This window comes from Doryrhamphus excisus, linkage group LG19, assembly GCF_037039965.1.
Source record: "Doryrhamphus excisus strain RoL-2023G ecotype Guam linkage group LG19, RoL_Dexc_Guam_v1.1, whole genome shotgun sequence".
NCBI classification, from domain to species: Eukaryota; Metazoa; Chordata; class Actinopteri; order Syngnathiformes; family Syngnathidae; genus Doryrhamphus; species Doryrhamphus excisus.
Genome location: NC_136375.1, coordinates 6,367,798 through 6,626,444, shown reverse-complemented (window position 1 = coordinate 6,626,444; position 258,647 = coordinate 6,367,798). Strand labels below are relative to the sequence as shown.

The window sequence follows — 258,647 nt, the reverse complement described above, 5'->3', positions numbered from 1 at the left end:
GCGGTGGGGGGCTCATGTCGGTGTTGGGACTACAGTTAAGGGTCAAGGATTAGGTTCGATTTAAGGGATAAGAGTTGGGTGAGCGTTACGGTTAGGTTTACACTCAGGGTTTGGGTTAGGATTTGGGGTTTAGTGGATTAAAATTAGGTTAATCCCCATCCCTTACGGTTTGAGGCTTAGAGGTAGGCGTTAGGGTTTGATTCTGAACTATGTTTGTTGTCACCTGTAACACAATAAGAGATATGGGGCTAGGGCAGGGGTGTCCAAGGAGTGGCCCAAGGGCCGTTTGTGGTCAGCAACTGGTTATTATTGGCCCGTAGCACGTTGTCAAAATAAAATTACACCAAATAAATCAGCAAAAATGGACAAAAGTCCATTAAAATTTCATGTCCATGTAAAAATACATAAAAATATCAAAGTGGAGGAAATCATTTGGACCCTAGGTTAGTGTCAAAGGTTAGCCTAAGGCTGTTGTTTTAATAAATGTTAATAAACACATAAGATGACAGTTGAGTGGTTAGCGCGAAGGCCTCCCAGCTAGGAGACCGGGGTTCAATTCCACCCTCGGCCATCTCTGTGTGGAGTTTGCATGTTCTCCCCGTGCATGTGTGGCTTTTCTCCGGGTACTCCGGTTTCCTCCCCCATTCCACTCCAAATTGTCCGTAGGTATGAATGTGGGTGGGAATGGTTGTTTGTCTATATGTGCCCTGTGATTGGCTGGCCACCAGTCCAGGGTGTACCCCGCCTCTTGCGACCTTTGTGAGAATAACTGGTAGAAAATTAATGAATGAAACACATGAGATGTTTGGATGTACATGATGTTGCTTTAGCATGTATCATGCTAGCAGTACTACATCATTTGATAGACAAAAGGTGAAGAATAACAAATGAAACAGCCCCCTTCATCCTTCTTTTGTTTCTGCCCTTGCAGAAACGATTCATTGCAATAAAAGTAATGATAAAGAATGCCATTGCTGCAACAAGGGGCGACTTTAGCACCAAGCTAGTGACATAGCGTCATGTTATGTAATGTTAGCTTTTACACTGAATATATGTACACGTTCACGTTGTTTACTTTAAAAGTATTTAAACAAGAAATAGAACATTTTCACCCTTAAGGGCCTACAGAGTTTAATGAGGTTTGTTTTTACTGCACTGCTAAAATCGAAATTTGATGGTAACTAACTCAATACTGTCAACTCCAACATTATTGAACCTTTGATACACCGTGAAAATATGATCACTCAGTATGTATATATATATACGTATATATGTATACACACACACACACACACGCATCGTTAATTCATCACCTCACACCAAAATGTCGCCATTATGAAATATGCAAGAACAGGAAAAGGCATACTTCCTCTTTGTCTACGGATGTCTAAATTGTTTAATTAACATTTTCACGTTCAACAACGTTCGCGTGACCCGAACCACCTGAGCCTAGCCAAGCCGACCCAAGCCGAGCCGAAAGGTACCAACGGTCCGGCTCCAGGCTGCGAGCCGCTCCGGGTTTTGGGAGCCCTCCCGCCGCAGTGGGAGGAAGTTGAGCCACAAGGCAGCTGAGCCACCGCGTTAACGACAACAGAAAAACACGGAGACGAGAGGCGACCACGGGACACGCACACCACCGGAGCCGGGGAACGGACACCGCGAAGGGACACAGCAGAGAGGACGGAGTCTCCCGGCACTCGCTCGGAGGGACGCCGAGCTGCTCAGTAGCGGACGGAAGCTCCTCCAGCTCGGCTCGCCTGGTAGGAAGGAGTCGCCCGCAGCTGGCTGAGCACGAAGACCCGCCACCCCCCGCCTGTTTGTGGAGCCAGACACCGGTGCCTCGGTGCGGGACACTTCCACGCCGCCTCCACCGGTCGTACCGTTCCTCCCCATCGTCTGCTGCTTTAGTTTGTCCGCCATTTGACTTAAAAGTTCCAAGTGTTTCTGGCGCCCCCTCCCCCTCCTCCAGCGTCACTGGCAGTCCCCAGGCAGCCCTCCGCGCTGGCTGCCCCGGCGACGCGACGAGGCTCCCTTAACACTTGGCCTGGAAGCTGCGGGGACATTTTCAGGAGACTGTTGGGGACACTGGATGCTTTTTGTGGAGGAACGTAGCCTGACTAGAAGCTGCCGGATAGCAGCGCAGCTAGCCCGCTAGCGTGTTAGCTCCGTAGCTAGCTACATGCTAACTAGCAAAGCAAACATCGACGGTAGCTTCTGACGTGATCGAGCGTTGCAGGCAGCAGCCTGAGGGACATAGTCTCTGGTAGTCTTCAGTCCGGGACCAGACCAGACGACGTTGCGGGCCGGGGCAGGCGGACCTTGGTGCGGGCTGTGTGGAACGCAAAGGAGGCGCGCTAGCTTGTGTTTGCTGACTGGAAGACATTTGCATTGCTCGCACACAAGAAGACACTTTTCAAGCACGCAGCTGGAGGATTAGTCCACCTGTCCTCCGCCATCCTCCCTCCTCACGCCAACACAGCCCGTGTGGACAGACCAACGTGGACATTGTCTCGGGGGACGGATGCAGGCCGTCCATCCCGTGCGTTTGACGGCAGCGTGCACGGAGAAGCCGTTGTCTTAAATGGGATCGAAATAAAAAGGAAGCATTGACTCTTTGATTGGCAACTACTTCTCCTCCGAACCGACGATGACACTCTGAGGACACAGTCGACGGCTAGGACACCCACCCTCCCCGTCCCCCCCCCCACACCGCCCCGGGACGTTGATGGTGGTCTCATCTGGTGGAGGACCTCTGTGTTTTTGAAGCTCCACGCAAAAGTCTGCCGAGAAAGATGGCGGACCTGGAGGCAGTGTTGGCTGATGTCAGCTACTTGATGGCGATGGAGAAGAGCAAGTCCACTCCTGCAGCACGAGCCAGCAAGAAGATCATCCTGCCCGAGCCCAGGTAACACACACACACACCTGGAGATCATCAGTGGCGTTTGGTGTGATGGTTGCAGCAATTTATTATGAAGGGGGGAAAAACATCCAAAGCTACTTGGCCCCGTGTGAGAAAGTGATCCCCCCATTAAAACATAAGTGAAATGAACTGAGCTCTATCAGTGTAGGAAAGGTTATGAAGCCATTTGTAAAGCGTTGGGACTCCAGCCAACCACAGTGAGAGCCATCATCCACAGACCTTTGGGAAAATACTCTTAAGGCCCGTGTCCCATTCCATCTGGCACGGAGAACAAGAAGAGTTCAACATGGTGGTGGTAGTGTGACGGTCTGCCGCTTGAATGTGGGGCCATCTGTGGGTGAGCTCGAGCTGAAAGCAATTTGGCTTGTGCAGCAGGGCCATGATCCAAAACCCAGCATTAAGTCCACCAAAGCATATGAAGACTTTGTCCTGAGCTGAAGACTCACTGCAAGTTACCCCAAAGGCTTGATTGCACTTGTTGCTGCCAAGGGTGGGCTGAGCACTTTAGGCTAATCACTTTCTCACACAGGGACATGGAGCTTTGTTTCATTTCCAAATGCATCAGGTGTTGATGGAGTGTTGTCATTGGCTGATATTTACATTTCCGTCATCATCTCAAACATGGAAGTGGGCTAATAAATGGGGGGGGGGGCAACACTCTTCCACCCCACTGTGTATGTACTATGTACTACATACTACACAGAGTACATGCATTGCAATGACTACGTATAGTACATAGAGAACAAGGTATATACATGGGGAGTCCAGTAAGGGAAGAAAATGCTAATGATAAAAGATAAATCATCCTGTGGTTATTATTATTTTTATTATTATTATATCATTATTTTGATTTGATATGGTGACTTTCATCTTGTGAAGTTCATCTCTCCCCACCCCCATAGTATTCTGACTAAATAAATTTATTTCACTTTGTATTTCTTATCTTCGTTTAAATGCAAGCGTAAAAAAGTAGTGGCTTTTTTTTTAAGTACCAAAATAAAGTGTTAAAATGATGTTTATGAGAAGACTTTCATCTTTGGAATAGTTACTAGTGGGAAAGCCAAGTTTCTCATTGGTTGCCGCTTGTAGCCCCGCCCTCTGTGTGCTGGCCAATGGCAGCACCCTTCTTGTGTTTGTTGACTTTATTGACGTACTTGAGCAGGAAGTCGTCCTCAAGGTGTGGCTTCTCCTTGGCGCTGTCGCCGGCCTAAGACGCCATCATCGCCTCCTGTCCCTCGGGGCGAGCGTGCACACGGGCGGCGGCGATTTCCAAATAAAGTGGATGGGCTTTGATGGGATGGGGGATGGATTGCGTATCATCTCTTAATCACATCTTGATGCGCAGCCAGATTAGGATGTTTGTCTGAGGACGTCACAGGGATTAGCGCCTCTGACAGCCGCCATGCTAATTGACCTCTGTGCTCGTCAGCCACGCAGGCAAACACGGGCAGTGGAGGTTAATCCCGGGATTGGACGCCTGCGATCCCGGGATTGGAAAGCACAAGGCGGAGCCATCCTGAGATTACAAGGCTGATTAGCGCGTTAGCGGCCCGGTGGCGAGGTTCTGCTCCGTCAACACACGGGGCGTCTCACTCTGATATTTTTCAACCACTGTGAAACACTCAAACAACAGATAACATCAAATATCGATAATTAATGATGATGTCCGGCATCGCGCAAACCCTGCTTGCTATGCTAGCTTTAGCCAACTAACTCCAGGACGCAGGCGATGATGTGTGCAAACCCCGCCGCCGTGTATGCGGGCCCCGACGGTCGCACGCTGCCGACACATTCTCGGCACTCTGAGGCTCCCGACCGACTCTGGCGGGGAGGTGAGATGTTGCTTGGAGGGGGGGGGGGGGGGGGGGGGACTTCAGGCGCCGGCGCCGAGAGGGTGCTGTATAGACACGAGTCTTGAAGCCACAGGTGGAAAAGTGGAGGCCTGGGGGCCACTTGGGGCATGCCCTATTGCCTTATGTGGCCCCTGAAAGGGCAACTAATACACTACACTACACTACACTACACTACACACGTACAGGGAAGCCATCGGGTTGAGACGTGAACATGACACCATGTTGTCAATAAAATGAAATCATTAACGCTGGTGTGTGGCATGTCTGTGTCTTCCTCCATGGAAGTCATTCAGCAGCCAACACTTGGATGGATGGATGGCTGGATGGCTGGATGGCTGGATGGCTGGCCGTGTACTTCCTACAAAGGCCCACAAAGAGGAAGTGTTTACTTAGCCGGCCATGCCCCGCCCACTGCTCTCAGTCACATGACCCCCCACACCCCGGCGCCGCACTCTTGTCAATCAAACCGCCTTGGCTGCCATGTTGCCATGGCCACAATCTACAAAAGAGGAAGTACTCTTTGTCACGTCTGATTGTACACACTACTACTACTACCACAAGGGTTATTGGTACTTATATTACTACTACAGGTATTATTATTATTATTATTATTATTGGCATTTATGACTACTGCATGTATTATTAGTACTATTATTACTACGACAGGTATTATTATTATTGGACTGCAGCTATTCGTGTTTATATTGCTACTACAGTTTATTATTATTATTATTATTATGGGCATTTATGATGACTACTGTATTATTAGCCCTTATATTATATTATTGGACTACATGTATTATTAGTACTTATACTACAGGTGTTAATAATAATAATAATAATAAGATATTATGATTATTGGACTACATGTATTATTGGTACTTATATTACTACTACATGTATTTGGGGGATTTGTACGACTACTTCAGGTATCATTATTATTGGGATTTATATTACGCCAACATGTTTTCTTAGTAATCATGTTACTACTACATTGTATATTAGTGCTTGCATTACTACTATGTGTATCATTAGTTAGTCACAGCGGTACTGCCCAGTAGCCAGGTGAGAGTACACGGCAGTACTGCCCAGTAGCCAGGTGAGAGTACACGGCAGTACTGCCCAGTAGCCAGGTGAGAGTACACGGCAGTACTGCCCAGTAGCCAGGTGAGAGTACATGGCGGTACTGCCCAGTAGCCAGGTGAGAGTACACGGCGGTACTGCCCAGTAACCAGGTGAGAGTACCGTGTATGAGTGCGGAGAGGAGTTGGTGTACGTGTGAAGTAGTGTGTGTACTATGGTGGAAGTGGTAATGTTCCATGGGGGGGTGCTAATTGATTAATTCTCAGGCTGCCTCCCGTCATTAACACCTGTTCCCAGTGGGGGGGCTATCTACCTCTCCTGTGCCTCCCCGCGTCAGGGGACGGGCGTGCGCGGCGTGGCACTAATGCACTTCCTGTTTGTCTCCACAGCATCCGCAGCGTGATGCAGAAGTACTTGGAGGAACGTGACGAGCTCACCTTTGACAAGATTTTCAACCAGAAGATCGGTAAGTGCCCAACGCCGATGAGCAACAGGAAGTGGGTTGCTGCGGCCGCGTGGCGTGGCTGTGCAGGTGGCGGAGATGGCGCTGGCCTCCAGGAAGCTGATGCTCTTCTCCAGACAGGAAGCGTGTCAGCGAGCACAGCTGGGCCGCAGGCTTCATCAGCGTTAGTTACTCTTCCCCCCCCCCCCCCCCCCCCCCCGTTGGCCCCCTCGAGAATAGACAGCCTTAATTGGCATGCCTGGCCTCCTCGTGTGGGAGATCTTCCGCCCGTGTCATCAGGAAGTGATGCATGTTGGAACACGGCATCCCCGGCCTCTGGCGAGGCTGCTGGAGTACTTCCTGGGGGGCTTTACGGAAGAAAGACGTAATACGTTGACTTGGCAAACAGGTGCACAGGTGGAGGAATGGGGGTCCAGTCATGTCATGTGACTTCCTGTTTGTGTTCACCTTCCCTGGGCAGCCCTGTGAGACGCCCTGTCCAGCACACACTTGGTCAGTTGGTTAGTTGGGATGGCAGGGATGAGTATCAGGTGGGGACTTCCTGCTGGTTCTGGTCCTGGTCCTGGTTCTGGTTCCTGTTCCTCCTCATTCTTGAACGCCCCCCTTTCCTTTCTCACTCTGCCTTGGCATGCTCCCTCTCCATCTGTCAGACTTCTGGAATGGATGATGGAGAGTTGTGTGTTGCCTAGCAACTGTGGTTGCCACGGCAACGGCAGCAGGAGTGCCGCGCGAGCTTGCGGTTGGGGAGAAATGAATTTGATGGAAGGAGGAATAAAAGAGGTGACGAGGAGGGAAGAAGAAGGCGAACGCCATGCAGAAGACCAGGCACTCTCCTCCTCCTCCTTTCCCACAGCGCATTGTTCCCCCTCACGGTGCGGTGTGTGTCCCCGCCTCTAGTGCTGCCATCGCAGCGTCTTCACTTCCAGGATCCTGGACAAGTGCATTCTGTTTCCAGTGATCATCCTTGAGATGTTTCAGTAGCTTCATGGGAGTCCACCTGTGGTAAAGTCAGTTAGTTGGACATGATGTGGAAAGGCGCACCCCTGTCCATAAGGTCCCAGGGTTGACGGTGGATGGAAGACCAAAAACCAAGCATGAAGACAAAGCAATTGGCAGTAGACCTCCGGGATAGGATTGTCTCCAGGCTCAAGGCTGGGGAAGGTTACAGAAACATTTCCAATGAGCACAGTGGCCCCCGTGAACTGGAGTGGATGCGTGTGCACGGCAGCCGCTGATGGAGCCGCTCCCGTCACATTTAACCACTGACCCACAAGCCCTTTCCATCTGAGCATGTGCAGTAACCGCTTCATGTTCTGCCATTACGGCTTCACATCTGCTGTCACAGGCAGATGCCACGGGTGCCGATTGTCCTTAAGACCTGTTAGGGGTGTCACAAGATCTCACGAGAGGAAGGAACTGTGGTTGGGCGCTAGGAGGATATGAACTTTATGGCCCCTTTGTCTGGGTGGGTGGAGCCGGGGCCGCCAGCATACACACAGTGTGTAACATAGTGACAGAACATCATGACACCTGGAATTATCACCGTGGAAAAAGGTGTTTTTGTTATCCCGGTTGAGTCGGCCTTCACATCCACTTGGGAATGCCGGTGGGGGGCTACTTGGTGGCTGTGCATGTGTTAGCGGTGGGTATGAGTGTTATGGAGGCGTGTGTGCCGTGTCGACAGGAGCGGTGTACGCGTAGCGTGCCGGTACAACAAGTTAGACGTGGGAGCGTGAGGCGCTTTGCAGGCGTTGAGCAAACACTCTGCTCCTTCCAGGATGAGACATCCGCTCTGTCGTTTGTTCAGCTTCCTCAAACATCCTGCGGCCGTGAGCGCTCGCCAAGGCCTCAGAGCGGCCTCTCCGGCCGAGCGCCGTCAGGGACCCGCTCACATCTGGCCTCCCGCTACCCGTCTAGCTCCCCGTCATGGATGGATGTGTTGATGCTGAATCACCCTGTTAGCAAGCCATGGCCAGACGGCTGAACACTGGTTACACACGCACGCCGGCCTCGGGCCAGTAAAGGTTAGCGTATGTATAATGCAACATAGGTTCCACAGTCACAAGCCTTTTTTTGGACGGCAAACGTGCAGCCTGCCACACGCTGAGCTGGAACCCACAGCAAAGCAAGACAAGAAAAAGCTGCTTTTCAGCCACAAGGCTCACGTCTGAGTCCTTCTTACTTTATTTATTTATGTCATTTAGGACTTTCTCCCCAAGTTGGTGTTTCTCATCATTAAAAAACACTTTTTTTCCATTTCCCCAACTTCATTTTCACATCACATTTTAAAATGAATAATGAACTCAAATGTGATTTTTTTTTATCATAGTTATCATAGCGAGCAAGGCCAAAGAGCAGTGATTGGCGAGCAAGGCCAAAGAGCAGTGATTGGCGAGCAAGGCCAAAGAGCAGTGATTGGCGAGCAAGGCCAACGAGCTTGGTAGAAAGGCCAAAGAGCCTGTTTGGCGAGCAAGGCCAAAGAGCCTGTTTGGCGAGCAAGGCCAAAGAGCCTGGTTGGCGAGCAAGGCCAAAGAGCCTGGTTGGCGAGCAAGGCCAAAGAGCCTGGTTGGCGAGCAAGGCCAAAGAGCCTGGTTGGCGAGCAAGGCCAAAGAGCCTGGTTGGCGAGACATTGACGAATGGGAGAAATGCAAGATTGCTCCTGGTGGGGAGGAAGGTGAGGGAGCGGCCCACAGTGACAAGGGGGGGGGGGGGGGGGATTCCTGATGATGTCAAGGGAGTTGATCGGTGTCCTGAGATGTCCACAGGGCATGTGTGAGACAGGTTCAGTTTCTTGTTTAGCGCCAGGAGGACCATACACACACAAACACACACACGCGTACACACCATGTGACCACGTGGAGGAAGTGACGCACGCCGTCTGGCGCTCAGATAAGGTAGCTGGTGAAGGAGGCGGCATGATCCAAACGAATGACCTGTGGGACGGCTGGTTCCCACACGGAATACTCCAGTACACTTCCATAAGTACTTCCTTTGGTGTGTGCAGTGGATGACTACCCCATCCTCTACAATTACCAACTATTTACCCTCTTCTTCCTTCATCTATGGGACTCCCTCCCATAACCGTGTTCGTCTAGACGCACCACGGGTTCCTGGTAATGACGGCGCTAGCTAGCTAGGCGTGTCCTTGTTGATTCTTTGGGAAAGGCTGCCTCTGGTGTTTGAGCAGAGAACTCCATGTGACGAAGACCCTAGACCCTTGGAAGGACGAGGGTGGTGTCGGACGTAGCAGCGCTAGCATGCATGGTAGCATGCTAATGTGCCGTTAGGACTCTTGTTGGAATGCATCCAAGGGTTTGTGTGAGGAAGCAGATACTGGACGCACAGCATCAATATTGAATCTTTGTCGCGTCAACATTGTCGCTCTGTAAGCCAGGAAATACCAAAACATTTATTTTAATTGTTTTTAATGCTTTTTGAAGAATGTCTTCCTCGTCCACGTTGGCCCTGCTGAAGCTGGCGAGCCCGTTGGGAAGGTCAAAGCTGTCAGACTGGTGACCCGTGTGGAGATGGGATCTTGTTAGCGGGGGCTATTTTTATTTAGCACCTGATGCTAATCAGCTGAAAGGGAAGAGGCGTGTTCTTAAATCTTTGGCCGTCACGTGCTGAAGGTGGAGCGCGACCCGATGTCTGTCATGTGACCTGGCTGCCTTGTGGCACGCCAGCCTCACACATCACTTTGTACACGCCTTCCCTGTTGTCAAGGGGGCAGTTACCATAGCAACATCACATCTCATTCCTCGGCTATGTGTGAGCTGTTTATTAGCTCCGCCCCCTTTGCCAGATCCTTTTTCATCACCGTGGCGTGTGCATCCAGCTGCATGGTTTGGCTGCGTGTGGGCGTGTCTTGATGGCAACTGTCTTGATGAGCGTCTTAATGACTGCAGTCAGGGGTTGTGGGCGTGTACGAGAGCTGTCCATCACAGGTCAACAGGAAGTGTGTGATGAGCAGCAGCAGCAGGATGACGTGTTTGTGCTCCTCAGGCTTCCTGCTCTTCAAGGACTTCTGCTTGAATGAGATCGACGAGGCCGTGCCGCAGCTCAAGTTCTACGAAGAAGTAAGCGTCTTTGTTTGCGTAGCCCGTCTAAGGTTGGCGCAGGAAGTCACGCTGACCGGCGGCGTATCCTTTCAGATCAAAGACTACGAGAAGCTGGACTCTGAGGAGGAGCGGCTGAGTCGCAGTCGGCAGATCTATGATGGCTACATCATGAAGGAGCTGCTGTCCTGCTCGCATGTGAGGAAACTCAGAAGCTCAGGCTGCACCGGGGAGGGGGGGGTCCACACTGATTCCCAGCGGGGGCCACATGGTGAAAAGTGAAAAAAGCATGCGACTTAGATGTTTTATATTTTAGCTATGTCACTGTCACATCTACACCTTCCCCTCATCTGTGACACAATTGAATTGACATGTGTGATGGTTTGGATCCCCCAGGCTTTCATGCCCCCCCCAGACCCAGCTGCAGTCAGCGGGTCTATCTTCCAGAAAGAGCAGGAGTGTCCACAGTAGAAATATCATTTCACAAAAAAACTCCAGTCAATCAGCAACAGAAGACCAAGTAGAATAACCTGATCATGCTGAGGAACACGGGATTGGCTCTCTAAGGTCGGGGAACACACTTACCTTGGGGAAGTTATTAGTGATATATATTAGTCGTAAATCAATTTCAATTATGAAAATATAGTCAGAATATTATAGGATTACAAATCATAAATTTATGGCAATAAAGTCAATACAGTGGGAATAATGTTCTAACATGGGAATAAAGTTGGAATAATATGGGAATAAAGTTCTAATGTGGGGAATAAAGTTGGAATAATATGGGAATAATGGTCTAATATCGGAATAAAGTTGGAATAATATGGGAATAATGTTCTAATATCGGAATAAAATCAATACTATGAGAATAAAGTGAGAATAGCATGGGAATGAAGTTCTAATACTATGGGAATAAATTGAGAATAGTATGGGAATAAAGCTCTAATGTGAGAATAAAGCTGGAATGCTGTGGGAATAAATTAAGAATAGTATGGGAATAAAGTTCAAATGTGGGAATTAAGTGAGAATAGAATGGGAATAAAGTTATACTGCGCAATAAAGTTCTAATACTATGGGAATAAATTGAGAAGAGTATGGGAATACAGTTCTAATACTATGGGAATAAATTGAGAAGAGTATGGGAATACAGTTCTAATACTATGGGAATAAATTGAGAATAGTGTGGGAATACAGTTCTAATACTATGGTTATACATTGAGAATAGTATGGGAATAAGGTCCTAATTCCAAAAGGACATTTTAAAGTTGAGTTTTGAACAAACCAAAACAAACCAAGAGCATTGGTGGACTTTATGAAAATGTAGTGGAAATATGAAGAGAAAAAAAGAATGTTGGAATCAAGTGGTAGTATAAATACAAATAATGTCATTTAGTAGCATAGACCTGACATACTGGAATAAAAAAGGGTCATTTTAGGAAGGTTCTGGTAGAGGAATAAGGTGACAATGTTGTGACGGTAAGATGTAAGATTATTCGTTATTTAGAGTTAATATGCGACTCGCGAAGCAGCCATACAGTAGGAGGCCAGTAGATATGGATGATGTGATAGCAGATATCCAACGTGTTTGTGGCCCTGGCTGGGACAAGCCTCCCCCCCATGTGCGGGGCGGGGCGACGATGTTTCTATGAAAGTGTCCCACCTCGTCCGTGGTGTGTTTTGACTTGGACATATTTTCCTGCCGCGTTGCTGGCAGCTGTTCTCCAAGAAAGCAGTGGACCACGTGCAGAGTCATCTGGCCAAGAAGCTGGTGCCCCCCAGCCTCTTCCAGGTAGACCCGCACCCCACACACACACTAACCGTGACCCCTCCTGTAACCCCCTTTAACGTGCGCCCAGCCCTACATCCTGGAGATCTGCGACAGCCTGAGAGGGAAGATCTTCCTCAAGTTCATCGAGAGGTGAGATGGAAGAACTTTGGCCAACGGTAGCTTGGACCGCCTCACCTGACCCCCCCCCCCTGTCCTCCTCCTTTGCAGCGACAAGTTCACTCGCTTCTGCCAGTGGAAGAATGTGGAGCTCAACATTCACGTGAGTACGCCGACACTGTGGCGATGCCGACGAGGAGCACGTCTGATGGGACGCGTCTGTGTGCTTCCTCCCGCAGCTGACCATGAACGACTTCAGCGTGCACCGCATCATCGGCCGCGGCGGCTTCGGCGAGGTTTACGGCTGCAGGAAGGCTGACACGGGCAAGATGTAAGCGGGCGCCGCCTCTCGCGGGACCCCAACAGCGCCGATTGTGACGTGTGTCCTTGTCACCCCGCCCCGCAGGTACGCCATGAAGTGTCTGGACAAGAAGAGGATCAAGATGAAGCAGGGCGAGACGCTGGCGCTCAACGAGAGGATCATGCTGTCGCTCGTCAGCACGGGGGTGAGTAGCGCGGCCGCCGCCATCTGGGGCCATGTTAGAGATGCTGACACGCAATTTGACCCTCATCCACAGGACTGCCCCTTCATCGTGTGCATGACCTACGCCTTCCACACCCCCGACAAGCTCTGCTTCATCCTGGACCTCATGAACGGTAACCGTGGTGACCCCTCCCTCCTGCCTTTTTCATTGGAAGCTCACATCTAGCCCCAACCCCGAAAACCCAGCTGCGATCCTGTAGGTGGCAGTAATGCACATTAGCAATGGATCTCATTGCAAGCAGACTTACTTCCTTTTTTCCTTCACCTTTATCTGGGTATGCACCAACACACGCGCACACACATCAGGTGGAGTCGGTCAAGTCCTGAAGTGACAAGCATGGATTACACTGCAAACATTTACTGCAGCCTGGTGATGCTGACTCTCTCTCTCTCTCACTCTCTCTGTGTGCGTGTACGTGCACCTAGGTGGTGACCTGCACTACCACCTGTCCCAGCACGGCGTTTTCAGTGAGAAGGAAATGCGCTTCTACGCTGCAGAGATCATCCTGGGCCTGGAACACATGCACAACCGCTTTGTGGTATACCGAGACCTCAAGGTACCTCCTTCACCCAACATACACACACACACACACACACCTTTCCCATGCGCCCACACACACACACCTTCACTCATCAGTCATCACCGAGGCTGGTGTGAATTCTTACAGGGAATGATGCCCATCATCCTCAATCCCAACGTGAGACAGCAACACACGTCTGTCTCTTTTTGCTGCCTTCTAAAGATACGGAAACAGACATATGCAGCCCATCACGTGGGCTGCATATTATTATGATTATTATTATTATTGGGCGGCACAGCAGTGTAGTGGTTAGCGCGCAGACCTCACAGCTAGGAGACCAGGGTTCAATTCCACCCTCGGCCATCTCTGTGTGGAGTTTGCATGTTCTCCCCATGCAAGCGTGGGTTTTCTCCGGGTACTCCGGTTTCCTCCCACATTCCACATTCCTCCCAATTGGCGACTCCTAATTGGGTGTGAATGGTTGTTTGTCTATATGTGCCCTGTGATTGGCTGGCCACCAGTCCAGGGTGTGCCCCGCCTCTCGCCCAGAGACAGCTGGGATATGCTCCAGCACCCCCCGCGACCCTCGTGAGGAAAAAGCGGTAGAAAATGAATGAATGAATCAATGAATTATTATTGTTAGGAGGAATTGATGGGTAGTGGTCAGGATTGGTTGGGTAGGTGTGTCCCTCATGAACTCCTTCAGTAAAGTGTTAACACCGGATAGTATGGCTGGGCGATATGGATTTTTTTTTTTAATAATATCCATACCTCTGTTCATCACAATATGAAAAACAAGCATATAATTCCTATGGATATAGACTGGATTTGATGCGGAGGTCTCATGTTTCAAGATGGCGCTGCCCGAATACAAGATAATTACGACTAGTTAGTTAGCACCGTGTCTCCTGCAGCATTTTTCGTGTTTCGTGGTTTATTTATGACTTCCTTATTGTTTTGGTGCCATAGCAAGTGTGCAGCTGTGGATGTGTATCTTGTTACATCTGTAGCTTGTCGCTTGCTCCATTGTTGACATTCGAGAGCGGCTGTTAGCATCCCTTCGGTATGCCCAATGATCGGCTATCCCCATGGAGATACAGAGGAGAGGCTGCATAGTGGGGGTGAACAGTGAAAAAGATGTATCAACCATGTTTACCGTCTCTCGTCATGGGAACGTGACATGGAAGCGCTAACAGAGACTACCGTGAGTCCAGCACGATTGCACCGAAAATTCAACATTAGATTGAACTTTTTCTATATTTATTTAGAAAAGACAATATATTATTTTATATAAGATTGTTTACATTTTAATAAAACGTTGCACACATATTTGGCTTTGACTTTGGTCAAATTCAGCTTATGGAAAAAATAAATACATACAACAAAATACAAAATACAGCATATGGATATTGTACCTAAGTATATTGAGATATGAGTATTGCCCAGACCTACCGGCTAGCGACTAGCTTCATGCCTCAGGCCACAAGGGGAATGTGTCTCTATGTTTTGTTCCCAAATACCTAATAAATCTATAAGTATGACATGTGCCATGCTACCTTGCTGGAGCTTTTTTAACAGTGACCTTGCTAGGTGGAATAGGTGCGTCCCATGGCGAAGCTGCCTCTTCTGACCGGTTTTTCTACATTCAGAAGGCCCAAACAAAGACGTGTACTGGTATCTATTGTGGACGATGATGGGCAACATTTTCCTTAAAAACTACACTTTTCCTTGGGTGCTTACAGTACATAGACGTCTGCACATCTTCCAGGGTGTGTTGACACTGTCATTATGCTAAATACACACGGTGAGTGCTAGGTGCGTACTAAGTACTAAGCTGTAAAGGGTACACCGCAGTGCACTTCAGGTTCATCCTGAAAGGTATCTTGAGCATGATGGTGCTACTATCGACCTGGACCGTCTCGACCAGTGCCTCGCTCACGTGCACTTTCTGTGTCAGCCGGCGAACATCCTGTTGGACGAGCACGGTCACGTTCGGATCTCCGACCTGGGTCTGGCCTGCGACTTCTCCAAGAAGAAACCTCACGCCAGCGTGTAAGTTGACCGCCCGCCTGTGTGTGTGCGCGCGCGCGCGTTCAAAGGCGTAGACGCTTATCTTGCTAATCACCGGAGTCAACTGGCAGCAAAGGCAAACATGGCTGCCGGTCATGCTAGCGGCAGTGAGTCTATGCTAACATGTTGACTTAGTTCATATGCTAACACGCAGGCGAGCAGGCAGCTCTGTGTGTTTGGCTAGTTAGCTGCGTGTCGGATATTAGCAGAGGTGTGTGATGTTTCACTGCAGCCTCTTAATACTTGATGAGCTTCATCGCATTGCAGCAGCATGCTGCCACCTACTGGCGACACATGGGTCAACACACCTGTGACGGTGCTAATATTAAAAGCAATAAACAGTCCTGTGATACGATAAAGACTTTTATATGAGGAAGGAGGCGGCCATATTCATTAGCACTGCAGCCTGCTTCACATTGCAGTGTTGACCCAGCGTGTGGTGTATGGTTCCAGGGGTACCCATGGGTACATGGCTCCAGAGGTGCTCCAGAAGGGTACAGCGTACGACAGCAGCGCTGACTGGTTCTCCTTGGGATGCATGCTCTTCAAGCTCCTCCGAGGGTAACATCACTTCCTGCCTGCTACACCAAACACTCTCTCTGACTCCCATCAGACCCCCCACCCCCATTCCTAGCCCACTCTCCAGCTATTGTCTTTGATGTGGAGTGTGGAAATGCCACACATCTGAGCACACGGGGTCAGAACCTGTGTGTGTTTGGGTTGGGGGGGCGGGGGGTGCATGTGGTGAGCTAAGTGTCCTCTGTTGCCACCCCCTGCAGGCACAGCCCCTTCCGACAGCACAAGACCAAAGACAAACACGAGATTGACAGGATGACACTCACCATGGTAAGACGTCTACTCCCACATCCATTGTAGTCTGTGTACCACGTACTCTACACAACCATCACTGTCATTCATCATCGTCCTACGTGCGGACACAACCATTCCATTACTTTCTCCTCCACCTGTCCGGGTTCGAGTCGTGGGGGGCACCAGTAGGGAAGCCCAGACCCCTGGCCACCACCTCCAGGTCCACCAGGAGGACTCAAGGCGTTCCCGGGAGACATAATCCCTCCAGCTTGTCCCGGCCTGCCCTGGGCCTTCTCCCGGCTGGGCATTCCCGGAACACCTCAACAGGGAGGAGTCCGGGAGCCATCTGGACCAGATGCCCGAGCCACCTCAATTGGCTCCTCTCCATGTGAAGGAGCAGCGCCAATCCCACCTTCCCACTCGTGAACAAGACCCCGAGATACTTAAACTCCTTCCCTCGGAGCAGGACCTCATTCCCAACCCGGTGGGAATCCCCATTTCCCACTGAGAACCATGGCCTCTGGTTTGGAGGTGCGGAGTCTCATCCCAGAAGATTCACACTCAGATGCAGGCCCACGAGGCCATCAGGACCACATCGTCTGCCAGCAGCAGAGATGAGTTCCGAAGGCGCCCGAACAGGACTCCCTAAACGCCTTGGCTGTGCCTAGGAATTCTGTCCATGAAAACGAACAGAAAAGGTAACAAGAGGAAACAGGCTGCCCTTACTGCTGGCAATGCCAACCAGGCTCCTGCTCCGGTTCTACAAGGACCCGGTGGCACATACTAGCACACCCATCCTGTACTCCCAGTCCCCCCGAGCCCCCTCCCCCAAAGGATGCCACCAGGGACACTGTCCAATGCCCTTTCCAGGTCCACAAAGCACACGTAGACTCCCATACACCCTCCAGCACCCTTGTGAGGGACAGCACCCCTGGGACATGCAGACACAGGTCTATTCAGTGCATAAGTGCACACTTACCCTTGGACTTTTTCATGCATAACTGCACACTGTACTTCCTCCTCGTCTTTGGAGGGCATAGTCCACACTGGCATGCTTCCACTCAGGGAGACATCACCTTTCTCATGGTGCACTAGCGTCACGGCCATCGGAACACTAAATACAAATACATCTGTGGTGTTGGGAAGTATACTAAAGTACACTCGGTACCAGATGTTGCACTCCATGTGGTCTCACTTCCCGGCCTCCCTTGTTGCCATCTTGATGGCAGCTGAGGAAGACGAGGGTAGATGGATGATGATGATGATGATTTCTAGTAAGTATGTGATGATCAGCTCTACACTGTCCATCAACATCCACACTCAGGAACTAAGTATACTCAGCATGGATTCTCAGTGAGGCAGTGTGTGTGTGTCCAGTACAGAGAAAGTGTGATCTTAGCTATCCGAGTAAATCCAGATTAGGATTTAATCCAGCTACTATCCCTGTAATCCCCCAGTGGGGGTGGGGTTAGAAATAGCTTTCTGAATGGCGGTCACATGATCAAGAATGTCCTCGTATGAACGGGAGTCGTGCTGAGAAATGACCTGTCCTCTATGTTGCCTGTTTCTACGTTGTGTCCCTCGTAGAACGTGGAGCTGCCCGACTCCTTCACAGCAGAACTCAAAGAACTTCTGGAAGGTCTCCTGCAGCGCGACGTGTCCAAGAGGCTGGGCTGCCAGGGCAGAGGGTAACGCACGCATGCACACACACGCATACGCGCACACACACAGCTGGGTCGTGGTGTCCTGGGCCAACAGCGCCTTCCTGTGGCCACAAGAGGACTAACATGTAGTGTGACCTCCGTCAAGCAGAGCCTCGGAGGTCAAGGAGCATCCTTTCTTCAAGGGCATGGACTGGCAGCAGGTGTACCTGCAGAAGGTGAAGCCCCGCCCCCTTGATTGCAAACACCTGCAACAGGAAACCGTAACGTCGCCCTCTTTCTGTCCTTCTCAGTACTCGCCACCCTTAATCCCGCCCAGAGGGGAGGTCAATGCCGCCGACGCCTTCGACATCGGCTCCTTTGACGAGGAAGACACCAAGGGCATCAAGGTGGTGATGATGTCATCATGCCGTCTTGCATCACAACGACTTCATATTCTCTTTCCCTGCAGCTGCTGGACAGCGACCAGGAGCTCTACAAGAACTTCCCCCTGGTCATCTCAGAGCGCTGGCAGCAGGAAGTGGCGGAGACCGTCTACGAGGCAGTCAACTCCGACACGGACAAGAACGAAGCTCGCAAGAGAGCCAAGAACAAGCAGCTGGGCCACGAGGAAGGTAAAACGTCTTCGTAGCCTTCGTCTCCTTCTCCTCCTCCTCCTCCTCCTTCTTCTTGCTGTGCTCTCACCCCCCCCCCCCCCCCCCATGTGGCATGCATGTTTTCAGACTACGCCTTGGGCAAGGATTGCATCATGCACGGATACATGCTGAAACTGGGCAACCCCTTCCTCACCCAATGGCAGCGACGCTACTTCTACCTCTTCCCCAACAGGGTGGAGTGGAGGGGGGAGGGGGAGTCACGGGTGAGTCTGCCTCTCAGTGCACTATTCGTGCACTCTAAACACCACATGTAAGTGCATGAGTGGGCACTATTTCTGCATTCTAAACGCCACATGTAAGTGCAAGAGTGGGCACTATTCATGCGCTCTAAACACCACATGTAAGTGCGCGAGTGGGCACTATTGATGCGCTCTAAACACCACATGTAAGTGCATGAGCGGGCACTATTCATGCACACTAAAGACCATATGTAAGTGCACGAGTGGGCACTATTCAGGCACTCTAAATACCACATGTAAGTGCACGAGTGGGCACTTCCTGCGCTCTAAACACCACATGTAAGTGCACGAGTGGGCACTATTTCTGCATTCTAAACGTCACATGTAAGTGCACAAGCGGGCACTATTCATGCATTCTATACGTCACATGTAAGTGCGTGAGTGGGCACTATTGATGCGCTCTTAACACCACATGTAAGTGCACGAGCAGGCACTATTCATGCACACTAAACACCATATGTACGTGCACGAGCGAGCACTATTTTTGCACTCTAAACACCACTTGTAAGTGCACAAGTGGGCACTGAAAAGACAAAGTGTACACTTGCTAGACTAGGACAATTGTGCACTAAGCAGTCCAAACAGTATAAGTTCACGTGTGTGTGTTGTCTCACTATGTGTGTTGGTGCACTGTGTGTGTGTGTGGTTGTGCACGCCAAGGAAACATGGCTGAAACGCTTGACGCCACACAAAGACGCGGTGAGTGTCACATGACATCACGGCCAAGAAGTAGACGCATAGACTCTGCCTCCCGCCCCTTATTTCTGTAGATGAGGAAGTGATGTGACCTTTGACCTCGAGTGTGTTCCAGGATGGCTAGACGCTTTATTAGGCGTGCGGGTCACGTGGCGTGACGTAGGCATAAAAGGAAGCGAGGAAGGGTTGAACGGTGCGGTGGCTGCGTCGGATGCGACCTCTGACCTCCTGTGCTTTGTGTGCCGCAGCAAAACCTGCTGACGATGGAACAGATCGTATCCGTGGAGGAAACGCAGATTAAAGATAAGAAGTGCATCCTGCTGCGCATCAAAGGAGGGAAGCAGTTTGTGCTGCAGTGCGAGGTAACACACACAGGCACACACACACACACAGACACACACACGCCAATGGTGTAACCATGCCGTGGTGTTGTTGTCGTTGTGGTCAGAGCGATCCGGAGCTGGTGCAGTGGAAGAAGGAGCTGACCGATGCGTTCACTGAAGCTCAGAAATTACTGCGCCGTGCTCCCAAGGTCATCGGGAAGAGTCGCAGCGGCGTGGTGGAGCTCTCCAAACCCCCCCTCACGCACCGCAACAGCAATGGCCTGTGAACACATGCGCACGCACGCACGCACGCACGCACACACACACACACACACACACACACACACACACACACACTGACCAATCCTACTTTTTTCGGCCATGGGACCTTGCCAGTCGTGGACAGGAAGCAGCATGTGACCTGCATGAACCTTGGGGGGGAGCGTGGGGGGCGTGTCCTCTCTCAGCCCTACAAATCCCACCCGAGGGATGAGGGGGGCGCTGTAAGGACTCAAAGCCTTCCCCTCCTGAGCAATGATTGATTACCCCCCCCTCCCACCCCCCACACACAGCGTGTAAGGACGTGCTAAAGTGCCAACATCCTCAGTGAATATTCGGCAGCAGGAAGCAGGAAGTGAACGGACTGCAGACTCTTCTGATTGGCCAATCGCTGTAGAGACTGACATTCCATTGGCTGACCAGCAGCAGACAGTCGCTATGGTAACCAGCGGACTCAAAGTGGGGGGGGGCGTGTGTATATATTGTTTGTGTTTTAGTGTTTGCATCATGGTGGGGGGGCAGAAAGTCAGTCAGCCACCATGGCAACACTACCATGGGTTGGGGCGGGGGGGGGGCGTTAGCATGTTAGCTAGGTGTTTTGTCTCCTGCGTGACGAGGACGCAGCCTGTTCTCCAACATTCCGCCACGCCACGAAGGAGAGGCGGCCTGATTAGCGTTAGCGTGCTTCTTTGTTTTGTTCGCAAGCCTTCCGCGGTGGGCGTGGTCTCTTCGGAGAAAAGTCGTCACCTTTCAAGGTGTCTTTTATTTTTTTATTCTGTTCTTTGACGTGGTTCCTCGCACCTTTTAGCGCCATGTGTTACTCGCTAGTCTCAATGTGCCAAACAACTGTTGCCGAGGGGGCGGAGCCTGCGCAAGCCTTACTTGGGACCGTGTGACCCCGCCCCCCGCCGTCTCTCTGAAGGGAAGAAAACTGTGAGTCTCTTCTGCCAGGACACGTGCACGCTCGCCATGAAGTATCTATGAGAAATATATGTGTATAAGAACACAAAAGCTTTAGGTTTATTTAAAAGATAGAAAAAATAAAGTTTGGGGATTTTAATGTGATTTCTTTCAAATGTTTGTGGTGAACAATCTTGCACATAAAGACTTGGAAAAAAACACTTCTTTGGATCTATAATTTCTCATATCGCACCTTTTAAACACGAAAGGATTAGAATTCGATTGTACAACTACAAGGATAATTGATGTAGGACTACGTTAAAAAGACATAGAATTTCAGTATGTGGAATCAAACTATGGAGTGGATTGAGTAAGACCCTCGAACAATGCACAACGATGAGCCAATTCAAGAAACAATACAAGCAGTTGATGTTTGCTAAATACAAGGATGAAGAGTCTTGAACCAGTCATGATGTGCTATATATATCACTATATTGACAGTTACTATGGTACCCATTATGTCATTGTATATGGTCATATCACCTCGTACTTCGGTACATGAAAAAAGAAAAACAAACAAAACTTAAACTATCTTAGGAAAGCAGGAAGTGAATAAATGTAACAGTTACTGATTGTAATAGTACCAGATGGAGGGGTAGGATTTAATAAGCTTTGCTTCTTCCTACTCCTTTTGGACATGTGGAACTGGGAATTGGATTTGTGATGCATGTTCAAATGAAATAAAACCATTACCATTACCAAGGATTATATATCAATTTGGGAACTATGGACCATTATTTAAAACAATACAGTCAGCAAGCATATTTTTGTATGACTATTTTTCTTTATTATTAGCATATTAGCTCTTAAACTCGCCCACAAACGTTCAGCAAATCCAAAATGTGAGCGAGTGAGACATCTCACTCTAACATGTTTTTGGTTATTTGTGTCAGCTCAAAATAAGATTAGTTTATTCATGATACTGGTTTTAAATTCTAAATATTTGTGAGTAAAAAAAGTTTATTTAGGAACATTCAGAAAGGATTATTATTAAAGATTTGCCTCAATGCACCTTTCCTTCATGAAATGTACAAATGAAAATACCTAAAACATATGGCAAGTCATAAAACATTTCATCCAAATTGCTAACTCAATAATAATTTCAATTGTCTTTTAAAACACATTAAAATACATAGAAATACATAATTATGTGACAGTAAATATCATTTTATTACAATACTCTAACTATTCATGAGAAATCCCCCAGTTTTCGAAAGTTTACGCGTGCTGCGATTTGTCCTACTTTTCTGACGGTTGTTGAACGCACCGCTGCACCGTTCTCAGATACCCAGAGGGCTGTATGGATGTATTTTGATGTATTTTCCCCCTTTTTCTTTCCCCTCATACTTGCTCCCGAATGCTGATACTATATGGGAACCCATAAAGGTAAGATTTGATGACTTTGAGTGGTAATGTGCATCATTGTGGTAGTTCCATGCTAAATGGCTAACGCTAGCAAAACACTGGACTTTAGCCACGGTCGTCACTGACAGCCGGAAGTCCAATTTAGCTGGCAGTTCAATGCCAAAATCATCAAATAGATGTAAAAATGTGAAAAACACTGGTTAGTTGGGACACTCTTGTGCCTAGGTAGCACTGTATATGACAATAAAAACAAGTGAAGCGCCGAAGAACTCGAGTCTGAACTCGGGAGCGAACTTTATTCTTTAAATGAATGAATAACACACACTCCTGACTCCGTGAGACATAACAGCCAACTCAGCAGCAACAACAACAAACAAACCCCTGTCTCCTCACGCCCACCCCTCCGGGTGGCAACCACTACCCTATCAATCGTTCTGGGGTGAATTATGTACCAGCAACTTAGCAATACACGATACCTGCACTGCTCCAGTCTCTGGCAGGCCATGCAATCCGTGATAAGTCAAACACAGCGACAGTAGATACAAACAACTTTGGTCTTGCTACTAGAGCCATCTGACAGGGCTTTGAAGCTAACTTTACCAATCTAAATACTGTTTCCCATCAATATTTGTTCCAGCTTGGGGCTACAGAGTTACTGTGGAGAGGCGGTACAGGAGGGCACGTTAATTGCGCGTCAAATTTTTTTTGCTACTGTTAAAATAACTTCCATTAACGCGTCATTACTGCGTTAACTTTGACAGCTCATAGTTTTAATTAAGACATTAATACATTTTTAATTTATATTTTCAGGCGGCACAACGGTCTAGAGGTTAGCATGCAGACCTCACAGATAGAAGACGAGGGTTCAATTCCACCCTCGACCATTCTGTGTGGAGTTTGCATGTTCTCCCCGTGCATGCGTGGGTTTTCTCCGGGTACTCCGGTTTCCTCCCACATTCCAAAAACATGCTAGGTTAATTGGCAACTCTAAATTGTGAGTGTGAATGGTTGTTTGTCTATATGTGCCCTGTGATTGGCTGGCGACCAGTCCAGGGTGTACCCCGCCTCTCGCCCAAAGACAGCTGGGATAGGCTCCAGCACCCCCGCGACCCTCGTGAGGAAAAGCGGTAGAAAATGAATGAATGAATGAATTAATATTTTCAATGACATTAATTTTTTAAATTAAAACAAAATATTTCAAAGTAATTTCAACCAAAATATTAATAAATATATAAAACATATAAGAAGAAAGTATTAATTGGTGTCTAATCAGGTGCTAGATGTTTTATGTATTTTTTATAATTAAAAATATTTAGTATTAGTAAGTATTATTATATTAGCAAGTAAACAGTCATTTACCGATGACGTTATAACGGTAGCGCATATTTACTTTAAGATGACGAGAATGTTCATGTTGGGGGGTGGGATCTGGCGCCACCTCATATGATCCCGCCCTCTCCCCGTGAAACTCCGCCCTCCCTGCTGTCCTCACCTGCAGCTGTCAATCAAACGACAGCTGAAGGGGTGTCCAGCACCTTCCCCCAACCCCGGCTAAACACCCCCCCCATCCAAACATGGCATCAGACCTTCTAGAGAAAAAGTCAACTAAAGCACCAAGTGTTGAGTGAAGGTAAGGTTGTCCTCTAGAACATTCTAGAACCTTTGTCTCTGTTCGTCTTGGGGTGGTGACACACACATTCCCTGCAGCCCTCCTGAGGGCCCCCCCCGACCCTCCCTCGACTGAGCTATTAATAGAACACGTCTGTTGCTTGTCAGTGTCAGACCCCCAGTCCGTTCCCGTCCATCCAGCAGAGTCCTTCACGTCCCTCGTCTTTCTTGACGCTTTAAGGTAACGTCTTTGTCTTTTTTTGGTAGCACAAGGGGCAGCAGGCACGGTGCGGCCTCCACAAGCGGACCCTCAAAGACTTGGGATCGTGTGGACTACTACTTGTCCCCAAAGAAAGATAGCGGGACGGGGTGGTTTGGGGGTGGGGGTCCATAAGTGAAATGTTAGAACCGATGAGGTTCTCAGGTGATGTTTGAGGTCCATCCGGACTTTTTGTGTTGTTGACTGAAACTTGAGTCCGTGTGATGATGTCATCGTGTGTGCACGTGTGTGTCTCCATGGTAACGTGTCCCCTTATCAGGTCGCTCTGACATCACACCTGGCTGACGTCCCTCTGACCCCACCCCCCACCCCAAACCCCACCACGCAACATGGCGCTGTCATCACGCTTAAAACTTTGGGAGCAGAAGGCAGGTGTCGTCGTCACATGATACACATGCATGATGCTAATGCTAATGCTAATGCTAATTTTGAAGTAGCGCCCTCACAGACGTCGTACATACAGGAGATAGACGCTGAGCCGTACGTCAACGTCACCGCCATCTTGGATGGGTGGCGGCTACGCTGTGAATGAATACAGTCGCCCCCAAACCATGTGATTGTGTGTTTGTTTCCCTCGTATATGAGTGGCGTGTGTCAGTGCTTCATAGAAGTACTAAGTACATTCACTTGTATTCATTGACAGAGTAGCCTTGACACATCCAATATGGCCGACGTTCTCGTATTGCAGTCTATCCGTGCTGCGTCTATCCGTGTCTGTGTAACTTCCACTGACATGAGCATGCTAACGGCACACCCTCATTGTCATGTAACCGCAGATTAAGGAGGAGAATCACCCAGTGGTCGCCACCGTCCCGCCCCCGGCGCCGCTCTCTGCCCTTCCCGGCGGGTTCCTCAAGCAGCTGGTTCGAGATTCTGAGAAGGAGACCAAACAGAAGGAGCCCGAGCTCAAGGAGGAGAAGGCCGTGCGTGTCGTCGGCTAGTTAGCTTAGCTTGCGTCCACGAGCTAGCATGTTAGCTCATGTTGATTTTCCCAGCAGCCCAGCAAGCTGAGTGACGACCTTGTGCAGCAGTTCCTGCTTCCAGATCAGACTCCACCCATCCTGGAGGCCGAGATGTCGCTACGAGCCGAGCACATGCTCAACAGTGGCCACACCCCCCGCCAGTCACCACGCCCACCTTCAGGGCACAAGACCGCCCCAGCAAAAACAGAAGGCCAACAAGACGTCACGCCTGAGCCGCCGATGAACGCGAGCGACGAGGCGGAACCAAGAAAGGAGGGGCCCGAGGATGTGAGGGAGGTCAAGCAGGAAGTGAGGGAGGAGCGTCAGGAACCTGAAGGAAGACTAGCGGACCTCGCCATGACGGAGGTACGTGTCCGAAGCGGGTTGTTCGGGATGAAGCGGAACACCAACCGGACTCTCGTCCTCCGCTCAGGTGAAGGACGTGTGGTACGAGGCCGGCGCCGTTTGGTACGTGCACCAGGACGGCTTCACGCTTGGTAAGACCAGAATGTTCTTGAGCTTTGATGCAAACTGTTGTCTGATGGGTCGTCGCCTTGCAGCCACTCAGCTCAAGCCAGACGAAGGAACGCCGGAACTCCCACTAGGCCGAGTGAGACTCCGCCTCCACACAGACGACTCGCTGCTAGACGTCACTGAAGACGATGTAGAAAAGGTGCAAAACTTTTTCAACAAAACATTTTTTGTTGATTTTCTTTCTTTTTATGAGGCCGTTTCCTCCCCGGTAGTGTAACCCCGCCCACCTGGACCTGTGTGACGACCTCAGCGACCTGCAGAGCGTCAACGAAAGCGGGGTGCTGCACACGCTAATCAGCCGTGCTAAAGCTAGCATGCCGCTAACGCACGCCGGACCCAACCTGGTCAACTTGTGGCCGCCATTGCAGACACACAGCAAGGTGACGCCATCGCGCCTGAAGAACATCAAGGAATTTGTTGGCACGGCGCCACCTTGTGGTCGGGAGGTTTACTGTCACTTTTTTTTTGCCATCAGACTCCAAAGTCGCGGCGGGGGGAGTCCACATGGGAGGCTCCTCCGGCTCTGGCTGCCATGGTCAAACAGGTCTACGTGTCCATGGTCGGAAACAGGCGGGACCACTGCGTGTGCACTGTGGGCCGCAGCGGAACAGGAAAGACCACTGCTTGTCACGCCTTCACCCTCGCTCTGCTCAGGCAAGCGGGGACCGCCGGACCCAACATGAGCGGTGAGCACTAACCGTTAGCCTTGCTGCATGCTACTGCATGGGAATTATTGAAAGCAAACAGGAAGTCTGGATGACAAACAGTAAGTGTAGACCACAAACAGGAAGTCTGGATGACAAACAGGAAGTGTAGACCACAAACAGGAAGGAATTATAATTTAAAGCAGGAAGTGTTGATGACAAACAGGAAGTGTTGACAACCAAGAGGAAGTGTTGACAACCAAACAGGAAATGTTGACGACCAAACAGGAAGTGTTGACGACCAACAGGATGTGTTGATGACCAACAGGAAGTGTTGACGACCAATCAGGAAGTGTTGACGACCAATCAGGAAGTGTTGACGACCAAACCGGTAGTGTTGATAATCAAACAGTGTGTTGATGGCAAACAGGAAGCGTTGTCGGAAAACAGGAGGTTTTGATCACTGACAGGAAGGAAGTATAGGTTAAAACAGGAAGTGTTGGCAGCACACAGGAAGTGTAAAGGACAAACAGGAAGTGTTGACGACCAACAGGAAGTGTTGACGACCAACAGGAAGTGTTAACGGCAAGCAAACAGGAGGTATTTAACATTAACAGGAAGGAAGTATAGGTTAAAAAAGGAAATGTAGATGACAAACAGGAAGTGTTGACACCAACACGAAGTGTATAGGACAAACAGGAAGTGTTGACGGCAAACAGGAGGTGTTGATCACTGACAGGAAGTATAGGTTAAACAGGAAATGTTGCAGACTAACAGGAAGTGTTGATGGGAAACAGGTCTAAAGGACAAACATCGTCTAGTCTAAAGAACAAACAGGAAGTGTATAGGACAACCAGGAAGTATAAAAGACAACCAGGAAGTGTAAAGGGCAAACAGGAAGCATTGACGGCAAACAGTGTTTACGACAAACAGTGTTGATGACAAACAGGAAATATTGACAAAAAACAGGAAGTGTTGATGCCAAACAGGAAGTGTTATGTTCCTCCTGCAGTGGAGCGTGTTCAGGCCATGTTCAGCGTGTTGAGGTCGTTTGGCTGCGTCACCTCTCCACACAGTGACTCCGCCTCTCGCTTCGCCATGATGTTTTCAGTGGACTTTAACCACGCAGGACGTGCCGCCGCCGGACACCTCCAGGCAATGACACGCATGCACAGACACACGCACATACGTATCGGAAATGATGATTGACACTTTGTGGTCCCGCCCTCAGACCATGATGCTGGACAAATGGCGAGTGTGTCACGTGACCGGTGGAGAGAGTAACTTCCTGGTGTTCTCTCAGATGCTAGCAGGCCTCAGCGCAGACGTGAGGTGAGCGCTTGTGCTTGTGTGCTAACCGCCATCGCATTAGCTGACGATGCTTTCTGCCTTCCTTCTTCCCTTTCCTCCTTCCTTCCTTCCTTGGTGGTCAGGACGGAGCTGCAGCTCCATCAGCTTCCAGAATGTCACTCCTTTGGTATGACTCCTCCCACCAAGGTAGAGTCTGGGACCACAAGTGGGCGGGGCTTCACCTGAATGCTTCCTCATTCTTCCTCTTCTTTGTCTGTCAGGTGGAGGAGAAACAGCGAGCGTCTGTCGGCTTCGCCAAGCTGCTGGTCGCCATGGAAACCCTGGGCTTCACCGCCAGTGAGCAGAAGGCCATCTGGCACGTCCTCGCCGCCATTTACCACCTGGGGGCGGCGGGGGCCTGCAAAGGTAATGTCACCCTCACCCGCACACTCAGGGGAGTAGGAGAAAGTTTCCAGCAGGGGGGCATCTGACCTCACTGCGTTGTTTGCGTGCATCAGTGGGGAGAAGGCAGTTTGTGAACTTTGAGAGCGCCCAGGCGGCCAGTGGCATGCTGGGATGCGAGGGGGAGGAGCTGAACACAGCCGTCTTCAAACATCACCTGCGCCAGCTGCTGCAGCAAGCCACCGGGGGCAGCAGAGAGCGCAGCGGCGAGTCGGAGGAAGGTGAGACACGCTAACACGCTAACCTAAGGAGCGTTCTAACATGCGACTGTGACCTCACTAATAACTTGCAGGCCCTCGGCTGACGGCAGCTCAGTGCGTAGACGGGATGGCGGCCGGCCTCTATGAAGAACTTTTTGCCGCCATCGTTTCCCTCATCAACAGGTGCGTGCGTATACATCTTCACGTGTGCAAGATGAGGACGCCATCTTGATCTCGCACAGAGCTCTGAGCGGCCAGCAGCTGGCGCTGGCGTCCGTGACGGTGGTGGACACGCCCGGCCTGAGGAACCCTCGCCACGCATCCGAGGAGCGAGCGGGCAACTGGAGTGAATTTTGCCACAACTACTTACAAGAACGCCTTCTAGAACATCACTACACACACACATTCACACACACTCTGGAGCGCTACGCACAGGTGACGCACCTTCACGTCCTGATTGGCTCCCGTGTCGCTGTGTCATGACTCCATGTGTGTGTGTCCAGGAGAACGTTCCAGTGGCATTTGAGTGTCCGGAGATCAGCCCCGCTGACGTCGTGTCCGCCATGGACCAGTCGCCTCCGCAGGTACGCTAACACGCTAACGTGCTAAGCGGTGATGTGACACTGTGACATGTAAAGGGGTGGGGCAACAAACATGTTGCGTGTTGAAGGTGCGGGCAGCAGAGGGCGCCCCCCGGGGGCTCCTGTGGGTCTTGGACGAGGAGATGACGACGCCAGCGTCTACTGAGGGCACCGCTCTACAGCGCGTGTGCCAGTACTTCAACCAGACGGGTAGCACAGCCACCATTGATGATGACTGTGGCGATGATGATGATGATCATGTGACCTTCCTTTAGTACGTCAGTGCGAGCAGCCGCTGCAGTGCGAAGTGGGACACCTGGCAGGCTGCGACCCGGTCCGCTACGACCTCACAGGATGGTTCTCGCTGGTCCAGAACAACCCGTCTGCTCTCAACGCCGTTGGGCTTCTTCAGAACTCGTCCGTGTGAGTGCCGCCTGTTCCATGAGGTGACATGTTGTGGGGAGGGGCGTGGTCAGGAGGTGACGTGGCGTGTCTTCTTCAGAGCGGCGGTGAAGGCGATGTTCACGCCCACCGTCGCCGTGCCGCCGCTGTGCCGTGGCCTGAGCGGGCTCGATGGCGCCAGTCAGCGCTCACTGCAGAGGAGCGCGACCATCAGGAAGACGCTCAGTGGGGGGGCGGCCGCCGTGCGCAGGCACTCGCCGTGCATCGCCATCAAACTGCAGGCTGTAAATATCACCGCCACCGCCGCCACATCTTCAGTCAGGTTTGCATACTCCGCTTGTCTCCGCCCCTTCAGGACGCCCTCATCAACGTGATCCGGCGCGCCCGACCCGTATTCCTGCAGTGTTTCAGCGCCAAGATGAACGCCAGCGGCACCCTCAATGTGGGGACGCTGCGATCACAGCTTCGGTCGATGCAGACGGTGCCAGCGCTGCAGCTCTACCGCACAGGTTAGCCCGCCGCCCGCTGTATGACGCTCGTCCGAACTCTGACCTCTGCTGTCCTGGCAGGTTACCCGGATCACATGACCCTCAGCGACTTCAGGTGTCATTTCCAGGCCTTGTCTCCGCCCATCATGAAGCGCTACGCCTCTATGTTTGTCCGCCATGATGAGAGGAAGGTGGGTCACATGATTTGCTAAACACCCATTACCTTCAGTGAACGGCGTCTCGGTCGTGTTTCTCAGGCGGTGGACGAGCTACTGGCTGACTTGGACTTGGACCCCAAGAGCGTTGTGGTCGCCGCTGGTCGGGTGAGAATGCCTCCTCTGTGTGGAGAAGGCCCGTCCTCCGCTGCCGCTGACCACTTCCTGTTTCCTCTTAGGTGTTCATGAGACGCGGCGTGCTGCGACACCTGGAGAGTCAACGCGACCTGCAGGTCAGCGGCTGGCTGGTCCACCTGCAGGCCGCCTGCGTGGGACACCTGGCCCGGCAGAAGTACCGCACACTCAAGGTCGGCGCCGTCGTGTCTTTGTCTGATCCTCACGTGAACAAAGTCTTGTATGAGACACGACTGACCAATCACGGACAAGGACGTCCTGTTGCTATGCGACACCCTCGGGAGAAACAAAGAAGCATAACTTCACACATGTCACTCTGTGTGTGTGTGTGTGTGTGTGTGTGCACATGCAGGTGCAGCACATGGCTGTGCGCTGCCTTCAGAGGAACCTTCGAGTTCTGCGTCTGGTGGGTGAGTGGCACTGGTGGCGGCTCTTCTGCCGCGTGCGCCCCCTGCTGGACGTCAACATGGACAATGAGAGGCTGCGCGCAAAAGAGGTGCACGCACACACACACACACGCATGCACGCGCACACACACACGTGTTGTAAAGAAGAGTGTGTCATCAGGTTGAAGTGTCGGCGCTGAAACGACGTCTTGACAAGTCGGAGAAGGAGAGAAACGAGTTGAGGCAGATGGTGGATGCCTGCAACACCAAAGTTTGTCCTACAACACACACTAACACACACTAACACACACTAACACACACTAACACACACTAGCACACACACTCATGTGCATGTGTGTGTGTAGCTGACGGCGGTGACCTCGGAGCTGAGCGACGAGCGTTTCCGTGGCGACGCCGTGGGTCAGGCTCTGGATGCGGAAAGAGCGGAGAGACTTCGTCTTAGCAAGGAAAACAAGGAGCTGCAGGTGAGGCGGCCATCTTGACTTACTCCCAGCTTGATGACCCCCATGACCCCCCTGTTGGTGTGTCATCAGATACGTTTGGACCAGTGCAAGGTTGCCATGGAAACACTGGAGAGACATCTGGAGGAGGAGAGGCAGAAGGCTCACAACTTGGAAAGTCAACGAGTGGCGGGAACAGGTTAGATTAGACTTCCTGTTAGCAAACCAACCACGCAGCATGCTGGTTGGCTGTGGCCAGGAGGATGCTGACTGGACGGAGTATTTTGAATATGAAGTTCATGAATGATGACAACAAACGGGAAGTGTTTGAATAAAAGAAGTGTTGATGACAGAAAGTGCTAGCAACAAACAAGAAGTGATGACAACAGGAAGTAATGACCGCAAACAGGAAGTGTTGATGACAGGAAGTGTTGACGACAAAGAGGAAGTGTTAATGACAGGAAGTGTTGACGACAGGAAGTAATGATGGTAAATGGGGAGCGACAACAGCAAACAGGAAGTGCTGACAACAGGAAGTAATGATGGTAAATGAGAAGCGACAACAGCAAACAGGAAGTTTATTTGACAAAGAGAAGTGTTGATGACAAACAGGAAGTAATGATGGTAAATCGGGAGCGACAACAGCAAACAGGAAGTGATGACAACAGTAAGTAATGATGGTAAATGGGGAGCAACAACAGCAAACAGGAAGTGTTGATGACAGGAAATGTTGACGAAAACAGGAAGTGTTAATGACAGGAAGTGTTGACAACAGGAAGTAATGATGGTCAATTGGGAGCAACGACAACAAACAGGAAGTGTTCATGACAGGAAGTGTTGACGACAAACAGGAAGAATGTATTGCCAGTCAATGGGAAGTATTAAAAGGAAGTGACATTGTTGGGGGTGTGTCTATTTTGTCTAGAAAGTTGAAATGTTCGAAAAAGTATTTTCCTGGATGAAATATTTGGGATGAAAGAGTCGTTATTTGTCTCCAGAGAGCGAGCTGGCCATGCAGCTGGAAGGTTGCCAGACGGAGGTGGATTTTGTTCGCAGACGACTGAAGCAGATGGAGGATAAGGTGGAGGCGGAGCGAGAGACACGTCAGCTGCTGGACAACAAAGTGAGACAGGCGAAAATGAGGATGTTCTTTGTATTTGTTGCTAGTGACAGTGTGTGTGTGTGTATATACATGCATGCACATGCATGTGGCCTGCAGGTGGTGGCGCTGCAGGCCCAGTTGGACCAGTCCAAGAAGAACGTGTCCGAACTCAAACGACATTGTCGCCGCGTGACCTCTGACCTCCAGGACGCACGAGTCCTCGCCGACAGCCTTCAGAACCGAATGCATGAAGTGGACCGCAAACAGAGACGGTATTTGTCCTTCCACTGACCTTGCTGCAGCGCTTCACCGTCAACATGCTAACAAAGATGTCTGCCGTCCTTTGCCATCGGCAGCTTTGACGGTGAGCTCACGCAGGCGTTGGAGGAAGTCGACAACGAACGAGAAATGAAGGACAAAACTTTGCAGGAGAACGCCACGCTGGAGGCGGAGCTATTCACGCTGCGCCGCCACCTCCAGGTGAGCCTGAGGTCCTGCCAGCTGACGTTGACGCGGGGCCTCACTTGCGTGCGTGTGCGTGCAGGCGAGCCAGGCCGACGCAGGTCGTCTACAGAAGCAGAAGGATGAATTGTGCGCTCAGATCCGTGACCTCAGCATTCCCGTGGATCTGGCTGGCGACTCCGCCCCTGACCTGAAGAAGCAGCTCCGCCTCCTGGAGGGCGTGGCCAGCGAGCGGGCCGAAGAGATGTCCAAGCTAAGCGCCAGAGTACAACAGCAGCAACAGGTAACGGAAACCTGCAGGAGTGCACGCGGCGACCTGCACGTGCAGCCTAACCCCACACCCCTTATCCACCCCTCCCCATGCCCCGCCCCCACCGCTCCCCCACAGGTGCATGTGCGCTTGGAGCTGGAGCTGGAGCGCATGAAGCAGATCCACCAGAAGGAACTGGAGGACAAAGACGAGGAGCTGGAGGACGTCCACAAGTCTTCGCAGAGGCGGGTAGGCCATCCACTCTTCAACAGGAAGTTCATGTGTTAGCATGGTAGCAGTTAGCAACATGCTATGTGCGATGATGATGCAGCTGCGTCAGCTGGAGATGCAGCTGGAGCAGGAATATGAGGAAAAGCAGATGGTCATCCACGACAAACATGACCTGGAGGGACTTGTCGCCACGCTGTGTGACCAGGTACGCATGCACGCACGCACACATGCGCAGCGGCTTATTAGCATGCTAGTCGTGGTGAACATGTGACGGCGTGCAGGTGGGCCACCGAGACTTTGATGTGGAGAAGAAGTTGAGACGGGACTTGAAGCGGACGCATGCTCTCCTGGCCGATGCCCAGCTTCTGCTGGCCACCCTGCAAAGTGATGGACGGAGCCCCGCAGACGCCACCAAGGACCAGCTGGAGCGTCTTCACTGGCAGGTGTGCCTCGCCAGCGCCCCCACTGGGCTGCCATGCCCCCTGTCTTTATTGACCTTCATGCGTGTGTGTCAGCTGGAGGACAGCGAGACGCAGCGGCGCGAGTCCGAGAGCGCCCTGGCGACCTTGACGCAGCAGCTGGAGGACACGCAGATAGAAGTGGACAACATGTGCAAGCAGAAAAGTCTGGTGAGACCAGCGCAGCAGGTGTTGGTGTTCAGAGAGGGAATCAAACATGTGGACTTTTTGGCGTCTGTGCAGCTGGACGAGCAGCTCTGCCTCCTCCAGCATGAAAAAGTGGACCTGCTGAAGCGCTTGGAGGAGGACCAGGAGGACCTGGAGGAGCTCATGAGGAAGCACAAAGCGCTCATCCAGCAGGTTAGTCAACACGCATCCTTGTCTCCTCCATCGTGTCCCCTCATCGTCTTTGTCTCGTGGACAGTCGTCCAATGACATCTGTCGCATCAAAGAACTGGAGGCGGAGCTTGAGGAGGTGAAGAAGGAGAGACACACCCTTCGCGAGGAGGTGAGCTCAGCATCATTTCTTCATCCTCTTCTTTCTCTTCATCACATGCTCCTCTTCTTCCGCAGCTCCAGCAGCAAGCGTCCAGGCTGCACTTCCTGGAGTCGTCCACTGTGGGGCGCAGCATTGTCAGCAAACAGGAAGCACGTGTCTGCGACCTGGAAAACAAACTGGAGTTCCAAAGAGGACAAGTCAAGAGGTTTGAGGTGAACAACAACATAGTCAACACGTGTCCACCAGGACGTCCACCGCTCTACAAGCTTTGTTGGAATACTGTGACATCATAGCAACATCACAGTGACATCATAGCAACATGACAGTGACAGCATAGCAACATCACAGTGACATCATAGCAACATGACAGTGACAGCATAGCAACATCACAGTGACAGCATAGCAACATCACAGTGACATCATAGCAACATCACAGTGACATCATAGCAACATGACAGTGACAGCATAGCACCATCACAGTGACTGCATGGGTGACAGCGACATGATAGCGATGTCATCAACTCATGATAGCGACATGATAGCAACATGGTAGCGATGTCATCAACTCATGATAGCGACATGATAGCAACATGATAGCGATGTCATCAAGTCATGATAGCGATGCCATCAACTCATGATAGCAACATGATAGCGATGTCAACTCATGATAGTGATGTCATCAACTCATGATAGCGACATGATAGTGATGTCATCAATTCATGATAGTGACATTATAGCAACATGATAGCGATGTCACCAACTCATGATAGCGACATGATAGCAACATGGTAGCGATGTCATCAAGTCATGATAGCAACATGATAGCGATGTCAACTCATGATAGCGATGTCATCAACTCATGATAGTGACATGATAGCAACATGATAGCGATGTCATCAAGTCATGATAGCGATGCCATCAACTCATGATAGCAACATGATAGCGATGTCAACTCATGATAGTAATGTCATCAACTCATGATAGCGACATGATAGCAACATGGTAGTGATGTCATCAATTCATGATAGCGACATGATAGCAACATGGTAGTGATGTCATCAATTAATGATAGCGACATTATAGCAACATGGTAGCGATGTCATCAAGTCATGATAGCAACATGATAGCAACATGATAGCAACATGGTAGCGATGTCATCAACTCATCATAGCAACATGATAGTGATGTCAACTCATGATAGCGACATGATAGCAACATGGTAGCGATGTCATCAATTCATAATAGCGACATGATAGCAACATGATAGCAATGTCATCAACTCATGATAGCGACATGATAGCAACATGGTAGCGATGTCATCAACTCATTATAGTGACATGATAGCAACATGATAGCGATGTCATCAACTCATGATAGCGACATGATAGCAACATGGTAGCGATGTCATCAACTCATGATAGCGACATGATAGCAACATGGTAGCGATGTCATCAACTCATGATAGCGACATGATAGCAACATGGTAGCGATGTCATCAACTCATTATAGTGACATGATAGCAACATGATAGCGATGTCATCAACTCATGATAGCGACATGATAGCAACATGGTAGCGATGTCATCAATTCATAATAGCGACATGATAGCAACATGATAGAGATGTCATCAACTCATGATAGCGACATGATAGCAACATGGTAGCGACGTGCCTTCCCATCATTAGCATCAAGGCTAAAATCTGGGTCCGCTGAAGGTTCTGGTGCTGCGTCTGCGGGACAGCGTGGTGCGTCTCGGCGAGGAGCTGGAACAGAGCGCTCAGGCAGAGGCTCGGGAGCGCGAGAACGCTCGCTACTTCCAGCAGCGTCTGCAGGACGTCCGCGTGGAGATGGACGAGCTGAGTCAGCGCGAGCAGGACAGCAGCCGGCGCCGCATGGAGCTGGTGAGAAACATCAACTCATGGAGTAGCCCCGCCTCCTCCACAACAACCAATCACACAGACTCCTTGACTGATCATGCTGCTTGTGCATCTCCATGACAACAACAGGAAGTGATTTTGGTTTACAGGAAATGCAGGTGGAGGAGCTGACGGCCATCAGGCAGACATTACAAGCTGATCTGGAAACTTCCATCAGACGCATCGTTGATCTGCAGGCCGCCCTGGAGGAGGTGGAGTCAAGCGACGACAGCGATACCGAAAGGTAACACGGCCTGCCTCCAATGGGATGATGTCCCTAGTCCCGCCCCTCAAGCATGCTGACCATGCATTGTTCACTCCAGCGTTCGTGTGGCCGCGACGTCGTCCTCGACAAAGAAAGAGCCGTAAGAACGTGTGCGCCCTGCGAGCTAGCCCTGGCCGTGCACGTGTTAGCACTTGATGCTAACATAGCCTGTTAGCAGTGGCGTGCATGCTCGCTAACGCTGTGGCATCATGCCCTGCCGTGTCTCCACGGGTCCACGGACCTTCTTGTGATGTCACGGTGATGACATCATGCACTCGCTGGTTAGTAACGATGGTTGTCCTCACAGGGACTCGGTGTCCAGCGTAGGGACGGAAGACATCGGTGAGGGCGTGCGTGGTTGGCGAGCATCTCCCTGCAACAGCAGTACCCTTAGCGGCCAGGGGGGACGCCAGTCAGCTGCGGACACCAGCAGCACGTACAGTTTTCGGTAAGCCACCAGCTGTGTTGACTGGCTTGGCTGAGATCGGGTCTCAGGAGGTTCTGTTCTGTTCAGCTCCTGCGTTGAAGCGGATGAAGATGACGTGGAGGGGGGAGGTTCTCGGGGTCTGGGAAGGGCGCCGTCGTCATCTGCACTGTCGGAGCTTCTTGAAGGACTTCGCAAGCGGCGAGCAGGCAACGAAGCGGGAGCCGGTAGCACCGTGTCACTTCCTGTGTACCAGACAACAGCGGCTTCGGCACTACGCCGTCGAGCCTCAGCACTCTCTCTCACGCCCGACGACCTTCCGGAACCTCGACCCGGCATCCTCAAGCCGTCCTCGCCGCTCCTTCCTCGCGCTGCCGGCGACTCTCTGACGCTGACGCCACCCCGCTTCAACTCCTGCGACTCTCTGACTCCCCTCCCCTCACTGCCGCGCCTCTCGTCATTGGCGTCCTCACAAGTCGTCCGCCAAGGCCCTTCGTCCCTGTCCATCCCGGAGGAGGACGTCATGGCTTTACGGCGCTCCCCGCAGGCACCTCGCCGCGGTGCCTTGGCTAGTCTTGTCTCAGAGGACGCAGGCGAAGGCTGCCTGGGTTCCGAGCCCGTTGTCTTCCAGAACCGCCGCCTCGTTGGCGAGCGGGACGACATGTCCGACATCCTTCCCGCCATCCGCAGAGCTCAATCCACCAGCAGCCTGGCCGGCTCCGTGCGGGGGGGTAGGAGGGCGCTGAGTGTCCATTTTGGAGAGCTGCCCCCCTCCACTCGCCAACGCAGCTCTGAAACCGAGTCGTCCAGCTCAGGCGGTTCGGGAAGTTCAGAGGTCACACGGCCCAGGAGGCGACTCGAGCGACCACAGGGAGAACGACTGGAAGCTGAGGGCAGCGAGGGCGGTGACGTGTCCTCTGTCATGAGGAAATACCTCAAGAAGGAAGTGGACTGAAGCAGCGCCAGGTGACACCCCACATGCATCATTTGCAACGTTAGCATCATTAGCATCATTGACCTCATTAGACACATTAATCTCATTAGCTTTATTAGTTGCATTAGCAACATTAGCTACGGTAGCATCATTAGCATCATTGACCTCATTAGATACATTAACCTAATGAGCTTTATTAGTTGCATTAGCAACATTAGCTACGTTAGCATCATTAGCATAATTTACCTGATTGGATACCTTAACCTCATGAGCTTTATGAGTTGCATTAGCAACATTAGCTATGTTAGCCACATTAGCATCATTGACCTCATTAGAGACATTAACCTCATTAGCTTTATTAGTTGCATTAGCAACATTAGCTACGTTAGCATCATTAGCATCATTGATCTCATTAGATACATTAACCTCATGAGCTTTATGAGTTGCTTTAGCAACATTAGCTACGTTAGCATCATTGACATCAGTAGATACATTAACCTCATGAGCTTTATTTACTGCATTAGCAACATTAGCTATGTTAGCATCATTGACCTTTTTAGCTTCATTAACCGCATGAGCATTATTAGCTGCATTATTATTATTAGCAAGGTTAACGATATGACCATAATTAGCTATGTTATCTACATTAGCATCATTCGTCATATGAGCAACATTTTTTTAGCCTCATTAGCTACATTTAACTCATTAGCATCATCAGTCATATTAGCTACATGCTAATGCCACCTACTCGCAACCTTGTGACCTTCTGTTTTTCTTCCTCCATTAGCATGATTAGCATCAGAAAGTTGACCATCCGCCAGAGCCAACAAGCAAGTTTGCCACATTGTTTTGCAATAAAGAAACAAAAACACACTAAACTTGATTTATTTGTTTTTGTTAACATGCATGTCATGTGCACACAATACACATGCGTACTTCACAGCACTGTCACTGTACGTGCACGAGCATGTGCGCTGTGACGTCTTAGTCATGTGTAACCCTGCTAAGCCCCGCCTCTCGTGATGGAGAAGAAGAGATCAAGGAGATTAAAGGGTAACAAACAGCTGGAGGGGTGGGGCTTATGTCAACAAGGACATTTTCTTCTAAACACTTTGTCTCTTAGATACGTAAAGATGTCTTTGTCCCTCCCTTAGTTACGTAAACATGTATTGTCCCGTCGCTTAGATACGTAAACATGTCTTTGTCCCATCTCTTAGATACATAAACATGTCTTTGTCCTGTCTCTTAGATATGTAAAGATGTCTTTGTCCTGTGTCTTAGATACGTAAAGATGTCTTTGTCCTGTCTCTTATATATGTAAACATGTCTTTGTTCTGTGTCTTAGATACCCTAAGATGTCTTTGTACCGTCTCTTAGATACATAAACTTGTCTTTGTCCTGTCTCTTAGATACGTAAATATGTCTTTGTCCTGTCTCTTATATATGTAAACATGTCTTTGTCCTGTGTCTTAGATACCCTAAGATGTCTTTGTCCTGTCTCTTAGATACGTAAATATGTCTTTGTACCATCTCTTAGATACGTAAACATGTCTTTGTCCTGTCTCTTAGATACATAAACATGTCTTTGTCCTGTCTCTTAGATACGTAAGATGTCTTTGTCCTGTCTATTAGATACGTAAACATGTTTTTATCCCGAAGCAACCCCGCTTCCTCGATGCTATAATGCTACACAGACTAGTGCTTTTGCTCCATGACTTGCACTGTAGTACTACATTGGTACTACAGTTCTAGGTCAGAATGGTTTAACACCAGAATACTACATTGGTACTGCAGTTCTAGGTCAGAATGGTTTAACACCAGAATACTACATTGGTACTACAGTTCTAGGTCAGAATGGTTTAACACCAGAATACGACATTGGTACTGCAGTTCTAGGTCAGAATGGTTTAACACCAGAATACTACATTGGTACTGCAGTTCTAGGTCAGAATGGTTTAACACCAGAATACTACATTGGTACTGCAGTTCTAGGTCAGAATGGTTTAACACTAGAACACTAGAATACTACATTGGTACTGCAGTTATAGGTCAGAATGGTTTAACACTAGAATACTACATTGGTACTGCAGTTATAGGTCAGAATGGTTGAACACCAGAATACTACATTGGTACTACAGTTACAGGTCAGAATGGTTTAACACCAGAATACTACATTGGTACTGCAGTTATAGGTCAGAATGTTTTAACACCAGAATACTACATTGGTACTGCCGTTGTAGGTCAGAATGGTTTAACACCACAATACTACATTGGTACTACAGTTATAGGTCAGAATGGTTTAACACCAGAATACTACATTGGTACTACAGTTATAGGTCAGAATGGTGGAAAAAGCATCCTAGGTCCCCTTTAAAGATGTCTTTGCCCCACCTTGTCACTTGCTAGCAAAGCCGGAACAGAGGCGGGACAAAGATATCTGTATGGAAACAGGCGAGAAAGGGGGCGTCTTTGGGGCAGTGACGTGTTGCAGTCACGTGATGTGAGAGAGCAAACTTTGATGTCTTTAAGCTGTGTCTGGCTGGGGGGGGGTGAAGGAGAGCCAGAGAAGAAGAGAGAGAAGGCGGGAAGACGGGAGCTCACTTCCGGCCGCTGGCGCTTAAAGAACCTCGCAGCACTCGCAGTCCCCCCCGTCCCCCCCCCGAGGACCACCGGCGCGTGTCGCCATGTCTCCGTCCGCGTGCACAGCGTGCATGTTGTTGTTGTCAATGATGACGTGCAGTTGCGTGACGGCGCGTGCAGGTAAGCCACGTTTGTGTGAGTGTGTGTGTGTGTGCCTCCGCGTGGTTTAGTTGCGGTGATCATGCGGTGTTTGTGCGGACACCCCCACCATCCCCTTACCGTAGCGTGTTTACCGCAGCACGCGTGCACGCTGCCCGCGCGGGTGCGTGTGAGGCAACACCGCTGCATTGTGAGGCGCGTGCATGCGGGAATTCCGTCAAGTAAGAAAGAAGCGTCGAGAAGGCACGTGATGAGGGACACGTGTTTGTCATTGGAGGGTGTACCTAATCAACTGACCACTTATCACCAAAGTTTCTCCACTTCCTCTTCCACGGGGGGGCGCTGGTTGACATACTCGGTCCAAAACTCCCAACGCAGCAACGCAACAATTCTAGGTCGCGAAGTCCTCTTTTGTCCCAAGTTGGAAGATCAGAAGTCAGGCGTTCCACTTAAAGCGCCTCGTTACGCAACAGGGCCCTTAGGGGGATGAACTCTGTGGAAAGATCTAGACTGTGACCGACGTGTACTGATGAAGATGCCAGTGAACACGCTACATCACATCATCGTCATCTTTACCTTCCTGTCTTTAGCCTGGCCATGATAACACTTGAAGCTAGCGCGACATCAGTGCTAGCGTCACACCGCCAGTAACATTGGGAAGTTAGCACAATGCTAACAACATTTTGCTAACACAACTTCAGTGTGAGCGTCACACTGCTAATAACATTCAGAAGCTAACTTGACTTAAGTGCTAGCATCACACCTCTAATAACATTCAAAAGCTCACATGACATAAGTGCTAGCATCACACTTCTAATAACATTCAAATGCTAACATGACTTAAGTGCTAGCATCACACTGCTAATAACATTCAAAAGCTAACATGACTTAAGTGCTAGCATCACACTGCTAATAACATTCAAAAGCTAACATGACTTAAGTGCTAGCATCACACTTCTAATAACATTCAAAAGCTCACATGACTTAAGTGCTAGCATCACACTTCTAATAACATTCAAAAGCTCACATGACTTAAGTGCTAGCATCACACTTCTAATAACATTCAAATGCTAACATGACTTAAGTGCTTGCATCACACTTCTAATAACATTCAAATGCTAACATGACTTAAGTGCTAGCATCACACTGCTAATAACATTCAAAAGCTAACATGACTTAAGTGCTAGCATCACACTGCTAATAACATTAAGAAACTAAAACAAGGCTAGCAACATTATAGCACTAACATGACTTAAGTGCTAGCATCACACTGCTAATAACATTAAGAAACTAAAACAAGGCTAGTAACATTATGGCGCTAACATGACTTAAGTGCTAGCATCACACTGCTAATAACATTAAGAAACTAAAACAAGGCTAGCAACATGGCGCTAACATGACTTAAGTGCTAGCATCACACTGCTAATAACATTCAGAAGCTAACATGACTTAAATGCTAACATCACACTTATAACATTCAAAAGCTAACATGACTTAAGTGCTAGCATCACACCGCTAATAATATTAAGAAACTAAAACAAGGCTAGCAACATTATGGCGCTAACATGACTTAAGTGCTAGCATCACACTGCTAATAACATTAAGAAACTAAAACAAGGCTAGCAACATTATGGCGCGAACATGACTTAAGTGCTAGCATTACACTGCTAATAACATTCAGAAGCTAACATGACTCAAGTGCTCGCATCACACCGCTAATAACATTAAGTAGCTAACACGACTCAAGTGCTTGTGTCACACTGCTAGTAACATGATGAAGCTAACATGACTCAAGTCCCAGCGTCATGCTGCTAATAATATTAAGTAGCTAACACAATGCAAGTGCTAGCATCACACTGCTAATAATATTAAGAAGCTAAAACAAGGCTAGCAACATTATGGCGCTAACATGACTTAAGTGCCTGCATCACACCACTATCAACATTATGTAGCTAACACTGAACTTGACTAACTTAAATTGACTTAACTGCTAGCGTCACAACAACAGTAACATTAAGTAGCTAACACGACTCAAGTGCTTGTGTCACACTGCTAGTAAAATGATGAAGCTAAAATGACTCAAGTCCCAGCGTCACACTGCTAATAATCTAACACAACACAAGCAACATTATGAAGCTAATACAACTTAAGTGGTAGCGTCACACCATAAATCACATTATGAATCCTTTGGTGATGTTAATGTTAATTCATGCTAATGCTATGCCAACACATTCATGCTAGCATGGGGATTTTAGCTTCATTAGTCACCTCATGGTGTCTCCAGCTAATTTATGCTAACGGAATGTTGTTTCTGTTATTTGTCAAACCATTTACGGACATTTTAGCAGCAAGCAACTTGCTCGCTGAGGGCCAGCAGTGCAGTGTATTACACGACCAGCAGGGGGGGGGCTTCGGGAGGTGTCAGCATGCCACGGTGCCATGCGCCATGCCAGCATTTATGCTGAGCTATGCTAAATCTTAGCAGACATCCCAAGGTCGTGGTTGTGATGGAATCTGTTCGTCGATCCCAGACGTTCAAGTGCGGATTCAACGTACAAATGTATCTTTTTAAATTCCTGTCTGCATTTTTTCCTTTTAAAAGTTGTCAAAGTTGTTTTTTTATTAATGTACTCCAAAGTTAGCCAGTGCCCCCCGCCCCCATGCTAAAAGCTTTCCTGCTAACATATTTTATTCATGATAAAAACAAACTCCTTCATCGCTGAAAATATCAACATTGGCTTTTTCATGTCAATGATTTACTAGCATGTCTAGCTATGGTTGCTGTTAGCGTCTTTCCTAGCGCGGCTTGCCTTGCCGAAATGCAGTCTGAAATGAAAGTAGCTTAAATAAGAATATTTTGCCAACATCAAAGCTGTGAGGGATGGGGGGGGGGGGATTTCGGACTCATGGCTGTGCACGTTGTGTGTGGTGTGTGGTCTCCACAACCTTAGCAGCACAAAAAGTGACATTTGTTTTTAATCCTCGCTAATCTCAGCGCCTAGCTAGCACACGTCAAATGATCCGGCTTCGGAATATTTCCCCTCTTCCTTCTTTTTGGGACGTTTTAATCCTCTGGAGGATTAAACGTTTGCCAGAAGTGCTTGACGCCGTGAAACTACTTTTACTAAATCTTGTAGCGAGCTGTCACACTGAGCTGCCTGCCGGTCGCCATGGCGATCACAAGATGACAGCCCGACTGTGGTGAAACGTGGGCCACACGTTGCCATCGGGAGGAAGATGCACATGCATCTGGGGTCGAAGTTCAGCACCTTCAGCACATTTAATGATGTCCCGCCTTTTCCGGCTTTTAGACACCTGAATATGTCTTTGTCCCGCCTCCTAGATGCCTTAAGATGTAGCGTGGCTAGCAGCTTTATCTGAGATATTAGCGAAGCGCTAATAGCAACCAAGAGCTATGATTTATGTACATGACGTGTGTACATGATGTGTGTGTCCAGCAGAGGGCGTACAGGAGCAGCGTGTATTTCTTCCAGGGGGTGTGGTGTCCTCCACTGCAGCCCAGGAGGGGCCCTCTTCTGCGGGCACACCAGTCAGTATCAGCCCCCTCCCTGGAGCCGGGGGATCCAGTGGCCCCCCCTCACCCAGCACAGCGTGGGGTCCTCTCCATACGCACGCGGACGCCCAGCTGCCGCGCACGCCAAAGCGCACCTCTGAGGAGGAGGACCAGCTCGCCGCAGAGGTCGCGGCTCCCGTGACAGGAAGTGCGGCGGCGGGTGAGGAGAGCGCACGTGTCTTTGATTGGCAGGTTGACGCTCGTGTCCTTCCAGAAGATTCCGGCTGCTCTGTGACCTTGTCACAGCCTGAAGGTTACATCGACTCGTCCGAGCCGCTTCCTGTGCCCAACGGCCCCGTGTCACGCTGCTTGTACACCGTCACCGTGTACGCTGGTTACGGCGTGGAGCTGCAGGCGAGCACACACACACTCACTGCATGTACACACCAGTGTGCTTGAGCGACTCCTGGTGGCGGTTGGTGGTACTGCTCCCTCACATAAAGGACAAAAAGACGTGTCCTTCATGTTGTTGCTCAGGTGAAAAGCGTCAACCTGTCCGATGGCGAGCAGCTGTCCATCAGGGGCGTGGATGAGGGCGGAACTTGGCTGGTCCTGGCCAATCAGACGCTGCTGGTGGAAGGTCAGGTGATCCGCAGCCCCAGCAACACCTTGTCCGTCTCATACTGCTCTTCTCTGGAGGGAAACGTGGGCGTCTTCCTGCTGCACTACCAGAGTGAGCGCTCTTGCACACACACACACACACACACACGCACCGACACACGCACACACACAGCATTCATTAGTGCTGAGAGCTGTTTGCATTCACACAAATGTGCTAATTACATCATCACATTACTAAACACTCATCTTAACGAGCTCATTAGGCTGTGAGCGTGCACGCGTGTGACGACACAACTACACAAAAACACCACACAGGGTCTTTAACAGGACCCCAAAGAGGTCATGGCTGCTTCTTTCAGTCCACATTATCCTTTAACGACTGTACTGGTTACCTGACAACCAGAGGATGTTACTGGTCCCATAGCAACCAGCCAATGTTCCAGGTTCCCGAGCAACCATCGGATGTTGCTGGTTCCCTAGCAACCATCGGATGTTGCCGGTCCACCAGCAACCATCGGATGTTGCCGGTCCACCAGCAACCATCGGATGTTGCCGGTCCACCAGCAACCATCGGATGTTGCCTGTCCCCTAGCAACCAATGGATGTTGCCGGTCCCCTAGGAGCCATTGGATGTTGCCGGTCCCCTAGCAACCAATGGATGTAGCTGGTCCCCTAGCAACCAATGGATGTTGATGGTCCCCTAGCAACCAATGGATGTTGCCGGTCCCCTAGCAACCAATGGATGTTGCCGGTCCCCTTGCAACCAGCCGATGTTGCCGGTCCAAGAGCAATCAATGGATGTTGCCGGTCCCCTAGCAACCAATGGATGTTGCCGGCCCCCTAGCAACCAGCCGATGTTGCCGGTCCAAGAGCAACCAATGGATGTTGCCGGTCCCCTAGCAACCAATGGATGTTGCCGGTACACCAGCAACCAGCCAATGTTGCCGGTCCACTAGCAACCAATGGATGTCGCCGGTCCCCTAACAACCAATGGATGTCGTCAGTCCCCTAGCAACCAGCCGATGTTGCCGGTCCCCTAGCAACCAGCCGATGTTGCCGGTCCCCTAGCAACCAGCCGATTTTGCCAGTCCCCTAGCAACCAATGGATGTTGCCGGTCCCCTAGCAACCAATGGACGTTGCCGGTCCCCTAGCAACCAATGGACGTTGCTGGTCCCCTAGAAACCAATGGATGTGCCGGTCCCCTAGCAACTAGGTGACACTCTTGTCTGTCCTAGTCTTCAGGCTGAGCTGCTCGCTTCCCAAGAGGCCTCACTTCGGAGAGGTGTCGGTCCTGGACCTCCTGCCGGGGGGCACGGCCCGCTTCCACTGCCACATGGGCTACCACCTGCAGGGGGAGCCATTGCTCACCTGCGTCAATGCCTCGCGGCCGGTGTGGAATGCCAAGGAGCCGGCCTGCAGAGGTGAGTGTGGCACCGCCCCCAAGGGTAGTTAGAATCGGTCATCTATTGACGTTCTCTTCTCAGCGCTGTGCGGGGGTACAGTGAAGAACGCCACGGTGGGACGGGTTCTGTCTCCCTCTCCCCACCACGGGCCCAACGCCACTCAGGACCGCTCGTGTTCCTGGTCCCTGGAGGCCCCCAAAGACCAGAGGCTGCACCTGCACCTGGAGCGCCTGGTGCTGGGACCCTCTGACAGGTGGGCCACCACCGGACAGTGAGAAGCACTAAACTTTCTCATGGCGTTTTTTTTTGGCTAACAGGCTGGTTCTGTGGAGCGGTCTGGATGCCGGTTCTGTGGTTCTGTTTGACTCGGGTCGAAGTGGGCACGTCCCCTTTGAGGGTGTGATCAGCGAGGGTCCCGCTGTAAGGGTCCAGTTTATCACTGAGCAGCCAAGCCAGAACACGGGCTTCAACATCCGCTATGAAGGTAGGTGCCATTCTGGTCTTGTCTGCTTTGACTCTGGACCTGTCAGATTCTGGTCATGTGACAAAGCCCGTGTGACATGTCGTCCTTCAGCCTTTGAGCGGGGTCACTGCTACGAGCCTTACCTCCAGAACGGCAACTTCACCACATCTGACCCCTTGTACAGTGTGGGAGCGGTGGTTCAGTTCAGCTGTGACCCGGGTCACTCTCTAGAACAAGGCCCGCCAGTCATCGAGTGCATCAGTGCCAGAGACCCATACTGGAACGACACTGAGCCGCTCTGTAAAGGTGAGACTGGACCGCGGGTCTGTGAGGTTCTGCCCAGGAACGTCGTGTTCACGGCCCACAAAGCAAAACAACATGGCGTCTTCTGACCGTGAAGGTGTGACCTTGTCCGTGTTGTGGTCCGTCTGGCTGCAGCGCAGTGTGGGGGTGACCTGAGCGGTCCCGGAGGTGTGATTCTGTCTCCCAACTGGCCCGAGTGGTACGGCGAGGGTGAGGATTGCAGCTGGAGACTCCACGTGGGCGAAGACAAGAGAGTACTCCTCGACGTCCAGCTGTGAGACTCTCACACACACGTCGAACCTGCGCCACCTTCTAAGGGGGTCTCTGATCTCTAGAACTGCTACGGAGGTTCTAAGGGGGTGGCAAAACAAAGCATTAGCATTTAGCATCCTGCAGAAGGAAGCTAACCGCTTTCCTTGCTTTTTTCTCTCAGCCTGAACATCAGCGACGGTGATGTGTTGACCGTTACCGACGGCGACGAGGGTGCAGCCCGGGTCCTGGGTCGCTACACGGGGGGCAGAATCCCCTTCAAGCTCTTCTCCAGCACCCCTGACCTGAGCATCACCTTCCACTCGGACCCGGCCGGGCTGGTTTTGGGCAAAGGAGAAGGCTTCATCATCAATTACATGGGTGAGATCCCGATATGCTCGTTGACTCCCCCGCATGCCTTAAATAGAATGTGGATGGATGGCGCTATCTACAGAGGGGAATGAGTGATGCAGCTATGAATTCAGCAGAGGGCGCTGTCTCACCAGTCATTTCACTCAACATTTTCCATCAGGAAGATGCTTTGACAAGACGTGATGTTGTAGACGTACGTTGCATGACATAGTATGCTGTATCATGTCTTCATGCATGAAACTCACATGAAGATGAAGATGATTATAGCGGGGGGTGCGGAGTGAAACATGAAAAGATGCAACGTTGCCACTTTGGCATGACAGCAACACGTGTAGATATGCTGTACTCCTAGCAAGTGATACTACAAGTGATACTACACCTTCAGATACGAAATTCATTTGATCTTAGGGGCTTTCATTTCTTGGAATTTTCCTTTTGGGAGACAAGGTTTGCCCTAAAAATGGCGTCACTCGTTCCACCAGATGTCCGATATTGTCCAACTCTCAATTTCCGATACATGACATATAACCTGTGGTGGAATGTATGGTTTTCATGATCCGGAAAAAATCTCATATTAACCTATATCAGACTTTTTATGTGACAGCCTTAATTCCCTAGACATCCCCAGTTCCCTAGAACTTTCCCTAGTTTCCGAGACAGCCCTAGTTCCCTAGACATCCCCAGTTCCCTAGAACTTTCCCTAGTTGCCTAGACCTTTCCCTACTTCCCTAGACATCCCCACTTCCCTAGAACTTTCCCTAGTTCCCTAGAACTTTCCCTCAAACTTTCCCTAGTTCCCTAGACATCCCCAGTTCTCTAGAACTTTCCCTAGTTCCCTAGACATCCCCAGTTCCCTAGAACTTTCCCTACTTCCCTAGACATCTCCAGTTCCCTAGAACTTTCCCTAGTTCCCTAGACATCCCTAGTTCCCTAGAACTTTCCCCAGTTCCCTAGAACTTTCCTCAGTTCCCTAGAACTTTCCCTAGTTCCCTCGACATCCCTAGTTCCCTAGAACTTTCCCTACTTCCCTAGACATCCCCAGTTCCCTAGACATCTCCAGTTCCCTAGAACTTTCCCTAGTTCCCTAGACATCCCTAGTTCCCTAGAACTTTCCCCAGTTCCCTAGAACTTTCCTCAGTTCCCTAGAACTTTCCCTAGTTCCCTCGACATCCCTAGTTCCCTAGAACTTTCCCTACTTCCCTAGACATCCCCAGTTCCCTAGACATCTCCAGTTCCCTAGAACTTTCCCTAGTTCCCTAGACATCCCTAGTTCCCTAGAACTTTCCCTAGTTCCCTAAACATCCCCAGTTCCAGCCCAACAGTCCTAACATACAGATGCTGTTACAACTGGAAAGACTATGTTCCTTCATGACAACATGAACACATATGTCAAAAGAATGAGAAAATAATCCATGAATGTGAATGGAAAATAACACTTTATTCCCATCATATTCTCACTTTTTCCCAACCCAATTTTCCAAAACAACTGTTTGCTATTCTTTGTCTCTCGTGATATCAAGACTTTTTAGAAAATCACATTTTTCTTGGATATTTCTAAAGGATGCTCCTGAAATGACATTATTTTTATTATTTTATTTTATTAAAATTTTATTCTTCTTTTTTTCTGGTTCTAATATTTTTCCAATGGCCCCCGGACCACACTTGGGACACCACGGGGCTTCTTCCTGCGTACATGATGGGTGGCTTTTTGGCATTTGAGCTTTGGATGGCAGTCATGCTACTAGTATTCCTAGTCCTCGTAGAGAACTTTTTGTTTCCTCTTCCTTCAGTCACTTCCTGTTGGCTTCTAGATGATCTTACATTGAGGACACCCCCACCCCCGCCCTTTACTGTCCTATTCACTTGTCACACTAACTGACAGCCGTGTCACAGCTTGCGTGTCACAGACTGGCCACAGTGTGAAACACTGCCTGCCTCTTGGTGTGTCTGTCTGGGTGTAGCATGTAAAGTAGCATCACATACAGGAAGCATGCCAGCAGGTGCAAAAGCTCCGCCCCCACCCTCCACGGAGGTGTTGCTCATGCATCCTTGTGTCTCTCGACAGAGGTGTCTCGAAACGACTCATGTCCTGACCTGCCGGAGATCCAGAACGGCTGGAAGACAAGGTCGCACGTGGCGCCGGTCCGAGGCGCTCGCGTCACCTATCAGTGCGACCCGGGCTATGACCTGGTGGGCCGGGACACCCTCAGCTGCCAGCTGGACCTCTCGTGGAGCTCGCAGCCTCCGTTTTGCGAAAAGAGTCAGTGCGCTCGCTCACTGGGAACTTGTCGGGCCTGACGGCTGAGTCTAAACGTCCCCCGTGTCTTCTCTCTGCTCAGTCATGTACTGCTCTGACCCGGGCCATGTGGACCACTCCACCCGGTCCCTGTCGGACCCCAAGCTGCTGGTGGGGGCCACCATTCGGTACCGCTGCAACCCCGGCTACATCCTGCAGGGCGGCGCCACCATCACATGCTACGGCCGTGAGCCTGGGACCCCTGTGTGGACCTCCCACCTCCCCCGCTGCGCCGGTGAGTCTTGACCCGTTGTTTGGTTCTGAGCTGCTCTGCCGTGTTTCCATGGCAACCGCTAAGGATTTTTGATATGTAAATGAGATGTGAATTACATAAAGGGCGTGTCTTTAGCCGAGGATTCGCTGTCCTGTGAGAATCCGGGTGTCCCCGACAACGGCTACCAGATCCTGTCCAAGCGCGTCTACCTGCCCGGCGAGACACTGGCCTTCGTCTGTTTCCACGGTTACCAGCTGATCGGCGAGGTGGCCATCAAGTGCGTACAAGGAAACCCGTCCTTCTGGAGCGGCCCACTTCCGCTCTGCACAGGTGAGACCTGGACGAAGGGGACGGGGTTGCAGCAGTGACAAAGCAGGAAGTGACTGGGTGATGTCTTGCAGCTGACCACGCCTGCTTCAGCAGCCACGCCTTGGAAGGTGAGTGTGTGCACGTGTGTGTGCACGTGTGTGTGGTTTTGACTGTGTGTGCGTGTGTGTGTGTCAGTCGCGCACGCCAGCAGCGGCTCTGCGCTGGACGGCGGCAATGTGGCGCTAGCCGTCTTCCTCCTCATCCTCCTACTGTCGGTGCTGCTGGGAGGCGTTTACATGCTCGTCACACGGTAGGAACTCGCAAAACAAACGTTAGCAAATTGCGGTGGCCGCCACTTGTCACCTATCACTTCCTGTCAGGTGCCGCCGTCCGTCCAACCTGCGGCTGCCCCTCATCTACCCCCACCCCTACAGGCAGATCACCGCAGAGGCGGAGTTTGACAACCCGCTCTACGAGGCAGGCGGGGTGAGTGTAGCAAAACGCAATGAGAGGCGGAGCGTCTGTGTTTAACACCGCCTTCTCATCTGCTTTGTGTGCAGGACACGCGGGAGTACGAAGTCTCCATTTGAAGAACCCGCCCCCCCTCGCCGCCCAGAGGGAGGTGATGTAAATAGTCGATGATGTCTAGCCCCCTTCTGGGGACGGAGGCGAAATGGGGGGGACGACAACAAACAAAGATCATCATTCATCATCTTCATGGCATGAAGAAAGAGCACAGCGGAAGGACGAGCGGCCATGTTTTCATGGATTTTTAGGCATGCCATATTTGTGTCCGTGAACCCGACCAACCTGCCAGGCCAAGATCAGGGTTTATAGTGTTTCAGAGGCAACGCAGAGCTTAAGCTAGTGTTTTGCGCCACCTGCTGGCTCGTGGTGATGTTCCTTCATCTTTTTGATTTGACTCCAACTGACTTGACAACATCTTGTAAATCTGTAAATAAATGATTTCTTTTGGTCTTTATTTATTAACGTGGTGTTCTGTGACGTTAGATGAACATTTTCATGATGACAACACTTTCCCTAAATAAATGGTACAATGTGACGTGCTGTGTCATCTGTCTTCGTATTGTCATTGAGTTGAGCGAGTTGGTAATCAACCATGGCCGACATTCACAACCTCACTGCTAATTTTTCTAAGACACCTCGGCAACAATGAGTAGCATCTCGTGTTAAAGTCCTAGAAAAACACACTTTTTAAAAGTCAAAATAAAATCGTTAGCCTTTTGAGCGCCATTTTGTTGTCAGACTTTTCTGTAAGTTGGAACCACACACACACGAGAATGACTTTGAACGGGAGGTGCGTAAAGAAGGTGCAACGTAATGACGTCACCAGTTGTACAAAACGCCGTAGGTCACGTGCTGCCTTCACGTCCAAACCATTAATAACATTTCTCTTCACCGCCGAATGGAATTGCTTCAAACTCATCCATATTCTACAATTAAATAAAGCTTTTATCGAGAAGAAGGACGAAAATTATCATACAGACTTACCATCGCGAGCATTTTGTCGTCAGTTAACGATTCACCGTGCAACCAAACTCGTATTTGTCGGCGGTCTTTTAACATCTGTAAAATTCCGACGGTCAGTGAAGGCATCATTTGTGCTTCATAAGTGGCTGTTGGAGGCGAGTTACGCCAAGCATGGCTGCTCTTTTTACGGCAAGGAAAGGTGAGCACCTTTGATGAATGTGCGTCAAATCAAAGGTGATAGGAAGACGCTTTTGAATTTGCAAGTTGGCTGTTTGTGCCGACATAGCCTGGTGCTCCTAGCTTACTCGGCTAGCCGGTGAAGCTAAGTTACCGTTGGCAAGTATAACGTTTGCTACATTTAGCATTCCTAAATAACTTCCTATCAGCTTTTGTTGTTTTGTGTTGCTTACGTGAGATTCTGTTCATCCAAGCTAGGTTAGCTAGGCTAGTTGCAGCTATCGAGGCTACTAACTCCAAATAAACTCGTTTTCAGACAAGAGTGATTAGTTTGTCTTTGTTGTTGAAAGTATAGTCTAGTTATTTCGAGTGCAGTGATTAAAACAATTACTCGACTAACGTGATTCCTGGTTTCTTCTACTGTGACTGAGGTTAACCTTTCGCCTACTTAGCATGCGGCTAGCTAAAGTGAAATGTTTTGTTTGGCCTTCAGCCCTCAGCTTGTGTCTAAGGGGGCGTCGAGGTGCGTCCCAGCTGGCCGAGCTGCCAGAGACTCATCACATCCTCAGACAGACGTGCAGGGACTTTGCTGACCGAGAGTTGGCCCCCATTGCGTCCAGGCTGGACAAGGAACAGTGCTACCCCAGCCAACAGGTACGATCCTCGGGGTATGCTAATTAGCGGCGCAACACTGTGTACTCTGTGTTTGTGCTCTGCAGATTCTGGAGCTGGGGGCCATGGGTGTGATGGCCATGGAGGTCCCGGAGGAGCTGGGTGGAGCCGGGATGGACTACCTGGCCTACAGCATCGCCGTAGAGGAGATCAGCCGAGGCTGTGCCAGCACTGGAGTGGTGGTTTCTGTCAACAACGTGAGTTGTGGCTAAAGACGCCCAGCACTCATGTGATGCCATTGCTTAGTCTGTGTGACCCCTCAGTCGCTCTACCTCGGACCCATCCTCAAGTTTGGTACCGAAGAGCAGAAACACAAGTGGATCACACCTTTCACCAGCGGAGAGAAGGTGGGCTGTTTCTCTCTGAGTGAGCCAGGTAAGGTGAGCTGCCAATCATCAGTGTGACCCCGCCTCCTGATGCACTGACATAATGCAGGTACGCTCTTGTTCTTTGTTGTCGCACAGGGAACGGCAGTGACGCAGGCGCCGCCTCCACCGTGGCCATTCAGGACGGGGACGAATGGGTCCTGAACGGGACCAAAGCGTGGATCACCAACTGCTGGGACGCTTCAGCCACCATCGTCTTCGCCACCACGGACAGGAAGCTCAAACACAAGGCACACCACCACTCGCTGTCCCGCTTGCAGAAAGACGGGTGTTCTGTTCTAACACTGGTCTCTCTTGTGGTTTTTGTTGTCTTGAATGGTCCCACAGGGCATCAGTGCCTTCCTGGTCCCCATGCCCCACCCGGGCCTCTCGCTGGGGAAGAAGGAGGACAAGCTGGGCATCAAGGCCTCCTCCACCGCCAACATCATCCTGGAGGACTGCAGGATACCGCTACACAACATGCTGGGTCCTTGTGGCGCTGGGTTCAAAATCGCCATGGTAACGACCTCCTCTGCCCAGGAGCATGCTGGAACAGGTTTCATCTGGGGTAACATCCCATGTGCGCCCTCAGCAAACACTGGACAGCGGACGCATCGGCATTGCCGCTCAGGCACTCGGCATCGCTCAGGCGTCGCTCGACTGCGCCGCCGACTACGCACATAAACGCTGCGCTTTTGGAGCGCCCATCGGAAAACTACAAGCCATCCAGGTGACGGGAAAAAGATACTTTTATGATTATTCGCTCATATGAGTTGGAACATTGATTCCTTCCCTCCATTATCCGTCAGAGCATAATGTATTTGTGGCATTGTCGCCCCCAAGTGGTATGAAGGTGTCAATGCAGCCTCTCTGTTGTTTAGTTCAAGTTGGCCGACATGGCAGTGGCCATCGAGAGCGCTCGCCTGCTCACGTGGAAGGCTTCCGTCCAGCGCGATGCTAAGAAACCCTTCACAAAGGTACGTCCCCCAACCCCCCACTGCCTTTTTGCGTCCTTTCACAATAAAACTCCTCTCCAGGAAGCCGCCATGGCCAAGCTCGCCGCCTCTGAGGCCGCCACATTCTGCTCTCACCAGGTGAGGAGCCAGGGACACGCCCCCTTTGTTTTTCTGTTGTTACACTAATTTTTTTTTTGTCTTATGTCGCACGTCAGGCCATCCAGGTTCTCGGGGGGATGGGTTATGTGACGGACATGCCGGCTGAGCGCCACTATCGTGACGCTCGCATCACGGAGATCTATGAGGGCACCAGCGAGGTCCAAAGACTGGTTATCGCTAGTCAGGTGCTGAAGGAGTACCAAGTGTAGGCCACATGCACCCTGGGCACGGGAGGCCATCTTGCATCTTGTTACGGTAAACTAACACTGGGCTGGACCCCGACAGGAAGTCACACCATCAACAGACACCATGGCAGCTGTGAGTCCCCACCCCAGCGCCAAACCACTTTTTCTAATCGGGAAAGAAAGAAACAAACAAGCGTGTTCAATATCCTGCCAGCAGAGGGCGACAATGGTCACATGACCGGTTCAGCTGTGTGCTCACTGTAATGTACGTCTCCTTTACCCCCAAGGGAGCGGGGGTAAAGATTTCTTCCTGGCGGGCGTGGTTTAAATAATTGGACATCTTGTCAACAGCAATGTTTATTTACTGAGCTCAAAGTACAAAAACATCAAAGAGCAGATCCTCATTTGCATATTTACACAAGACACAGGAATATTAAAGATTTGAGTGCCAAGAACGTTGTGATCCTGTTCTCCTGCAGCATTTGTTCACACGTAGAGCTTCTTATCGCCGTTTGGATACTCCACAACGTAGGAGCTCCTCGCCGCGCGTCCGAATGAGCAGCAGAGGATCCCGCCCCCAAGCAGGAGGAGCGCGGCGGCGGCCCAGCCGATGTAGATGGCGGCCCCGATCTCCCTTTTCTTTGAGGGGGGGACCTTGGGGTCATGGAAGTCCACGATGATGTTGCCGGCCATCCAGCAGAGCGGAACCAGAACCAGCACGCCGCTGATGACGTAGATGAGGCCGCCGGCGTACACGGCCCGGGCCTTGAGCGCTTCCTGGCGGACGCAGTTGGTGCACTGAGCCCCCGCCAACGTCACGGCCAGCGCCAGCGCTCCCAGCACCACCGAGACCACCGTCAGGGCGCGTGCTGTTTGCAGGTCCCGCGCCAGGCTGAGCACGGAGTCGTGCACCTTGCACTGCATCTGACCTGTGGACTGGACCACGCACGACATCCACAGACCGTCCCATATGGTTTGAGCCACCACGATGTTGGAGTCCAGGAAGGCCGTCACCCTCCACGTGGGCAGCACGCACGCCACCATCGCCAGCACCGAGCCCCACGTGCACAGGCCCAAGCCCACCGGCTCCAGGATGGCCGCCAGCATCATCGGCGCCCCCGCGAGTGTGGCTGCTGTGGTCGGGTGTTTCTCTGCCTGACCCTGTAGACGCTTTGGGTGTGGTCTGTATGCACGCTGCCTTTAAATACCCGTGCCCTCCCCTCCGGAACGCCTTCCGGCAAACTTTGGGCCAGTCGGCTGAAGTATCTTTTTGTCTCAGCCAATCAGGAGCCCCTGTCTACTGTCCGGCGTGTCCGTCAGCCTTTTCTAAAAATGTGCGAGTCTTATTGAGAAAACTTACTTTCAAAACTTAAACAATTTAAAGCAAACACGTCAGTGCTGGTGATGTCATGAGGAGGCGGAGTTTTGACAGGAAGTGTTTGTTTCTACAGCTGGGCTGGAAGGAAGCTTTCTCCCCCACCTCCACCCCAGCGGGGCGCTTTTGTTTCCCCGACCGACACTCAATGGTACTTCAGGCCCAGATGGGAAGCACACACTGCATCCATGCTTTTATTTTGAATAGTCACCACTTCCTGCCACCCAAACAAAGTCTAAACATTCAAATGATTTTGTTTATTTTTGTAATGACTTCTATAATCTCTTCATCAGCATGTGACCACACCTGCTCTAATTGCTGCTGGGGTCGGGGGGGGCTGTCTAAACAAATAGTATTCTTACGGACTGTTAAAGTATTTAAAGCTGTACATGTATGCCAGTGTTTTGTCATCGGAAATGTGTGTGGCAGCAGGTGTTAGCAGCCAGGAAGTCAGATGTCCTGTTTCTTTCCACTTCCTGACATTGTCATCGGATTCCAGTCACATGACCTCTGACATTACGTATGTCACCTCCAATATCTCCATTGTCTATAATGTTAACGACCATGAGAATACTACTACTAATAATAATAACCATAGTGTTATTCTGAATAAGACATGATATTGGCGTCCAAAGTGGAATGTATGATTTGGTAACAGGAATGACTTCCCGTCCAACTGCTTATCAGCCCGGATTTGTTTTCATTTGTTTGTCTGTCGTGTCTCTCTGTGCGGTGACTTCCGCTTCCTGTGTGTGCCATATCATGATTGAGCGTCAGCTTCTTGTTTTTTCCCCATCTTTCTTTTTGACAGGTGAGCTTCCTGCTGGCACAAGGATGACGACGATAGTGAGCTCCTCCATTGTGTTCTTGATGTCGTATTGTTGCAGCAGTCTGACTACAATAAAGGCACCGTCGTCCTTCGCATCAGTCTACCAATCAGCAGCCGGCAAATGTGGCGGCTTTGTGTGCCGTCGTCCGCCCCCACCGCCTCAATGTACAGACACACACACACACACAGGTCCGTCCACTGATAACTTAGTCTAATCTAGAATGTTCCTCGTCATAAAAAAAAACAATTACGTTGACATGAAAAGACAGAATGTTTACATTTAGCGGACACGTGGCCTGTTTGCTAGCAGGATGTTCGCTCGTATTTCAAACTGAAGAAAATGACGCTTATAGATACAAAATAAAGAAATGATATAGCCTATCATGCTAAAGAACAGGTTAGCGTTAATTGTTCATGTTAATTTGTGTGTATGCTAACACAAAACTTCGTCTCGTCTTTGTTCTGAGTGGTGACCAATCAGGTGTTTGTGTGACGTCATCACAGCTCATGAAGAAACAGAGTTGTAGTATTTTAGTAATGCCTGATTTTTTTAGATTTGATATTATTTCATGGAAAGTAAATTGACCGGTCTTTATTTTTTTTCTTTTGTGTATGTGTGTTTGTGGCTCTCTTTCTCGCTCACTCTCTCACGCAGACAGCGTCTACCACATTATTGTGGCGTCCCCTTCTGGTGCGAGGGAAAAGTGCACCCCAACACAAAGACAATATCAGTCGACAGAAAAAGGCGCGAACATCACGGACGCTTCTGCCTGATTCCGGCACGTGCCTCCCGCCTTTAGTCTCCGGTATTGACCAACCGTCCCCCCGAGGACGCGTACACACACGTCTTCGGGAGTTCTCGTACAGGATGGCGGCAAACAGCAGGTGCACGAGGAGCCACGCGCAGCGCACAGGTGAGACCCTCCCTAGCCCCCCCCCACCTTTGACCCCTTCTGATGCTTGTCTTTCCTCTCTGCTGCCGACGTCACTAAATGTTGTTGAATGTACCGCCAACAAGATGCCGAGGTAACTATGTGTGTGTGTATTATCATTTATTTCCTTAGATACTTTATTCATCCCCAAGAGAAATTCACAAATTAAACTTAATTTAAAGCTAAAACATTTCAGTTTATCTTTAGTCATGTTGGGTCTGTTAGCTAGCTGAGCTCAAGGGTTAGCACCCTCACTGTTAGCATTAGCAGCACACACCAACACTTAATTTTTATCCATTTTAAAACTTGATTTCTTCATTGAGATGCCAACATCCCATAACATCCTCTGCGTGTGTGTGTGGAGTGTGTGTGGGTGTGCACAGAAACAGCAAAGTCAATATGGTAGCCCAACAACAAAACCATGGCTCCAGGCTGATGCAATGTATGATGGGAAATATGTACACTTCAACAATCCTTTTATGTATGACACACATACGTACACACACAAGCCTGTGACAGCATTAAGAACATTTGGGCAACAATACGTACAAATAATAAAATCAATGCTAATAAAAACAATATAATACACATAGTGCTGATACAATAAATGATATACGTGGTGTGTTGGCAGGATAAAGAATACGTGGGCTTCGCTTCCTTGCCCAATCAGCTGCACAGGAAGTCAGTGAAGAAAGGATTTGACTTCACACTCATGGTGGCTGGTGAGACCCCTTGTCTACTGCGAGGAAACGCAGTGTTCTCTTCTAAAACACCTCCTCACTCTCAACACTGACTGTGTGTGCGTGTTGTTAGGAGAGTCAGGCCTCGGTAAATCCACGCTGGTCAACAGTTTGTTCCTCACAGATCTTCACAAAGACAGGAAGCTCCTCAATGCAGAAGGTCAGTCGGCCTCTAGATCATGTCAACTCTTTTGATGAAATCATCAACGCGTGCATGTGTGTGTGCGTGCAGAGCGTATCCATCAGACGGTGGACATCATCAAGCACACGGTGGACATCGAGGAGAAAGGCGTCAAGTTGAGGCTCACCATCGTGGACACGCCAGGCTTTGGTGATGCCGTCAACAACGCCGACTGGTGCGTGCCCGTGACACTGCGCCTTTATCGCTGACAGACGTGACAGGGAAATGTTGCCCATGAGCCACACCTCTAGCCAGCAGGGGGCAGCATGTGACACTATATTTTCCCTTAGCATGTCAGAACACGGCTGCGCGGTGAGCGAGTGGTTAGTGCGCAGACCTCACAGCTAGCAGACCAGAGTTCGATTCCACCCTTGGTCATCTCTGTGTAGAGTTTGCATGTTCTCCCCGTGTGTGTGTGTGGGTTTCCCCTCCCCCATTCCAAAAACATTCTAGGTTAACATGCCAGTCCAGGGTGGACCCCGCCTCTCGCCCCAAGACAGCTGGGATAGGCTCCAGCACGCTGGTGAGGATAAGCGGTAGAAAATTACTGTAGGAATGTTGAACACGCGCTACCTGCTGCTTCCTTCCTGTTCGGACTAAAGTATTGGGACACAGCTCCTGCCAACCAATCAATAGAAAGACGTGTCTTGGACAAAATGTGTATTCAGTAGACAGGAAGTCCTAACTTCCAGGTGGTGTCCCAATTTGTCTATGCATGAAGGTAAGCTAAGGTCAAGTTAGGCTGTAGTGATGTTTGCTGGCCGCAGGGGGCGCTGTTACCTTTATTATTCATTATGAGCCCAATGTGTGTGTGTGTGTGTGCGTGCGTAGCTGGAGGCGGGTGTGTGAGTACGTGGATGATCAGTTTTTTCAGTATTTCTGCGATGAGAGCGGGCCGAACAGGAAGAAGATCGAAGACAATCGCGTCCACTGCTGTCTCTACTTCCTGCCCCCCTTCGGACACGGGTAACAACCCCTCGCCTTCTCGGCGTTGCCGCGAGACACGGGCTGACATTGCGGTTGTTGCAGGCTGCGTCCGGTGGACGTGGCGTTCATGAAGGCGCTGCAAGAGAAGGTCAGCATCGTTCCTCTGATCGCCAAGGCGGACGTGCTCACACCCGGCGAGACCAAAGCGCTGAAAGGCAAGGTAAACAACAGACCAATGACCTCTGACCTGTGCTAACGTTAGCAATGCAAGCACAGTGTTTGTCCCGTGTGCAGCTGAGGGACGAGATGGACGCACACGACATCAAAGTCTATCAGTTTCTACACGGCGACTCGGACGACGACGACGACGACTCCAAGCAGGAAGAGCTGAAGGTGAGGTCCACCTTTGACCTTTAACCCTTTAGTCCTTTGATCTTTGGTCTGTGGTGTAGGTCAGCATGCCCTTCGCCGTGATTGGCAGCAACACGGTAGTGGAGGTCAGAGGGCAGCGACTGCGAGGGAGGATGTACCCCTGGGGCTTTGTGGAGGGTTAGGCCACGCCCACTTCCCTTTACTGTTCACCTCCCCTTTTACATACCTTGACATGTACGTGTGTGTAGTGGAGAACCCGAGTCATTGTGACTTTGTCAAGCTGAGGACCATGCTGATCCAAACGCACATGCACGACCTCAAGGACCTGACCTGCGACCTTCACTACGAGAGCTTCAGAGCACGCTTCATCAGCGCCATGAACAGGTGACACGCATCAAGTCCCGCCGGTAAAGTGCAGCACGCTAACAACGCACGACTCGCCGTGTTGCAGCAAGATGGCGGCAGAGCAGCGGGCGGAGAGCCCCCTCCCACCTCCGTCTCTGTCCTCAGATGAGGCGAGGAAGAAGAAGGACGAGCAGGTGAGCCATGAAGGTGTTCATGATGTGAGGATGAAGATGCTGAACGGTGTGCTCTCTCTCGTCAGATGAGGAGGATGCAGCACATGCTGCACACCTTGCAGCAGCAGATGCACCAGCACAGCCTCTGACCTCTGACCTCCACCAATATTAGCTTAGCTTAGAGTAGAGTAGACAGACTTTTTCTAACTTACTACTTCCCAACATGCAACACAAACTACTGCTTCCTCCGCACCAAACTCCTCCCAGCATGCTTTAATCGATCATTGCACCACTAACCTTGGTCCTCAGTAAGACCACCAAGGTTATGATGTAAACGTGTGCATTTAAAGTTTGACAAACTAATTAAAAAGTCAAGTTCATACACTTTTTTTTTCATGTCCAATGGTTGTGCTCGCTAAAGCACTGCGGGTGTAATATACATTTGTCCACTGGTGGCGCTGTGGGCGCTCAGTAATTCAGCCACAAGATAAAAATCTTGGTTTTCGCTGGCTATAGTTTGTTTTTTTTACGACTACATTAATTACTTAATTACTCATCTTGTAAATGTCACGGGAGGTACAGGTACATCTGAAAAAATAAGAATATCCACAGAGTGAAACGTTGATGATTGTGGCTTGTAGATCATGAAAAACCAAAATGCAGTGCATCAGAAAATATGACATAAGATGTCGGAATTGTGAAAAGTGTTGATTTCCATGCAGCCATTAATAGCTGGTTGCCCCCCCCCCCCCCAGCATCAATGTGGCGTGGTGTGGAAGCCATCGCCGTGCGGCCTGCTCGGGTGGAATGGAAGTCCAGGTTGCTTTGATGGCGGCCTGTTTCTTTTAGCTGGCGACCAACGGCTGGGATGAGATCACATGCTGGGCCAATCAGGAGTCTCCCACCGTTTTGGCTGGCACCTTTGGAGGGAACTTTGGGCTATCGAAGTAGTTCAGATAAGAAAAGACCAGTTGATAGAGTACTCTTGCTAGTATTGGAGATAAACGTACATAAATGTATGTGTCAATTACTGTAAACTTACCTGATTTGTTTACAAACAAGTTCCCATGACGCTATTTTTTTTAAATTATGTCTAATATATATTTTTTAAATGTCAAATAGCTCTGGAAAAGTATGACTTTTGTCCTCCATCTTGTCTGCTCATCCAATCAGCAGGCAAACTCAGCCAGGATGCATTCATGGTATCACACAAAGTTAGATTTTTAAAAACTCATTACAAAGACGTGCATTAAAAAAAAATTTGAGCATTGCAAGGGAGCGACATGCGGCTCTGGAGCCGAGGGTTGGTGACCCCTGACCCAGACTGAGGGAGCATTTAAAGTCAGGAAGTCATGAGCTCATTAGGGTGTGACACCACAATATTCCTGTTTTCCGAGACACTGCATTTTGGCTTTATCATCCATAAGCCACAATCATCAACATTCCAAGAAATAAACATTTAAAAAAAAAGTTTCACTAAGTGTAATGAATGTGTATATGGCGTTCACAGCCTGAAATGATATTCCCTTTTTTAGATGTGCCTGTGTATCGGTTGTAAGTATCCCAACACTTATTAACAATAGAGGATAACCGCATGATGTTCTCCGCTATTGTTGGTAGATTCTAATGTACTGGATTGCTTTGACTGCGCTCTGGACTGGCTCCCTGCGGGTCAGGCAGGAATTTAACCAAGGAACCACCTGAATGGAAACTGTAAGTACTGTTCGTTAATGTAAGTAATATGTGTGAAAGACATGTAATGCTGTCTCTTGCCACTAGGTGTCAATGATGTTTAAAGTCAGCGTCCATTCTTACTTTTAATGCAATAAATCGGCGTACAGTAATGCAACATTTAGTGCACATTATTGTTGTGATGTCCTACGTTTCAACAACCTGAAAATATCATGCTGAAAAAAACAGCATGACCAGCAAGACCAGCATACGCTGTGTTTTCCTAGGTCTGGTCTATGCTGTTTTTTCCAGCAGGGTGCTCCCCCTACCTTTTGGTCTCTGCTGGTGCGGTGGAGCAGCCTACCAGCATGGGATGCCAGTAAGACAAGGATAGACGTGGTATGCTGGTGAGACCAGCAAGACCAACATATTGTATACTGTTTGGATGTTGGCATGATGATGGTGTTATGCTGGGACTAACCTGTTCACCAGGGTGGGATGCTGGTCTGATGATAAAAGCCAAAGCCCATGAAAATATTGCAATGTTTTCCTTGTGTTGTGATACCAACTACTAGAATTAAGAAAAAGTTTTAATTAGATGTAATACACACACATAAATACATACATATAAATGTGACAATAAGAACAACAAGATGCAATCAAGATCAAATCAATCATTTACTTGATACTTTACGTATTTAGGTTCCAGTAACCTGCTCACGAAGTTGCTTGTTTTTTTCTCCAATAGACAAACACACATAAAATAAACAAAAAAACACTGGAAGGGAGAGCCGTGAGCCTGTGCGCGCCGCCATCTTGGAAGGGACCAATCAACATGCTAATACTCCATATCAGCTAACACTTCATTCTAGGGTAGGATTATTAGCTATCAATGAATGAACCTTCAAGTGACAACAAGGACAGTAATGTGTCTACAAGGGGTCTCCATCGTAAGGACTGCAAGCCAGGTTTGAACCAGAGAGGAGTACGCTGTCCTCAATACATGACTGTATGCGCTAGATAGCCATTTAGCTGGTTACAGCTAAATGTAACCAATAAAGGAAAATGCTTACTTTTCTTGCTTCAGTCAAGTTTTCGTTGTCTTGCATGTATGTGTGTGGTAACTAACATACAGAGAATACAATTACTATCTAGAAATGTACATTAAATATGCTAAACACGAGTAGCTAGCCAAAACACGTGATAGCTAACAGCTACATCACACCAACTTTACAAACACATTCAAAACAATTCATTTGGGGACATTTGAGATCGCTAGTTTTTCCCAAGGCTCAAACGTTTTAGAAAAAAACATATTTTAAGAGGTTTTTTTTTTACCTTTGCGAGCTTGGGCTTCACAGAGCGAAGAAAAAACGTCAAAGATTGTCTAATCGCGAGAAGGGTACTCACTCCTGTCACTGAAACCATTGAATGAGTGACGATGTGGAAATTGTTGACGCCACCACTGCGCATGCGTCAATACCCCCCCCTTTCAAGTTAATTGTTTTATTTTTAAAAGTGATGCTGCTGCAGTTATCACTAAAATGCCAACATTTACATTTTGTAATGACGATACTGCTGATGTGGATGTGCTGCCAACAGGGAAGACCCTCGACGACCGCGTGTGTGTGTGTCAGGTGGGCGGGGCCTGGTCCTGAAGTCTTCTCCAGTCCGTTGCGACGCGCCGCTCATTAGGACTCGGCATCAGCCAGCAGAACCACGTCCGGACCGGAAGCATCATGGCAACCACCACGTGCACGCGCTTCACGGACGAGTACCAGCTGTACGAGGAGCTCGGCAAGTAAGTTTTTTTTTCTTTTTCTGTCATACTTTATTTTTTGGGGCTGTACGGCTCGGCTCAGGTTCCCATCGCCCTCCAACAGGGAGGGCCATGCCGGTGTTTGATTGACATGTGGAAGTGACTGAATGTTGCCGATGGTGACGATGCTGATTGGCGCCATCCAAAGTGGACGTCAGGTTGTGCGTGGGCATGTTGGCCTCGCAGGAACATTCTTTTCTTTCCACAGCTCCGCAGTGTGAACATTACAACTTCAGCTGTTAACTGTGTTGTGGTGACGTCACTTCACGTTGGCTTTCGTGGCGCTCATTGATTCTTCCAACAACGCTGAATTGAGATGTTAAACAGACTATACTTTGCTGTTGTCAGCCTTCAGTCAATGGAACGCGAGATACAGCATTAGCTTAACTTTTAGACAATTAACGTGTAATTATGTAAAACATTACAAAGTATCACATTTGATTTTAACGTTTAACGTGTTTTGTCCCTTCAAGACCACCGTATTTCCTGGTTGAGGTAAATCCGAGACTTCGGTGGCAATGGCTTAAATAACCTGAAGCTAGCAACCCGGACCAAGTTAGCCTTTGTGTATCACAGACGCAGGTTACACCACAAATATGTACATTCTAATGTTTGGTTCGAATCTTAATCATACGCCATTGATTATTTTTGCTAAATGTACTACTTAAATTTGAGTTTATACGAGTTACGTGACCGCTAACGAGTCTTCCAACAGAGGAGCGGGGAGCTCCGTGACTTCGCAGTGCTTTCTGGGAGCTGTAGTGCCTCATTAATGGGTAATTACGATTTTGTTGGTATTCGACAATATAATTGAATTGAATTATGGTATCAAATAAATTTTCTCTGTCAAATAACTTTAAAACAATCTCCCCCTAGCGGCTGGTGGCCGTGTGGCTGATCTGTCATGTAAAGAGGTTTGAATCCCAGCAATAAGGGCCAGTGAACGCTCCAAGTTAGCACTGGGGAGTCAAGCCTATACTCGTCTTGTATGATGTGTTTAAGGGATCGTGAGAGGCTGTCATTGCATAACGATGCTTTGAGGAGATAAAATTAGCTTTTCAGCAATGACAAAGCTTCCGTTAGGCTTCCTAGAACCCCCCCCCCGTCTCGTGTTTGAGACTCCCACAGGCCCTGCAAGGCAATTCTGATGTCCGTCACGCCCCCGAGATGCTGAGCAAGCTGACCTATCTCCTGCCTTGTTCCTCAGGGGAGCCTTTTCTGTGGTGCGCCGCTGTGTCAAAGTGCTCACGGGCCAAGAGTATGCCGCCAAAATCATCAACACCAAGAAGCTGTCTGCCAGAGGTGAGACCCCCCAGTGCGCACGTGGCGCGTGCATGTGTCACATGATGCATATTTTACCGCCTGTTTAAACGTCTTCGCTGATGATTCTTCCTTCCTTTCCGCTCCCTCTCATGTAGCCTTGCTCACTTTGTCTCCTTCATCTTCAACGTGTATCGACATACACATGCTAATGAGGCTAAATGTGATGGCAGCAGAGGTTGATTGACAGCTCATATTTTGACACACACACACACACACACACACAATGTTGTGTGTTCCATTCTTCTCCTCTGGTTTTCCTCCTGGTCTCGGTTCCTCTCCAGGTTTCTTTGTATGTGCTCAAAGTGAGATGTTGTCTTTGTGCAGACCATCAGAAGTTGGAGAGAGAGGCCAGGATCTGCAGGCTACTCAAACACTCCAACATCGGTGAGAACCTCCACCTTCCTCTTCACCTTCTTGTCGGCCTTCTATGCCGACGGAGGGCCGGGTATCATGTCATGTCAGCCATGCCATCAGAGAAGCAGGGTGTAAGTGGGAAAAGCAGTCAAAGGTTCCTAAACCAAGGTGTTTCCTCTAGTTCGACTCCATGACAGCATCTCTGAGGAGGGCTTCCACTACCTTCTCTTTGACCTGTGAGTTGCTTCCTTGCTTCCTTCCTTGCTTCCTTCCTTGCTTTCTTCATTGCTTTCTTCCTTGCGTCCTTCCTTGCTTTATTCACTGCTTTCTTCCTTCCTTTTTTCCTTCCTTCTGTCATACACTCCTCCTCCTCTTCTCTTTAGCGGTCTGCATTTGCTTCCTTGTTTCCTTCCTTGCTTCTTTCCTTCCCTCTTTCTGTCATACACTCCTCCTCCTCTTCTCTTCAGCTGTCTGCATCTGCTGCCATCCTGAGCGATAGCCCCCCAACACCCCCTCCCAACCCCCCCCCCCCCCCCCCCTTACATAACCCCCCCCCCAACACCTCCCTCCTTACAGCTACCGCTTTAGCGCACACTCCCCCGCACTGGAGTCAGTCTCCATGGCAACCCAGCCAGAGTGAATCCTGCAGTTGGGGTTTCCCCCCAATGAGGACATCCCCCTCCTGTGTGTCTGTGTGTGTGTGTGTGTAAAGAAGGAAATGTGCAGATGTGACCTTCATCATCTTCTTCCCTCAGGGTGACAGGAGGTGAGCTCTTTGAAGACATTGTAGCCAGAGAGTACTACAGCGAGGCGGATGCCAGGTAATCCAACCCCCCCCCCCCACCCACCCACACACACACACACACTCGTGCACTTATGTGCATGCAGCCTCTGCAGCGGTCCAGCCAACTTCCTCTGCAGCACATTGTAGTGAAGGGATGAAGATGATGATGAAGGAGCTGGTGGGCTTTCCCACCAGACAGATGGAAGCATGGGCAGGCACGCGGCAGCCTGACACGGCCACGCCGCAGCCCCGTCAGGAGGAACACTTAAATCAATTTGAATTGACTTGGGAGGTTCCTGGGAGAAGGGGGGGGGGTGATGATTGACAGCTGATGATCAGATATCAATCTAACAGCAGATATTGAGTATAATCATCTTTATAATGAATGCTTATGCTAAGAATATGTCTTTTGTTAACCTGAAATGTTTCATCAATACAGTTGTTACCTGATTGGCTTGGAGAGATCACATGGTTACCTGCATGATTATGCCCCAAACCAATCCAAAGGCTCATTTCTCAGATGTCTTCTACTAATATGACATATTTCTCTACAGTAATCCTTCGTTTATAGCTAATAGTTAATAGTTAATCAGTTCAAGACCCAAGTGGTTTTCCACCATAGGATTCCTGAAGCATGGAATACATTAAGCATGGAAAACCTGTCTACAACCACATTATTAGAGCCCTCTCGACATGGAATAACACCCCTATAGTCACCTTTACACTCCTATTACCCAATATATTTGATACATAAGAGAATATAATACACTAAGTATGTAAAACCAGTTTACCACACTCCAAATACATTTTTAATATTAGTAGAGCCCTCTAGACATGAAATAACACCCCTACAGTCACCTTTACACTCGTTTTACCCATTGTAGTCGACACAATAAGAGATCATAATACAGATTAAGCATGGAAAACCTGTCTACAACCACATTAGAGCCCTCTAGACATGAAATAACACCCCTATAGTCACCTTTACACTCCTTTACACTCATTTTATCCAATATATTCAATATATAAGAGAATATAATACATCTTAAGTATGTAAAACCAGTTTGCCACCCTCTAAATACACTTTTTAATATTAGTAGAGCCCTTTAGAAATGAAATAACACCCCTATAGTCACCTTTACACTCCTATTACCCCAATTTCGTAGCTGGAATGAGAAAATAAGACACACTAAGCATATAACACATTCTAAAACCACCACCACCACATCACTACCATTGCCATCGAACCCAGGTCTCCTAGCTGTGTGGCCTGTGCGCTAACCATTCGGTGCATCACCGCGCAGCCCTTAAAGTGCCATATTGTCTCTTATTATGTCTACTGTATTGCATAATATGAGTGTAAAGCTGATTGTAGGGGTGTTATAGCCTGTCTAGAGGGCTCTAATCATGTTAAAGTGTATTTAGAAGGTGGTAAACCGGTAAATGCGTTCTTCCTGTGACCTTTTTTATGGCAACCCTACCTATCATGCTAGCTGTGCTCCTGAAGGTGTGTGTGTGTGTGTGTGTGTGTGGTCTTGTCTCCACAGTCATTGCATCCATCAGATTGTAGACAGCGTGTCGTACACACACCAACACAACATAGTGCACAGGGACCTCAAGGTGTGTTTGTGTCTCATTATCCTTCCTGTTGTGCATCGTCCTCGTCTGTGCCTGCTGTCCATCCGTCTTTTTGTCCCTGCATTCTGGCTCCTCCTGCGGGAATCTTGTTGCACAGGGACTCAAGGAAAAGGGCCGGAAGTGGAATGTTTGGGCGAGGGAGCGCATGAGAATGACACCGCGTTTGTGTCGTACTTGTTCATGGTCATGCAAGGTGCTGCTCTTCAATGAAACGCCTTGTTGGGAGGGAGGGGAGGGTTAGACACAACACGCCCACTCCGGCTGACTCACGATGCAACTGATGCTGAGCGCCATGTGGGTCCCCGCCCGCCTGTGCATGCCTGACTAACCGGCTCCCCCTGCTGTCTGCATGCAGCCATTGCATCCAGCAGATCCTGGAGGCGGTGCTGCACTGCCATCAGATGGGCGTGGTCCACAGGGACCTCAAGGTGAGTGCGTGCGCGCTTTCTGGCATGTCTGTGCACGTGCGCTTGCGTGCTGAGCTTGTCTGAAAACGGAAAACACAGGCGGACATGACCAACTGTACCTGAACTACTAGGACAAGCAGAGTGTGCGGGGGGAGGAGCCACCTGCTGTGGCCCAGCAAGGTGCACTGTATTCGGGCACACGCCCCGAGTGTGCAAACCTTTTAATCGACCCATCATCTGAGCTATTTTTAATGTTACCAGATGTATCGGTATGATAACAATACATTTAAGGACACCAGCAGCTAGCATATGTTAGCATATGTTGTGCTTTAGAAATTTGTCGTCATTCCAAGTTAAACTTCATAAAAATAAAATGTTTACAACGGTAGCTGACATAAGTAGCTAAAATCATTAGCTGACAACCAACATAGCTAGCGTGTGTGTAATGCAGGGCGTGGCTTGCAACATATGAACAGGAAGAGGGCGGGGTTTATGGTGGAAACTTAACCGTTGTCCTGCCATGTGTTGAAAGCGTGGCGTTAGCATGCTAGCGCTAATTGAAGCCCAGCTTTGAGCAGAGTTGTTTTGCTCTTTACAAGCTAGGTAGCCTGCTAGCATTAGCTTGACTTGCTGCAAAGTTCGTATTTGCTGTCTAGCGCTACTTGAGCTAACATGCTTTGTGTTGTTGTCCAGCCTGAGAACCTCCTGCTGGCCAGTAAGTGTAAGAACGCTGCCGTCAAGCTTGCCGACTTTGGACTGGCCATCGAGGTCCAAGGAGACCAGCAGGCCTGGTTCGGTATGTTTCACACACACACACACACACACACACACACACACACACACACACACAGCAATGTCATAAAGTGTGTGTGTTAGCAGGAGGCACCCCGAGCGCCCTCATGTACCACCTCCACTCACTCAGCAACTCTACAAAGTCTTTTGCTTTTTATTTGGCTTCTGTGTGACTGACACCAGCACTGATGATGACCCAGTTCCACACCATCCACAACTTTCAGACCCAACCCTGAAAAGTGCATTTCTGCAAAGTACGATTCTTTATTTATAAATTGAATATTTTGGAAAAACATCCTGTTCATGACTTTCTAAATGCACTTTTTAAAAACGTCATCAGAGCCCTCTAGACGTGAAATAACACCCCTATATTTACTCTTAATACCCAATGTAGTAGACTTAATACGAGGAAATAGGACATACAAGACAGAAAAATCCTGCACAAAACCTGCTTACCACATGTTACTACATGTAGTAACATTTTTAGAGCCCCCAAACTTGAAATAGCACCCTTATCGTGACCTTTACACTCCCAATACCCAAAACAGTAGACACAGTAAGAAGAAATTGGATATATGAGACTTAGAAAACCTGTTTCCCCCTTCTAAATACATGTATTAACATGATTTAAAAAACTGTTTTTCGCATTCTAAATGCATGTTTTCAACATTACTAGAGCTCCCTAGACATGAAATAACACCCCTATAGTCACCTTTATACTTGTATTACTCAATATAGTAGACATAATAAGATGCAATAGGACATATAAGATTTAGAAAAGCTGTTTCCCCCTTCTAAATATATTTTTTAACATTATTAGAGCTCCCAAGATATGAAATAACATCCCAAAAGTCACCTTTATACTTGTATTACCCAATATAATAGACATAAGAGGTAATAGGACATATAAGACATCGAAAACCTGTTTCCCCTTTCTAAATACATGTATTAACATTATTAGAGCTCCCTAGACATGAAATAACATCCCTATAGTCACCTTTATACTTGTATTACCCAATATAGTAGACAATAAGAGGAAAAAGGCCATATAAGATTTTGGAAAACCTGTTTCCCCCTTCTAAATACATGTATTAACATTATTAGACCTCCCTAGACCTGAAATAGCACCCCTATAGTCACCTTTATACTTGTATTACTCAATATAGTAGACATAAGAGGAAATAGGACATATAAGACATAGAAAACTTGTTTCCCCTTTTTAAATACATGTATTAACATTATTAGAGCTCCCTAGACATGACATAACATCCCTATAGTCACCTTTATACTTGTATTACCCAATATAGTAGACATAATAAGAGGAAATAGGACATATAAGATTTTGGAAAACCTGTTTCCCTCATCTAAATACATGTATTAACATTATTAGAGCTCCCTAGACCTGAAATAGCACCCCTATAGTCACCTTTATACTTGTATTACCCAATATAGTAGACATAATAAGAGGAAATAGGACATCTAAGATTTTGGAAAACCTGTTTCCCTCTTCTAAATACATGTATTCAAATTATTAGAGCTCCCTAGACATGAAATAGCACCCCTATAGTCACCTTTACATGACTATTACCCAATATAAGAGAAAATAAGAAATTTCCGTTCTGCAGAGTACTTCCTGCAGTGGCTGTTGCCACATTAATGTAAAATTACCGACATCTAGTCACCAGTATAAAGTACTACATGTCATTACAATGTCTTTGAATGGGTCTTCTAAATGCCTTATATTTTTATTTTGTTTCACATTTTCTTTTTCATGCTTGAAAATGTTTCATTTGGCAAAAGCGACTGGTCCCTTGGGGGAACTGGGGGGGGGGTCACACAGAAGCCAAATAAAAAGCAAAAGACACTCTTTGGAGTTGCTGAGTGAGTGATGTGGCACATGAGGGCGCTTGGGCCCCCCCCTGGTAACGCTTTGCTGTGTGTGTGCAGGCTTTGCAGGTACGCCAGGTTATTTGTCTCCAGAGGTGTTGAGGAAGGAAGCGTACGGGAAACCAGTAGACATCTGGGCATGTGGTAACAGCTCGTTCTTCTTGACACCCTACATGGACAGTACAGTCTAGTACTACTATACTATGTCTGCATGTGTGTGTACATGCAGGTGTGATCCTCTACATCCTCCTGGTTGGCTACCCCCCCTTCTGGGACGAGGACCAGCACAAACTCTACCAGCAGATCAAAGCTGGAGCGTATGATGTGAGCCTTCACTCACCACCACCACCACCATTATCATCCTTTAACACGGACACGTGTGTGTGTACTTCAGTTCCCCTCTCCAGAGTGGGACACGGTGACGCCAGAAGCAAAAAATCTGATCAACCAGATGTTGACCATCAACCCAAGCAAGAGAATCACAGCACAAGAAGCTCTCAAACACCCATGGGTCTGCGTACGTAGCCCTGCTTTCACCTCTATACATACCCTACGTACATACTCTACATACGTACTCTGTATACATACTCTGTATACGAACGCTGTATACGTACTTTACATACATACATACATAAATACTCTACATACATGCATACTCTATACATACTCTACATACATACATACATACATAGTACATACTCTACATACATACATACATACATACTCTATACATACCCTGCATACATACTCCACATACATACATACTCTACAAACATACTCTGGATACATACTCTGTATACATACATAATCTGTATACATACTCTACATTAGGGATCGACCGGTTTTTTTCCAGCCGATTTTTTTCCATCACCCTTTTGCTTGGGCCGATATTTGTGGCCGATACTGCTTTTGCTCCCTCAATTTATATGAAAAAAATACAATGATAACAAATATCCCAGGTCTCAACTTTAAACAAATATTCATTGAAATGTACACACAGTAGGATTCAGCTTTCTTAAACACACATTTAAACGGCATTATCAATTTTAAAAGGAGTAAATATTCAACCATGTGCAAAACATTTCTGTTGTAGTTGTAGTTTTATCTAGCATCGATGTGATGACTGCTCCTCCGCAGTGAGACGTGCACCCCCCCCCCCCAGCTCCCGCCACACACAAACACATCACACTGACACAATTTAGTAAGATATATATAAAGCATTTCACTCATCATTAAAGTTTGTGTTGTGGACGCGAAAGACCTCTGATAAGCAGACACGGCTGTTCCAATTCCTTCTCTGTGTTTGTGTCTGCGTGCTCGGAGAGAGTGCACACACATACTGAATTGACACTGAATTGACAACGTTGACATTAAAGCGGTAAAGCGATAAACTATATTGTAGCGTCGCTGGAAGCACTTCCTGGTTCCCAGCGTGCTTTGGGGCACCATCGATGTAAATAGTTTGTCAGTTTGTAGTTAAAGTTGCATAGTTCTTCATTCTTGGTCTGCTCAACTAGTGAGAGTGCTTTTATTTGTCTGTCGCGTTAGTATGTGATGTTTTTGGGAGTTCTTGTTGTCACAGCATGACTTAAAATATTATGCCAAGCGATCACCCAGTGAAATGTGATTGGCTCTGTATGGTGTAAAAAGCAAGCTTATTCTTTCACTTGGCATTTAAGTTACCAATTTCAAAGCAGGTGGCAATATTTCAACTAAGCCTGCCTGTTGGAGGCTAATTCAAAGTTGAAAACGTACCCTTGTTATGATGTGGCGGCGGGGTGCAGGGTCCTTCGGCAACACAAAGCTGCTCGGCGGATGCCTGTCTGTAAATCATGTGGAGGAAAAATATATCGATGAACCCAGGCACGTATTGGCCGATACCGATTCAAGTGAAAAACGCAAATATCGGCCCATACATACTCACTCTACATACATAAACCCTATGTATATAAACCCTATCTACTGTACATACCTCATATATACCCCATATACCTAAATGACTGGTTGTTGGGATCATCCATTCCAGGTAAATATATCATATAGTAGACCAACACAGAGACAGATGAGAAGCCATTATGTCAACTAAAGTAGGCAGGGGCATACATTTGGGCCCCCCAACAGAAAAACCACATCAATATTTAGTAGATCCTCCTTCCTATCAGTAATAAATGCCTCGTCCCTGCAGCAACGCTCCACCGTGGCCTCCATGATGCACCGGCAGGAGACCGTGGAGTGTCTGAAGAAGTTCAATGCCAGGAGGAAACTCAAGGTGTGAAGGTGACACCGTCAAAGCAGAAGCCTCCACGCTCACCTTTGACCTCCCCCTCCCTCATCCACAGGGCGCCATCTTGACCACTATGCTGGTCTCCAGGAACTTCTCTGGTGAGAACCCAAACACACACCTCAGGAATCGCACACGTACACTTTTTTTTCAAAAACCCTAACCTCGCTCAGCGCTAAGGCTGTGATTGGCTGGCTTGGGGCACATTACTTCCTGTTTGCATACGACAACCCCTCCCACACACAACGACACCTTCTCCCCTGGTTTCAGATCAACAATATAAATATTGCATCTTATCCTATTCATTATTTTATTGCTGCTCCCATGACCACACCTCGCTACTCCTATAGTATATTTATACATACAGCATGCACCCCCCCTTCAAAAGCTCATTCACGACATTCCCACTGACTCTTTCCACATGTCAGAAATTCACACTTTTCCCACAATTCCACATTTTCACAATTCTTCAGACTTTTCTTAACACATTCAAACATTCCAGCGTCCAAACACTCAGGAGAACCATTTTCCAAAAGCAGATTCCAAAGATTCCTTTTGATTGGGCGGCAATGATGAGTTTTGTTGTTGCAGTTTGTCTGGCAGCCGCTAGAGGGAGACAGTTTGTGCTGCAAGGCCTGTGTACTTGTCACCTAGTATTTATTGTCATTCCCTTTTACTTCCACCTTATGACATTATTCACACAGTTCTACTACATAAATACATACTCTGCACACATACTCTGTATACATACTCTAATATTAATATTAATCATATTATTATTTATATTTGTATTTTTTATGATTTAAAAAAATAATAATTTTACACAAATTCAACTACAAACACACCAAATACAAATACTTGCTGCGTGGGCACCCGTAGTAGGCTACTAGCTACTAAAAAGTACATACCCCACCATGATGGAGATGCTGCATAAAGCCCCCATCCCTCCCACATCCAAGCCAGTTGCCAGGAGCAACAGCCACATCTGATGTGGGATGTATTAATATAATATATATAATATAATTATATATATATATAATTTTCTACTTGAAGCCCTGTACTATTATAACTCTTCCCCCAACCTAATTTCCCAAATAACGGGAATAAAGTCATGATATTACGGGAATAAATATTATCCTGTTTTTTTTCCAGATGTTTTAAAGGTAACGCTACTTCATGACATTATTTTCCCTCCTATAGTCCCATAAATTTGCCACTTTTCCCTCCTAATATTTGGACTTAGTTTTTGCTGTTGTTGACCCCTCCGTCTTATGCAGTGGGACGTCAGACCACGGCACCGGCGGCCGTCAGCGGCGTGTCGGGGAGCCCGGCCGGCATCGTGGAACAAGGTGATGACGCCCCCGGCGCTCTTTCTGGCCGACGTGATGATGATGATGAGTCGGTCTAACCTTTGTTTTCATGTCTTGCCGCTCGCTGCTTCTACCTGTTGCCAAGGTAAGTGACTCGGCGTCGCCGTCCGGAGCGCCCCCCCCCCTCGGGGATGAGGAGCAGAGTTACTCGGCCTTGCGGGATTAGCGTGGCAACAAGCTTGCGCTCGGACGCCATGAAAGCGCGGTGACGTACCTGCCCCTCTGCTCCTAATCCCCGTGTGGCGTTTGGGATTATTTGGCAGATGACTTTTTGATGCCACGCTTTGGCTGGCGGGCGGGCGGGCGGGCGTGCGCCACAAGGGAGGGCTTTTAGATGAGGGGGCGGGGCTGACTTTGAGATGATGGTCACTCCACTTGTGAGCGCGCACGTGTGTGTGCATCGTTGCGCGCCTGCCGCTCGGCCGTGTGACGCGTGTGTGAAGCGGGCGTGAAGCGGGTGGCACCATGTGCACGCGGCCCACTGAGGGTGTGTCCTTCTGCCTTTCTGCAGCAGCCAAGAGCCTCCTCAACAAGAAGGCTGATGTCAAGGTAAGTCCTTTCCATGCTTCCACGCTTCTTCTCTCTTGCTCTGTGTATGTATGTGTGTGTGTGTGTGTGTGGTTCCGTGCACTGGCGTCTGTTTCTGTGGAAGCTGGTGTGTAATCCCGCTAACGTGGACAGAGCGCCCGACAGACCGAAGTTTTTGCTACGAAACCCAGCAAAGTGGAAAGTAGAAGAAATCAGTCAGCGTAAACATGAAGGAAGTCATTCGTATGATCAATTATCAAAGGTTTGCCAGCTCATAAGGTGACACTCTTATTTTGAAGGGAGGATGCAATGGCATGTTGTCATAGCAACACTGCAAGACGAGCTAACCGTGCTAACCTGTGTGTTGGTGACATCATTGAAGGGTATTTTTATTATTATTATATTTTTTATTACTGTTATATTATTAATTTTGTTATTGTTAGGCACACTTAGCTGCGCCTCTTGGGACCTCGTTGGCTCCCTTTCATTAACTTTCATCTTCTTTTCCTCCTTCTGATGCTCTGTCAGCCCTGACGCCCCCCCCCCCCCCCAAATCTCCCGGGCGGCCCCATGCTAATCTCAGATTATTTGCGTCCAGATGATGAATCTAACGTTACGTAATCCCTGCTTGACTTTTGCCGAGTGCTGATGTCACGGCTCTCACGCCTCTTTCAAATCATGCAACATGTCCGTGTGACACGCCAGTTTTACACGCCAGGTCATAATATTAAGGGAATGAAGTCATAATATTAAAGGAATTAAGTTATAATATTACGGGAATAAAGTCATAATATTAGGAAAATTAAAATGTACTGCCTATATCTGCCCTGTGATTGGCTGGTGACCAGTCCAGGGGGTACCCCGCCTCTCCCCCAAGACAGCTGGGATAGGCTCCAGCATAGCCCCACCCTAGAGAGGATAAGCGGTAGAGAATGAATGGACGGATGGATGGGAGAAAGTTGAAAAAAACAAACTAGCTGTCATTTTACAAGAATAAAGTCAACATACTAAGAGAATGAAAGTTGCAATTATATGGGAATAAACTTCATCAAGTCAGGAGCCCAGATTGAAATATTACAAAAAAAGTATGTTATGTTTTATTTAAGTTGTTAAAGAATGACAAACTAACAAAACAAAATAAAGTTGGGGAACAAGTTCTAATATTATGGGAATAAAGTCCAAATATTAGGAGAAATGAAAAAAAGAGAAATCAATGAGCTCTGTCGTCCCCTAGTGTTGATTCGCAGCGTTGCGTCATGTGATGTTAGCGACATGTTGGTGCTCGTTTTTGCACGTTGTGTTGTGTACCTTTGTCAGCATGGGGCTGTGTCACATGACATGTGTTCATGACATTTCCGTGTAAGACTGTCACACGACTTTGTGTCTAAGTGCACACTTTATACTCACACTTAAGTGCAGAAGCACACACTTGCGTACTTACACCTTTTAAATACAAAAATATACACTTGTGTACTTACACCTTGTCTTTTAAGTGCCTAAGTGCACACGTTGTACTTACACTTAGCCTTCTAAATACAAAAATGTACACTTGTGTACTTACACCTTGTCTTTTAAGTGTCTAATTGCACACTTTGTACTTACACTTTGTTTTTTAATTGCAGAAGCACACACTTGCGTACTTACACTTAGCCTTTTATATACAAAAATGTACACTTGTGTACTTACACTTTTAAGCATATAAGGGCACACTTGTGTACTTAAACCTGGTATGTTAAGTCCAAAAGTACACACCTGTGCACTAACACTTTGTATTTTAAGTGCAAAAGTGCACTTGTGTACTTACACTTAGCCTTCTAAATACAAACATGTACACTTGTGTACTTACACCTTGTCTTTTAAGTGCACACTTTGTACTTACACTTTGTTTTTTTAAGTGCAGAAGCACACACTTGCGTACTTACACCTTGTTTTTTAAGTGCAAAAGCACACACTTGCGTACTTACACTTAGCCTTTTATATACAAAAATGTACACTTGCGTACTTACACTTAGCCTTTTATATACAAAAATGTACACTTGTGTACTTACACTTTTAAGCACATAAGGGCACACCTGTGTACTTAAACCTGGTATGTTAAGTCCAAAAGTACACACCTGTGCACTTACACTTTGTATTTTAAGTGCAAAAGTACACACTTGTGTACTTACACTTAGCCTTCTCAATACAAAAATGTACACTTGTGAACTTACACCTTGTCTTTTAAGTGCCCAAGTGCACACTTTGTACTTACACTTAGTTTTTCAAGTGCACAAGCACACACTTGCATACTTACACTTAGCCTTTTATATACAAAAATGTACACTTGTGTACTTACACCTTGTCTTTTAGGTGCCTAAGTGCACACTCTGTACTTAGACTTAGTCTTTTAAGCACATAAGGGCGTGCTTACACTTTGTATTTTAAGTGCAAAAGTACACACTTGGGTACTTAGCCTCAGTCTTTTTAAGCGCAAAACGGAGCACTGATTTGCTGACCCGCACAGTATGGGTAATCTGGCCTGGTTGGAGCGTCTTGTCGAAGTACGGGTCATGGGAGGTTATTCTAATGTTATGGCTATGAGGTCGTCATGCAGCCCCAACATGTACAGAGTACATAGAGTATATGGAGTGTCTGGATTGTACTGTGTGCTGGACATTCAGCGTATGCAGAGGAGGAAGACCATGCTTCCCTTTGTGTGTCCTGCAGAGCACCGGCAGCGGGACCGGCACAGTCAGCAGTTCGAAAGTCCATGTGTCGTCCGCGGCGCTGGTACGAGCACCGTGTGTCCTTCTGTGTACATTAGCATCGCACCGGGGATACTTTGCTTTCTAGTGACTGTCAGGCTGAGCTCTTCTCGTCTTTGTGTCCTGTTGACAGCCCCATTTCATCCATTTCAGGCCCGACTAGTCGGCTTGTCTTTGGTTCAGGATGACCCGTCCCAAGCATTCACATGTTAGCATTAGCATTAGCACTGGCACGCTCATCACGCTGTCACACATTTCTCCCCCCTCGCCACCATCCTAAAACTGCTCCTCTTCCTCCATTCTTCCTCCAGGAGCCTCAGACTACCGTTATCCATAACCCCGTAGACGGGATCAAGGTACCTCCTACCGCCATCTTGTAGTCCACACCTAGCTTGCTTGTGTGTGTGTGTGTGTGTGCGTGTCCACAGGAGTCTTTTCTCTGACTGAGTGTCCTTTACTGCCCCCTTGTGGCTAGCCCCGCCCATTGGCCCATTAGCCCGCCTCCTCCACGAGCTGACCCAGCTGCATGCTCTCTTCGTGGTCACATGACTTCAAGAATTGTGTGTGTGAGTGTGTTTCCCCTTTATTGCTTTGTTGTCAACATTGTGTTGATGTAATTTGTTTGCAGGAATCCTCGGACAGCAGCAGCAACACCACCGTTGAGGATGAAGACGTGAAAGGTGAGCCATCACGGCAACAGGTGGCGCTATTCCGCTGTTCCTTCCGTCAATGATGAAGGAATGTCGCCTCCTGTGGGGGCGCCGACTTGCTGTGGGCGTACACTCAGTCGGGCACATTGGCATACTTACACACGCAAAAATGCACACTCGTGCACGTGTACACATAGTCTCTTAAGTGTCTAAGTGCACATTTTGTACTTGCGTGTTGCAGAAACACACTCTTGCATACTTGAGTGCAAAAATACACACTTTGTACTTACGCCCAGTTTTTTGAGTGCGTAACTGTGCACTTGCGTACTCACGCGGTTTTTACATGCAAAAGTACACAATAGTGTACTTTGACTTGGACTTTGAAGTTTATCATTATTTTAAGTTTAACACGTACACATTGTACTTACACTTGTTTTTTAAGTACATGGACGGACACTTGCATATTTACCCTCAGTCTTTTAAGTGCACAACTACACACTTGTGTACTCACACTTAGTATTTTAGATGCAAAAACACACACTTGTGTACTTATGCTTAGTCTTCTAAGCACATAAGTGCACACTTGCGTACGAGTACTTGGTACTTTGAGTGCATATGTACACCTGTGTACTTAATTAGACTTGTAAGTGCATAAGTGCACACTTGCATACTTTGTATATTAAACACAAAAGAATGCTTGTATCTAAACATTGTGTTATAAGTGCAAAAGTACACACTTACGTATTTTACTTCATAATTTAAGTACATACGCGTACACTTGTGTACTTAAATTATGTATTTGAAGTGGATACATACACACTTGTGTACTTAGATGTTGTATTTGAAGTGGGTGCATACACACTTGTGTACTTAGATGTTGTATTTGAAGTGGGTGCATACACACTTGTGTACATATAGTGTGCAGTTTGTGTCCAACGGAGTTGGCAACAGGTCCTGCTATGCCCTGGTGCTTCGGGGCAGGCTTAGTGTGCCCTCTAGTGTACGGAGTGGGAAGGACACATGAAGGCCACGTTCCCAGACATCCTATTATTCCAAGGATGCACGCGTGTGGTGGGAAGACAGTGTGGTACACAGCACATGTATGCAAACTAGCTGCTAGCCTAGCAAGGAGGAGTGGTGGCGCCCCCTGGTGGTTAAACGTCCAGTGAGGGAGGAGCGAGGGGGGAGGACCAGAGCGAGCTACGCCTCCCTCAGAGTGGAGACGGGAGCGCCTCTCTCTCGTTCTGTGGTTATCATTGGGACACGGCGAGGGTGAGCGAGGGGGTGAGGTAGCAGGGAAGTTGCGAGCAGGTGAAAATGTCCCACAAGCTGTCAGGTGAGTTGTCTTGCACTGTTCTTGGTCACCTGGATCCTCACTTCCTGTCACTTCCTGTCTCCCACCCATACACCATCACCCCTAAACGCACCCCGTCTCCCTCCCCCCCGTCTCCCTACCAGCTCGCAAGCAGGAGATCATCAAGATCACGGAGCAGCTCATCGAGGCCGTCAACAACGGCGACTTCGACGCCTACTCGTGAGTTCCTGAGCGCCGTGGAGGGGGTTGGGGGGTGTGGGGGGGTGGGGTGGTTGGGTTTAGCCGTGAGGATTGGAGCGCCATTAGCGAGCCATTAAAGCGATTGACGTGTCCTCAAAAGATTAGAGAGTAATTACAGTGCAGCTTTCACATGATTTAGCATTTCAAGTGTACAAACGTTTGATTGTAGCCAGCAGGGAAGCTAACGTGCTAACTTTGACCTGCCTCATTGCACCCCCACTTCCAAGTACACTGACCTCACTAACCTCACTAACCTTGATGTACAACAAGCCGGGGGTGGGGGGTCTTTTCTTGTGGTCAAACCTGGAAAGATGCAAACATTTAGTGCAGCAGCAGGTGTTCAGTATGCTACATGCTGTATGCTACATGCTGCGTGCTGTATGCTACGTGCTGTGTGCTACCAGCTATGTACTACCTGCTATATAATACATGCTGGATGTTGCATGCTATGTGCTACGTGCTGTATGCTACATGCTATATGCTACCTGCTGTATGCTATGTGCAACATGCTAGGCGGGCCGTGGGTGGAATACATTAAAACAGGCTGTTTTTGCAGGAACCACCAAATTCAAAGAAATCCATCTGAATAGGTGCAGATTGTGGAAGATCTAGAAATCTTAGTGTGCTGGTTATTGTGTGTAGCTGCTCTTTAGGAGTCCATAACTCAATATCAAGGGGCCAAAATGAGCATCACAGGCCCTTTACATAATCTTTGTAAAAGGGCTACACTTTGGACACCTGCCGTTTGGCTTTTGCTCCCGAGAAAGGCAGACGCTGTGATTGGCTGTCCTCGTGTCCATCATGGTTTGCTTTCTTCCAGGAAGATTTGTGACCCCGGCCTGACGTCCTTCGAGCCCGAGGGTCTGGGGAACCTGGTTGAGGGGATGGACTTCCACCGCTTCTACTTCGACAACCGTAAGACTCAAACACAACACTCCACTTTGTCCGCCCCTTCACCGTTGACGCCAAGGCCCCGCCCTCTCTTCCTCCGTCAGTCCTGGCCAAGAACAGCAAGCCCATCCACACCACCATCCTCAACCCACACGTGCACATGATTGGCGAGGACGCCGCCTGCGTCGCGTACATCCGCCTCACGCAGTTCGTGGACGTGCAAGGCCGCCCCCGCTCCAGCCAATCGGAGGAGACCAGGGTGTGGCATCGCCGTGACGGTCGCTGGCAGAACGTCCACTTCCACTGCTCGGGAGCGCACGCCGCCCCCCTGCAGGCCTGAGGTAAGCCCCACCCGCTTTTACCCAGACAGTGATGGAGTGGGACAAGGACACCCTCTGGTGGCGCCCTCGGGTTCCGACTTGTTTCCAAGTAGTGGAGTTGTATTTGTACACAGCGCCACCTGTAGGTGTGTGTGTGTGTCATCAGGCTCATCAAGGGACCAGCACGGGGAGAGCGGTACAGACTGAACTCTAACATCTCGCCGCTTCCCACCCCGATTGCCCGTGAACCTCCGAGCAACGGAGCGTCCACTTGTCAATGTTTACTCGTGGCTGCAGCGTGTCCTGGTGCTCTTCTTCTACTTCCTGTGACCAGCATGGCTCCTCTTCCTGCACAGCCTGCCCATGTGACACAATTATGATCCCGCCCCCGGCGCTACCGTGCAGCACGCTAAGATTGCGTGGCGACGACTCATGCGACGGCTGCGGTGTGCCGATGCCTTTCTCGTACATGAAGTCACGTCCTGGGCGTGTCTGGCGTCCTCTTCTTCTCTCTTTGGACCAAACTGCTGCGCTTTGCTTGCACCTCTTTGCTTGCACCTCTTTGCTTGCACCTCTTTGCTTTTTCTTTGGACTTTGTTGACTAGTTAGTGTGCAGGGAAGAACTGCCACGAATCCAACATGGCTCCGTTTAGTTTGGACCTCAGCAAACACCACGCTGACTCCTCGCCACATCGACAAAGCCGGCAAACATCACCTTTTATTTTCTCCTATTATTTTATTTTGTCCTCCCACCAACAACACCTGGGGTGTGTCTCAACTGCTGCACTTGCTACGCTCACCAAGGCCCGCCACCGCGTAAGTGCACTCTTGTCTACTTCTACTATTGACAATGCATACGCTCAGCACTCTAGTGGCCACTCATGCACTTGGTCTTTTAAGTGTGCATACAAATGCACAATTCGTTGAATAAGTGCAATATGCACACTTATGTATTTACACTTAGTCTTTTACATGCAGAAGAGGACACTTGTGTACTTGCACACAATACTAAGTGCATAAGTGGGCATACTTAAGTTGAGTCTTTTGAGTGCATAAGTTCACATTTATGTACTTACAATTAGGATTGAGAGAACATAAGTGCACAATTGCTCTCGCCCGAAGACAGCTGGGATAGGCTCCAGTACCCCCCGCGACCCTCGTGAGGAAAAAGCGGTAGAAAATGAATGAATGAATGAAAGTGCACAATTGTCTACTCACACTTAGTCTTTTGAGTGCATAAGGGCACACTTACGTACATATACTCAGTATTTTGAGTGCACATTTTCGTACTTAAACTCAGTACTGTGAATGTGTAAATGCACAAATGTGTACTTGTACTTAGTCTTTTGAATGCCTAAGTGCACTCTTGCGTACATGTACTCAATCTTTTGAGTGCACATTTTTGTACTTACACTCAGTACTGTGAATGTGTAAGTGCAGAATTGTGTACTTACACTTAGTCTTTTGAGAACATAAGTGCACTATTGTGTACTCACACTTAGTCTTTTGAGTGCATAAGTGCACACTTGCGTACATATACTCAATATTTTGAGTGCACATTTTCGTACTTAAGCTCAGTACTGTGAATGTGTAAGTGCACAAATGTGTACTTGTACTTAGTCTTTTGAATGCATAAGTGCACTCTTGCGTACATATACTCAATCTTTTAAGTGCACAATTTTTGTACTTACACTCAGTACTTTGAATGTGTAAGTACACAATTGTGTACTTAAACTTAGTCTTTTGAGTGCATAAGTGCACACTTGCGTACATATACTCAATCTTTTGAGTGCATATTTATGTACTTACACTCAGTACTGTGAATGTGTAAGTGCACAATTACTTACACTCACACACTTACGCCTAGTCTTTTGAGTGCACTTGTTGACCCGGAGAAGGATTTTAAAGTGCAGTACAGAATGGCAGTATTGGGGATTTGGGACAGCGCTACAATGACAACATTCACACCTTCTAACAGGAACTAAGTGTAGGGTGTCCAGTGTACTTCTTGCCGATGCAGGTATGCAAGTTTGAGACACAGCTCGGGACTTGGTGTACTTGGTGTTCCTTTCTTTTGGATCCAGAGTTGCCCACCTTTTGTGTCATCTTTTAAAGAGTAAGTGTGTATATTGTCATGTTTTCATGTAGTATTAGTTTTTTGTACTATTTTCTCCTGAATGAAAGACACACTGCCAGTTTAAGTGATGAAGTTCTATCTTCCACTCATCCAGCAGCAAACTACTTACATTATGACATATAGAATGATGATATGCTTTTTTTTCTGTTCATGTATCATTTGCCTGGGTGTAGTAAAAAAGTACTTCAGTCTTTGTATTTATGTGGCAGCCTCCACCTAAAGCTTGTTAGTGTGAACGCACGCAAAGTCTTTTGTTACTGATGATGATGTGTTATAACATGAATAACATCATATCCTAAACATAATAAAAAGGAGCACGCACACAGCAGCTCTTGTCTGTCCTCTGATGTCATGGCTCAGGGTGAAACAAAGAAAAAAATGTTTTTCCATATGGTAATCTAATAACATTACTATTTGAAATGATATAATGTTACAGTGGAACGTGGTGATATCTGTTCGCTTCAGTTGCCATCTTTGCAGGAAACGAATAAAATGAGTAAAAAAACAAACTATTAAATAAATAAATGAACTGAGTTTATTTGTAATAGTTTTATAATTTATTATACGTTTCAGAACATTGATAATCTATATTTTTTAAATGTGTATCTCAGCGTTGTGCTTTTTCACTCTCGGGTTAACACTGCCTCCGAGCGCTTTGCTAGTGACCTGCAAGTCAAGTTGCGCTCTCATCTCATCAAGCTTCCCAGATTATTTCACATAGTTGAAGCTTTTTCAAACAATTAAACCATTATTACTTTTCTTGGTAACTAATTTGGTAACTTTTATGAAGGAGAAATTACGTTATTAATCCAATTACTTTTTATGGGGAAAGTAACTAGTCTTATCAACTAATTTCTTTTGTAAAAGTCCTAAACCTTGTAAATTTTCTTTTAGCAAGAACGAACAAGAGCATTGTGTGAAAGAGTCCATGAAACTTGATTGATTAATCAATCAATCGTCAGGAAATGCTTTCACTTTAAGACGGGACTAAAAATGAAGCATGGCTAAACATTAGCATGGCTGCTAACCTGATTAGCATGAAACAAGAATAAAAGTATAACTTCATGTCGTATTTTACGTCACTTTCACTTTCAGCTTCCTTCATTCGTTCTTCGTCACATGAAACCGCCAACTTATATCCAGTCATTCATCTCGCTTCGTGACTTCTGTTTTACGTTGATTACTCAATTTGATTACACAAGCTCAAAGTCCCAGCGTTCGCTCGTGACGTCACGACGCGAGTGACGTAACGCGACCCCGGAGAGGGCACGCCTCCATGGAGCGCGCGCGCGCGCACACACACACACACACACACTGGGGGCTGTAGGATCCTCACACCCCTACACAGACACACGCAAACAGGTAAGTCAAGAAAGTCTGTTAAGACTTTAGTCCTTATTTTAGCTAGCGGCTAATGTTTGTTTGATCAGACTGCTGACTAATCAAGTTTGTCTCCGTGTTGTTGTTTCGCCGCTGAATTAAAAGTTGGCTGTTTGCCAGCGGGTTACCTTGAAACAGTAGCTCCTTTCAAAGTAGCTCATTTAAATTTATGTTGTGTATTTATCTTCCTACTTCACGCGCACGGTGACGCCCGGGCTACGTCACGTGACGCGCGGGCCACTTGTTAGCCTTGTTTCGAGGCGGGCTCGCTGCGCCCCTCGTGGCCGCGGCCGGATTTGCATGCACGGCGGACTTAACCAGTAGTGACGTCACATCTGATGGCGCTATCGTGTAGCGGGTGGAGTCACACGTAAGCAAAGGGGAGCGATTGCCAAATGAATGTAAGCGCTATGTTAACAACTATAAGGTCAGGTTGCTAATTTTCATGTAAATGTGTTAAAAGTGTAAACTTAGCTAAACGGCTTTGAAACTTGCTTTTCTTCTTCATGTGGCGTCACCTCTTTAGCTAGCAATGTTTGTATTGCGTCACAAATGCTAGCATGTGACTGATGTCGTATGATTGCATGCAGAGCATCAGGAGGACCGGCCCGCCGCAAAGAGGGTCCATTCGTCAGTAACGCTGTGACACCATGCATCACCTGAGGACCACGGCGGCCGCCAGGCTGCGACCTCTGACCGCTGTGGTGTCTGTCAGGACGCACTGTGGGTCCAGAACCTGGCCCGTCCAGCCGCACCGCAGGATGCTTCAGTCATCGAGCCGCCACAAGTCATCCGTGGCGGTGGAACCGTTTCTTCACGGCGGCGGCAACTACATGGAGGAGATGTACCGGACCTGGCTGGATGATCCCAGCAGCGTTCACAAGGTACCGCAACATGACACCATGAACATGGTCGCCCTTTTCAGATGATTACAATTAAGGATCAATCAGGAAGGACACTTGAACCTTACAAATTAAAAGAAATCAAATCAAAAGAATATTTGTGATTTCTGGCAGCAAGGACAACAAGTTTGGCAAGTTTTGGTTAGGCTCATGCATGTAGTCTGGCCGCATTCTGCTCATGTCCCATTGGTGATAAGACACCGCCTTCAATCCACTTCCATGTTAACTCCGCTTACGAAGGATCTCCCATGCAGGCCGTGCTATTCCCCTCCTGTCCTGTGGGTGGCAACATTAACAATATACCTTCTGTTCCTGCAGTCCTGGGATGTTTTCTTTCGTAACGCCGAAACTGGCGCTGCGCCTTGCTCCGCCTACCACAGCCCATCACCCCTGCAGGGGACACTTCCAGGCCAGGCCACCGTGGCGGCGCCACTGAGCATCAGCGACCCACATTTGGAGAAGCTGGTGGGCGATCACCTGGCAGTCCACACGCTCATTCGAGCGTACCAGGTGTGTCCCCCCTCCCGCGTGCCCCCATGATGGCGCTGGTTGACAGGAAGTTGTTGTCTTTGTGTGCTGCAGGTGCGAGGACATCACATCGCCAAGCTGGACCCTCTGGACATCAGCTGTGTGGACCTGGATGATGCCCCCTGCAGCATCGGCTCACACGATCTTGGTAACGAACATTTGCTTTTCTTTTGCTCCCGACTGAACTTGCATTCAGTCATTTCTTTCAATTTTATTGAAATTTCGGAAAAATATTTGATTTGCATAAAATTGCAAAAATTGCAGTTATTTTATTTCAATGGATTTGACATTTAGTTTTGTCAATGTCAAATTTCAATCAAACTTAAATACATAATATTTTATTGATATAAATGTATAGTTTGCCGGTCATATAAACATAAACAAGGTAGGTTGCGGGTGGTATAAATGCAAACAAGGTTGGTTGCGGGTCGTATAAACATAAAGAAGGTAAGTTGCGGGTCGTATAAACGTAAACAAGGTATGTTGCGGGTCGTATAAATGTCAACAAAGTAGGTTGCGGGTTGTATAAACGTAAACAAGGTAGGTTGCAAGTCATATAAACGTAAACAAGGTAGGTTGCAAGTCATATAAACGTAAACAAGGTAGGTTGCGGATCGTATAGAGGCTGGTGTTGTCATTCTCAATTAATAGTGTGAGGTTGGGAGGAAGCGTGTGTGTGTGGGAGGGGTCATAGGTCATGTCTGCTTGGACTTAGCGAGCCTTATCAGTGCCTCCTTGCTGTAAAATGATTAGATTATGATGGGCGGGGGGGTAAAGTCTGTTTGTAAGCATGATGTTTTCTTCTTGTAAAGAACAGAATGTGCTTACAACTGAGGACTGTTATTCTGTTATCCCCCCCCCCCCCCACCCCCAAAAAGGTTCCTATGGTCTGAACGAGTCTGATTTGGACAAAGTGTTCCGTCTTCCGAAGACCACGTTCATCGGTGGAAGTGAGGACTCGCTGACGTTACGGGAGATCATGCGCCGCCTGGAGGTGACTTCATCATCATCATCATCATCATCATCATCAGGTGACATTCTGCTTGACCCTACCCCAACCTCGCCGCAACCCCACCCCCCTCACCTCTGCAGGCGGCATACTGCCAGCACATCGGTGTGGAGTTCATGTTCATCAACGACGTTCAGCAGTGCCAGTGGATCCGACACAAGTTTGAGAGCCCAGGTATCCTGCACTTCAGCGCGGAGGAGAAGCGGACCCTGCTGGCCAGGATGGTCCAGTCCACCAGGTCTGTGTGTGTTGGGGGTTGGGTGGGGATGACATTGCATCATGCAGGAGCTTCTGCATCTCCTGGCAGGTTTGAGGAGTTCCTGCAGAGGAAGTGGTCTTCTGAGAAACGTTTTGGCCTGGAAGGATGCGAGTCCCTCATCCCGGCCCTCAAGACCATCATAGACCAGTCCAGCAGCAGCGGCGTGGAGAGCGTCATCATGGGGATGCCGCACAGGTACAAGAGGAGACGTTCTTCACGTCCAAAAGTGGCGGAATGGGTTTTGATGCATGTCTTTGTGTCCAGAGGGAGACTCAATGTTCTGGCCAACGTGATCCGCAAAGAACTGGACCAGATCTTCTGCCAGTTTGATCCCAAGCTGGAGGCAGCCGACGAGGTCCTCAGCTTGTCCGAATAATGTCCCCGGCGTGTCCTCGTGAGGTCTCCGCAAACCCCACTGCCGTGTGCCCCCCAGGGTTCTGGTGACGTCAAGTACCACCTGGGAATGTTCCATAAGAGGATGAACCGCCTCAGCGATAAGATGGTCACGCTGTCACTCATGGCTAACCCCTCCCACCTGGAGGCCGTGGACCCCGTGGTGCAGGGGAAGACCAAAGCTGAGCAGTTCTACAGCGGAGACTCAGAGGGCAAGAAGGTCCGAGAGCGCCATGGTGTGGTCGGGACGTGTAGCTGACGTTTTGTTTTTCCTAGGTCATGTCCATCCTGATTCACGGTGACGCCGCCTTCGCCGGGCAAGGCGTCGTCTACGAGACCTTCCATCTCTCGGACCTGCCCTCCTACACCACACACGGCACCGTGCACGTTGTGGTCAACAACCAGGTGGGTGGGCGGGAGGTTGGCATCATTCAGGGGGCGCTGAGTACTGATGATGATGCTGTGGCGCAGATCGGCTTTACCACAGATCCGAGGATGGCTCGCTCGTCCGCGTATCCCACCGACGTGGCTCGTGTGGTCAACGCTCCAATCTTCCACGTCAACGCCGATGACCCGGAGGCGGTGACGTACGTGTGCAAGGTGGCGTCGGAATGGAGGAACACCTTCCACAAAGACGTGGTGGTGGACCTGGTGGGTGACCTCCAGCCGCTTCCTCTCTGGGAAGGGAATTTCAAAATAAGGCGTGTTCTTCCAGGTGTGCTACAGACGCAACGGCCACAACGAGATGGACGAGCCCATGTTCACGCAGCCGCTCATGTACAAGCGCATCAAGAAGCAGAAGGGCGTCTTGTTGACGTATGCGGAGAAGCTCATGGGCGAGGGCGTGGTCACCATGCAGGAGTACCAGGTACACTCGTGGAGGACGTGGTTCCTGTTGATGTCATCAACGCGTCTTGTCTCGCCTCACTCAGGAGGAAGTGGCCAAGTATGACAAGATCTGCGAGGACGCTTATGCTCGCTCCAAAGATGAGAAGATCCTACACATCAAACACTGGCTGGACTCTCCTTGGCCTGGTGAGATGCGGACACGCCCCCCCCAAAAAAGGGATTGTCAGACTTTGTAGGGTTCCTGTTGAGATGTTTGGACATTGTTCATGTGATGGTTGGATGTCTGGTAGGTTTCTTCACAGCAGATGGCCGTCCTAAAACCATGAGCTGTGAGTCCACGGGCCTGAGTGAAGAGCAGCTGGTCCATATTGGACAGGTGGCGGCCTCCGTCCCCGTGGAAGGCTTCACCGTCCACACGGGTGCGTCCTCGCTGCTGTCAGGTGGCACATGTGTCCTCTTTGACCTTGGAGTCCTGTCCCGTTTCAGGGCTGAGTCGCGTCCTGAAGGCACGGGCGGATATGTTGAGGCAGCGAGCGTGTGACTGGGCGTTGGGTGAATACATGGCGTTGGGCTCGCTGCTCCAACAAGGCGTCCACGTCCGTCTCAGCGGCCAAGACGTGGAGCGAGGCACCTTCAGGTAGACCCAGCACAAACAGGCTTTCCCGCGTGTCTCTCGTCCCACTCACTCGTACTGTCCGCAGCCATCGCCATCACGTCCTTCACGACCAAAATGTGGACAAGAAGACGTGCGTCCCCATGAACCACATCTCCCCCGACCAAGCCACCTACACCGTCTGCAACAGCTCGCTGTCCGAGTATGGCGTCCTGGGTGAGGAGGAAACTCAAGCTGCTTCTCTTTCCCAAGGACCAATCAAAATCATTCCATGGCAACCTCAAAGCTTTCCACTCATAGACGGGTCTTTGTGGTAATCATGGGGACTTCCTACTCTTCCTGCCATTATGGTAATCATGGGGACTTCCTGGTCTTTCTTCCTGTCATTATGGTAATCACAGGGACTTCCTGGTCTTTCTTCCTGTCATTATGGTAATCACGGGGACTTCCTGCTCTTTCTTCCTGTCATTATGGTAATCACGGGGACTTCCTGGTCTTTCTTCCTGTCATTATGGTAATCACGGGGACTTCCTGCTCTTTCTTCCTGTCATTATGGTAATCACGGGGACTTCCTGCTCTTTCTTCCTGTCATTATGGTAATCACGGGGACTTCCTGGTCTTTCTTCCTGTCATTATGGTAATCATGGGGACTTCCTGGTCTTTCTTCCTGCCATTATGGTAATCACGGGGACTTCCTGCTCTTTCTTCCTGTCATTATGGTAATCATGGGAACTTCCTGGTCTTTCTTCCTGCCATTATGGTAATCATGGGGACTTCCTGCCGTTCCTTCCTTTATGGTAATCATGGGGACTTCCTGGTCTTTCTTCCTGCCATTATGGTAATCATGGGGACTTCCTGCCGTTCCTTCCTTTATGGTAATCATGGGGACTTCCTGCTCTTTCTTCCTGTCATTATGGTAATCATGGGGACTTCCTGCTCCTTCTTCCTGACATTATGGTAATCATGGGGACTTCCTGCTCTTTCTTCCTGTCATTATGGTAATCATGGGGACTTCCTGTTCTTTCTTCTTGTCATTATGGTAATCACGGGGACTTCCTGCTCTTTCTTCCTGTCATTATGGTAATCATGGGGACTTCCTGCTCTTTTTTCCTGTCATTATGGTAATCACGGGGACTTCCTGCTCTTTCTTCCTGTCATTATGGTAATCATGGGGACTTCCTACTCTTCCTGTCATTACTGTAATCATAAAGACTTATTATTGTGTTTCTTCCTGTCATTATGGTAATCTTAGGGACTAATTGGGTTTCTTCCCGTCATTACAGTAATCATGGGGACTTCTTGGTGTGTTTCAGGCTGCCAGTGACGATTGATAACAATGTGTTGCAGGCTTCGAGTTAGGCTTTGCCATGGCCAATCCCAACGCACTGGTTCTGTGGGAGGCCCAGTTTGGAGACTTCCATAACACGGCTCAGTGCATCATCGACCAGTTCATTAGCTCGGGTCAGGCCAAGTGGTTCCGACAGAACGGCATTGTGTTGCTGCTGCCGCATGGCATGGAGGGGATGGTACCTTTTTTACTTAGCCTTTTTATTTGCTCTTCTGTTTACATTGCTTATATACAGTAATAATACATCTGTCTGAGTCAATGTGTTGTTTAGGGTCCAGAACATTCGTCCGCCCGCCCTGAAAGATTCCTGCAGATGTGCAATGACGACCAAGACGTGTTCCCGGTGAGTTTGTGTCCGGCGACTCGTTTGTGTCTAAACTGTCTCACCTTCATCCCGCCTGTCTGTCAGAACGAGCGTGAGGACTTCGCCGTGCGGCAGATGTACCGCTGCAACTGGATGGTGGTCAACTGCTCCACCCCTGCAAACTACTTCCATGCTCTCCGCCGCCAGATCCTGCTGCCCTTCAGGAAGCCGGTTAGTGGCCCCGCCCACATGTAAATATGTCGCCCCTGAACGTCGCTCAGCCCTCCTGTATCTCACCTCAGCTGATCGTGTTCACACCCAAGTCGCTGCTGCGCCACCCTGACGCCAGGTCCAGTTTGGACCACATGCTACCAGGTGAGCACAGCTGACAGGAAGTTTTGCACGGCATGCTCAGTCACTCAGTGCGTCATCCTGCAGGCACACACTTCAGGCGTGTGATTCCAGACGAGGGTCCGCCGGCCACCCAGCCCCCCAACGTGAAGAGACTCATCTTCTGCAGTGGAAAGATCTACTACGATCTGGAACGTGAGCGCAAGAACCGAGGCATGGACGCCGCTGTGGCACTGGTCCGCGTGGAGCAGGTAGCGTCAGGGTGATGGTGGACACGTTCGCACGAACTTGTAAAACCTACGTCTTCTCGCTCCAGCTGTCGCCGTTCCCCTTCGACCTGGTGAAGGCGGAAACGGAGCGCTACGCCAACGCAGACGTGGTTTGGTGTCAGGAAGAGCACAAGAATCAGGGTTACTATGACTACATCAAGCCCCGCCTCCAGACCACTGTCGGCCACACCCGCCCGGTCTGGTGAGTGAGCGCTGCTATAACTGGCTCCAAAGTTTACTTAATCGTCCAGAACAGGCCACGCCCCTGACTGATATTTCACACAAAATTCAGACAATAAGCATTTCGCTGTATAAAAGAAATAAATGGCAGTGATAGTAAATATTCTAGCAAAAATGAAAGTAACATGACCATAAATGTAGGCTTGTCAGTCATTAAATTCGTCTTTAAAGTGTTTTTTTTGTGTACTAGTACTAGCATCTTGCAGCACTCCCAACTTTCTCTCAACCACGTGACTAGCATGTCTAACAATACACAGTTTGAACAGCAGAGGGCATCAACACACGTATTAACAAAACATCTTTGAGACAGCTACAACTGCTGTGATTGGCTACACAACAACACTGTTTGTAATGCTGTGTGTGCGTGTGTGTGCGTGCGCGTGTCTGACAGGTACGCCGGCCGCGACCCCGCCGCCGCTCCAGCCACAGGAAACAAACACACACACCTGACGGAGCTGCAGCGTCTACTCAACACGGCCTTTGACCTGGACTTGGCGAGAAACAACCCGAACAAGCTGTAAAGACTCCTAAATGACCTCTAGCGACCTCAGGGCCATCAGGGACCAGACTGATGTCCTCCAAGGCAGCGTGGCTGTCATCCTGTGAATGTGAACTGAAGCGGGGGTAAAGAGCGTTACCGTGGAAACCTCAGGGAGAACATAAACAAATGTACTTTGTGTGATAACTCAACCATTGCTGTCTGAGCAAAGTACAAGTCATGACTAGTACGAGCTGCGTCTTATTGTTGTGATGACCTCTACCTACAAAGCTGACTTGGCGTCAACCAGTTCAAAGGTCAACCAGTGAAAAGGTGCAGTGCTCGTCATAAAAAAAGGACAATCTAAATTTACTGTCATCACCAAATAAACACCAACTTCACCTTTCACCTCCGGCGGAATGGACGTGTCATCCACACTGGTGTTGGAGAAAGAATAGGGAAGTGATGTAGTTTGGCCTTAAGACACCAGAGGGCAGCATCGAGCCAGACCACGCAAGCAGCAGCTAGATTGGGAATGTAATCCAATTGTAAAGTATATGCTTATTTGATAATGATGATCAACATTAGATATGATCTGTCCAGACAAAAATATCCTAGCGTACCTGAACGCCTCTGTAGTATACATAGTATATATTACACAAGCCGACCGGGTGTATTCTGTATTATGCTTATTGACAGAGGAGTATTTTAATATAAATATTAGCTAGGTTTCTTTCGTTACACCGATACTAACATTTTTTGTCTTGTTGTGTTCCTTCACTCCCTCCTATGCTCCCTTCCCAACCTCCCTCCCTCGCTCCCGTTCTCCTTCCTTTTGCTCCCTTTCCCCTCCCCCATCATCCCTTAGTCTCCCCACACCCAATAAAAATCCCCCCCCCCTCCATGAGCTGCGCTGCGTGTTATTCTAGGTCAGACGTTTCCCTGGAATGTTGCGACTCTTGCCAAACACAAGTCGCTCCAGCGGAATGTGCGTGCGCGCGCATACGCACGCGTAGCGCAACACAAAGAAGCCAGGCGTGTGCGGTGGTGGTCTCCATGGCAACCGGCAGCCCCGAGGCGTGTACACAGATGTGTGTGCGGGAAACATGATGGCTTTGATGTGACAAACATTTCAACTAATCCCCAATCTGGCCCCCTTCAGTTGGTTCATCCCAACAAGTCCAATGGCCCCCCGCCCCCCAGGCCTGCCCCCACTGGTGTGGAAGTTACTTGTGTGCTGTGACATTGGCAAATGACTGCAGTAGGTCGCTGTGTGTGCGTGTGTGAGGCTACTATGCGGCAGGTCGTGGGGGGAGGAAGAGGAATGCAGGGGGTGCAGAGTGTGTGTGTGTGTGGGGGGGTGATATGGATAGTGTGGAGAAAAATTAAGAAATAAGAAATCTCTGCACCTGTTTCCAGGGCAACCGAGGCCTGAAAAACACCAGCAGCTTGTTTTTTTCTGTGACCACTCTGCACACACGCACGCTCACACGACGAGAGAACGCTTCCAATAGGACGCAGACCAACACACTACATACACGTTACAGACGCTAATGACGGACACTAAGGAAGGCCTGGGTGAAGACGATGTCTCACTCTGTCAAATATGGACCAACAAATGTACCAACAAATGCTTCCTTTATTATTTTTATATTTTTTTAAATCACCTCAGCGTAATGGCGATAACACGCACGCCACACGCACGCACCCTACCTGATGGCGTCCCACTGACGTCACCGTCACGTGACTCACCCGTGTTCCCTCCCCGCTGTATGACTCTCGAGGGGAGGGGCGGGGACTGTGTGGTGACGTCACGAATACATGTAGGCTGTCATTGTGCAATGGACGCCTCGGCTCAGTGAGCTTCTCCATGTCCTCAACAAGCTAACTCGCTGAATTAGCTTGACTAAACATGGCACGGCCCGGAAGTGTGGAGCGGATTTAAAGTTAAAAGGGTGCCTGGCTCCTCCGTGCGGACACAATGAGCGCCAACGAGAGAAAGCGGCTAGTGAAAGTTGACAGCTAGTCGCTGTTAGCGAGTTAGCACACTGCGACAGCACCTCGCTAGCTAGCTGGGGATGCTAAACTAAGCTAAGCTAAAATAAGCTAAGCTAAGCTAAGGCTCGCTTGCCGAGGCGACTGGATTGGAGTTCCGCGTGGACGCGGACGCACGCGCACGGACAGGTAAGCTCCGTGGGAATGTCTCGCGAGCACGCCACAGCAGCTCCTGTCGCGAGCACGCACTCAAATAGCAATCGCGGTCGCGAGGACGCACGCGCGGCGGCGGCAGGCAGGTAGGTAGGCGGGTGCTCGTGGCTTGCTTTTGCTTACGCGGAGGGGCCGGGCCGCGTGCACACGCCGCTCGGCGCTTTGTTCTGTTGTTGGCGGGAAAGGGAGCAGGTGCGTGCGCGTCGATGCTGACGGCGGCCGCTGCGCGTGCACACGTCGAAACAGGTAACGCTCTCACGCACGTTTTCATTCTAGAACGGGTCGGCGTGGTCTACTGCGCGTCCAGCAGCTTTGTTGTTGTGTGCGCGAGTACGCGCCAGCGGCACCTGTAGAACATTCCGTGATTCTCCTAGGACGTTCCTCATGTTCCTTTGTGTGGACCATCAATGCTTTTTCACGCTCTGCTGTCCGTACCTGGCGTCCTTGCCTACCTGTAATCTTGCCTGATGTCCTTCCTGTCTCGTGTCCTAGCAAGTGCCTCGTGTCCTAGTGTTGACATGTTGCCATCTTGGCGAGTCAATAAATCATGTTGAATATCATTATTTGCATCTATTAGTCTCCGCTGGCTAGTTTGATGTTGAGTTCTCATGGTTGAGTGTGAACGCTGTCGCTCCCTGCTGCTGAGGAGAGTTATTACAATGCTTGTCCACTTGAAGTCAGTGTTTGATGGAGTTGACGTAGGAAGTACGGATGCTGAAAGTAGGTTTACACATTATGGAAGTTCAATCCTCTACTCCCATGAGATAAGAGACGGAGACATGTATTTTCATCCATTATTAGAGGAATGTGAATATGAAAATAATTTGTGGTATTATAGTATAGTATTATATGTATTTTGTGACTGTATCTTAATAAGCACCTACTATTGTGACTTTTGTGTGCATTCACTGAATAGGTCAGAGGTGTTTCTTAATGGAATATTTGCATCAGTACACTTCAGTAAGTGTACTGTGTGTACTATGTATACTGTGTACATGTTACATGCTGTTCCACCTACTTAAACATAACACAGCAATGTTTACCTCCTCCTCCTTCTCTTCACGATGTGTTACACCTCAAGTTAGCACCGCCCCTTCCGCTCCGTAGCCAAGATGGTGTTGGGGGGGTGCTAAGTGTGCACCGCTGCACATTCACAATGTTGAGCGTTTTGAGTGTACTGACAGTGTACTGCATTTCATTAGGCTTCTCAGTGTGAACGCAGGCGAGACCCTTTGGTCATGTGACATGAACTGGACATTTGCAGGAGCAGGAGTTCCTTTTGTAATCAACAAGCTAAATTTAGCCCCCCCACCCCAGGGAGGTTTGGGAAGTGAGTGCTCGTCATGTCCGCACACATGAGAGTGCCGTGCGCACGTTGGCGGCCGCCATGGTGACCGTGACAGCGTGAGTGAGCTGCTTCTTTGTCTTTCAGGGGGGGGCTCCCCGAGTAGCCCCATGTCCCCCCGATGAAACCTCTCAACTCCATGAAACGAGCCCTGCCTTCCAGGCCACAAAGGTACACACACACACACACACACACACACACACACACACACACACATGGATGCTAATAACCATGAATATTCAGCAATCAGAAGTTTCAAAGTAGCCAGCTAGCCGGTGGATGTAGCTTAGCATTCGGTTGTTCAGTGACGCTAGTCAGGCGGAGTCTTCCAAGGTGTCCATCTTGTCAGCAGGAAGCGTGCGACCTTCATCTGCCCTCCTAATGAACGTCTAATTGCGCTTGATCTCTAACAAGGACGTAGAGTCGCTGTTTGCGGCCATTAGAGCTGGTGTGAAGCGTCTCACGATAACGCTGCCCTCCCGGTTTCCCTTCCGCAGCGGTGACGGCACCTTCCTCAATGAGCCAGTCTCTTGGCAACCAGGAACCAATCAGCACGCAGGCTCTCTCTCTGTGGTAACCACCGTGTGGGGCGTGACCAATCCCACGCACAGTCAGGTAACGTGTGAGACACGCATGACACCTGCTCCGAAGCACGCCGCTATTCTGCTATTCTGCTATTCTGCTAAACATTTGCAGCTGAAATACAGTCGTTGCTATTACACACTTGTAACGACAGAGGGCAGCAGAGTGTCCCTGACTTATGAACATGGTGGAAATACATGCTTTTCATTCCATTGGATTTCATTACAATTATTAAAATTTTAAAGTAATTTCAATGTGTATATTTCAATAATTGTATGTAGCAGATGCCAATGTCCAGACACCTCGTATAAATGTCCGCATCTACTGGCTGCTGTTGCAGGTCATAGGAGCACCCATGGGTCCCGGCGAGAGCACGGGCGGTCACATGATGCCGGGCGGTGGCCCCGGTATGGCGGGTGCCATGGGTGCCCAGTTCATGGGCCAGCAGGCGTACGGCGACGCCATGTCGAAAGGCTACGGCCAGCCTGTCATGTACGGAGGACGCCCCAACGCGGCATACAACACCCCGTCGGCGTACGGCGGCAGGTATGTGATGTCGTCACGTTGTCATGTGATTCCACAAGCGAAGACACGATGTCTCAGCACAGAGGCCATGGCGAGGAAGGCGGAGCTAGAAACATGAATATTATTGATGTTTCACTGGTCGCTAAAGCGAGTGTAGCTCCATCTGGATCACAGTCTTCTTCCCCCCCAGTTACTCTGGCAACGGCGGTGGCCTGGGGGTCCGACCTCCCTCAGACTTCACGACTGCAGCTGCTGCCGCTGTTGCCGCCGCCACGGCGACGGCCACAGCCACGGCAACGGTTGCAGCCATCCAAGAGAAGCAGAACCAGGAGCTGAGCTACAGTCAGGTAACAATGGCCACTAGAGGGCACCGTTCAGTCACATGACCTTCCTCCTTTTGGAACCTTTCTCTTCCTGTTCTTGACAGATGGGCGGAGCCTCGTACAGCACCCAGTTCCTGTCTCATTCAGGCCCTCGCGGCCCCCCGGGGATGAACCCAGGCGGGCTGATCCCTACCAGGCCCGGACCACAGCCGCCCCCCAGTGGGGGCTTGTACCCCCCCCACCCTGGTCCGACACAGAAGATGCATGGAGGATATCCTGGTGCACCGCAAGGCCTCAAACGCACCTTCCACTCTGAGGTCAGGCATGTCTTGACCCTAAATGACCTCTGACCTTTGTGCACCTCAAGCCTGGTCCTCACCAGACATATTCTATATTATGAAATGGCAATGTATTATTTATACAAGTACCATTTTATTTCATATGCACAATATGCTCTGGCTACTCTGGGTACGCCCCCCATTTCAAAATGTGATTCCACATGTTAGCTTCATTGGCCACTCCAAATTGTCCATAGATATGAATGTGGGTGGGAATGTTTGTCAATATGTGCCCTGGGATAGTCTTCAGCACCCCCACCCTAGTGAGGATAAACGGTATAAATCTATGTTATATATAAGTATTTGTATATGATGACCTAAATACCATAGCAATTGTCCACGCAGCACTTTGCTCCCGGCGGGATGTCGTCATACCCTCAGCAACCTCTGCAGTACCCCCCCGGCCCACAGCAGCGATGTGCCCCCTCCCCCTCCTACCCCCCCAGCCGCATGCCGCCTATGAGCCAGTACGGGTCCGGCTCGCACAACCCGGGTCAGTTCCCGACTGGGGCCGGCCAGCCCACTCCCCCCCAGTATTACAAGGTGAGTGGATGTGAGGCCACGCCTCTCTGATGGCTGACTGCTAATGCCTTCCGTTTGTGTTCGTCAGTCGGAAGCGTTTAACGGGCAGAGCAGCCTGCCCCCTGGAGGCCCCGGAGCATACAACGCCTTCACGCAGGCGGCGGCCAGCGGGGTAAGACGCGTCGTCATGACGACTGTCACATTCTCGCGTTCAGTGTTTAGAAACGTCTGCTTCTGCTCCTCCTCTCAGCCGGGGCGGGGCGGAGGGATGCCCGTATATCCCAGCTCGCCCATGGGCGGGAACCCCACGCCTCCCATGACTCCTGGGACGTCCATGCCGCCCTATCTGTCCCCGGGCCAGGACACCAAACCCCCCTACCTGCCCCCGGACGTCAAAAGCAACATGGGCGGCCCTCAGCCCGCCCCAGGTGAGATGCCGCCAGACTGACGGTGCCGCAGAAGAAGAATTGACCTTTGCTCCTCGTCAAGGTAACCCCAGTGATGACCTTCGCCTGACCTTCCCAGTACGGGATGGCGTGGTATTGGAGCCGTTCAGGCTGGAACACAACTTGGCAGTCAGTAACCACGCCTTCCAGCTCAAAGACTCCGTCTACAAAACACTCATGATGAGGTGGGAGGAGCTTGTTCTTTTTCGCCATGACACCCTGTCTGAGCGCTGTGCTGTCCCCTCCCCGCCCGCAGGCCAGACCTGGAGCTGCAGTTCAAGTGTTACCACCACGAGGACCGCCAGATGAACACCAACTGGCCCGCTTCCGTGCAGGTGAGCGTCAACGCCACACCGCTGTCCATCGAGCGAGGCGACAACAAGACCTCCCACAAGCCCCTGTACCTCAAACAAGTCTGCCAACCGGGACGCAACACGGTCCAGATCACCGTCACCGCCTGCTGCTGCGTGAGTTGTACTGCCACACCGCGGGCGGGACGGAGGAGGCGTGGCTAACTGGTGTTCTCTTTGCAGTCGCACCTGTTTGTGTTGCAGCTGGTCCATCGACCTTCCGTCAGGTCGGTGCTGCAAGGCCTCATGAAGAAGCGGCTCCTCCCCGCCGAGCACTGCATCACCAAGAGTGAGACCTCACACTTCCAACGCACTCTTTGATTGGCTCATGACTCCTGTCATGCTGGTGCTGAGCGTGTGTTGGCCCGATGCCATTTTGACTGTGTGTTTCAGTCAAAAGGAACTTCAGCAGCGGAACCATTCCCGGGACCCCCGGCTTAAACGGCGAGGACGGCGTGGAGCAAACGGCCATCAAAGTCTCCCTGAAATGTCCCATCACATTCCGGCGCATCCAGCTGCCCGCCAGAGGTCACGACTGCCGCCATATACAGGTGAGCTGCCGCGCCCGGCACGGTGCACGCCTGCCGACGCTGAGGTGCAGCTAACATCATTGTCGTTGGCGTTGCAGTGTTTCGACTTGGAGTCGTACTTGCAGCTGAACTGCGAGCGAGGAACGTGGCGGTGTCCCGTCTGCAAGTAGGTGCCCCGCCCACCACGGCAAGACCCGGATGGTGTGCGCGTGTACGATGTGTGCTGCTCTCGTTACAGTAAGACGGCTCTGCTGGAAGGCCTGGAGGTGGACCAGTACATGCTGGGGATTCTGGTCTACATCCAGAAGTAAGTCCGGGTCCCGCTGCACGACTCTCTCTTAGCTCCCCGCTGACTGCATGTCGTGTTCTCGTCAGTTCCGACTACGAGGAGATCACCATCGACCCCCTTTGTGGGTGGCGGCCGGTACCGGTCAAACCCGACCTGCACATCAAGGAGGAGCCTGACGGGCCGGCGCTGAAACGCTGCCGCACCGTCAGCCCGAGTCACATGGTGCTGCCCAACGTGATGGAGATGATTGCCGCCTTGGGGCCGCCGGCCTCGCCGTACCCGGGTGGACCAGCAGGGGGCAGGAGCAGTCCGGACTACAACAGACCTGGTAAGAGGATGGGGAGGTGTTACCGTGACGACACCTTTAGTTGAATGTGAACGTGACATGTCAATCATGTGAGATGTTGAGGATGGATTGGCTCCGCCCCTTCACAGGCATGTCCATAGAAGTCACATGATCCGTCCATTCATGCTCAGTGACCTGGAACTTCCTCTTGTTTACCCTGCAGGGAGTCGAGGCTTCGCCAGCCAATCGGGTTTCACAGAATTCCCAAACACTCCTGGGACGCCGACCCTTGGAGAGTATCCTCCTCCTGGACCGCCTCTGGCCTACCAGCCAGACCAGGTCAGAACCGCTCTTACGTAGACCATGATGATGATGTGCCCTCAGGACCACCAGCGAACATCAGACAGGACGTCCTCCTTGATGCCTCAGTGGCCATCAAATAGCAGACGTTGCATAACTGTGTGTGTGTGTGTGTGTGTGTGTGTGTGTGTGTGTGTGGAGGACATTGCACGAGCATCAAACGTCTGGACTGTCTCTGCCTGCTGCCGTGTTAGCTCGGCTTAGAGCTTTTAATGAAGCGCACACACGTTGACTTGTTGCCACGTGCAGCTGCTCGCCAACTGTCGGATGATGGCGGCGCCCTCAAGTGGACGCCGCCCATCACCCACGAATGTCTTCCATGTCTCCGCAGGCCACCCATCCCGGCCGCATGGATCCCTCCCACAGTTCCCTGCTCGCCCAGCACGGCAACCAGAGCCTCAGCGAGGCTGGCAGCCCGCTGCCACAGAGGAGCGCCTCCACCCACAATGCCCGCCTGCACGCTGAGGGCTCCTTCGGCCTGGGAGGCCCGGGAGCGGCCGGAGAGGCGTCGGACCATTCGCTAGATGTGAGTGCTCTTTGAACAACACAACTATCACACCAGCAACATTTTCACATGTTTGCGTGTCCTCCAGCTTCTGCCCGAGCTGACCAACCCCGACGAGCTGCTGTCCTACCTTGGCCCCCCCGACCTGCCCAGCAACAGCAGCGACGACCTGCTTTCGCTCTTTGAGAACAACTGATGACCCTTCACCTTGTCTGGCCTCGCCCACATCATGAACGTGTGCACCGTGTCAGCCGCGCCAGCTTCTGGAAGCTTCCGGAAGACTGCACAGAAAACAAAACAAAAACATGTCATCCGTCGTGTTGAAACTCTCGTCTGGTTGGTTGTTTGCCGAGTGCCATGTTGAGGTCGTGTGGGCGGGGCCACCTGTACAATTAAACCACTGTGACACCTCCTGCATTCCCGTCAACCTGAAAGCTGTCTAGCGGTGGCCATGATGTGCACGTATGTTCATGTTGTCATTGGAGAACGTCCATGTTTGTTGTGCCGCCACGTGTTCATCCATCCGCGTCATTTGTCTGCATTGACTTTTTTCAAGAGCGTGCAAATGATTCCACTTTTTCTAAGAGAGGTCCAAAAAGAAAATGTTGAACAACACCATGTTTCATTTGGAAAATTACTATTTCACAGCAAATTTGCGCGAAAAAGGTGTTTTTAAGATGTAAACTATTGCACATATTTTGTAACACATTTGAATTGCCATCGTTTTCTATTTATTTTGTAATCATAACGATCATTGTACCTACAGTTTCTTCATTTGCTGGAACTTAAAACAAGAATTAAAAAAACACTTTATTTGAACCAACACGTTATGTTCCCTTCATTTGAACTGACACACATCACGGAACACCAGATGAATTAGGCGGTTACACCGTGATCAAGCGTAGCATCTCTCCCCCCCCACCCCCGTGAGCCCGCCCAGTCTTCATTCTTATTGGTCAGTGTTGTCAAAAGACCTGGCTGCGATTGGCCGCCGCAGTCCGTGACGTCATACGAGGCCTTTCTATAAATACTCCCAAACAGAACAAGTCGTCACAGATTCATCCACTTCCTATTTTAATAACAATAAAAAATCTGCGTCTGGAAAGATGGCAAAGCCAAAGGTTTTCTTTGACATCACCATTGATGGCGCTAGCGCGGGCAGGATCACTATGGAGGTAAAACTGCAGTCAGTTCTGTTTATTACGTTCACGACTGAAGTATACAGTGTATTGTATAATTTTAACGAAATAAAATGGATCATATTTGAAAACACGCGATGTCATGAACAATTTGAGAGATTTTATGTGTTTGGTATGAATTATGTTTTTGTTTTGCAGCTTCGAGCAGACGTGGTGCCAAAGACTGCTGGTAGGTAAGCTTCCAGCTGACAGGAACAACCTTCTTCCGCCTGTCTTTCATTCATTCGTCCATTTTCTACCGCTTGTCCTCACGAGGGTCGCGGGGGTGTTTTTGTTTTGATTCGACAGAGAACTTCCGGGCTCTGTGTACGGGAGAGAAAGGTTTTGGCTACAAGGGCTCAACATTTCATCGCATCATTCCCCGTTTCATGTGTCAGGTATTGTCTTCTTTATTTGCATTTAGCTGCGTACTCGTGGATGGGCTGCATTTTAATCTTCATGACGCCATAACGCCGCAAAAGAGGTTGTGCCGGACGAGGAAGTCCAACATCCGGGGACTTTTTGAAGTCCGGCGGCAAAAAAAAGTAGTCGCCATATTGGTACGGGCAAAACACGTTGTACTTTAACATAAGCTCGCTCGGCCGCCTCACCGAAGACAGAAGACTCAAAAGTAACTTCACTTTTTCTACTAACAACATGACACATGCTAAAATAGCACGGATGGAATCTTAATGACATGGCGTGAAATAAGTACAAATTATCTGCTATCTGCCCTGGCGCTGACCTAGTGGCTAAGATGAAATATACAACGAGCTCTTTGCGCTACTAGCAAAGCAACAGAAACAGGAAGTGAACTACACCTGTTGTTCGTCTCAGGGCGGAGACTTCACCAACCACGACGGGACGGGAGGTAAGTCCATTTACGGAGAAAAGTTCGCTGACGAGAACTTCCAGCTGAATCATGGCGGAAAAGGGACGCTGTCCATGGCCAACGCCGGGCCGAACACCAACGGCTCGCAGTTTTTCATTTGCACGGCGCCCACTGACTGGTGAGACTCCCAGCCTCGATTAACACTAATCACCGGCACCAGCAGTGATGACGTCTGTCCCTCGTGCGCAGGCTCAACGGAAAGCACGTGGTGTTCGGGAGCGTGATTGACGGCTTGGACGTTCTGGACCTTGTCGAGAAGCAAGGAAACAAGAGCGGGACTCCCAAAGCCAATGTGGTCATCTCTGACTGCGGGGAGCTCAAGTAGAACCTCGCTACCGTCATCTACCGCCCCCTGCTGGTACAGTCAAGTCATTAGCTCGGACCCCGATGCACGTCTTCGTCACCACCAGAGGCCACTGTTGCTGTCCCTTTTCAACAACAGAAAATATCTGGGAAAAATGTTCTCTTCCTCGACAAAAAAGTCCCTTGACTATCATCTTGTAACTTTAGAATTCTGATTAAGAACATTTATTTAAAGGACGCAATTGTACGAATTATTCACAATAAAAACGTACAAACCAAAGTGTAAAAACAACTCAAAAATTAAGGCATCAACATCTCCATCAATCTCAAAGACAGTGATACAAAAATAATTTCTAACTCATTTGTTTTCAAAAATAAAATAAGGCAATGACTTGTAACTGAAAATATAAATTAACAGCCAATCACAGCACAGAACCACAAAGTTTTTTTTCTAGTGTCCAGTAAAAGTGTATAGAAATGTGCTAGAAAATGTGCTAATATGACTAATAAATACGTGTTGGTCCCAAAGTGGCTAGCTGACAAAAACAAGCCACACTTTACTCGAAACGTTTAGCTCGGGGCTGGACGTGACGTCAAAACAACATGCAAGCTCACCGTCTGCTAGCGTTTAGCATTTCCTCTCAATCACAATGACAAATAGTCCATTTCAGACAGTTAGCTTGCCTTCATGCTACCTCGATGCTCGCTGGCTTGCTAGCTCCACTTGTTCACGAGTTAATGAAATAAATCACACGGAATGCTTTTGTTTTCCACGACTAACACCGATGATACAGATCCATCTCTTTGTTTACATCCTGGCTAAGCAATTTAGCCTCTACGTTACGGTGAACACGCCCTAAAATGTGATCGAGGTAATCGGAATATAAAACAGGAGTTTTCCCATTAGCATTAGCAGTTAGCCCTGACTGCACTCTGCAGCCTGTCATCATCCGGGCAGTTGGTAGCTGGTAGTGAGGGCACATTGGATCCTGTGAGGCTCCACCTATCCCGGTTCTCGGTTCCGCCGGGACGACTCAGCTCTGCGGCGCTGCCCCGCGACTCTCCCTCAGGATGCCGTCCAGGCCGTTGAGCTGGCGCAGGAAGCCGCGGTTGGGGGTGACGCCTCGGTGGTCCTTCACCGTCTTGATGGCCTCCACCAGCGTCAGGTTGTGTCGGATCATCAAGTAGGCCAGAACCAGTGTGGCAGAGCGGCTCACACCCACCGTGCAGTGGACCAGAACCTTGCCTGCAGGCAAACCAACGTCGGTGCCGGGATTCAACCACTCTACGGTTCCTGCTACTCTTCCAGCGCTCCGTGATGAGGAAAGTATGAATGTGGTTTCCAAAAACGACAACTTTTCACATAATACCACTTAAAAAAAATAACATTTTCAATCTCTATGCTACTGAAATATTATTTAACATATTATTATATAACACATTGTATGACAAATGGGTTATCGTTAAATGTAAACTTTGTTATCTTAGTTGTGTACGCAATAATCCACTGCATTTTTGATGTCTGCTGTTCATCTCGATCCCTCGCCACAAACGCTGTTACTTGTCATTACGGGATACGATCCATTATGCTTCTGCCGTGGAGTCTAATTTAACTTTCTTCAGTGATTATCTTTGTAAATGTCCCTTTTCTTTATTCTTCTATTATAACTTTTCCCCCAAGCCAATTTTCCCAACACTTATTTTGTCTTTCATATTTCAACTGGATGCTACTAAAATGACATCATCATTTTAGGAATTTATTCTGCCAAAATCAGGATGTGGCGACTTCTTTTTATCTTATGACTATAACTTTTTTTTTCTTTCATTCAAAAATATTCTTACTATTTCAGGTCATTTCTTCCTGCAGCTGTCAGACTGTACAACCAGCACTGCTCCCAATAGACTATGCCGCTGTATGTACATATGTGCAATACTTTCTTTTTATATTCAGTATAGTTATTCCAGACTCCATTCACTGTGCAATATCAAGCTCTAAGTGCAATATTTTAAGTTCTAAGTGCAATATTTGCCTCATATTTAATTCACTAGCAAGATTTCATAGTGTATATACTGGTCATATATCTCATCTCATATTTCATATTATCTTGCAAACTGTATTTGTATATAGAACTGGGTAAAATTGTTAATTTGTTAATACAGGTTGTTTATATTGTGTATTTTGTAGTGCTTAACTGATTCTGTTCTCTGCTGCTGTGCAATGCAAATTTCCCCACTAAGGGACGAATAAACGCATAATCTTATCTTATCAACAACTAATTATGACTTTATTTCTGCAATATTTTATATACATGATTCCCATAATTTTATAAGGTTTTATATGTTTTCCCACAGCCTCACCTTGACTTTTGATGTTTTGTTGCTCATATTATTGCAACAAAATGTCTTTTTTCTTCAATTTTTCTAATTATGTTACTAAAATGACCTTGTTTTTCCTCATAATATTCTGACATTATTCTCCTAAAATGACAAATTTGTTCTTTCCTCGTTTTAAAAATTGCTGCTGTGCTTCTTCAGCAAATATCTAATTATGAATGATTATTCACCAGCGTGATTCATTGTCTATTTCATTTCCTGCTGCCATCCTCACAAAGACTTTTCACTTTCAGAAAAAGAAGTGGTAGTTTAGAATACTTTCTACAGCTTGGCCTTGGAAACTTGCAGAAATAACGATGAGTACAATTAGTCGTCTGTCAGCGTTTAAACAGCCTTTCAAGATAAACTGGCCTTTCCTGAACTGTCTGTCATTACTGTGGCGTACACACACACACACACACACACACACACTCACCTCCCCGGCTGAGAGCTTTGTGTATGAACTCGGAGGCAGGATAGAAGTTGACGCTCATGTCAAAGGCAGGCGAGTCGTGAGCTTCGATGCCGTGATACGTGATGTCCATGCCCTTGTAGTACTCGGCCCCGCCACGCCACTTGCTCTGAGCACAGTTCAGGATGTGTGTGATGCCCAACCTGGCCAGCTCGCGACGGTCTGACGCAATATCTCTGTGTACACACACACACACACACACACACACATATATCAGCAGCGACATCTAGCAGAGGTGGAAAGAAGACTAAAATATTCTCCCTGCTTAGTCAGCATCACTGCCACTAACACTAACTCTCTTCATGAAGAGAAGGCACAGATTTAAAAGTGCAAAAAAGCAGTTACATGAACGTCTACACCAGGGGTCTCAAACTCAATTTACTTGGGGGTCACTGGAGCTAGGGTCTGGGTGAGACTGGGCCGCATCAGGTTTTCCAAAAAAAATTAAAAACGCATTTATTAAAAACAGAAAAATGAATAAACTTTGCTTTGGTTCTGATTTTCTACAAGAAAAGCTCTGATAAAACATTCCACTGTTCCACTGTTATCTTATTTTTATTTTTCTACACAAAATAAGATGAAAAATAAATAGACAAATCAAGATTAAAGAAAATCAATCAATCAGTAATAAATAAATAAATAAAACGGCAAATAATAAAAACTTAAGAAACCACATATAGTTGGTGGGTAGACAAATTATTTGTTTCAGATTAAAATGAACAAAGCATTATTAGAGTCCTGTAGACATGACAAAACACGACTATAGTCACATTTATACTCTTTTTTTTTACAACATATTGCGCAACTGCAGGGTCTTGAGACACATGCTAACTCGCAAACGAGAGAGCTAGCGACCTAAACGGTAGCCTTCAAGTTATTTCCTTTAAACTTAAATACCCCAAAACTTACCACTTCCACACGGATAGGGAGGATAACTATTAACAGTTATTTAACCTTCAGCATGAACATTAATCAAAAGTAATATTTTTACTGATACCATACAGCATACAGCATCCATATCAAACTTGTGCGGGCCGCACTAACATTAAACTTTCATATCAAGGCGAGGGCCTCAAACTAGTGTCCTGCGGGCCACATTTGGCCCGCGGACCGCGTGTTTGAGACCCCTGGTCTACACACTATTTAGTACACACTGCTCATATTTCTACTATTTGACATCCCAACATCTTCATGTCAGAATAGCTAGGGACCAAAACTCATATCCCGATATACTTAGGTATAATATCCATATTCCGTATTTATCACATATTTTTTTCCATAAGCTGAATTTAGACCAAAGTCAAAGCCAAATATGTGTGCAACGTTTTATTAAAATGTAAACAATCTTATAAAAAATAGTATATTGGAATTTCTAAATAAATATAGAAAAAGTTCAATCTAATGTTGAACTTTCAGTGCAATCGTGCTGGACTCACGGTAGTCTCTGTAGCCATGACGACAGACGGTAAACATGGTTGATACCGCCTTTTCCCAGCAACCTTTATACATCTTTTTCGCTGTTCACCCCCACTATGCTGCCTCTCCTCCTCTGTATCTCCATGGGAATAGCCGATCATTGGGCGTAGCGAAGGGACGCGAAGGGATGCTAACAGTCGCTAACAGGCGCTCCCGAGTGTCAACAATGGAGCAAGCGACAAGCTACGAATGTAACAAGATGAACATCCATAACTGCACACTTACTATGGCACCAAAACAATAAGGAAGTCATAAATAAACACCAGGAAACTCTAAAACGCTGCAGGAGACACGGAACTAACAAGCTAGTCCTAACTAGCTTGTACTCGGGCGGCGCCATCTTGAAACATGATACCTCCGCATCAAATCCAGTCTATATCCATAGAAATGATATGCTTGTTTTTATATCGTGATGAACAGAGGTATGGATATTATTAAAAAAAAATCCATATATCGCCAAACCCTATGTCAGAGTGAGATGTCTCAACATCTGTATATCCACCTGTCAGAGTGAGACATCTCATTAACATCTTTGTGTCCACAAGTCAGTCAGACATCACAACATCTTTGTGTCAGAGTGAGATGTCTCAACATCTGTGTGCCCACCTCTCAGAATGGAATGTTCCAAAAACATATTTGTGCCCACGTGTCATAATAGTGAGATATCAAAACAAGATCTGAAATGTTTGTGCCCACAAGCCAGAGTGAGCATCTTTATGCCTACATGTGACAGTCCTGGCTGAGACATGAGAGTGAAGCATCTGCTGTTTGCTACTATCTGTGTGTGTGAGGTGGTTCTGTCAGAACTCACTGGTCTCCAACGTAAAGTCCAGGCCAGACCTCATCAGCGTGGTTGCAGGCCGTCTTGCCGCTACAAAGAAGTCTCTCCAACTCGGATACGGTCAGCGTGGGGGAGATGCGCTCCGAGTCCTTGCGACTGGGGGATCTGGAGCTGCTCCGGGACCGGGAGAACCGGGACATGAACGCCATTTGGACTGGAACACAACGATATCCATCAACAATGCAACCTGTTTGTTTTGGACTGCACTTCCTATTTTCACCAGCAGGTGTCGTGATCTGCGGTCAGACCCACGACCGGGACCAGGACTCGAACTATTGGCTTGCTAAACATGCGGATACAATTTGCCTGAACCTGCGCGTGGTGTATTTAGCGGGAAAGTGTGGACCAGAACCACGTCCGGTATGGTTGCGGTCCAGTATGGTCCATCAGAAACACTGGTCCGCCTGTGAGCGCTCCTTGTGGTTCCGTTCAAGACGTTACAGGCCAGAACAATTGGAACCTGTGGCGCGCCATGAACAATACAACAAAAGAGTGCGTGTGCGCGCTCACCTGCCTTAAGATTTGGCGCGCGTGTTGTTGATGGCGGGCTGCAGCGCGGCCTCGTGACTCATGGAGCCGCGCGTTGAAGCCTGAAGACGAGCGTCATCTTCATCCTCATCCTCATCACGCTTTAGCACAGCATGGTGCGCGTGCATGACCCTGTCTGACGTCACCAGCTATGCTCTGCTGCCACCTGCCGGCCGATCAGGGGAACTTCCGGTCAAGCATCAGCAGTGTCCTATATGAATGAAACAGAAAAACACACAAAATAATAACCCTAACTAAAAGTGACCTAGAAAATGGAAATACATTTGTGGGGAAAACAATAAGTATAATAAGGCGCAAAACGGCAAATATTAACGGCGCAAATGTATATAATATGTTTTATTTCATTCTCATTAGCACTCTTCTCATTGGGACACAAATGTTCACATCCTTAAAAAAAACATAAAGAGTAAAAAAAAGTCAGAGTGAGACGTCCAGACAAAATATTTGTGCCCAGATGTCATGTTAACATATCCCAATGTACTAGTGAGGCCTTCCAACATCTTTGTGTCAGAGTGAGACATCTCAATATCTGTGTGCCCACATGTTAAAGTGAGATATCCCAACATCTTTGTGTCTAGATGTTAGAGTGAGACATCTCACAACATTCTTGTGTAAGAGTGAGATATCACAACGACATCTTTGTGTCAGAGTGAGATGTCCCAACATCTTAGTGCCAGAGTGAGACATCCCAACATCTTTGTGTCAGAGTGAGATGTCCCAACATCTGTGTGCCCACATGTCAGCGTGAGATATACCAACAACATCTTCGTGTCAGAGTGAGACATCTCAACGTCTGTGTGCCCACATGTCAGCGTGAGATATCCCAACAACATCTTCGTGTCAGAGTGAGACATCTCAACGTCTGTGTGCCCACATGTCAGAGTGAGATATCCCAAAAACATCTTTGTGTCAGAGTGAGATGTCCCAACATCTTCGTGCCAGAGTGAGACATCCCAACATCTTTGTGTCAGAGTGAGATGTCCCAATGTCTGTGTGCCCACATGTCAACGTGAGATATCCCAACAACATATTTGTGTCAGAGTGAGACATCTCAACATCTGTGTGCCCACATGTCAAAGTGAGATATCCCCAAAACATCTTTGTGTCAGAGTGAGATGTCCCAACATCCTCGTGCCAGAGTGAGAAATCTCAACATCTTTGTGTCCAGACGTCAGAGTGAGACATCCCACAACATGTTTGTGTCAGACATCCCAACAACATCTTTGTGTCAGAGTGAGACATCTCAACATCGGTGCGCCCATGTCAGGGTGAGACATCCCATTCCAACATCTTCATCCTTGTCCCATATAACGTTGTTGTGTTTAGGGTTCATATTGTGTAATATTTCCTGCTATGACATGATGCATATCAGGAAGTCCAATACAAATAATAATAATAATTATTATTATTATTATTATTATTATGAGACGACTATTATGTGTCTTCTTGCTGAAAGTACGTAAACGTACAGTACATTGACTTGCTGCTGTGTAAACCATCTCTGCAGCCAAGATTCCCTTGAAGAAACACTGTGTGTCCAAATGTGTTTTTAAGGTTGTCCATGAGGTCCAAATGTGTTCTTAAGGTTGTCCACGAGGTCCAAATGTGTTCTTAAGGTTGCCCATTAGGTCCAAATGTGTTTTTAAGGTGTTGCAGTGTTGTCATGCGGACATGCACGTCCAGTATTTGCTGAAAGATAAGATAAGGTATGAATGAATGTAAACTAAATTGTTGCACAGGATGGTGGGCGTGTCCAGGTGGGAGTGGTGTGGCTGGACTCCGCCCCTGACGAGATATTGGAATTGCTGCATGTGCAGGTGCACACTTTGTCTCACACACACACACACACACACACACACACACACAGCATTCATGGAGCTTGACAGTCTGGTGGCCAACGGGCAGCTTATAAAAGCCAGAGAAGGTAAGACTTGTCTTACTGGTCTTCTTATGCGGAGATGATGCCACTCTTATTTTGATCCTCAAGCATGATCCTCACTCCAAGGCGGTGTATGGTTATGATTGATATCGATATTCGAGGAGGGGGCTGCTGTGGTCGGAGATCTTTTAGGGGGTGAATCCATACTCCTTGTGAGAATAGATGGACTTTGTCTGCTTCCCTCACTGTGCTGCTGCTTTAATGAAGACATGACGTCACAGCAATGCGGTCCCACTGGCTCACCTGCTCCCTGGCTGCTATTAATAGTCCATTTACACATGCTGACAGCTTGGCGGGCCTCCATGTGTGTGTGTGTGTGTGTAGATGGAGGCATTAAAGGTCGAAGCTGGCGATGGCAGGAGATGCTCCGCTTCCCGAACATCAGGCTCTGCTCCAACATGGCCGCCAGCACGGGTGCGTTGTGTATCGTCTTGGCGATCTTGGCATGTGCCAACTAACGTGACATGTGACTTTGGGCCCCGTCAGTGCGGGACTACACCGACCTGTGCGTGGAGCAGCCCATTGGCAGGAAACTCTTTGAGCTCTTCTGTCGGAGCCGCGGGGACCTCCAAAACCACGTGGAGCTCCACAAGGCTCTGGTACGGCACCACACAAGCTTTGACAAGTCAGCGTGGGAAGTCATGCACATGTACGGGGGAAGACAACCGCAATGTACCACACCAGGTATCCTCCAGGTGGTTAGAAAGTGCGGCACAGGGACCTTTAAAAAATGTTTTTAAAAAAGCAGCAAAAATGTCAACATTTGTGGTCATTTTCCTGAATTAAAGTCAAAATATTGAGAGAAAATTTGTAATCTTTAGAAAAAAAATCATACTTTTCAGATAATAATAATAATAACGTTTTTTTTGTCAAAATATGTTGATGGAAAAAGTTGTAAGCTTTTGGGAACAAAGTCCAAAAATTAAAGTCAGTAATTAGCAGAAGAACATTCCTAATGGGAGTCAAATTAGGGACGACAAACTAATTTCATCGAATGAGGAAAATAATTCAGAATTTTCAGAGTATAATGTAATATCATAGTAATAATAATATCATAGGTCCCTTTAAGGAACAATGTTGTTTTTAAAGTTGAAATAAAATTGTCATTTTTGGTTTTAGGTTGGGAAAACCTGTAATATGATATTATAATATTACAAAATATTACAAAAAGGGAAATTCACAAAGATAAAGGTTTGGGAAAACAGCAAAAATAAAACTAAAATAAATAAATAAAAACTAAATGGTACTAAATTGTAAATTGTATTTTTGGAAAATGGGCTTGTAAAGAAGTTGTCTTATACCAGAATAAAATAAATACAGATAATTTATGAATAAAGATAGTGATAATTACGGGAAGAAGAAAAGAAGAAAGTTGAAATATATTAATAATAATATTAATAATATTTCAATCAGGGGAAAAAGGAAAAAAACTGAGAGGCCTGGAGGATGATGTTTGGGTGGTGTGGTGGAACGACTATAGACACCACAACACATAACATACAGTACAGTACACAGTACAGTACACAGTACAGTACACAGTACAGTACACAGTACAGTACACAGTACACACAATCACACAGCACAGACCTCTCCGGGCACAACCATCTTCCATGGTTCATTCCCAAAAAGTGCAGTTCCCCTTTAACATGTTGGCAATACCCATGCCAAAAAACACTCATATATATATATATATATATGCCGCAAAGCATGCTGGGTAGCTTGTGGTACTTTGCATGATTGCAAAGTAGTCCGTGAAGTAAACAAGGAAGCGTGAATACGCTCCTCATATCCAATGTTTTATTGTTCATAGTTCATATTGTTGTTGCCACTCCACTACCCAGCATGCCTTGTGGCCATTGGGAAACAACGGTTTCAAGGTATGTGTTATGGTTACCATGTAGTAGTAGTTGGGGATTTATGTGCTAACTTGCTGCGGGAGTGTTTTTGTTTTTGTTGCACTGTGAGCAAGTATGTTGTTGTGTGTGATGACCTGGTATCTCCTAACTATGCTGGATGAGGTGTCCTCTGGTCTTCAGGATGACTTCAACACACAGTGTGACGAGGACAGACGTTCGTTCGGAATCGGCATCGTTGAACGATTCCTCTTTCATGAGGTGGGATGGCACCATCCCATAAATGTGTGTGTGTGTGTTTTGCTGGTCCTCACCTGTGGGGGGGTATGTGTCTCCTCAGTCCAAACAGTTCATCCCTGAGGTGTCCAAACATGGACCAAGCTGCATGCAGCAACTGGGGGTGGATCCTTGTGGAGATGTCTTCAAAAACTGCCGGGAGTAAGTACCACCCCTCCACTGGTGAAGGGGGTTAGAGGGTGAGAAGAAAGGACTAAAGCACGTCTTGTTTAGAGATCTCCACTGGTACCTGAGTGGAGAACCTTTCCATCAGTACCAGCAGAGCATGTACTTCGACCGCTTCCTCCAGTGGAAGATGTTGGAAAGGTGAGTCAACCATGCCACCCGTTGATTGATCATCTCACCTCCATCCGACCTGTCGTTGTCCTCCAGGAGGCCCATCACCAAGAACATGTTCCGACAGTACCGAGTCCTAGGCAAAGGAGGCTTTGGAGAGGTAACGTAAACATGGAGCAGACTCCTGAGGGACTTCACGGGTCACGATGTGGCTAAGGGATGTTCTGCTGGTTCAGGTGTGGGCGTGTCAGGTGCGGGCCACGGGGATGATGTACGCCTGTAAGAAGCTGGAGAAGACGCATGTGAAAAAGAGGCGATGTGAGGCCATGGCGCTCAACGAGAAGCAGATTCTGGAGAGTGTGGACAGCCGCTTTGTGGTGAGACCCGTTCCCGTCCTAACGTATCCTCCAGCGGGGACACTTTTTTACCTTTTTGAATATTTTTTTACACATATTTTAACTTTTTCTTTGATAATATTTCTACATTTTCTTCTTGTAATATTATGGCTTTATTCCCATAATCTTTGAACTTTTTCTAGCAGGCTAATTTCCCCAAAATACAACTCATTTCTCATATTGTGAATTTTAAACATCTATATTTTTCTGTAAAGTTTCAACTATGCTACAATTTTTTTTTACATTTTTTTCTTAATCTTTGTAAATATTAATTCCTTAATATTCAGACCTTTTCTCCCAAAGTTCCAAAAGAATAACAACTTTGTTCATATTACAAACTCCAAAACAAAGATATTTTGCTTTAATAATTCAAGTCTACTAAGGTCATATTTCCTATTAATATTTGAACTTTATTTTTTTTAAATATTATTTAATATTTCAGCGTCATGCTACTAAAATTACATAATTTGTCTTTTTGTTGTTGGGTTAGTTATTGGTAATATTTGGACTTTATTCTTTTTTAAAATAAAAATAATGTCTTTAATATTTCAGCTTCATGTTACTAAAATGACAATTTGTCTTGTTCTTGTTGGGTTAGTTATTTGTAATATTTGGACTTTATTCTTTTTTATATAAAAATAATGTATTTAATATTTCAGCTTCATGCTACTAAAATTACATAATTTGTCTTTTTGTTGTTCAGTTAGTTATTTGTAATATTTGGACTTTATGCTTTTTAAAAATAAAAATAATGTATTTAATATTTCAGCTTCATGTTACTAAAATGACATAATTTGTATTTTTGTTGTTGAGTTAGTTATTTGTAATATTTGGACTTTATTCTTTTTTATATAAAAATAATGTCTTTAATATTTCAGCTTCATGCTACAAAAATTAAATAATTTGTATTTTTGTTGTTGAGTTAGTTATTTGTAATATTTGGATTTTATGCTTTTTTTAAAAAAAATAAAAATAATGTCTTTAATATTTCAGCTTCATGTTACTAAAATGACATAATTTGTCTTTTTCTTGTTGGGTTAATTATTTGTAATATTTTGACTTCATTCTTTTTTTATATAAAAATAACGTCTTTAATATTTCAGCTTCATGCTACTAAAATGACATAATTTGTCTTTTTCTTGTTGGGTTCTTGTTGGGTTCTGTCTACAGGAACTTTATTCCTGTAGAATGCTTTAATGGTTTACTATGATATTTTTCCCAACAGTATAGTGGGTGGGTTTGTTAAGAACAGCTTGACGTGGCCCCAGGGTGGCCCTTCCGCTACCCCCGATTAACGCAAAGAAGTTGTGCCTGCAGGTGAATCTGGCGTACGCCTACGAGACCAAGCACACCTTGTGTCTGGTCCTGACCATGATGAGCGGCGGTGACTTGAAGTTTCATATTTACAACATGGGTGTGCCCGGCTTGGACGCCCAACGGGTACGCTTCTACGCCGCCGAGGTCTGCTGCGGCCTTATGCACCTGCACGCCAAATCCATCCTTTACAGGTGCGCGCGACCCCCCGTCACCGGCACGCCGGCACACCTCACACGACACCCTTTGACCTGAACGTGTCTTGTCTTGCAGGGATCTAAAACCCGACAACATCCTCCTGGACGAGCACGGTATGCACCCGGCTATATTTGGCCTTGGAATGACAGCAGGTTCAGATAAAAATAAATGCTAATTGTGTCACCAAGGCGTGGCCCGCCCCGTTCTCACATACTTGAACACGTTCAGTGACATAGACGTGCCCTGCTCGTTTTACTGACACCTGCTGGTCCAAAAGGAAATGTCACTGAGTGTCGCAAACATTTTTACAGGACACGTCAGGATCTCCGATCTGGGCCTGGCCGTCAGGCTTTCCGAGGGGACAAAGGTGAAAGGCCGCGCGGGCACCCTGGGATACATGGGTCAGTACACCCTGGAAGGGGGGCCGGCCTGGCCTTCAGAACGTTGACGCCCTTTTCTTTTGGTCGGTTTTCTCCAAATTTTTTAACGGGGACCTCGGATGCTTTTCTCACCATTCTGACCTAGAACTGTAGTACCAATGTAGTATTCTGGTGTTAAACCATTCTGAACTAGAACTGTAGTACCAATGTAGTATTCTGGTGTTAATCCATTCTGACCTATAACTGTAGTACCAATGTAGTATTCTGGTGTTAAACCATTCTGACCTAGAACTGTAGTACCAATGTAGTATTCTGGTGTTAAACCATTCTGACCTAGAACTGTAGTACCAATGTAGTATTCTGGTGTTAAACCATTCTGACCTATAACTGTAGTACCAATGTAGTATTCTGGTGTTAAACCATTCTGACCGATAACTGTAGTACCAATGTAGTATTCTGGTGTTAAACCATTCTGACCTTTAACTGTAGTACCAATGTAGTATTCTGGTGTTAAACCATTCTGACCGATAACTGTAGTACCAATGTAGTATTCTGGTGTTAAACCATTCTGACCTATAACTGTAGTACCAATGTAGTATTCTGGTGTTAAACCATTCTGACCTATAACTGTAGTACCAATGTAGTATTCTGGTGTTAAACCATGCCAAAGTTTCAGAAAATGAGGTTTGCGTATTTGGAAGTGAACCCTGAAGGAAGTTTGGGATGGCTCAAAACGCTCGCTTTCAGAGGGCGTGGTAAAACTGGTCCTTTGTGATGTCACAGAGGGGCACTTATAAGGTCAGAGTTAGGAAGCTTGATGCTGTTAAACATATTATCGTGTTCTTGTCAATTGTTTTGTTCTCTTACGTCCGTTTTCTCCACAACTATTTAAACTTGTCTTCTCTGAATATTAAGACTTTATTCTAACAACTTTAATATTTTTTTTAAATCATATTATTCCAAATGTCGCACCATTTGATTGGCTAGCATGTCGGCCACACAGTAAATTTTTCTATATGTGCCCTGTGATTGGCTTTGTCGCCCAAAGACAGCTGGGATATGCTCCAGCATACCCCGACCCTTGTGAGGATAAACGGCATAGAAAATGGATGAATGGATATTATTCATATTCGTATTATTATTCATATAATATTTGGACTTCATTCTCATAAAATGACAGCTGTTTTTTTTCCTTCTCAGTGTTCTTTGCTCTGGTAATAATGACGTTATTCCCATCATATTTGGACTTTATTCCGATCTTTTTCCCCAATTGGAAATTGGTTTTGTTGGTTTCTCGTATTAAAACTAAATTAAAATGTCTTTCATCAACTTAATGCTAATGTCATATTTTCACTTTACTCTTTACTCTAAAATGTCTGCTGTCGTCTTGCTTCTCTTTTTTCCAACTATTTCTACTTCCTTCTTGTAAAATGTCTTCCCGGAACGTTAAGAACACAACATTGGGCTGTCCTGCTGATGACCATGCTAACTGCGTGCAGCTCCAGAGGTGATCTCCTACGAGAACTTCGGCTTCAGCGCCGACTGGTGGGGTCTCGGCTGTCTCATCTACGAAATGACGGCGGGACAGCCGCTGTTCCGGACGCGAGGCAAGCCCTTCAAGAAAGTCCACCTGGAGCTGAAGATCCTGACGCTGAAGGAGGAGTATGGCGACCGCTTCAGCCAGAGCGCTATGGACATCTGCTCCCAGGTCCCGTCACGCATTCCTCAAGGTCAGCGTTGTGGTGGAAAGCAACGTAACAACCCAACACTATCCCGTTGTCTTCCAGCTGCTTGCCAAAGACCCCAACACCAGGCTGGGATGCAAGGAGGCGGGAGGTACAGAAGTCCAGTTGCATCCCTTCTTCCAAGAAATCAACTTCCGGATGCTGGAGGCGGGGCTTGTCAAGCCTCCGTTTACACCTAATGCAAGTATTCCGTCCACCTGTTCGCAATGCCGCTTGTCAATGCAACGCATGGCCTGGGTTACTGTGGGGGTCCTTTCAGGGGCTTCTCACAGTCGTTAGCGGGATATCCGGAACGTTCCTCCCGACACAAGTCAGCTTGAGAGGAAAACACAAGAACTGGGAGGGAGACCAATAGAAGCGCTAGAGTGGAGTAGGCTGAATAGAGATAAATAAAATGCATGACAAAGCGTTTCCAGGAGGCCAAAGGGAATGTAGATGCAGAAGATGACTTCACGGAGGGCATCCGCCATTTGTGTAAGTCCCGCCCCCAAATGTTCTCCATTGGATTCAGAAGAGTCGGCATATTCCTCTGGAAGAAGCTGGAAAAGCCATTCATGACCACACAAACCGTAGTTTGCCCACCCCTGGTTCGGATGGTAGCCATCCACCCTGCTCGAATACAACACGGCGCATCACCGCGTGACATTGAACATATTTACTCTGACGATGAAAAGCCTCAGGAAGTGTCGACTGTCGGGAGGAAGACTGCGCTGCTCAGCGGCACTGGCACTGTGGCATTGGGCTTACAAACTAACTGCTAGCACTACATAGCCCCGCTACTGGCACAAAGAGGCTTAATAGCATAGAAGATGCTCACTCTCTTCTGCGTTCATTCCATATAGAGCCAATGCACACAGACTCGTGCAGAGTGAACCCTCCTGTCATCCAGCCTGTGTAGCACAGAGAGACTAACATATGTTCATTCATCCAGGGCTCATAGTTAGCCACCGATAAAGCCATATATATGTGATATTACGAGGGGCCACTAAGTGAGGAAAGGTTGGGTCTGATTCCATTTCGGACAACGAGAAAGAAATGTGTGTGTTTTGTGTTTTCACCTGAGAGTGACAGCGGCGTGTGCTTGTGGTCGGCAGCCCAAGATGGTGTACTGCAGCGACATGCTGGACATCGACGAGTTCTCCACCGTGAGGGGGGTCACGCTGGACTGCACAGACAAGCGCTTCTACGCGCAGTTCAACACGGGCAGCGTTCCCACAGCGTGGCAGAACGAGGTGGCGTGAAGTCTTTGTGCTGGGGTGACGCTGCCGTGCCGGAGGGGCCGGTCCAACTGAAGGCCTTTCTTTGCTTCTTGGTGCAGATGATCCAGACAGGATGCTTCAGGGAGCTCAACGTCTTTGGACCCGGCGGGAGTCGACCGCCAGACTTAACTCCAGACGGGTCCTCTCACGGGACTGGGGGTCGAAGACGTAGCCTGCTCAAAAGAATTGTGCGCAAATTTGACAGTTCTAGGGATGCACGGTAATTATCGAGCCGATATGAGGGGAATTATGATGGCTGATAATCTAAAAATTAGCTCTGATAACCCAAAAAAACGCTCCAATGAGGCGAGATTATCTGTACCGTGCGGGGGTGAGCAAATCAAACGCTCCTTTGTTCTCCTGCCTGTCGGAACTTCCCGAGTTCACTTGTAAACAAACTTTCACTTTCCCAGACATTTTGCGTGCTAGTTGTAGCAGTTGTAGTTGTGGAAGGGGGGGGGGGTGATAGGGGGCTCATCAGCCACATTGCTACCACGTCCAGGGATTGTTGTGCCGTGCCGTTGGAAATGTGCAAAAGGTTTTCCAGACCTCCGTGGCGTCACACCGGCAGCTCTGAGTGTGTGCCCGAATACAGTGCACCTTGCTGGGCCACAGGAGGTGTCCCCCTCCCCTCTATATGCTGCTTCTCCTGGTAGTAGCCCTGAGCTAGTCGTCATGTCGTCGCATTTGATCCGAATTTCTTCCTGTTCTTATCTCCAGGGGTGCACAAACTACACTTATACCTCATTCTTAAAAAAGTTTACACAAAAAAGCCGCTTTATCCGTATCTTGAGAAGCAGAAAGTTACCATCTGTATTGTTTTTGGGAGGAAAAAACCTATTTTAAACCTGTCCTGGACAACGAGGAACCCTGCCCTCCAACGTCTTCAAGGCAGGAATTAGGAATTCTGTCCTGGTCCTGGAAGGCGGGAAAAGACATGAAATGCCGTCCTGCCAGCTTCTTTTAGCTCCCAGCTGCAGCGAGTCACTGACATCGCTGCTGCTTTGTAAATAAACTGTAGACATTTTAGTAAGTTAGTAAGAGTTGTGTGGTTTTTAAGGAAAACGCCTTTAGTGGTGGTGTCTGTTTGACAAAAGGTGCAAGCTAACTTCACGGGTAAAAGAATGGCATCTTTTTATTTGCGTCCATTAAAAACGGTGAGTAGACGGTGAAGCCGTGTCTAGCCTGTCATGGCAGGGGTGTCCAAAGTCAGTTTAAAATAGACTCATACATGAAAATTAACAAAAAGAGTAGTCATCTTACCAGAAAAAAATGGAAATATTAAAATATTAAAAAATATTTTCCCAATTTCTGCATTACTAGTAACACAAGGACTAAGGCTGCAATTTGAGAAAAATGCTGGTTGGCGGGGGAAAGAGTTACAGCTGGGAAATATGATGGGAATAAAGTCACATGGTGATGAAAACAATAAACGCAGCAAACAGTAATAGTACCCAAAATATCCATGTCCCCTGACCGAATGGCCCTGGCGGGGACACGTTTGACACCCCCGCGCCAACGCAAAGAGCTGAGGAATTTTTGCTGATGTCACACTGGTTCACTTTTATTTCAATTGGTTTCAAATAAAAATGACGCAGTTAGCAGTTAGAAGAGGTGTAAAATGTGTGTGTGTGTGTGTGTGTGCGTGTGGGGGGGTTCCTCATCCCTCCCACGGCGGGCTGCGTCGGCCGTCCACATCTGTCTCCACGTGGTAGAGCGTGTCGGCCAGCGTGTGCTCGATGATGGCGCCCCAGCCCATGTCGCTCATCTGAGGAAGAGGAGAAAGTGCTGAGGCATGAACGGCGGTGAAGGTCACCAGAGTGTGGGGTGTGGGGGGCGTGCTCTCACCGGCTTGTAACCGACGTCTTTGGGGGGGTGCTTGAAATGCGGGCCGAAGTTGACGGACACCTGGAGAGAGAGAAGGAGGCGAGTCAAAGACGCAAAGGACGGATCATCCACCAGGGGAGGGGGGGACCGACCGTGCAGCTCTTGTAGAGGGAGATGGCAGGGAAGTAGAGGCCTTCAAACAGGTTCTCGAAGGCCACGCCTTGGCTCACACCGTTCTTGTAGAAGATCATCTGCAGGTGTGCACAGTCGGCATCATCATACTACCCGGGTCCAAAGTCCGGCTCATGTGGCCTTTTTTTTTTTTTTTTTTACTCACCTGCGGAACATTCTGGAAATATCATTTAGCACCAACACTACAACGGCAACATGGAATTCTACCAGATTCATTTTACAACAATGAAATTAATATTACTAGCATAAGGTTGAAATATTAAATAAAAATATCTTTAGTTTTTAGCATAATGACAACACCTCAAATACTATGGAATATTATGTCAAGAAAGTCAACATTCCAAGAAGGAATTTGCCAATAAAAACAGCAAGAATGGGGAAAAAGCTGTAATTTGAGGAGAATAAATTCCAAATAACAGAAAATCTCATTTTAAAAGTTGTCATAGTTTCAGAGCTGAAATATTAAAGATAAAAATACTTTTAAAATAATACTTTCAAGTCAGAATATTATAAGAAACAACACAAAAGAAAATTTACATTTTTTGGAAATTGAAGTTGGCTAGTTCTAAAGTCCTAATATTAAAAAAAAATGACAAAATATTTGGAAAATGAAACCAAAAAATGTGGAAAAAAAGAGCAAGATGATAATATGGCTAGTAATATGGCTACATGACAAAACTGAGATGCCTTGACCTTGAAATACAAACTGCATAACCTCTTGGCCTATCTCTCCAAAATATCCAAACCCTTGGTACACCCTGCTTGTGGCATCCTCACCCTGCTGGGGCTCATGGCCTTCAGGCTCTTCTCTGCTTTGTCCACGTAGTCCTTCTCCTCAAAATACAGGTAGCTCTTGAACTTGATGAGCGCCTGGAAGAACATTGCTCGTCAGTAAGGCAAGAGGTGCCCAGTGGGCGGCGTTGGGCGGGGCGTCACCTTGTCCTTGTAGGTGTCGGGAAGTGCCTTGGCTGTCTCCGTGTTGTCTGGCAGCTCGATGAAGAAGCCCAGCGTGTCTCCTTGACCGTATCCCGAGGAGTAATGCTTCCCCATAGACTGGTGGAAGCGCGTGCCCTTCTTGCTACGCCACGAGTAGCTGAACTTATCGTAGCCCAGCGGCGCCTGCAGGTTACCTTGGAACCAAGACGGAGATGCAGCCTGTCGGTTAAATCGGAGTCTGTGGAGGCAAGCTAGCGCAGGCAAGCCGGCTCACCGAGTGGCTGAGACCAGCCGAGGCGGGCTGCCGTCTCAGGAGGCATATCGTCCACGGACACCTCAAAGTACCAGGCACCTTTCCGGATGCCGTGGGAGGCTCGCACCATGGAGTAGCCCTTCTCGCCTGTCACTGTCAGCCGGTCGTCTGAGATCTTCAGCTGAGGCGCTGCAACGGGAGAAGGTGCTCACGTCCAAGCTGCCGAAAGGAAAGCTGGAGACGTCGTCACCAACCTCGGTCGTGTAAGGCCAGCAGCACCCTCTCGTACAGACACGCCCGGTACAGGTCCCCCGGGATGGGCTTCCCGGCCCAGCAGTCCAGCTCCAGCTTCTCCGGGTCGGGGGCGTGTGGGTCCGGCTCGGCCAGGATGTAGCGGTAGCCATCTTTGTTGAACGGGTGCTCTAGCGGGTAACCATGTGGGGGGAGTCGCTGGGCTGAGAAGAGCGGGTCGCTGTGGAGGCGGAGCAGCACAAGATCATGATGAAGAACCGCTCACATAAAACATCAGCTGTGGGAGGAAGTGCCAAAGTACGGCTCCTTTTTCCAAATTACTTCATGAAACCCAAACAGTCTTCGGGGTGGGGTTTGTAATGCTGGTTCGATTCCAACAGGTTCTGAAACGAGGCTAGCTCTGGTCTTTGCGGTGAGGTAAAGCCTCATCCAGCCTCGCTAGTCCAATGGACTCCAAGAAAAGCAGTGTGGTCCCCACTATTCCCAGCGTTACTGTCCGAGACCCCAAGGAAGAAAGAGCGTACTCCAACTGTCCCACTAGCTTGATGCTGACCAGAAACGAGGCACTGTTAGCGGCCTTAAAACCTCAAGTCATCAAATCATCACCGCTAACGAACAGGCTTGGCATCGAGCATTGACTACAAACATGTCAACTCTGAAAGAAAACAGCAACCCAAACTTCTCATACTGATGTTGAAGGCTTTATACTTCCTAGGTCAATTGTAAAGATTCCCCCCATCCACCATTTTAGAACCCGGTTGTGGCCCATGAGTTAGCATGAGCATGAGCTAGCAGGCTAACGTACCTTCGAGTCCTCTTTGTGGCTCCGGCAGTGGCGCCCTCTTGCTGCTGCTGCTGTTTACGTTTGGCCCCTCTTCCCTTTCCAGGCACAGGAGCTAGGGCACCTTGGGATACAGCACAAGAACATGCAGCCACTAAAAACAGTCCACATAAAGGGCCTCCAGAGAAACAGAATAGAGCGGGGGGGGGCTTTCCATTCAACCTGCAAGATATTTTCATGACGGCTGCACGATAAAGAAGCAAAACTGAGCGCACACACAAACAGTGAAAGCGGGTTATGGGGGGGCCGTGTGCACGTGGGGCAAGGCAGCAGAGAAATTAGTCACGGGGGTGTCTTCCAAACACTAGCAGCCTTTCCTGCAAAAGCTGATTGAAAGCGCCTGAGACACGGTGCATGTTGTGCGTGCATGTGACGCAGAAAGAGGCTCGCTAGTTTTGGATGAACACCGCTGCGGCAAACAGGAAGTGACATCGTGCGTCGCTTCAGCACGCCGTTAGCAGCAAGCCACACAGCAGGAAGTTGACCGACGGGCCAGACGGGTACACCCGCACCACAGGAAGAGCTGTGGTCTGGAGCTAAGGATGGGCATGACGTGCTAACCTCACTCCATCCTCTGGTGTAGATATAGTACTACCTAAATGTGATGGCTATACATACCGTACAGTACCATACCATACAATAACGTTCCATATCGTACCGTACAATACCATACCATATTGTACAGTACAGTACCATACTGTCCCATACCGTACCGTAAAGTACTGTGGTACCCAGGGGCCTTTGTCATTTTAGGAGCACATATATTATTTTATCCTAATATGAGAAACAAAACAGTTTTAAAAAGTCCTAATTTTGAGAAGAAAAAAACAGTTGGAAAATAATCACAAAATTATAGTAGCAGGGAGTGAAAATCAAAAAATATTTTTGTCAAAAATAAAGTCAAATATTATGAGAAAAATGTTTAGATTCTAATTTCCGGGAAGAGTCAAGTAATATTATGTCATTTCAGTAGGATAGAATTGAAATAAAACATTTTTAAAGTTATGATAAAATATTCACAAAATTATAATAAGTAGCAGGGAGTGAAAATCAAAAAATTTTTTGTCAAAAATAACGTCAAATATTATGAGAAAAATGGTTAGATTCTAATTTCCGGGAAGAGTCAAGTAATATTATGTCATTTCAGTAGCATAAAATTGAAATAAAACATTTTTAAAGTTATGATAAACACAAACAAAATGTATTGTTTGGAAAATTCGGTGGGGGGAAAAAGTTACAATATTATGGGAATAATAAGTCATAATAATACGAATAGAAAAAGTACAAAGATTATTTAAGAAGAAAGCTGAAATATTAGCTAATACGACAGCAAAAATGGGAAAACATCGTGAGGTTGAGTATATGACAAATACATACGAGTTGTTAGCATGGCGACGTTTACAAAATACCAAAGTGGCAACGTTCCTTTTTCACTATGTGGCCCCCACGGGACAAGCCTTAGGACACCCCAGCTGAATGGGTCATGCCCATCCCTAGTTGGACTTGAAGTCTAATTGGAGCCCGACGGCCAACTTCCATCCAGCGGGCCACAAGACACAAAAACATCATCCATAAGCTGCCAAAACACCAAATATTCACCTGCGTAAGCGTTTCCACCTGGAACACAATAGAATGTCCGTCACGGCGACTAGTTTGGACTCAGCGCTACAGCTTCACAAAGACGTTACTCATGTTTTACCGTTGAGGCCTCCTGCAGCAGGCGGCACAGCGGACTGCTTCTGCGAGTCATACGACGGTCCGATGTTACCCAGGTCCTACACCGCCACGACATCAGCTGTCAGGCTCACTTCCTATCACGTCTGTGTGCGTCTTCATACCTGGTCCAGCAGGCCAAACTTGGGGTACTCCTCTTCTGGGTCTTTACTGCCGGGGTCAGGATGTTCCTTAACTAGGAAAACATCTCGCTCTTTGCTCTGGGAAACAAAAAACAAGTGACCTCCAAGAACACGTGGCCTCCGCCCCCATGATGACACCCTACCATTGTCTTCACGATGTTGTTGGGCCAGGTGAGCTTCCCGGGCCTCTGCCGCGTGGTCATGCACTCCCAATACTTGTCGATGAAGGGAATGATATCCTGAATGGAAGGGGTCGGATATGAAGATCACAGTGACAACAAAAGGCAGGAGGACTGTGTGACCTCATTTAAGTCTGTAGAACTTTTGTCTAATTTATGTGCAAGGGCTCACCCACAAATGGCCCCACATTCATGCTTCTTCCGAGTCCTCAAGCGACAGACCGTCACACTACCACCACCACATTGGACTCTTCTTGTTCTCCGTGCCGGATGGAATGGGACACGGGCCTTCAGAGTATTTTCCCAAAGATCTTAGGGATCATCAAGATGTTTCACCAGCGTTCATGCTCTTAGTGGTTAGCGTTCTGGACTTCGGAGCAAACGCCCTAGGTGTGAATCTCCACTAGTAAGCGTCGTTTGTATTCGTCAGGAAGGGCATCCGGAATATGAAGTGCTCACGGCAAAATCTGTATGTGGATCAAAAGATCCACTGTGGCGACTCCGTCTTCAGTTGTGTTGTCTTTGACTAATATTTAAATTACTTACATTAGTTTGATGATGTCAAACACAAACCGGGTGCTACGGTTTCATCCCCCCATTCCAAAAACATGCTAGCTTCATTGGCGACCCCAAATTGTCCATAGGTATCAATGTGGGTGGGAATGGTTGTTTGTCTATATGTGCCCTGTGATTGGCTGGCCACCAGTCCAGGGTGGGCCCCGCCCCCTGTCCCTCACCCGATGAAGCTGTAATAGGCTCCAGCACCCCCACGATCCTCATGAGAATAAGTGGTAGAAAATAAATGAACGAACTATATTAAAAGTTTAAAATGAAAATATGTATACAAATATTTAAAAATACTGAAATAGTGAAACTAACTAGATGTCTTTTTTTCAGACTTTCACGGGCCCACGTAAAATAACATAGCGGGTAGAATATGCTCCCCAGCTTTGGGTTTGACAGCTGTGCTTTAGGGAGGCATTTTTCCAGAAAATGCTGCTGGCATTCAGATGAAAGGACCACGAGGACATCGCCATTTTTAGGAGTTACACCTGCCATTATATTAGGGGGTGCCTCAGCATCCCAAGGTCACGTCACTTCATCTTATTTAGAATGATACTTTCCATATTTCCACACAAACTCAATTGTCTTCATTTCTGCAGCTCTATGCAGTGCTCACCTTGTCTTTCGAGAACATGGTCTTGGGGTGCTCGTCTTGGGTTCTGGACCTCCAGGTTAGGTTAGCCAGAGCTGTGAGACACATTTCCTTCAGGTCTGAAAATAAAAACAGACCACCGTGACGACCAAAACACCCACAACGGAGTTGACTGGACAACAAGGACGCATACTGGCTTGTTTCCTGAGGAAATACGTGTTGCCGCTGTGATGACAAACGTTGCAGTGGAACACGTAGTTGGTCATGAATGGGAGACATGTCCTGCCGAAGACAACGCAAAGGTTATATTTCTATTCTCCCGGCGTGTTTGTGATGCTGTGATGTGTACGTACGCAGTGTTGATGGCAAACGTGTCAGCAGTGAACCACTTTGTACACAAGGCGCACTGCAGCTCCACCTCCCCCAACTGTCTCCCGTTGTCTTCATCCCCTGACCCGGTCAGGGTGTCGGCCGCCTCAGAGGCATCGCCCGCCGCCTCCTGCGGGAAACACAACCTCGTAACATGACAACACATCCTCACCATCTTTGGAGGATAACAACATGAGAACTCACCATCCCTTCCTTGCCGCCGGATGACTCTGTGTCCATGCTGACCGGAAGCTCGCTGAACGCGTCACTAAATACGGCATATAAGGCTTGAGTTTCTTCAAACAATTCGGAGAAAAAACAACAGCAACACAAAAGCCGTCTTTGCCTCGGTAAAACTGTAAACATTGCATCATTTTGTAAGACAATATCACTCCAATAGCACATAATTAGCTCATTCAAGCATCAGTTTATATCACTGGGAATATATATTTTTTTTATTTTATCTCGATGCAAGTTAAAACTATTCCGGTAATGCTTGAAGGTTGACGTAAAAACATACATTGATAGGATACGGTTTCCCTAAACAAAGCATGCATTCAGCTTGTTCATCCACTACTTCTACAAGCTAGCGAGCGAACAATGGCGCCTACGTGTGCTACATATGTGTACCGTTAATAAGACGTGCTGCTTGCACCTTTCAAGAATTGCAACGAATGAGCACAAGCAAAAAACAAACAAACGAACCTCTTTGCTGTGTCGGCTTCAGCCGCTACTCCGCTACCCGCCTCTCCTTCTGACGCCATGTTTGAATTCATTCAAGAACAAAACATCGCGAGAAGAGGAAGCCAGTCAAGCGACAGCAGCAGCGCTCCACAGCGACACCACAGGTTAGGAGGTGAACTGACGCTGTCAGACTTTTCAAACGACACACAGTGGTCCTCTAAGACGCAGATTTCAATCATAAAGCAGGACATTTACGAGGATCGAGTCTTTATGATTGGAATCTGAGTTTCAATCATAAAGCAGTCGGAAATTAAATTTAAAAAATGACAATAATCTGAGTAGAATAAAGTAAAGATAAAAAATAAAGAAAAAAGTCCTAACTTGATGTTATACACCTATAAAAAGGGGGGGGGGACACTTTTCTTCTTCACCATCAAAGTTGGTAGGAGCACAAAGGAATGCAATGCTAACAGCACCCCTGGGTGATGTAATAAACACCTTCAGGCTATTGTTGGCAAGATAATGGCGGCGTTTTGGCCTCCCCTTCCCCTCTGAATTGAGACATCTGTGATGCTCAAGTGATGCCTTCTGACATCCAAACGTCTGAAAGATCCAAACGTCTGACATCATGTCATCGTAAGATCCAAAAGTCTGACATCTTGTCGTCGTAAGATCCGAAACTGGCCGTTTTATGGCCGTTGCAGGGTGGAGGCTTCATGCTGAGCGTGAAGATGGTGAGGTGCCATGGAGGCGGCAGATGCCGAGAGGCGCAGACACCTGCAGAGCAGCTCGTATCAGCAGATGTCACCCTCCATGACCTTTGCATGCGTGGAGAGACTGATGGGACATTTCTACAATGGAATTCTAAGCCTAGCATCTCTACCATGTTTACCCAAAGCATGAAGCCAGTTAGCATTTCAGCTAATTTACTCACGTCTACATGCACATGCTGTATATACATGTCATGGTGTAGGGAAGCGAAAGTACCACCTTGGCACTTCCCATACTTAGGGCTATCTTAATAGGTGCTAGCATGCTAACTGTTAGCAAGTCAACCAATTTACTCATGTTTTTATGCAGATGCATGTCATGGTGTAGGGACGCGAAAGTACCACCTTAGCACTTTCCATAGTTAGGGCTATCTTAATAGGTGCTAGCATGCTAACTGTTAGCAAGTCAACCAATTTACTCATGTCTTTATGCAGATGCATACATGTCATGGTGTAGGGAAGCGAAAGTACCACCTTGGCACTTTCCATACTTAGTGCTAACTAATAGGTGCTAGTATGCTAACTGCTAACATTTTAGCTATTTTACTCATATGTACATGCCAAATTATACATAGGAGCATGCTAGCCGTCCATCCATGATCTATCTAGGCAATAATGTGACCTCTTTGGATGTTCATGGGACTTCTAAAGAGTCATAAAGTTGTGCTTTGAGTCAAAAGGACAAAAGTGGTGATTTGCAAAGAAAAGGAGCACACTTTCCCTTTGAGGAGTCCATCAATTAGCATCACAAGTCCAGCAATTAGCATCACAAGCGTCACTCGCGCTTCTTACTGGCGTAAAATCTCAGGCCAGCAACTAATGACAAGCCCTTGTACAAAAAGTGACATGTAGCCAAAGAAAGGGGGCACATTTTAACCACATGCCAGCCAATAAATAACTCACTGGACCCCCCCCCAGCAGAGGACCACATTTCCATTGAGGAGTGTGCTGCCATTGTCCTGCTTTCATCAAATGGAAATGTCTGGGTGGACTATTTAAGCAGAGGAGGAGGCCGAGGTGAGGTCCGCATCAGCGAGCATCATGCAGCCCGTCCACAAAGTCCCTCTGAGACGCAAGACGGCCTTCTCCGTGGAAGACATCCTGGACCCACGCAAGTTCACTGGCCAAACCGGCGACCAGGATCCAGGTAAGGAGGCCTTTTATAAAGACCATTTAACATTTAAGACAATAACGCCAACTTTTCCCTATAAGCAGCGTCTGCCAGGAGAGAGGAATGCAAGGAGGAACAACACCCGCCATCAGAAGGCGGCCCCTACGGATCAACGCCGGCATCTCTGCGCCGGGCCAAGCCTCCGGGTTCCAAGGTGAGCGGTCGGCGCGTCCGCACGGCCTTCTCACTGGAGCAGCTGCACACGCTGGAGCTCAGCTTCCGCCGCTGTCACTACCTGTCTGTGCTGGAGCGCCACGCAGTCGCCGCCGCCCTTCACCTTTCCGAGACCCAGGTCAAGATCTGGTTCCAGAACCGCCGCACCAAGTGGAGGAAGGAGCGCCTGCAGCGGGTGGCGGAGGACAACACCGCCACTACCGCCAAGTGGGCTTGCCAGGCCCCCGCCTGCTCCTCGCTCGCCTTCAGCCCCTTCTACTGCACCCAGGGAACGCCGCCACGGCCCTTTGTGCCGCCACCGCTGCCCCGACACCATTTGTACTGCTGACGCTCCAAACCTGTGGACCACACGCTTCATATCAGGTGACCCTTGAGGTCGACAATGGGTGCCCCAGGGGGGCCAGAAGTTTTTTCCATGTCTGTATTGTAATTATTATGACTTCATTCTCATAATATTTTGACTTTAAAAGTTGTCATAACTTATTCCTCAAACAATTACAACTTTGTTTCTCATAATACATATATAATACATATAAAATACATATAATAATATATAATAAGTTGCAAAGTTCTGAATGGCTTTGGATGAAATGTTCGTCAAAGGTTGGAAATGGGATATAGAACAACTGATGACATTTGGGGGATGATCCGGATCACCGTCTGGATCCAATCCGAGTGTCACTATTGACTCTAATTGCACTGCTGCCCTCTGCTGTCTCATTTCAGCACTGCATGGAGCACGGCCGTAGCCAATCGGCAACCAAGCCCTTCTTAACACATTCCTCCTGCCATGTTGCTTCTTCATATATTCTATTTTTAGAATGCCAGTAAATAAACAGCAGACCACACTTTTGATGTTATATTTTGTCATGATGCTTAACTTATTTTCAATAAAGATGTTTTTTCCCACAAGGTGGTGCTTGCGACATTAATATACAACAAATGTTGATATGTCTTTGGCAAAAAGTTCTGAATGGATTCAGATGACATTTTCAGGAATTGTCAGAAACGGGACATGGAAGAGCAGATGACATTTTAGGGGTGATCCCAAATCTTCCCCAAATTCATCCTTGTCCCTAAAAGTAATTACCCAACAGCTGCCACGTTCCTCAACCCAAATTCTCAACTCATTCGGAGCAATTAGCCTTCCCGATACATTGTGCTATCATGTTAGTTTACGTGTTAGCATTTTTAGCTATTTTCATGGCTAGACACATATATAACACTATCACGCTAGGTGTTAGCATGCTAGCATTGGCACAGTTGCATTTTTAAACATTTTCATAGCTAGACATGTAAACACTTAGCAATATTATGCTATATGCTAACGTTTGCATTGGTTGCATGCTAATTATTAGCATAGTACCATGCAGTTTCATAGCTAGACACTGAGACAGTTAGTATATAAATACTATTATGCTAGATGAGCTAATTCTAACGTTAGCATGTTAGCTTTGCTGGCATGCTAACATGCTAACTATGGCGCTTGATAGAGTGCCTGTCTTTCTTTTTGACACCCAACGTTCCTCAACCAACCCATTCCTATCCAAATACCTTACATTATATTAAATACTTTAGAAAAAACACACGTTTTATATCTTACATTACATTAAATACTTAGAAAAAAAACATTTTATACCTTACAGTATATTAAATACTTTAGAAAACACATTTTATACCTTACAGTATATTAAATACTTTGGAAAACACACGTTTCAAACCTTACATTACATTAAATACTTTGGAAAACACATTTTATACCTTACATTACATTAAATACTTTGGAAAACACACCTTTTATACCTTACATTACATTAAATACTTTGGAAAACACACATTTTATACCTTACATGACATTAAATACTTTAGAAAAAACACGTTTCACATCATTCACATTTTGTGTGATAAAATTGCCATAGAAAAATGAATGTGGGTTCATGGAGAGGAGAAGGTTCCAGAAAGAGTTTTGTTGATGCGAATAGCTGGGATGTTTTCTTGGCCGTGATAAGGAATTAGAAACAGATGGCGGCCAAAGGAAACAAAGCTGCTGATTGGACGCCACAGTGAGGATGACAAGGAAGAAAGAAAGAGAGACAGAGAGAGAGAGATGATACTACAACCAAGGACGATGAGGCCACAAGGTGGGGGCGGAGCCAGTCTGGAAGGGGCGGTGCATCTGTAACATGCCTTCATGATGGGATGGCTCACTCTGTCTCCCACATGGAGGTCTTGTTTCTCAGAAAGTCGGCCGGAAGCTTTAGCGTTAGCTTAGCAGTAGGTGTCCCCCCGAAAAGGCTCCTCCATTCCATCTGCATCTTCTGGGGTTGGTCCACTTTGACTCTTCTGACTTTTACGTCTTCTTACGACTATCTGGCAACTTGTTGCTGTCATGAAGTTGTGATTTGGTCTGCTCTGCTTCCTTGGCTCCCTCCCCTGTAGGAATGTCTCCTGTGGCAGAGGCTCCTCCTACTCTGGGAAGGGGGCGAAGGGCCATGAGGGAGGGATGAGGCTTGAGGAGGAAGGAGCTCAGAGTCGTCTTCTTCTCTCTCCAACCATCTGCTTCTCAGATGGTCTTCACTGAGCGTGCTCACTGAGGGCTGAAAACTGCGCAGTACTCTTCTTCTTCATCATCTTCATCCACTTCACCATGAAAGTCCTGCTGCTCTGGGCGATCTTCGCCATGTGCGGCATGCTCGTCTGCGGCCGTCAGGACGTGGAGGAGACGCCGCCAGGCGGGGGAGGGCTTCAGGTGAGGGAGGTCGGAGAGCTGGCCAAGCGGCGCCGACCGGGGGAGGAAGGTGAAAGGTCAGATGAGCCGGCTGCACCGGTGGACGTTGAGCGGAGCAAACCAAAGAAAAAGAAAACGCCACAGGAAGTGGAGGCAGGTGAGCATGCATCGGCACAATCAGTCGTCGCTTTGCGTGATCCAGTCCTGGCGGTCTGCCTCATCCACTTCCCCCTGCCAGGAAAAGCACCTCCTAGCGAAAGAAAATTGTCCCACAACAATTTTCCACAAGCGAGGAAACGGATGATGTTGCAAACTTTCCACTGCAGGAAACAAGCCGTCATGTCGGCCATGTTTGTTTACATGCATCATAATGACGATGAAGTGCCTCATCGGTTATGCCGAGTCATGCTCTTTGTGGTTTATTTTTACGTTGTACCGAGTCATGGTATTTGGATCCAGTTCTTGCGGTCTCTAAGTGGATTATTAAGTTCTTGAGTCTCACCTCAGTCCCTCGGTACCAAAGTCGTCAGACTGGTTTACGACGGCGAGAAACGCCGCAGACGTTTGGCTTGTAAAAGTCCATAAAGGCTGCGATTCATGGACTGTTCTGTTCTGTTTTCCATCCAAGCCAAAGCTAGGAAGGCGGCAGAAAAGGAGGCCAAAGCAAAGAAGCAGAAAACCCCAAAACCCACCAAAAAGCCCAAAGCTCCAAAGCCCACTAAGAAGCCCAAGCAACCCAAAGCCACCAAGAAACCCAAGACGCCCAAAGCCACCAAGAAACCTGAAGCGGCGCCCACGGAGCAGCCCGAGACGAGGCCGCTGACGGAACCCAGCCGGGAGACTAGTAGGTTTGTTTAGACTGGACGACTGAGTTGAATATTACACATCTCCCATTGCGTCTCCACAGCAACCAGTCATGTGACCACAGTGCAGCCAAAGTGGGAGGAGCCTGAAGAACCAGACCTGGTTAGGGCCAACCCAGGTAAAGATGAGCATCTTTACAGACTTGGATCTTCCATGTACACTCAAAAAATAAATGTTTAGCCTCAACAAAAAAAAATCAACGCAACAATTTCCATTAGTCTTTCTTAGTTATGACAACTTAATTTGAAATTGCTACAATATTGCATTGCACAAATTAGCTTTTCCTCTTCACTCAAAGCTCATTTTAAGTAATTCTTACTGAATAATTGTCATAGGGACAAGTTTTTAGGTTCGTAACTCAAAGAAATATGTTAAGTCAACCGACTTAATCATTTTATTCAAAGTAGTTTAATTTGTTGTCTACTTAATTATAATAATGTACATAGCTTTTTAAGTAACAGTAACTTAATATATATATAAATATGTGTGTGTATATTATGTTACCAAGCTAATTTTATTAAGTCATGGCAACTTGAATTTCGTTCTAAGCTTCATTCATTTTCTACTGCTTTTTCCTTACGAGGGTCGCGGGGGTGCTGGAGCCTATCCCAGCTGTCTTGGGGCGAGAGGCGGGGTACACCCTGGACTGGTGGCCAGCCAATCACAGGGCACATATAGACAAACAACCATTCACACTCACATTCATACCTATGGACAATTTGGAGTGGCCAATTAACCTAGCATGTTTTTGGAATGTGGGAGGGAACCGGAGTACCCGGAGAAAACCCACGCATGCACGGGGGAGAACATGCAAACTCCACACAGAGATGGCAGAGGGTGGAATTGAACCCTGGTCTCCTAGCTGTGAGGTCTGCGCGCTAACCACTCGACCACCGTGCTGCCCTGTTTTAAGCTTACCAACAATAAAATTTGAGTGTATATGACATGCTAAATTAAGTTCATGTAATAGCCAACATTATTATTTGAACATAACTTAAAAAATAAAGTTAGCAACTTAGAAAGTTTATCTAAATCAATTAATTACATTTTTTTACATTGCATTTATGTATTAAATCAAGTGGTGTCAACAGATACTCTGAATTACTTTTTAGAGTGTAGCTAGCCCTGTCACAAGAACTAATTATCGTATCGACAACATTTTGGAGGCCATTTTCCATCAATTATATGTCATAAAGTCATGTAGCTGTATGAAATGGTCGCATTTCATCGGCAATCCAGCCGGCGATACCATCAGTCAGCACTGTTTTGTTTAGTTTCAGTACTTTGCCGACCAAATTCCTTAGTAAGCCTTGACCATCGGGATGAAAGCTCCACCGCCCCGAGACCCCGCTAGCGGTAGTTTTTGGTAAAGGTAGGAACTCGTCAATTTATAAAGGGTGGCATAATTACGAGGGTATTTTTCTTCAGATAAGAAGCAGCTGACAACTCCCGAAGTCATCGTGTACGTTCCAGGTATGGTCCTGTGGTCGCTTCACCGCCCGCAGTCCTGGAGGTGACGATGGCCATATGTCTTCTTGCCTTTGCAGAGGAGACCACCGGCGTGCCCTACGTGGGACCCTGGTACGAAGAGTACGACTATGACGACCGTGCGTCCGCCGCTTCCCGCCATTAGCACGTCGGCGACCATTCCGCATGTCAAGCTTGTGTTTGTTTGTTGACAGTTTCCAAGAAGAAGCAAGAGGAGGAGGAGCGAGAGAGGGAGTTGGCTCGCAAAGAAAAGGCTGAAAAAGGTCTGGGCATGGGACTGCGTGTTTTTTGGTACAAGTCCTTGTTGTACTTTTAGCGAGATCGGATCCCCGATGTGTCTTGAGCTTTTCAGCGTTTGGTGTAGAGAAGACATAGCACGGCACACATGGAAGTGGTTTGCGCCTGCCAGCCGACATCTTGACACGCATTGTTTTGTCGTTACGCACTGAAGCCGAGCGACTGAGGAAGAAGTGGGAGGAGGAGGAAGAGGAGCGACTCAAACAGATTTCACAGCCGCCGGAACCCAAAAGTAAGACAAGAGAATCCAGATGTGTCGTTAGTGTCTTGGGTCACAGACGATGAGACTTCTTTGCGGCATCCTTAAGAGTGTCCTCCTCTGGGCTTGGAGTCTCACCGCGTGGACGACGACCAGCTGCTGGCCTCCTCTCAGTTCCATCATGGCTTCACGGCTCAGAGGGGCAGACTCAACATGCAGGTACCGCATCTTCATCCTCGCTGGACACAACGGTCACACCGGACTGGTCTAGACTAAAGCTCTTGTTCCCAGGGTTCGGCCGATGAGGAGGATCTTTACGGGGGTGCGTGGTGTGCAGAGCCTGAGGAGACCAACAGCTGGTTTGAGGTGGACGCCCGACGAGAGGTGGAGTTCACGGCAGTCATAACACAGGGACGAAACTCCGAGCAGCTGTGGGTGGCCACGACTTGTACCCGTCGAGATACTTGAGATATTTGAATCGATTCAAATATTTAATCGGGATTAGTCCGATTTTAAGGGTCGTTAACTCATAATCACAGATAGAGATGATCAATTTTCATCTTCAGTCAACATAAAAACACGTAGCCCAAGGTACCGCTCCACAAATGACAATAACTAAAATAATAGCGGCCCCTTTGATAGCCCTAGTAGATAGTAAAGACCAGCTAGGAACTCCTGGGGTGATGCCAAAGAACGCAACTGACTGACCAAGAGATTGTGGACAGTAGCCTAGGAATGTTAGTGCCAGGGAAAGCCAGTAACAAAGCCCAGGAAGCTAGCGACTACCAAGAATTGGTATCCTGTGTGGTGACCATTCTGGGAATACGTCCACATCCACCCTGTGGTTAAAAGATCAGCCTGTGTGCATGTCTACTTGCAGCGAGGACTTTGTGTCGTCCTACTTTGTGGCCTTCAGCAACGACAGTCGCGATTGGACCGTTGTTCACGATGGCTATGCTGAGTGGGTGAGTAGGAACATGACGAGAACATGACTAGAACCTCCACAGTTCAAACAAGACCAAATGCTGTGGTGTTGCACCCCAGCTGTTCTATGGGAACGTGGACAAGGACACCCCCGTCATGAACCGGTTTTCTTGGCCCGTGGTGGCGCGATACCTCCGCATCCTGCCTCAGAGCTGGAACGGCAGCTTGTGTCTCAGGGCCGAGGTTTTGGCGTGTCAACTTCCCGGTCAGTACGACACACAAACAATCTTCTAAGCGGCCATGCACGACCACGCGTCCACCTTCCAGGTAGCCACCATAGCGAGAATGACGTGAGGTCCTCAGATGAGCTGGACTTCAGACATCACAACTACAAGGACATGAGACAGGTTGCCCTCCTGACTAAAATACCTGGAACCTTCTAAAACTGCCTGATTTACCACACAAATTCTTTGTGTCCTCCAGATGATGAAGGTGATAAACGAGGAGTGTCCCAACATCACCAGAATCTACAACCTTGGTAAAAGTTCTCAGGGCCTGAAGATGTATGCTATGGAGATCTCCGACAATCCTGGCGAGCATGAGCTAGGTAACATACATTGACGTTGAACGCAAAAGTCAGTGACGTTAAGCATTTTCTTCAAGCTACCAAACCGGTGCATTGTCTTTGGTTTCTTAGGAGAACCAGAATTCCGTTACACAGCCGGTCTTCATGGCAACGAGGCCCTGGGCCGCGAGCTCCTCCTCCTGCTGATGCAGTTCCTTTGCAAGGAGTACAAGGATGAAAATCCTCGAGTGCGTCGCCTGGTGGATGGAGTGAGAATTCACCTGGTGCCGTCTCTCAACCCTGATGCGTACGAGCTGGCGTACGAGGCGGTACGATGGTGACGGAGTAGTCCTTTGGCGTCATGTTCAAGATTCAGCATCTTCGTGTCCTCCAGGGTTCAGAGATGGGGAACTGGGCTGTAGGCCATTGGACTGTGGAAGGCTATGACATCTTCCAGAACTTTCCAGACCTGAACAGCATCTTGTGGGGGGCGGAGGACCGAGGCTGGGTCCCTCGTATCGTACCAAACCATCACATTCCCATGCCAGAGAACTTCCTCAATGGATCGGTGAGTAGGGTGAGGAGAAGGTGATGTTCTGGACCAACGTAGTTTCAACAAAAACATCTGCACTGCCTCCTTCAGCTTGCTGTGGAAACCCAAGCCATCATTTCCTGGATGGAGCGTAACCCCTTCGTGCTGGGGGCTAATTTGCAAGGTGGAGAAAAGCTGGTCACGTACCCGTATGACATGCAGCGTCCGCAGATTTCGGTAAGTAGAGGTTTAAAATGACTTTGGTGGTGTGCCAACCTCGTGACAGCCTCGTGTGTCCAAGTCGAGTGACAGCAGGCGCTGGAGGGGCACAGCTGAGATGAGCGAGGACACGTGGGCGCGCATCCAGCATCAGAACGAGGGCGCCCTGAGAGAGACGCCCGATGACGTGATGTTTCGCTGGCTGGCCATGTCGTATGCCCACAGTCACCTGACCATGACAGAGACTCACCGAGGCTCTTGTCACGGAGACGACATCACTCGGGGCCAGGGGATCGTCAACGGTGCCAGCTGGAAGCCTGTGGTGGGCAGTGAGTGTCTCTCCCATTAAGGTTGGGTAAGAATACCAGTGGCTAGCCAGCTAAAGTCATCCCGAGTGTGGCCCCCACCAGGCATGAATGACTTCAGCTACCTGCACACCAACTGCTTGGAGCTCTCCATCTTCCTGGGATGTGACAAGTTCCCGCACGAGAGCGAACTTCCTCTGGAGTGGGAGAACAACCGCGAGGCTCTGCTGTCCTTCATAGAGCAGGTGACAACCATAGCGCCACCCTTAGGCCACCAAAGGAACAAACAAGTGCATCCCAAGGAGATAAAACACTAAATCCTTGGACTCCTTGTTGGTCAGGGTTTCTTTTGGTTTTGGGGAATTTTATATGAAGGAAACGTAAAGGAATCACACTGAAGCAAGGGGCTTGGCGGGCATGTTGTTTTTGTTTGCACAAGCGGAGACATACTACTGTCTCCAGAGACAACGGTAGCACTCGGGGGCGGGGTACAAGCCTAGGCAAAGCCGTGCTCTCGGCCTTGCCAACATGGTCCATGGGTACACAGAGCACTCCATTGTGGAGCTGGTTTTGGTTGTGGATTGTAGACTTTGTGAGAGCAGATCTCGCAGTGAATAAGAGCTTTGAATGATTCCGCTTTGTCTTCCTGCCCAGGTCCACAGGGGGATAAAAGGTGTGGTCAAAGACGTGGAAGGCAACCCGCTGGCCAACGCCACCATATCGGTGGAGGGGATACGCCATGACATCATAGCTGGTGCCGTTCCTGCCCTGACAAAACTCTCAGTTTCATCTGAGGACAAAGTTTGACGTTGTCTCTGGTTGCAGCTGCGGGTGGCGACTACTGGCGTCTGCTGAATCCTGGGGAGTACCGTGTAACGGCGAAGGCGGAGGGCTACACGCCTCAGACAAGACTGTGCATGGTGGGCTACGACTCCGGGGCCACTTCCTGCAGCTTCACCTTGGCCAAGTCCAACTGGGACCGCATCAAAGAGATCATGGCGCTCAACGGCAACAGGCCAATCCGCGTGGTCACCAAGACCAGCGAGGTGAAGGCTACAGCGGCCAGCAACACGGCAGGGGCCGCGACCGCCGTGCCTACAGAAGACGATCACGCCGCCGCCCAGAGAGCGGAGCGACTCCGTCGTCTGCGAATCCTGCGTCTGCGTCGGCTGCGTCTACAGAGGCAACGAGCCGGCCTCGGCACCAAGCCTGCTGCCACCACCACGCCAACAACCACTACGACCACCACCACCACCACCACCACCACACGCAACACTGAGACCACCACTTCCTGGTATGACTCCTGGTTTCCTGTGGACAACTGGTCCACTGAAAACCCATTTGACAGCATCATCTTTGACTCGGTGCCCACTCAGGACTACCCCTTTCAATTCACCATTGACTGAAAGAGCGACCCAATAAGTCTAGACTAGCTTCCAGGACCAGGAAGTCCTCTTAAGTCAACATGTTTAAGGACTTTCATCTTCTGAATTAACCGCTGTAGCACCGACGTGTGGAGCTAGGTGTCATCTCATGCAGGATTCATGACTTCGTATCAATTATTGTTGCAAGCATCCAGTGGACACAAGAATGCTAGAATGGAGCGTTCATAGTACAATATGGAGTTCCTGATACATGAAGTGTACTAGAAGAAGACCATGAACGACGCTTACCAACACAGAAGCCGTGGAGGAGAAACTGGTTCCGGTGTTCCGTGTTCAAATATGCTCTAAATGGCTTCCATGTTCAATAAATAAACACATCGAAAACAAATAGACTTCTAAAAAATGTCGACTTAAAGAGGTTTTATTCTAAAAATGGAAATATACATGGGGTGTTTCTTTTTGCTGTTTTTTTGGGGGGGGGGGGGGGGTCTCATCAAGTTCTTCATGACTTTGGTGTTGCCTTCCTTGTGTAGCGAAAGCTCCTCAGAGGGTTCTTCCCCTGGACGTTCTTCTACAAGCAAATCAAAGCATGCGCATCAAGTTGGGGGTGGGTGGGTGGTTGGGGTTGAGTCCCAATGCCAGACATGAACACGTCTCACTCTTTTTTTATACAAAAACTAGGGCCATCAAATGACAAATTTGAATCGAATGAAAAGCTTAGTCATTTTAATGGCAGCCTTGGCATTGATCAGCCGCCTCTTTTACCTGTTTGATGTCTTTATAACACACAGAAAAGAGAAACACGAGGGTTCATGTCCCACAAGGACTGTGGCTCACCTTGAAATTTCTCTTCGTGACTTCATTCACTTTGGACTTTTCCCTCTTCCTCCTCCTCCTCCGGTTGGACAGAGGATTGGCGATCCCCCTCAGAGCTTCAGGAACTAGACCGGGTCGCAGCAAGGAGTTTAGACAGTTAGCCGTGAAGAAGAATGGTGTGCAAACCAGCCAATATGCACTCACTGAGGTAATCGGGGACGTTCTTCAGGTGAGGCTTGATGACGGCGGGGTGGAGATCTTTGTCGTGTCTGAGGAGCTGCAGGTCTCTCGGGTTGTCCTCAAAGTATGTCTGATTGACGGCAGAGGCGGCGCATCAGAACCCGCCTCCCGCGTCTTCCGGCTCGGTCACTCACCTTCAGCTTCTCAGAGTTGAGCAGCTCCTGTTTGATCTCCTTGAGTCTGGCTTCCCTCACCGCCTGCTTGGTCACGGAGCGCATGGCATCCTGTGTCAGGGAACACGCCAGCACAACCACATGAGCTTCACATGTCTGCTTCGACGCACAAGTCCACCCTGCGGCACTCACCCTGCACCTGTACCTGAAGCCCTCGATGGCCTCCATCTTGAACTGATATGGCGTCAGGGCCGATTCGGCATTATCTGCAAACAGTTGATCCAACCAGAGTGTCAACATGTCCACCCAGAAGAGATGCGCATGTCGTTACCTCCTGTCAGCATCTCCTCCACCTCCTTGAGCAGAGTCAGCTCGGAGTGACAGATGAAGGACAAGGCGGTGCCGGATTTTTCCGCTCTCGCCGTCCTGCCAAAAAAACCAAATGTACTTCCCATCTTCACATGTCCATCACAGCCTGCTGATGGTTTGTTTACCTTCCAACTCGATGGATGTAGGACTCGACGGTGGGGGGGAAATCAAAGTTGATGACGTTGTCCACGTTTTGGAAGTCCACGCCTCTGGAGACGCCGTATTCTTTATCTCGATGGCTTTCAGGAGCACACGTCACAGTTAACATTTAACCTCAGGAGTACAGGCTAGGAGGTCACACTTTTATTTCATGCCCGCCACAAATACATTTGGACTGCCACATGTAGATGTGGCGCTAGCTAACACGTTATAACGGGACTGTCTTGCGAATGTAGCTCGTCATTCCAACTCCGTACAGTAGATGGGATCATGATATGGTCTATGGCAGGGGTCTCAAACATGCGGCCCGCAGGACACTAGTTTGAGGCCCCCGCCGTGATATGAAAGTTTAATGTTAGTGCGGCCCGCGCAAGTTTGATATGGATGCTGTATGGTATCATGTACCCAGAAAAAATTATTACGTTTGATTAATGTTCATGTTAAAGGTTAAATAACAGTTAATAGTTATCCTCCCTATCCGTGTGGAAGTGGTATGTTTTTGGCCTTTTAAGTTTAAAAGGAAATAACTTGGAGGCTACCGTTTAGGTCGCTAGCTCTCTAGTTTGCGAGTTAGCATGTGTCTCAAGACCCTGCAGTTGCGCAATATGTTGTAAAAAAAAAAAAAAAAGTATAAATGTGACTATAGTCGTGTTTTGTCATGTCTACAGGGCTCTAATAATGCTGTTAATTTTAATCTGAAAAAAATAATTTGTCCACCCACCAACTATATGTGGTTTCTTAAGTTTTTATTATTATATTTATTTATTACTGAATGATTGATTTTCTTTATTTGTTTATTTTTCATCTTATTTTGTGTAGAAAAATAAAAAGTAAGATATTTGAGAACAGTGGAATGTTTTATCAGAGCTTTTCTTGTAGAAAATTGGAACCAAAGCAAAGTTTTTTCATTTTTCTGTTTTTAATAAATGCGTTTTTTTGGGGTTTTTTTTGGAAAACCTGAGGCGTTTTGAGTTTGAGACCCCTGGTCTATGGTCTACGACGCTCTGGGACTAACATGGAACCACCATTATTGCGCCGGCACGGTCGTTGATACCCGGAGTTAGCAGGTCATCAAAGTAAGACTTACTTTCCCGCCTTCTTCTTCCGCTTGCCTGAGCCTGCAGGCGGCAGCGTCGCGCCAGGGTCGGCCAGGCTGCGCTCGTCTGTGGCAATGATGTAGTCGTAGAAGCCTTGATTGAACTGTGTGATGATGTGACACCTGCAGCACAAACACAGCACTCTTAGCCAATGCGTGCTCCGCTGCGACCCGGAGGCGGCCTCCGGCGGTGTCTCACCTGGACTGGACGGGCAACTCTGAGTTGAGCACGCAGGTGGGAATGCTGAACTGCTCCAGGAAGAGCTTGAGGCGGTAGCATCGGCTCACGTCGCTCACGAAGATCAGCGACTTGCCCTGCACCAGCCGCAGCTTGAGCAGCGTGTAGATGAGCAGGAACTTATCCTCCTCCTCGCACTTGATGCTGTACTGCTGCAGCTGGCTGGCGTCTGGCAGCTGGGAGCCTTGCAGCTTCAGAGTCACCTGGTGGGGGGCAGGGAGGCAACATACGCCCTTACAGTCAGACCAAAGCACTGTGGGACGACCACGGCTGAGAGATCACTTACAGGATTATGCAGCAGGAGCTCCTTTAAGGTTTGGACATCCTCACTGAAGGTCGCCGACATGAGGAAGGACTGGTAGATCTTCGGCAAGTGGCTGCAAAAACAACAAAAGGCTAACTTCAAATGTGTATTATAGTTGCATTAGAGGCCCACTTTCCACTGGGCTTGGAATATCTTCATAATAAAAATTAAAATAGCATAGAAAACCAGTTGAAAATATGCTTTTTAACATTTGAGCCATAAAATAGTCACCACTACACGTCTATTACCCAATGGAGTAGACATAAGAGAAAATAAGACACATTGAGAATAGAAAACCTGTTTGCCACCTTTTTAACATTATTAGAGCCCTTTAGACATGAACACCCCTATAGCCACCTTTACGCCCCTATCACCCCATATAGTACACATAAGAGAAAAGTAGACACATTAAGCAAAGAAGACCTGCTTCTTACGACAAAATTACCATTTCTAACTCCATTTTTGAAAAGCTTCTATATCTATAATACCACTTCTATATCTAATATTCCTTCTCAACAAAGTAGGGAGGAAAACTGCTTTTTGTGAAAATATACATTTCAAGCATAACTTGAACTTTGACACAAATGTAGCCATATCTACCTAGCCAAAATATATAAACAACCCTGCAACAACAAACAGCAAAGAAATGTTGTTTTACATGAAAATTATTTATATACAAATATAACACCCATCAAGTTTTCTCCGGGTACTCCGCTTTCCTCCCCCATCCCAAAAACATTTGATTGGCTGGCCACCAGACCAGGGTGGACCGCGCCTCTCCCCCAAGACAGCTGGGATAGGCTCCAGCACACCCTAGTGAGGATAAGCAGCATGGAAGATGGATGAATGGATAACACCAACTATTTCCAATTGTCACATTTGGAAGTGAACATGCTTAGGGCGGCACCAAAGATGCCCCCCCCCCCCCCCCCCACGGTGGAGTTGCATCATCACCTTTTTTGCCTCTAGTGCAAAAACTCTAAAAGATGTATAAATACATCTTTGGGGTGAGTGAGTTCACATTATTAGAGCCCTCTAAACATGAAATAACACCCCTATAGTCATATTTACACTGCTATTATTCACTGTGTTATCACATATTAGTAAATTCTTACCCACTTAGGGTGTATGGGATGTGTTTTCTGTGTTTGTTTAGTTGTTGTTTTTTTAACAAAAAATCAACAAATGTGTGGGGAGCCGCTGTAATGACATCAGTGTGTCTTTTCTCTCACCACAACAGGTTCTTCAGGTCGTCCTCAAAGCCAAAGGAGAAGAGCAGGTCGGCCTCATCCACCACCAGCATCTCCAGCGAGGACTGCAAGACGAGGTTTTGTGCTTTGAGGTGGGCCAGCACACGTGACGGCGTCCCCACCACCACGTCGGGCTTCTCCATCAGGATGGGCCTGATGTGAAAAACATGCATTTCCTGACATCCTTAAGTCATAGACGAGAAATTACCATCACTAACGACTTGGACTTGTTTTTGTGGTACACTACATAATAACTGACCTTTGTGCGGAAACGTCCGCTCTGCCAGAGATGTCTGCCACACGGACATCCCTTGAGCAGTACGCCATCAACTCTTTCATCATAGTCCGCACCTGGTGGCCCAGTTCTTTGGTGGGAACCAGGATCAGAGCTCTTACATCCTGCTCACGGACTGTCTGAAAGGAACAAGACGGAATAAGGTCAGAATCCCAATACATTCCCATATTTAAGTCGAGCAGCGATTGTGTGAATCACCAATTTGGAGGCCAGGATCCGCTGGATGACGGGCACGGCATAAGCAGCAGTCTTCCCCGAGCCGGTCCGGGCCCGAGCCAGAAGGTCTTTGCCCTCCAGAGCCAGAGGGATGGCCTTCTCCTGGATCAAAGTAGGCTGGGACCAACCCAGATCCGCCACCGCCTAAATCCACAGTAAAGAAATAAACACAAAGTGCTGCTTTTTTTCTCCGTAAAGGAAATCAGCTAAAGTTCATTTAACGAACATTGTTGAACTGTTTGGTACGTTAATGCGGTGGTACGTTAATGTCGCCTCCTTTCCGTTTAAGGCTTCGTTTCCCGGTTCATTGTTTCATTTTGAATTTTTCTAACATTGAGAACAACAGAATCGGAATTGTTACCTTTAAAAGACGGTCGTCAAGACCCATTTCGTGAAATTGAAGCCTGTCCGTCGCCATAGCCTCTTACTTCACGCACACGTGTGTCGCACAGTTTAGACGTCATGACGCGTTTACTGTCTCGTCAGTCTCTGTAATTAACGGTCTCTCTCCGGAAAATGCTATATAAACATCTTTCCTGGATAGTGCACGTATGAAAAACATATTTTGAAAAGCTTATTTATCATAAATGATTACGAAAATTTAACTAGAAGAAATATAAAAAGAATATTGTTGCAAATATAACTGCCCTTCTCAACTCCAAAGCAAAAGGTGACGCTAGTGCACATCACTCCCTTGTTACATGCGTACTCCCAAGCAATGAAGAAGACAAACTCAACTTCCGGGAAAACAAACACATGGAGGATTAACTGAACGAGGTACTATTGTGTTTTCCGCATTGAACCAAGACTGTAAAGCCTCAATAAACTGACATTTAATGTCCATGTTCATTCTTAGGACGGAATCGGTTGCGTTCGCGACCAAATAATGACGTGTGAGCTAACCTGCCTGCTAATGCTAACACAGACGCAGTTGCCCGATGTGGCTAACACGTTGTCTCTTATCTATGTGAGATTAATAAAATATCCACGTAAATCGTTGACTTGTGGCGATTATATATGTGTGTCTGACATATTGAACGCCCAATTCTAATCTATACATTTACTTTTACTGCAGTGCGGTGCGACGGCTCTCTCCGCCCTCTGTATAAAATACACTTTTCGGTGTGAGCAGGGGCCGCCATGACGAGGTGGGCGAGAGCCAACAACATCCACAAGAACAAGCCTGCAGAGGCGACTCCGTGGAGTCAGCTGAAGGCGAGAGGAAATTCCAAAGGAGAATCTCAGAGGAACCATGCCATAGGACCTCAGCCGGGGGGCTCTGGAGTTAAAAAGCCCAACAAAAAGAAGAAGGACTACACCAATGAGGATGTGAACGGCTTCATGGAGTATTTGCAGCAGAGCGGACAGCCACTGCCTGGAGGTGGGGCGGAGAAGGAGCTGAGGGAGGAGGTGGAGGTGGCGTTGAAGAAAGACAGGAGGAGAGAAGACAGGAGGGTGAAGAGGCAGACGGACAAGAAGAATAAAATGGTGAGGTTTTAAACAAACGCGACCTTGTGTTATTCAAAGTGTTTGAAACCTTTGCGTGCTTGTAGCTGTGCTTCAACTGCAGAAGGCCGGGTCACGGCGTGGCCGACTGTCCCGAGGCCGAGCGGGACGAGGAGATGGGGCGAGGCATCTGCTACCGCTGCGGCTCCACCGAGCATGACATCCAGCGGTGCAGGGCCAAAGTGGACCCGGCTGTCGGTGAGGAGACGCTGTCGATGCTGCCATTGAAATAGAAAAGGAGGTTTCTCATGGAGGTTATGTGTCAGGTGACTACCCGTACGCCAAGTGCTTCATCTGTGGTCAGACGGGACATTTGTCACGCTCCTGCCCGGACAACCCAAAAGGACTCTACGCTGAAGGTAGACACTCCTCTTTTCCTCACCAACTCCTCTTCGCTTTGACTCTTCCGATTGTTCCCAGGAGGGAGTTGCCGAATTTGTGGATCAGTGGAACATTTTCAGAAGGACTGTCCAGAGCATCAAACTTCAAGTGAGTCCAGTACACGACACTGTCACCATTCTACCAAAACCACAGCGCCCAAACCAGCTCCATCGTCGTAGCGGCTGAGTGTCGTACATCTACGTATGTTGTGTAGTACATCTATGTTTCATGGTGCCTGACTCAAGTACACGCCTCCTTTTTTGCAGCTTCGCTCTGTCGCGCTTTTTAGAGAATACACTGGTTGAATATGGCCTATTATTTGTCAAAATTAGTTATTTTATGTCTAGCACATTTAGAAGATAGTGAACAGGTTTTCTATGTCTAACGTGTCTTATGTTCTTGGATTATGTTTACTATATCGGGTAGTAGAGGTATAGAGGTGACTATAGGGGAGTTATTTTATGTCTAGATGGCCCTAATAATGTTAAAAAGCACATTTAGAAAATAGTAAACAGGTTTTCTATGTCTAACATTTCTTATTTTCTTGTATTATGTTTACTATATCGGGTAATAGAGGTATAAAGGTGATTATAGGGGAGTTATTTTATGTCTTGAGGGCTCTAATAATGTTAAAAAGCACATTTAGAAGATAGTGAACAGGTTTTCTATGTCTAACGTGTCTTTTGTTCTTGTATTATGTCTACTATATCGGGTAATAGAGGTGACTATAGGGGAGATATTTTATGTCTTGAGGGCTCTAATAATGTTAAAAAGCACATTTAGAAGATAGTGAACAGGTTTTCTATGTCTAAAATGTCTTATTTTCCTGTATTATGTCTACTATATCGGGTAATGGAGGTTTAGAGGTGACTATAGGGGAGTTATTTTATGTCTAGAGGGCTCTAATGTTAAGCACATTTAGAAGATAGTAAACAGGTTTTCTTTGTCTAACATGTCTTATTTTCTTGTATTATGTCTACTATATCGGGTAATAGAGGTATAAAGGTATAGGGGAGTTATTTTATGTCTAAAGGGCCCTAATAATTTTAAAAAGCACATTTAGAAGATAGTAAACAGGTTTTCTATGTCTAACATGTCTTATTTTCTTGTATTATGTTTACTATATCAGTTAATAGAGGTATAGAGGTGACTATAGCGGAGTTATTTTATGTCTAGAGGGCTCTAATAATGTTAAAAAGCACATTTAGAAAATAGTAAACAGGTTTTCTATGTCTAACATGTCTTATATTCTTGTATTATGTCTACTATATCGGGTAATAGAGGTATAAAGGTGTATTATTTCATGGCGAGAGGGCTCTAATAATTTTTAAAACCACATTTAAAAGCACATTTGTGTTTTACAACTGTTAAGGAGTTTTTGTTTTGCAGGTCATTCACTGACGCTGGGCTGGTTGTCCAACAACATGAGTGCAGACCACGAGGATGTCTATGTTCCGCTGAAGAAAAGCCAACCCAAGCAGACCAAAGTGGTGGTCTTCTGATGACACACCAGGTCTCCAGGCCACCTGAACAAGCTCTTGGTTGTTTTTGTAGTAGATATTTGAATAAAACATGGATTTTTGTATTCAGCGTGAAATATTTCTTCTGATGTTGCTGTGTGGTTCCTATGTGGTGTGGACTTAGTCGTTACTGGTTCCTGTGCGGTGTGAACTTACTCGTTACTGGTTCGTTTATGTGTTGTTGGCTTTCTCAAACTGTAATGTGGCACCTCGGCCACACGATGGCAACACTGATGCTTGATGTCAAAGTGGAAGCTTGTAGGCAGGTGGTGAGGGTTCTGAGGTCTTGTAGCTCCATCATTTGTTGGATTTATGCCAAGTGAGGTTTCAGAACGTCAGCGAGGAAGAAACAGGGAAGCATTTGTAGTCTTGGAGGAGCAATGATGAGCAATGAGGTTCGGGCAGCTTGACTTGCTTCTCAAAGTGATGCACAATCGTGTCCAATCATGCATCCATCAGACTGTTTTTCCTGATCTTAGTGTGTGATCTCCCCTGGGGAGGGCTGGATGCTGAGGTCTTACATCAGCCATGTTGCACAAGCCTTCTTAGAACCCCCTGACAAACGGATAGAACTCCTAATTCAGCACAGCCGTTCCCAGAAGGACCGCTCACGGTGGATCTCGTTAATCGAAGAACAATACCACTTTGTGGGCTGAAAGAGAGCATAGCTTCTGCTGGAGGTTACCCCCCAAAGACCTCTTGTGGCTCTGGTAGGATCCAAGTCCAACAGCAGCACACACAGAGATGAGGAGTCCAGCCAGACAACTGCACACCGCCAACTCACTGGGCCCATTACACAAGACCCCCACTGTGTGTGTGTGTGTGTAAGGAAGGCACACAGGCTTCATTGACTGATGCCACCTGGTTGCACTTGAAGCCACTCACACTGACAGCATGCCCACACCAACTTTCATCCTGTCATTCGTCATCACTGACATCCACCTGCATGGAGGAAGCGAGCCCTGTTGCCATGACAACACAAACTCATAATAATAACAACTAATGCTTTCATTTCATGGGCCATTGTAACACAAAATCTTTCCCTACATGCATTGTAACATTGTTCTTTTAGCTACCTCTACCTCTACATGCATTGTAATGTTGTTCTTTGAGCTAGATCTACCTCTACATGCATTATAACCATGTTCTCTTTTAGCTACGTCTACCTCTGCATGCATTGTAACGTGGTTCTTTTAGCTACATCTACCTCTACATGCATTGTAACATTGTTCTTTTAGCTAGATCTACCTCTACATACATTGTAACATTGTTCTTTTAGCTACATCTACCTCTACATGCATTGTATTGTTGTTCTTTTAGGTACATCTACCTCTACATGCATTGTAACGTTGTGCTTTTTGCTAAATCTACCTCTACATGCATTGTAACATTGTTCTTTTAGCTACATCTACCTCTACATGCATTGTAACATTGTTCTTTTAGCTACATCTACCTCTACATGCATTGTAACATTGTTCTTTTAGGTACATCTACCTCTACATACATTGTAACGTTGGTCTTTTAGCTAGATCTACCTCTACATGCATTGTAACGTTGTTCTTTTAGCTACATCTACCTCCACATGTATTGTAACATTGTTCTTTTAGCTAGATATACCTCTACATGCATTGTAAAATTGTTCTTTTAGTTACATCTACCTCTACATGCATTCTAACATTGTTGCTTTCGTTGTATCTTTCTCTACATGCATTGTAACTGTTGCTTCAGCTACATCTACCTCTACATGCATTGTAACATTGTTGCTTTGGATGTATCTTTCTCTACATGCATTGTAACATTGTTGCTTTGGATGTATCTTTCTCTACATGCATTGTAACATTGTTGCTTTGGCTGTATCTTGCTCTATATGCATTGTAACATTGTTCTTTTAGCTAGATCTACCTCTACATGCATTGTAACATTGTTGCTTTTGTTGTATCTTTCTCGACATGCATAGTAACAATTTGGCTTTTGCTGGATCTACCTCTACATGCACTGTAACATTGTTGCTTCAGGTAGATCTACCTCTACATACATTGTAACATTGTTGCTTTAGTTGTATCTTTCTCTACATGCATAGTAACAATTTGGCTTTTGCTGGATCAACCTCTACATGCTAACTATATGGCATAAGCAAAGTTTTTTGCATACTCATGAGTAAATGTAAAAAATGTAGACATGCGGACCGGCCAATCGGGGGTGTTTTGGTAATGCAGTCAGGTCAGGTACACCATCTCATGAGACACAATGGAAAGATAAAGTCAGATGACATCACCAAGGTCTTCACGTGTATCCAGCTGTCCCTAATATTCCGACCACCGCTTTGAACCACGTGCGCGTCAACGGGATCTTCTCCCGAGTGAAGAGCTTCCTGATCAGCTCATCAGTCAGGCTTCATGCAGCAAACATCAACTAATCCTCTCATCCTGAGTCCCCCCTGCAGCTCGACCCCCTACCCCGCCCATCCTCACTGAGGGTCATGTCCAAAAGTAGGCCACCGCTAATGAACGTCACCGCCCACGTTTATGGACTCGGCTTTATGGGCCTCCCCAGCGAGAGGAACATTTTTCTGCTTTTTCAGCAGCCCCTCGGCACATGTTGTTGCCATGCTCAGGAAGCACCCCTGATTGGTGGACATATGGTAGGTTCTGATGGACCCGACAAGGCCGAGCTGTGTCCGGGGACCCTCGGGCCGGGCTGTTGATGTTTCCCAGCCTGCTTCTGCCTTGGATCATGGAACATTTGGAACACTTTAGTCTTGGTGCGCTTTTTGTTCCGTGGTGATGAGAACAATTGATTTCATTCATCAAGCTGTTGTGGAGCAAACTTATCAGTAGCAAAATAAAGCAGCAATACTCTCAGCTGGGCTGTGCTTGGTCATCTTACTGTGAATGACGCACATACATGCTTCTTTTTACACTTGTATGGCCATTAAACACTGCCTAGCCAGTTGATCAAGGTAGAGCATGGTGACAGTTTCACCCTGGAACAGACTAGTCCCATGATTTGCTTGAGGAAAAAGAGTTTCATATTCTGAATGAATACGAGCAGGAAAGGATTCTGTTGTAGAATGGCCGGCTGTGAGTTTCCCTCGAGTGCGGTTGTTGAACTTCCAGTCAATGTCTGTCGATCCTGTCTGTGTCAACATACATCAGTTCCTCTGAGTTGCTTGGAAAATCCATAGAAGTGTAGCCTGGTCCCACGGTGAACGTTTACATGATCCTGAGGCCTCCTGTCCGGGCTGCACTCATGCACGCATGCATCGTAAATCTTCCCGATGACAGGCCGATGCGGGCGCCAGTGTGTGTTTACTTCATTGAAAGCACTAAAATACCCCATTGGCCTCCTGCAGCAATTATTCCTGGAAGGAGCGTCTGTTTGTTCAAGTCGGGTCCTGATCTCTGCATAATCCCTTCATTTCCCTCTCCTCTCCATGTGGCAGGCAGCCTGTTGCTTTAGCCTCTGCCACCAGGAAGCCAAGCAGCACAGGAGGAAAAGTTAGGAAGCATCAACACCACAACATGTGTTTCTCCAGAAGTTGGAGTACTATTCTTTTTCTGTACATGATTCATAGTGCAGCACTGAACATGGATATTAGGCTTGTAGTCTAATGTGTAAGTCTGCAAACATTTGAACAATAGCATTAGACGTGAACTTATCTTAAGTGCTATTTAAAGTTACATTTTTTTCCCATTATGTTTTGTAAAGTGGAATTTTTGTTTTATATAGGATGATAACAGCAAATGCAGTATAATGTTGTTTTTTTGTTTTTTTTTATTAAAAGAAACCCAATTGAAGCGAGTTGCGTTGTCGCTTAGTGATGACGTATCAGGAAGTTTACCGGTTCCGCTGTGATGGTTTACTGAGGGGAAAAGTTGACTTTATTCATTAAATTAACCACCCAACTCGACAGGGACTGCCTGTGGGTAAGTTGGGAAAAAGAAACACCTGTTTTGTTGTGTTTCTTACATTTATTTTGTTTATGTTATTACCGTTCGAAGCTCAGTGATAGACGCTTTGGATGAGGAGTTCAGCGTTTAAGCTAACAGCTAAGCACGCATCTTAACGCTAAAGTTAAGTATCTGGCCATTTATTTGTTATTGTTTTGTTTATTGAACGCACATAGCCAATAAAAAGGCATAAAGAAACATGCTATATTTTAGCATCCAAATAACAACTCGATAGTCAGCCAACAGTTTACCTAGTTAGCGGAATGGATATTTGGCTAACAGTTAAGTAGAGACGCCTTAAGTAAGTCAAGTCAAAGTGTGAGTAATGGTGCAGCAACTGTTGTTTTCTGGTGTAGTATACTTTTGCGTCATTGTCATTGTTTTTGCTGGGACAGCCGCTCGACATGACGTCATCAGCAATGCGCGTCACAGTCGGCGTTTCTCCTTGTGAATTGTAAAAATGCAAATATGACATAACTATGACATAAATATGACATAACCAAGCTTTGTGGAACACCTGGCCACCAGTGGAAGCGCAGAGGGGACAAATAAAGTTTTGTTGACCTGAATTGACGACACTTGAGTTGCAATGGTATATTTGACCCAGCAGCCCTCCACCCTCATACGTTCACCATATGACCACACACAGCTGGCAGGTATGCTCCATTGGGACGCTGGCAGCCATGTTGGTTGACAGGGCCTGCCAGGAAAATGATGTCAGAGTAGCTGTGGCGCTTCTGACACGAGTCTAAAACCAGCTGCATTTAAATAAAAAATACAAAGGTACTTAAGTTACGGTATATGAGCTACGAGAGGAATGTGACATTTGGCGTTTGACGTTTGGCATTCTATTCTATTCTAAATATTTGTTTTTGGTCCGCAGCGATGCAATCGTCCGTGCGAGAGATCCACGTCTCGTCAGAAGCAGACACCTCCTACTTCCTGCGTGTGGACAGGGGGGGGCAGGGCTTGGCGTCAGGCTTCCAGTTGATGCTGACTGATGGGCAAGATGCTTGGAGAGGAGAAGGTAAAACTCTCTGAATCTTCTCTGTGAGGCTTCAGGCATTCACACGTCCAGCCTGACAGCCCTGTGGTGATGTGCCTCACCTGTATGACCACACACACACACACACAAACACACAGACACACATACATCATCTGCACTTTGATACGGGCGCTCGTTGACCTTCTCAGAGCGTCACACAGATAATTCTCTGGAAGATTTAAGTTACCCACAGGGCTGCAATATATTTGTGGCAGTGTAGTGTGCATACTTGTTAAATTTGCACAATTAGCCATGACACATTTGAAAAAAGTGAGTAAAAAATGTCTCATGGTGTTCTGCAGTGTTCAATGCTTTGACCTAGGGCTGGGCGATATATCAATATTTTTCAAAATATTTTGCTACATAGAGCAATTGTAGATCCCCCGGAGATATGAAGGAGGAGAGGCTGCATAGTGAACTGCAAAAAAGACGGTATAAAGGTTGCTGGATAAAGATGGTATCAACCATGTTTACCATCTGTCGTCATGGCAACGTGAGCTGGAAGCGCTAACAGTGCTAACCTGCTAGCACGATTGCACTGAAGGTTGAACAGTATATTTAATCAGTAAGTTTTTTCTATATTTAATAATTAATTAATAATTTCATTTCAGCGGCGATTGTTATGTAAGCTTGTTTACATTTCAATTATACTTTGCATCTATATTTGGCTTTGACTATGTCCAAACAACTTATGTATTGTATATGGATATTTAACCTAAATATATCGGGATATGAGTTTTGGTCCATATCGTACCGTACTTCATCCTTGCAATCAAATGTTCCTTGTCCATGCAGATGCTGCACTTCTCTTCTGTTCTGTGTTCACTCCTTCCTGTCCCCTGCAGTGAGCAAGGCAATGATGGGCCAGGAGGTAGCCGAATTGGAGATGCCAGAGGACGCGTACATCCTGGACCTCCAGCAGGCGCTGACTGAGACGGAAAGCTCTGCCTCTTACCGCTTCACCCTCTCGCCGTCTCCGCCCAGTCAGAGCGCGCCACTCACGCTGACGTACAACAAAGTTCTAAACGACATCTCGGTGAGATGACTCTCCAACCTGAATTCTGATACACGACGGAGACGTCTATGAGGTACACCTGGCAACCCCTGGCAACATGACTCTGCGTCATAATCAAAAGTGAATATGATTATGAAGTAGGAAGTAGATTGAGCAAACAAGACTTTAGCTGCCAAGTTTTGTGTTGCCAGGAGACAAAACAGCGATTAGACGTCTCTGCTGTCACTAAGTTGTGCAAGAAGGTGGTGATGATGAATTTGATGAGCTGGATGAATGTCCGCAGTCATGTGATCAAGTTCCTCCATGATTCAGAGCTAAAAGCTCAGTGCTTACGACAGAATGGAAACCTGTGTGTGTGTGTCTTCTTAAAAAACGAAAGTTTGGAACAAGTGGGCTGGTTCTACATGAAGGTTCTCTTGCTCAACAACAGCGAGGTCTTCCAAATAAGACCACCCTCTAATGGCTGCACCAGGCTCACTTCAACACTCTTACAGGTGTTACCTGCCATGGTCGGCATAGCAACCGTCTGTCTGTTTGTGTCTGTGTGTGCGTGTTCAAAGTTAAGTGTGTTAGTTCCAGTTGACATGACTCAAACATCTGCCACAACTTTTTACCCCTGAATGTCACACAGCTAGGTATGTAAGTCTGTTTGTGATGGACAATTCGATTCGATTGAATCTCGATACACAGGGCCCGATGTGATTCGACACCCATATATATTAAAACCAGAACCATTTGATACAGTAAACAAACAATACGATTCCCTGCAATTCGATTTCATTCTCCGGTTAATGACATATCATGGCACGCACGAGTCTGTGAGGAGCAAATAGTTCTTTATTTGACAGGAGCCAATCATGAGCCATGAAAATTGGAAATTGCCAGAGGTCATTCCTCAATATAACGGTTTGACTCATGGTGTCATGGCAAAGAACACTAAACTCATCACACAGCAACTTAACAGCCAAACACCCATGAGGCATACCTAAAATGTACCAATACAAGTAAAAAAGTATATATAAGTTTTCCCATAATTAATTTTGTCCCACGCTGCACTCATAGACAGTCTGATCTCAGGATTTATGGCTGATTCTTATTCATGCCTGCTTTCAGTGTTTCACATTGAGACAAACTGTTCTCACTGCTCTCCCGGTCCCCATGCTCCATCCAGTTCAGGTTGGGCTCGGCCTTATTGAGCCCGCTCCCGGAGCCCGCAGAGGCCGTGAGAGGATTGCTGACACACAGTCTGGAGAGGCGATCCGCCCTGGAGCACCAAAACCAGGATCTGGAGGGTCAGAACCGGCGACTGAGACAAGAGCATCAACGCATCACGGCAGAGTAACGATGTCTCTTTATCCTCCATTTATCCGCGACATGTTCACTGAGGCGGCTGCTTTCTTGCCATCCCAACCTGCAAAGCTGACTTTGTGCTGATGTCAGCTTCTGTTTATTGTGTAAGCTAGCTGGACTATGAAGACACAGTCACGATAGTCATCTGTCCGTGACATTAGCATGAACATCACAGGTTTAGCTTCCTCTTTAGTCGTTCTTAGCCGACCTATTAGGAGGCTGGCCGAACCAGCATGTCCACGTTTGTGGGTCATCGACCTCAAACGCCACATGGTGAAGGACGAAAGGGTGCAACTTTGCCATGTTTATATTTTGCAAAGCAACACGTGTATTATTAAGAATGTTTAGATATTTTTAGGAAAAAAACTACATCTCATCTTTATGATGTAGGTGAAAAAGCTTCAAAAGTAGTTTTTTCCTCTTGTTGCTGTTTTTTGTTTTATTTCCCAATATTTCAACTTTATTTGTAAATTGATTTAGTCTTTGATCTCATATAACTTTTAGACAGTAACTCTTCTTTTGTTAAAATTTAAACTCTATGCTGATGAAATTTGACATTTTTAAGAAATATTCCCCTAAAATGACAACTTTTTCTCTTAATATTTTGACTTTATTCTCCAAGCATAACTTTTTTGCAAAATGATTTTTCAAAATCATAATTTTATTGGTTGTCTATTTTTTATAATATGATAAAAATAGCTTTTTTCTTTGTTTCAATGTTATGCTAATAAATTATTTGTTTTTATATATTTTATATTTATATTTTTTTTATATTGTGACATTATTCCTGTAAAATTATGATTTTTTTCTTATGTTTTTGCTGCAGTTTGTTAAATTACATTCTCAGAATTTGCCACGGGCCTCAAGGGGCCCCCGGGCCACACCTTGGACACTCCTGACCTTGCGCCAGGATGGAGTCACTAGCAGCATCATCACTTTGATATCTGAGCGTGTTGGAGACCAATCTTGTGTGTGTGTGTGTGTGTTTCAGACTGAAACGCTACGCAGACGGCAAAGAAGACCTGGAGGCGGAGCTTTACTCCAGATTCGTCCTGGTCCTGAACGAGAAGAAAGCCAAGATCCGCAGTCTGCAGGACACACTGAAAGAGCTACAGGAAGTGAAGTAGGCGAATGGGTCACGCCTGCTGCCTCACCTGGGCTGACTGACCGCTGGATGTGTTTGCTGCAGGGCTGCGGAGCAAAAGAAGGAGCCGCTCAAACGGGACCGAGCGGAAACGGAGGTGGAAGACGAATATGGTGGCAGCACTGATGACGAGCAAGAGGACCGTAGCCCTTCGCCGGTCGCCATTGCACCCTCTCGTGGTAACAACCATGTCATTATTTTATTGAGGTGTACTCGCGGTCAGTCCAAAAAGACTGGAGATAATCCACACCATCAGGGAAATTGCGATAAAACACCAGAATAGTCAGCCAGCACCTGAGCACCCTTTGGGGTGCACCCATTGGGGAGCACTCATTGGGGATCACCCATTGGGGAGCACCCATTGGAATTAAAGCAGTTTAAACACAATCCCTTCATTTCTGGGGCTCAAAAGTCATTGGACAAATTAAATAACTGGAAACTAAATGTCAGTTTCTAATACTTGGTTGAAAAACTCTTGGCTGGCATGACTGCTTGAGGTCTTGAACTAGACATCACCAGACGCTGGGTTTCCTCCATTCCAATGCTCTGCCAGGCACTTACTGCAGCAGCTTTCATTTTCTGTTTGTTTGTGGGCATTTCTGTTTAGTCTTTCAAGTTTAGTCTTCAACAAGTGATACTGTCACATTATCAATAAACACCAGCGACACAGTATTTTGGGAACTCCCTTGAACTGCCTTGAATTCACATAGCAAAAACAAAAAGATATGTAGCGTTACCTTTGGCTCGTGGCCTGGGGCATTGCAGCCATGTGCTGAAGCTAGTTGCCAGCCTGCTAGTCGCCAGCCTGCTAGTCGCCAGCCTGCTAGTCGCCAGCCTGCTAGTCGCCAGCCTGCTAGTCGCCAGCCTGCTAGTCGCCAGCCTGCTAGTCGCCAGCCTGCTAGTCGCCAGCCTGCTAGTCGCCAGTCTGCTAGTCGCTAGCCTGCTAGTAGCTGTGGTGTGGGAGGTGTCACTACTCCAGTAACGTACTTGTTGGGCGTAACAATGGTAATGAGAATAAAAATGCAGCTCATATAATGGAAATGGTGCTTTTGGAGTTTTTTTTCCCAAAGGCTTCATAGGCTTGATCTGTTTTTGTATCTTTAGAAGACACATAACGACATGTGTCTTCGTGTCTCACACAAACCAGAAACAATATTTCAGTGGAATGATGAGCAGAACCATGTAAAGCTAGATGATCACATGATATCTGGAGGTCATAAGAGCAAAGCAAAGCAAGGCATTGTTGGCACTTTTTGTATGGTTTTTTTTCAGAAGGCTTAAAGAAGGTGGAATAGTTGTGTTCCAATACATGCATTAATTAGCTGCCCCTTTTTATCTGGTTTTGTATATTTGGATGGTACTGAGAAGAGAAATAACAATCCAATCCAGGATCAAGTATTGTGGATGATTGGGAAAAGGTGCACTCTTCCTTTAAGTTGTGTTGCAGTGATCACAACGAGAGGGAAAGTTTTCTTCTTTTACTTGTTGAGTGTGTGTGTGTATGTTTTTGTTGTCCAAAGAGGACGTATGACATAACTTAGCAGTGATGTAAGTCAGAGTAGCGGGCCTCCTTGACGTCACACTCAGTCAACCTGATGATATTCCACCCCAGATGGTCTCCATGTTATTCACACGACTCTCACAACTTACACAACGTTACCTGTCATGGAAGCCCCTGTGACCCCCTCCCCCACTTTTTCCACGTTTCCACTTTCTCACAGGCGGTAATTCCCCCACAGCTCGGTCGGCTCAAGGTTTGTTTGGGCCCGACGAGGCCAGATGTTGTGTTGTGTTCTTGTTGTCGTGACGACCACTCTGACAGATTGGAGGGGGGGTGGGGGGGAGGCTTGGAAGCTTTTGTTATTTCTGTGCACCAGCGTGCTGAAGAAACACCGCAAGCTGCTCAACTCAACTAAGCTAAACATGACGGATGAGTTGATGGCGAAGATACAGCATGACAGTGTGTGTGTGAGCGTGCACGTGATGACACCCCCTCGTCCAAAAGGTCCAAGAAAGAAAGAAAAGAGTTGTTTGTGCTAAGAACGCACTCCTCTCCTGGAGACCTTCATGGCATTTTAATTTTTCCCGTCTGATCTTTTAGAGACGCTGTCCCCCTCTCCAAGCCCATTGGACGACATGCTGAGTGACATCACAGACGTGGCGCCCTGTCGCAAGCGACGCTTCCGTCACCTTGCGGGATCGGACGCGGCGAACAAGCCACCGCTTCAGATGCTAAGCTCCCAGAAGACGAGGTAAACACAGTGATGGTGAGGATGGGAATGATTCCTTTTGGTCAGAGTGATGGCGTAAGGATGGAAGGCAGCAAGTTGACTTAAAGGTCACTGCTAGAGAAGTCGGCATGTTCCGCGAAGCTGAAGTGGCCTCGTGAAGTCCTTTATGGACTTTTCACGAGCAACATGAGCAGCTCACTCATCCTACTGCAACTTTGAACTGCCTGAACTGCCTGCTTCCTAAAAAAAAGTGTAAAGTGGAATATTGTGTTTCTAACAGAATACTGCAGTACACGCCTACTCGTACTGTATATTGTACTATATTGTACTTGGCTCCTGAGTGTGTCAATGTTGACAGTTTAGTGCTGTCCCAAATGACCACCACAATATTTATTTTTGTGTAATGTCCAGAAATCCCACGTTTATGGCTCTTGACTGATCCCAGTCCGTTTCCTAGAAGTAGGAGTCCTCATTTATAAATGGAATATTGTGGTTCGTGTTTTTCTATATTTTATATGCAGAATAATAGCAACAAGATATCATCAGTAGCGTAAAACTAATATTTTTGTATAAGTTCATATTATTCAGCATCTTTTAAATGAGCTTTTTAACATTGTTTGAGCCCTCTAGACAGGAAATAGCACCCCTATGCTCACCGTTACACTCACATGTGCCAATGTAATTGACATAATAAGAGAAAATAGGCCTGGGAACGCCTCTGTGTCCTCCTGGTGGAGCTGGCAGAGGTGGTCGGGGGCCTGGAAGTTGAGACTGGTGCCCCTGTGACCCGGACCCGGGGGAACATGAGGAAGATGGATGCATGGATGGAAGGGAGAGAAAATAAGACACATTAACCTTCTTACGACATTTTAATTATGGTTTTTAACAGTAGAGCTCTGTAGACAGGAAATAACACCCCTATACTCATATTTACACGCCTATTACCCAGTATAGTAGATATAACAGAAAATAAGACACATTAAGCAAAGAACATCTCGTTGCGCCCTATTACGGGTTTTAACATTGTTAGAGCCCTCTAGACATGAAATAGCACCCCCATAGTCACTTTTGCACACTTATTACCCAATATAGTAGACATAATATGACACTTTAGACATAAATAAGACATAACGTAGATTTTGCACGTTAGTATTAGGAGAGATTCTTTCTGAGGTGACTCATAAAAGTAATATTACTATAATAATACTGTAATATTATTAAAAATTACCATTAGTGTTTGCCCCCCCCTCCTGTATCATAGTAAATTGCAACACAATAAAACATTACTTACTTTGTCGTTCACTACTTTCCACTGCTACAATTTGCAGTCAAGTTAGCCCCGCCCCTTGTGCTACGTAGCCAAGATGGCGACTACTAGTGTGTTTAAGTACGTGTTCATGTTTGTAAGTAAACTCCCCTCCTGCTGGCCTGAATGGGAAAATCAAACATCATAAAAGTTAGCTCAGCCAAACAGCAGCGACATTTGACCCCAAAACAAACATGGCCGCCGAGTCAATGGTGTTGTTATGCGAGCCGGTTGGCGGGGGTCTCGTAAATGTCCGTCTCTCGGCAGCATGACTTTCACGTGCTTCGTCAAAACAACTCCAACATCTCCAGTGCCTCAGACTGACTTTACCAAGATGGTGGAAATCCTTCATCATGGTCAGGGAACCCGTGGACCCCCCCAAGTTTCCAGAGATGGCGGACGCGTCTGTGTTCCCTCCACAGGATGTTTCCCCCCAGTAAAAGTGTGTACAGCATCAAAGATGGCTTCCGGCCATCACGGATAATCACTGCAAGACGTGCGAGTGGTGACCACAGCTGCTCTGGGACGGCTAGCTCAGTACTTTCATGTTCTACTCCTCTTGGAGAAGCATGCATGTGGACAAAAGTATTGGGACATGCCACCCAGTAAAAAGCAAGACAGTTTGGCCACTTGGAAGAAGGTTCTTGAGAAAGCACGGCCCCGTTAAGGCAGGCTGGGAGGAAGTAGAACAGGTTTAATATCCGTGACCTCCGACCTCATCAGACAACAAAATACCCCACAGACACTCCAGCATCTCCCGAGGACTGGAAGCTGGAATTTGTCTCTGTCAATCAAATGGTGTGTGTGTGTGGTCAGACGGGGGCGGAGTCCCTCACAAAGCGAAGCTCAGCAGCGTGTTCTTTGAGTGGTCCTTTGAGGAGAAGTGTGTTTGTCAAACAGAACCTTTTAGAACCATGCAGAAGGTTTCAGGCGACCAGCTTTAGTTAAAGCATGTAATTGGCCCTCGGGCAGGGGGCGGTGGTTTATCATCCTGTTTCCTGCTAACTGGTACCAGCAGCAGAGCCAATGGTCCCTCCGCCAAAGGTCACGGATGACTCATGGCTTATCATGTAACCATGGCAACACAACAGCAAAGCTTTATCATGGTCACAGTTTGACCCTGGATGATTCCTATTGACGTTTCCCTATGAAATGTGCATTTTGCATGTTGAGTACTATAAATGTGTACATGTTGGTAGGTCTGCATTAAAATGAAAGCCTCTCTCTCGCACCCCCATGACTGTTCCCCCCCGCCCACCCCAGGGGGCATGCCCCACTATTTGAGAAGCACTGCCCAATGGGAAGGTGCAGTAACAGATCGTGTTGGATCTTTGAGGTTCCAGTTTGGTCAGTGTCTTCATCGTGTGCACGCACGCACACACAGGCGTCAAGTTGTCCATGTGTTTCCAGTCTTCTCCCTGTGAACAACATGATCCACTTCCTGTCTCAACAGGAAACTTGCTGTAAAGAAGCCTCATTAGTCCACTGACCCTCTGTGTGTGTGTGTGTGTGTGTGAGCAGGAACGACTCCCCCGCAGCAGCCAATCAGCAGCCTGCGCCGTCACAGCGCCGTTCCGATGTGTCAGCAGCAGCAGAGGACCTGTTTGAGGACTTCTGACCCCCCACAGCGTAACCACGTGGTTCCACAGGGATGTAAGAACCGCTGGAAGTGTCTGCTGCAAAGGACTGAGTGGACACCTCAAATGGGACATCTTTCAACATGAAGGGACTTGAAGGGACTTGAAGGGACTTGGCTAGCCTGATAGAAGCACATGAACACACTTTAGAGACCCCCCATACCCCCACCCCCAACCCTGATGGACCACTAGAGGCTCCCAGTGGACCATCAGGATGCAAGGTAACATGTAAATAACATCTATGTAACATCTATTGGAGGGGGGTCATGAGTAAAAGTCGCCCATCTGGGTCCCTTGAGTTTCCCACCCTTGGGTCCCCAGAGGACAGAATAAGTCTTCTCCCATAAACGGCTATGAAGACCTAAGCACATTTGACTTTAATTTTTTTGCTTGGCGCTCTTGGTCAACTTGAGTTCTAATAAAAAAATACCAAATGTCAATATTTTTATGATTTTCAAACCGTAAATGCCCATTTGAGTTAAGGATGTCACTGAGCTTAGAAAAATACAAACAATAAAATATTCCTTTTCTACCACTAATCCTCACGAGGGTCACAGGGGAGCTGGAGCCTATCCCAGCTGTCTTGGGGCGAGAGGCGGGGTCCACCCTGGACTGGTGGTCAGCCAATCACAGGGCACATATAGACAAACAACCATTCCCACCCACATTCATACCTATATTCATACCCTCGGCCATCTCTATGTGGAGATTGCATTCCAAGAGGGGGTCATAAATGAAGTCAATGGAACGTTTTTGTTCTCCAGCGGCACGGAAGGGTGGGAAATGTGGAATATGACCCTGCATAAGAAAACAACAAAATCAACTTTACTACTAATCTTATGTATAGTTTGACATGGAGCACCGCCCCCCTGACATTGCTATCTAGTGAATAATATGTATTTTTACAGTGACCTCATATGGACTCTTAGACGGTTAAAATCCCAGAAATATTTACATTTGGTATTTTATATTAGAACTCAACTTGGTTGAAAGCGTGTTAGGTTTGTATAACGGTCTTTGGGAGTAGACTTCTTTGTCCTCTAGGGACCTGGAAGGGTGGGGGCATTCGGTCCGGGCGTCTGGTTGGACCTGGAAGGGTGGGACATTGGGTCCGGGCGTCTGGTTGGACCTGGAAGGGTGGGACATTGGGTCCGGGAGTCTGGTTGGACCTGGAAGTGTGGGACATCGGGTCCGGGAGTCTGGTTGGACCTGGAAGGGTGGGACATTGGGTTCGGGCGTTTGGTTGGACCGGGAAGGGTGGGACATTGGGTCCGGACGTCTGGTTGGACCGGGAAGGGTGGGACATTGGGTCCGGGTGTCTGGTTGGACCTGGAAGGGTGGGACATTGGGTCCGGGAGTCTGGTTGGACCTGGAAGGGTGGGTCATTGGGTCCCGGCGTCTGGTTGGACCTGGAAGGGTGGGACATCGGGTCCGGGAGTCTGGTTGGACCTGGAAGGGTGGGACATCGGGTCCGGGAGTCTGGTTGGACCTGGAAGGGTGGGTCATTGGGTCCCGGCGTCTGGCTGGACCTGGAAGGGTGGGACATTGGGTCCGGGGGTCTGGTTGGACCTGGAAGGGTGGGACATTGGGTCTGGGCGTCTGGTTGACCTAGGAAGAAATTTCAAATGAGAGTTGAATGTTTTTTCATGAACACACGGAGTAACACAAACTGATGAGGAAAAGACTAGCCAGATTGACCTGGTTTAGGTGCTGAGACCTAAAGAAATCAATAGAAGTGGTATGTCGTACTTTTGGGGGTAGGGTGTGACCAGCCATGTTGTGTACGTACCATGTAAGTGTAATCGTGACCATGTGACCTAAAAGCTAAATGAATAACAAACGTTTGTGCTAATAAAATGTAAAACGGTGACTGTCTCTTTAACCTCTTTTTCTTCACTATCAACACCCCCACTACCACCCCAAACCCGGCCCCCATCTCTCCCCCCTCCTCCCCCTCCTCCCCTCTCACAGGGCGTATATGAGGGCTGGCTGGACTTTAGTGCATTTTAACTTGCTGCTCTTCATCTTCTTCACCAGACGACATCTTCACGGAGCACAGAGACTGTCAACAAGCTGCAGGTGAGGCTGTGCTTTTTATTTGGCTTGCTGGCATCATGTGATGAATATTTCTGGTTTCCATCTGGACTCCCTGAAGATTCATGAGCAGAACTTCATGGCATCCTGACAACATCTGCTGCTCCAGTTCTGATGAGTTTGAGTCAAAGATTGAATTCTGTTTCTTCTTCTTCTTCTGTGACTCACTGGTCCTTTTGGTCAAACTGGTCCTGACGTGTTTATGTGACGGTTCTGTTGAGAGAGCCTCACAAGCTACCTCATCAGCCCAGAAGCACCATCCTGCTTAAATTTCTGGTTTCCTTCAGGTTGGCTGGAGATGGTTCTGCACGTCCTGTCGGGCCTGCTGGTTCTACTGAACGTGTGTTCTGCTCAGCCTCCACCAGGTGAGCATCTTCTACGTCAACCTCCTGGCATGTCCCGCAAGGTTCCCGTCAGGTTGATGTGCACATGTTTTGGTTCCAGTGATGGAGGACGAGTGGCGCGTGTCGGGCTCGCTGGCCGCCAAGGTGACGCTGCCGTGCCGCTTCTCCATCACCTCGCTCCCACCCTCTGAGGAGCCGCTGAGGGTCAAGTGGACCCGTGCGGAGGCAGGAGAGGAGAGCGTGGTTCTGGTGGCCCAGGGGGGCGTGATCAAGGTGGGTCAGGACTACGAGGGCCGGGTGTCGCTGCCCCCTCGTACGTCGGAGCTGGGCCACGCCTCTCTGGACCTCGCTGGGCTCAGGGCGAGCGATGCGGGCCGTTACCGATGCAAGGTCATGTACGGCATGGAGGACCGCCACAGCAGCACCAGCCTGCACGTCAGCGGTGAGTGGATGTTTTGGACTTAAATAGGGAGTACTCAACTGGAGAGAGTTGGTGCTGAAGGTGGGATTTGGACCTTACGGTCTGCTTGCATTGGGGCCAAGCGGGGCAGGGACCCTTCTGCTGGTGTGTGTGTGTGTGTGGCATCGTTTAATGCTGCCATCTGCTGGACTGCAGTGGCACAGCGCCGAGTGTGACTTAGATAGCATTAGGTTAGCTGTTTGGAATGGTAAGCATATCCTGTATGTCGGCACGGCAACATCAAAGCCAATAAAAAAGCTGAATGCAATCATGTGGCTCAAGAAGGTCGCAACAGGAATAGTTTTATTGGAAACTCGTAATGTTACGTTTTTTCATAATGGCAGGTTAGCTAGGCCGTACCGGTACCGCTCACTCAAAGCTAACAAGGAAGCTAACGGGTTTCAACACTTGGAATAATACAGAATGTGACAAAGTACATGCACGTGACGGTTGCAACGGACGCCCACTTTGTCTCATGTTGGACAAAAAGGTAAAACACACCATGGTGGACTTTTTCCTAGCCTGGTGTACCTTGAAACCGCTAACCAGCCCGGGCACTGCTGTCCAGAGTGCGGCCCGCGTCTTGGTTTAGCGAGGAGGGAGGAGTCTAACACTCCATGACATCATTCTTTGGCCTTGGCGGAGGTCTCCTGAGAGCGTTTTATTGCTTCGGTCATTTTTATTTTGAGTTTTGTATTCATCTTTTGGTCACTGTACTACTGTAGTTAACTTCACTATTCCACATTTAGACCGAACATAGTGTACACACATGCATGTGTATACTGTATGTATACCTCATGTACACATGCATACTGCACATAGTACATTCCTCCATGCGATGAGAAAATATATATGGCCATGAGTGTATGAGTCTGTTCCAAACAGGCAAGAAGAGGGTTCAGTCTGTGCATCGGTTTCAGTATGTTGGTGCGTTTCTTGCACGGAACAACAGCATGAACAGAGTGAGCCCTTTTGTCAGTCATACAGTCTGTTGGTCTCGCCTGGTCTTGATCTCGTTGACCCAATCTGGTTGGTCAGTATCTGGTCTGACCGGCTTATACCGACTTATGCTAACGTGACCGTGTTCTTCTGTGCTGCCAGGCGTGGTGTTCCACTACCGGGCCAACACCAGCCGCTACGCCTTGGACTTCCCCGCGGCAGCGGAAGCGTGCCGCTCTGTCGGCGCCACCATGGCAACCCCTGAGCAACTGGCGGCGGCCTTCCAGGACGGTTTGGACCACTGTGACGCCGGCTGGCTCTCGGACCAGACGGTCAGGTGGGCGCTGCTAACTGCTGGTGCGCTCACACCGTCCAGCCTGGAATGTTGAACCATGTTATCCTTCACAGATATCCAATCACCCACCCTCGTCCGGGATGTGATGGGGACTTAAAGAGTCGACCTGGGATCAGGACCTACGGCCTCAGATCACCGTCAGACAAATATGACGTCTTTTGCTACGTGGACAAACTAGACGGTATAATAGCAAATAGTCCGGTGTACACACTGCTAGTACTGCTATACATCAAGTAGTAGAGTGTAGAAACAGCTAGTACTTGTACATATCAGTGTACACACTGCTAGTACTGCTATACATCAAGTAGTATAGTGTAGAAACAACAAGTACTTGTGTATACTGTATCAAGTAGTATAGTGTAGAAACAGCGAGTACTTGTGTATACTGTATCAAGTAGTATAGTGTAGAAACAGCTAGTACTTGTATCTACTGTATGAAGTAGTATAGTGTAGAAACAGCTAGTACTTGTATCTACTGTATGAAGTAGTATAGTGTAGAAACAGCTAGTACTTGTATATACTGTATCAAGTAGTATAGGGTAGAAACGGCTAGTACTTGTATCTACTGTATGAAGTAGTATAGTGTAGAAACAGCTAGTACTTGTATTTACTGTATGAAGTAGTATAGTGTAGAAACAGCTAGTACTTGTATCTACTGTATCAAGTAGTATTGTATAGTCACGGCTAGTACGTGTATATACTGTATCAAGTAGTATAGTGTAGTAACAGTACTTGTGTATACTGTATCAAGTAGTATAGTGTAGAAACAGCTCGTACTTGTATCTACCTTATCAAGTAGTATAGTGTAGAAACAGATAGTACTTGTATCTACTGTATCAGGTAGTATAGTGTAGAAACAGCGAGTACTTGTATATACTGTATGAAGTAGTATAGTGTAGAGACAGCTAGTACTTGTATATATCTAGTAATACAGTGTAGAAACAGCTAGTACTTGTATATATCAAGTAGTATAGTGTAAAAACAGTGAGTACTTGTATATATCAAGTAGTATAGTGTAGAAACAGCTAGTACTTGTATATATCAAGTAGTATAGTGTAGAAACAGCTTGTACTTGTATCTACTGTATGAAGTAGTATAGTGTAGAAACAGCTCGTACTTGTATATACTGTATGAAGGAGAATAGTGTAGAAACAGCTCGTACTTGTATGTACTGTATGAAGTAGTATAGTGTAGAAACAGCTAGTACTTGTATCTACTATATGAAGTAGTATAGTGTAGACAGCTAGTACTCGTACATATCAATGCATCCACAGGTAGTACTATACAGTATAGTGTATACTACCTCCTCTGAGCCTGTGTTGTGGTCTGTGAAGGTGAGGTCTTCTACCCCCCGTCCCTGAGGGCCAAGCTCACCCTGCAGGAGGCCATCATGGAGTGCCAGAAGCATGATGCTGTGTTGGCGTCACCCGGCCAGCTGTTTGCTGCCTGGGGGGCGGGGCTAAACCGCTGCGACTACGGCTGGCTGTCCGACGGCAGCGTCCGCTACCCCGTCAACGTCCCCCGCCCCCAGTGCGGTGGGGGCCTGCTGGGGGTCCGAACGCTGTACAAGTACGAGAACCAGACGGGATTCCCCGACCCCGCTGACAAACACGGAGCATACTGCTTCCAAGGTAAACAGACGACTTCTCTTTTTGGCCACCAGGGGCAGTGTTGCACGACACTGACGTGTTGATAGTTGTTATTCAGTCTTTGGAACTTGTTTTAGCAGACAGACATTAAAGTTAACATTTAATGACAACTTTACAAAGTGGCGACTGTTAGCGTTAATGGATGTCTTCACGAGGGGAAAACCCGGCTCGTGCACGCTAAGACAAACACAACCGTCCCTAATGCGTCGCAGCTGGAGCGGAACCAAACTCACGCAGAACCGCCTCAGCCAGTCACATGGTCAGTGGCAGGTTCTAATTGCAAACAGTCAGAACTGCAGACGACATGAGGGGAGACCCCCGCCCTGCCAGATGGTTGCTGCGGCCAAAGCATGACATCATCGCTGGGCGTGGTCACATTGTCCTCTTGTGGTACCACGTGCTCACAGTGATCAGCTGGATGGTCCATTGAGACATTCAATCACTTCCATCATCAGCCACTAGAGGCAGTGCTGGTCTTGGTTTTGCCCACCAAAAATACTTTAGAAGCAAGAAAAACAAACGTGATGTTTGCTAGCAAATTGTGTTTCTTCTAATTGTAATACTGTACGAAGTTGTGTGTGTTTTTGTATTGATTTGTAGGTAACTTCATGTACTAAAGTTGATTTTGTCCTTTTCAGGAGCACCAGCCATCTGCTAAGTGACATTGGTCAGATAGCCAAGCTAATCTTGTGTTGTTCAACGTGATAGCCATGTTATTTTTATTGTGCTATTCATGTGTCGTTTATTCACTCTGCTTCTCATCACGTCCTTCCTCCTCCTCCAGCCAAGCTGGCAGAAACCACTGTGACCCCCGACCCTCCGACACCAGCAGACCCTCAGAGAGAAGCTGTCACTCATTATTCAGGTCACCTTGACTCTGCCCCCTCAAAGTCACATGGTGATGAAGATGTTCTAGAAACTGGGCTTACTGGGCTGGAGTCGCTACCTGTCATAGAGGCCGTATTGTTTCCCACCACTCTGCCCCCACCTTTTGATGACCCCCAGGGGGGGTCGGGTCGGGGAGAGAGCAGCAGCAATGACACTTCAAGCGGCGCCGACCTGGAAGCGGCGATGACCCCCACTCACGTGTGGGAGCGGACCCCCCCCACACCCGCTTGGCTGGACGGGACTCCCCCAGGCTCTCAGAGTCCAGTGCTGGTTCTTCCCGACCGGACCCCCACGACTCAGCCTGGAGAGGCAGAGCCACAAGAGCCTGCCCTGGTTTTCAAAGTGGACACGCCCTCGCTGACTTTTGACCAATCATCACTGGCGCTTCCTGATGAGGGGGTCTCATCAGCCAAGCCCCCCGTCCACGTCATCATCGTCAACGTGCACGACCGCAACCAATCAGGTCAGCTGATCGCATGAGAATATGGCGTTAGTGACTCAGCTGGTTAGTGATGGTCGAGGAGACGCTTGTATCGTGTGTGGGCATTGCTATGATAGGTTGTGATGTATGAAACACAGTTACTGCTGATTTATGGTCTTTTTATGTGTGGTCTTGTACTATAACTTCCATGTGTGTCCTAAAGCCTTCACAAGGACACAAGTATGCATTGTTTGAGCGTAGCCCCCCCTCCCCTCCCCTCTCCCCTACAGGCCCCCCCGCCTGGGAAACACACACTTTTAATGAAGATCATAACCACCTCCTCAAGGGGGAACACAGAAATGCACTTTTCATTTGTAGCACGTTTTCTCCCACTAAGTCTTGTTTACATTTTCTGTGAGTCATCACCTAGCGCTTATTTACACTAGCCATCTTCTCCCGCACGTCAGCAAAGATGCCCTCAGCCATCAACCACATTTCATTCATTCATTCATTTTCTATCGCTTTTCCTCACAAGGGTGCTGGAGCCTATTCCAACTGTCTTCGGGCGAGAGGCGGGGTACACCCTGGACTGGTCACCGGCCAATCACATATAGACACATATAGACAAACAACCATTCACACTCACATTCATACCTATGGACAATTTGGAGTCACCAATTAACCTAGCATGTTTTTGGAATGTGGGAGGAAACCGGAGTACCCGGAGAAAACCCACGCATACAAGGGGAGAACATGCAAACTCCAGAGATGGCCGAGGGTGGAATTGAACTCTGGTCTCATAGCTGTGAGGTCTGCGCGCTAACCACTAGACCACCGTGCCACCTCTAACATTTCACTTCTGGCCTTTTTAGTCGATCGCATCCTGCAGCTCCTCAACTCGCCTGTGGGGGGCGCCAACAGCCCCCTCTTCCCGCAGATCACCGACCTCTCGCAAGCGGCCGAGGAGGTCGTCCAGCAGGGCAGCGGAGACGCCGCCCTCCTGGAGCCGTCGCTCATGGGTCTGCTCCCCCCAGTCAGCTTCATCAACGGGAGACACAAAGTAACGAGCCGATGACTTTTTTGTGATTATTATCTGCTGCTGTCGCTTTAAATGATCTACAGCCTCTCATCTTATCAGGTGACCTTTGACACCAGGCTGCCTGAGGAGGCACGGGGGGACCAGTTTGAGACCGCTTCCCCAATCACGGTGGAGGAGAGCATGACGCCGTTTGACTACTCCGCCTTGGACGCCCACACAGTGAAGGACCACATGACCCAGGCGGATGATGACACGAGCAAAACACCCCCAAGGAGCACCGTCGTGCCCCCCACCTTGCCTTTGGATAACACAGAGGGCTCGGCGGATGGAGCCCGGCCCCCCGGCACCGTCAGCCTGTCACACGTGAGGAGACACGAGACAGAAATCAGAGAGACGGAGAGTCCGGCTTTTGTCCCGGAAGAGGGGGGATCGGGTCAGGACACTGAAATGGAGGAGACGCCCACCAACATGCCAGCCCCCAGTTGGTTTGTGGAGGTCCCAGTGGAGTCCCCAGCTGTGGACGGGGTCAAAGAGGGCATCTCCGGTGGGGAACAGCTCTCAGGGGAGGGAGAGATTCCAGGAGAGCGGGGTGGTCTAATTCCTGAAGAGGTGATGGTTTTACCAGCCATTGCAGCTGAGAGAGGAACCACGTTGGACCAAGAAACAGACATCTACCCTCCATCTACAACTCAGAGGGACCCCCGTGCCCCTAGCCCCGCCAGACGTGGCCATAATGAGACCACCTCGTTGTTTACGGGCCAACAAACGCTTTCCACCCCTTCCCCCTCCCTCTCTGACAGCACCCGCTCCTTCCCCCAGTGGGCGATGACCCCTGACTCGGCCACCACCCCCCTCCCGCCGGAGGACTTTGTGGACTACGACAAAGTGATTGCCCCCCAGTTGGTGGAGTCACCACCCCCTAGACCTGATGAGACCATGAAGCATCCTGACCCCGTACAGGCCAGTCCTGCCAGTGTCACAGGTATGTACCCCCCCCCTTCATCCCCCAGTGAAAGGCATTCGTAAGATGATGATGTCATCATGTCACGTGATCACAGGTGCACAGCCATGTTCTTCCAATGTGTGTCATCATGGCGGCTCGTGCTACCAGCGAGGCTCACAGAACGTTTGCTTGTGTCCACCCGGGTACACCGGGGGGCGCTGTGAAACAGGTGAGCCTCATCAGGGTGTCCATGGGTGTCAAGACAACCACGGGGGGCCAACAATGTGGGCTTTTGTCTTGTCGCGTGTGCAGACGTGGACGAGTGCCGATCCAACCCGTGTGTGAATGGCGCCACCTGCGTGGATGAGGTCAACGCCTTCTCCTGCCTCTGCCTGCCCAGCTACGCGGGACCGCTGTGCCAGCGAGGTGAGGCTCATGTGCGCAGGGGTCACATGACAGCTACATGCTTCATGCTCTGACAACCATCACAGACCAGTTGCTATGGTAACAGGCATGGAAGGACAAGGGCAGAAGCTTGAAGTGAAGGTTCACTTTGTAGATGAGATGCATCGTGTTTGGGGTCAAAGTTCAAAGTTCTTGTCCAGCAGGTTTTTGTGATTTCACACTTGGGCGTCGTCCCCTCCTCGCTCGCACGAGCAGCGATGGTCTCCGCCCCTCAGCTGGCGGGCGTGATCTCCATATTTGTAGCATGACTCAGCAGCGTCCTCCAAGGACACGGACTTGGACGTGAACTCCTGCTGCTCCTCACTCACCTTTCATGAACGTCACTGTGGAACCTCCCCTCAGACAGCTGTGTAAAAACGAGTACTACATGTACTACGTGTACTACGTTTAGAGTCTTACTTTTTTCTGATCAGGTGCTACTTTTTAATTTTTTAGATTTTATCTAGGTTTTTGTTTTTTTAGATTTTTTGCTCATTTTTTACAGGTTTTTTATTTGGCACACATTGTGTTTACTTTTTTATATTATTATATTATGTATATATTATATATATTATATAGTCTCATATTATATTTATTATTATATATTTTATTAGGAAGTACTTTAAAAAAAACATATTTCGCATTACTTTTTGTTTTAGAGTTGGGATTTTTTTTCCCCATTTGATGCTACTTCTTCTTTGTATGTGGTGCAAGTGAAGCCTTGTTCACACATGCCACATGCCAGGAATAAGAAGACGTTGCCCGAGAGATCAGTGTGTATTCAGCGACTAATCAGAACCCCCCCCCCCCGTCTTGGCCCCCTGCAGACACCGAGGTGTGTGGTTCAGGCTGGCACAAGTTTCAGTCTCACTGTTACAAACACTTCACACACCGTCGCACCTGGGACGCCGCCGAGAGAGAGTGTCGACTGCACAGCGCCCATCTGGTCAGCATCCTGTCCCACGAGGAGCAGCTCTTCGTCAATCGTAAGTTGCAAGGAATGCCGATAAATGTGAAAAAGACACGTTATTATTAGACGTACAAACGTAGCTAAAGAGAACATGTGACACAAATGTGGAGGACCGAGAAGACAACCACAAGCTCATGCTAATGCTGTTGAGCGCTAGCAGGCAGCACGCGGACGTGTGGCATTCCCAGCTTAGCTCAGTTTAGTCGGACAAAGAAGACGGCGTGAACATTCCCGGCCGTGGCGTACTTCCCGTGTGAGATGCCTGAGCACTAACGCTGCCCCTGAACGCCTCCTCTCTGCAGGTCTGGGCAGCGACTACCAGTGGGTCGGCCTCAACGACAAGATGTTTGAGAGAGATTTCCGCTGGACAGATGGCACGGCCATGGTGAGGATGACGCTTTTGTGTAGACTTTAGCTGCTCTCTCTGGTGCAGAAAAACAACGGAAAGCAGACGTGACGCGCCGCTCAAACATGCCTCACTAGCACCACCCTGTGGTGACTCGTCTGTCCGTCATACCTTCCAGTGATAGTCAGTGATAGTCACGTTCATTAAGAGTAACAAGAAAACATTGGAAGCTAACACCATGACCTAATGTCGCAGCAATACGAACACTGGCGTCCCAACCAGCCCGACAGTTTCTTCCAGTCCGGCGAGGACTGTGTGGTCCTCATCTGGCACGACGGCGGCCAGTGGAACGACGTGCCCTGCAATTACCACCTGTCCTTCACCTGCAAGAAGGGAACAGGTGCGTGCACACCACCTTTCTGCCGCCTCCCGCCGTGTGACCTCTCTTTTCACCTTTTGACCCTGAAAGTGTCGTGCGGCCCGCCGCCCCCCGTGAAGGACGCGCGCTCGTTCGGTGCAGTGAAGCTGCGCTACGAGGTCAACTCTCTGATGCGCTACCACTGCAAGGCGGGCTACGTGCAGAGACACGCCCCCACCATACGCTGCCGTCCCAATGGCCAATGGGACGCCCCCAAAGTCACGTGCATGAGCCGTGAGTGCTTTTTCTTGTTTTTGACATGTGCTGCTTCTTTTTCATTTTTAGATATGTATATTTTTTTCACTTTTACACCTTTTATTTAATTTTTACAAGATTATTTTGCTTTTTTAGATTTAATTGGCAATACTGTAAGATATTGATAAGATATTATTTTTGTCACAACTTTTTTCTTTCTTTTATTTCACCATACTTATTTTTTTAGTTTTTAGATTAGGAACTACTTTTTTAGTGTATTTTATTTAGATTTGGTTTTATTCATTCATTTTCTACCGCTTTTCCTCACGAGGGTCGCAGGGGTGCTGGAGCCTATCCCAGCTGTCTTCGGGCGAGAGGCGGGGTACACCCTGGACTGGTCGCCAGCCAATCACAGGACACATATAGACAAACAACCATTCACACTCACATTCATACCTATGGACAATTTGGAGTCGCCAATTAACCTAGCATGTTTTTGGAATGTGGGAGTACCCGGAGAAAACCCACGCATGCACGGGGAGAACATGCAAACTCCACACAGAGATGGCCGAGGGTGGACTTGAACCCTGGTCCCCTAGCTGTGAGGTCTGCGCGCTAAGCACTAGACCGCTGTGCTGCCCTGATTTGGTTTTACTTTATTATTATTATTATTTAGATGAGCATACTTTTTGACCACCTCACCTTGATTGTCACTTCCTTTCCCGCAGCTGCGACTTACCACACGTGGCTTCCTCTGCGCCGCCGCACCAGCGGGCTTCACTACGCCCTCCACGCCCACCACGCCGCACATCACCATAGCGACGACGGCTCTCTGAGCTCCTGGAATCCTCTGCCGGGCCGCTTCCAGAGGGACAAACGCCATGGGCGGCACTGACATCGCTCCCGAGGCAACGCTGAGCCTGAACTGAACAGTCATGTCACTTTAGCTCCACCAAACATGTGAACGCAACACGCCACCATGGTGGATCTGAGAGGCCACGTCCCCCCAACTGGGGCGTGGGCTTTTGTTTTGGTACTCTAGCTGGGACCAGAACTGCTTCCAGTCACCCGCGCTCTCCGTCCACCAGCCGGGATATCCCACTGGGCTCATCGCCATGGAGACAACTGACTCGTCACTTTTTTCCCCCTCAGTTGGTTCTGCTGGTTTGGACTTCAAGTGATGGAAACATATGAAGCCTTTAGGATTTAATTTATTCTACTGAGACACGAAGTCATGATCATTTAGCTGCTTTCTTCACAGCACAAGCTGGAATTCTTGGAATATTTGGGAATGTGACGTCTTGGGCCAAATATCCACACGCATAAAAGTGCTGAATAAATTGTTTAAAGTAACTTTTCCTTTGCTTCATCGCAAAAACGTCAGGCTTTCAAATCCATAAATCCAAAATATTGATACTTTTGACACATCAGTCAGATGAGCTCATGTTTTTCTGTTGAAACGAGGACCAAGCATAAGCACAGTGTGAATTGTAGGGCCAGCCTTAGAGGCCCAGCCTTAAAGCTCTAGCCTTAAAGGGCCAGCCTTAAAGCTCCAGCCTTAAAGGGCCAGCCTTAAAGCTCCAGTCTTAAGGGTCAGCCTTAAAGGGCCATTCCTAAAGGGCCAGCCTTAAAGGGCCAGCCTTAAAGCTCCAGCCTTAAAGGGCCAGCCTTAAAGGGCCATCCCTAAAGGGCCAGCCTTAAAGAGCCAGCCTTAAAGCTCCAGCCTTAAAGCTCCATCCTTAAAGGGCCAGCCTTAAAGCTCCAGCCTTAAAGGGCCATCCTAAAAGGGCCAGCCTTAAAGCTCCAGCCTTAAAGGGCCAGCCTTAAAGGGCCACCCTTTAAGGGCCACCCTTTAAGGGCCACCCTTTAAGGGCCACCCTTTAAGGGCCACCCTTTAAGGGCCACCCTTTAAGGGCCACCCTTTAAGGGCCACCCTTTAAGGGCCACCCTTTAAGGGCCACCCTTTAAGGGCCACCCTTTAAGGGCCAGCCTTTAAGGGCCAGCCTTTAAGGGCCAGCCTTTAAGGGCCAGCCTTTAAGGGCCAGCCTTTAAGGGCCAGCCTTTAAGGGCCAGCCTTTAAGGGCCAGCCTTTAAGGGCCATCCTTAAAGGGCCATCCTTAAAGGGCCAGCCTTAAAGGGCCAGCCTTAAAGGGCCAGCCTTAAAGCGTGTTGAGAACGTTCCAGAAGACGTTGACATACAAAGCACTTGACTGTTGTTCATTAAAGTCTGGCCTTTATTTATATCAAAACATTTAACAGTTCCATTTTCTACAAGAACGCTAACAACAATAATAATTAGTAGAAAACATAAACGACGTCTTAGCACCTTAAAAAAATCCTTCTGGCCTGTTCTGATGGACTAAAAGAAGATAAGTGCCCAGAGAGTCGGACCAGTATGAAGCGGGTCTCAGTTCAGACGAGTCAGAATCCAACATGCTGATCAGTTTTAGCATGCGCTCCCCCTTTGCCCCCCCGCAGTTCTCGAAGTAAGCTCAACCTGAAACATGTCAGCTAGCTACTAACATGCTAGCATCACAGTGCGTGTGCGCGTGCATGAACGTGTTCAGTGGCGGGCCTTGAAGCAGTAAACGCCGTACAACTTGTGCTTCTTGTCGGGGAAGCCGCTGAAGCGCACCGCTGCCTCGTCGGGGCTGCAGCGAGCGCGCGGGCGGGAGATGGGGTAACGGACGCTGCCGTCGGCCAACCAGCCGCCGTCGCAGCGGTCGTAGCCCAGAAGCTTCCACGCCGCGTACATCTGCCCCACCTTGGCCACCTGGGCGCCGTTCTTCTCACACGCCCGCCGCGCCTCGTCGTACGTCAGCTTCGTGGGATGGATGAGGTAGTACACGCTTCCTGCAAGACCACCGAAACACCAAAACACGTCAGTACTGCTACGGTATATCCTGTATGGAAATATCAATAGAAATACTCGTACTGTGTATTATAGTACTGCAAAACAACTAGTACTGCTGCACCACTACACGCTATTACAAGTACTGCACTAACCTCTACACACGCACAGTCTTATAAAGTACTACACTACAAGTGCTACTATATTCCTCCACTGTTATACAAGTACTACACTACTCCTACACAACTACTAGGACAGAACTACTACTACTGCACTCCAACTACACAACTAGTACACCACTACACAAATACAACATGACTATACTACTACAAAACTACTATACTACAACTACTACTGTCATACAAGTACTATGCTACTACGGCACAACTACTATGCACAACAACACTACTACACAAGTACTACACTGCAACGTTACTATTACACAACTACTATGCTAGTATGCTACACTAGAATACAGATACACTACATTACTATTACACAACTACTATGCTAGTATACTACACTAGAATACAGATACACTGCATTATTATTACACAACTACTATGCTAGTATCCTACTACACAACAACTATACTAGCATACTACCAGACTAGCATACTACTACACTACATTGCTATTACACAACTCCTATGTGGCATACTACCATGAGTCCACTACTACGAGACTACTAGTAGAATAGAGTATGCAGAGTAGTAGAGAGTAATGGACGTCCATGTGAGTGTAGAGCGTAGCGCCCCTGCTGGCATGGAGGATGTAGGAAGTGACCTTGGTAGTGTGAGGTGAAGCAGAAGACGTCGTATTGGTTCTTGTCTTTGTCTCTGAGGCCGTAGCTGCGAAGGCCGGGTACGGTGTTCTTGCCGCCGCAGGGTTCCCTGGGGGAGGTGATGGGGTACCGGACCGAGCCGTCACTCAGCCAGCCGGCGTTGCACCAGTCCAGCCCCCCTCGCCACGCCGCGTGCAGCTGCTCCAAGGACGCCACCGTGGCATCCTGTTCCCGGCAGGCCCGCTCTGCGTCGTGGAAGTTGAGGTTGTAGCGACCCAGACGGGGATAGTATGGGAAGACCACACCTGCAAGCCACGCCTCATGTTACGTAACAATAACACTCCACTCCACTAAGCTAGTACTATTTGTAGTAGTATGTTGTATGTGATTGAACTAACATTCATGGCTTTGGTTGGGCGGTTTTAGCATGTGACCTCCGTGTTGGGGGTGTGGTCTCACCTTCCAGGTCCAGCGCCACCACCACAGTGGCGTCCTCCAGGCCGTCAATGACTTCGCATTTATATCTGCCGTAGTCCTCCAGGACGATGTCGCTGATGACCAGTGAGGCGTCCGTGGGGGAGGAGCCTCGCAGGCGCACGCGCCCGTGGAAGCTTCCATAGCTTCTCTTGTGGTAATCCATGGCCGCAAACACGTCCACCTGGAGGGGACGGGGTGTCAGGTGGGGAGCACATGACCGTCACGTCTGTGCACCCAAACAAACTAACCTCCTTCAAGAAGTCGGACGTCAGTTTGGTCCACTTGATCCTCATCTTGCGATTGGGGGCCAGGGATTGGTCCCGCTGGATGCTGCATGGCAACGTGGCGTTGCCCCCCCGCCTCGAGACCACCATGGACTGCTCTGACGTCACCGACAGGCGAGGAACATTTTCTACAACATCAAACGCAACAAGTACTTCATTTGAAATGTTCCGTGTATACCACTTTCATGTGGGGACATTGGCGGCTAAATAACCCGCCATGGGGCCAATGCCTTTCAGAAGGTGAGAAACACGACCCAAATTCATCCGTTCCACATTTACTTATTATTTCACCTCTCTACTTTATCTCTGCCATCTCTGTGTGGAGTTTGCATGTTCTCCTCGTGCATGCGTGGGTTTTCTTCAGGTACTCTGGTTTCCTCCCACATCCCAAAAACATGCTGGCTTCATTGGCCACTCCAAATAGTCCATAGGTATGAATGTGGGTGGGAATGGTTGTTTGTCTATATGTGCCCTGTGATTGGCTGGCCACTAGTTCAGGGTGAACCCCGCCTCTCGCCTGAAGACAGCTGGGATAGGCTCCAGCATACCCCCCCTAGTGAGGATAAGTGGCATAGAAAAAGGATGGATGGATGGATGATGGATGGATGGATTAATGGCTGGATGGATGGATTAATGGATGGATAAATGGATGGAATGGATACAGTGAAGAAAATAAGTATTTGAACACCCTGCTATTTTGCTATTTCTCCCACTTAGAAATCATGGAGGGGTCTGAAATTTTCATCGTAGGTGCATGTCCACTGTGAGAGAGATAAACTAAAAAGAAAAATCCAGAAATCACAATGCATGATTTTTTAACAATTTATTTGTGTGATACAGCTGCAAATAAGTATTTGAACACCTGAGAAAATGAAGGTTAATATTTGGTACAGTAGCCTTTGTTTGCTATTACAGAGGTCAAACGTTTCCTGTAGTTTTTCACCAGGTTTGCACACACTGCAGGAGGGATCTTGGCCCACTCCTCCACACAGATCTTCTCTAGATCAGTCAGGTTTCTGGGCTGTCGCTGAGAAACACGGAGTTTGAGCTCCCTCCAAAGATTTTCGATTGGGTTCAGGTCTGGAGACTGGCTGGGCCATGCTAGAACCTTGATATGCTTCTTACGGAGCCACTCCTTGGTTTTCCTGGCTGTGTGCTTCGGGTCGTTGTCGTGTTGGAAGACCCAGCCACGACCCATCTTCAATGCTCTGACAGAGGGAAGGAGGTTGTTCCCCAAAATCTCACAATACACGGCCCCAGTCATCCTCTCTTTAATGCAGTGCACTCGTCCTGTCCCATGTGCAGAAAAACACCCCCAAAGCATGATGCTACCACCCCCATGCTTCACAGTAGGGATGGTGTTCTTCGGATTGTACTCTTCATTCTTCTTCCTCCAAACACGCTTATTGGAATTATGACCAAAAAGTTCTATTTTGGTCTCATCTGACCATAAAACTTTCTCCCATGACTCCTCTGTATCATCCAAATGGTCATATGCAAACTTAAGACGGGCCTTGACATGTGCTGGTTTAAGCAGGGGAACCTTTCGTGCCATGCATGATTTCACATCATGACGTCTTAGTGTATTACCTACAGTAACCTTGGAAACGGTGGTCCCAGCTCTTTTCAGGTCATTGACCAAGTCCTGTCGTGTAGTTCTGGGCTGATTCCTCACCTTTCTTAGAATCATTGAGACCCCACGAGGTGATATCTTGCATGGGGCTCCACTCCGATTGAGATTGACCGTCATGTTTAGCTTCTTCCATTTTCTAATGATAGCTCCAACAGTGGACCTTTTTTCACCAAGCTGCTTGGTAATTGCTCCGTAGCCCTTTCCAGCCTTGTGGAGGTGTACAATTTTGTCTCTGGTGTCTTTGGACAGCTCTTTGGTCTTCGCCATGTTACAAGTTAAAGTCTTACTGATTGTATGGGGTGGACAGGTGTCTTTATGCAGTAACGACCTCAAACAGGTGCATCTGATTCAGGATGATACATGGAGTGCAGGTGGACTTCTAATGGGCAGACTAACAGGTCTTTCAGGGTCAGAATTCTAGATGATACACAGGTGTTCAAATACTTATTTGCAGCTGTATCACACAAATAAATTGTTAAAAAATCATGCATTGTGATTTCTGGATTTTTCTTTTTAGTTTATCTCTCTCACAGTGGACATGCACCTACGATGAAAATTTCAGACCCCTCCATGATTTCTAAGTGGGAGAAATAGCAAAATAGCAGGGTGTTCAAATACTTATTTTCTTCACTGTATATTGAATTTACATGATTTAGATGGATTTTGCAGAAAACATTGAAATGCACCACAGAAAAATACACATTAAAACACATTAATAAATAGACAGTCAGACATAAATAAATACATAGAAAAAGAGAAAAGCACTCATAGCGTAGACATCCGCCAAGCGCCATCGTTCCCCCCATATTGTGATTTAAACCATAAATATTAGTCCTACATTTATTTTATCTACTTAGATTCCTTGACCATGAAAACATGCAATGGAAAGGTGTCAATGACAATGCTAACAGGCTAATGTCCCCATGCTAACAGCTAGCATAGTAACGGTAAATGTTTGTTCCTACCTCTGAAAATGCTAAAAACGTTAAAAATATGTTAGCATGCCTACATGCGAAAATTAGTTAACATTTAGCATGATATCGTAAAAATAGTGGTATGCTCATGTTAGCATGCTAACAACTAGTGTAATAGTGTACCTATGAAAATGGCTCAAAAAGGCTACTATGCTAATGTTAGCATTCTTGCAATGTTAGACAACCCCTCGCATGATAGCGGTGTTTATAAATAGGTGTCTACTCATGAAAATCTTTGAAAATGCTAACATTAGCATGCTAACACCTAACATGATGTAGCATGTACTGGGAAGGCTAAATGTCTGGAATGAGTGCTCTGGCCATTTTTATGACCACCGTTATATATCCACAAATGCTGAAAATGGTCCTATCTGGCAACGTATAAGAATCCTTTAAAAACATGCCGGATCCAGACGGTGATCCCCAAAATGTAATAATTTCTTTCATGTACCATTCCCTGAAAAAATTTCTGCTCTGTGCTTGGTGGAGGTAAACATGGCAAAATGAAGAAAATGTAAAATACAAATGAAGGCATGGAGAAGACACATTGTATGTAGTATTCTACTCTGGTCACTAGGTGTCAGTGTTAACGTTTCATTTATAGACAAGTCTCCTCTTAAAGGTCCTACACAGACCAAAGCTATCCACCCGATGTGACATTGAGGGCTACTGTATGTTTGGGGCTGTGAGTCCATATTCTCATGTGTGTGTCCTGCGATGACGCTAGGAGTGCAGGGTGGTGGTTCTGGTGTTGGATGGAGCCAGTCCAAGATGAGATAATGTTATCCCGCAGAGCAGCAGACCCCCACATAGCACGCTTATCCAAACAAGATGCTGATAAGGTCAGGAAACAAAGTGTCGGGAACCAGACGCCGGCTCACCCGTCACGTAGATGGTTCTGGAGTGCTCCAGGTCGGGGTACGAAGTGTCCAAGTTGTCGGCTGCGCTCAGCGAGACCAGGGTTAGGAGCAGAGCGGGAATCAGCAACATGATCACCATTCTCATCCGCCACTAAGCACCTGTGAGGGATGCACACACACACACACACACAGGATGTGATGTCATCACATGTCATCACAACCCCCTCCTTGTCTTCTTAGACAACATAGATTAGTCCAAGTCTAAGACATACAGTATATAAGTCAGTCAGTAATAAGACTAAAATGGACAACAGCAGACTATATACGTAGCTACATGTTAAGCTAGCATACGAACACAGCCTAAACAACACAACCATCCGTTGAGCTAGATGTTTACATCTTCAGCGGTACGGGAGGGATAGGATCCTGACACGGGACCCTAGAGCGCCATCTTGTGGCAGTGGTGAAAAATACATATCGTATATAAGATGCTCTGGAGTACTAGTGGCAGGACCAGCCAAACCAGGGACATATAGTCTGCAAAATACATAATCTTCGCAAATTATCGTCTTGGAATATTTTGATCTTGATTCCCGTGGAATTATCAATTTTTCCCAACATAATTTTATTTTGAAAAAAAAAAAATATTTTTTTATTTTATTTTCATTTTACAACTTAAAAGAACATCTTTGTAACATTTCAACCCTCTGCCACAAGCATAAAATTGGTACTGTTTTACACACACACACACACACACACACACAAACACAGTGCTGCATTAGGACAAGGACGAGAAAAGGACAACACACACACACACACTGCGGCTTGTTCTCTATTGCGCAATGGGAGTGTGTGTGTGTGAGAGAAACGACACACAACTTTTTGGAAGATGGACTCCTCCATTCAAACCATACTTGTTACCATGACGACACAAACACTTGATTTGATTCCTTTCAATGGACAACAGAAAGAAAAATCACTTCAGCAATAACCTTCCGTGTGTGTGTGCGTGTGTAAAGATGTCGTCATTCAGCTTGATCGACACTGCCCCTCCCCCCTGACCCCCCCACCCCCACCCTAACAAGCTAGCTTATCTTGGTTCTTTACGTACCAAAGTGCTGATGTGCTGCTCCTTGTGCCAACTGGACCTCCTGCACTCAGCAGAACCTGTCTGCACACACACACACACACACACACACGTTCATGGAACACATTCTCTGTGGGACAAATATCAAATGTTTACAAAATACATGTAAAACTGTAACATTAGGTACAGTATTCAGGGGCACGTCCTGTCATGGGTGTCCATCTGTGTGGAAAGTAAACATGGGCCAGGTGTGTGTGTGTGTGTGTGTGGCATGAAAGCTGCCATTTTGACAGGTGATCGCGTACATCAGGGGTGTCCAAAGTGCGGCCAGCCCAACTTTTGCAGCCTGAAGCATAATTTCAGAATAAAACGAAGAAAAAGGGGACCATCGTGTCAGTGGTGACCCTTGGCTGGCGTCAATATATCAATATCGATCAATATTTCATCAGAATTGCTCATGTTTTAACGTCTGGATGACACCCTCGCTGGGAAACGTCAGCGTTGTAGTAAGTAGTAGTAAGTTCCAGCCCTTTTTTGGTGAGATCTGTTCCGCTCTCTGCTGGCCGAGAGGATCCATTAAAGTCTGCTTACATTCCACAAGGATCCATCAGCTCTGTCACGCCGCCATCTTTGGCTCGTTACGTTGGTCTGGAATCATCTGGCATGCTAGCATGTGTCTGGCTTGGGCACTTGGATACGCTGTCAGTAACCCAATAAGGGTCATATCTAATCATTTACATCATCAATAAACAACTCAATCCATTTTTGTCGAAGGACAATATATTAACACTGACACACGCTAGCCATGCTAGCATGCTAAAGTAATGAATACAGTGGAATCTACGTTAGCGGCCGCCTCAATTGACACCAAAATTTTCTGTTTAGCATACAATACTCTGCTAGTCCGGATGTGTTATTTGTGTATTTTTATCAAAAAGCGTCTTTAGCTTCTAACAAAGTCGCTAGCTTGTTACGTTACTTGCTAAGTTAGCTACATAGCCCGTCTGTGATGTCATCAGCTGTTGACGGTTATGCTAACTTTTCCCTACCTAGTACCAAAAACCAGGAAACTACAACTACCTGGTACCGCCATGCTAGCAGGACCCGCGTCACTGGCTGAGCCATGTCACATGACCTCCCTCACCCAATTGTCGTGTTGACATGTGGAACAGCTGGAATAGATGTTGGTCAGGTGACACAGGCGGCCATTGATGGCGTCAATAAAAAGACTCTCAGCTCACAAGAGAAAAAACACTTTTAACCTGTTGTTAGGACGCCGCAATTAGACCTTCAAGTGGCCTCTGTGTGTGCTGGGAGGGAAGGGTGGAGCCCCGAAGTGGAGCCCCCAGGTGGAGCCGCCAAGTCTGCGTCAGCAAACAGAGAACGCTTGTTGCTCGCCCTGCCGCGTCCGGCTCTCGCTCACAAACGTCAACGCACATGCTCGGCTGCTGTGACGCCCACGATAGGTTTGGTTGCTTCCATGGCATCACGACACTACACTACCCACAATGCCACATGGCCTCCGTAGCCATGGAAACATTAAATAAGAATATGAAGAGTTCATCAAATACCAAAAACAGGACAACGCTAAATTAGCCTAAGACAAAACTTTACTAATAAAGAACAAATATTTAAAAATCCATAATACAAAAGGAGCTGAACAAACTATGAAAACATACAAAATAAATCATTTAAAAACAACACTAAACCAGCCTAATAATATAAAACATTAAAAAAACTTGATGGAACGTAAACGCTCTGAGCTAAATTAAAAAAAAATATTTTAAATGACAACAATAATAATTAAAAACACGAAAACACTTCACATGCTAAATGAAAAATGTCAAAATTAAAACTCAATTAAAAGACATGACAACCCTCAAAAGCAATGAGCTAAATGAACCAAATATTTGTAACAAATTAAATCATAAAAATGATTGTAAATAATATTTACAAATAAATATTAAATACAAAATAATAATAAAAAACATGATGAGACTCATAAAAAGCTCAATAAAACCTTAAAAATACAACAAGAAAAACAACACTAAAGCTAACTAAAAATGTAAATAAAATTGGAATAAAAGCTAGCTATTATTATGATTAAAATTTAAATTAATACAAACGACAACACTCTTAACATGCTTAATAAAAATATAAAAACAAAAATACAAAAATGACAACACTGAAGCTCTAAGCTAAATAAAAATCTTTTAAACAAAAGAAATATCTAAAAAAAATCATTTAAAAATATGACTACACTCTAAAGTGCTATGTTAAATCAAAATATGTAAAGAAATTTTGTAAAAAATATTTAAAAAATGACAACACTCCTAAAAAGCATAATAGAAATATTTTAAAATAATAAAACGTTTTTTTTAAAGCATGACAAGCACACACATGACGACTTCACTGAACAGTCTCATCTTTCACCTTTGACCTTTTGCCCAAAAACAGTTTGCAGAAAGCAGTCGGCTCATCCAAAGGGGGGGCCCCCCCTTAATCCTTTCACACACAAAAGTTGATGAAAGCCCGCTGAGGATGTACACGGATGAAATGCTAACCAGCACAACAACAACAGGCTCTTCTATCTTCTATGCTTTCTACTTCTACGTCCATGTGGCCACGCCAGGCAGGAAATAGGAAATACAGGAAATAGACGCCTTTTACCTTCTATGCCGGTGTTGGGGGACCTGCAGCCTCCTCCGTGCAGCGTGGACGCAGAGTGAAGACACGCGTCAACGTCATGAAGCACTGAGGCGTGCACCGCAGCACAGAGGGGAGGGGAGGGGGAGGGCTTGGGGAGGTCCTATTGGGAGGACAGGAGGAAGACCTGCGACGTCGCTAAGCCACGTTCTTGTTGGCCACATCCGAGATGAAGAATATCATCCTTCCATCCTTTCACCCTTTCACCCTTCCACCCTTCCATTCTTCCACCCTTCTACCTTTCCATCCTTCCACCCTTCCATCCTTCCACCATTCCATCCTTTCAACTTTCCTCCCTTCCACTCTTTTACCCTTCCATCCTTCCACCCTTCCACCCTTCCACCCTTCCACCCTTCCATCCTTCCACCCTTCCAACTTTCCGTCCTTTAACCCTTCCGTCCTTTGGTCCTTCCACCCTTCCAACCTTCCAACCTTCCACCCTTCCACCCTACCATCCTTCCACCCTTCCAAACTTCCACCTTTCCATCCTGCCACCCTTCCAACTTTCCACCCTTCCATCCTTCCGCCCTTCCTTCCTTCCAACTGTCCAGACGTGATGGCCTCGTCTTGGACTCGTCTTGGTGACAAACGTCATTCCTGCGGCGCCGTGAAGACGACCTTTACAGCAGAAGGTTGCGGCGCTAATAAAGGGTTGAAAAGGTCAGCGACGGGGGGGGGAGTTTGGGCCATCGTGCTTCCAAGGCTAACGAAGCACGCGGTCACGTGACCACCTCCGACCTCCAACGCTTGTGGACGGGCCTTGCGTTGCTCGGCAACAGCGCCAGGTCGCACATGGATGGAATAGAATAGAATCCTTATGATGGATGACATCATAGAAAACACTATATACACTATATAGATTTGTACACCAAAAACATACAGCATAGAATATTTGACTGATGTACCATTAATCTACATGATTGACATACAGATCTATTATATATCTATTATAGTTATTCAAATGGCAGATTAAACATGAACATTTGATCATATTGAAATAATGTACTGTATACATAGAAATAATGACAGTCAAATCCTTTTGAAAAATGACTTGTACACACTTGTACGTATGTGCATAATATGTACGTATATGTGCATAATAAATAATATCTCAATTATTTCATTGATATCATTTAACAGTTATTAATTTGATTACAATTTCTTATATTTAATATTAACATAAGGTAATATTTAAATAATATACTGTACGTATATATTTTGTAAAATAATTAAAAAAAAGTTTTGTACACATATATAACTTCTATATTTCATTATTTAACTGTATAGAATTTTATTAGTTATACATAATATTTATATCATAAAATCAATGACTGTATTTCATTTTTTTCATGAAATTATTTAAATCCAAGATATAGAATGATTGTATAAAAATATCGTATTTCACATTAGCAATAAAAAATATTAAAATACAGCATACACGGATATTTGACTTATTGCATTTTAAAAACAAAAGCCATAAAATATGTCGTAATTGAAATTCAGTATGACATATTAAAATAAAGTCTATAATATGTTGTAATATACCATATACCATCAGTAATCACTGAATGCATCCGTCCACTTCTGGCCTCATTAGGGTCAAAGGTGAGCCGTAGCCCATCCCATCCGCCATTGGCCGAGAGGCGGGGTCATGGGAGAGAATGTAGTCAGTATGTGTCCGTCAGCCATATGTCTTTGGAGTGTAGAATGGAATAGAACAGAATCTTTGGTGAGTGACAAGCGCTCGTGTGTTCCAGCAGAACCAAGATGGCGCTGACGGAGCAAAGTGGAACTTTGTGGACGCACAAAGACGTACTTGTCACCTTTCAACACGCTTACACACGTTTGTTGCTGTTGTGGAACTCTGCACTGCGCTACTAAAAGACAACATGGTGTGTGTGTGTGCAGGGACAGGGGGTCTTTGTGCACACTCAGGGTGGGGCCCAGTAAGTCATGGCCGGCACACACACACACACACACACACACACACACGGCAAGTAAAAACATTAGAGTTCATAGTGGATGTGAAGGGAACATGTGGTGTTTGATGGACAACATGCCTGATTGGAAAGGCCGATGTCTTTACGTCATACGGCAGCCAGCACACGCTAACGTGCTAACATGCAGGCCCGACAGCCACAGGTCATCTGAAGGACGTGATCGCTTTTGTCCCAAAACTTTTGACTCAGCTGGACACGCTAGCAGTACCTAATCTGTGGCCTCACATGAACAACTCTGCGTGTATGTGTGTGTTTGTATGTGTGTGTATGTGTGTGTGTGTGTGTGTGTTTTCTAACTGGATTATACTGCTCTTGTACCTTCACGAGTCTGCAGGCGTGCTTTTACCTTGGCTGTGTCCTCAGGATGTTCCCACAGACAGGAAGTAGTGGTTGCTGTACAGTGTGCTAGTTTCTCTTCTCTACCTTCAAGTGTGTCGTGCTTTGTTTTGTGTTTGTGCTGAAATGGGATGTACATCATTTTGGGAGGTGTTGGAGCAGTCTGTGACAACACTCTAACAGGCACAGTCAAAAGTAGTCAACAATAAATACTAATATTTTCAAAAATCATTTAGAAAACATGACAATAATCTTAACGAGCTCAATAAAAACAACAACAACAAAAAATAAACACATGAAAACAATAATGGAAAAACATGAGCTTAATAAGCTCAATAAAAATATTTAAAATTAAAACAAATAGTAAAAAATAGTAAAAGAAAAACAATAATTTAACTAAATCTTTACAAACATAGAGACAAACATATAGAATAGAACATATGAAAATAGAACATATAAAAACCAATATTAAAAAATAAAAACATAGACAATAACTGAAAAACATGACAACACTTAAGCTAAAAAAAAGCTTTAAAAACATTAAAAAACAAAGAACAAATATTTAAAAATATCTAAAAAAAACATGACAACACTCAAACTAAGCTAAATAAAAATATTAAAAACAAATATCACAAAATAAATACATGAAAACAATCATGGAAAAACGTGACATTCAATAAAGAATATTTAAACTTAAAAAATAGTTAAAGAAAAACAAAAAAATGAACATCTACACATGACATGACACGACAAACACTCTTATCAAGCTCAATAATAACATGAACATGTAAGATTAATATTAAAACATAAATACATAAACAATTCTTAATGAGCTAAATGCAAAATATTTAAAATAAAAATATTAACAGATAAAAATAATAAAAAGGTAAACACTCCAAACTGCTAAGCTACATAAAATATTCAAATATATATGTATACATATATATATACAGTGAAGAAAATAAGTATTTGAACACCCTGCTATTTTGCTATTTCTCCCACTTAGAAATCATGGAGGGGTCTAAAATTTTCATCGTAGGTGCATGTCCACTGTGAGAGAGATAAACTAAAAAGAAAAATCCAGAAATCACAATGCATGATTTTTTAACAATTTATTTGTGTGATACAGCTGCTAATAAGTATTTGAACACCTGAGAAAATGAATGTTAATATTTGGTACAGTAGCCTTTGTTTGCTATTACAGAGGTCAAACGTTTCCTGTAGTTTTTCACCAGGTTTGCACACACTGCAGGAGGGATCTTGGCCCACTCCTCCACACAGATCTTCTCTAGATCAGTCAGGTTTCTGGGCTGTCGCTGAGAAACACGGAGTTTGAGCTCCCTCCAAAGATTTTCGATTGGGTTCAGGTCTGGAGACTGGCTGGGCCATGCTAGAACCTTGATATGCTTCTTACGGAGCCACTCCTTGGTTTTCCTGGCTGTGTGCTTCGGGTCGTTGTCGTGTTGGAAGACCCAGCCACGACCCATCTTCAATGCTCTGACAGAGGGAAGGAGGTTGTTCCCCAAAATCTCACAATACACGGCCCCAGTCATCCTCTCTTTAATGCAGTGCACTCGTCCTGTCCCATGTGCAGAAAAACACCCCCAAAGCATGATGCTACCACCCCCATGCTTCACAGTAGGGATGGTGTTCTTCGGATTGTACTCTTCATTCTTCTTCCTCCAAACACGCTTATTGGAATTATGACCAAAAAGTTCTATTTTGGTCTCATCTGACCATAAAACTTTCTCCCATGACTCCTCTGTATCATCCAAATGGTCATATGCAAACTTAAGACGGGCCTTGACATGTGCTGGTTTAAGCAGGGGAACCTTTCGTGCCATGCATGATTTCACATCATGACGTCTTAGTGTATTACCTACAGTAACCTTGGAAACGGTGGTCCCAGCTCTTTTCAGGTCATTGACCAAGTCCTGTCGTGTAGTTGTGGGCTGATTCCTCACCTTTCTTAGAATCATTGAGACCCCACGAGGTGATATCTTGCATGGGGCTCCACTCCGATTGAGATTGACCGTCATGTTTAGCTTCTTCCATTTTCTAATGATAGCTCCAACAGTGGACCTTTTTTCACCAAGCTGCTTGGTAATTGCTCCGTAGCCCTTTCCAGCCTTGTGGAGGTGTACAATTTTGTCTCTGGTGTCTTTGGACAGCTCTTTGGTCTTCGCCATGTTACAAGTTAAAGTCTTACTGATTGTATGGGGTGGACAGGTGTCTTTATGCAGCTAACGACCTCAAACAGGTGCATCTGATTCAGGATGATACATGGAGTGCAGGTGGACTTCTAATGGGCAGACTAACAGGTCTTTCAGGGTCAGAATTCTAGATGATACACAGGTGTTCAAATACTTATTAGCAGCTGTATCACACAAATAAATTGTTAAAAAATCATGCATTGTGATTTCTGGATTTTTCTTTTTAGTTTATCTCTCTCACAGTGGACATGCACCTACGATGAAAATTTCAGACCCCTCCATGATTTCTAAGTGGGAGAAATAGCAAAATAGCAGGGTGTTCAAATACTTATTTTCTTCACTGTATGTGTGTGTAATATAAACAATATATGAAGAACGTTTTATATTTATTTGAATACATGATGAAATAATATTAAAATGTATAAAACAGGATGTACGTGTGTATGGGCTTTCTGGTGCAAATTAAGCCTTGAGCTAGCACATTTGTTTCAATACATTTCTTGTCATTAAGGTATGACAGTATTTGATATCCTGAGGAAATAAATCCTCGGAAAAGACACAAAGTGTCCACCCAGCACTTCCTCTTTCCGAGTGGGCGTGTCCAAATGTGTTGGCCATCATCCACAAACATCAACCCCTTTTAACGGTTCATCCGTCACGTTAGAAAAGTGTGCTCCTTCACAAGGAGCTTGCTCCTCGACCTCCTCATTCTACGTGACAGCGGGGGGTGACGTCGTGGAAACAGGAAAGGAGTGAAGGCGACACTTTGTGGGGAGCCTTTCCTGTGACGTGTTCATCTGGTCACACACATGCCACACAGGAAAGACGGTGTGATAAACAACATCAACATCCCAGTGGGAAGTCAAGTAAAGGGTCAAAAACAAGCGTGGTGCTTAGAAAGTCCCTACATTAATCACATTTTGGCATTTATGGTGTGACTTAAAGTTAAGTAATATGTAGTATTGTTAAATGCTGTTGGTAACAAATATACATATTATTTGTTCGTTTCTTTCGGCTTTTTCCTAATTACGGAGTCGTCACAGCGGATCTTTTTTTTATCCACATGCTGATTTTTGGCTTGAGCCCTTTATATTACGGATGCCTTCCTGACGAATATTATACCTGGATAAAATGATGTATATGGGGATGTGATTACGATATCTGGCCGCTCCGTGTCGCCAGTGCCAGCACAGTCAAAACAATAACAGTGCCATGGGCCAATCAGAGAGCTCCTTACTGTTGCGTACGTGAATGTCTACCAATGGGCGGCCTCCAATCGAGCGCGGACAAATTGTTTACTTGTGTTCACAATGGAGGCAGTTCTGTGTATTTAAACTTTAAACTCCGACAGAGTAGACTCTTATTCGTTGCCTTACGTGCTTCAAGTGCGCCACAATGAGCTCGCCCAGGTAATTAATGACGTTTGCGCGCCCCCGTTTGACGCCGCGGACGGAAGCTAGCTTAGCGGCTAGCGCTCGCTTGCGTCTGACATCAGGCGTACGTCGACTGACTGCGATAAAGTAGGGTTTATGTCACAATTACAAGTCGTCACATGGGAGGCAGGGCGCTGTTGTCCTGCTGGTGAGGCAACAACACGTCGAACCATGAGTGACGACAGCGAAGGCACCTCCTCGTTAAAGTGGGACAAAGATTCACGCACATTGATGCTAATGATTCCTTTATCATGACGTCACGTGGCTAATTGTACATATGCAACCCGCATGCAGAACGGAAAAGCGAGTAACCCGCTGCTTTGTGTTTGTGCAGGAGTGACATGCTGGATAGAAGTAAACGCAGGAAGAAGAAGGAGCTCAGCGAGGAGCAGAAACACGAAATAAGAGAAGCCTTCGAGTTGTTTGACACGGACAAAGATAACGAAATCGACTACCATGAGCTGAAGGTGACTGGAGACCACATAGCAGGGCTTCATCATCAAGTTGCTTCACTCAAGATGACTTGACATGACAGACAAGCTGCACTTTTCATGTGTTTATTTGTTGTGGCGTGTCATCCAGGTGTCAATGCGGGCGCTGGGCTTGGAGGTGAAGAAGGTGGATGTTCTGCAGATTCTGAAGGACTACGACAGAGAAGGAAACGGCAAAATCACCTTTGATGACTTCAACGAAGTCGGTAAGCGCCCCCCCTGTCTCCCATCTGAAGGTGTGACATGAGCACGGCCGCCAACTGTGTTGGGCGTGTGTGCACAGTGACGGAGCTCATCCTGGAGCGAGACCCCAAGGAGGAGGTCATGAAGGCCTTCAGGCTCTTTGACGACGACGAGTCGGGGAAGATCAGCCTGAGGAACCTCAGGCGAGTGGCGAGGGAGATTGGCGAGAACACCAGCGAAGAAGAACTACGCAACATGATCGACACCTTCGACGCTGATGGAGATGGTGAAAGTAAGTCGGGTTTACTTTCACCGACCAGCCACTTCATTAGGTACACCATCTGATGAGAAGCTCCAAATTCAGCCCTCTGCTGGCCATTACAAATAATGCATGTTGGCAAGACCTCCAGTGAAGGGGTGACCACAGAATGGATATTTTGGATATTGAAGATGCCGAGATGAGTCCAGTGTAGCTCGATATTAACTATGCCACCTGCCCAAAACATCTTAGCTTGAGGTTTATTGGCGGAAACGGCCCCTGGGCCACACTTTGGACCCCCTTACCCTTGTATGCTTCATTGAAGCTAAAACAGGAAGTGATGGCGTCTGTTTGTGTCTTGGACAGTAAACCAGGAAGAGTTCCTGTCCATCATGAGTGACTAGCCCTGAAGAGCCTGGACGGCGTTTGTCCAAGTCCAGCAAGCATCATCACGATGTCCTCCGGGCCCACGAGAACTTGACAAGATGACGGGATCATCTTCAGTGGAAACGTGGTGGTGGGTTTTTTTCCCCCCACCAGAAGACGTGAAGGTTAGAGGACTTCTGCGGTCTCACGTGGAGGGGGCACGTGAGTGTGACTGTTTTTGGGTTCATGTGTACATCTGTTATTTGTTTACCAATAAATCACTCTGCATAGTTCCTGACAACAAACATCTCATTAAGATGTCTCACACATGCCATAGAAACATACGTTTGATAGGAAAGTACAATATTGCATTTGGCCACGAGAGGGCGCCGCAGACTTGCTCCTTACGGAGAGCATCATTAATATTAATGATCTTAATGATGCTGTATCTTGATGATTAATGGTACAGTCCTACTGCAATTCATCGCACACAAATGTCACCTTTTTTCTTTACTTGTTAGACAAACTTTAAAAGAAATAAGCTCACCGTTTTAATATCTGGAACATGGTGATTAGTACATTATGTACTACTGTAAATACACACTAAATAAACCACAGTATGTGGTTAAAAGGTGTTGTGTATTGTTTTCAATAGTTTAATATAAATACATGTAATACAGGCTGTCCCTCGGGTCTGGACACATGCTGTATATGTCATAAATATGTATTATAATTATGGTTAAGAATATATAATGGAAGTTATAATGTAATGTATAAATACAAGTATAATAGTATATATTTTGTAGAATAAAATATAAATTTTATATTAGTAATTAGTAATATTTGAAAATATATTATCATTTGTTATTTAAATCTCATTTCTTTCTCTCAATTCTTTTGTTTTTTTTCAATGTAAATAACAATTAATTTTACTCATTTCATTTATGATAAAATGAAATGTGTCTGTTCCAATTTTTGGGGACAGCCTGTATGTTTAACATCCTGACCACGGAAAAGTAGTACGTTTGGCAACCCCCACCTCCGACAGAACCTTAGAAGTCGCTCCGGATGAGGCCATGTGTCTGGGCATGACACGGTGGCGCTGTGGAGCTGTCCCGCAGAGCTCGGCAGCGGCACTGAAGGTCGGCGGCCATGTTGGCGGTCAGGACCTGCCCTTGCACATGCTCAGCTGTCACAGGCGACCCGTGCGGGTCCAGAAATAAAATTTAGTCCAGTTCCTCCCTGGCTACGACCTCCGTCCCGAGTCCCAAACCCTCCCTCCAAATGTTTCCAGGCAACACCTCGGCATGCTCGCTCTCGGAGCGCCGTGTTGACGATGAGGATTCTCACAATGCCGCCATTTTATCACACTCCCCTTTTTTTCTTTGGGAAGTCCAATTGGACTCTTGTGGATCAATTGCTGGTCTTAAAGGAGCTGAAGCGCTCCTCTGGTGGAGCATTGAAGATTTAAACGACCTTTACAGTCGCACTTCAATGGAATACTTGCATTAGTACACTGTAGCAAGTACACTGCATACACTGCACTTAGTTTCTGAGTGACCCAAATTCATGCACACTTGCATACCAACCTGTGTCGTTTTGTTTTTAAGCTGGGAAACGATTGGTAGCCCCTTCCCTTTTGCTACGGAGCCAAGATGGCGACTACCGAGTGTGCTAAGTGTCCATCACTGCACTACACTGATTGTGTACTGTTTTTTTCCCATCCTTATGCACTCAACAGACTAAGTATGCAATTGAGACACAGCCACAGACTTTGTTGTGTTTTAAAAATTGCCTTTAATGTTAAGAATGTAGAAATAGAAGAAGTAGATCAACACACTAACCTGATGGAATTCCCTCTTGCCCCCACCCCACCACCATATTTACTGTGTGTGTGTGTGTGTGTGTCAGCAGGTTTGGCGTGCAGCTGTCAGTCATTAGTTGAACTATGCTGACCATGTGACAGACTTGCCCTTTGACCTTCAGCGGCAACACGTGGGGGTGGGGGTGGGGGGGGTTAAGGCCATCGTCTTAACGGCAGCTAAGGACGTGAGTGTGGGGGCGTGGCCTGTTGACCACGAATCACAATTGGCTGCTTTTAAAGACTGACGGAGACGAGCGTTTACCGCGTCAGCTGCGTCCAGCTGCAGCCCCTGACCTTTAACCCCTCTCCCGTACGAGCGACCCTGACCTATGGGACGTAGAAATGAGTGGCGGGTGGAGCATCCCGTCTCATGCTGCAACATAATTATATAATAATTGCGGGAATCTTCAATGGCTGCTACTGGTCTACTTTTCAAAATAAGACTAAAAGCTGCCTGGCATCCAGCTTTGGCAACAGACGCTAGGAGGTGCTGGTAGAATTTGGAACGAGGGGGTGCAAGTTTACGACCCCCCCGCCCCCCCCCCAAGTGTCTAAGCCCCGCCCTACCCGTCACCAACTCACCTGACATTTCAGCCTTGTCAACCTCGGATAGCTCCTCCTCCCGTGCAGAGTTCCCTTCCCACCAAGGCGAGGTGCTAACCGCTATTAGCAACAGGTGACATGTCGGGGGCGGGGCCAAGGTGTGCGTTTTGTATTGTGTAATTGTATGAATGTGTGTGCCTCTGAAGGTTAGAGCTGTAATGGTTCGGCCTGGCGAGGTTGTGAGCGTCAGCATCACATTCTTCTCTCTCTCACCGCATCAGTGACACCTCGGCTAAATTTAACGTGAGCGACGGTGACAGGTGATCCCAGCCCCCCATTCGATAGAGGCGGGGGTCCCGGGGTGGGGGGGGGGTCACAGGGTGCGTTGATGGGCCGCAGGGAGGGGCAGCGCTGGGGGTGGACTACATGATCTCAGTCGGGTCTGGACACAGAACGGTGCTGGGTCCCGCTAAGCCAGCTGGTCTGGCTTACGTACTTCAACTTTTTGGACACAAGGAATCCCAAGGACGAGCCCACAGCTGGACCTGGCGGGACGACTCTTCCTGGCGAAGACGACCGACGCAGCGGTGAGTGACGTGAGGAAGAGCGGTATGGAAATTTTAAGATGTAGAGGAGAGGAAGTAAGAGTGTTTTTTTATGTTGTCATGGGAACTTGCTAGCAGCGCTAGCTCATTGAGCCTATTTTGCCACTTGTGTCGGCGTTGGCGTCTCTGCCATCTAGCGCTGCTGGGAGGGTTGCATGACGTCACCTTCTGTGGTATGACGTCACCTCAGGTCACGACCTTCCCTCAGCATTACGTGACACTTTCTGCAGCCATTTGTTGGGGTACCAGACCAGTGGAAGGGGAGCTGAAGGAGCATGAAGGGTCAGGGAAGGAGCAAGATGACCTCCCTTGTTGACTGTATTGCATTGATGGGGACGCTATGATGTCACAACTGTCCCACAGGCCATTACTGTGAATATTGTCATACATTTTAAATAATTAGCTTCATTAAATTATGTAATCAAGCTATATTAATATAAATTTCTGTACTTTTAATTATATTTGATTTAATATAATTATTATATATAATATAAAATATATATGTAGTATTAATATAAATATGAAAATATTAAATGTAATGTAAATTAATACTAATTGTGCCTTTGTGTCATAATATATACATAATTATATAGCAATAGTAAACAAAATCAACATTTTGCATTGGAGGGTATACCTAATAAAATGTCCACTGGGGGGCAGCAAAGTGCATCAACTTGTTGAAAGAGAACCGTCCTTTAACCTGGCTCTTTCTGACGTCACCATCACGTGTGCGTGTGTCCAGGTGTTCGCGCGTGCCCGTGGAGGATCATCGCCGCTGGACGGACTGTTGGCGGGAAAGTCATGCAGCTTTGAGCCGCGCAGGTGAGCTCTTCCCTTCCCCGCCCACACGCACGCGAGTCACGAGGGATAATCTGTCGTCCTCCCAGCCCCGAGGACCATGAAGGCATCTTTTCGTGTTGTGTTTTGAGTCCTGCGTGCGGCGGACTGTTTGGACTTGAGTGTTCCGGTCGGGAGCTCTCTCTCTGTCTCTCTCTCTATTCGGTCTTGGGACGAACGCTGCGCACCGGGACCGGACCGCAAGTGATAACTTGAGATACATGCGGACTAGAAGTTTGACTTTTAGGACTCGGTAAGACTCCACTGATGATGATGATGATGACGATGATGATGAGCTTTGACGTTACAACACGTGATGTTGACGTTCTTCGTGCTTTGAATGTCATTCGGACCGAGGCTAAAGAACCTTTGGGTTCCCGGGGCGCACTGACGTCATGTGGGGGTCTGGGAATAGGTCAGATGACATCCCCACCCCACGTGCACTTTGACAGGCTTTTATACTGAAGGAACCAATTATTTTATTTCATAATCTTTCACTCAGTGCACTGAGCGAAAGATGTCATTCCAATCATGCACTTTCACTTCCTTGTTTTGTTTTCATTTTATTTTGAAACACCTTTTCCGTCACACACTAGTTTTACTTTTAATTTGGAAAGTAACATCACGCAGTGTCAAAATGGTGAAGAGCGCTACTGTCTAGTGAAAGTTGTGTTAGCATTGTTAGCATTGTGTGTGTGTGTTTGATGAACATGTGGTGCGTAGTATCACACACATTCCATCATGCTACCTTCATGTTGGCTCTGCTTTTCAAAGTAAGAGCATGGCGCTTTGGTTTTATCATCGACACCGCCCTACGCGTACTGTGGCAGTACTACCATGTGAAAGTATTTCTACCATGTGAAAGTATTACTGTGGTTGCCAATATTATTGTTATGATGATGATTACTGCAGATTGACACGCGCGGCGAGCAGCAACACGTCGCCATGATTGTTGTCTGAGTCACGGCAGCGCGCTTACGAGCACGCTCAGCATGCGCGGCGGCCACGCGCACTATTGGACGCTTGATCGTCCTCGGCGTGACAGCAAAGCGGACTATTTTTAGACGCCTCCCAAAATAAGAGTGAACTTTTTACCTCCAAACAACAAAAAGATGGAAGACGGGGGAATGTCAACACCACTTCCTGGAGGGGACACGCCCCCTGTCTCCATATGACATCGTTTGTCCACAGCTGTCATGGAAGACATCAGTCTTATCGGGAAGTCTCAAATCGTGTCAGTACACGTCAATCACGCAGCCAAGATGGCGACTACTGAGGGTGTCCCATCTCTGCACACTCACCATTTTGAGTGCACGGCGATGTACTGCATTTTCATGTACTCTTGTATGAGTATGCACTTAAAAGTATGCAAGTATGCCAGTTGAAAAGTTTGTGTCTCAAATAGTACTTATATACTTCAATCAGTACACTTAAATAAGTGTATTTAGAGTAGTTCAGAAGCCCGGCCACCGAGTGCTGTCCCAGTCGCATGACTGTCGTTGCACACTTAGCGGAAATGATGATGCAATATTTCCCTTCTTCTTCTGTCCAATAGTAGCTCCTCAGCCGCCATCATTCCAAGGTAGCCCCTCCCCTTCCGCCACGCAGCCGAGATGGCGACTACTCGGGTGTCCATCACCGCACACAAGTGCACCAGTAGACAGCCTCCAACCATCAGTACACTTTAATAAGTGTACTTAGTTCAGGACATTCGGCTTGATGCACACTTGGTGGAAATGATTGCAATATTTCCCTTCTTCTCCTGTTGCATTCTTTCATCACCAAATGTCAAATTAGCCCCTCGTCTGCCGCCACACAGCCAAGATGGTGCCTCTTAAGGTTGTCTATCGCCGCACACTCACCATTTTAGTCGCTAAGTGCACTAAGTGGCTGGGCGGTGGAGCAGCCATCCATGAAAGATGAGCGGTGTGACGCTGTTATCCGCTCTTAATGACAACCACCAGGCACCCCACAGGGCACCGACCTCTGGAGGGGAGGTGGTGTTCGGAGTTAAAAACGTCCAATGAAACGGGATGTCGTCTTGTGTGCCAGTGGGCGGTGCCCCGCCTCCTGGAGTGGCGAACTGCCAAGAAAACCTGCTGCATGTTTGTCAGCGTGTGTGGACATCCTGTTGACCCCGCCCGCCGCTTAAGAAGCGCTTGGACAGCGGTCACATGGCGCACGTACACACACACACACACACACACACACATGTTTATCGCTACTAACTAGCCAAGCCGTCTTATTTCTTCATGTTTTCAATGGAGATGAAAATGGGGCGTGGCTCCAAAGCATGCCAATAGAACCGTATCCTGAAGGAAGTTGATGGGTGTGTCCAAGGGACCAACCTCAGCCTGTGTGTCTATGCACGGCGGTTCACCACATGGCTTGTTTGTGTTGACTCACAACCACAATTTTGTTCTTGTGGCAGAATCCAAGAGTGAAAAAGCGAGCCGAGAACAAACGAGTCTACAAACGAGACGACAAAGCAAGCGGCAAAGATGGGAAGGAAAAAGATTCAGATAGCTCGCATCGTGGACGAGCGAAACAGACACGTAAGCACGCACACACACGCACCGCAACATCAGAACACGTTGCGTCTCTTTTCAACTCCTTATTGCAGCTCTTTATCACCAAAGCGCACGCCTCCATGGCTACATGCTAACAGGAAGTGCTAATCTCTCATGACGTGACCAAAGCGGTAATCAGATGACTTGTCCCTCAGACGGAAGCAGAACATCTCTGCTGAGCCACCACTGATGGGCCTCTATGGGCCTTCATGTCCTCGGCGGGCTAGCTTAGCTTTAGCATTGACATTTCAACATAAAAGTCTTAGCTCGCAAACAATACACCCCCTGGCCTGTTAGCTAAGATATAGCCTTGGCATGTCAACACAAACAAGTTCTCTGAGTTGCCTTTGAAACTCCACAGCCAACAGTTAGCATCATAGGCTCAGTGGGCGTCCACAAGGTGTCGCTCTTTCTCTATTGGCCCGCTGTACTTTCTAAAAGTATCACTTAATCAAAATAAGTCAGCAGTCATTTTTTAATTTGAATGTCAAAATAACAGCACTGTATGTTATTTTGAACAAACAAAACAAAACAAAGTTGGAAGTTTGAAAGTCCAAATATGATGGGAATAAAGCTAGAATAGTTTGAGAATAAAAAAAAAATACAGAAATGGAAAAAAAGCAGATGTAGTTTTATGAGCATAAAGTCCAAATATTCAGAGCATAAAGTTGGTTGTTTTTTTTTTTTACAGAAAACCAAGAAAAAAGACGCAATGCCGTGAAAATCAAGCAAAACAGTGAATCAAATTGGGCAATTAGCTTGCGGAAAAAAAGTTCTGACAAGAATAAAGTCAAAATATCATGAGATAAATATATTTTATAAAATAAAAACCATAACAAACATAATACTATAATAAACACAGTAATAAACATAATAAAACCATAATAAAACCATAATGTTATGAGGAAAAATTAGTTTAATTTCAGGAGCATAGACTAGAAATATTCAAGAAAGAAAAGTTGTACTAATAAAGAGAAGCAAAACAAACGAAAGTTGTTAAAAATTACTTTGTTATGAGACAAAGTAAAATATTATGGAAATAAAGTGATAATATTCTAAATGTAAATGTTCTTCTCTCTCTTTGGGCTTTCCCCTCACGGGGTTGCCCCAGCAAACCAATCTCCTTCCATCCAACCCTGTCTACTACCCTCCTGTCCTCCTTCGATTTGATATAAAGTGGTGATTTTTGGTATATGGGAATAAAGTGATTAATATTTACAAGAGTGAATAATAGTAATAGTTGAAAATGTAAAAAAAACCCATCAATAACAGAAAGAGAAAAAAACAGCTGCATTTGAGAATGAAGTCAAAATATTCTCAGGAGGGAAAAAAAATTGGGAATAAACTTGGAATGTTTTTAGGAAAAATAATGTCTTTAATAGCATAGAGATGGAATATTCAATAATTTATTTATTTTTTTAAGTCTGAATATTACAGAAACCAAAAATAAATGATTAGTATTTTTTTATTAGGTCAGACAGAAAGTTATAAAACTACAAGAATGAAGTTAGGTGAAATTCTGAAATGAAAAAAACAGCAGCGGGGTCAGAGTTAGCCTTTAGCTTGTTTTAGCCTTTAGCTTGTGTTAGCCTTTACCTTGAGTTAGCCTTTAGCATGAGTTAACCTTTAGCATGAGTTAACCTTTAGCTTGTGTTAGCCTTTAGCTTGTGTTAGCCTTTAGCTTGTTGGCTTTATCATTTCCTGTTATGACAGGAAATGTTGGCACATATGCTTCCTGACGGCAGCTTTAGCTTGAGTTAGCCTTTAGCTTGAGTTAGCTTTTAGCTTGTTTTAGCCTTTAGCTTGAGTTAGCCTTTAGCTTGAGGTAGCCTTTAGCTTGAGTTAACCTTTAGCTTCAGTTAGCCTTTAGCTTGTTTTAGCCCTTAGCTTGAGTTAGCCCTTAGCTTGAGTTAGCCCTTAGCTTGTGTTAGCCTTTAGCTTGTGTTAGCCTTTAGCTTGTGTTAGCCTTTAGCTTCTTTTAGCCTTTAGCTTGAGTTAGCCTTTAGCTTGTTTTAGCCTTTCGCTTGTGTTAGTCTTTCGCTTGTGTTAGCCTTTAGCTTGTTGGCTTTTCCTGGCATTTCCTGTTATGAAAGGAAATGAATGAAGCAAATGAAAGTAGAACTGTGTCTGCCCCCCCCAGGTGACCTTCACCAAGCGTAAGTTCGGGCTGATGAAGAAGGCGTACGAGCTGAGCGTCTTGTGCGACTGCGAGATTGCGCTCATCATCTTCAACAGCACCAACAAACTCTTCCAGTACGCCAGCACCGACATGGACAAAGTGCTGCTCAAGTACACCGAGTACAACGAGCCCCACGAGAGCAGAACCAACTCTGACATCGTGGATGTGAGTCTCTCTCACACACACACACACACACACAAACACACACACACAGGGCCCCTTATTTCCAGAGAAAACATCCCTTACATTGATGGCTAAGAGCACGATCACCTCATCGTCACCTCACAGGCCACGCCCACCCAGCCGCCCATTCGCTTAATAGGAAGTTGAAGCGCCAACCGCGACGCAGTCCCGTCAGCCGGGTCCAAAGGAGACACGAACGGAACCGCCCTGGCATGAAAAGTCACGTCAGGGTTGCCGACGACGACCGCGTGGATGGTGATGCTAACCGTGCAGATTATGCTAACCGGCTAAACGAGATTGGTGCAGATTAGGGAGGATTAGGGAGCCCGTAAACCGGCTTGTGACCCAGGAGGCCATGAGGTGGGCCGCGTGGGCCGACACCTGCAGTGTGTACACGTGCACACGTACACACACACCTAAAACATCGCACACCAAAGACTATTTCATGAACAAAAAACTTCATATAATTATGAACATAATTATGAACAAAATTATCAAAATAATTAGCATCATAATTATTAGGACTACGTTGATTAAAAAAAGGAGATTTCAAGAATAAAGTTTCAAATTTATGAGAATATAAAATTGGAATGTGATGAGAATACTAAGTGTACATTTATCATAAATAATATAACTATTATAATAAATCAATAAAGACCTAAATGTATTTGTGGGAATTTACGATCAATTACAGCATTTTTTTCCTCATAATTTGCAACTTTTTTACCCTTAAATTTATGACATATTTTTGTAGGTATGACTCTCTTGTTAATTTCTCTAAATGTTCTCGTGATTTACAACTTTTCATCATTTTTTTATTATTATTATTTATTATTTACAATAATATGGTTAGTATTTATTTCCATTATGTATGTAATAAATGTTATAGATTTATTTTAAGTAGATTTCTATTCTGCACTGCAAGGTTGCCCAAAGTGCGGCCCGTGGGCCATTTGCAGCCACTTTTTTTAAATTTCCAATTGAATTACGCCACATTCTAATAATATCATTAAGATTAAAATACAGCAAAACTGGAAAATTGTCACCAAATATCGAAAAATATGAATATTATTATACCAGAGTAAGGTGATCATATTATCAGCAAAACTGATAAAACATTTTAGAAGCATAATGTTGAAACAAATGTGAAAAACTAGAAAAGTACTTGGACAGGCCTCATATTGAGGCCCCAGCATGAACACGTAGCAGTCCTTAGCATAAAAACGTAGCAGTCCTTAGCATGAACACGTAGCAGTCCTTAGCATGAACACGTAGCAGTCCTTAGCATAAAAACGTAGCAGTCCTTAGCATGAACACGTAGCAGTCCTTAGCATAAAAACGTAGCAGTCCGTAGCATGAACACGTAGCACTCCTTAGCATGAACACGTAGCAGTCCTTAGCATGAACACGTAGCAGTCCTTAGCATAAAAACGTAGCAGTCCTTAGCATGAACACGTAGCAGTCCTTAGCATAAAAACGTAGCAGTCCTTAGCATGAACACGTAGCAGTCCTTAGCATGAACACGTAGCAGTCCTTAGCATGAACACGTAGCAGTCCTTAGCATGAACACGTAGCAGACCTTAGCATGAACACGTAGCAGTCCTTAGCATAAAAACGTAGCAGTCCTCAGCATGAACACATAGCAGTCCGTAGCATAAACACATAGCAGACCTTAGCATGAACACGTAGCAGTCCTTAGCATAAACACGTAGCTTTAAAAAGTAGCCTTTTCCTGGTAAGTTGAGGAAAATATGTGTCAATTTAGCAGCTAATAGTATGAGAAAGTATTGACATATTTGAAAACAAAGTTGTAATATTATGTAAATAAAGTCATATGACAAAGATGGAGAATAACCTATTTCATATTTGACATCATAATTATCATTCTATTGATGTTATTACATTTAGAAAATGAAAGAAATGCTGCTTTTGTTTCCAAATGATTCCAAACGATTCTCATGAAAAAGAAAACACGTTTTATGATTTGAGTGAAAATAATATCGTTTTCATAAAGTTCAACTGCAAATGATTTTGGTGTATTTGAAATGCCTCCAGTGCGGGCTCCCCCCCCGCCCCCCGGAACGCAGGCGTGGAGTAAAAATAGCGGCGTAGGAAGCTAAGAATAGCTCAGTGGCTGGCGTCGTGTGAGCCTGGCGTCCATGAGTGTGCACGCTGACGGGAAAGAAGAAAAGGAGAAGTTTTGGCTGAGTAACCAGCGCCAACTTCCCCAGAGCTTCCTGTAGAAGGGGCCCGCTCGCCCCCCCGCCCTTCTGGCATCCAGCCCGCTCTGTATTGTTTATCAACACGTTTAGCCTCCATCGCTAGCGTACTAGCATCCGCTTCTTGTTCTCACAAGATGCTTTCAAAGCGTCCTCACAGACTCAATGAAAGAATGTCCGGGGGCGGGGGGTGCGGCAGGGGGGTGAACGATGACCTTGTAGGGTCATGCATCTTGAGCCTGCCAGACTGGCCTTAACACACACCACCGACCCCACCCTCTATGAAACCTAACAGGTGGACATGACTGGGATGGCTGTGTGCGTGTGTGCGTGTGCTTCTTTCATCTTTATTCTCCAGCCCAAGTAATGAACGTCACCTTTTAGAATGAATTAAAATCTAAGTGAGGTATTTTTTTATGTATTTGTCATCATGGTTTAGTGTAAATGTAAGTACATTATAACTGAATTCAAATGAATATGATGTATTTATGATTTTCTTGTCATTTATTATGATTTTAATTAACGTTGAAGAAAATTTTTTCCATCATTATAAACATTTTAATTAATATGTCAACCAATTGTTATTAAAGAAATTAGGTCACATCACAAATATTTTTACATATTAAATACCATATAAATATAAAATGAACATTAAATTACATAAAATTTAATTAAAATAAATACATTCTCATTAAATAAATTATAAATACAAAAAATAACAGAAATGATGATATCAATTAAAATGATCAAAATTATTTAATGCAATGTTATAAAAACAACAATTCCAAATAAATTGAATCTAAATTTATATATAAATAAATATATATATATACTATAAAGTATTTATTTTTGATGAAAATGTACAATAATGATTAATTTTAATATAAATAACTCATAATATAAATAAATATTAATAACAACAATATATATATATTACAGTGCATTTAAAATAAAATAAAATTTATAAAAAAAATGGAATAAAAATACAAACCTCATGTTTGTAATAAAATGTCAATAATTGAATGCATGGTTGATCTTTTGGAGGGTTTCAATGTGACATAATTAGAGGGGGGGTTGAATATCTGCTGTCACGTCGCCGCCCAGTGGCCGAGTGAGGCATTGCATCCATAAAAACTGGACGCGTCCAAGTCAAGCCGTGTCGTTGTGCTGCAGACGCTGCGGAAGAAAGGCTTAAATGGCTGCGACAGTCCCGACATCGAGGCCGACGACTCTGCGGGTCAGAGCCCCGAGGCGGACGACAAGTACCGCAAGATCAACGACGACATCGACCTGATGCTCAACAGGCAGAGAATCTGCGTGAGTCCGCGTCAGCCGCACGGCGACATGGCAACCGGAAACGATTGGCTGATTCTCTGTCCCCCCAGCAGGGTATGCCCGCCTCCAGCTACGACATGGGCGTGACCCTCCCTGGCGGCAACCCCTCTGGACTGCTGTACTCCCACCCGGGCCTAGGGGGCACTGTAGGCAACCACAGCCTGCTTCCCATACATCACCCCTCCCTGCAGAGGAACAGCATGTCTCCCCAGCGGCCCCCCAGCGCTGGAGACACAGGTGTCTAGTGTGTGTGTGTGTGTAGTGTATCGTGTGTAGTGCGTGTTTATAGTATGTAGGTGTCTATAGTGTATGTGCGTATAGTGTTTATGTGTATAGTGTATGTGTGTATGTTTATAGTATATGTGTGTATTGTGTATAGTGTATGTGTGTATGTTTGTTTATAGTATATGTGTGTGTGTGTATAGTGTAGGTGTGTGTATGTGTGTACAGTGTGTGTGTATATAGTGTATTGTGTGTGTAGTGCGTGTTTATAGTATGTAGGTGTCTATAGTGTATGTGCGTATAGTGTGTGTATGTGTATAGTGTATGTGTGTATGTTTATAGTATATGTGTGTATTGTGTATAGTGTAGTATGTGTGTGTATAGTGTAGGTATGTGTATAGTGTGTATGCGTTTATAGTCTAGGTGTGTATAGTGTAGGTGTGTATAGTGTGTATGTGTGTATGCATGTATAGTGTAAGTGTGTATCATATATTTGCACGTGTGTGTTTCAGGCCTGCTGGGCTCAGAGCTGCCGAGCACCGTGGTCAGTGTGGGTAAGACACCACCATCATCATCATTATCATCATCATCAGTCATTGAAATAAAAACGTTTTGTTTTTGTTGTGTGTGTTTTAAATGGAGGCTACAGTACCCAGTGCCCCTCCCCCTCCTCGCTCATGTCCCCAGGGGGCGTGGCCAAGACCATCCAGGACAAAAGTCCTCCTCTGCCCATGAGCATGACTCGCAAGTCCGACCTCCGACCCCTGATGGCGGCGACCAACAAGTGTGGCAACATGCCGAGCCTTGTGAGTCTCACGCCTGCTAAGAGCTTTTATTGCCCCCCCCCCCATGACTAACTGCCATCTGCACCTCACTGCTGCCCTCTAGTGTGAGGACTTTGACCTCATGCTGGTAAGATCACGTCTTTCTTCTCTTTGCTGATTGGCTCAATACTAGCTGGTCTTCCTAACTTATGAAGATGATATAAATATAGATATGACAACATCTATCAATATGCATACAATTCATACATTTCTTTCTCTGTTGTTGCCATGGTGACCACTAGTTGTTGGCCACTAGAGTGTACTCGCCTTTCCAAGGCTGAAGCGCTTCTCACGTTCTTCTGTCATTGCAGAACCAGCGGATCAATCACTCGCAGACGGCGCAGTCTCTGACAAGCCCGGCCGCCTCCGTGTCTGCCCAAACTCTTCCTGGCGGAGGGATGGGCGGCTTCCCGTCCTCGTTGTCCTCTTACGGCACAGGTGAGTTGGCTCGGGACCGCCCGGCGTTCCTTTAGAACCCGGCTGAGCCGCCGCTGCTGTGTTCCTGTAGAGTTCTCCCTGGGCGGAGACCTCTCCTCTTCCTTGTCTGCCTTTGGGTCTTCTGGTCTGGGATCAGTGAGCGGCTGGCAGCAGCAGCAGATCCAGAACCTCCAGCACTCGCCGCTGGGACACATGGGGTGAGTAGCACCCTGCTGCTTGTTTGAGGATGACGATGAAGATGACTCTCCTTCCTTCCTTCCTTCCTTCTAGAAACTTATGCCACAACTCCAACATCAGCTTCCCATCTGGACACCAGAACCTGCACATCAAGTCCGAGCCGGCGTCCCCACCCAGAGACCGCGGCGCCGCCATGGTGGGCACCAGGCTGGGAGGCGGGGCCTCGCTGGCGGGCCAGTCCCCCGCCAACAGCGCGTCCAGCTGCGGGAGCTCATACGAAGGCGGCGAGGAGCACGACGACCATCACGGTGGCGCCGACAACTTCCTCCTGCGGCCGCCGGCCGGCCAGGATGACCGCCGTAGTCCGTCGGTCAAGCGCATGAGGCTCACCGAGGGCTGGGCCACATGATGGGGGGTTGGGGGTAGGGGTGGGCGGGGGTCAGCGGCCGCAGGGGGTGGGGTTATTAGAGACGTTACCTTCTAGTGTTATTATATGCTAATGATCATATTAATCATGTGATGAGTGGGTGTGTCTTTGTGTCTGTCAGTCAGGATGCTGGTTTCCATGGTGATGCTGACAACGTTAAAATAATCAAACCCTTGAAGCTTCAGTAAAAGATCCTCGTGAAACTCCAAAGGGTTCACAAAAGAACCCTGAGGAACCCCACAACTGAAAGTGACCTTATAATAATAATAATAATAATAATAATAACGCACTTTGTGCTCTTGGAGGAATCGTATTTATTTAATGATCAGTTTTTGACTCATAAGTCCAAGTTTCAGTTGTTTGGGGGCGGGGTCAAAGATATGAAAAATGTGAAACGCACAAAGACTGCAGACAGCCAGGAAAGTGTTAATGAAAGTTGTTACGTTTTAATAAAGTTATTAGGCGTTAACAGTTCAAGCGTCAGATGGCAGAGAAGGTCAGAGGAAACAGGAAGTTTGAGGGCGGTGACAGGAAGTAGAAGTGGGAAGAGGATGTTGGAAAAAGTGACTGCTGATCCTTGGTATGAGGGGCAGGGCCAAGTCGGGCCCCGCAGCCACCACAAACCAGCCTGTGGGGGCGGGCGGGGCCCGAGGTTCCCCTCCAGGTCACGAGTAGTGTTAGCATGTAGCTGTTAGTTTGTTGTGCGTTAGCATTAGGGAGGACTGCGGGACAGTGATGCTTGAAGACGGTTATGAAGTCCAAAGTTCTGCTGGTGTGCACCCTGGTGGTTGCCATGGTGATTGATCGGGAAGATCCTTGACGGTCGCAAAAGTGTTTGTGGGCCTGTCACCATGGCAACATGCAGTGCCTGGCGGGCCAAGCGGGTCTGACACCAAACTTGGTCGGCTTCTGTTTGAATTTTTGTTTCCCAGTGTGGTCACCAGGCTGAGGGTTGTTTGGACATTTGAATATTTTGCTGATAAAAATGTATATTTGGAGGCCAAACCCTCAGCAGCTTCTGAACAGAACCCACTGTAGTTTAGAACCCACCCAGCTCCACATCACAGTGTTGTCGTCTGGAACGCTGCTGTCGAGAAAAGGGGCGGAGCCCACGGGGAAAAAAAACACCAAATCAAATGTTTTATTTTGGAGCAGGTCACACACACACACACACACACAAAGGTTCTATTCAACCACGTGATCCTGTTGCTATTTGGAAGAAAAAATACGAAATAAATATACATGCTCTGTCAACGTCTCTGCCATATTATTTACAAAGATCACCAATGGAGTTTACTAATGTAAACGAGCTGCAGTTTCAGCAACTGGCCACCAGGTGGCAACAAAGTACAGCAGAAATTCTATTCAGAAATTCAGAGTTTGCGATGGTCATGTGACTTCCGTAACAGGTAGGCTCATTTCCAGAAGCTTTTTGTTGTGCCATTAAGGCTAATTTGAAACCGATTTAACTGTTGTAATGTTTTAATAGAATGTTACTACAATATTTATTAGATAAAATTACAGAAAACAAGCTTGGAAAATAGCACGAGCCTTCCAATTGCAATTGAAAGTGACGTATTTGTTAGCCAAAATGCTAATAAGACTGTAAATGTTACCATGTCAAAGATTTTCAATCAATATGCATCCCTTAATGTTAACATCACACATTTTCACACTGCTAATATATATTTTTTAAATGTCTTTCTTCTGCATTCTACTGCACAATTAAGAGTTAACATATTTAATATTTGTTCTCCATCACATTCAATTAGTTTGATTTCTTCTAAAGTTTAGTACTTGTGACTGACTTTAATATGATAATGTGTGTTTACACTTAGAAAAGTTGACGGTTTGCATGTTTGTCGATGGTTAGCAAGGTGTGTGTGTGTTATTCAGAGTTTGTGAGCTTTCAAGGTCACCTTGTTTGGCCTGCAGCCTGCATGTGTGTGTGTGTGTGTTTCGTTCCCAAGTAAGTCCAACTATCAGCATATTTACAAATTATGATTCAAATGATGAATTCTCATCTGTTCCCGTGACGACATCTAACGTTGTTTTGTGACGTGGTAAACATTCTACTGCCTGTTTTTAACTTCATTGTTCTATGAGTCCAAAGAAGCCACAACAATAATGTGTGTGTGTTAGTACTGTTGTACTGCAGGGGGAGCACTTTCACTCCATTCTACTACAAATGGACTTCAATGTACAGTAATACACTGGATAAACACTAACACGTTAGCCATGCTAGCTAATTTCTGTTGAGTCGATGATGTCATATTGATAAAAGGGTTTCAATAAAAATACTGAACAAACTCATTTTCTTTATTAAAGTTAACTGCTAGCAGCCTGATTGGACCACACCGAGCTTAACGTGTAACTAATTCATAATCTACTTAGTAACGTCCACAAAACATAGTTGTTCGCTGAGTTGTCGACGAAAACCCGGAAATGCTACAAGTTGTGCGAGTACTGAACGAGTCGTTCAAAACGTTTTTTTAATGTCGTCGTACACGAGAACCCAGAAATACTGAAAGCTAGTGGAATAGAGTGTGAGCCATGAATGTGTTTAAAAACTCACAAGAATTACCCAATCGGGCTTCTCTGGTACTAACTCCTGCGCCGTGATTTCACCGACTCACGGGTGCAAATTGTTTGTGACGTATGACTTAAGTGAATCAGGTACCCAATTCAGTAAATAGAATGGGACTTTCCCATCACCACAAGCTAGTCACCACAACCTCCTTCTCCTTTTTATTGATCAGTGCACCCATCGCAGCACATCCCTAGTACATCAATCCGTATTGCGGTTTTTCAAATACCTGGCTATTTCATGGTTGACTATGACCTATTATAGTGCAAAATATTGAAAGACCAGTTATATAACTTGGCATTGGTAATGAGACAATACCATATATTACCTTTCAGACTGCAGCGAGACTGGCTACTGATCCAGGAGAGCCGCCATGCTATGGCTGGGATCAAGTGGGGGAAAAAAAAGCATCTCCTCTCATTTTGTGTGGAAGTGGTAAGTTTGTCTCCTTTCACCAATCCATTTGAAACACTTAGAATAAATAAACTAGTTAGCTTGCCAACTTGCTATGCTAGTGTCTGTTATGTCCCTGCAGTGATCACGTAGCCAGAGCAATGTGATGGGAACATAGAATAGGCATGTAGACGTAACAAAAGCATTGGAAATAAAATACTGTCTACTAAAGTAAAAGTTAGAGCAGTAAAAAGAGTTTCCACAAAATAACTTTTATTTTTTTTTTATCAAAAATTGATCATGACAGCAAGAAAATCATCACATGAATAATAATAATAATAATAATAATAATAATAATGCAGAGAAATGGAAGATATGCAAAAGTTGTGCTAAAAAGGACATGAGATATAAAAATATTGCACTTTGTACTTTTAGGAGGAAGTTTGAACGTCAAATTCATTCTTGTGTAAACATTTTCACTTTGGATGCTCAACTTTACTTTTTTTTTACTTTAGAAACATCAACAGGCGACTTGTGGTTCTCCAAGTTGGTCGTTTGTGCTGATGCGCGCGCACGCACAAACACGCACACACACACGCACGCACACACACACACACACACACACACACACACACACATTCATACAGTTTAAGTGCATCGGTGATGTCATCAGTTATTTTCTTCCACATGACCTTTGCCCTCTGATCCAGGACACACAAGTACTTCAGTTGTGGGCGCGGTCAAGTCGTTTAGATGTCCCGTTCGGAACGTCCTGTACTTGTCCTCGGGGGGCACGCCGGGCGTCTGTGAACATCAATCAAGCGGTCATTGGATCCCGGGTCAGGTGACCTCGGTGGGGTGGGGTCGGGTGGGGGGTGTTTAGCAGGGGCGACTGGTGTTGATGTTGATGTCATGTGACAAGTCACAGCTGACGGTGTGGCTTCCCTCCTCAGCGAGACGGACACGTGTCCAGTGTCCTCGCCTCCAGGACGGAACACGCCTCTGCCGGGTCAGGATAAGGGTCCACCTGAGGGGGAGGGGCCACAAAAACGACACTTTACTTAAGGTACACAAAATGACAGTAGTTCATGAAGAAAAAAACACCTTACCCATCAATGCCCGTACTACAACTACTTGAACTTATACTACTGCTAGAACTTTAAAATACTACTACCATAACTTTCAACTACTACTACTTTATCTACTACTACTTTCTCTGACTAGTAGAATGTTAACTGTAAACTACCACAACTCTATAGTGCTACTATAGAACTACTACTACAACTTTAGTACCACTCAAACTCACCACTTTAAGTTCAAACTACCACAAATAGAACTTTAAACTGCTTTGTAGTTTAAATGACTACTACTATCAAGTACTACTCATACTAGTACTTTAAACTACTACTACTTAAACTGTAAACTTTCACTACTTTAAACTACTAGTAATATAAATTGTAACAACTACTATAACTACTAATAGTACAAACTTTAAACTACTACTACTACAAGAACTTTAAAGCACTAGTACTATTACAACTATTTTTTAAACTATGAAGTACTTCTACTTTAATTTTAACTCTGACTTTAAACTACCACCACCACGATTAAAAAATACTATGACTGGAACTTATATTACTATAACTTTATACTACTACTCCAACTTTAAAACTACAACTCTGAGTATAACTGACCATCAACAACAACTACTACTACTACTACATCGCTAAACTATTACTAAAACTTCGAGTTACTGCTATATTAAGTACTTTAAAATACTACAACTTTCCACTATTACTACTTTATCCTTAAACTAGTACTAACAGAACTTCAAACGAGCCCAAGTTGATGACGAAACTAGTACTACTATAAATTGTTGAACTTAACAACTACTTTAACTTTTAACTTGAAGCTACAGTATTTGTACTTCAACTATTATTTGAGAAGTGTACTGCTGTAGTCGAGGTTGAACTTGAAAGTACTAGTATTTATACATATACACACATGTATGTATATATATATATATATATATATATATATATATATATATATATATATATATATATATACACAAACACACTGTATAAATACAGTAATATATAACAGTAATATATAATAGTTGAGTGTAAAAGTATGGCGTCGTGTTGGAAGATGAAGCTGAACCCGACAGGAAGTGTGTTGCTTTTACCTCGGCGTAGAGCGGGGGGGGCAGGTATCTGAACTCGCTGATGTAAGCGAGCAGCGGCGCCGCCTCGTGCTCGTGACACTCATCGCCGCCGCGCAGGCAGTGGCGCCGATGCGCCTCGGAGAAGGCCAGCTCGCTGTAGCTCGGTGGCGCTGGAAACACAAGTGGCCGATTAGAGACGAGGGCACTCGCACGACAAGAGGCGGGCGCGCTGCCGGCGCCATACCCTCAGGCCGTTCGGGCACGCCACCCCAGCTGGATGCGCTGCCGTGGCTGCTGATGCTGGACGTGCGCGAGGCGGCGGCGTGCAGGGGGATGGTCCCGATCACCAGCGGCAAGGACAGAGACAGGTTGAGACCACCTGGGATGTCCACGTACACCTGCAGGGGAGGAGGTACACAGGGGGTGGTCTCAGCAGTAGTACTACAACTGTAGTACTATAGTAGTAGTATGACACGGCTCACCACAAGGGCGTACTCTACGCGTATGATGGGACAGTCCAGGATGGACGGGGACACAGGGGGGATCTTGAGCAGTTTGCCCTCCCAGCTCTGACTCTTGCCCTGCGCCAGGGACTCGCCACGCAAGTTAGACACCAGCTGCTGGATCTCCTTGCCTTTGCCTTTGGCGAAGAAGGTCTGCGTCTGGTAGAGCGCCGCCTTGGGGACCACCACGCGAGACGAGCAGTTCTCCACCTCGGCGAAGATTTGGATGGAGTCGCCTTGGAGAGAGGGGAGAAGAGATCAGTCTGTCGGACTGAGAGAAAGAGCAGATGTGAGTGAGCGGGAAGAGGAGGAGCAGAAGGAAGGGGGCGGTTTGATGAGCACGAGGGGGCGGAGCTCACCTGGCGTGTAGCCTTTGCGGGCTATCTTGGCGCTCAGCGAGATGGGACCCGAGGCGCAGAACCAGCAGCACAGCGTCTTCTCTTTGCTGCCCGCTTGGGGGGCCTGCTGACGGTTACCATGGTGACCACACAGTGCCACGACCGATGGGTGGGTGGGTCGGAAATTGGGCGGGGCCTACCAGCAGCAGCGGCGTGTTGATGTCTATGTGCTCGAAGACGATGAACTCCTTCTTCACCTTCACCGGTAGCATCCAAGGACGCTGCAGCTCGGCCTTCACCCAGTACCTCACGCTGCCATGCTTGCCCTCGAACGATGTCGCCAGTGCCCTGCCAGCACCGACGCCGCATGTTGACTACACACCAGCATGCTACTTTGTGTGTGTGTGTGTGTGTGTGTGTGTGTGTGCACTCACATCTGAGGCAGGTGGAAGCTGAAGGCAAACTCGTGCAGGCCAGCGTGAAGCAGCGTCACGCCTTCGTCCACGCCGTCCTCGTCTGACAACACAAAGTCACGTGACCCGTCAATCACCCTTCCTTTCTCACAGTACTCATCGTACTTCTAATAGTAGTATACAGGGCTTCTCACAGTGGTGGACAGTAGTAGTTCTGGTAGTAGTATACAGGCGCTGTAATTGTAGTATACTGTAGTAGGTCTAATAATAGCATACTGTAGTTCTAATATACACTTATAGTATACAGTTCTAATAGTAGTATACAGTAGTAGTACTCATAGTAATATGCAGGATAGTATATATATGTATACCAGTCCAGGGTGTACCCTGCCTCTATTCTAATATTATATACTACTATAGTACTATACTATAGAACTACTACAGTAGTTTTCTCGTATATAATAATTTAGTAGGTCCAGTAGTATATATTAGTAGTATATATGTACTGTATAAAATAGTAGCCATATTAGTAGTGTAAGTATATAGTAGTTCTTTATAGTTCTAGATAGTAGTGCAGAAGTACATATGTAGTACTTCTAATAGCAGTATATAGGTAGACACATTACATTAATATATAAATATGTAGTACATTGCAGTAGTTACTTGTAGTAAATAATAGTTCAAGTAGTATATATGAGTTTTAATAGTGGAACATAGTTGGTACAAATAATAGTATATGGAAGTTGTAATGTACAAGTTCTATGAGTAGTTATACAAGTATACAGTATTTATAGTAGTTTATATGTATACGTTAAAAGTTGCAGCCAGATGAGTGTGTCAATTAAATGTAAATATAGAAATAGTCAGCTTTGGTGTCGACGTGCACGCGCTTTCATGTAGTAGGAAGTCGAGCGAGTTGCAGCGTGTGCGCGTTTTGTTATGCTGTCAAGAACAGCGTGTGCGTGTGTGCGTGCGTGCGAGCCTGCCAAGTCGCCGGCAGCGAGCAGAGCAGACCGGTCAGAACCAGCCTGAGCAGCATCCTCCTGGCCGGATGACTCCGCCTCTCATTGGAGGAGAGACAGACATAGCAGACAAGAGCTCGCGCTGTGATTGGCGAGAGGCCACACACGCCCCGCCCACATCTCCACAACCATGTGGCGCTTGATCAAGGGCGGGTGGAGGATGTAAAGAGGGGTAGGGGGAGGAAGGGCGTGCACTCGTTGACAAGAACTTGACGTCACGTGGTGACATCCAAACATTCACTAATTAAAACAACAAACAAAGACTTTCACAGTAAAAGTCTTTCGAGGGGATGGACTAGCCAACTTATTACATTATACTTATGTTAGCTTTGTGGAAAGGAAGGTTTGTTTGAAGTTACCATCTTAAAAACAAACGTGACGTCACACACGAACGAAGGACCTGCGATCCCACAACTCCTTAGTCAGCAAAACGAAGATGGAGAATGTGAGACAAGACATGAACCATCTTGTCCTTCATGGCCTTTCATAACATACACACGCACGCGTGCACACACAGCCCCCCCCACCCGTCTTGCAGGCAGTCTGCGTGTGTGTGTGCGTGCGTGAGTGTGAACAGGTTTGAACCGCTTCTAGCAAACAAAAGGGAGTTGTCCTCCTCTCCTTCATGCCATCACTTGACTCGTTAGTGTCGCCTGAAGGCCGGCCTGGTTCTCTGGTTCTCAGGCTTTTGTACCTCATATGCCAAAGTGTGTGGAAACTTTTGCTGAAAGCGTCAATCATGATGGTGGGGGTGCGTGTGCAAGTTTGGCCGAGCGAGGTTGATTACGGGGGGGGCTCACCTCTGTCCTCGCCAATGAGACAGTCCCTGTGGTGCAGGTACTCCACCTCCTCGGTGTAGTTCTGCGTGTAGGCCGTGTTGGCTCCGGCGTTTCGGGACTCGGTCCAGCGGACCTTGGCGACCCCCCTCGCGGTCACGTCCAGACTCCTGACTCGAACATCCCCGGTGACGTCCACCAGAACTCGGCCCGACACCAGCTCCCCCCCGGAGAACACCGGCAGGTTGTTCTCGTTCAGGGTGTCGAAGCACACGGCCAGAGCCCGAACTTTACCCAGAACCATGACGGCGGATCCAAGACGAACAAGACAAGTCCTAGGAGGGCAAGAGCACAGCCCAGTGGGACTAGGTCCCGGTGGCCCTCACGGAGCCGGCCCGGCGTCGGTGCTGGCTCATCAGGTTGGACCCTCTCAGCTGATGGTGGCTCGGTTCGGCTCTCCTCCGCTCGCCTGTGCGTTTAGTGCTGCGGCGCGCGCAGACAGGCTGCGCTCTTAAAGGCGGCGTGCATGCGCAAAAATAACCTCACTGGGCGTGTGCGCGCAAGCATGTGTCCTCCCGCAGCACCTCCGCGCGTACACGCGCCGATGACTATGAGAGAGGGGACGCGATTGTGACGTCACTCGCTAAAGCCATCAACCAATTCGTCACTCAAACACAACCCGGAAGTGCAGCTCGGAGCACAAACCCGAGTGGACGCTTCATTAGGTACACTTGCACACCACCAGGTGCCAAATAGTAGACACAGATGCACAATAATAAACATCATAATTGGAAGTGTGACATAACTGCCCTGATGACTTAGCGTCATGATGGCATCCTATGTTCTTTCACTGCTGTTGTCTTTCTTTGTGCTGCCCCTGGGGGGCGTTCTAACACAATGACTATGACTATTCGATGACTAGCTGGACAGTGTACCTGACAGTGTGTATTTGGGCACACCCCTTACATTTCCGCAAATATTTGAATTGAAAAGACACTTTGATACAGTGTTAAGTAGTCAGTGTGCAGCTCGGAAAACTGTAACAGGGATATGCTGGAGCCTATCCCAGCTGTGTTTGGGCGAGAGGCGGGGTACACCCTGGACTGGTGGCCAGCCAATCACAGGGCACAAATAGACAAACAACCATTCACACTCACATTCATACCTATGGACAATTTGGAGGGGCCAATGAAGCTAGCATGTTTTTGGAATGGGGGAGGAAACCGGGGGGAATATGCAAACTCCACACAGAGATGGCCGAGGGTGGAATCGAACTCGAGTCTCCTAGCTGTGAGGCCTGCGCGCTAACCAAAAATTGTCCAAATATTTCAACTTCCTTAGTGTACATTTGGACTTGGACTTTATAAATACAATTTTCTTGTGTAGTGGTATTTTAGATTGTTATGTTCAATGCCCCTGGGTGCCTTGAACACATCTCCCCCCAGTGGTTGCCAGTGGTTGAGACATGAATGGTTGTGTGTTGACTTATTTTGAAGGGACAGCTATACACTGACTACGGTTGTGTGTTGACTTATTTTGAAGGGACAGCTGTACACTGACTATGGTTGTGTGTTGACTTATTTTGAAGGGACAGCTATACACTGACTATGGTTGTGTGTTGACTTATTTTGAAGGGACAGCTGTACACTGACTATGGTTGTGTGTTGACTTATTTTGAAGGGACAGCTATACACTGACTATGGTTGTGTGTTGACTTATTTTGAAGGGACAGCTGTACACTGACTATGGTTGTGTGTTGACTTATTTTGAAGGGACAGCTATACACTGACTATGGCTGTGTATTGATCCACATATTTTTCACAATATTATATTTTTCGAGTGTATTATGTTTTTAAACTCATGCTAACATATTGTTAGCATGAGTGCTAGTGAACATTAGTAAGTCGGTGAGTTAAAGGTGCTTTGTGTGCTCCTGTTGAGGTGTGGATGAACGTATGGCAGCCTAAAATAAAGTATAATAGGTGTCAAATACAAGATTATTCTCCGTGAAGGTAAACGTCGTTGTTTAGTTTGGAGGATGGGTGTCCAAACACCCGCGGGCCCTCCGCTCGCTGCGGCCCTGCTCAGCCTCCAGCACAAAAAAAGTGCAGGGAGAGGGGGCGGGGCTTCCGCGGAGAGGGGGGGGGGGGGGGCAGGACCAACTCGACGTGCTTGTATTCCTCGCGCGGACTCGAACACCGACCCACAGCTCTCAGGCCGCGCAGGATGGAGCAAGGCGAGAGCACCTGGAGGCAGCACTTCCTGTCCCGAAGCAACAAGCCGTCAAGCAGCAAGGACGAGAAGCCACGAAGCAGCTGGTTGTTCCGCAGGAGCAAACGGAAGGAAACCGCCGATTTGGACCGGGTCATCTCCCTCTCGCAGCCCGACCTCATCTTCTCGTCTCGCCCCGACGAGGAGCCCAAAGAACGGCCACACTGCGGCACCGGCAAGTCCGCGGTGGCCCACTTGGTTCCGTCCCACCACAAGAGCTCCTCTCTCGGTTCCGCGGGCCTGGAGGGACTGGACGGAGCACGGGGAGGGGGGGCAGGGGGAGGAGAGGAGGCGACGACTACAACTGGAGAACAGCTGGACGAACAACCTGCAGTAAGACACACGAACATTATATTATGATCATATTTATGTAATGCTTTATCATTCTATTTACAATTCCTAAAGTATGGTCATATAAAAATTCACATATACTACATATCTTATACATCATAAAAATAAGCAATGGAATAATTAAAACATATTTCATTTAATAACAGAATTTATTATATTTATCTAATGACTGAAGCTTTTAAAATACATATAAAATATGTATAAATATGGATAAAATATGTCTAGAAATTATTTGTATACAGTAGCTGCACAGTGGTTGAGTGGTTAGCGTGACTTTTCTCTGGGTACTTCGGGTTCCACCCCCATTCCAAAAACATGCTAGGTTAATTGGCCACTCCGAATTGTCCATAGGTATGAATGTGGGTGGGAATGGTTGTTTGTCTATATGTGCCCTGTGATTGGCTGGCCGCCAGTCCAGGGTGTAACAAAGACCGCTGGGATAGGCTCCAGCACCCCCTCGTTAGGATAAGCGGTAGAAAATGAGTAAATGCTTACTAGGACATGCTTACTTTAGGACGCCCGTGCGGGGGTCCTGACATGAACGTGTCCAAAGTTAGCTTGTGGAGACCACGCCCACCAAGGACATCACCCCGCCCCTCAGGCCAGCATGTGGTCATTGTTCACACGCAGGTTTAAGTGGCCTTTGTGGGACCTTTGCTGTGAAAGAAAGCTAAGGGTTGCCGCAGAGGACAGGAGGTTGAGGTCAGGGTTCATGTGACAGTCCCGCCCTCTCACCTGTTGCTCCGCCTCCTCTGAGCTTCCCTACCTTGCACCTCATCCGTGCCAGTGTTCTGCAGTAGTTTCTTTTTGCGTCCGAGTTGAGTCGCGCTTGGCGGGTCACGTCTCGCCATCCAAACAATGACTCCTCTTCTCTGTTTGGTGAGCACCTGCCGTCCCTCCCTGTCCGTCTTTGAGCCGATGCTGGACGGAAGCATGTGTGTGGTCGCATGACTTCAGAGGTCTTTGTTAGCAATCACCAAGACGTGTGTGTGTGAGAGATGGGATGGTGTATAATCTGCTGCTATGACATCACTTCCTGTCTGCTAATCTCTATAATCTTCTCCAACGCTGGTTAGCATGTGTTGTTTCCAAACGAGCTGCAAGAAAAAAATGGAGATGTTGTTGACTCTTTAACTTGTCTGATGATGTTTCAGCAGCTTTTTAAGTCAACATACACACACGCGCTCCCACACACACACACACAGTGTGCACGTTGCTTGACAGGAAGTAAGCGTGTTGCAAGCGACACCTTGCAGGCAGCATTGCAAGTTTCCTCCAACATACTAACAGTAATACAATTAGACGTGGTCACATGACTTCCCGCCCGCTATCAAGTGAAATGTTCCATGGTCTTGATGGAGAACATCCTGATGTTCCATCCCGCCACGACTCTGTGGAAATAAACATCGATTCACGGAGTATTTCCTTTGCGCTAACGGTGATGGACAGCAGCTCCACATCGTCCCCTGTCCAGGCCTGCGGGCGTGATGGCTTGGAGAACCAATGGGATCATTGAGGGCGTATGTCCACACGTGCACGCCACAACAACAGGTGGCGCTGTAGCTTCATGTTAGCAACCAGAAGCCTGCAGAAAAGACAACATAGTGTACGACTGATATTTTGTAACGTAGACATGCTAACAAGTTGTATATATACAGTATTAGCACTGTCAATGTTTTAATGACGCGTTCACGATCTACTGTCGCTGTTTTTGACTTATCACGGATTTCATGGCCTGCCAGAGACTGGAGCAGTGCAGATATTGTTTTTATTGTCATATATCAGTGCTACCTTGGCATAAGAGTGGCCACACTAACCAGTGCTTTTCACATTTTGACATCTCACTGATGATTTTGGCATTGAACTGCCAGATAAATTGGACTTCCAGCTGCTATTGACGGGCTGTCAATGTGATGACCATGGCTGAAGTCCAGTGTTTTGCTAGCATTAGCCATTTAGCATGGAACTACCACAATGATGCACATTTGCACTCAAAGTCATCAAATCTTACCTTTATGAGTTCCCATATAGTATCAGCATTCGGGAGCAAGTATGAGGGGAAAGAAAAAGAGGGAAAATACATCCAAATACATCCATACAGCCCTCTTTGCATCCGAGAGCATTCAGTGACCGTCAGAAAAGTAGGACAAATCGCAGCTCGCGTAAACATTCAAAAACTGGGGGATTTCTCATGAATAGTTAGAGTATTGTAATGAAATGATATTTACTGTAATATAACGATTAATTTCCATGTATTTTAATGTGTTTTAAAAGAGAAATGACATCATTATTGAGTTAGTAATTTGGATGAAATGTTTTATGACTATTTCCATATGTTTTAGGTATTTTCATTTGTACATTTCATGAAGGAAAGGTGCATTGAGGCAAATGTTTAATAATAATCCTTTCTGAATGTTCCTAAATAGGCTTTTTTACTCACAAACATTTAGAATTTAAAACCAGTATCATAAATGAACAAATCTTATTTTGAGCTGACACAAATAAACAAAAACATAGTTAGTGTGAGAGGTCTCATTTGCTCACATTTTGGATTTGCTGAATGTTTGTGGGCGACTTTAAGAGCTAATATGTTCCCCATAGTTTCCAAATTGATATCCTTTTACATCAAATTGGATGTAATTATTGTTGTAGTTGTACATCGAATCCTTTACTACAAAGATATTCCCCTTACTTATTATAGATAAAAATGTATTTATATTTGCGATGAAATGCGATGAATTCAGAGTTAACTGTGGCCAAAATGTGATTAATTGCAATCAAATATTTTAATCGATTGACAGCCCTAATATATGTATATATAGGTATATGTATATATAAATATATATTCGTGGCCACATTAGACGTCACCCATGCTGTAAAAAAGCTAAGGTTAAAATGCTAAAGCTACTTAGCATTGAGTAACCTCTTTTCTTGAGAACCTTGGGACTGTCCAGTCTCTACTTTGGATGGTATTAAGGATCCAACACATATGGCTGGAAGTTAAAGCCCACATTTTATAAACATACATCAACTCCTATACCGTTAGCTAGCACCACAAACCGGGAGTCCTTTCAAGTACTAGCTAGTGTGACTAACCACAGCGGAGTGGGCGTGCCTGCAGGCGTGCTGAGGGTGGAATACATTAAAACAGACAGTTCTTGCAGGAAGGTCCAAAGCTCCAAAGAAATCCATCTGAATAGGTGCAGATTGTGGAAGATCTAGAAAGCTTAGTGTGCTGGTTATTGTGTGTAGCTGCTCTTTAGGAGTCCATAACTCAATACCAAGGGGCCAACATAGGTCCCTTTTAATTCTTCAACTTTATGCTACTTGCTTTTTGTTTTTAGTTTTCCTGTGTTGTCTTCTCCATTCGGGGATCTCTGTGTGGAGTTTTCACGTTCTCCCCAATGTTCCCCCCTCCCCCCATTACGCAAAGCATGCATGTTAGATGAACCAGAGATGTAAATTGTCCACAGGTAAGACTGTGAGTGTGAAAGATGGTTTGTCTATGGTTGTCCAAAGTCAGCTGGGTTAGGCTCCAGCATACCTGGTGAGGGTAAGCAGCATAGAAGATGGATGGATGGATAGCTTTCTGGTGAAGCGAGAACAAATAGAAGAAAATGTGTTGTTGCTGTGATGTCCAAGGATGGAAAAACACTTTGGCAGGAAGTTACTCCGCTTCCATTTCCTGTCAAGATTCCTCCCAGTCTTAATGGACTCAAAGGCTTTGTCTGCTGGTAAAATGTTGGTGATGTCATCTTGCAGGATCTGGGTGCCGGCCGGGCTTCGAGGGTCCCGCCTGAGTGGGCCGGGATGTACAAGCTGGACGTGGAGTTGCGGCGAGGACACAACCTGGCGGTCCGGGACAGAGGAGGTAGACCCATCACGTCGGTTCTGGTGTGGCCTCTGGTAGGTTCTGGCAGGTTCTGCTGGTGCTTGCAGGCAGCAGCGACCCGTACGTCAAGCTGAAGGTGGCGGGCAAAGAGGTGTTCCGCAGCAGAACCATTCGCAAGAACCTGAACCCTGTGTGGGACGAGAAGACCACGGTGCTGGTGGACAACCTGAGTGAGCCCCTCTACGTCAAGGTCAGCACACGTGCACACGCACATGCACACGTGCAAAGTTGTTGATGAGAAATGAGAAGAAGAACCTTGTAAACGATGCAGGAGGTCCATTTGGTCTGTTCCATGTGCAGCAAACACGTTGAACTGCAAACTGGTCTTCTAAGGTTCTGGTTCTGGTTCCGGTGCAGGTCTTCGACTATGACTTTGCTCTACAGGATGACTTCATGGGTTCGGCTGAAGTCCAGCTGGACTCTCTGGAGCTGCAGAGGTACATAATGTTGTCACAGCAGGTTCTCAAAGCGCTAGCGCTCCACATGAGCCGTGTCTTTGTGGACCAGGACCACTCCTGTCACGCTGGTCCTGAAGGATCCGCTGCACCCAGACCAGGACCTGGGTACGCTGGAGATGGCCATCACCCTGATACCTAAACATAGTCCACTGGAGGAACGGAGAGACTCCATGGTACGCATGTTATTGACATCATAACACATGCTTACACACACACACACACACACACTAATGATGCAATGCATGCCGTCTCAAGACTTTTGTTAACAAAGTGAGTTTAGTGCTTTAGCTTTAGCGTTAGCTCACAGGCTAACCGTGTCACGCTTGTAATCCTTCACTTCACAGCAGGGGCGTCCAAACGTGTACTGCTACACAGGAAGCTAAATAGCTGGTCCATAGGTATGAATGTGGGTGGGAATGGTTGTTTGTCTATATGTGCCCTGTGATTGGCTGGCCACCAGTCTCACCCCAAGACAGCTGGGATAGGCTCCAGCATACCCCCACCCTCGTGAGGATAAGCAGTATAGAAAATGAATGGATACAGTATATACAATATATATAATGGTAATATACTATGATGTAACTATATTGTATTCTTATTCTATACTTTACTTTTTATACATTTCTGAAGAAGTAACTGTATTACTAATTCAGTTACTTTTTGGGGAAAGCCACTGGTAACTTTAATGACTTTTCTTTGTAGAATGCGGGAATTACAGTGATATTTAATAATGCATCTCATTGAAAATGAGTCCTATTGTATTGACAGGGCTAATAGTGAAAAGGAGCTAGCATAGCCGTGACTGTAAAAGTGGATGGGATTCAAGTAACTTGAGTTAAGTTGTCGTGCTGTCCTCAAGCTGCTTGTCTGTGTGTTAGCGACCCCTGGTGGCCCAAACTCATCAAACGTCCAGTTTCCTGTCAATTCCACCAAGTTCGTCCAAAAAGCTCTTGTGATTGGTCGCAACCAAACAGAGCTAATTAGCATACAGATCATTAGCATAAAGCTCACGAGCGCTTTGATGAGTTGTGGGCAGGATGTGTCGCCCTCTAGCGGCGACGCACTGATGTGACGTACTGTACTGTATGTTCAGACCATGCTGCTCAGGAAGTCCTGGAAGAGATCCACCAAGGTAACCAACATCTTCCTCTTCTTCCGCTCATCATTCGCAGGCTGTGGGCCACTTGTTGCTCATGAGCCTAATGTCCTCATCGGAGGTGTCCCATTTTCAACTTCCTCATTCATAGTTGTGTTTGTTCACATCTTTGCTTCCATAAGCGTCCATGTTTGGTCATGAGGGTGATACTGTGTGTGTGTGTGTGTACAAACCTTAGCAGTCGCTAAGTCGTAAGTCTCAGCTGTGGCGAGGCCTCGTCAGCATCGCTCTCATCGAGGGGCGGGACCTGGTGCCGATGGACCCCAACGGGCTGAGTGACCCGTACGTCAAGTTCCGCCTGGGACAGCAGAAGTACCGCAGCAAGGTGACGCCGTTGTTCTTTTACTCTGACACTTCCTGTTTCATGGAGTAAGCATTTCCTTTCATTTTCATACCTGGTACATATTTCTTCATTGAACCAGAATGTATGCAATATGGCCTATATACATTTATTTCATTATATTCATATATCATAGTCATCAAATCAATACTTATAGTTGATATAATAACTTCAATATAAAATATAAAAAATATAAATAATAAATAATATAAAAATATACATATTTCTTATTTCTAAATAATATGAAAAAATAAAAAGAATTTAAACATTTGAAAATAACAAAATGCTCCCTCTAATATTTATTAATTTGCATTATTTATAGATAAAATACATATGGATTTCACTTATTCTATTCAACATGTCATAAATATATATAATATTTATAGATAAATGCATAAAATAAAAATACATATTAAAATATTTTTAAAAATATATTTTTTTGTTTAAATATATTTCATATATAAAAATAAAAAGTAAAACATTGAAATAATACTAAATAAATTCAATAAGAAATAATACATGTTGTATTATTTTAGTATAAAATATATTTACTTTTATAAACGAAATATATAAGTAATAATTAGAAGATCTTTTCAATACATTTGTAATTAGTATTTTGTACTGCATATTGGAGATATTTCAAGGTTGTATTGAAGTAAAAACTAGAAGTACAGTACAGAAGTAAAGGAGGCTGGGGTTGGTATTTTTGTCTCTCGAATTGTCCAGACGCTACCGAAGACGTTGAATCCGCAGTGGCGGGAACAGTTTGACCTCCATCTGTTGGAGGAGACGGGGGGCGTGCTGGAGGCCACCGTGTGGGACCACGACACGGCGTGCAGAGACGACTTCATCGGGCGGCAAGTCGGGCGTCTTTTTGGACCCGCTGTCGGTCGCCATGGTGACGGGCTCATTCGTGTCCTTGCAGCTGCCAGCTGGACCTGTCTTCGCTAGCCAAGGAACAAACCCACCGCCTGGAGCTCCCCCTGGAGGAGTCCGGGGGCGGGGGCTACTTGGTGCTGCTGGTAACGCTGACCGCCTCCGCCCACATCTCCATCTCGGACCTCTCCGTCGCGCCCCTGGACGACCCGCGGGAACGCGGACGGATGCTCGGACGATACGTGAGTGGCGCTCAGCTCGTTTGAGGGAGGGGGGGCATGAGCCTGGCGCTAACGGGCCTGTCCTGTCCTCCCACAGGGGGCGCTGCGGTCCTTCTCCAACATGAAGGACGTGGGCGTGGTGCAGGTCAAGGTGCTGCGAGCGGAAGGCCTCATGGCGGCGGACGTGACCGGTGAGGAAGTTAGCCGCATCCGCCCGGCGAGCGTCTCATGTGTGAAATGTTTGACGTCAGGTAAGAGCGACCCCTTCTGTGTTGTGGAGCTCAGCAACGACCGACTGCAGACGCACACCGTCTACAAGAACCTCAACCCGGAGTGGAACAAAGTCTTCACCTTGTGAGGCCTTTCACGTTCTAGCATATGCCCTGCTGCACGGCTGCCGCTACCAATTATTGGTCATTAGCACCTAGGAAAAATAAACAAGAAAACTAAATAAATGGAACAAAGTAGAAAGTTGGTGGCCCTAAAATGGAAAATAAAAATACAGTACAGTAAATACACGAAGAAATAAAAAATAAGAAAACAAAATAAAACAGAAAAATGACACAAAGAGCACATTTGCCATTTTTATACATCGATAAATTCAAATACATTTGATGCATTTTAAATAAATAAACAAGAAACAAAAAAATGGTGGCTTTGGCATTGTTTAATTATATTTTAAAATAAAATAAAATAAAATAAAATAAAATAAAATAAAATAAAATAAAATAAAATAAAATAAAATAAAATAAAGTAAAATAGAATTGAATTGAATTGAATTGAATTGAATTGAATTGAATTGAATTGAATTGAATTGAATTGAATTGAATTGAATTGAATTGAATTGAATTAAATTAAATTAAATTAAATTAAATTAAATTAAATTAAATTAAATTAAATTAAATTAAATTAAATTAAATTAAATTAAATTAAATTAAATTAAATTAAATTAAATTAAATTAAATTAAATTAAATTAAATTAAATTAAATTAATACAATAACCGTGATAACATAACATAACTACTTTGGTAGTTATCTTATTTCATCCAAAAAACAAGAAGATAAAATAGATTAAAAAAGCAGTTTCCTGCGGTGTTTGAAACAATAAAATAAGATATAAAATACGGAAAATAAACAAAAACGACAGTAAGAAAACAACAGCAGAATTGCTTTTTTCCAATTTTTTTAAAATGTATAAAACTCAATAAAATAAAAGTAATTTTAGTAGTATAAAGTATAATATTAGGAGGAAAAATAGTAATCTTGCAAGAAAAATGTGATTATGATTTTTTTTAATTTTAGCAGAATAAAGTCGAAATATTAAAGCAAACAAAAAAATTGCAATATTGTCAGAAACAAACAAGATTATGGAAAGTTAGGTTGGGAAAAAGTTATAATAATATGAGAATAAAGTCCTAATATTCCCAGAAAAGAAATGGATGGGAAGAACATTGACGTGTTTGTATGATTAGCGGGAGTAGTATTATTTAGTATTATATAGAAATGAAAAGACAAAACGAGCAATAAATCCTTCATAGTTGTGTAGAAGTGCTTGATAAAAATCAAATGGAAGTCGGATAGAAGCGCCCCCTGCGGCAGACGGTGGTAGTACATGTAGCTGACCGCTTGGCACGCTAACACCCATACATTAAGATTAAGATATGCCTTTATTCGTCCCTCAGTGGGGAAATTTGTACATTTGTACATGCGTACGCAATGAAGGTGTACTAATGTGTGTGTGTGTGTGTGTGTGTGTGTGTGTGTATGTGCCAGTAACGTGAAGGACATCCACTCGGTGTTGGAGGTGACCGTGTTGGACGAGGACCGAGACAGGAGTGCAGACTTCCTGGGGAAAGTGGCCATTCCTTTGCTGCACGTGAGTGGAGTTCGTCCTTGGAATGTCCTTCACCTGTCCTTCATCAACATGTGCGTGTGTCAGGTGCGTAACGGCGAGCAGAAGTCGTACGTGTTGAAGAACAAGGAGCTGAAAGTCCCCACCAAAGGACTGGTCTTCCTGGAGATAGACGTCATCTACAACACGGTCAGTCCGACACTCGACCTTTCACCCTGGCCCGGTCACGTGACCCTGGCTTTGTCGTCAGGTCAAAGCGGCCTTGAGGACGGTGGCCCCTGCCGAACAGAAGTTCATCGAAGATGAGCCCAAAGTCTCCAAAAATGTACGCCGGCATCTTCAAACGCTACACCGGGTTTAGTGGGAGGGGCCTGTTGATGGGGGGTAAAGTCCTAATTATTATGCCCATAAAGTCCAAATATTATGATAAGAAAATGAAGGGCATGTTTGGCAACAAAAGTTAGGACTTTTCCACCATGTGGTCCCCACTGGGACGACATTGGGACCCCCCGGGGAGGGGCTAAGGGAGTAGTTTGTGGTGGGCAGGGCCATCCGATACTAAGTGTCATGTGCCATCAGCTGCTCCATCAGAACCTGGTGCGTGTGAAGAGGAGCATCATGGTGGTCCTCAGCTGGGGGGCGTACATCAACAGCTGCTTTGAGTGGGAGTCGGCACAGAGGAGCATCATCTCCTTCCTGGTAACGCGCGTGCACACGCACACGCACACAACGTGACGTGCGTGACCTCTGCCCCGCCCCCTCAGCTCTTCGTGGTGGGGGTGTGGCACTTTGAGCTCTTCATGCTCCCGCTGGCGTTGCTGCTGCTGCTCGTCTGGAACTTCTTTTTCTCACGGAGCCGCGACGCCGCCGCAGACACGGTGAGGCGTCATGCCACATGCATCTTCCTGAGACGTTTGTGCTGTAGCCGCTCCGCCTTCTCTCGCCGCAGCCTGTGGACGCCGTGTTGGAGTGGGACGACGAGGACGAGGACGACAAGGTGACCACCGCGTCGTGAGTTAGCGTGGCACGTGACCTCGGTGACGCCCAAGCAAAGACGCGTGTTTGTCCATCCCCGCCAGGACGCCGAGCCGCGAGGCTTCATGGACAAACTCTACGCCATCCAGGACGTCTTCATCAGCGTCCAGAACATGCTGGACCAGGTGGCGTCCTTTGCGGAGAGGCTCAAGAAGTAGGTGGTCCCTGAGGAGGGTGGGAGGGGTCCTCATCGGACACCATGCCAGCAGAGGGCGCTTCTTGCTGTCAACAGGAAGTAAACAGGAAGTATTGTCAATAGTGGACAAAATGGAGTTTCCAGGAAGAGTAGTGTTGCGGGGATCTAAAATGGCGGAAACGTTTATGACACTGGTGGAATTCTTAACCGACTTGTTGTGTTGTTAGCGTGCTAAATTGGACCGTGCCTTTCCTGACCTGCTTGGCCATCGCCGCCTTGTGTGTGGCGACGCTCTTGCTCTACCTCATCCCGCTGCGCTACCTCGTGCTAGCATGGGGTGAGCTCACCACACACACGCACACATTAACACATTAACACACACGTGAACGCTGAACCGTTGCGTCCCCAGGTGTGAACAAGTTCACCAAGAAGCTGCGTGACCCTTACATGATCGACCACAATGAGCTGCTGGACTTCCTGTCACGCGTGCCGTCTGACGTCCAGGTGGTGAGTGACTTTTGATGGCAGCATCTGCGACTGTCCGGAAGCTTTTCAAGAGACAGGAAACAGCTGTGATGTAGCTGTGGTGTCCCTCAAGGCTCTGTCCTCTGACCCCCTTCTCTTCACTCCTTAGATGCAGTACCGCCAGCTGAAAACGGACTCGGGTCAAAGTCCAAACAAGCGCAAGAGGACCAACCCCAGCTAGCAAAACACATGAACCGTGACTTTGTTAGTGTGTAAAAAGGGAAACAAAGATTGTTTATGTTGTTGATTTTATCGGCACTGGATGCTCTTAAAGGTGCATGTGAATAAAGTGCACGTGAGGCAGCTGTTTGGGGATGTTTTCATGTTGTTGGTGCCACGTTAGCATGCTGACACCGACAAACTTTTCACAAACATGGACGCTCAGCTCTGTGGTGCACGTGGAATTCACATGATGTCTTCCTGCTGCATGAAGAAATATGCAAAAAATGTGCATGTGCGCATGTGTGTGCATGTATGGACTTTTTATACCCTTGTGTGTCATCAGTGACGTTATGTTGCATTTTCGGCATTTAATGCATTAAAAGTAAGAATGAACGCTGATATGTTGTGGTTTGTGTAATTGAAGCATTGCTGACATCTACAGGTGAAAAATGGCATTACGTTATCAGCACACGTTTGAAATTCCTCAGTTTCCATGCACTGGTAATTCAGAGGTACAATTTTCACCTGCCACCAGGAGTACACATGGTGGTTAATGGGGAAACATTACATGTGGAATCGAATCCGGGTCCAAACCGTTCCCCATCCAATGGTAGTGGCCAAACCACTAGGGGTGTTATATAGTACTTTTGTCCAGGGGTAGCGCGGTGGCATCTCAAATATTCCGTGTCGGATAACGACATTGAAAAAAAATTGTTTTTGCTCGGTTTATGATATTTATACTAAATATTAAAGCTCTTGATATCCAAATTGTAAATTAATGGGTGCCACGGTTTATCCGCTATTTTAAGTTGTAATCTACTGGACCAGTTCAACTGGTTTCTGGACTGGCTCCTGCGAAACGCTTGTTATATGCGAGTTACTAGTTCCGGGTCTCGTTTCAAAATAAATATCCGTGTTTCTGATGTTTGGCGAAGACGAAAAGAACAACCGATTTTGCTGTTTAATATCGAAATATATCTATAGCTGTGTCATTATCAAGGTGGCTATTTAAGTTGATGTAATTAGAAATAGTCACGCCTCAAAGCCTTGTAACTTATTTTGAAAGGCTCGCCAGTGAAGGTCTGCTTTCCGAATAGACGAGTAAAAACATCCCAATTGAGTATCGATGAGGAGGAGATCCGCGGAGATGGACCCGCGCCTGCGATTAGTTTCCAATTCCGAACGAATACTGGAAAACGAAGGTCTGTGTGGTGTTTATTTTCTGGAACGCAAACACAGGAGAGTCGGTGCTAGGCTTAAAGTTAGCTGTAGCAGTCACCCAGACTGTTAGCCGCTGCTAGCATCTGCTACAGTGTTGGGATGTATGCAAATGAGGCTTTCTGCACATCCGGTTTATTATTTAAATGTCCTACTTGTTTTCCATGCGGGTCACCTTCGAAACCACAAACTATTCATGGTCATACAAGTAGCAGCTGCTAACGCATCGGTGCATCACTACTTTTTAATAGTGATAGTAAATGAGAATTTACTAATTTATTCACATAAACAGAAGCAAAAGCAATTAGCGAAAAGATAAGCAAGTGAGTGAATTGCACCTTTGGGCCACACACAATGACCGGATGGGCCAACACTTGATCTGTTTTGGAGGTGTTCTTCAATGAAAATGGATAAAGGCAGCAGTGGTGTTTCTAGTTTGGTCGTTTTGTGCCTGCCAACTGGAAGACCATCTGTTCCTGTTGCATCCCTGTATTTCAGTTTTACCTCCGGACGTCTTGAAAGTGATCGTGGTCAAAGAGGAGCAGCAGGAGTGGAGCTCGGAACCCGAGCGGGTCGATCTCCATTCGGCACGCGTTCAAGACGAAGAGAACAAACTGAACCGGAGCAATTTCTCGTTTCCACACGTTCCCGTGAAGAGTGAAGGTGACCGCGGCCCTCCCACGTCACATCACAACCTAACCGGCAGCCTGGACCCTAAATTCCATACATTGCACACGGACGCCGGCACTTCTGCCTCCTCCGACACAGACAACAGCGAACCCTCGAAGAGTAACGAGCACTCTGGAGGCGTGCAGACGAGGCACCCCACTTCCAAGAAACGCTTCGACTGCTCCGAATGCGACAAAACATTCGATCACAAGCGCAACCTCAAGAGACACATGAGGCGCCACACCGGGGAGAAGCCCTTCTGCTGTTCCGTGTGCGGCAAAACCTTCCGCCAGCGCTCCAACCTGGTCGTGCACTCCCGCACTCACACGGGCGTCAAGCCCTTCGCCTGTCGGCTGTGCGACACCAGCTTCAGCCAGCGCATCTCGCTGGTGCTGCACGTAAGAACACACACTGGAGAGAAGCCCTTCCCGTGCTCGGTGTGTGGGGAGCGCTTCTCTCGGAAGGGGACAATGATGTCGCACATGCGGAGGCACACGGGTGAGAAGCCGTTTGGGTGCAACGCCTGCGAAAAACGCTTCGCCTTCAAGTGTCAGGTCAGCAAACACAAGTGCGTTGGTGCCAACGGCAGCGCGACATGAACGCATTGGACTCCTCGTTGTGTGTTGTCTTTTTCAGGTCTGCCCGATTGTTGTTAGTCTTCCTAGTCAGCAACTTACAGCTCTTACATCCTCTTAGTCCGGTCTGTCCCTTTCGCTGCTTCCATAACCACAACCAGATGTTCACTTTGTTGTGATCCATGTTGAGGAACATGTACCTTGTATTAAATGCATTGGCATCTTGCCACCGCTGCATGGCCATAGGATCATGATTGCGTAATTGTTGTATTCTGTGACTAATAAATATATATTTTTGTGTTTTAAAGATAATCTATATCAGGTGTCTCAAACCTAATTTAACTGGGGGCCACTGGAGCTAGGGTCTGGGCAAGGCTGGGCCGCATCAGGTTTTCCAAAAAAACCCAAAACACATTTATTAAAAACAGAAAAATATACAAACTTTTTCAGTGCGTTGGTTCCCATTTTCTACAATAAAATTTCTGCTAAAACATTCCACTGTTCTCAAATATCTTAATTTTTTTTCTGCACAAAATAAGATGAAAAATAAATAAACAAATCAAGAATAAAGAAAATCAATCAATCAGTAATAAATAAATATAATAAAACGGCAAATAATAAAAACTTAAGAAACCACATATAGTTGCTGGGTACACTAATTACTTTTTTCAGATTAAAATTAACAAAGCATTATTAGAGCCCATGTAGACATGACAAAACATGACTATAGTCACATTTATACTCTTTATTTACAACATATTGCGCAACTGCAGGGTCTTGAGACACATGCTAACTCACAAACTAGAGAGCTAGCGATCTAAACGGTAGCCTTCAAGTTATTTCCTTTAAACTTAAATAGCCAAAAACTTACCACTTCCACACGGATAGGGAGGATAACTATTAAGAGTTATTTAACCTTTAACATGAACATTAATCAAACGTAATAATTTTTTTCTGGGTACATGATACCATACAGCATCCATATCAAACTTGCGCGGGCCGCACTAACATTAAACTTTCATATCAAGGCGGGGGCCTCAAACTCGTGTCCTGCGGGCCGCGTGTTTGAGACCCCTGATCTATATTCCGTTGTAGTCTCAGTGAATCAACTCCACACAAAAACACTTCTATTGGATTGTGTATGTATTAACTAAATAATACAAAGTAATTATCATCAAAAACATCCGCTGTGGCCACTCCATAATCAGGAAAAAGCCGAAAGAAACAATTATAAGGATAATGATTTACATTTGAGTACCGGCTCGAACAAGCAGGAAGTGTCTCCGGAAGATGGCAGTAATGGAACATGCTTGGAGGCGAGCTGCCGTCACGTTCAACAGAGGAAGAAAAAGTACAAACACGCTTGCGCTGACACACAAAGCGTTGGTTTCAGCCAATCAGAGAAAAGCACTGCCGCATTCTAATTTGCATAACGGCCTTTATAAGACCACTGGCTGCCGCATTGTAGCTTCATTAGTTCCGCAACCTATCTGAACACGATCGTAGCAATGCCTGAACCAGCTAAGTCCGCACCGAAGAAGGGCTCCAAGAAAGCCGTCTCCAAGACCACCCCGAAGGGCGGTAGGAAGAAGAAAAGGAGCAGGAAGGAAAGCTACGCCATCTACGTGTATAAGGTGCTCAAGCAGGTGCATCCCGACACCGGCATCTCCTCCAAGGCCATGAGCATCATGAATTCCTTTGTCAACGACATCTTTGAGCGCATCGCTGCAGAGGCGTCCCGTCTGGCACAGTATAACAAGCGTTCCACCATCACATCCAGGGAGATTCAGACCGCCGTGCGTCTCCTGCTGCCAGGCGAGCTAGCTAAGCACGCCGTGTCGGAGGGCACCAAGGCCGTCACCAAGTACACCAGCTCCAAGTAAAGACTTCCAGTGACATCGTCACCCAACCAACGGTTCTTTTAAGAACCACGCACTTCATCTATAGAGCAATAGACCTGTTGGCCTTAAGTGGTTAATTAATTTACTCTTATTAACTTAAATTACTCCACTACTACAGTGGACGTTACTTCCTAGACTAACTTTCAATATCACTTACTATATTCCCGGTGATGTGAAATTACATTACATTTTACACTGGCTACTGAGCTAGCAGAGCCCAGGCAACATACCACACCTCAGGTTGTGTGGAAGTGGTACTTTTTTTTACTTAAAGTGGAACTGCGCTTCAGAACTGGAATTTTGCCCATCTTTCACAACTCTTATGTGAAACAAACATTTCTTTCCTTAGTCTATGCATAACCACAGATATAGTTAATATGAGTTAGCAAACAATGCACGTCATTTGGGACACACATTGACTATGAAGCGTTTCATCGTTTAATATACATGCTATGATCATGCAAGTGTTATACATGATACTTACAGTGTCTTGCTGTATTTTCAATCCAATAACAGCAGCAAAGACACATATGAAGGAATGTGAATATATTAATACGATATGCACAAGAGGCAAAAAGAGGTCAGAGTTAATTTGATAAAGTGCCACTCACATTGACTCACACACAGTTTAGTCCTAAATGTGAAAATTGTAAATAGTTCATAGGTTATAAATAAATTCTTTTGATGACGGGAGTCTTATCGTTCTTTTGGTATGTTCCGTGTTCTGTGGCTATATGAACATTGTGTTATACAGTTTATAAAAGTTTATAATCTATGGCACTGGAACTGGGCCATTTACAACCCAAAGCTCATTTTCTCATTGAAATGTTGATAAGCCAGAACACAAAACTGACATGCAGTATATTTACTATAACTTATTGCGTTTTAGCCTTTTTTTAACAAGAAAAATATCACCACTTGATTTTTTTAATTCGTGGCCCTCGGTGTAAAAAGTTTGTCACCATTCAGACAGCTATTGGCGTCATTTTCTTGTTGCAAATATAGTTTAAGACTGAACTACTTGTGAGACTAAAAGACTGTACTGAAATTAGGACACATTGGAGACAAGGTGATGTCAAATGTGCTGTACTTTAAAAGTATTCATCCCCACTTGTATCTCATACTTGACTTGATATTTGACTTTCACACTTTATACACCTTTTTACACCTTTGTACTTGTATACTGTTATTCTGTGAAGCTGGTACCTTGTACATTATTCATTATTTGTATTGGAATGAAATGATAAAGCAGACCTGTGCACATTGTTGGATCAAACGACCTTTTCGCCTTCTTATCTTATTCATTTTGAGTGGCTGAATTTCTCATTGCTCTTTCTTGATTGTGATTTATTAGCAAAAAGAAAAGATTAAGTGTTGAAATACGTTTTTTGTTTTGTTTCATACGAAGACTATAGCAACATGCCAAAGTGGGCGTCCCTTGAAACCGATTGGCTTATTTCAAATGTCTTTCCTCCAATGCTTTATCAGCTGTTGCACGCGCAGCCCCAAAGGACCAATCAGCGTCGCCATGACGTTAGGACATGCCTATAAAAGCCAGTCGCCGTGTGCTGAACCGTACTTCCAACTGACACCAAGCCATGGCAAGAACCAAGCAGACAGCCCGTAAATCCACCGGAGGCAAAGCCCCCAGGAAGCAGCTCGCCACCAAGGCTGCCCGTAAGAGCGCCCCTGCCACCGGCGGCGTCAAGAAGCCTCACCGTTACAGGCCGGGTACCGTGGCTCTCAGGGAGATCCGTCGTTACCAGAAGTCCACTGAGCTGCTCATCCGCAAGCTGCCCTTCCAGCGTCTGGTTAGGGAAATCGCTCAGGACTTCAAGACCGATCTGCGCTTCCAGAGCTCTGCCGTCATGGCATTGCAGGAGTCCAGCGAGGCTTACCTGGTGGGTCTCTTTGAAGACACCAACTTGTGCGCCATCCACGCCAAGAGAGTCACCATCATGCCCAAAGACATCCAACTGGCCCGCCGTATCCGCGGAGAGAGAGCCTAAATGAAACGGCCTTCTCTACCAAAACGGCTCTTTTAAGAGCCACCACATTCAAACTAAAGATATTCCTCATTTTCTCTGAAATGTACACTTTATTACAATTTTCAACCACAATCACCATATCGCTAATCCTCCTGCAGGAGCCTATTAGGGTGGGCAATACTAGTAGTGTGTCGGCATTGAACAAACCGGTCAAAAGAACAAGTCATGAATGAACGGCCAACCAGTGTCGGTCGATCTCAGTTTTTCAGTCAGCTAACCCCACCCGCCCACAGAGCGAGGTGCAACCATATGATAACACCGGCGAGCACGCAGATAGCCCGCTCTGCAAAAGGAATGGTGAACGCAGTCTGCAGCCAATCAAAAAAAAAACATTCGCAACTGAACGGTATTTTAGGGGCGGTGACCTTGTTCATTTGGTTCACAAAATAGAACGAGTTCTTTTGACCCGTTCCTTTATGCTCTCGGCCGACGGTACGATGAGACCTGTGCGCCGCAAAGCACACCTCGCTAAACGCAAACAAACAACTGGCGGTACAAACTAAGAAAAAATGCGCATAAAAGCAATAAAAGAGTAAACCCTCCTGTGTAATAAGTTTTTTGGGGGTTCAAAAACCAGGGAGAACACCATTTTACAATTAAAGTGGATATAAGACTCTATATAACGCCGAACTCATCACAATGCAATATTTTGACTGATAAAATGTTTATTTGATTAGTTATGTTAAAAAGTAATTATTGTAATTGTGCACGAAATGAATACAATTTGCAGTACAACAAATGATAACATTGTGTCAACGCTACGCGCTGAGTGAAGCTCCGCCTAGCGAGACTACGATAGTCCTCTACCACGTCCGCGTTTACTAAATAAGACTCCTGCCTGCATCTCATTCTGCATCTTCTACAAACACTTTCAAAATGTCTGGAAGAGGAAAGGGAGGCAAAGGATTGGGCAAAGGCGGCGCCAAGCGTCATCGTAAAGTGCTTCGTGATAACATCCAGGGTATCACCAAGCCAGCCATCCGCCGTCTGGCTCGTCGTGGTGGCGTCAAGCGTATCTCTGGTTTGATCTACGAGGAGACTCGCGGTGTGCTGAAGGTGTTCTTGGAGAACGTCATCCGTGATGCCGTCACATACACCGAGCACGCCAAGAGAAAGACCGTCACCGCCATGGATGTGGTCTACGCCCTGAAGAGGCAGGGACGTACGCTGTACGGCTTTGGAGGCTAAACACTGAATTTCTCAATCAGAAACCAAAACGGTCCTTTTAAGGGCCACTCAACACTTCTCCTTAAGGCTGTTCCTGCTATCTATATTTTAGTTTTGACTTTTGCGTGTATATATAGTCAAGCTAAATTACAATATATATTGAATGTTTAGCAGAAAATACAAATTCAAACAAACCATCAAGAAAATGGCTGTTTGTTTTTACATGCCTGTGAACATTTTAGGTAGGGGCTCGTATCCCTGGGCACTATAGACAGTTCTGTTCAGATCTGTTTTGTTCCCCCATTAACTTCTCATAAATATAGGTTGCACTTTTATGTACTTGTATGAGAATTGTATCATGTAGGATGAGAATTAAGTCAAAGGGGATTTTCATAAGACTGGGAGTCCGCCACTGCATATAACAATATAGAGTATGAAATTAGACTCCAGTTGAGACAATTCATGTTTAAGCACGGCCGTGTAGTTTAAATAAAATTTGACAATTGCATAAGACGTGTTCAATGGTATATTTAATTGTTTAACAGTTTAACAACAAATGTGTATGTTTAAAATGTTACTTGTAAGTCGTAATACAGTGTACCATCGACGGTTTTTCACAGTGTAACAGAAAAGATGACGTCATGATAAACGTTTCGGTCGCGGGTCTTTTTCTGCTCAAATACCACCAATCAGAACAAGAGATGTTTTCAGCCAATCAGAAAGAGGCGTTGGCGCATTATAATTTGCATGAAAGCGAATATAAGAACAGTGGCACGGGCAGAGTGGTTTCATTCGCATTTGAAGAATCTGTGCTTCGTGGAAATGCCTGAACCAGCCAAGTCCGCGCCCAAGAAGGGTTCCAAGAAGGCCGTCACCAAGGCCCCAGGCAAGGGCGGCAAGAAGAAGCGAAGAGGGAGGAAGGAGAGCTACGCCATCTACGTCTACAAGGTGCTCAAACAGGTGCACCCTGACACCGGCATCTCCTCCAAGGCCATGAGCATCATGAACTCATTCGTGAACGACATCTTTGAACGCATCGCATCGGAGGCTTCCCGTCTCGCTCATTACAACAAGCGGTCGACCATCACATCAAGGGAGATTCAGACTGCTGTGCGTCTCTTGCTGCCCGGTGAGCTGGCTAAGCACGCCGTGTCTGAGGGCACCAAGGCCGTCACTAAGTACACCAGCTCCAAGTAAACTGTTTCAGTAGAAGTCCCAACAAACAACGGCTCTTTTAAGAGCCACACACCTCCTCTGCAGAGCAAGCTACCTGTTAATGTACTCACTGTAAATGAAGTAATGTAAATAGAAGTTTAAACAGTTGTAGGCATCATCACTTCTTGGACAAAGTCTATAAAAAGTATATATATATATATGAAAATTAAGAATTCAAAATGAAGTGTCACAGCCAGGTTGCATCTTGACTGAAAGCACTACAGTTGAACAGGAAACCAACTGACGCCCAAGTATCTATTTTTATACCAATGTTGGGATTGATATCAATATTTGCACTAATGATTGCATGGGAAGTTTGAATGCAGAATTCACAGCAGGTGGAAAATGAATAAATAAAATATCCCAATGTAGTACATTTGCCCTTGTCTTCCTCTAATCCAGGGGTGTCTAACACTAAAATGTTAGTTTCAATTTATGATTAATATGTGGGCACATGACCCCATGTAGTATGTACATGTAGTATTCTTTTTGCCTTGCATATATAAGTATTTCTGGTGAAAATTACAACACAACTATGGATATCAACAATGCATTTCAACATCAAGATCAAATAATTCCAAATATATAGCAAAATAAACACATGAATTCAATAGTTGTATTCCGTTGCAGCTAATAGGTGTGATCAATCTATGATCTTGTAGTCTATTTTTATCATTACAAGTTTTCACCGTGCACAATGTAGCCAACCACATAAGTAGCAGTAGTATAAGAGTAGTAGTATATAAAATATACTATCTAGAGAAGGTACCACAAGAGCCTGAGCAGTGTGTCTTATGGATAGCTGTACTGTATGTGACAACATACTGTAGCATAGCAAAACATAGCAGGAGCATTACAAAATAAAACACTGCTGCCCCTTTCATAAAAACATCCAAACTATTTAAGCTTGTTGGAGGAGATATTTGCTTGCCTGCAGATAAAACTATTTCACTTTAAAGAATGGTAAAGTGTCGGTACAGTAAGCAAGTGGATCAGGAGTCTTGGTCAAGCATCGTGTGTTTGCTGCCACCACAAAAACGTTGTCTCGCTCCAAAATGGTTGTCAATGTGTCTCTTTTTGGACTTGCAGTCTTTGAGCGAACATGTTTTGTCACCGGTAAAACAGTTTGTGTGCAGTTGAAGGTCATCTTTGACCATTTAATGATAGAAATTGTTAGGTAAAGTCGCTCAGCAGTGTTGGTGAAATCAGTGACCTGGCGAAGTTTGGAGGCTGTATAAGCAACATATAAAAAGGAAACAATGTATAAATTACTGTAATATGTAGATACACTTGTCATCTATCGGGCCAAATATATTTTATTTTTTAAAATGTCTTTGCAGGTGATTTTTAAGCGGTTTTTATGTGCAAAGAAAACACAACTGACGAGACGCCGGCAGTTGGCGACATGGTTGACTCTCCACGGTTCTCATGGTGGGTTTAAGTACCGCCTCTGGCTATGGGAATCTTATCACTCGTCAGACTTCCTAGCTCACTGGAACGAAGCGAATCGTATTGCAGCGAACATGGCAGAAGTAGCACCAGCTCCAGCCGCAACCCAGGCGAAAACGACCAAGAAGAAGTCCGCCAAGCCCAAGACCCCCGGAACCAGCGTCAGCGAGCTCATCGTTAAGGCCGTGGCCGCGTCTAAAGAGCGTAAAGGCGTCTCTCTTGCCGCCCTCAAGAACTCCCTGTCAGCTTCCGGTTACGATGTAGACAAGAACAGGGCCCGCGTCAAGCTCGCCGTCAAGAGCCTGGTGACCAAGGGGACTCTGGTCCAGACCAAGGGAACCGGCGCTTCCGGATCCTTCAAGATGAACAAGAAGGCCGAAGTGAAGCCCAAAGCTGCCGGTAAAGTTAAGACCGTCAAGAAGCCCGCGGTGAAGAAGCCTGCGGCGAAGAAAGCCGTGACACCCAAGAAAGCTACCCCCAAGAAGCCCGCTGCCAAGAAATCCCCAAAGAAGGCTGCTAAGAAAGCGACAACCCCCAAGAAGGTAGCAAAGAAACCCGCTAAGAGCCCCAAGAAGGCGGCCAAGAAAGCTCCAGCGGCTAAGAAAGCCCCCACTGCCAAGAAGAGCCCCGCCAAGAAGGTGACCAAGCCTAAACCCAAGAAGGCTCCCAAGAAGAAGTAATTCCATTCAACACATCCCTTCAAAAAGGCTCTTTTAAGAGCCACCACATTACCTTTGGAGAGCAGTATCATTCCTTGATTTACTTGTATTGCACATAAAATGCCACCGTTCAATCCCCATGTACACACTAAATGTATTTACTATTTACAAATAGACATACAAAAACACATCAACATAATGTAGGCCTTTTGCTGTAATAGTTTGTCACCAGCAGGTGGCAGCAGAGTCCACATTAAACTGGCAGCATTGGCAGTAGTACTGGCAGTACTACTACAAAACACCAAACATAACCTATTACATTACAAATCACCTACATGGCACGCTTCACGTTTGTGAATATAAACCTTTATGTGAACAGTGCTCATTTCGATACGTTGGAATCATTTTTGTAACACTATTTAATAGAGATTAAATTAAAAACCAGCCCAAAACCTCGAAGTTTGTGTCAGACTTCCTGATTCACACTGCTTCAAAATAGTGCTTAGGAGCTTGTGTAGCTCTGTGAATACCACGTGACCGATTACTTTCGACGCTTCCTAGGTCACAGACGCATTGCCGGTTCGAAACCGACCGCCGCCTGTCATTGCTTTGCCGGGTTATTTTGTGTTTGCAATAACCACCAAGCAAATGAACAGTGTTGACTTTGACTTGTAATGAGAGCATGGGCGAGTTTGTTTGTGCGCTCATAATGGCAACCCGTGTTTCATTCATCTCATTCACTCTTCCACCAGATGTCGAAAATGTTGCTTTTCACGGAAGCTTTATTAACTAATCAACTTGACACCTAGCTGTTCCATTCAAAAATGGGTCTAAAAATTATTATTATTATGTAAAAATGTGAACCTAACTGCATCATAGCTAGCTGAGCACGTCAGAAGCCGTTGGGCGGTTTCTTTGGATGATTGGCTCATTTCAAATTTCTTTTGTCCAATGGTTGATCAGCATTTGCGCGGCCGGTTCCCAAACGGACCAATCAGGGCTGGCTTGGCACTATAAAAACGCAACTGGCCGCTTTCGTTTCACACTTAGCTACACCATGGCAAGAACCAAGCAGACAGCCCGTAAATCCACCGGAGGCAAAGCCCCCAGAAAGCAGCTTGCCACCAAGGCTGCCCGTAAGAGCGCCCCTGCCACCGGCGGCGTCAAGAAGCCTCACCGTTACAGGCCGGGTACCGTGGCCCTCAGGGAGATCCGTCGCTACCAGAAGTCCACTGAGCTGCTCATCCGCAAGCTGCCCTTCCAGCGTCTGGTTAGGGAAATCGCTCAGGACTTCAAGACCGATCTGCGTTTCCAGAGCTCTGCCGTCATGGCACTGCAGGAGTCCAGCGAGGCTTACCTGGTGGGTCTCTTTGAGGACACCAACCTGTGCGCCATCCACGCCAAGAGAGTCACCATCATGCCCAAAGACATCCAGCTGGCCCGCCGTATCCGCGGAGAGAGAGCTTAAATTAGACGGCTTTCTCTACCAAAACGGCTCTTTTAAGAGCCACCACATTTCGACTAAAGTTACAGTTCCTTATTGGTTAGCATTCCAGCGGTCGTGACTGTTCTAAATGTATCTAGTAATAGTACATGGAGATGGAGACACAAATTTGCGTAGAAGCAGACTTTATTTACCTACAGATACGGTGACTGCCATTGTCAACGCTATTAAAAATGGTGAAAGCTAATTTGTTACAATTTGATTATTAACCATGTACGCATCCACAAAATGCCCAAATATTAAAGCGTGGCCAATGAAGCTAACATGTTTATTAAATAAGGAAGGAAATCCACGTATGCACGTGGAAAACATGCAAACGCCACACAGAGATGGCCTGGGGTGGAATCGACCTGTAAATTATTTTGTCATTGCATCTACGAAATATATTATAAAAATGTGATTTAGAAACAATATACTAAACGATCAGAACCAAACACTTGTTTTATAAGAAGAAAGAAGCCCATAATATATACAGTCAATCATATATATGGATGGATAATTTTTTTCGGGGGGGGGGGTTAATTTATAGGATTCAAAAAGAGCAAGAGTGGAAACCGCGATCAAATAAAGCAAGCCCTTTCCTGATTGGACAACTGTTTCCCCGCCACCACTAACCAATCACCGAGTAGCACTGACGTTCATAAATACACCGCTCTCGCAGTCGCTCAGTACTTGTATTTTGGTGACTTTAGAATCTACATCGACTCTTTGAAAACATGTCTGGACGTGGCAAGGGTGGCAAAGTCAGAGCTAAGGCCAAGACCAGGTCTTCGAGGGCTGGCCTGCAGTTTCCCGTGGGTCGTGTTCACAGACTGCTCCGTAAAGGCAACTATGCCGAGCGCGTCGGTGCCGGCGCTCCCGTCTACTTGGCGGCTGTGCTCGAGTATCTGACCGCTGAAATCCTGGAGTTGGCTGGCAATGCCGCTCGGGACAACAAGAAGACCAGGATCATCCCCCGCCACTTGCAGCTGGCCGTCCGCAACGACGAAGAGCTTAACAAACTCCTCGGCGGAGTGACCATTGCCCAGGGTGGTGTCTTGCCTAACATCCAGGCTGTGTTGCTGCCCAAGAAGACCGAGAAGCCCGCTAAGAAGTAAGATCTCCGAGACCAACATTCAAACAAAGGCTCTTTTAAGAGCCACACACTTCCTCCCAGAGAGCAAACCCTTCTTCAGTGTGCTGTACCATAAGTACTTATAACCTACATGTGATTAAGGCGTGTAATGCCGGTTCGATACCCAGGAATACAGAGCTAGTATTGCCTAAAAAATAATTTCGATCTAAAACTATTTTATAACCCTTTGTTTGCCTTTCGGATTAGTAGAAAAATGGTTTGGGTAATTTAAATATAGAAACTACATTACCACAAAATGTTTTTATTTGGAAAATCAAAAAACATTGCATTTTGTTTTCCTTTAATAAGGCCTAAAGATGTATAAAATACTTTTAAATGTACTCAGGCATGTTTTTATTAGTAAATATACAGTGTAATAAAACATTTCAACCCTTCATTGCACTTAATTTTGTAGACTGAACAAAAAGATCAGTCCACAACAAATATAAAATATTTAAAGGGGAGCCCCCCCCCATCATTCCCAATCCTTATGTGAAACATGAACACATATTTTTCCCTTTTCCGTTCATTTTCACATAAGAAAACAAGTTTATATCAGCAAGCTAGCAACGAGCATCATGGGAAATACCTATTTTTACACAAGAGACTTGTATATTAACCAAGCTACAGCCATAGAATTATTATAAGAATTATTATTGTAGCCAATAAACTACTATGACATGTTATCAGTGTACATATTAATGCATAATCACAGCATGGATTTGAAACTATGCAACATTGGTCGCGGCTTTCTAAGCGCTTCAAGCTAGCAGATATGAACTACTTTTCATGTGTTTTAATGCACAGAAAAACAATTAGGGATTGGGAATGATAGGCAAAATTCCAAAAAGTGCCGTTCCCCTTTATTTTGAGGTAACGGGGGTGCTAATGTATATACAGGGTGGTAAAAGTGCTAAAAGTAGGGTTACAGTTAATGAAACAGACATTGAAGTAGCTTTGGATTATTTGTCCTCCCTTAAATAATAGTGTTTATTTGAAAAAAAAAAACAGTTTAATTTTCAATTGTGTTGTCACTGACTAATATTTTGATTTGATGAGCTGAAGCACAAATGTGGCAGCACGGCGGTCTAGTGGCAGACCTCACAGCTAGGAGACCAGGGTTCAATTCCCACCCTCGGCCATCTCTGTGTGGAGTTTGCATGTTCTCCCCGTGTATGCGTGGGTTTTCTCCGGGTACTCCGGTTGCCTCCCACATTCCAAAAACACGCTAGGCTAATTGGCACTCCAAATTGTCCATAGGTATGAATGTGAGTGTGAATGGTTGTTTGTCTATATGTGCCCTGTGATTGGCTGGCCACCAGTCCAGGGTGTACCCTGCCTCTCGCCCGAAGACAGCTGGGATAGGCTCCAGCACCCCCCGCAACCCTCGTGAGGAAAAAGCGGTAGAAAATGAATGAAGCATAAATGTGACAAACATGGCAGATCTCCGAGGCTTCCTGACTACTGCTGAAGCCCATTTTCTAATAAACGTAGTCTCTGGGTAGCTTCTTGAAAAGTGATTAGTCCACGTTTAATAATTTTGACGTTGGCGGTGGAAGTGTGGTCATTACATATTTTTTGGTGTCTAAAATATCTCATGTAGACCCACCCACTGAAAACCCCCAACAGATGTCCTGCACTTATCTTTCTTTAAAAAAGGCATATTTCACAGTTTAAAATAAATCACGATGAATGAAATCACCCCATTATATCAGTATACTTCAGGGTTCAAAATACATTCGTATTCGTATAGAGCCAACTATTAAACTTAACAAGGAAATGTGCGCGATGGATAAAAGTGCTTGGTTTTGAGAAGAACCGTAGGATGACGGTGTCACTGAAGGACTTTACTGGTGTACTTGGTGACGGCCTTGGTGCCCTCAGACACGGCGTGCTTGAGCGCGAGTCGATACACCTATTCGAGTCGAGACACCTTCATGCAAATCCTTCTGTGCCAACGCTCTTTTTTGATTGGCTGACGCCAGGTCTTCACTACACTCAAACTGCAACGTATGTTTCAATGTGAAGCAAACGTTTTCTCGCCACGAAAACCCGCGAACTTGGACAGAAAAGATACCATCGTTTCATTTGATTATTTTTCATTTAACTTGAAATGTGCCCAACACCTTTTTCGGATTTCAAGTCACTTGTGATTCCTCACAGAGCATATATGAGAATACAAATTATGCATTTTTTCCTTTTAATGTAGTTCATATTGTTTTCATTGCGCTGGATTATTCGATGCAAGACTGTCGGTGACAATGACGGATGAAAGTAGTAGTAATGGTTACTTCCAGTGACGTCATCATTTTTACATTTCTACGGTTGGCAACGGCCGTTCAAATAAGCTCAATAATTAGCATATATAAGTATACTAGAAATTCAAAAGGAAATGGCACCTCTTTGAAAAGTGTGTGGTCCTCAAAAGGACCTTTTGGGTGTTGGTTGTTGGGATGACCAAAAGACTTAACCTCCGAAACCATACAATGTGCGGCCTTGCCTCTTCAGGGCGTAGACCACATCCATGGCGGTGACGGTCTTTCTCTTGGCGTGCTCGGTGTATGTGACAGCATCACGGATGACGTTCTCCAAGAATACCTTCAACACACCGCGAGTCTCTTCGTAGATCAAGCCGGAGATACGCTTGACGCCGCCACGACGAGCCAGACGGCGGATGGCGGGCTTGGTGATGCCCTGGATGTTATCACGGAGAACTTTACGGTGACGCTTGGCTCCTCCTTTACCCAGACCTTTGCCTCCTTTTCCTCTTCCAGACATGATTGCTTCAGCTAGTGAATAACGTAGACTGATACTGGCAATGAATGTGGCCGGCGTTCTTATGACATGACTGCGGACCTGAGAGAGGACAGCTGATGTAATCATGTCAAGGCGGTGCTTCACTCAGAAGCCCCTCCCTTTTTCCCGTCATTCCACACAATGCTGGTCTTTGTTTTATATCAAATGCAATGACATTCACGAAGAATTAACAGACAGAAGAAATAAATAGGTTTAGAACACAACTATATCAAAATTCAAATATGTTCTACATTAAGTCCCTGCTCCCACAGTATAGAAACCGAGGGGCAGAGCAAGCCACCAGCAAAAAAAGAGGCCTAACGGCGCCATTACTGAGAACAAGAGCACAGCACGAATTGAAAAAGCAAAGCGTGTTGCTGTAATTACGCTTTCCTGCCAGAAGATGACGACACACGCAAGCTCAACAGTAACGCTATTTTTTTCGAATTATTTTAACTACTTCTAGGCGATACCAACGATTTCGTTTCCGATTCGACACTGAGCAAAATTCGGACGGTATCACCGCGACCAATACTTACAATGCAAATGTACCTTATATGATAAAATTGTAGTATTTGTCGTATTTCATATCATACAATACATTGATGTGTTATTTAAAAAATATAATATTAAATGCAGGGCGGCACGTCGGTCTAGTGGTTAGTGGTTAGTGGTTAGTGCGCAGACCTCACAGCTAGGAGACCAGGGTTCAATTCCACCCTCGGGCATCTCTGTGTGGAGTTTGCATGTTCTCCCCGTGCACGCGTGGGTTTTCTCCGGGTACTCCGGTTTCCTCCCACATTCCAAAGACATGCTAGGTTAATTGGTGACTCCAAATTGTCCATAGGTATGAATGTGAGTGTGAATGGTTGTTTGTCTATATGTGCCCTGTGATTGGCTGGCGATCAGTCCAGGGTGTACCCCGCCTCTCGCCCGAAGACAGCTGGGATAGGCTCCAGCAAGAAAAAAACAAGAAAAAAAAACGTGGCCGGAATCATACAAAATATGTGAAAATTGTATTTTAAACAATAAAAAAAAGGGAATAAGAAAAATAATAAAACAATGAAAATAAATGAACTGCTCCAGTATAAGAATGACGCCTTCATTCTCTATTCTCGATCCGTTTCCAATTGTTCAACGTTGCAACAGACAACGATAAATAAATAGACAAACATGATGCAGCAAATTGATATTTTTTATATATATATTTGAGATAATATAATCATGTTGTATTTTATTGGTAACTTAAAATGCTTAAAATACTGAATTTATTAAAAAAAAACAAAAAAAACCCCAAAAACTTTGATGCACTCCATGGCCACTAGATGGCAACATTTTTCCACAAACCAGTAGTTTGTCAAGAACACCTATAAGAGACACTTGAAGAGGTGCAGTAAAACCACAACACCGCTGCAGAGAAGCGGTCGTTGGGCCGTGTCTGAGGCCAGCCAGCCTGATCTGGAATCATTTCCCTACTTTTCTGGTTCCTCTAGCACGGTGGCACAAACGCTTGGTTTCCTGTCTTGGATCTGTGTTCTGCTTTTTGTGTTTTGAGTCGATGTTTGTGGTTTGTTGTGTGGACTGGCTCGTTCATCACGGCAGCCGGTCTACTAGCTTCCGCCAACTTGCCACTTGAACTTTTCAAAGTGTTCCTGTCTTTGCTAATCATTTGTTTACACAAGAACATTTCTTAACGTCCTCCGTGCGCGGTAAATATTGTTGTGTGATTCTGAGTCGAGTGCGTCACAGTGACGTAAGCTTGACCCGCAGTCCTCATCGACTTAAGTGTTTTAGCTTGCATGCCTGCACTCATCAATTCCATTTTTTGCAAGTATCCAAGTATCAACTCCACTTTTTACACTTTTTTGTCATTGTTGCTTTATTTTAAATTGTCTGAAAACATCACCTTTCCTCCAATTTATTTTTGCAATATTTTGGCTTTATTCCCAAAATATTTTGACTTTATTCCTATCATATCCCATTTGTTCCCCAACCAAATTTTCCCCAAATTAAAATACAACTTTATTTTGTTCTGTTTGTCTCCTAATATTATGATTATGTTTATGACTATGTTATGTTTTCTAATGAGCCGGGCTTCCTTATAGCTTAAGCTGTTAGCTTTTCAGTGAATAAATAGAATAAAGTATTTTTACACATTATTATTTAAAGTCTATGATAATAAAATGTCATTATTTTTCAATTTATTTTCAGAAAATTATGACTTTTTCTTGTTAGATGACTAACTGTTTTTGTCTTCATATATATTTTCCCATTTTTGCCTTATTTTTTTTCTTTTCTTTTTTCAAATCTTCAGAAAGTTATTTCTGTAATAGTTATTTTTGTAGTTATTTTGATTTTATTCCCACCATACCATAACTTTTCCAAAAATTATTCTCAGAAATATTTTAATTTTTAATTTCCCCAAAATATTTCAATTATTTTCATTAAAAATATATTTTCTTTAATATTTTATTTTCCAACAGTTTTAACTATTGTCTGATTAATGTCTAATTCATATCCATAATTTTTGGACTTTGTTCTCCTAACCTTTTCCACAACATAATTGAGCAAAAAAATGAAGCTAGCTTAGCACGATAGCATAGCATGATGTTGTTGATCTCCGACTGGCAACAATGCGGCACCTAAAAGTCGTGACGCCTTGAAAAGACATCCAACAAGTAGTGAAGCTTTCTTTGTTGCTTTGGAAACATTTGTGTCGGCATACAGCTTCAAACTGTTTGGTGACACCCAATCCGAGCGGGGGCCTCGGCGGGGGACGCTGGGCTTTTCGGCATGCGGCCTCGGGGGACGTTTTGGGCATGTGAGCGATGCCAGCAGCCATGATGAGAGCTGTTCCTCTTGGCCATCATGACACTAAAAACAATAAAGAGTATCTATCAGCGCTGTAGAAAATAGATAGATGCTGCATCCCAGCACATTGAAGGAAGCAGAGGCCATTTTGACTCACTTTCTACATAAACAATGTTACAAAACACCATAAGAGTGTGGAAAATAATGGATATTAATCCATACATCGATGCGCATGCGCGCGATGCGAGCGCATCCGCTCATTCAAAATCAAGATTCATCGCGATGCGTTTGCGGATATCGGTAAAATCCGATACAAGCGCCGTTTTATTAATGTTCAACCTCACCCCATATCCTGTTCCCCAGGCGCCATGAATGCACCGTCATTATTTGGCGTTTTGTATTGAATACGGACGGAAGTCGTGAGGCACATACAACTACTAGCAAAACAACATGGACGTTCGTACGCAAGTAGCAGCGAGTAAGTTTCTATATTTAACCCCCCCGCAACGTTTAAATGGTATGTTTGGAAACACTACGGATTCGCAAAGAACGGCGGAAAGTTCGACAAAACGTCACGATAAACATAGCGACCCCCCCTAAAAAGGGGACACCCCAACACGGACAAGTCTACCCCCCCCGTCTGGTTCCTGGTCGGACACCGGGGAACAACCAAGCAAATCAGGTCAGTGGATCTTCAGCTGCTTTCCAAATTGTCCAGGAGCTATGTGTCCATCCCTGCAACAAGTGCCCCCCCACCTCCCATCTCTGAACGAGTGTTCAGCACAGCAGGTGACATTAGAACAGCAGAGCAGTTGGCTTCTTCCTGAATTTGGAAACAATTTTAAAAAGGGTAGAAGAGTTGTGTGTCGAATCGTCCTCAGTGCTGAGATTCGCATCCCTAATTCCTACATACAGTACTTCAATCAGGCGTGGCCACTGTTTCACTCCAGCCAGTGAAACATACAATATTATAGGAATCATGTCATAATATTATTGGAATAAAGTCCTAATATTATGGGAATAAAATAATAAAATGATGGAAATAAAGTCATAATACTATGGGAATAAAGTCACAATATTATGGGAATAAAGTCATACAATTATGGGAATAAAGTCATAATATTATGGGAATAAAAACATAATATTATGGGAATAAAGTCCTAATACTATGGGACTAAAATAATAAAATGATGGGAATAAAGTCATAATATTTTGGGAATAAAATAATAAAATGATGGGAATAAAGTCCTAATGTTATGGGAATAAAGACATAATATTATGGGAATAAAGTCCTACTATTATGGGAATAAAGTCATACAATTATGGGAATAAAGTCCTAATATTATGGGAATAAAGTCATACAATTATGGAAATTAAGTCCTAATAATATGGGAATAAAGACATAATATTATGGGAATAAAGTCCTAATATTATGGGAATAAAATAATAAAATGATGGGAATAAAGTCCTAATATTATGGGAATAAAGACATAATATTATCGGAATAAAGTCCTAATATTATGGGAATAAAGTCCTAATATTATGGGAATAAAGACATAATATTATGGGAATAAAGACATAATATTATGGGAATAAAGTCCTAATATTATGGGAATAAAGTCCTAATATTATGGGAATAAATTCCTAATATTATGGGAATAAAGTCATAAAATTATGGGAATAAAGTCCTAATATTATGGGAATAAAGACATAATATTATGGGAATAAAGGCCTAATATTATGGGAATAAAGTCCTAATAATATGGGAATAAAGTCATACAATTATGGAAATTAAGTCCTAATAATATGGGAATAAAGACATAATATTATGGGAATAAAGTCCTAATATTATGGGAATAAAATAATAAAATGATGGGAATAAAGTCCTAATATTATGGGAATAAAGACATAATATTATGGGAATAAAGTCCTAATATTATGGGAATAAAGTCCTAATATTATGGGAATAAAGTCATAAAATTATGGGAATAAAGTCCTAATATTATGGGAATAAAGACATAATATTATGGGAATAAAGGCCTAATATTATGGGAATAAAGTCCTAATAATATGGGAATAAAGACATAATATTATGGGAATAAATCTTCCATTTTTGGAAGTTGCGTCTTCCATTTTCATGAAAGCATCCTTCAGTTATCCTTGATTCATCCTTCATTCAGCCTTCATTCATCCTTCATTCATCCGTCATTATGCTTGATTCATCCTTGATTCATCCTTGATTCATCCTTGATTCATCCTTGATTCATTCTTGATTCATCCTTGGTTCATCCTTGGTTCATCCTTCATTAATCCTTCATTAATCCTTCATTCATCTTTCCTCTTGTGCGCACGTCAGTGATTTATGGATACACTCGTCTACGTCGATCTACGTTGCATCTAATGTGAGCTGGTGGAATTAGGCTGCGGCCGTTTTGGCCCCGCCCCCTTGATCAAGCTGGCCGGAGTGGTGCTGCAGCCTGCCGGCCTTGAAACAGGAGCCTTGCCATAAGACACGCATGCGACTTAATTGCTGCAAGATGTAACCTGGCCTGCAGCCCATCCTGGCCCACGAATACACTCACTCACTTCTTCTTTTTTCTAAAGTGTCTTACTAAAAAGCAGGGGGCGGGGTGTGCGGGCTGGGGGGTGTATAGCCCACAGGGAGGAGCAGGCTGAAGAACTTGACAAACTCTTATTTGTTTGCTGGCAAAAGACAAAAGTCTTCATGGAGATCTAACAATACTCTCTTCATCATGGAGCAATCCCATATATATATAGACTATCGTACAATATCGTAGAAATGAAACGAAAGGAAACAAAAGGAATATATAGGCTGTCTTTCCTTCGGGCTTTCAAAGGCAACAACACAATGGATCAAAGATGATATGAACGCAAACATGCTCCATTCATCACGTCTTCCTAAACACGCATGATGAGAAGAACTCACAGAAAGTCACGCTACAGTGGGGGCAGGAGGGAATATACGGCAACCCCTCCTTTATGGCGGGGGGGGGGGGGTAATCCATTCCAGACTCCACCGTGATAAGTGAATTTCCACTAAGTAGGATTCCTTATTTTTAAATGAAATATATTCCAAGTTAGAGCATAGAAAACCTCTTTATCACCTTCTAAATACATGTTTAGAGCCCTCTGGACTTGATATAGCATCCCTATAATCACCTTTACGCTACTATTAACCAACATAGTAGACATAATAAGAGGAAATCAGACATTAAAATAACATCTGGACTGACAAAAAGAGCTACATGAAGTAATTGGGACCACTGCCCTGGAGACGTTTGCTAGCATCTCAGGGGCACCGCCCCACTGCAATTTTGGATGACTTTTGGATGATTTCTGGCGTTTTTTCGTGGGGGCTGTGCGAGGTGGATGATTGGACATGGATTATGAGATGTATTATGAGATATATATTATTATTATGAGGACTATTGTTATTGTTTGGATTCTAGCATCACATGTCAACAGTCACATGACACAATCCAACAGTGACTTGCTTGTTGGGCTGATAGCACTGTCTAAATCTAAATCTAAATCCGTTTAGATCTAGATCCAACATTTTTCCAGACTCCAGGATGAGGAGGAGCATAAGTATCGGGACACCGACACTGCGGTTGTAATGTCGGACGTCAGACATGATTAATTTCAAACACATGAACGTTTGGAAGGATTAGTACTGTAAATCTCAACTTAATAACACTCCCTGTCATGTTCATTCCAATTCCATATTTGACAGACTCCAGATCTTTGCAGGGGGTCGGGATGGGAACGCATCATCCGAAGCCCAGAGATGTTTATTTCTGCACGCCATTGAGTGCACAATGCTTTCCAGTCTGAGGGCAGCCAAACGACATCTTCATCTAACTTTTTCTGTGTGTCTGAGACAGGATGCCATACTATATGACATAATGTATACGTACATATGTAGTATATACCATACAGTACATGTCTGCTTTGGGGGGGGGGTTGCCACCCAGGATCAACAGTAAATGTTGCAGGGCATGGCAAGCAATTCATACGCCTCTAAACATATCTATTTTTCACACACAGGTCAGTGTGTGCCATGTAGGCTATATACAGTATGTACATTTCATGTACATTTCATGTAAATTTGATGCTTCACCATCACATATCATTGTTAACTTGGAGCAAGGGTATTCAAAGCGTGGCCCACTGAGGTTTTTATCAGCCCGTGACACATCCTAAAAATATCATTTGACAAAAAAAGGGTAAAAAAATACAATTAAGCAAGGGAAAAAGTTATATTATGTATAAAATATAAAAAATAATAAATAAATAAATAAAATATAAAAAAGTAATATTATGAGAATAAAGTTATAATATTGCAAGAAGTACATTTTAATTTAGTTGGAAAATGAAAAAAACTTTTTTGTGGAAGCAAATCATAATAAATATCCTATTGTAAAAGGAAAAAGTTGCACTTTTACCATAACAAACTCCTAATATTAGGACGAAAATAACATTTGAAAATGTTTTGATATTACAGAAATAAAGTGAAAATATTATGGGAAAGTCATAATATTGCAAGAAGTACATTTTAACTTATTTGGAAAATTAATTTTTTTTGTGTGGAAGAAAGTCAAAATAAATATCCTAAAAATGTGGTATTGTAAAAGGAAAAAGTTGCACTTTTACCATAACAAACTCCTAATATTAGGAGGAAAATAACATCAGAGCATTAAGTTGAAATATTAAATAAAAAAATACATGCTTTTAAAAAAAGTCATGATATTATGAGAAAAAAAAGTCAACAAAAGTTGTAAATGATGAAAAAATAGGTTAAGGAAAATGTTTTGATATTACAGAAATAAAGTGAAAATATTATGGGAAAGTCATAATATTGCAAGACGTACATTTTAATTTAGTTGGAAAATGAAAAAAAAAATTGTGGAAGAAAGTCATAATAAATATCCTAAAAATGTGGTATTGTAAAAGGAAAAAGTTGCACTTTTACCAGAACAAACTCCTAATATTAGGAGGAAAATAACGCCAGTGTATTAAGTTGAAATATTACATTTAAAAAAAGACATGATTTAAAAAAAAGTCATGATATTATGAGAAAAAAAAGTCAACATGAGTTGTAAATTATGAAAAAATAGGTTAAGGAAAATGTTTTAATATTACAGAAATAAAGTGAAAATATTATGGGAAAGTCATAATATTGCAAGAAGTACATTTTAACTTAGTTGGAAAATGAATTTTTTTTGTGTGGAAGAAAGTCATAATAAATATCCTAAAAATGTGGTATTGTAAAAGGAAAAAGTTGTACTTTTACCAGAACAAACTCCTAATATTAGGAGGAAAATAACGTCAGAGCATTAAGTTGAAGTATTAAATAAAAAAAAACATTATTTAAAAAAAAAGTCATGATATTATGTTTTAATATTACAGAAATAAAGTGAAAATATTATGGGAAAGTCATAATATTGCAAGAAGAAAATGTACAAGAATAAAGTTGGAACTGGAGGTGTGACAGAAGAGTTCAAGGTGGGGGTGGGAGTGCATTAGGGATCAGCTCTGAGCCCCTTCTTGTTTGCTGTGGTGATGTTTTGGACAGGCTGACAGATGAGCTTAGAAGAGAAGCAGAATAAAGCAGAACTGGAGGTAGCAGAGATGAGGATGCTGAGGTTCTCATTGGGAGGGACCATGATGGATACGATCAGGAAGGAGTACATCACAGGGACATTACATGTTAGAGGCCTTGGAGATAAAGTCCTTTAGGCCAGACTGAGATGGTTGGGACATGTCCAGAGGAGAGATAGTCAATATATTGGTAGAAGGATGCTGCCAGGTAGGAGGCATAGAGGAAGGACGCCATTTTGTTGTAATATTAATAGAAAAAAAACTTATTTTAAATGTTGTCTCTGGTCCATCGTGGATACTTTTTTTTAAAGTATGTCTCCGGTCTACTGTAGACAACCACAATGTATCGCTCTGGTGGTCCTCATGCACCAAAATGTCCAAGCTCTCCCACGAGGACTACATGGATTCCAAACCATTCCTCTCCTACATCGCTAAATTGTGTACCTGAGGACTTCAAATAGCGGCGTACGCTGTGATTGAATTACCTTGTCCCATTGTAGGGCGGTCAGCCGACTTTGGGTCTCTCTGGTTGGCCTCGTTCTCCCCACATGAGGTTCTGATGAGGATAAGTGGAAGCATGCGGTCCCATGCTGGCTCCCAGCAACACATGGGACAATACTGGGTTATTAATGAGCAGAATTAGAGACAAAAGAAAAGCGGGGCCATGCTGCTCTTGCTTCTGAGGAAGTTATTCAAAGTAAAGCGGTGTTTAAATTGGGAATATCGCCTTCAACCTCAGAGGGCACAGCTGCATGTCGCTGGATTTGTTTGGCTCAACTTTTGACCTGGGTACACTTTTTACTGGGTAATGTCACAACTGGTGATGTCAAGCTTTTTTTTTAAATTTAAAAAAATCAGGAGTAATTATAAAATAATAAGTAATAAGTAAAAAAATAGAGGAGTATTTATTTTATTTATTTGAGTAGGATGAAAATGATAGATTCAAGAATTTTTTTTTCCACTGGAATATTATGAAAAACAAAATAAAAAAAACAAATAATAAAGTTGTCATTTTTGCAAAGTTAGGTTGCGTGGAAGTTAGGAGAATAAAGTCCAAATATTATGGGATAGAAGTCTTAATTAGGAGAAAATATTGAAGGAGAATTCCCAAAAAACAACAGCATCAGAAATGGAAAAAAAAGTCAAAATATTAACAAAAAAAATGTATTTGTAGGATAAATTCTGTTTTACGTTAGCTGAGTGAGTTATTACAAGTAGATATGATAAATACTGTTTTATTCAATGGTTAGTTGAAGATATGGACATTAATTTTAGTAGATTATAGAAACACATAAAGACAAAGAACATAATCAGCAGTCTGATATTGGCTACAGAATGGAGTATGGAATGGAGAATGGGAAATGAAATTACATTATTAAATGTTTGTTCTTGTAAAATTGCAACTTTTTTGTATCGTTACAATATATATATATTTTACTTTTTACTTTTCTTCTTCCCCTTTATTGTCATGAAATAACAGCTGTATTTCCATTTCATTTTTGCTTCATCTTGACTTTATTCACATCATATTTTGACTCAATTGGACACCACAATATTTAGCTGTGCTTCTTTTTCACAACATTATAACTTATAATTCAAATTATTAAAATTATATTAAAATAATAATTTAAAAGTATTTTTTTAATTAATAATATATTTCCTTGACATTTCAAATGTATCCTATTAAAATTATGTTTTTCCCCCTTCATAATATTATTATGGTATTCTGGTAAAATTACATTTTTTTTAGTAGATTATAACCTTTTTCACTTTATATTTTGACTTTATATTTTTTAATTGCTGCTGATTTATCAGTTATTGCTGTCGTTTTTCATTATTATTATTATTCTAGAATGCATCACAGGCTACCTTGTCTATGATTGAGTTCATATTTCTACTATAAGATGCTAAAATGATGTTTTTTCACAATATAATGTTATTTTAGTTAAACAACAATTGAAAAAAAAATAGATCCCTTTTTTCTCTTGATATTTTGATTTAGTTTTCTTGTAAAATGATTTATTACGTTGTTTATTAGTTTTTTTTTAGAATGTGTCGCGGGTTGCAAATGGCCCCCGGGCCTCATGTTAGACACCCTCATGTTAGACTGTTGACTAACAGATGCTGGGAGCGGCACATGCTGAGCAGCAGTGAGGTGGTCTCCCGCCTGCCCTAATGGTTTCCTTTTCACCCCACCCCACCTGAAGCCTCCCCTCAACAACCACCCGCCCCCCGGCCCCCCACACCCCCCGCGGTGGCCTGTGATTCACTTTGCATCAAAGTAACGGAAGCGACATTCACACTGAGTCAAAGCCTCTACCTTTAACTTTATTTGCCCTCTCCGGTTCTCACAGCGCCACACATAAACACATGCATGTGCACATACACGTGCATGTGCACACACACATGCACATGCACATGCACACGTACAGTCCCGCAGGAAAGGGTCCCCGAGTTTGCAGCCAAGTGACAAAGAATTTACAGGCGTGTTTTAAGGACTAGAGTGAGAAAGAAAGGGGGGGTTGGGGAAGCGCCTTATTAAAAAGGTGCCAAGTGAGTGTGGCGTCTGGGGGGGTGAGGGGGGGGGGTCATTGTGCTCTTAAAAGTGCACTTCAAAGCCAGGACAGTGTCAGGGCTGAGGGGGCACCCGATGTGGGAGAGGGTGAAGATGAAGGGATGTGGACTCCGAAAAGAGACAGTACCTGATGATGGAGGCGCAGGGGAAGGAATCCACGCCACCGGTCCCGGCTTGAGCGGGAAGACCACATGAGAGAGCGAGGGCCGGCACAGGAAGGATGTGTGGGACAAATGAGACACATTGATGGAGCACAAAACAAGAGACCAAAGAAGCTGCAGGAAATATTTGCTACATGCATCATTCCAACTTTCAACAGCGTCCAACGCTGGCTGGCATCCACCTGCGCCCCTAATGACTTCCAAAACTTGACACTGGTCTGGTCTGGGACCCGACTGCTCGCCTTAATTGTTAGCTCCATGTAGCATCAGTGATGGCTAATTATTATCCGTCCAAGATGCAGCTGTAAAGCAGATGGCCCAGCGCACCGAGCGCACCGAGCGCACCCAGACTAAACACTTCACAGTCCTAGCAGGAGACTCTAAACAGACACGTGTGATATGGCTGCTCTTACTGGCCAGGGCGCCAAAAACTCCAGGGGATTATCAGAAACCGCCCTCGATAAAACACATGACATATGATATCAATAGGACTTTTTCCTCCGACATAATTTTCCAAAAATCTATTTCATTCTGTCGGCGCCTCATCATATTACAACTTAAAAACAGACAATATTTAATATTTCAACTCAATCAATCTCCTACTGCTGACCCGGGGTCTGGTCATGGGGGCAACAGCTTATGAGGGAAGCCCCTCAGCCACTCCAGGTTCCTGCCCTGGACACCTCCCCAGGGAGGCGTCCTGACCAGATGCCCGATCCACCTGATCTGGCGCCTCTCAGGGAGGAGGAGCCACGCTTCTCCACCCCGGATGACGGTACTTCTCACCTTGTCGCTGAGGATATATAATAAATACATAAATAATGTAGCAAATAGGAGACCAGGGTTCAATTCCACCCTCGGCTATCTCTGTGTGGAGTTTGCATGTTCTCCGCGTGCATGCGTGGGTTTTCTCCGGGTACTCCGGTTTCCTCCCACATTCCAAAAACATGCTAGGTTAATTGGTGACTCCAAATTGTCCATAGGTATGAATGTGAGTGTGAATGGTTGTTTGTCTATATGTGCCCTGTGATTGGCTGGCCACCAGTCCAGGGTGTACCCCGCCTCTCGCCTGCAGACAGCTGTGATAGGCTCCAGCACCTCCCGCGACCCTCGTGAGGATAAGCGGTAGAAAATGAATGAATGAATGAATAATGTAGCAAATTTATGCAAAATTAGGTGAGCGATATTTGGAAAATGTAAAAAAAACAACAGCAGAAACTTTATTAGTTTAGAGTGGAAAAAAATTGTAAAAATTTTAACACATTTGTAAAGCAAAAGTTGTAATTTTTGGAAAATCAGATGAATGCCTTTGATCTAATTAGATCAAAGGCATTCAGCATTCTGGAAAAATAGGCATGTTGCAAAAAGTGGGAATTTTTGTTCTTACTCCTTGTTCTTACTGGCTTACTCCTCAGCGTCCCTGGGTAAGTCTATTCCAGGGTGCCGGAGAGAAGGGTTGGACCAAGGGTCTGCTACTAGAGGTGCAATGTGGTTTTTGTCCTGGTCGTGGAATACTGGACCAGGTCTTGCGAGGATGTTGGACTATGTGTGGGAGTTTTCCCAACCGGTCTACAAGTGCTTTGTGGACCTGTAAAAGGCATTTGACCATGTTCCTCGCAGCCCCCTTTTGGGGGGGGGGGTCTGGGAGTACGGGATTGGTACAACCCAAGCGGGATTTTGGTCCGCATTGCCAGCAGGAAGTCCAGTCCTTTTCCAGTGAACGTTGGCCTCCGCCAAGACTACCCTTTGTCACCCTTTCTGTTCATCATTTTCATGAACGGAATTCTGAGGTTGTCGGCTTTGCGTTGTCGAGCTCACGTTCCCTGCTTGAACTGACAAAAAAAAGGACAATAAAGATGGCTGACGCCACGCTACGTCACGGAGGAGGTATTCCCCCGAGCACCCGTATGAGAATGATTAAAATGACATCTCCTCTTTGTCTTTAATTAGGAGCCCGAGAAGGAGCGTGCATATAAGCTGGGCTATACAATAACGAGTCAGACATGAGGATAACGTCAGCGCACAACAGGATTTACCGAGGGCCAGATATCACATCCATCTTCTCACTCTCGCCGCGGCTCTTTGCTCTTCATCTTGCTGTAAAAAGCAATCATCATTAGTGTATGTTTGGTAATCCAATCTTCCCACGCCGCTTTGATCGGGCCCCCACGTCAAAATCCCGGCGAGTCCTCGCAGTAATGAATGAGAGACGGAGAGGATCTGGCCCTCGCTTTTGGTCCTCATCAGGACCTCGCATGTGGTTCTGATCTGTCCAAATAATCACTGTTTATCTGGATGTGCTTATTTCTCTCTCTGGGAAATAAATACAAGCTCCAAACAACATTTCCTCGTGTTGTTCTTCATTTGGTGTCACCTGCTGGAAGTGGAATGGAGTTACGAACCTGAACCTTCAAAAGCTACACGGGGTTTGTTTCTCTAGCGTGCGTAGTCCCGCATGACGAATGGCGTTAGCATTTCACATCTCTCGTGTGCAGCCGCGTCAGAGCATGTTAGTAAAGAATTAATCAACAACGCTCACCGGGCTCGATGCCGTCTGATAGCGTTTTTCCTGGAAGTTCTGGAGTTTGTCTTCACAGCTGGATTGTTTTTTTTTTTTTTTTTTTTTTTTTACAAGACCTCGGCTCTTGGGAGGGAGTGACAAAGCAAGGAGTGCTGGAGGGTTGCACAACAGGCGAGGGAATCGAAAAAAAAAGTGCATAAATAGCCTAGAAAGTCTGAAGGTGACAAGCATCACGTTGTCGTAATACGGTAGCGATGGCTACTAAGTACTAGCTAAGTACACACGTAACACTATATACACTATATAAAAACCAAGACTAGAACCGCATGGTTCTCACCATGCATCTCGCTATTATTTATGACAATGTAGCGGAGGGGGGGCCAAACCTTTTCCCAGTTGTCCCAGTTTATCGTGTTTAATTGGTTGTCAACCAATACCCATGAGGTAGGATTCAATATTGATACATTGAATACTTTTGTGGTTAGAGCATAAAAAAACAATCAGTTAAATTAAATTAAATTTAGGTTTTAACATTATTAGAGCCCTCTAGACATGAAATAACACCCCTATAGTCACGTTTGCACTGCGATTACCCAATATAGTACACATAAGACACATTAAGCAAGTTTAAGACCTTCTAAATGTACCTTTGAACATTGATATACATACATACATACATGAAATAGCACCCCCCAATGGTCATTGCGCAGGCTACGGGATAACTGCAGGGACATAAGAGATGGCTGCTGCTAGCATAGCAAGCTGAATGCTAACTAGTTAGCCTCTCCAGTGTACTTATTCTAAACTTAAAGGAAACATGATTGATGAATACATTGTCGTATATATCCTTCATACACTAAAACAGGGGTCTCAAACTCAATTTACCTGGGGGGCCACCGGAGCTAGGTTCTGGGTGAAGCCTGGGCCGCATCAGGTTTTCAAAAAAAAAACCCAAAACGCATTTATTAAAAACTGGAAAAAAAAGCTATCTTCAATGCTTTTGCTTCTGCTATACCCTACACTTTTTCAGTACTTTGGTTCCGGTTTTTCACACCAAAATATCTGATAAAACATTCCACTGTTCTCAAATTTGATTTGATTTAATTTTTATTTTTCTATACACAAAATAAGATAAAAAATTAACAAATTAAGAATAACGACAATAAATCAATCAACCAGTAATAAATAAGTAAAATAATAATAAAACAGCAAATAATAAAAACGTAAGAAACCACATACAGTTGGTAGAGAAATAATTTTTTTCAGATTCAAATGTACAGTATTAACAGTTATTTAACCTTTAACGTGAACATTAATGAAACTTAATAATTTGACCCAATTAGCAAGTTAGCATCGTACTCAGTTGGGAGCAGCGTCGTGACTTTAACAACATGTTTGATGAGATACTTTATCTTGACGTGTATTTTCCCTTTTATTCCAAATAATTTCCTGCATTTATTTGTACCCAGCGTCATAAGCCTTTAGCTTCATTGCTAATCCAAAGCAAAACAGGGCGGGGTGACAGGGTAGGGTAACAGTATGGGCGGGGCAAAATCATGTTAATTGTGTTTCCGGTGTGCACACAGCTTTAAGCTGTCA

General features: G+C 46.4%; 30 protein-coding genes across 64 annotated transcripts; 24 read left to right on the top strand and 6 right to left on the bottom strand.

Annotated features, from left to right (window-relative positions):
* The first annotated feature begins 1,391 nt into the window (after nucleotides 1-1,391).
* grk3 (G protein-coupled receptor kinase 3) lies at nucleotides 1,392-21,123 on the top strand. Of its 2 annotated transcripts, XM_078798990.1 has the most exons (22): nucleotides 1,392-2,905; nucleotides 6,246-6,322; nucleotides 10,322-10,395; nucleotides 10,471-10,572; nucleotides 12,089-12,163; nucleotides 12,231-12,292; nucleotides 12,371-12,422; nucleotides 12,499-12,590; nucleotides 12,666-12,765; nucleotides 12,838-12,916; nucleotides 13,230-13,360; nucleotides 15,282-15,376; nucleotides 15,848-15,955; nucleotides 16,174-16,240; nucleotides 17,792-17,892; nucleotides 18,017-18,083; nucleotides 18,159-18,254; nucleotides 18,317-18,479; nucleotides 18,588-18,724; nucleotides 19,421-19,459; nucleotides 19,705-19,818; nucleotides 19,905-21,123. In XM_078798990.1, the coding sequence occupies exons 1-22, from the start codon at nucleotides 2,793-2,795 to the stop codon at nucleotides 20,064-20,066; spliced, it is 2,106 nt and encodes a 701-aa protein (XP_078655116.1). In that variant the 5' UTR covers nucleotides 1,392-2,792; the 3' UTR covers nucleotides 20,067-21,123. The 2 variants fall into 2 exon arrangements, with proteins under 2 accessions (XP_078655116.1, XP_057913815.1); XM_058057832.2 differs by lacking the exon at nucleotides 19,421-19,459 and having other exon boundaries at nucleotides 1,396-2,905.
* Nucleotides 21,124-24,411: 3,288 nt separating this feature from the next.
* On the top strand, nucleotides 24,412-38,465 carry myo18b (myosin XVIIIB). The gene is made up of 43 exons (XM_078799039.1): nucleotides 24,412-24,639; nucleotides 25,048-25,194; nucleotides 25,270-25,599; nucleotides 25,667-25,730; nucleotides 25,794-25,906; nucleotides 25,980-26,147; nucleotides 26,243-26,453; nucleotides 27,424-27,566; nucleotides 27,643-27,743; nucleotides 27,845-27,908; nucleotides 27,983-28,127; nucleotides 28,220-28,384; nucleotides 28,456-28,546; nucleotides 28,606-28,798; nucleotides 28,867-28,947; nucleotides 29,034-29,154; nucleotides 29,220-29,367; nucleotides 29,447-29,630; nucleotides 29,702-29,855; nucleotides 29,916-30,025; nucleotides 30,092-30,157; nucleotides 30,229-30,357; nucleotides 30,537-30,680; nucleotides 30,752-30,841; nucleotides 30,936-31,055; nucleotides 31,125-31,230; nucleotides 32,030-32,154; nucleotides 32,251-32,405; nucleotides 32,490-32,613; nucleotides 32,678-32,878; nucleotides 32,984-33,094; nucleotides 33,177-33,281; nucleotides 33,358-33,519; nucleotides 33,592-33,705; nucleotides 33,778-33,894; nucleotides 33,959-34,042; nucleotides 34,108-34,245; nucleotides 35,749-35,934; nucleotides 36,060-36,193; nucleotides 36,273-36,314; nucleotides 36,522-36,662; nucleotides 36,729-37,604; nucleotides 38,360-38,465. The coding sequence occupies exons 1-42, from the start codon at nucleotides 24,601-24,603 to the stop codon at nucleotides 37,591-37,593; spliced, it is 6,231 nt and encodes a 2,076-aa protein (XP_078655165.1). The 5' UTR covers nucleotides 24,412-24,600; the 3' UTR covers nucleotides 37,594-37,604; nucleotides 38,360-38,465.
* A 1,670-nt stretch (nucleotides 38,466-40,135) lies between these two features.
* Nucleotides 40,136-50,763, top strand: sez6l (seizure related 6 homolog (mouse)-like). 2 transcript variants are annotated; one of them, XM_058057712.2, is made up of 16 exons: nucleotides 40,136-40,332; nucleotides 43,770-44,239; nucleotides 44,363-44,558; nucleotides 45,683-45,868; nucleotides 45,932-46,103; nucleotides 46,168-46,334; nucleotides 46,425-46,619; nucleotides 46,752-46,890; nucleotides 47,050-47,246; nucleotides 49,303-49,497; nucleotides 49,577-49,768; nucleotides 49,883-50,077; nucleotides 50,149-50,184; nucleotides 50,252-50,366; nucleotides 50,437-50,542; nucleotides 50,617-50,763. In XM_058057712.2, the coding sequence occupies exons 1-16, from the start codon at nucleotides 40,257-40,259 to the stop codon at nucleotides 50,644-50,646; spliced, it is 2,667 nt and encodes an 888-aa protein (XP_057913695.2). In that variant the 5' UTR covers nucleotides 40,136-40,256; the 3' UTR covers nucleotides 50,647-50,763. The 2 variants fall into 2 exon arrangements, with proteins under 2 accessions (XP_057913695.2, XP_078655293.1); XM_078799167.1 differs by having other exon boundaries at nucleotides 40,137-40,332; nucleotides 43,773-44,239.
* An 884-nt stretch (nucleotides 50,764-51,647) lies between these two features.
* Nucleotides 51,648-54,543, top strand: acads (acyl-CoA dehydrogenase short chain). Its single transcript, XM_058057728.2, has 10 exons — nucleotides 51,648-51,746; nucleotides 52,218-52,378; nucleotides 52,444-52,593; nucleotides 52,660-52,771; nucleotides 52,861-53,012; nucleotides 53,110-53,280; nucleotides 53,354-53,491; nucleotides 53,643-53,738; nucleotides 53,799-53,855; nucleotides 53,933-54,543. Exons 1-10 carry the CDS (start codon nucleotides 51,719-51,721, stop codon nucleotides 54,083-54,085), a joined length of 1,218 nt encoding a protein of 405 aa, XP_057913711.2. The 5' UTR covers nucleotides 51,648-51,718; the 3' UTR covers nucleotides 54,086-54,543.
* cldn5b (claudin 5b) lies at nucleotides 54,403-55,327 on the bottom strand. Its single transcript, XM_058057732.2, has one exon. The coding sequence runs from the start codon at nucleotides 55,169-55,171 to the stop codon at nucleotides 54,548-54,550; it is 624 nt and encodes a 207-aa protein (XP_057913715.2). The 5' UTR covers nucleotides 55,172-55,327; the 3' UTR covers nucleotides 54,403-54,547.
* Nucleotides 55,328-56,038: 711 nt separating this feature from the next.
* septin5b (septin 5b) lies at nucleotides 56,039-62,584 on the top strand. 2 transcript variants are annotated; one of them, XM_078799168.1, is made up of 12 exons: nucleotides 56,039-56,430; nucleotides 56,921-57,179; nucleotides 57,829-57,919; nucleotides 58,011-58,097; nucleotides 58,170-58,293; nucleotides 58,950-59,084; nucleotides 59,148-59,265; nucleotides 59,340-59,438; nucleotides 59,498-59,594; nucleotides 59,666-59,801; nucleotides 59,869-59,956; nucleotides 60,022-62,583. In XM_078799168.1, the coding sequence occupies exons 3-12, from the start codon at nucleotides 57,910-57,912 to the stop codon at nucleotides 60,082-60,084; spliced, it is 957 nt and encodes a 318-aa protein (XP_078655294.1). In that variant the 5' UTR covers nucleotides 56,039-56,430; nucleotides 56,921-57,179; nucleotides 57,829-57,909; the 3' UTR covers nucleotides 60,085-62,583. The 2 variants fall into 2 exon arrangements, with proteins under 2 accessions (XP_078655294.1, XP_057913713.2); XM_058057730.2 differs by lacking the exons at nucleotides 56,039-56,430; nucleotides 56,921-57,179 and adding an exon at nucleotides 57,247-57,291 and having other exon boundaries at nucleotides 60,022-62,584.
* A 648-nt stretch (nucleotides 62,585-63,232) lies between these two features.
* Nucleotides 63,233-83,414, top strand: LOC131107566 (calcium/calmodulin-dependent protein kinase type II subunit beta-like). Of its 14 annotated transcripts, none has more exons than XM_058057715.2 (21): nucleotides 63,233-63,407; nucleotides 64,633-64,727; nucleotides 65,073-65,132; nucleotides 65,284-65,338; nucleotides 65,858-65,923; nucleotides 67,434-67,506; nucleotides 68,625-68,727; nucleotides 70,671-70,754; nucleotides 70,840-70,934; nucleotides 71,005-71,127; nucleotides 72,796-72,879; nucleotides 72,950-72,992; nucleotides 74,169-74,240; nucleotides 74,773-74,810; nucleotides 77,496-77,558; nucleotides 77,845-77,889; nucleotides 78,162-78,213; nucleotides 79,642-79,717; nucleotides 80,559-80,653; nucleotides 80,734-80,970; nucleotides 81,116-83,414. In XM_058057715.2, exons 1-20 carry the CDS (start codon nucleotides 63,346-63,348, stop codon nucleotides 80,967-80,969), a joined length of 1,620 nt encoding a protein of 539 aa, XP_057913698.2. In that variant the 5' UTR covers nucleotides 63,233-63,345; the 3' UTR covers nucleotide 80,970; nucleotides 81,116-83,414. The 14 variants fall into 14 exon arrangements, with proteins under 14 accessions (XP_057913698.2, XP_078655058.1, XP_057913701.2 ...); XM_078798932.1 differs by having other exon boundaries at nucleotides 63,234-63,407; nucleotides 74,776-74,810; XM_058057714.2 differs by lacking the exon at nucleotides 67,434-67,506 and adding an exon at nucleotides 67,880-67,952 and having other exon boundaries at nucleotides 63,235-63,407.
* Nucleotides 83,415-84,382: 968 nt separating this feature from the next.
* LOC131107462 (2-oxoglutarate dehydrogenase complex component E1-like) lies at nucleotides 84,383-92,900 on the top strand. 2 transcript variants are annotated; one of them, XM_058057533.2, is made up of 23 exons: nucleotides 84,383-84,448; nucleotides 85,065-85,350; nucleotides 85,687-85,878; nucleotides 85,951-86,044; nucleotides 86,775-86,890; nucleotides 86,989-87,143; nucleotides 87,213-87,359; nucleotides 87,429-87,519; nucleotides 87,598-87,777; nucleotides 87,834-87,962; nucleotides 88,029-88,208; nucleotides 88,273-88,425; nucleotides 88,490-88,592; nucleotides 88,697-88,825; nucleotides 88,893-89,043; nucleotides 89,108-89,235; nucleotides 90,367-90,545; nucleotides 90,639-90,710; nucleotides 90,777-90,902; nucleotides 90,974-91,046; nucleotides 91,110-91,273; nucleotides 91,339-91,493; nucleotides 91,923-92,900. In XM_058057533.2, exons 2-23 carry the CDS (start codon nucleotides 85,117-85,119, stop codon nucleotides 92,050-92,052), a joined length of 3,081 nt encoding a protein of 1,026 aa, XP_057913516.2. In that variant the 5' UTR covers nucleotides 84,383-84,448; nucleotides 85,065-85,116; the 3' UTR covers nucleotides 92,053-92,900. The 2 variants fall into 2 exon arrangements, with proteins under 2 accessions (XP_057913516.2, XP_078655128.1); XM_078799002.1 differs by lacking the exon at nucleotides 84,383-84,448 and having other exon boundaries at nucleotides 85,057-85,350.
* Nucleotides 92,901-93,824: 924 nt separating this feature from the next.
* zmiz2 (zinc finger, MIZ-type containing 2) lies at nucleotides 93,825-101,437 on the top strand. Of its 2 annotated transcripts, none has more exons than XM_058056890.2 (19): nucleotides 93,825-94,193; nucleotides 95,650-95,733; nucleotides 96,060-96,177; nucleotides 96,485-96,690; nucleotides 96,860-97,016; nucleotides 97,097-97,309; nucleotides 97,676-97,873; nucleotides 97,941-98,024; nucleotides 98,103-98,280; nucleotides 98,342-98,483; nucleotides 98,555-98,765; nucleotides 98,832-98,937; nucleotides 99,042-99,199; nucleotides 99,277-99,344; nucleotides 99,417-99,485; nucleotides 99,554-99,795; nucleotides 99,977-100,092; nucleotides 100,445-100,639; nucleotides 100,707-101,437. In XM_058056890.2, the coding sequence occupies exons 2-19, from the start codon at nucleotides 95,684-95,686 to the stop codon at nucleotides 100,812-100,814; spliced, it is 2,619 nt and encodes an 872-aa protein (XP_057912873.2). In that variant the 5' UTR covers nucleotides 93,825-94,193; nucleotides 95,650-95,683; the 3' UTR covers nucleotides 100,815-101,437. The 2 variants fall into 2 exon arrangements, with proteins under 2 accessions (XP_057912873.2, XP_057912874.2); XM_058056891.2 differs by lacking the exon at nucleotides 93,825-94,193 and adding an exon at nucleotides 94,304-94,463.
* A 190-nt stretch (nucleotides 101,438-101,627) lies between these two features.
* Nucleotides 101,628-103,781, top strand: LOC131107152 (peptidyl-prolyl cis-trans isomerase-like). Its single transcript, XM_058056894.2, has 5 exons — nucleotides 101,628-101,793; nucleotides 101,956-101,986; nucleotides 102,106-102,194; nucleotides 102,634-102,806; nucleotides 102,878-103,781. Exons 1-5 carry the CDS (start codon nucleotides 101,725-101,727, stop codon nucleotides 103,011-103,013), a joined length of 498 nt encoding a protein of 165 aa, XP_057912877.2. The 5' UTR covers nucleotides 101,628-101,724; the 3' UTR covers nucleotides 103,014-103,781.
* On the bottom strand, nucleotides 103,201-108,831 carry dusp26 (dual specificity phosphatase 26). Its single transcript, XM_058056893.2, has 4 exons — nucleotides 108,664-108,831; nucleotides 108,124-108,307; nucleotides 105,801-106,012; nucleotides 103,201-104,237 (listed from the first exon to the last, which is right to left on the bottom strand). Exons 2-4 carry the CDS (start codon nucleotides 108,300-108,302, stop codon nucleotides 104,026-104,028), a joined length of 603 nt encoding a protein of 200 aa, XP_057912876.1. The 5' UTR covers nucleotides 108,303-108,307; nucleotides 108,664-108,831; the 3' UTR covers nucleotides 103,201-104,025.
* Nucleotides 108,832-110,407: 1,576 nt separating this feature from the next.
* On the top strand, nucleotides 110,408-119,659 carry grk5 (G protein-coupled receptor kinase 5). 2 transcript variants are annotated; one of them, XM_058056392.2, is made up of 15 exons: nucleotides 110,423-110,626; nucleotides 110,966-111,055; nucleotides 111,128-111,240; nucleotides 112,678-112,755; nucleotides 112,835-112,932; nucleotides 113,005-113,097; nucleotides 113,164-113,227; nucleotides 113,304-113,444; nucleotides 114,780-114,970; nucleotides 115,050-115,087; nucleotides 115,286-115,375; nucleotides 116,854-117,062; nucleotides 117,142-117,279; nucleotides 118,194-118,331; nucleotides 118,418-119,659. In XM_058056392.2, exons 1-15 carry the CDS (start codon nucleotides 110,443-110,445, stop codon nucleotides 118,580-118,582), a joined length of 1,830 nt encoding a protein of 609 aa, XP_057912375.2. In that variant the 5' UTR covers nucleotides 110,423-110,442; the 3' UTR covers nucleotides 118,583-119,659. The 2 variants fall into 2 exon arrangements, with proteins under 2 accessions (XP_078655057.1, XP_057912375.2); XM_078798931.1 differs by lacking the exons at nucleotides 118,194-118,331; nucleotides 118,418-119,659 and having other exon boundaries at nucleotides 110,408-110,626; nucleotides 112,660-112,755; nucleotides 117,142-117,681.
* ash2l (ash2 like, histone lysine methyltransferase complex subunit) lies at nucleotides 119,648-127,059 on the bottom strand. 2 transcript variants are annotated; one of them, XM_058056396.2, is made up of 17 exons: nucleotides 126,925-127,059; nucleotides 126,424-126,487; nucleotides 126,204-126,349; nucleotides 126,044-126,132; nucleotides 125,875-125,969; nucleotides 124,659-124,754; nucleotides 124,498-124,593; nucleotides 124,359-124,434; nucleotides 124,259-124,276; nucleotides 122,624-122,723; nucleotides 121,821-122,038; nucleotides 121,588-121,755; nucleotides 121,314-121,507; nucleotides 121,155-121,247; nucleotides 120,338-120,436; nucleotides 120,207-120,266; nucleotides 119,648-120,126 (listed from the first exon to the last, which is right to left on the bottom strand). In XM_058056396.2, the coding sequence occupies exons 1-17, from the start codon at nucleotides 126,993-126,995 to the stop codon at nucleotides 120,019-120,021; spliced, it is 1,791 nt and encodes a 596-aa protein (XP_057912379.1). In that variant the 5' UTR covers nucleotides 126,996-127,059; the 3' UTR covers nucleotides 119,648-120,018. The 2 variants fall into 2 exon arrangements, with proteins under 2 accessions (XP_057912379.1, XP_057912380.1); XM_058056397.2 differs by lacking the exon at nucleotides 124,259-124,276.
* Nucleotides 127,060-131,387: 4,328 nt separating this feature from the next.
* aebp1a (AE binding protein 1a) lies at nucleotides 131,388-138,927 on the top strand. The gene is made up of 20 exons (XM_058056390.2): nucleotides 131,388-131,903; nucleotides 132,375-132,590; nucleotides 132,654-132,728; nucleotides 134,039-134,083; nucleotides 134,158-134,217; nucleotides 134,293-134,361; nucleotides 134,550-134,627; nucleotides 134,704-134,813; nucleotides 134,886-135,025; nucleotides 135,475-135,559; nucleotides 135,639-135,783; nucleotides 135,846-135,925; nucleotides 136,002-136,125; nucleotides 136,216-136,412; nucleotides 136,478-136,651; nucleotides 136,727-136,852; nucleotides 136,917-137,163; nucleotides 137,245-137,384; nucleotides 137,794-137,893; nucleotides 137,965-138,927. The coding sequence occupies exons 1-20, from the start codon at nucleotides 131,666-131,668 to the stop codon at nucleotides 138,543-138,545; spliced, it is 3,030 nt and encodes a 1,009-aa protein (XP_057912373.2). The 5' UTR covers nucleotides 131,388-131,665; the 3' UTR covers nucleotides 138,546-138,927.
* A 76-nt stretch (nucleotides 138,928-139,003) lies between these two features.
* ddx56 (DEAD (Asp-Glu-Ala-Asp) box helicase 56) lies at nucleotides 139,004-144,184 on the bottom strand. 3 transcript variants are annotated; one of them, XM_058056395.2, is made up of 14 exons: nucleotides 143,982-144,120; nucleotides 143,603-143,764; nucleotides 143,369-143,523; nucleotides 143,092-143,262; nucleotides 141,842-141,932; nucleotides 141,517-141,758; nucleotides 141,309-141,440; nucleotides 140,188-140,301; nucleotides 140,025-140,119; nucleotides 139,886-139,959; nucleotides 139,715-139,804; nucleotides 139,545-139,650; nucleotides 139,362-139,465; nucleotides 139,004-139,095 (listed from the first exon to the last, which is right to left on the bottom strand). In XM_058056395.2, exons 1-14 carry the CDS (start codon nucleotides 144,036-144,038, stop codon nucleotides 139,027-139,029), a joined length of 1,662 nt encoding a protein of 553 aa, XP_057912378.2. In that variant the 5' UTR covers nucleotides 144,039-144,120; the 3' UTR covers nucleotides 139,004-139,026. The 3 variants fall into 3 exon arrangements, with proteins under 3 accessions (XP_057912378.2, XP_057912377.2, XP_057912376.2); XM_058056394.2 differs by having other exon boundaries at nucleotides 139,004-139,092; nucleotides 139,715-139,959; nucleotides 143,982-144,184; XM_058056393.2 differs by having other exon boundaries at nucleotides 139,715-139,959; nucleotides 143,982-144,165.
* Nucleotides 144,185-144,309: 125 nt separating this feature from the next.
* Nucleotides 144,310-147,092, top strand: zcchc9 (zinc finger, CCHC domain containing 9). Of its 3 annotated transcripts, none has more exons than XM_078798860.1 (6): nucleotides 144,310-144,397; nucleotides 144,696-145,108; nucleotides 145,174-145,324; nucleotides 145,393-145,485; nucleotides 145,547-145,615; nucleotides 146,897-147,092. In XM_078798860.1, the coding sequence occupies exons 2-6, from the start codon at nucleotides 144,761-144,763 to the stop codon at nucleotides 147,007-147,009; spliced, it is 774 nt and encodes a 257-aa protein (XP_078654986.1). In that variant the 5' UTR covers nucleotides 144,310-144,397; nucleotides 144,696-144,760; the 3' UTR covers nucleotides 147,010-147,092. The 3 variants fall into 3 exon arrangements, with proteins under 3 accessions (XP_078654986.1, XP_078654987.1, XP_057912381.2); XM_078798861.1 differs by having other exon boundaries at nucleotides 144,313-144,397; nucleotides 144,753-145,108; XM_058056398.2 differs by having other exon boundaries at nucleotides 144,338-144,397; nucleotides 144,750-145,108.
* A 3,754-nt stretch (nucleotides 147,093-150,846) lies between these two features.
* On the top strand, nucleotides 150,847-161,790 carry LOC131107408 (DNA repair protein XRCC4-like). 2 transcript variants are annotated; one of them, XM_078799037.1, is made up of 8 exons: nucleotides 150,847-150,953; nucleotides 151,861-152,004; nucleotides 152,868-153,058; nucleotides 154,209-154,375; nucleotides 155,379-155,510; nucleotides 155,577-155,710; nucleotides 157,633-157,783; nucleotides 160,590-161,790. In XM_078799037.1, the coding sequence occupies exons 2-8, from the start codon at nucleotides 151,863-151,865 to the stop codon at nucleotides 160,684-160,686; spliced, it is 1,014 nt and encodes a 337-aa protein (XP_078655163.1). In that variant the 5' UTR covers nucleotides 150,847-150,953; nucleotides 151,861-151,862; the 3' UTR covers nucleotides 160,687-161,790. The 2 variants fall into 2 exon arrangements, with proteins under 2 accessions (XP_078655163.1, XP_057913391.2); XM_058057408.2 differs by having other exon boundaries at nucleotides 160,587-161,790.
* On the top strand, nucleotides 160,792-173,667 carry LOC131107406 (brevican core protein-like). Of its 3 annotated transcripts, none has more exons than XM_058057403.2 (17): nucleotides 160,792-160,926; nucleotides 162,677-162,784; nucleotides 163,087-163,164; nucleotides 163,244-163,585; nucleotides 164,705-164,879; nucleotides 164,951-165,078; nucleotides 166,232-166,528; nucleotides 167,331-167,897; nucleotides 168,728-168,915; nucleotides 168,994-169,876; nucleotides 169,953-170,066; nucleotides 170,150-170,263; nucleotides 171,109-171,267; nucleotides 171,554-171,636; nucleotides 171,853-171,997; nucleotides 172,067-172,249; nucleotides 172,939-173,667. In XM_058057403.2, exons 3-17 carry the CDS (start codon nucleotides 163,098-163,100, stop codon nucleotides 173,103-173,105), a joined length of 3,612 nt encoding a protein of 1,203 aa, XP_057913386.2. In that variant the 5' UTR covers nucleotides 160,792-160,926; nucleotides 162,677-162,784; nucleotides 163,087-163,097; the 3' UTR covers nucleotides 173,106-173,667. The 3 variants fall into 3 exon arrangements, 2 of the variants coding, with proteins under 2 accessions (XP_057913386.2, XP_078655162.1); XM_078799036.1 differs by having other exon boundaries at nucleotides 162,861-163,164; XR_013630371.1 differs by lacking the exons at nucleotides 172,067-172,249; nucleotides 172,939-173,667 and having other exon boundaries at nucleotides 171,554-171,780; nucleotides 171,853-171,970.
* Nucleotides 173,668-174,441: 774 nt separating this feature from the next.
* On the bottom strand, nucleotides 174,442-182,463 carry hapln1b (hyaluronan and proteoglycan link protein 1b). The gene is made up of 7 exons (XM_058057406.2): nucleotides 182,422-182,463; nucleotides 181,184-181,243; nucleotides 180,094-180,231; nucleotides 176,570-176,733; nucleotides 176,304-176,502; nucleotides 175,847-176,149; nucleotides 174,442-175,063 (listed from the first exon to the last, which is right to left on the bottom strand). Exons 3-7 carry the CDS (start codon nucleotides 180,215-180,217, stop codon nucleotides 174,774-174,776), a joined length of 1,080 nt encoding a protein of 359 aa, XP_057913389.2. The 5' UTR covers nucleotides 180,218-180,231; nucleotides 181,184-181,243; nucleotides 182,422-182,463; the 3' UTR covers nucleotides 174,442-174,773.
* A 7,187-nt stretch (nucleotides 182,464-189,650) lies between these two features.
* cetn3 (centrin 3) lies at nucleotides 189,651-191,864 on the top strand. Of its 2 annotated transcripts, none has more exons than XM_058057420.2 (5): nucleotides 189,651-189,823; nucleotides 190,182-190,314; nucleotides 190,430-190,544; nucleotides 190,622-190,813; nucleotides 191,147-191,855. In XM_058057420.2, the coding sequence occupies exons 1-5, from the start codon at nucleotides 189,810-189,812 to the stop codon at nucleotides 191,182-191,184; spliced, it is 492 nt and encodes a 163-aa protein (XP_057913403.2). In that variant the 5' UTR covers nucleotides 189,651-189,809; the 3' UTR covers nucleotides 191,185-191,855. The 2 variants fall into 2 exon arrangements, with proteins under 2 accessions (XP_057913403.2, XP_057913402.2); XM_058057419.2 differs by lacking the exon at nucleotides 189,651-189,823 and adding an exon at nucleotides 189,858-190,053 and having other exon boundaries at nucleotides 191,147-191,864.
* Nucleotides 191,865-193,948: 2,084 nt separating this feature from the next.
* On the top strand, nucleotides 193,949-207,234 carry LOC131107414 (myocyte-specific enhancer factor 2C-like). 4 transcript variants are annotated; one of them, XM_058057418.2, is made up of 12 exons: nucleotides 193,949-194,140; nucleotides 194,901-194,980; nucleotides 197,427-197,550; nucleotides 199,706-199,909; nucleotides 203,320-203,463; nucleotides 203,535-203,718; nucleotides 204,216-204,257; nucleotides 204,346-204,509; nucleotides 204,592-204,615; nucleotides 204,839-204,965; nucleotides 205,036-205,162; nucleotides 205,236-207,234. In XM_058057418.2, exons 3-12 carry the CDS (start codon nucleotides 197,497-197,499, stop codon nucleotides 205,549-205,551), a joined length of 1,386 nt encoding a protein of 461 aa, XP_057913401.2. In that variant the 5' UTR covers nucleotides 193,949-194,140; nucleotides 194,901-194,980; nucleotides 197,427-197,496; the 3' UTR covers nucleotides 205,552-207,234. The 4 variants fall into 4 exon arrangements, with proteins under 4 accessions (XP_057913401.2, XP_057913398.2, XP_057913399.2 ...); XM_058057415.2 differs by having other exon boundaries at nucleotides 203,532-203,718; XM_058057416.2 differs by lacking the exon at nucleotides 204,592-204,615 and having other exon boundaries at nucleotides 193,950-194,140; nucleotides 203,532-203,718.
* Nucleotides 207,235-208,800: 1,566 nt separating this feature from the next.
* On the bottom strand, nucleotides 208,801-214,315 carry LOC131107549 (arrestin domain-containing protein 3-like). Of its 2 annotated transcripts, none has more exons than XM_058057684.2 (8): nucleotides 213,793-214,315; nucleotides 211,992-212,073; nucleotides 211,758-211,905; nucleotides 211,579-211,684; nucleotides 211,199-211,455; nucleotides 210,961-211,114; nucleotides 210,738-210,886; nucleotides 208,801-209,576 (listed from the first exon to the last, which is right to left on the bottom strand). In XM_058057684.2, exons 1-8 carry the CDS (start codon nucleotides 214,070-214,072, stop codon nucleotides 209,499-209,501), a joined length of 1,254 nt encoding a protein of 417 aa, XP_057913667.2. In that variant the 5' UTR covers nucleotides 214,073-214,315; the 3' UTR covers nucleotides 208,801-209,498. The 2 variants fall into 2 exon arrangements, with proteins under 2 accessions (XP_057913667.2, XP_057913668.2); XM_058057685.2 differs by having other exon boundaries at nucleotides 208,802-209,576; nucleotides 211,579-211,681; nucleotides 213,793-214,313.
* A 1,614-nt stretch (nucleotides 214,316-215,929) lies between these two features.
* Nucleotides 215,930-227,442, top strand: LOC131107416 (multiple C2 and transmembrane domain-containing protein 1-like). 3 transcript variants are annotated; one of them, XM_058057425.2, is made up of 21 exons: nucleotides 215,930-216,372; nucleotides 220,153-220,261; nucleotides 220,330-220,472; nucleotides 220,640-220,719; nucleotides 220,790-220,913; nucleotides 221,834-221,872; nucleotides 222,075-222,221; nucleotides 222,963-223,093; nucleotides 223,162-223,354; nucleotides 223,431-223,524; nucleotides 223,585-223,687; nucleotides 225,107-225,209; nucleotides 225,273-225,374; nucleotides 225,436-225,510; nucleotides 225,765-225,884; nucleotides 225,950-226,063; nucleotides 226,135-226,182; nucleotides 226,265-226,374; nucleotides 226,584-226,693; nucleotides 226,766-226,863; nucleotides 226,991-227,442. In XM_058057425.2, the coding sequence occupies exons 1-21, from the start codon at nucleotides 215,995-215,997 to the stop codon at nucleotides 227,060-227,062; spliced, it is 2,493 nt and encodes an 830-aa protein (XP_057913408.2). In that variant the 5' UTR covers nucleotides 215,930-215,994; the 3' UTR covers nucleotides 227,063-227,442. The 3 variants fall into 3 exon arrangements, with proteins under 3 accessions (XP_057913408.2, XP_057913410.2, XP_057913404.2); XM_058057427.2 differs by lacking the exon at nucleotides 221,834-221,872; XM_058057421.2 differs by having other exon boundaries at nucleotides 223,431-223,687.
* A 3,550-nt stretch (nucleotides 227,443-230,992) lies between these two features.
* On the top strand, nucleotides 230,993-231,467 carry LOC131107155 (histone H2B-like). The gene has a single exon (XM_058056899.2). The coding sequence runs from the start codon at nucleotides 231,014-231,016 to the stop codon at nucleotides 231,386-231,388; it is 375 nt and encodes a 124-aa protein (XP_057912882.2). The 5' UTR covers nucleotides 230,993-231,013; the 3' UTR covers nucleotides 231,389-231,467.
* Nucleotides 231,468-232,997: 1,530 nt separating this feature from the next.
* Nucleotides 232,998-233,433, top strand: LOC144902087 (histone H3-like). Its single transcript, XM_078798941.1, has one exon. The coding sequence runs from the start codon at nucleotides 233,005-233,007 to the stop codon at nucleotides 233,413-233,415; it is 411 nt and encodes a 136-aa protein (XP_078655067.1). The 5' UTR covers nucleotides 232,998-233,004; the 3' UTR covers nucleotides 233,416-233,433.
* Nucleotides 233,434-234,324: 891 nt separating this feature from the next.
* LOC131107685 (histone H4) lies at nucleotides 234,325-235,139 on the top strand. Its single transcript, XM_058057935.2, has one exon. It carries the CDS (start codon nucleotides 234,331-234,333, stop codon nucleotides 234,640-234,642), a length of 312 nt encoding a protein of 103 aa, XP_057913918.1. The 5' UTR covers nucleotides 234,325-234,330; the 3' UTR covers nucleotides 234,643-235,139.
* Nucleotides 235,140-235,414: 275 nt separating this feature from the next.
* Nucleotides 235,415-236,080, top strand: LOC131107682 (histone H2B). The gene has a single exon (XM_058057932.2). The coding sequence runs from the start codon at nucleotides 235,444-235,446 to the stop codon at nucleotides 235,816-235,818; it is 375 nt and encodes a 124-aa protein (XP_057913915.2). The 5' UTR covers nucleotides 235,415-235,443; the 3' UTR covers nucleotides 235,819-236,080.
* Nucleotides 236,081-237,257: 1,177 nt separating this feature from the next.
* On the top strand, nucleotides 237,258-238,396 carry LOC131107680 (histone H1-like). The gene has a single exon (XM_058057930.2). The coding sequence runs from the start codon at nucleotides 237,360-237,362 to the stop codon at nucleotides 237,963-237,965; it is 606 nt and encodes a 201-aa protein (XP_057913913.2). The 5' UTR covers nucleotides 237,258-237,359; the 3' UTR covers nucleotides 237,966-238,396.
* Nucleotides 238,397-239,000: 604 nt separating this feature from the next.
* On the top strand, nucleotides 239,001-239,511 carry LOC144902086 (histone H3-like). Its single transcript, XM_078798935.1, has one exon. The coding sequence runs from the start codon at nucleotides 239,002-239,004 to the stop codon at nucleotides 239,410-239,412; it is 411 nt and encodes a 136-aa protein (XP_078655061.1). The 5' UTR covers nucleotide 239,001; the 3' UTR covers nucleotides 239,413-239,511.
* Nucleotides 239,512-240,137: 626 nt separating this feature from the next.
* Nucleotides 240,138-243,569, top strand: LOC131107681 (histone H2A-like). Its single transcript, XM_058057931.2, has 2 exons — nucleotides 240,138-240,541; nucleotides 243,071-243,569. The coding sequence occupies exons 1-2, from the start codon at nucleotides 240,165-240,167 to the stop codon at nucleotides 243,075-243,077; spliced, it is 384 nt and encodes a 127-aa protein (XP_057913914.2). The 5' UTR covers nucleotides 240,138-240,164; the 3' UTR covers nucleotides 243,078-243,569.
* The last annotated feature ends 15,078 nt before the right edge of the window (nucleotides 243,570-258,647 follow it).

Coding starts and splice junctions, on each gene's coding strand:
- zcchc9 (XM_078798860.1), top strand. CDS start 144,761: ATGACGAGGTGGGCGAGAGCCAACAACATCCACAAGAACAAGCCTGCA. Junction 145,325..145,392: donor CAAAGTGGACCCGGCTGTCG/GTGAGGAGACGC, acceptor GTTATGTGTCAG/GTGACTACCCGTACGCCAAG. Junction 145,616..146,896: donor TCCAGAGCATCAAACTTCAA/GTGAGTCCAGTA, acceptor TTTGTTTTGCAG/GTCATTCACTGACGCTGGGC.
- LOC131107681 (XM_058057931.2), top strand. CDS start 240,165: ATGTCTGGACGTGGCAAGGGTGGCAAAGTCAGAGCTAAGGCCAAGACC.
- aebp1a (XM_058056390.2), top strand. CDS start 131,666: ATGAAAGTCCTGCTGCTCTGGGCGATCTTCGCCATGTGCGGCATGCTC. Junction 132,729..134,038: donor CCTGGTTAGGGCCAACCCAG/GTAAAGATGAGC, acceptor ATTTTTCTTCAG/ATAAGAAGCAGCTGACAACT. Junction 134,628..134,703: donor ACAGCCGCCGGAACCCAAAA/GTAAGACAAGAG, acceptor GGCATCCTTAAG/AGTGTCCTCCTCTGGGCTTG.
- grk5 (XM_058056392.2), top strand. CDS start 110,443: ATGGTGGGCGTGTCCAGGTGGGAGTGGTGTGGCTGGACTCCGCCCCTG. Junction 111,241..112,677: donor TGGAGCTCCACAAGGCTCTG/GTACGGCACCAC, acceptor TCTGGTCTTCAG/GATGACTTCAACACACAGTG. Junction 114,971..115,049: donor GCCAAATCCATCCTTTACAG/GTGCGCGCGACC, acceptor CTTGTCTTGCAG/GGATCTAAAACCCGACAACA.
- acads (XM_058057728.2), top strand. CDS start 51,719: ATGGCTGCTCTTTTTACGGCAAGGAAAG. Junction 52,772..52,860: donor TTTCTCTCTGAGTGAGCCAG/GTAAGGTGAGCT, acceptor GTTGTCGCACAG/GGAACGGCAGTGACGCAGGC. Junction 53,281..53,353: donor CTGGGTTCAAAATCGCCATG/GTAACGACCTCC, acceptor GTGCGCCCTCAG/CAAACACTGGACAGCGGACG.
- grk3 (XM_078798990.1), top strand. CDS start 2,793: ATGGCGGACCTGGAGGCAGTGTTGGCTGATGTCAGCTACTTGATGGCG. Junction 12,766..12,837: donor TGTCGCTCGTCAGCACGGGG/GTGAGTAGCGCG, acceptor CCTCATCCACAG/GACTGCCCCTTCATCGTGTG. Junction 18,084..18,158: donor AGCAGGTGTACCTGCAGAAG/GTGAAGCCCCGC, acceptor TGTCCTTCTCAG/TACTCGCCACCCTTAATCCC.
- zmiz2 (XM_058056890.2), top strand. CDS start 95,684: ATGAAACCTCTCAACTCCATGAAACGAGCCCTGCCTTCCAGGCCACAA. Junction 95,734..96,059: donor CTGCCTTCCAGGCCACAAAG/GTACACACACAC, acceptor TCCCTTCCGCAG/CGGTGACGGCACCTTCCTCA. Junction 97,017..97,096: donor AGGAGCTGAGCTACAGTCAG/GTAACAATGGCC, acceptor TGTTCTTGACAG/ATGGGCGGAGCCTCGTACAG.
- LOC131107685 (XM_058057935.2), top strand. CDS start 234,331: ATGTCTGGAAGAGGAAAGGGAGGCAAAGGATTGGGCAAAGGCGGCGCC.
- LOC131107462 (XM_058057533.2), top strand. CDS start 85,117: ATGCATCACCTGAGGACCACGGCGGCCGCCAGGCTGCGACCTCTGACC. Junction 85,351..85,686: donor ATCCCAGCAGCGTTCACAAG/GTACCGCAACAT, acceptor CTGTTCCTGCAG/TCCTGGGATGTTTTCTTTCG. Junction 88,826..88,892: donor AGGCTTCACCGTCCACACGG/GTGCGTCCTCGC, acceptor GTCCCGTTTCAG/GGCTGAGTCGCGTCCTGAAG.
- LOC131107155 (XM_058056899.2), top strand. CDS start 231,014: ATGCCTGAACCAGCTAAGTCCGCACCGAAGAAGGGCTCCAAGAAAGCC.
- LOC144902086 (XM_078798935.1), top strand. CDS start 239,002: ATGGCAAGAACCAAGCAGACAGCCCGTAAATCCACCGGAGGCAAAGCC.
- LOC131107408 (XM_058057408.2), top strand. CDS start 151,863: ATGCAATCGTCCGTGCGAGAGATCCACGTCTCGTCAGAAGCAGACACC. Junction 153,059..154,208: donor AAGTTCTAAACGACATCTCG/GTGAGATGACTC, acceptor TGCTCCATCCAG/TTCAGGTTGGGCTCGGCCTT. Junction 155,511..155,576: donor AAAGAGCTACAGGAAGTGAA/GTAGGCGAATGG, acceptor TGTTTGCTGCAG/GGCTGCGGAGCAAAAGAAGG.
- ddx56 (XM_058056393.2), bottom strand. CDS start 144,038: ATGGCGACGGACAGGCTTCAATTTCACGAAATGGGTCTTGACGACCGT. Junction 143,263..143,368: donor GCGGACGTTTCCGCACAAAG/GTCAGTTATTAT, acceptor TTTTCACATCAG/GCCCATCCTGATGGAGAAGC. Junction 139,960..140,024: donor GGAGGAGATGCTGACAGGAG/GTAACGACATGC, acceptor AACTGTTTGCAG/ATAATGCCGAATCGGCCCTG.
- ash2l (XM_058056396.2), bottom strand. CDS start 126,995: ATGAATTCAAACATGGCGTCAGAAGGAGAGGCGGGTAGCGGAGTAGCG. Junction 124,755..125,874: donor CCATGTTCTCGAAAGACAAG/GTGAGCACTGCA, acceptor CCTTCCATTCAG/GATATCATTCCCTTCATCGA. Junction 124,435..124,497: donor AGTTTGGCCTGCTGGACCAG/GTATGAAGACGC, acceptor GTGGCGGTGTAG/GACCTGGGTAACATCGGACC.
- septin5b (XM_058057730.2), top strand. CDS start 57,268: ATGTACCGCCAACAAGATGCCGAG. Junction 58,294..58,949: donor GCCGTCAACAACGCCGACTG/GTGCGTGCCCGT, acceptor GTGCGTGCGTAG/CTGGAGGCGGGTGTGTGAGT. Junction 59,957..60,021: donor GGAAGAAGAAGGACGAGCAG/GTGAGCCATGAA, acceptor CTCTCTCGTCAG/ATGAGGAGGATGCAGCACAT.
- LOC131107549 (XM_058057684.2), bottom strand. CDS start 214,072: ATGGTTCTGGGTAAAGTTCGGGCTCTGGCCGTGTGCTTCGACACCCTG. Junction 211,685..211,757: donor TCAACACGCCGCTGCTGCTG/GTAGGCCCCGCC, acceptor GGTAACCGTCAG/CAGGCCCCCCAAGCGGGCAG. Junction 209,577..210,737: donor CCCCCCCGCTCTACGCCGAG/GTAAAAGCAACA, acceptor CCTCCCCCTCAG/GTGGACCCTTATCCTGACCC.
- LOC131107416 (XM_058057421.2), top strand. CDS start 215,995: ATGGAGCAAGGCGAGAGCACCTGGAGGCAGCACTTCCTGTCCCGAAGC. Junction 222,222..222,962: donor AGCAGAAGTACCGCAGCAAG/GTGACGCCGTTG, acceptor CGAATTGTCCAG/ACGCTACCGAAGACGTTGAA. Junction 226,694..226,765: donor CTACCTCGTGCTAGCATGGG/GTGAGCTCACCA, acceptor TTGCGTCCCCAG/GTGTGAACAAGTTCACCAAG.
- dusp26 (XM_058056893.2), bottom strand. CDS start 108,302: ATGGCGTTCATGTCCCGGTTCTCCCGGTCCCGGAGCAGCTCCAGATCC. Junction 106,013..108,123: donor GGACTTTACGTTGGAGACCA/GTGAGTTCTGAC, acceptor GTGTGTACACAG/AGATATTGCGTCAGACCGTC. Junction 104,238..105,800: donor CAAAGCTCTCAGCCGGGGAG/GTGAGTGTGTGT, acceptor GTTTGCCTGCAG/GCAAGGTTCTGGTCCACTGC.
- LOC144902087 (XM_078798941.1), top strand. CDS start 233,005: ATGGCAAGAACCAAGCAGACAGCCCGTAAATCCACCGGAGGCAAAGCC.
- cldn5b (XM_058057732.2), bottom strand. CDS start 55,171: ATGATGCTGGCGGCCATCCTGGAGCCGGTGGGCTTGGGCCTGTGCACG.
- LOC131107406 (XM_058057403.2), top strand. CDS start 163,098: ATGGTTCTGCACGTCCTGTCGGGCCTGCTGGTTCTACTGAACGTGTGT. Junction 168,916..168,993: donor TCATCAACGGGAGACACAAA/GTAACGAGCCGA, acceptor TCATCTTATCAG/GTGACCTTTGACACCAGGCT. Junction 171,268..171,553: donor GGAGCAGCTCTTCGTCAATC/GTAAGTTGCAAG, acceptor TCCTCTCTGCAG/GTCTGGGCAGCGACTACCAG.
- LOC131107414 (XM_058057415.2), top strand. CDS start 197,497: ATGGGAAGGAAAAAGATTCAGATAGCTCGCATCGTGGACGAGCGAAAC. Junction 204,616..204,838: donor AGGACTTTGACCTCATGCTG/GTAAGATCACGT, acceptor CTGTCATTGCAG/AACCAGCGGATCAATCACTC. Junction 204,966..205,035: donor GTTGTCCTCTTACGGCACAG/GTGAGTTGGCTC, acceptor GTGTTCCTGTAG/AGTTCTCCCTGGGCGGAGAC.
- LOC131107152 (XM_058056894.2), top strand. CDS start 101,725: ATGGCAAAGCCAAAGGTTTTCTTTGACATCACCATTGATGGCGCTAGC. Junction 101,987..102,105: donor CGTGGTGCCAAAGACTGCTG/GTAGGTAAGCTT, acceptor TTGATTCGACAG/AGAACTTCCGGGCTCTGTGT. Junction 102,807..102,877: donor TGCACGGCGCCCACTGACTG/GTGAGACTCCCA, acceptor CCTCGTGCGCAG/GCTCAACGGAAAGCACGTGG.
- LOC131107682 (XM_058057932.2), top strand. CDS start 235,444: ATGCCTGAACCAGCCAAGTCCGCGCCCAAGAAGGGTTCCAAGAAGGCC.
- cetn3 (XM_058057419.2), top strand. CDS start 189,944: ATGTCACAATTACAAGTCGTCACATGGGAGGCAGGGCGCTGTTGTCCT. Junction 190,054..190,181: donor GAAGGCACCTCCTCGTTAAA/GTGGGACAAAGA, acceptor GTGTTTGTGCAG/GAGTGACATGCTGGATAGAA. Junction 190,814..191,146: donor CGCTGATGGAGATGGTGAAA/GTAAGTCGGGTT, acceptor TGTCTTGGACAG/TAAACCAGGAAGAGTTCCTG.
- LOC131107566 (XM_058057715.2), top strand. CDS start 63,346: ATGGCAACCACCACGTGCACGCGCTTCACGGACGAGTACCAGCTGTAC. Junction 63,408..64,632: donor CTGTACGAGGAGCTCGGCAA/GTAAGTTTTTTT, acceptor CTTGTTCCTCAG/GGGAGCCTTTTCTGTGGTGC. Junction 74,241..74,772: donor GGCCGGCATCGTGGAACAAG/GTGATGACGCCC, acceptor GCCTTTCTGCAG/CAGCCAAGAGCCTCCTCAAC.
- LOC131107680 (XM_058057930.2), top strand. CDS start 237,360: ATGGCAGAAGTAGCACCAGCTCCAGCCGCAACCCAGGCGAAAACGACC.
- hapln1b (XM_058057406.2), bottom strand. CDS start 180,217: ATGAGAATGGTGATCATGTTGCTGATTCCCGCTCTGCTCCTAACCCTG. Junction 176,503..176,569: donor CGTCCGACTTCTTGAAGGAG/GTTAGTTTGTTT, acceptor CGTCCCCTCCAG/GTGGACGTGTTTGCGGCCAT. Junction 176,150..176,303: donor GGTGGCGCTGGACCTGGAAG/GTGAGACCACAC, acceptor CGTGGCTTGCAG/GTGTGGTCTTCCCATACTAT.
- sez6l (XM_058057712.2), top strand. CDS start 40,257: ATGTCTCCGTCCGCGTGCACAGCGTGCATGTTGTTGTTGTCAATGATG. Junction 44,559..45,682: donor CTTCCTGCTGCACTACCAGA/GTGAGCGCTCTT, acceptor TGTCTGTCCTAG/TCTTCAGGCTGAGCTGCTCG. Junction 50,367..50,436: donor GTTTACATGCTCGTCACACG/GTAGGAACTCGC, acceptor ACTTCCTGTCAG/GTGCCGCCGTCCGTCCAACC.
- myo18b (XM_078799039.1), top strand. CDS start 24,601: ATGGCGCTGTCATCACGCTTAAAACTTTGGGAGCAGAAG. Junction 28,547..28,605: donor ATCGTTTCCCTCATCAACAG/GTGCGTGCGTAT, acceptor GATCTCGCACAG/AGCTCTGAGCGGCCAGCAGC. Junction 34,043..34,107: donor GACACACCCTTCGCGAGGAG/GTGAGCTCAGCA, acceptor CTTCTTCCGCAG/CTCCAGCAGCAAGCGTCCAG.